The 288,358-nt window shown below is 43.7% G+C and overlaps 2 protein-coding genes and 1 non-coding gene across 5 annotated transcripts; 2 read left to right on the forward strand and 1 right to left on the reverse strand.

Annotated features, from left to right (window-relative positions):
• Nucleotides 1-3,802: 3,802 nt before the first annotated feature.
• On the forward strand, nt 3,803-55,502 carry AASS (aminoadipate-semialdehyde synthase). 3 transcript variants are annotated; one of them, XM_077855959.1, is made up of 24 exons: nt 3,803-3,925; nt 11,350-11,549; nt 15,538-15,714; nt 18,562-18,646; nt 21,357-21,424; nt 21,521-21,667; nt 22,596-22,674; nt 22,803-22,930; nt 24,281-24,429; nt 25,897-26,019; nt 26,673-26,784; nt 38,818-38,877; nt 39,034-39,101; nt 41,664-41,785; nt 41,965-42,091; nt 45,701-45,811; nt 45,914-46,022; nt 46,813-46,953; nt 47,567-47,734; nt 49,024-49,119; nt 50,365-50,480; nt 51,128-51,216; nt 51,775-51,951; nt 53,030-55,502. In XM_077855959.1, exons 2-24 carry the CDS (start codon nt 11,358-11,360, stop codon nt 53,146-53,148), a joined length of 2,763 nt encoding a protein of 920 aa, XP_077712085.1. In that variant the 5' UTR covers nt 3,803-3,925; nt 11,350-11,357; the 3' UTR covers nt 53,149-55,502. The 3 variants fall into 3 exon arrangements, with proteins under 3 accessions (XP_077712085.1, XP_077712086.1, XP_077712087.1); XM_077855960.1 differs by lacking the exon at nt 3,803-3,925 and adding an exon at nt 4,601-4,653; XM_077855961.1 differs by lacking the exons at nt 3,803-3,925; nt 11,350-11,549; nt 15,538-15,714 and adding an exon at nt 20,411-20,504 and having other exon boundaries at nt 18,573-18,646.
• Nucleotides 55,503-60,607: 5,105 nt separating this feature from the next.
• On the reverse strand, nt 60,608-216,848 carry PTPRZ1 (protein tyrosine phosphatase receptor type Z1). Its single transcript, XM_077855943.1, has 31 exons — nt 216,761-216,848; nt 177,759-177,824; nt 140,571-140,750; nt 138,298-138,449; nt 134,975-135,070; nt 134,397-134,463; nt 127,293-127,450; nt 126,987-127,137; nt 117,575-117,759; nt 115,812-115,938; nt 109,644-109,690; nt 105,449-105,886; nt 102,385-105,361; nt 97,690-97,834; nt 90,073-90,164; nt 87,282-87,367; nt 84,501-84,521; nt 84,232-84,328; nt 81,021-81,103; nt 79,596-79,730; nt 78,464-78,598; nt 77,133-77,296; nt 75,361-75,496; nt 73,532-73,678; nt 68,631-68,724; nt 68,248-68,321; nt 67,273-67,401; nt 66,383-66,529; nt 64,885-65,027; nt 63,794-63,929; nt 60,608-61,544 (listed from the first exon to the last, which is right to left on the reverse strand). Exons 1-31 carry the CDS (start codon nt 216,831-216,833, stop codon nt 61,404-61,406), a joined length of 6,822 nt encoding a protein of 2,273 aa, XP_077712069.1. The 5' UTR covers nt 216,834-216,848; the 3' UTR covers nt 60,608-61,403.
• Nucleotides 216,849-238,845: 21,997 nt separating this feature from the next.
• Nucleotides 238,846-238,949, forward strand: LOC144289232 (small nucleolar RNA U13). Its single transcript, XR_013357223.1, has one exon. It is a non-coding gene; the product is annotated as a small nucleolar RNA U13 (small nucleolar RNA).
• Nucleotides 238,950-288,358: the final 49,409 nt, after the last annotated feature.

A 288,358-nucleotide genomic window follows, 5' to 3' on the forward strand; every position in this document is an offset into this window, starting at 1 on the left:
AGAAACTTTGCCTTCCTAAACTGTATTTTATTTTGTACATTTGATTTTGCACTTTCTGTCTACAAGGAACTTGTCTTTATAACAGAATAATTTATTAGGGTGGGCAGATTATCGGTGATATAATAAAAATTGCTGTTCATGTAAGAAATGCAAAGTCTTGAGAAATAAATAAAACAAACTTAGAATCATGCTGGATTGTTCCCCCCTCCTCCCTCTAAGTGTCCACCTCTTTTCTCTTTATGGCAAAGTTCACTTAAAATTCTGGACACCAAAAAAGGCAGGGAGAGGGGGGGATAAGACAGATTGAAACAGTAAGCACCAATAATAGCTCACATATACTGAGAACGTGGATCACTTAATCTTCTTGAGAACTCTGTGGTATTTCCCACCGTCCCGACAAGGAAAATGAAGAGACAAAATGGCTCGTTAGTGAGTGAAGCACGAGAGATTAAGTCCGGGCCCAGCTCACTGCAGGGTCCAGATGTCCAGCTCGTACCCTCATGGTCTCTCAGGAAGGACAGAACCAAAGCAAGGAACAATTAGGGAAGAGAGAAAGCCAAAGAAGGTGGGAGAAGGAGAGGCAGCTTGAGACCCCAAGTCAACTTTCTCATTTCGAGGGTCAGCCCAGCACCCCACACCGCTGGAAGGGGTCTCCGGGATCGAAGGGTCTGAGGGGTTGACATGGGAGCTGACTTGGGGTGTAGCCCATTGTTTTTAATCTCATCTGTTGCCCCTTTTCATTATGAAGCAAATTAAACCAACTGTCACATTTATTAGGACAAATATCACTACGACGGAGAACATTTGAATTCCTCATTTTAAGGAAAAGTCTTTCTCACTCACATACTTTGCAAAATTCCGGAATCCCATAAAAGCAGTTGAACAGGGACGCCCGGGTGGCTCAGTGGTTAAGCGTCTGCCTTTGGCTCAGGTCGTGATCGGGGGTCCTGGGATCGAGTCCCACGTCAGGCTCCCTGCATGGAGCCTGCTTCTCCCTCTGGCTGTGTCTCTGCCTCGATCTCTCTGTGTGTGTCTCTCATGAAAAAAAATAAATAAAATCTAAAAAAAAAAAAGTCAGTTGAACAGTAGTTAGAAATGCACAGAGAGGGGATTCGGGGCCAGGTGGATATTTCTTGGAGGTGAGGGCAGGGATTTCAAAGTGAAGCAGGAGAGAAGCTGAGTGAGCCTCATGGGAGTTGGGGCCCCTTCCCCAATTGGCCCGTTCAGGGAAGCAATCTGGGTCGTCTCCCCGTGAATGTTTAACCGTTTGCAGAGTAAGGCGCAGTAGCCAGTCGGAGGAGGGTTCATTCCTGTCGACAAGCGTTTGCTCAACACCTTTCGTGCTGAGCATTCTCCTTTGAATCTTCTAGAATCTCTGCCCCCTTCTCCACTGCTCTGTCCTGAGGGACTACCAGTGATGGAGTGCACCAACCCTCTGGCTGTTCTTGTGTTCAATTTGTAGGCAGCACCCCAGGCGATGGGAGGGCAGGAGAATGATGGGAGGTCATTCATCCCCTGGGCCAGAGGTCCACGTCTGCCCTGCCACTTGCTCTGATAAATACAGTTTTCTTGGCCCACAGCCACGTCTCTCCATTCAAGCATTGTACACGCTGCTTCTAGACCCCAAATGACAGAGCTGGTGCTGTGACCGAGACCGTCCGGCCCCTTGCAGGAGACGCTCTGAGCCTGCCTTAGCTCCCTGTGCGCCCAGTGAGCGGTTCCTCCGGCCTCCCTGCGCCCAGGGCCCCCCCCCACCCCCGGCGCAGCGGCTGCGGCTCTTTCTGAGCCCTGGGAACCCCGTCTTGCGGCCCCACTCCCCGCTCCCCCACTTGGGCCTGCAGGTGCTGGGCCCTGGCGCGGCAGCAGCTCTTGCCTTCCCCGGCGGCCGCCGCACTCCTTCCAGGTCTCCTGCTGCCCTGTCCGGGCTGTGCCGGCTGTTTCCTTCTGAGCCCTGACTGGTGTGTCACGCACGGTATTGTGCCCGACACACACGTGCATATGCACACCCGCACACACATCCTTGCTCCTCTGGGCTGATGGTGACCACAGGGGAGGGATGGAGGGATGGAGGGATGTCTTCCCTACCTTGTAGGGGCCCATGCGGGAGGAGGTGAGCTAAGTGCAAGGGGGCCGTGGCCCGGGGTGGGGGGTGGCAGGGCCCGGGGGGCAGGGGTGAAGCGTGGTGGGCTGAGCCCTAGAGGGTGGATTCTGTTTCGAGAGGCCGATGTTTTTGTTCGTGAGAATTACAGGGCGGTGACGGCCTGACATACTGGGGGGACAAGTCACGGTCACTGGTGCCTTTAGACGCCGGGCAGAGCAGTCTGGGCATCCGCTTGGTTTATTCTGGGCAGCTCCCCGCGAAGTAGTGAAGTAATTCCCGTTATCACCCCATCAGCAGAGAAGGGAACCTAGGCCTTGTTGAAAAGGAGGTGACTTCCTCCTGACTTACTGCCTGAGGGGGGAGTGTCGGGATCGTGATCCAGGCCAATCCTTGGGGATAAAGTCGAGCACCCACTGGGTTTCAGTGTCCCTGTGGGGAGATGAAGCGGAGCTGGCGGGGTTGGGCCTTGAAGCACCTCGGTCCTTGTGTGGAGGATGCGGGGCGGCGACCTGCAGAGGGGTGGGTGGTGCCAGGGCCTTCTGCTCAGGCCCATGCGATGCTCAGAGTTGTGTGCTTGAGGGACTATGACCTTGGTGGCGGGTGCGAGGGGTTTGGATGAGAGGGACAGTCGAGGGATTTTATCATTATTTTTTAAGATTTTACTTATTTATTCATGAGAGACACAGAGAGGGGCAGAGACAGAGGTGGAGGGAGAAGCAGGCTCCCTGTGGGGAGCTGGACGTTGGACTCATCCCAGGACCCCTGGGTCACGGCCTGAGCCAAGGGCAGGCGCTCGACCACGAGCCCCCCAGGTGCCCCACAAGTGGAGTTTCTAAGGATGTTGTAGGATCCAGGTTATTGACACAGAATTTCAAGGTCACAGACATCCGTGGTAGGTGCGAGAAACCTGCGTGCTGGAGGAGGCCATGGCGATAGGAGGGAGGGACAGCCAGCCCGTGGCGGGGACCCCCGGGAAGGCCACCGCCTGGCGTTTCTGCAGCCTGTGCGCTGGGGCTCTCTGTACAAGGCGCCTGTTCCCCTGTCCTTCTAGGGCCCCTTCTAGGGCCACGGGCGGTCAAGAAGAGTAGTCAGTCGGGAAATTACGTGGTCTCATTCATTTGGGGAATATAAAAATTAGTGAAAGGGAATAAAGGGGAAAAGAGAGAAAATGAGTGAAAATATCAGAGAGGAAGACAGACCATAAGAGACTCCTGACTCTGGGAAAGGACCAAGGGGTGGTGGAAGGGGAGGAGGGGGTTGGGGTGCCTGGGGGACGGCACCGAGGGGGGCACCTGCTGGGATGAGCACCGGGTGTGATGCTACATGTTGGCACATCGGACTCCAATAAAAAAAAATTAAAAAAAAAATTTAAAAAGCGCAGCAGGCTGTGTCCTGGCCCCGGACTGCCCGCGCTCCCGCAGGCGGAGGGCCCCCAGCTCCGGGCTCGTGGGGGGCACGCCCTGAGGCGCCCCGAGGGTGCCCGCCCCCGCCCCCGCGTGCGGCCGCTCAGCGCCCCGAGCTCGGGCGCCCCCCGCCGAGGACGCGCGGGTCACGGGGGCGGGGCAGGAGGCTCGCGGGCGGCGGGGGCGGGGGCGGGGGCGCGGCGGGGGCGGGGCGGGGCCGGGCTCCCGGCGGCGCCGCCGATTGGCGGAGGAGGAGGTTGTTCCCCCAGGGCGGCCGCTGATTGGCTGCGGCGGGAGGGGGCCTGACGCCCTCCCAAGTTGTGCAAACACCTCTCCCGGCCCCGGCCCGGCCTCGGCGGGACCCGCGAGCTGCGGCGGCGGGAGCTCGGGCGGCGGGAGCTCGGCCACGCGGAGGGACGAGGTGAGCAGGGCGGCCCGGGGGCACGGGGCGGGCGGGGGCTCCGGCGGGGGACGGGAGGGGACGGGGCGGGGAGGGAAGGGGCGAGGAGGGGGGACGGGAGGGGAGGGAAGGGGCGAGGAGGGGGGCAGAGGGGAGGGAAGGGGCGAGGAGGGGGGCAGGAGGGGAGGGAAGGGGCGAGGAGGGGGGACCCGAGGGAAGGGAAGGGGCGAGGAGGGGGGCAGGAGGGGAGGGAAGGGGCGAGGAGGGGGGCAGGAGGGGAGGGAAGGGGCGAGGAGGGGGGACGGGAGGGGAGGGAAGGGGCGAGGAGGGGGGACAGGAGGGGAGGGAAGGGGCGAGGAGGGGGGACAGGAGGGGAGGGAAGGGGCGAGGAGGGGGGCAGGAGGGGAGGGAAGGGGCGAGAAGGGGGGCAGGAGGGGAGGGAAGGGGCGAGGAGGGGGGGCAGGAGGGGAGGGAAGGGGCGAGGAGGGGTCAGAGGGGAGGGAAGGGGCGAGGAGGGGGGACGGGAGGGGAGGGAAGGGGAGAGGAGGGAGAGGGGCGAGGAAGGAGGACGGGACGGGGAGGGAGGACGGGAAGAGAGGGAAGGGGCGAGGAGGGGGGACAGGAGGGGAGGGACGGGGCGAGGAGGGGGGCAGGAGGGGAGGGAAGGGGCGAGGAGGGGGGACGGGCGGGCCCCTGGGAGGCGGCGGAGGCGGGGCTGCAGGAGGCCGCGGAAGCTGCGCGGAGACCCGGTGAGTGTCGGGGTCGGTCCTCGGTGCCCCCCGCCCCCCGCGCCCACGCCGAGTCCTGGCGCTCGCCGGCAGGTGGGGAGCCCTCGGCCCCCCGCGGCAGGTGCGGCCCGGCAGGTGGGGGAGGGCCTCCGGCGCTCGCAGGCGGTGGCCTGTCCTGCCCCACGGGGCCGGGCGACCCCCAGGGGTGCTGCGCGGTCGGGGAGCGGGGACGGGAGGAGCTGGGGCCCAGGACGGGAGGACAGCGCCGGTCCCCGACGCGGGGGCAGCCAGGAGGGCCGCTGCCGGGGCGGAGGGGGCGGAGGGGGCGGAGGGGGCGGAGGGGGCGGAGGGGCGGCCCCGCCGGAGCTCGCGGGCTCCATCCTAAAGCCTAAAAGCCACCAGGAGACTAGCCTGGATGCCTGGGTGTCTCCGCGTGCGCGTTCTGTCCCTTTACCCCGTGGGTGAGTGAATGCAGGGGTCGATGACCTTCTGGCCGGGTCAACCTGTGGCCGTTCTGCAAAGGCAGGAAGGACAAAGATGTAGGCCAGCTTCCCCTAGTGACTTTTCCACTCTCCAGAAAGCCTTATTGGTTTCCAGTCTCACTTGGTATTGGTGACAGGATCCTCAGAACTTTAATTTGATTGATTTGCAATGGAACTCTCCTCCCCTCTCCCCTCCCCTCCCCTCTCCTTGTCCTCCTCCCCTCCCCGTACCTGTACCTGCAAGCTTTTAAGCCTTAACAGACCTTGGCTCAGGAATTTGTAAGTGATCTTTGGTATGTTTGCAGCGCCCCTCTAACAGAAAAGTTTCCATTTTCCAAATATTCTTTTTTTTTTTTTTTAAGATTTTTATTTATTCATGAAAGACACAGAGAGAAAGACAGGCAGAGACCCAGGCAGAGGGAGAAGTAGGCTCCGTGCAGGGAGCCCAACATGCATCTAGATCTGGGACTCCAGGATCACACCCTGGGTCAAAGGCAGGTGCTAAACCACTGAGCCACCCAGGGGTCCCCCCAAATATTCTTTTATTAATTATCTCACAGAAACAACGTTGCCAACAGTGGCAAGTGTCTTTAGTGAGATGACCAAAGAATTCTGTGGAATTAGGAAACTGGACATTTGGCATGGAAAGTAACATTATTACTGTTTTCATCCAATCTAAGATGCCATGGATTGTAAAATACATCCCTATTTCAGGGAGATGTGAAAGTTGTATCACAAATGTAATGAAATGCAGTATTAAATGCTAAGTTATTTATATTGAACACCCAGGCCTGGAGGGTGACGTTGAGGAGAGGGGTTACTGGGCTTCATTTTGTTTCCCTTGAAAAATGAAAAGCGGGAGGGAGGGTCAAGGCGGAGCCATTGTGAAGGCCTCACCACAGTGTGAGGAAGAGGAAGGGAGGGCAGTGTTTTCTGTTAGTGGTGTGGCTGTGCTCCCCTTTGAGGACAGGCCAGGCTTGGGGCCGTTGTGTGTTCTTCACATGCATTGAGCGTTAACGGCCGGCGTGCAGGAAGGTGCTCCGCACTCTGCATACTAGCGCGGATGAACCTCCCAGTAGCCCTGAAAGGGAGACATTAATATGAATCCATTTTGCAAATGAGGCGCGAACAGGTCAAGTTCTGCACCAAGGTCACAGAGTAAGCATTTATGGTTTAGCGAAGGGGCAGACACATAAGCAGATGAACGTTTTGGATCACAGTCCGGCTTAAAACTGACTTTGCATTCCATCTCCATGATACTAAATCTGTGGGCCACAGACCGGAAAGAAGAGTCCTGCGTCTTAGATCTTTGGATGACGTTGAGTAGCTGCTTGGAAACATGAATATTCTTAGACCAGATTAATTAATATTAGTGGATTCCCCTGCCGCCAGTCTATTGTTTGTTTGTCTGTTTGTGTTTTAACATATGGTTAACTGTTCTACAGGGAGTGGACGCATTAAAAACCGTACTGATACCACAGGAGGTGGACGTCCGGAGGGTAGTGTTGCTGCCTGCCCAAGCCGCGTTCTAGCAAGCCTTGGGGTGGGGAGGCGTGGGGAGGAGTCTAGGCCATCACCAGGTGTTCCACCAGTTGGAACCCTCTTGGGCCTCTCCAGGATTATTTTGGTCTGGATGCCAACTACGTGGTGCGGGCCGAGACTCCTGGCCCGGAGCTGCGTCCTCTGCAGCTGTCAGCTGTGATCTTCTCTGAACACCCCGCACCCCAGCTTGGTTCCCTCCTGTGATTAAGGGTGCTAATGTCCTCGGTAGCCAGGGTCTATTTCACAGTAACTGAAAGAAAACGGTGGGGTATGTATGGAATTCTGGGTTGTTCCGCCTGCCTGGCTCTGTCTATCCTCTTTATCTCTAATGGCCATCTTCCCTTCCACTTCTCTTGAAAAGGATAGAAAATACCAGGAATTTGTATTTGAGGATGTCCTCCCTCTGCCCCTGCCCCGTCCTCACTGTACATTGCAAAGATAGATCATTGTACGTCACGAGTTCTTTCCCCGGTGAAAGATGCACAGGGAGGTGAGGCGGTGTCCTGGCGAATGTTCTATTGCTACCCCCCCCCCCCACCATTGCCCTCCCATCTCCGTGCATGTCTGTGCGATTCCCTATAATACTCCCATGACTTTTTAGAGTCATTTCAAGGTCCTGAAGAATCTTTTAAATTTCATTCTTATGCTATTTGGTACCTTGACCTTTTTTATGTGTTGAAGGAAAAAGACTTTAGAAATTGTCAGAGGAAGGGTCTTACTGCCTTCGGCTGGCTTGTGTGACTGACCCTTCTCTTCTGCTCCTCCTCCTTGTTTTCCCTCTTTCTTTATCTCTTCATCTCCTTTTCTTGCTTTCCCACATCCTCCTTGCTCTTCCCCCAGGCTGTCATCAGCACATGGCACTGTCAAGTGATCTCCCTAGAGCCAGTAGATAAGCCGGGGGTGGGGGCGGGGTTGGGGTTGGGGGTGGGGGGGTGGGGTTCCCTGCTTGGTTTCAGTGAAAGCATTGCCAGGAGCATATCTCATGTTTACTTCTTGATATTCTTGGAAAAGTCCACAACATAGGGGACAGGGAAATCCCAAACAGCTCACCTGGGCATTTCCATGAAATACCAGGTACCTGCGGTGCCCTATCTAGGAGCGCGAAAGAAATCCTCCCTGCTGCAAATTTCTTGATGACCGCAGAATGAAATGAATGGTGGACCTGGAAAGTTCCGTGTTGAGACCACATTTTGAGGCTCAAGGAATTATTAACAGTAATACCTGCTATAATTAAATCTCTATTTCTAAGCACCCAGTAACCTAGAATTTACCCTGGCAGTGACTCAGGAAGGATCTTCGGTAGCACGTAGGAAAAAGACGGGTAGCAGCTCCCCATGCCGGGAGAGAACCGACCCTTTCCTGCCTTACGGCTCTGATTTGTTTCTGGAATGAGCAGCGGTGGCTTGGCTCAGGTCTACACGGTGTGCGGTGTGCGTCGGTGGGCTTTGGCCAAGAGAAAATCCCGGGTGTTAAATATTAACCTGGGGGTCCTGCTTCTGCTCAGAAGCAACAGCTCTAGTCAGATTCCAGTTCAGTGTTTTCATCCGTAAAATGAAGATAGGTAACAGTATCTGCTTCCTAAGATTTTTGCGCGGAGGAAAGGAAATCATGCCTGTAAGGCGCTCAGCATAGTGCTTGACATATACTGCTGAATCACTGGTTACTGTGGCACTATATTGTGTTACAGCTGACACTTTCCTACAAAAAGTGAAAGTGAAAGCAGCTTCCCTAAGAAACTTCAGAGGATCACGCCCAGCTACTCTTCTCGTCTGGTCTCCGTACAAAGCCTGCCTTTGCGAATACATACGTGTGTTACACGTGTGCACGTCTGTGCCTCCTCCCACCCCCCACCCTCTGCTCCAGACCGGGGAGGGGCTCAGAGAGGAGGGGGGATGGCCACTGAGTGGGGTGAGGCTGGCATTCTAGATCAAGGGGCACCTGGGGGCCCAGCGGTGCAGGGGCCGCCTTCAGCCCAGAGCATGACCCCGAGGTCCCGGGATCGAGTCCCGCATCGGGCTCCCTGCAGGGAGCCTGCGTCTCCCTCTGCAGGTGTCTCTGCCTCTCTCTGGGTCTTTCAGGAATAAGTACATAAAACCTTTAAAAAAAAAGAAAAAGATTCTAAATCAAGTTTGGGCTGCAGGGACACGACCTTACCGGAACATGTTCCCTCACACTGACTCCGAGAATTGCTTCTAAGAATAGAGGATGCAGGGTCCCTTGGTCCCTGGTGGTATGTGACAGAGAGCCCCGCGGGGAAGGCAGCACCTTCTCTGGGCTCATCTGTGTGTCCAGAATAACTCACTTATTTTTGGAATCGGTTTCATTTAAGAACCATAGGGACTTAAGTCCTATGGGAGGTTGTAGTTTTTCCTGTGGTTTGGAAGAATTAAGTGCAAGGAGCCTGGGCTTGGGTTTGGGCCTACCGTAATCTATCTATCTTTATTTATTTATTTATTTATTTATTTATTTATTTATTTATTTATTTATTTATAATTTTTAGATTTTATTTATTCATGAGAGACATGGGGGACAGAGAGAGAGAGAGAGAGAGAGAGAGAGAGGCAGAGACACAGGCAGAGAGAAGCAGGCTCCATGCAGGGAGCCCAACGTGGGACTTGATCCCAGGACCCTGGGGTCACCACCTGAGCAGAAATCAAGAGTCAGGTGCTCAACACTGAGCCACCCAGGGATCCCCTATAATCTCTTTTCAAAACAAAACCGTATGGCAGTGCATGGCTGGCTCATCTGGTTGAGCACCCTACTATTTCTTCGTCGCCCTGTGGGGAGCTCAGTCCCTCTGTCTGTCCCTCTGTGGGGCCTGAGCGTGGGGCCTCCTCTGCACTCTCTTCCTCTGCTCTTCCCCGCCGCTCCCACATGTACTCTCTCGCTCTTTCAAAAAAAAAAAAAAAAAAAAAAAAAACCTGGATAGATAGATATCCCAAAACTTAGAGAGTATGTAGCAACCTTTTACTGAAAATACTGCTCTGAGCCTTTTGCCCCAAGTGAGAGTGGCCCGAGCCTTTCGGCTGTCGTGGGCGTGTTCATCGGCATGTGCATTGCTTCTCTCACTGGCCCTCTTCTTTCTAAAGCCTTTTTATTTTTGTTTTATTTTATTTTATTTTATTTATTTATTTATTTATTTATTTATTTATTTATTTTTTAATAATAAATTTATTTTTTATTGGTGTTCAATTTGCCAACATACAGGATAACACCCAGTGCTCGTCCCTTCAAGTGCCCCCCTCAGTGCCCGTCACCCAGTCACCCCCACCCCCCGCCCACCTCCCCTTCCACCACCCCTAGTTCTTTTCCCAGAGTTAGGAGTCTTTATGTTCTGTCTCCCTTTCTGATATTTCCCACTCATTTCTTCTCCCTTCCCTTATATTCCCTTTCACTATTATCTAGATTCCCCAAATGAATGAGAACATACAATGTTTGTCCTTCTCCTATTGACTTATGTCACTCAGCATCATACCTCCAGGTCCATCCACGTCGAAGCACATGGTGGGTATTTGTCATTTCTACTGGCTGAGGAATATAGAAAATGCTCTAAAGCCTTTGCAGCTGATTTCCTCACTGTTTGCTTTGTTCGGTGAGCCTGTCGCTGTTGTGAGTTGACCTGAAAGTTTTGTATCCAAGTGGCAAGTACTTGCTCCCAGGAGATGCACTTGCGTGTGCCATTGTTCAGACACAACTTCCCCGTCTGTGAAGTGGGTCTGATTTGGAGACCGCGGTCTGGCATAACAGAAACGTGCTTCATAAGGACTTTGGTGTGTGTTAGCCGGGACTAGTAGGAAATTTCGAGAACACGTGAAAGCATTTAGTCCCTATATTTTGATGCCGACCTTAAACATAAACAACGAAGGTTTGGCATCCAACGATCCCCGAATCATCCGTGAGGTGACCTCTGAGGGCAAGGTCCGAGGGGGGCCGCAGGGCTTTAGCGGCCGACGCACAGAAAGCCTCTTGTAACTACTGCTTGTTGGGACAAATGAGCCGTGTTTCGCAATCCGGAATCCCGAAGCCGGAATCGCAGTCAGAAAACTGGTGGAGACAGGTCTGGGTTTAATGTAACAGCAGGAGGAAGTGGATGATGGAGAGGAAACCCTGACCCGGGGACGTCGGTAGCTGCGAAGGGGTGGGGGGCGGGGGGCGCAGGCCAGGGCTTCTCCCCTTCCAACCCCTGTCCTGGAGGAGCCTGTTTGTTTTGTTCTCTTAAATTTCCCATCTGCCTGGACAGATTGAGGCACAAGGAATTACTAGAAACTGGCCCTGTGCTGTCAAGGAGCCCGGCCGTCCTTGCTGGCCTGGGCCTCGCTGGGCCGCCAGGAGCAGGTCACTACCCAGGGCCCCCCCTCGCAGTGGCACTAGTTCGGGGACGGGTCCAAGGTGCAACCTGGCAGAGGTGGCGGCTGGATTGTCCAGGGTCTCGGCCAGGACTGAAGGTCACAGCCTTGAGGCCGGCACAATGGGCCTGAATCCGGGCCTGTAGGTGCCCTGGGGGTGGGGTGGGGGGGACACCTGCCCAAAGCTTTTGTCCTGAGCACACCTTTGAGGAGCAGAGGCACCTGGCTTCTTAGCTAAAGGAGCACTTTGACCCTGGAAGGTCTCCCTCCCCTTTCTCTGGCTTTCACAGCAGAGCCCGGCCGCCCCCAGCCCGGCTGTCCCCTTACCCTGTCTTTGCGGTCCCCAGGCCCCGAGATGCTGCGAGCGCCGGGGAGCAGCCTGGGCCGGCGGGGCCTTCACCACAAGGCCGTGATGGCCCTGAGGCGGGAGGACGTGAACGCCTGGGAGCGGAGGGCGCCCCTGGCTCCGCGGCACATCAAGGGGATCACCAACCTGGGATACAAAGTCCTAATACAGCCTTCCAACCGGCGGGCCATTCACGATAAGGTACATGTTTCTAATCGTTTCTAAATATGTGCAGCTAAAATGACCCGCGTATGGAAGTCAAGGGGCCTCTGAGTAAAAATGAAGTGTTTCCTAATGTCACTTAAACACCACATGACAACACTCCTTTCTTGTGATTACGATGAGATTTCTAGTTAGAATTTTTATTTGAGCCTAGAATTTAGTCCGTCGAGTCTTATTTTCCCCCGCTGCCCTGCTTTCTCCAGCTGAGGGATGGAGGGATTCCCTTCAGAAGGAGGGCATGTCCCTCAGTCACCATCTCCCTGTGCCGCCCTGTCCTGGGACTGCGGCGACAAGACCCTTCTGCATTTCCTGGGGGTAAATCACTTTCCTACGTAACTCTCATACCTAAAAAATTAATAATTCCATAATATCATCTCACATCATCCATTTCAAAATTCCATGGTCTCAAATGTCTTTATGGCCTTTTTTTTTTTTTTTTTTAAGATTTAATTTATTTATTCATGAGAGACACAGAAAGAGAGAGAGAGGCCGAGACACAGGCAGAGGGAGAAGCAGGCTCCATGCAGGGAGCCCGATGCAGGACTCGATCCCGGGACCCCAGGGTCACGTTATGGTCTTTAATTTTAATTGAGGCTTAATTAATTAAGGCCTGTTGCATTTACTGTTATGTCTCTCTAATCCAGAACAGCCCACCCTTCTGATTTGTTTGTTTCTAGGACACTGGCTCTTTTTGAAGAGTCCGGACTAGCTGACTTGTAATGAATGGCCTGCTTCTGGGTGCTGTTGTTCTGGGCCTTGTGATTAGATTCGGGTTAAAACACTGTTGACGGGGATCCTGGGTGGCTCAGCGGTTTGGCGCCTGCCTGGATCCTGGAGTCCCAGGATCGAGTCCCACATCAGGCTCCTTCCACGGAGCCTGCTTCTCCCTCTGCCTGTGCCTCTGGCTCTCTCTCTCTCTGTCTGTCTGTCATGAATAAATAAATAAAATCTTTAAAAAAACAACAACACTGTTGACTTAGATATTATAGGCGTGGTGCGTGCTCTTCCCGCGAAGCGTCAGGCTGCCCTGGAGGAGGGCAGGAGTTCGCAGCAGCTTGGCTGAGACCTTGCCTCTGGGTCTCTCGACTGTCCAAGCACCTTTAACCTTTGTAGCTACGGGGTCGTCTGCTGGATGATGTTTTGAGACCCGTGAATCTTGTTTCTCAACTACCTGCTGCTGAAGGTGTTAGCGTATACTGATAATCTTTGCCTGAATCATTTTTGTGTGTGTGTGGAAGCTTGTGATGATTTTCTGATTTTATCAGTCTTCTAAGTTTATTGGCTCATATTCTTCTATAGAAAAGAGACTTCCCTTAGTTTCTCTTTTCTCTCTTGCTCTTTCGAGTATCATTACGGATGCATGGGCATTTTTCATTTAATGTATGATGATTTATTACCTATGTTTTAAATATCCCAATTATCCCAAATTTGAGATAGATGGTTCCTTTAAGGGTGCCCCTATGTCCTTTGGACATGAATCCATTTATTTTTCAGCTTTCTTGTTTCCTGCAACAACAAATGGTCTTAGTCTTACCTCCTGCTTTTTTCGCCCTGCCCCTGGGATGAGCCATTTCATCAGGGAGGCCTGATTTCTTTTAGTTCATAGAACCCAAGATTGGATATCTGTGTTAGGTGTGCTTATTTTTACTGGTTGCTCTTAGCACTTTCAGTGAATAGAGCTAAGAAATGCACAGATTACACATGTGTATAATATAGATTATTTAATTTTATTAAATCATGAGTTAATACTATTTCAATGAAGATTTTTAACATTGCAGGTTTTCATTACCTTAAAAATTTTATATTTGTATCTATTTTATCCAGCAGTGAAAATTTTAATTCTTTATAATAATAATGCATGTTTTCTGCTTTATCCTGTATTACACATAAAGTTAGTTTTGGAATCACGATACTAATATTACAACTAAAGCAAACCTATTAACGCAGAGAGTAGGTCTTAAAAGTTCTCACATAATTATGCATGGAGATGGATGTTAACTAGATTTATTGTGATGATCATTTTGCAATAAATACAAATACCGATGATTGTGTTGTACGCGTGAAACTATTGTAGTCTATGTCAATTATACTTCAATAAAAAATAAGCCTATTAAATGGGGTTTAATATTTTTGAGTTAAAAGGTTTTTTGCTCTTAGAATATATCTCACAAAGAATGTCCAGAGTGCTGTATTCAAGTTATTTGAGTCATTCTTTCTATGTAGTTAAATTGTCAATGTGATATACAGTTGGATTTATCTACATTTTTCTATACATTTTAAAGTTTACTTTTAAATCCTTTTTGATTTAATTATATTTTTTAAATAAGTGAAATATTTACAAGTTTCAAAGATTAAAACTGTAGAATGATGTAATGCAGAGAAGTCTTCCTCTCATCTTAATCCGTTACATACTGTTCCCACCCACTCCCTGGGTTACTATCATCATTAGTTTCTGATCTGTTATTCCTATATTTCTTCTTGCAAAAAGGAGCGTGTATATGTGTATTTTTGGTTCCCCCTTAGTCTGACATGGAAGGCTGTCTACTATGCATACTTCATGGTACCTTGTTTCTTTAGTCAACAACGTATCCTGCCACTCACTCCTTGCTGTTCATGGAGCTCTGCTTCATTCTATTTAATGGCTGCGTTTGAATCATTCTGTCGTAATTACTCCACGATTCGTGATTTATTTAAACCCATCTACTACAGATGAGCCAATAGATTGCTTTTAAAGAAACCAGCTGTAAATCGTATGTTCATCCTTGTAGCGTCTATCCATCTGTAGTTTCCTTTAAAGTAGGTTCCTCCCTGGAGCCATCTTCCTTTTATTCAACTGCCACTTTTGATGCTCTTTTAATTCCCCCTGGATCATGCTAACCCTTTATTCAGATATCTGGAATAACTTCTATTGTCTTCATGTACTAGCTATTCAATCTCAGATAAATGTGTAAGCCTCACGTTTCCCATTGATAAAATGGCCATAATAACAGTACCTACCTCATGGGAGTTTTATGAAAATTAAATGAAATAATTCCTGCAAAGAGCTCAGTAAGGTAAGTACTAATTTATTAATCAATGTTGATGATGATTTTTATTTTTTGTCCAACAAAGATCATATTCACCATGATAATATTTAGTCTACTTTTCCAAATTGATTTATCCATTGTGCCCAAACATGTCCTTATTTTCCTGTCTCCATATTTGTATATATTTCATCAATACTTTTTACTGATATTACTACCTTGCATTTCTCACCTCTGTCTCTCCAGATCCTACCTAGCCTTTTAGATTACTTTAAAGTTTCATATTTCCTTCATAATCTCACCCAGGAATTGTCTCAATATCCATTGGACTAATGTATCACTTAGATTCTGCTATTCAGAATTCTTTTGAATTCAGCCTCATTTACTGTGCTCCTGACTTTTTACTGTATTTTGTGAGCTGCTTTATAGGACAAATGTCTGTTTTTTTGTCATCTCATCTCTAGCACAGTCTACTGGATGGAATGGGGCAATAACAAATACTAATTGACCCCCCCCCAAAAAAAGGGAAAAAAATAAATATTGCAGATATATATTTCTTTTAAAAATATACCTGAGTAATAAATTACTAGCTTGCATTTAGCATTTCAGTGCATTGTTCATACAAAATAAAATATACATTTCACAAATATTTTTAAGTGATATGAACTAGTGGTTATGATCAAACTATTAACTGGTCTTAAATAAGAGTAGGTGGTGAATTTTCTCACTGGGTTTTTTTTTTTTTTTCTACAAAAGTCAAACATTAAATTGATCTTTAGCTAGGAACTAAAAATACCAGAAGTATTTATTCTATCAGTCACTCTAACCCATACAGATTTTATGCCTTCAAAAGATTGTGCCTTTAATTGTTACACTTATTTATTAAAGAAAGTATGAACATAGCAAATTAGGGAAATAACTTTTAACCAAAATTGCATTCCCAGGAATATGTCAAAGCTGGTGGCATTCTTCAGGAGGATATTTCTGAAGCTTGCCTAATTTTGGGAGTTAAAAGACCCCCAGAGGAAAAATTAATGTCTAAGAAGACTTACGCTTTCTTCTCCCACACAATAAAGGCGCAGGAGGCCAATATGGGCTTACTGGATGAGATTCTGAGACAGGTAATTAGTGACCAGTAATCATTAATATTAACATAGAAACAATATTGCCTTTTGCCTAGTAGAGTTTTAGTTTTCTTTCAGCATCTAGGAAACACATCCTGTTATTCACCTCACTAGGAAAGGTGGTGCTCGAATAGTCTGCTGCTCTTAGGGCTCCTCTGCTCTACAGGTTTGGAGTTTGTAAGAAGAGAAACCAAACACTGCATCGCTTTTGTACTGAAAAGAAAGAATGTTAGAAGAGTTCCCCCTACATGATTAGCGCTTTATTAGGTCAATAGGTCAGATATTACAAAGTGGAATTTAGAGCTAAAAAGAGCCTCCGGGATTATATAATCCACCTCCCTCATTTTTCAGATGGAGCCCAGAGAGGCAAAGTGACTTGGCTGAGGCTGCACAGTTCTGTCATGCCAGAACCAGACTGGGAATTCCTTTTACATTTATTAACATTCATAAAGGAAGAAATAATTTTTGAGATATAAGTACTATGGAAAAACTATCAGCTGATTAAAATGCAGAGTATCATTCGATAAATATTAAGCGAGTGTCTGCCGTGTGTCGGACACTCTTCACTGCAGTGGCATTAAGGTACCCCTGTCTTCGCAGGGCTTACATTCCAGTGGGAGGAGACAGATGATAAATATATAAATCAGATAGCCCACCTGTCATTTAGAGATACGTGTGATGGTGATAAATAGGACCCAGGAGGCGAAGGGGGGCTCTGGGTACTCTGGGGAGGGTGTGACAATAGTTTAAATAGGATGACCGGGGAGAGACTCAGCACAAATTTGGCACTGAGCAAAAATTTGAAAGATGTGAAGGATCAAGTCATATCCGTTGGGGAAGAGTCTTCCAAGGAGAGAGCATCGCTGCACAAAGTCGTGCAGTCTAGTTGAGTGGAGGGTTCGAGTCCATCATGTTCTAAGGTGCTTATTCAGCCCACTGTGTGGGTGATATTGGAGATGGGAGGAGCAAATTGATGTGATGTTAGTCCAGACTCGCAGGGACACCGGGTTACAGAGGACAGTGGCTCACACGAGGGTGGTGGAAGTAGAGGCGGTGAGACAGGACCCGATATTGGGTGTCATTTAGAGGTCAGACCCTGCAGAAGTCGCTGGTGAGACGAATGTGGAATATGGGAGAAAGAGCGAAATGAGAGGGGTCCAAGGTTTCAGCTTGAGCAGTTCGAAGGAGTTGCCACGGACTGAGATGATGGTGCTGCGAGAGGGAGCAGGCTTGGGCGGGAGCCTCAGGCGTCAAGTTTAGGGCTTGTTGAGTTTAATTTGTCCCTTAGACATCTAAGGAGATTTTAGACTTTAAACATTAGATTTTAAGGAGCGAGCCGTTGGTATGAGTTTGTAGCTCAGGAGGGCGGCTTCTCCCGATAGGTATTTGTAGTTGTCAGAGACTTGGTGGCTCCTACGGCCATGAGACGGGCTGAGGGTAGACAGTGAGTGTGGATAGAGAAGGCCAGGCTCCAAACCGGGTAGGGTGTTAGATTAGGGCATTAGAAACTAGGCTAGAATCTGAGAACAGGGAGTGGACAGGACACCTCACAAACACTGAAAGCAATGGAGGGAAATGTGTTTGTGTAGCCTATGGAATACATTCCCACCCACTTCAAATAGGCTAGACCCGGGCTAGTGAATTTCTAGTGATTTTGAAGAACAAATTCAAAAAGTAAATAATGGAAATAATATTATAAGAAAAAGGTTTCACCTTAAGCAGATAGACTCCTTAAAAAAGTACTTTAGAAACATTTTGTTGTTGTTGTTATGATACGAACTTCTGTTCGTGACAAGAGAATTAATAAAAACAACCAACATGGCAGCTTTTTGTAACCGATGACTTGCAGGTGGATGAACACTAAACATTCTTTTTTTAAAATTTTTATTTATTTATGATAGTCACACACACAGAGAGAGAGAGAGAGAGAGAGAGAGGCAGAGACACAGGCAGAGGGAGAAGCAGGCTCCATGCACTGGGAGCCCAACGTGGGATTCGATCCCGGGTCTCCAGGATCGTGCCCCGGGCCAAAGGCAGGCGCTAAACCGCTGCACCACCCAGGGATCCCAACACTAAACATTCTTAAATTCAAGCACATGGTAAAAATCATATGATCTTTGAGGAGATAAAATGACTATTTAAAACATTCTATGATTACAGTGTATCAAGGGCTTTTAAGCATGAATTACTAAGGCATTTCTGAGAGGGAAGATTCCCAAAGACAAAGGAAGAATGTGGTTTTAGCGAAGGTGAGAAAGTGAAAAGCAGGCAGCATGTGCTACTTTGTAAATGGACGGAGAAAAAAGAGGGAAAGAGGAGGGGAAACAGAACAAGATTGGTTGCATGTATGGACTTAGAGGGGGTGCTGTCATTTTTAAGGTAGGAAGGAGCAGGGTACATAGGGGTGATGCCGGAAAGATAAAGTTCACGAGTGGTCGTGGAAGACGTGGGGAAAGGCTGGGATCCAGCTGACAGAGATTAGCCCCGGGAGGGACTTGTTTTCTCTGAGACTAGAAGGATGTGGGAACGAGTGGGACTATATAGATAATATATGTAGAATGTGCAGGCCTAAAAGCTAAAAGAATTCCTGCCTTTCTTATTTTATTGATTACCATCAGGGGGCCTTTATCACCCTGCTAGGACCATCTCTGACCACAAACCTATCGTTGGTTTGTGATCTAGCGTTTTCTAAATATTTCATGGTACACCTGAGGGTGACTTATAGAGTCAAGATATGTTTTATAGGAGAAAGAAATGTGGAATATTTATTTGCTCATATATGTGCTTTTACTCATTGAGATTAAGCTTAATGGGTCTGGGTGAATATTTTTATCCTTTCCTCAGGAAATCCGGCTTATTGATTATGAGAAAATGGTGGATCATAGAGGAACACGGGTAGTGGCATTTGGACAGTGGGCAGGTGTGGCAGGTAGGTATGCCAGGGCTTTTATGTCACCCACTTTCTGAATTTGCCTGGGAAGTGACTGTGCTTTCTTTCTTTCTGTGGCAAGGGCATAGAAGTGTTCATTTTCACTAATACAAATAAACACGGGGGTGTGACTAAGGGTGATGAATATTGGGAGAATAAAATAACAAGGCAAATCATCACATATCTTTATCACAAAAGTTAAAAAGAAAAAGAAAACAAGGACAAGGAGAGCAACTATGAATAGGATCTGACTTTTTAGATAGTTCTGTTTGGAAGACTAGGAGAGGTCAGTTTGGTGATGAGAAATTGTGGAGAAGAAGAAAGGGGGAAAGAAAGGGAGAAGATGCAAGGGCAGAAACCAAGAGAGGAGTGGTCTAGAAAGGATAAGAGCTGGAGTTGGGGGGAAACTCCACTTGATTTTTGTCCCAATTAATATTTTGAACCTTCTTTAGTTGAAGAAACATCACTTTATGTTATAACTCTGTATTAGGTTCAATTACTTGAAGGTCTCTTATTGTTAAAACAAGTAGAAAATTTGTGGGGATATAGAACAGTAAGACCCCATCAGCCACCCTGACATAACTGACAGTTGTTGAGCATTCACCCAGAGGGCCCATATGCTGGGTGACAGTACAGTTCTTAATAAACATGAAATGTTTGAAATCACAGAGTATGTGCTCTAACTATAATAAAGCTGATGTTGAAATAATAGTAGAAAGATATCTAGAAAATTTCTAGATATTTGGAAGATAAACGGTGTATTTTTGAATAACCCATAAGTCAAGAAGAAATCACAGGGAAAATCAGAAAATACTTTGAATTGAATGAAAATTTAAAACAGCATACCAAAATTTATGGGGTAGAGATAAAGTGGTGCTTAGAAGCAAATTATAGCATTTAATGCTTTTATTAGAAAAGAAGAAAGTCCAAATTAGTGACCTAAACTTCCATCTTATAAAGGAAAGAAGAAGTAATTAAAGCAAATACAAGGAAAAGAACAATAAGAGGAAAATGAAGTCAGAAGCTAGTTCTTTTTAAACAAATCAATAAAATTGATAAGCTTCCTGTTAAACTGATTTAAAAAAAGAGAGAAGCCACAATTTACCAATATTAGGAATACAAGAGTGTTCTTCAACATTGATCATGTAGACATTACAAGGGTAAGAAAATACTATGAATAGGCCAATAAATTTGACAATATTGATCAAATAGACAAATCCTTGAAGGACAAAATTATCAAAACCAACTCAGGAAGAAATAAAAAAACTTGAATATCAATCTATACAAGAAATTCTACTCATAGGGATTTATCAAGAGAAATGAATTATTTTCTTATAAAGACTTACTTCTAGTAGCTTCATTCATAATAGCCTAGAAATAATCCAAATGTCCATCAGCAGAGGAATGGATAAATTGTGATATACCTATAAAATGGAAACTCCTTGTCAATAAAAAGTAGACTATTAATACACTGAATTATGTATGAATCTGAAAAACAAGCTGAGTAAAAGCAGACACGTCTAGGAGAGTATATAGTTACAATTTCATTTACATAAAACTGTAGAATTAACGACTCTCTACAGAGAGAAATAAGATCAGCAGTTTTCTGGAACAAAGGATTGGGGAGGGTTGACTCGGGGGATGGAACTATTCCGTATCTCGATTTTGTCGGTGGTAATATGGATGGGTACGTGTGTTCACAGTTATCAAATGGTACATTTTAAATCTGTGCGTTGTATTGAATATAAACTACTCTTTTAAAAGTTGACTTCAGAAAAAAGATCAAAGAACATTTGGAAGGGAAGTTCTGTTCCTAAAAAGAGGAAGAGGAGAATGGATGCTGAGGTCTTTGCTATGGGTATGCTGAGTTTTCACTATTTGAGTCCAAATCGAGAAATCCATGAGGTAGTTGGTCAGGTCTTGAAATACAATATCAGTGTTAGAGATACAGACTTGGGGTCATCAGCATATACAGAATACTTGAAAATTAGGACTCGATAAAATTAGCTAAGGAAAAAATAGTAGAGATTGAAGAGAATAGGGCCCTGGTCAGAATCCTGAAGCTGATTAATGCTTGAGGAGAGGGCAGAGGACACTCATTTAAAAGAAATGGACTTGGAAAGAGGGACCTATAGAAATGTGGGATGAAAATTTTCAAGTCGGGGATGCGGAGGGAAGAAAGGGCTCTAAGTGAGGGATTTCACAGTGGCAAGTCTCTGACAGGTAAGTCGAGATCTGACACTTGTTCACTGAATTTGCTGAGGGCAGCCAGAAGGTCAATGCTGACCTTGTGTTTGTTTGTTTCTTCGTTTTAATTGGAGAGAAATGCAAGTGTTTTTGAATGTTGAGAAGAGTGAGCCTATAGGGAGGGATAGCGAAAGGACTAATTTCAGGAGTGAATTCCTTAGAGAACGCATGGGAGGGGATGGGATCTGGAGCGGAGGCGGAGAGGATAAGCACAGGAGAGAAAAAGGACCCTCTTTCCATTCTGGCAGGATCGGAAGTGGAAGGGACAGGTAGGGATGCAGCTGGGTTAGCGCTTTGGACGGCAGGAAATTGAGGGGATGGATATGGTGACCCCCGGCCCCCTTCCAAATTTGGGATGCTGTGGTCTGTGCTTCATCAGCGCACCGAGCAGGTTGGAGGATGGTCGGAGAGAACGGCTTCGGCTCCTGATAACGGCTCTTCTGTTGGTCTGATTCTGCAACAGGGATGATCAACATTTTACACGGAATGGGGCTGAGGCTCCTTGCTTTGGGACATCACACACCTTTCATGGTGAGATGTGTATTTTGTTTATTTCTTTTGAAAATGCGTATCAGGAAGATGTCTCAGGCTGTAGGCTAACTGGAATTCGTGTGTGCTTGCTTCCAGCACATCGGCATGGCTCATAACTACAGGAACAGCAGTCAGGCTGTGCAGGCCGTCCGTGACGCTGGCTACGAAATATCTCTGGGTTTGATGCCAAAATCCATAGGGCCTTTAACATTTGTGTTCACAGGGACCGGTAACGTCTCTAAGGTAACTTAGATACTTCTGAGAAATTCTTCTTTCTGTGAAGCAGTCGAAACTCTGAAACTAACCCCAGGATAAGTGAGCATTTTGTGGTCATTTCTGAGCCCTGTTTCTGGAGGAGCAGGTGTTCTATTTTTGGTCCTTTTCCTACCTACCTAACTTTTCCCACAGTATAGAGCGGTGGACGGTCCAAACTCATCTTCTTTGCTTTTAGCTGACTCCACGCTGTCAGAGGCTTTGAACACTTGTTCTTTTTAGAGGGATAAACCATTGTTAATGGTATGAAGGTCTCTTCTCGGGGTGATCTGTTTTACCTTTATCGCTGAGATAGCCAAAAGTTTCAACATGAGCACAGGATGTGAATTTTTTTTTTTTTAAATGATTTGGAGCTTCGCCCAAAATATTTTAGGAAGCTTAATTCAGGACCGGAATTAATATTTTCTCCTTTCTGGGATAGTTTTGAGAAGGCATTTGCGATTGGTGAAACTTGTAATTGGGAAAGAGATCTTTCAATGAAAATATTTTACAAACAGGACATCACTATTTGTATTACACTGTGAGATAAGCATCTGATTTTTTCTCATAGGAAATATAGTTTCCTCACTTGAAATAATTCTGCAACAGAACAAAAAGTAAATAGAAATATTTTATTGTGCTCCCATTTCTAAACACCCCTGTGTCTACTCCGAGTAACTAAGTAAAAAAAAAAATAAATAAATAAAGTTCCTTCCAATGAATGCTGTTCATACTTGAATAAAAGCTGGTTTGTAGACCGTGCAAGAGGCTTATCTGTACTTCTGTGTTGCAGTCCTCATTGCCCTACAGGACAAGTGGAGCTAAAAATTGTGGGGAAAGTGAATTGGAATCTTTGCAGGAAACTGTGTTGGCTTTCGTCCCATTGACTTTTAGATCTTTACTCATGTATCATTTGCAGGGAGCCCAAGAAATCTTCAATGAGTTACCTTGTGAATATGTAGAGCCACATGAATTGAAAGAAGTTTCCCAAAATGGGGGTAAGGAGGAGGGGGGGTGACTGTACATATCTTTTACTGTTTTTAACAGTTTCTGTGTTATAATATTTTATCACCATAAATCTTTACCATTTGTCACCTACTTTACTAATTTCTTTCTCCTCTGCAAGACCTGAGAAAAGTGTATGGGACGGTGTTAAGTCGCCATCATCATCTTGTCAGGAAAACAGATGGTGTGTATGATCCTGTAGAGTATGACAAATATCCTGAGCGCTACATAAGTCGTTTTAATACGGATGTGAGTATCACCCTCAGCTTCTGGGTTGGTTGCTCATAATATACTGCAGTTAGGCTGCTTCCAAGGAGGGATTATAAATGCATACTTTGGTTTGCTCCTCATATGGACTTGTGAATCCTTTGGGTTGGCCCTAGGAGTTGTTGGCTTCTATTGATGTTTGGAGTGGCCTTTGCTTAGGGGTTGAGTGGGTCTGCTCTTTGCTTTACTGTCTGTGTTTCTACTTCAGGCCTGTGGAGTACTGTTTTCTGTATTTATCCTGGATTAGTTAATGCTATCGGCAAAGCACACCGTCTATGAGGTTTCATCTCAATCTAGGTTCATCCCTTCTATGGCCACAGATTGCGATCCTGACCACAGCCAGCTGTTTGGGAATGCCCGACATTGATTGTAGGGAACTAGGGTGAAATAGCACAGCTGCATTAGCAGGGATCTATCTCCACTGTGCAAAAAGTTACCTATAATCCAGAACCTTCTGGTGGGAACACGCTGGCCTTATCTCCTAAGAAGAACAATGTATTTGTGTGTTCTGTTGGAGCTACTGCAAAGTCCTCCTCAAAATAAACCAACAAACCAAAAAAATAAAAATAAATAAACTAAAAGTGCCTGCAATTATTATGAAAAGGAATGTTTTAAATAATTTTAAATATGTTTGGACAACAAGATTGTAGATCCTGGTTTGAAATTTAGCTGTTATAGCATGTAGAGCCTGTAGCTTGAGAATGCTTGAGATGCCTGGGAAACAAAGATCATGAAGCTAGTTTCAGACTGAAAAATTAAAACTCTAGTAAATTTCCATTCCTTGTCTTCCCCCAATCACAGAAATATTGGTGATTGGATGCATCCTAAGATTTATAACAATCTAGTTGCCACATATGCATGCATGTAGCACGTTTGTCCATGGAGCTTACAGATATTATCTGAGTTAATCTTCACAGCATTCCTTTGAGGAATGGGGTACATATTCCCATCTGGCAGGTAAGGAAAATAGAGCCCAGAGGTAGTTGAGGCAGCATGATGTCGATCACACAACTGGTGGTTGAGCTGGAAATAGAGAGCTGGGCCACTTGATTCTGTCCTTTCCTTTTTCTTGGCCGTGCAGCATATGGGAAAACAGAAATACTAACACATTTATGTTCATGTACTTCTCTATCACGGAGTAATCCTACGCTGAAATCTGGGTGGCTATGTATTGTCCTTGCCTCACAGAATGGCCACTGGCATGGCAAATAGTAAGTCAGTTAGAAGTAACATGGAATTATTTCTCGTAAACTTTACTGCTAGGTCTCCCGCGGCCTACTGCGTTGAAATTTGCTGTTGCCTGTCTTGTTGAACTTGGCATCTGCTTTACAGATTGCACCCTATACAACTTGCTTGATTAATGGAATCTACTGGGAACAAAACACCCCTCGTCTACTAACTCGCCAAGATGTCCAGAGTCTCTTGGTGCCAGGCAAGTCCTCTGTTGCTGGTGTGGAAGGCTGCCCTGCATTACCACACAAGTAAGGACTTCACTTCAGTAATGATGGTGGTTTTTAGCAGTAGAGCCCATTTTTAGGGAGTCATCCACAGGGGACCCACATATCACCGGATCTGAGGCTTAATGACTAGCGATCTGCTTTATCTCACCAGATCTCTCGGCAACATTTGACAGTTAACCTTCCTTCCTTCTTGAAACTCTTTTCTCTTAACCCTACATGAAGCTTAAAGGTAACTTCCTACGAAGGATCTTCTGTATCCCCATTCCCATCTCTCTCTGGTCTGTCACTATTTTTCCCCCTGAAATTCACGATCATTTATTTTCCTGTGTTTATGGCTTTTCTCCCTCCCATTAACATTTAATCTCCTTAAAGATAGGGGTCCTGTTTATCTTGGCTACAAGAACGCAGGACATTGCCCGACATAACAATTTGCATTCAAATGATTATTACACGTTGGATTACATAACCAATCAGTAAATATTTGTGAACACCTCATCTGCCTGGCATTCTGTTAAGCTGAAAGATGGAGAAAAGATATGATTGCTACCCTCAGGCATGTAGCTGGCATGAGGTAAATGCCAAGGGAATGCTAGGAGCAATAAATAGTACAAGGATTGAGAAGAAAACGGGAATACTGGGCTCAGCAAAGCCTTGAAAGGGAGCACTGAAGACAACGAGAATTTCAAGCAATAGGATTGGTGCTTGATAAATATGGACCCACCAAAGCATGATTTAAGACACACTGAGTCTAACAGTCTAGCGCTAGTGCAGAGTTTATTTTATTTTATTTTTTAGTGCAGAGTTTATAAAGGCAAGTGGTAGTTGGAGATTGGGTAGGGAATTCTTGGTCATCCCCTAAAGGATTTCAAAAGCTGGGCTGAGATTCCTGTTCATAATTCTAGAGATTTCCCTCTATTAACATGTAGAATTATGTGGTGGCTAGACAAGCCCAGGCCTGTCCCCACTGCACAAAGAGTGAACTACAATTCCAAACCTTCTGGTGGGGCGCACTGGCCTCACCTTCCATGGAGGACAAGGTATCTGTGTGTCCTGTCGTCATTGATCATACAAAGTCCCCTCAGAATAAACCTTGTGCCTCTAAGCAGGGTGGGGGTGGTGTAGTCAAACCTTCATAAGTTATTCAGAATTGGCTAAACAGGTTAACGTTAACTAGACTGTTTCTTATGATTTCTCTAGGGAAGGGGTTTTCTACTTCCTTGTTTTCCTTAGGAAAATAGGGATTTCCTATTTTTCTCTGCTGTTCTTTTCCTTCTTATTTTTGTGTGTGGAGACTAAAACTTGTATTGGGAAGATTGTCCATACCCTAGAAGAACACAGCGTCCCGAACAGTGAACTGTAGGAAAAAGAGCTGACGAGCCCAGGAAATATTGGGCACCCCCTGCTAAAAGTTGTTCAAGTACCTTTCATTTTTACTCATTTTCAATCTTGTTGAGAAGTTCCAAGCTCTCACCCGAGTGTCATTTTCAGGCTCGTGGCGATATGCGACATTTCGGCTGACACGGGAGGCTCTATAGAGTTCATGACCGAATGTACGACAATAGAACATCCCTTTTGCATGTATGATGCGGACCAGCATATTATTCATGACAGGTGAGACTGCAAGGCTGTGGTTGGTGAGAGATGGAGGATAATATGTCACTTCCTTACCTTGATGTACTAGTTTAAAACATTCAATTCCTCCATTTTTATGAAGGCGATGCAAAGATCCAGGCATCTGCTCCGACGTCTGAAAACATCGGGTAGAAAGCCTGCATGCAGATTCCAACCCTTAGATGCCTCACCTTGTAGGCTGTACTCAACTGGGAGACGGGTTGTGGAAGAAGGGCAGTTTTTAAAACATTTTTAATTATTTTATTTTTTTATTTTATAAATTTATTTTTTATTGGTGTTCAGTTTGCCAACATACAGAATAACACCCAGTGTTCATCCCGTCAAGTGCCCCCTCAGTGCCCTCCTCCCCTTCCTCCACCCCTAGTTCGCTTCCCAGAGTTAGGAGTCTTCATGTTCTGTCTCCCTTTCTGATATTTCCCACTCATTTTTTTTTCCTTTCCCCTTTATTCCCTTTCACTATTTTTATATTCAAGAAGGGCAGTTTTGTTCGAAAAGCCTGTTTATTTCCTTCTATACTTTGGTGCACACTCACACATCATTACGGAGCACATATAGTGGAGTAGACGTCTGGAGAGGTTAGATGTCGCACAGGACACTTTGTACATCTGAATAAAGCATCTTGCTTCTCCTAGTGTGGAAGGCTCTGGGATTCTGATGTGTTCCATCGACAATTTGCCAGCACAGCTTCCGATCGAAGCTACAGAGTACTTTGGAGACATGCTTTACCCTTACGTGGAAGAAATGGTAAGCTGACCGGCCGCATCCACAGCCATCCGTGGCTTTCACAGACTGCGGAGGATCTTAGGAATGTTCTGGTCTTCGGTATCCGAGAAATCTGTTGTGAAATGAAATGCCAGCCCTCCCTCAGAAGCGTTTATGGACACTTTTAATGTATATTCGGCTTACTTGTCTCATTGGGAATATAATCATAGAACGGCCTCCGTGAGTAATTACAGCCGGGTTTATCTCTCATTATGCGTATTTTTATTGAGAATGTTCCTGACACATGGGATAAGATTTCCTTTTCTTCACCCTTCCTGCTGGTCGAGGTCAATGCGTGGTAGAACATTCTTGCGACGCTGTCATGAACAGATTTGAAAAATCAGAAAGACAGAAAACTTTATTGGATGTTTATCACGAATGCTTCGTGGCGTGACAGCTGTTGTTGTGGCCCTGTACTGTTTAGTGTAATCAGTGATTGGCCACTGGAACACTATGTTACCCGAATCACATTTTATTTGCCAAAGATAAGCGTTCTTATTTCAGTATCTACCTTAAGCATACTCTTCTCTTTCTCTATTGAGAATTTCTGTCTTTTTGTACATTTTGAGTGTACTGTTCTTTATCATATGGACGTAGTTAAGAAGCCACTGTGTAGTCTTTACATCATATTTCCAAAATTCTGGGTCAGCTTGGGGTCGAACTTTATTGATTGTCTTTTCCCTTGAAAATGAGCCAGGTCCTAGGTTTCTTTTCTTTTCTTTTTTCCACTTGAATAATTTGGGAATTGTGTCCTGAATGATGTGAATAGTTATGCTGTGGAGATTCTGGATCATTCCATGTTTCTGAAAAGTGTTGATTTTTGTTTGTTGGTTTGTTGTTTGTTTGAGAATTGACTGAGCTAGACTTACACTGGAAACTTTGTGGCACCTGAGGCGGGGAGTAGCTCAAATAAAAGTTCAGCTCTTGTGTCTTTCCCTGGGTCACTTACCCCCACACACTCAGTTTGGGGGTTATCCGGAGACTTGAACAGAGGTCACGTGGAAGTTGGGCTTCACTCTTTCTGAATCTGCCCTTTCTGGCATTTTCCCCTCACATTCTGCAGCTGTGGTTGCTCTAGTTCTTTGCCTGATTCCTTAGATCAGAAAGTAGTGAGCCGGCTGCATGTTTCTCCTCCCGGCACCAAGTGGCTCATCATCAGGACAACGTCCAAGGCAGAGTACACTCAGCTACGGTGCTGATTATTTCCTTCAAGTTCTGACACTTCACTAATATGCTTGTTTACTGTTAATTGCCAGACATTGTGTATGTAAAACTTTAGAGATGGTTTGGGGCTCTGATGTGTCATTTTCTCCAGAGGAGATTTCCTTTATTTCTGGCAGCGAGAAAATCACCTCAATTCAATAATGGAAGGGAATGACTCAAAACCAGGCTTTAGGCAGGTGGGAAACTGATGTTTTTCAGCTCATCATTTATTTTAGAACGTAGTCTTTCAAGATCCCAAGTGAAAATCTGGCATTGATTGGGGTCCCCTTCAGCAGAACTGAAACTCCAATTTTTTGTTACCCTGTTGTCTAAAGTTGGCCAAAAGCTCTTCTCAGTTTCTCTGCATCCCAGCTACCACTTCCGCGTTGGCAACTACACCCACAAAATGTGGTGCCAAATGCTAGACTCATCTCTCTGGGCTTTCTTCCCTGGAATCACGGTGCAGTAAGTCTTATCTACCTTAAAGTATTTTTTAAGATTTTAATTCCAGTGTAGGTAACATAGGGTGTCATAGTAGTTTCATGCGTACAATAGAGTGATTCAGCCATCCTATAATACTGAGTGCTCATCACGAAAAGCATACCCTTAACCCCCATCACCTGTTTCACACATCCCTCCATTCACCTCCCCTCTGGTAACCACCTGTTTGTTTTCTATAGTTAAGAAAAACCATTTGTTTTTTGGTTTGTCTCTTTTTCCCCTTTGTTCCTTGGTTTTGTTTCTTTAATCCTGCATATGAGGAAAATCATACTGTAATTGGCTTTCTCCGATTGACTTATTTTGCTTAGCACTATACTGTCTAGCTCCATCTATGTTGCAAATAACAAGATTCTATTCTTTTTTATGGCTGAGTAATATTCCATTGTGTGTGTGTGTCTATATGTGCATACATACGTATATATGTGTGCATATATACACACACACACCCCACATCTTCTTTATCTTCATCTATTGTTGCACACTTGAGCTGCTTCTATGATTTGGCTACTGTAAATAATGTTGCAATAAACATAGGGGTGCATATATTTCCTATTAGTGTTTTCGTAATCTTTGGGTAAATACCCAGTAATGGAATTACTGGGTTATATGATAGTTCTATTTTCAATTTTTTTGAGGAATTTCCAAACTGTTTTCCCAGTTTGCATTCTTACCAACAGTGCAAGAGGGCTCCTTTTTCTCCTCATTTTTTCCAACACTTACTATTTCTTGAGTTTCTTGAGTTTTTTATTTTAGCCATTTTGAAAGGTGTGAGATGATATCTCATTGTGGTTTTAATTTGCATTTGCCTGATGGTGAGTGATGTTGAACACCTTTTCATGTGACTGTTGGCCATCTGGACGTCTTCTTTGGAGAAATGTCTGTTCATGTCTTCTCATTTTTTAATTGGATTATTTGGGTGTGTTTTTTTTTTTTGGTGTTGAGTTATATCAGTTCTTTTGATAGTTTGGGTACTAACTCTTTATCAGATATGTCATTGGCAAATTTTTTCTTCCATTCAGTAGGCTGTGTTTTTTAGTTTTGTTGTTTCCTTTACTGTGCAGAAGCATTTTATTTTGATGTCCTCCTAACTGTTTTTGCTTTTACTTCCCTTGCCTCAGGAGATGTATATAGAAAAATGTTGCTATGGCCAATGTCAGAAAAATTACTGCCTGTGCTGTCTCTGTGATTTTTGAGAAATTTATGTTTTACATTTAGGTTCTTAGTCCATTTTGAGTTTGTTTTTGTATATGATGTAAGAAAATGGTCCAATTTTATTCTTTTTCATGTAGCTGTTCGGTTTTCTCAACAGCATTTGTTGAAGAGACTTTTTTCCCTATTGCTTATCCTTGCCTCCCTTGCCAAAGATTAATTGCCTATAAATTTGTGGATTTATTTCTGGGCTATTTTGTTCTTTTAATCTATGTGTCTATTTTTGTGCCAGTACCATACTGTTTTGATTGCTACAGCTTTGTAGTATAACTTAAAATCTGGAGTTGTCATACCTCCAGTTTTGCTTTTCTTTTTTAAGATTGCTTTGGGCTTTGGGGTCTTTTGTGATTCTATACAAACTCTTAGTATTGTTTGTCCTACTTTTGTGAAAAATGCTGTTGGTATTTTGATAGGGATTGTATTAAACCTGAAGATTGCTTTGGGTAGTATGGACATTTTAACAATATTTGTCCTTCCAACCCATGAACATGGGATATCTTTTTATGTGCTTGTGTTATCTTCAGTTTCTTTCACCAGTGTTTTATAGTTTTTACAGTGCAGGTCTTTCTACCTCCTCATTTAAGTTTATTCCTAAATATTTTATTCTAGGTATAATTGTAAATGAGATTGTTTTCTTAATTTTTGTTCCTTCTGCTTCATTATTAGTGTATAGAAATGCAATGGACTTCTGTACATTCTGATTTTTGTATCCCACAACCTTACTGAATTCATGTATCAGTTCGAGTAGTTTCTTGCTGGAGTCTTTAGAGTTTTCTACATACAGTATCATGTCATCTGCAAATAGTGAAAGTTTTACCTCTTCCTTCTAATTTGGATGCCTTTTATCCTTTTTTTCTTATCTGATTGCTGTGGTTAGGATTTACAGTACTATGTTGAATAAAAATGGAGAAAGTAGATATCTTTGTCTTGTTCCCAACTTTAGGGAAAAGCTCTCATTTTTCCCCAGTAGGTATGATATTAGCTGTGGGATTTTCATATATGACCTTTATTATGTTGAGGCATTATCCTCTAAACCTATTTTATTGAGAGTTTTTTATCATGAATAGATTTCATACTTTGTCATATTTTTTTCTATCTATTGAAATGATCATATGGTTTTTATCTTTTCCCTTGTTGATATCATGTTGATTTGTGAATATTGAACCAAGCTTGCATTCTAGGAATAAATCCCAGATTTATTAATAAATTGTGGTGAATGAAATTTTAAATATATTGTTGGATTTGATTTGCTAATATTTTATTGAGGATTTTTGCATCTGTTTCATTAGAGATATCGACCTGTAGTTCTCTGTTTTTGTAGTGTCTTTTCTGGTTTTAGTATCAGTGTATTGGCCTCATAGAATCAATTTAGAAGCTCTCCTTTATTTTTTGGGATAGTTTGAGAAGAATAAGTATTAACTCTTCTTTAAATGTTTCATAAAATTCACCTGTGAAGCCATCTGGTCCTGGACTTCTGTTTGTTGGGAGTTCTTTGATTACTGATTCAATTTCATTGCTGGTAATTGGTCTGTTCAAATTTTCTGTTGCTCCCTGATTCAATTTTGAGAGGTTATATATGTTGCTAGGAAATTATCCATTTCTTCTAGGTTGTTCAATTTGTTGGCATACATTGTTCATCATATTCTCTTACAATTGTTTGTATTTTTGTGGTGTTTGTTGTTTTCTCCTCTTTCATTTCTGATTTTATTTGAGTCCTCTCTCTCTTACTGGATGAATCTGGTTAAAGGTTTATTAATTTTGTTGATGTTTTCAAAGAATCAGCTTCTGGTTTCATTGTTCTGTTTTATTGGTTTTTGTTTGTTTCTATTTTGTTTATTTCTGTCCTACTCGTTTAGGGTCTTGTTTATTTTTTTTCTAGATCCTTTTTTTGTTTATTTGAGGGTTTTTGTTTTTGTTTTTGCCTCTTTAAGTAGGCCTGTATTGCTATATACTTACCTCTTAAAACAGTGTTTGTTGTAACCCAAAGATTTTGGACCATTGTGTTGTATTTTCATTTATTTCTATGTATTTTTTTTTTTATTTTTCTCTTTGATTTCTTGGTTGCCCCATTTATTGTTTAGTAGCTCATTATTTAATCTCCATGTATTTGTGGTCTTTCTAGAAGTTTTCTTGCCATTGATTTCTAGTTTCATAGGTTGTGTACAGAAAAGATGCATGGCATGTCTTTAGTCTTTTTAAATTTGTTGAAACTCATTTTATGGACTAATACGTGATCTATTCTGGAGAATGTTCCATGTGCACTTGAAAAGGATGTATATTCTATTGTTTTAGGATGGAATGTTCTGAATATATCTGTTAGATCCATCTGGTCCAATGTGTCACTCGAAGACAGTGTTTCCAGGATCCCTGGGTGGCTCAGCAGTTTAGCATCTGCCTTCCGCCCAGGGCATGATCCTGGAGACCCAGGATCAGGTCCCACGTTGGGCTCCCTGTGTGGGGTTTGCTTCTCCCTCTGCCTGTGTCTCTGCCTCTCTGTTTCTCTCATGAGTGAATAAATAAATAAATCTTAAAAAAAAAAAAAACAACAAAGACAGTGTTTCCTTGTTGATTTTCTGTTTTGATGATCTATTCATTGATGTAATTGGGGTGTTGAAGTCCCCTACTATTATTATATTGCTGTTAATTACTTCTTTTATGTTTGTTAGTAACCGCTCTATGTATTTGGGTATTCCCATGGTGGGTGCATGAATATTTACAATTATATTTTCGTGTGTGTGTGTGTGTGTGTGTGTAAGATATGTCTATCTTGTACAATATAAGTATTGGTACCTGGCTTTATTTTCACATCCATTTGCATGATAAATTCTCCTCCGTTTCTTTATTTTCAATTTGCATGTGTCTTTAGGTCTAAAATGAGTGTCTTGTAGAGTCATGCTTTTTTATCCATTCTATCACCCTATAGCTTTTGATTAGAGCATAGTCTATTTACATTCAAAGTATTATTGATAAGTATGCACTTATTGCCATTTTGCTACTTGTCTTATGGCTCTTTTTGTGAATCTTCTCTGTTCCTTTCTTTTGCTCTCGTCTTTCATGGTTAGTTGATTTTCTTTAGTGATGATATTGGGTCCTTTTACTTTTTTGCATATCTATTACTGATTTTTTATTTGTTATTCTTATTTAGTTTGCTAACATCTTCTGCATATAGTGGTCTATATTGAGATGATGGCTGCTTAATTTTATTTATTTTTAAAATTTTTAAATTTAATTTTATTTATTTTTAATTTTTTTAAGATGATGGTGCTCAAGTTTAAATGCATTCTTTACTCCTCTCCCTCCTACATTTTAGGTATATGATGTCATACTTTACATCTTTTTAGTCTTTGAGTCCCCTGACTGATTTTTATAGATATACTTAATTTCACTGCTTTTGTGCCTCGTACTTTTCTTGCTCCTATTTATGGTCATTCTTCCCACTCAAAGAGTCTCCCTTAACATTTCCTGTAGGGCTGGTTCAGTGGACATGAATTCCTTTATCCCTAGTTTGTATGGGAAACTATTTTCCTTCAATTCTGAACCATAGCCTTGCTGGATAGAGAATTCTTGGCTGCAGGTTTTTTTCTTTCAGGATTCTGAATATATCATGCCACTCTTTTCTGGCCTGCTAAATATCTGCTGAAAAATCTGCTGATGGCTTTATGAGGTTACCCTTGACTATAACTGTTTTCTTTTCTCATGCAGCTTTTAAAATTTTCTCTTTATCACTACTTTTTGCCATTTTATTTATTATGTGATTTTGTGTGGATCTCCTTGGATAAATTTTGTTGGGGGCTCTCTGTGCCTTTTGGATCTTGATTTCTGTTTCCTTTCCTAGACTAAAGAAGTTTTCAGCTATTCTTCAAATAAATTTTATGCCCCCCTTTATCTTTCTTCTCTTTATGGGATCCCTATAATGTAAATATATTACATTTGATTGTGTAGCTGAGTTCCCTAAGTCTATTTTCATTTTGTATTATTAATTTTTTCTCTCACCTGTTCAGCTTGATTATTTTCCATTATTTCGTCCTCCAGGTCCCTGATCTTTTCTTCTGCTTTCTCTAGCACACTATTTATTCCATCTAGTGTATTTTTCAATTATTGAGTTCTTCATTTCTGATTTGTTATTTTTTATGTTTTCTCTCTCTTTAAGGGTCTTACTGAGGCCCTCCACTCTTTCCTCAAGTCCAATGAGTATCTTTATAACCATTACTTTAAATTCTCCTGCAGGCATTTTACTTATCTCCATTTCACTTAGGTATCTTGTGATTTTGTCCTATTCTTTCATCTGGGACATATTCCTATGTGTCCTCCTTTTGTCTAACTCTCTGTGTCTGTTTCCACGTGTTAGCTATATTTCCTACTCTTGAAAGTAGTGGCCTTAGGAAGAAGAGGTCCTGTAGCACCCTGTAATGCAATGTTCCCTGTTCACCAGAACCTGGTGCTTCAGGGATGTTTCCTAGGTGTGCTGTGTGGACTCTGCTGTTGTGGCTGAACTACTTTTTTCTTCAGTCCAGTCATCTGCAATGTCCCTCTTTGCCTGTTGTGAGTAGGGTTTGGTTCCTGTGGTGTTAGTAGATACCTTGGGCTTGATTCGTGCCAGATATGGCATTTGCCATAGATGTATAAGTAGCACTGAGGTGAAGGTTGCTTTCCCTGTTTGGTCCTCTGAAAAGCTTTTATGGTGATGCTAGGGTCCAGTTTGACTGGTGTGTGTGGTTTTCTTCCCTTCTCCCTGGGGCAGGCATCACTTTGGAGTGGTGCTGGCCCATCAGGGCTGCTTGCATACTGCCAGACTTGTGGCACTGCTTTGGATGGGCTCAGACCGAGAGTATATTGGAGGGTGTTGATCTGCAGAAGCCTGTGGTGTCTGATGTGGGATGTTAGCAAGGCTTGCACAGGTCTTCCATGGGAGGAGACATTGAGCTGAGGCCTGGCTTGAGGGGGTGTGTCTGCAGGGGAACACATGGGCAGGGCATACTGTTGGCAAGTTAGGTAGGAGTGTAGGTGCTTTCAGCTGGTGGCATGTGCTTAGGCTAAGGGGTAGGGCAGGAAAATAGTGCAGGTCAGCTACTTTATTCCTAGACAAGTCTCTCATGGATCCTTGCCCATGCTCTTAGATTAGTAAACAAATCTTCCTCTCATATGACCCAGGCGTTTTTCAAACTGCTGCTTCTATGCTGTATCTCAGTAGGGCTTTTTCTTATGCTGTGTCTTTAAGAGTAGGGACTCAGCTTCATTTTGCTCTCCTGGCTCTCCCAGAGCCAAGCCCACAGATTTTTAAAGTTCTAGGTTTTAAGTCCCAGTATTTGTAAAAACCTGTGAGAGTCAGCCCTTCTGATTTTCAAAAACAAATATGGGGATTCATCTTTCCTGTGTGGGCTCCCTCATGTGAGAGTCTATTTCTCCTCCTCCCTGAGTCTGTATTGCTCCTCCCTCCTGTGGAAAGTCCCTTGGGTTCCTGCATCTCAGCCCTTCCTACCCTCTTCACTATGGCCTTTTCGCTTCATTTAGCTGTGGAGAGTTCTGCTAGGCTTCAGGTCATTTTCTGAGTTATTTAAACTGATATAAATTGTTATCTACTTGTAACCATGGAAAGAGATGAGCTTAGGGTCCTTCTTTTCTGCTGTTTTCCCCAGGAAAAAAAAAAGTTTTAAACTACCTTTTAAAACTAAAAACCATGGCTTTTCATGTTTTACTAGTTTTACTCAATGAGGGGACTGGTCTGAAAAGATCTAATTAACCATTTCTGGAAGGAAAATATACATTTAAAAAGGTGATATGTCTTTGCTTATATAAACTGGCAGTTAAGAGACTCTTAGTATTGTGACAAGATTAAAACTATCTGAGAGCGAGGTATTGGAGGTTTTTGTTCAGACTGAGGCAGACAGGTGATATTGCTTAGATGTCTATTGACTAATTGTCACAGCCTTTTCCTTTTATACATCACAGTAGTCCTCCAAACAGTGTGGTGAGGTTGTCTTAGGGGCATCTGTCTCAGCACTGTCTTTAAGCACTGGACATTGTGAAAATTTATGGCTATTGTAGTCTTGATATGTGTGTATCTGCTTTCCACTAAAAAATTAAGTGTATTGTCTGTGTTCTCTTCTGATAACTGTATGGGAGCTATATTTAAGGTATATGCACTGTTGAGGCGCCTGAGTGGCTTATTTTGGCTCAGGTTATGATCTCAGGGTGGTGAGATCGAGCCCTGCATCAGGCTTTGCTTGTCCCTTTCCCTCCCCCATGCCCCTCTCCCTGCTCTCTCTCAAACAAATAAACAAAATCTTATATAAAAAAAAAAAAGTATACGCATCGTCTTTCCCCTCCTAGATTTTCCTTTTTGATATAAAGTTCAGACTCTGTGGCATTAAAGGGCCCAGGCTATCATTCTGAATCAATATAGAGAAATTTGTTTCACTTGAATTAATTACATATTTATTGTCTGTCAGAACATAAGGCACACATATGGATGAAGAAAATTAAAATACACCCTCTGACCTATAGAAGCATGAGGTCCAGGAAATGGATGAGAGAAGTGTGCAACCCTGCTATAACGTGGAATATGGCAGCCATTAGGAAAATGCTAATGAAACTGTGAGGAGAGAGGCTCTGTTTTGTTGGGTAAAGTCTGGAGAGGTTTTAGGAAAGAGGTGACATTTGAGCTGATTCTTGATAGATGTATAGGATCTGTTCATTTGCTTGGGAATGGGAAGCCTACCATCTGATGGAGACAGGAGAGCGAAGGTGGGAGTTGATTTAACAGAGTTTCTGTGAGCTGTCAGGTCTGATAGAGTAAAGGGAAGTATGTTGGTTCCATATTGGAAAGAGTCTTGACACCTGGGTAAATAGCTTGAAATTAATTTAGGAAAGAGTGATGAGCTCTCTCAAAGGTGCTAGAGGTGAATGTGGCAAGTCATACCACATGCTTTAGGACCTTGTGCTTGCAGCTGTGTCACGGTTGAGTTCTAGCAAAGAAACACAGTTAAATGCAATAATTCAGCAGCCTTTTGTTGTCTTTCATGTTTGCCATTCTTTAGGTAGATTCAAGATAGTTATTTCATTTCTTGGGAAAAATCCATGTGATTATTGCATATGTCCACTAATCTATTTATTGAATACCATTTTATTGTGCAGGCAAAATGCCAAGGCCAGTTCTTTTTTTTTTTTTTTTTTTCTTAAGATTTTATTTATCTATGCAGACTTGATCTCACTCGATCCCAGGACTCTGGGATCACGCCCTGAGCTAAAGGCAGACGGACGCCCTGCTTGGGGCAGATTTTGATCAAAGTTTCACAGAGGAGGCAGTTCTTCAGCTGTATCTTGGAGGATGAAGAGGGGGAATTCCATGTAGAGGAATAGCATGTGGGGCATCCACATGGTGTAGGACAGAGGCATGGGAATGTTGATGCAGATGATCAGGTCCACAATGTTAATAGGACCAGAGTTTTGGGTATGAGTCAAAAGGGAGAACTGAAGTTGGAGAGGTGGAGACAGACTATAGAGAGAGTCTTGGGGGCCACCTAGGGAGTTAGAGACTTTATCCTGAGGGTGTTGAAAAGCTACTGGATTATTTTAAATAGACACAGAAGAAATAATCAGATTTGTGTTTTAGATTGAAGATAAATGGAAGGAGAAAGGTGAGAGGTGAGGTTCCCATGGTCTCAGTAAGGCCTGAGTAAGACTGCAGAATTACAGATAAACAGGAGAGACAATGATCGGATATACAAAAATTTGGTGTTTAGCCATATGTAAAGTGAAATCCAAATCCCATGTTGTTATTCACTAACGGTTCCTGGCAGAAGACAGGTTGGTAGGGGGAGGAGTCGGCTTGCGGCAGGATGACTCAGGGATGTCCGGATGAAAGAAGCAGTGGATGACACCAGATGTGCCAATTCCATGAGCTTCCCCAAAGAAGCCCTACCTGCTTAAAAAAAAAAAAAATATATATATATATATATATATATATATATATATATATATATATTTTAAATGCCCATAACCCAGGAATAGATAGCCTAAGTGTCATGTGTTTTAGACACATGAAAATAATTTTGATATTTATTTTATTTTTTGAAAATTTATTTATTTATTTTAGAGAGGGAGAGAGAGCACAAGCCAGAGGGGCAGAAGGTGAGGGAGAGAGAATCTCGAGCAGACTATGTGCTGAGTACAGAGTCCGACACGGGGCTTGATCCCACAACCCTGAGCCCCCAACCTGAGCTGAAACCAAGAGTTGGATGCTTGACTGACTCTACCACCCAGATGCCCGATGTTTATTTTAATACAGTAAACAAATATTTTTCTGCTAGCATCTGGTAGGTATATTTTGCTCTTGCTCAGCTAGGTGAGTGCTCTAGACTTTAACCTATAAGGATAAGGAGGGAATGGTTGTCTCATCGACCCTAAGGTCCTGACCATCAGAGGCAATAATACTAACTTACGTGACTTTCCTTTCGGCAGTCTATTCAGGAGTTGGACACCTTGGAAGAAAAGAGGAGGATTAGAAGGATGATGGGATGTTGATGGGAGAGATGTGGCTTTTGTTGTTGGCCGTCTGACTCCTTCTTGTGAGATAATGGGAAGACTGGTTGACTTTTCGAGGTCTACTTTTTCCTGATACTTTTGAAATGCTGATGTGCCTGTACATAGAACTAATAATGATCTGAGAGAAATTCCGATTGTAGGGTTGGTGACTTTTTGTCTGAAAGACCCATTCTCTCTTCTGATAGAATCGTGTGAACCTTTGGGATGGGATTCAGGCCCTCCGTGGGGACTATGGCTATACACTTGTGGCGATGTTGGCCAGCGTGTTCAACATGAAACATCTACCTGGTGGGGAGGGATAAACCACTTTGTGTCTTTAATAAGCAAAGATGATTGGAATCAAATTTTAGTTTTAAAATTGGAACGTGTGCTGAAAGTATGTTCTTGGGGAACAGAATTCTCTGCTTGTAGACTTCTATTACCAGTTATTCAGTGATCTTCAGAAAACTTTTCTAAATTCTTTTTTCCCCTCCGACTAATATTTTAATATGGAATCAAACACCAAGAATCCTTCTCTGCACTGTCACTTATCTCTTCCCAATCTCATTTTCCTTTCAGATACTCTCAGATGCGACACAGCCTCTTGAAAGTCAGAATTTTTCTCCTGTGGTGCGAGATGTAAGTCATGAAAACAATTTTTTTCCCCAAATGTATTTTTCCCACTACCATCCTCTCTCCTCTCCCTTCCCCTCTCTCTCCATCTTTGTTACATGAGCTCATGTTTGTGGGTCTAAAACATAGACACTAAAGAAATGTCTTGTCATACACATTTAGGCAGTGATTACATCCAACGGTGTATTGCCTGATAAGTATAAATATATCCAGAAACTCCGAGAGAGCAGGTAAGCATTATTCTTACATTGGATTTGTTGAGTATTTTTAACTGCTTCTCTGTGAGTTCATGATGCTAGGTTTACACAGTTTTAAAAATGTCTGCAAATATAGAAAATATGCAAATATAGAAAACTATGTGACTGGCTGGAACCAATGGGAGTTATTTTCCCCTGAACATCATTTTGCCTTGCTGATCGCCTGTGTAGACTTGGGTGTAAGCAAGCAGAAGTCCAAACAGTTGTCCTCTGGTTAGCCCCTTGCTCCTTCTCTAATGTTTTGCGTTATCGACGTGTCTCTGTTATTTTCTCAAAGAAAATAAGCACACTAACCCTTTCTGTGGTGCTTTCAGTCTGGTTTTTAGTTGAGGGTTTAGACTATTTTGTTTAGGCAAGTGGGCTCTTATTTAGAAATTACGAGAAGCGGTAAAGAAAGAAAATGGTGAGGGGTCAGTTTTCCCTGGGAATTCTTTTTAGGAGGAAGGTGCCAAGCAGTAATGTGATAAATGTAGCCAGGAGAAGGGTTCTCTTAGAAGGGTACTTGGCTAAGGCCCTTGTTTCCTTAATTGAATTTACTACTCAGAGTTTGAAAACATTGACATTTCTTTGGGATGTGTCTTTATCTGCTCCACTGGTCTATTCACATTTAACAAAATAACCGACGCACTGAGTTCTCAGGAGAGACCAGAGTGGGAAAAGTAAAAAGAAGCAAACAAACTGCCTTATCTTCTTTCTCAGTTCTTCTAGCTGTAAGAAGTAAATAAGAGATCACGTGCTTGGATCACGCCGCTCTACCGCCGTGTGGGTCCGTCTGTGTTCGTTTTCTTATAGTTACTTTTTATGTGTCAACAAAATATTCCGGGATAAGATACCCAGAGATTTTTTTCTTTTTTTAACTGGCTAGCACTATAGCCCTATGGGCAAGTTTCTTATAGGGGAAACGGCACGTGTGTTGGTTTCTCGTAACTCTCTGTATCTTCTGATGCTTATCATCTGATGATCTCTTATTACTAATCCTAATAACATGTCTAACATGACCAGTCACGATGGTGTTTTCACTCTTACACACCGTATTTCTTGTAGCAGCAAGTCTCCTAGGACTTCCTGCCCTTCTTCCCAGTGCAATCTCTGTCCAGAGACTGATAATGAAGATTGTATTTTGAAAGGAAATTTAAGTCATCTTAAATATCTGCCTTATTCAAATGTTTTCTTCATCTCTTAGCACAGTGATTATTAACCTCGAGTGTTTGAGATGGCTGATGGGGCGGACAGTACTAAAATCTAGGAGTGAGTTTTTAAAAATATATTTTGAATATTTTATTTTTGGGCATCAAAACAATATAATTTAATTACATAAACTAGAGAAAGTGTTGTTAGAAAGGATATACAATAGCCAAATAATTGTGTCTTTTTTTCCTGGGGGGATGAAATGGATGGGGGTGGAGATTAAAGGAGACTCACCTCATCAGTAACAGGAGTGTGGAGGGTGAAGAGGGGCAAGGACATTTTGTATTTAAATTTATTTTTATTGACTTATAATTAATGGAAAGGTTAAAGCTTGAGAGACATCTTGACCTAAAAGATTCTAACAACAGAGACTTTTGTTATGTCCCTGGCACCAAGCCATTCCCATGGTCTTCCACTGATATCTGTAAATTTGATTTAACAGAATCTTAATGAGTATCTTCCATTAAGAAAATTTGTTGAGCATTAATGGGTTTATAAAGATGAACATGACAGTCACGATCTTGGAGGTCATAGTTTGTAGGAAAGACAGAGGGTTAATCTGTCAGGAAGGGACAAATTCCAACAGAATAAACTGTTCAAACATTAAAATCCTGCTGAGTTAATTGTCATCTTAGGTTTTTACATTTAACCCATGGAATTTGCAATTTCAAAAGTATGGTTTTAATTGTCTTCAAGGGACTCTGATGATAAATGACAAAACAAAAATATGGCTAATAATAATATCCTCCTCTGATTGTTGTAATAATTAAGTAAGGTGTCTGATGTATAGTCCCTGGCATGGACATACATGGATTTTGAATCATGTCCCCTGGAAGGACAAAATGTGAAACCAAGTTACTCGGTTGTGAGTAAGCCAGGTGGTAGCCTGGCATCTGCACCTCGCCTGTAGTTGGGAATTCATGAAAGTCTGTGGACACACACTTCCGAGAAGTCAGGGTCTGTTCTTCATTGTACAAAATCTAAAATAAGGGACACCTGGGTGGCTCAGTGGCTGAGCATCTGCCTTCAGCCCAGGGCGTGATCCCAGGGTCCCAGGATCGAGCCCCATGTCGGGCTCCCTGCGTGGAGCCTGCTTCTCCCTCTGCCTGTGTCTCTGCCTCTCTCTGTGTGTCTTTCATGAATAAATAAATAAAATCCTTTTCAAAAATCTAAAATAATGAATAAAAAGTATTGGGCAAGGGAAAGTATTGAGGTCTTCATTATAAGAAACGTGGGAAAAATCATTGCTTCATAGTCTAAGGTTCAGTTTTTTGGGGGGATAGCAAGATTTTGTTATTTATTATTTTGTTGTTAAATTTTTCTTCCCTTCTCCTCTTTTATTTATAGGGAACTTGCTCAGTCACTTTCAATGGGCACCAAAAAAAGGGTCTTGGTTCTTGGATCTGGTTATGTATCTGAACCCGTTTTGGAATACTTGTCAAGAGATAACAGGATAGACATAACAGTAGGTAAATAAGCCCTAATTTTTAAAGAAGAAGAAGAAGGAAAACTGATTTACTCTGTGAATTTTAGATGACTATCTTGTTTCTAAACTTTGAGGAATTGTTTTTGGAGATGTTGAAATGTGTTGTACTCTCGGCCTAGTGAAGGATAATATAAAAATTGGACTTTTGTATTCTTGGTCTAGGCTCTGACATGAAGGACCAAATTGAACAGTTAGGCAAGAAATATAATATTAATCCTGTTAGCATGGACATTAGTAAACAAGAAGAGAAGTTGAGCTCCTTGGTGGCAAAGCAGGATCTTGTCATCAGGTTAGTATCTAGGAAGAGATGATTGTCATATATTTTGTTGTTGTTATGTCTCCTTCCTTATTTTCTCTTTCTCCTAAGAAAATTTTCAATTGAAGCGTGTACCCAGAAATATGCCCAAATCCTAAGTGTATATAGTTTGGTGAATTTTCACAGTGAACACACTTCATAACCATCATCCACATCCAGAAACAGAATAACAGTACCCCAGGAGCGCCCCATGTGTCCGTTTCCATTATTAGCCCTGCCCCTAAGGGTAAGCACTACCCTGGCCTCTCACATATACATTGATTCTTGCTGGTTTTTAGCTCCGTCCAATAGGAACCACTCAGTCTGTCCTCATTCGCAGCGACCTTCTTTCTTCAACACTGACTGTGAGAGTGGTTTGTGTTGTTGCTTGTCGTTGTAGTTTACTCATTCTAATTGCTGTGTAACGTTCCCAGTGCGTGAATACCCCCTTACTATTCACTTGGCCATGGATGGATGTTTAGATTGTTCCTGGAGTTCGGCTATTATGAATTATGTTGTTATGAACATTTTAGTATTTGTCTGTTATTTGCCATTTACACATATCTTGGATGTGCATCTAGAAGTAGAACTTCTGTGTCAAAACTATTCATGTTTCATCTATTTTAGTGGCTATTTTATCTTTCGGACATAATAAAGCTTGAATGAAAATGACTAGATTCTCGAGCATTATGACCATTTTTAGTCTTATCGGAGGAATACATCTCGAAATTCAGTATTTATTACTGATAAAAATGTAGATCTAACTTCTAGGTACACAGCTACATGAGAGTCACTCTATAATTAAACTGGGTTTTGAAATACCAAAGTGAGGAGAACAGTCATTTATTTTTAGAATATAATTTTTCCAAGATGGAAGGAAGAAAGCTATTTGCTCATCCATAATTGGGTCACTTTTATAGTTAAATCAGATTGAAATGATATCTTTGGAGGAAGCTCTGTGTGTCCCACTTCAAAAAAACCCAAAAAACCAAATGGGTTTCGAAAATATACAATGAAAGGTAATCTTTTGTGGGAACTTGTAGATTAACTCTTGATGTATTTAAATTATACACTCATTTTGGGCACTTAAGATGTTATCCTATTTATGTAAATTTAATGTGCAATAATTTTTATTCAGCAAAAACTAATCAGTGACCCACAGACCTTGTCTGTTAGTGATATGACTATGATTCATAATGGAATGTTCTAGCCTCCTGAATAAAACAAAGAGAATTTGTTTTGCCACCCACAAAAACCTAAGTAAAACATTGTGGGTTTTTTAATATATATATAAATGTAAGGAAGAAAGCATGATAAGACACATTTGGAACTAAATCTGAAGCAAAATAGGACAAGATAATAATCTATTAATATGCACATATTTTAAAACTTAGCAAACTGATGGCCTCAAATAAAATTTAACATTAACAAAATCTGTTTCATATTTAATTTTTCTCAATTGGTTGAGTTTCCATGCCGGAGAGTGGTAATATTGTTAAACACTCTCACCTTGTAGCGTTCTTTAAATAATTTTTTATTTTTTAAGTTGGAGAAAGGATACTTGATGAAAACACAGTAATACTACCAAAACAAAATGAACTAAGTATGTTTCACAAAAAAATTTATAATATGTCAAATCCTCATGACTTTAATTTGGCAATTCTAGTTCTTAGTGTTTTAATGCAAATCAGTAATTGAATTTGATAAGTTACTTTGAAAATTCCATTTCTATTTTGTGTATCTTTTAATCAGCTGCATTTTAAATTATTTGGATTAATTGGGTTGGAATCAACTCAAATAATTCAAGAGTTATGTCCCTTTGAGTAGGTTCTATATTACATATGCAAAGAGTTATGAAAGCTAATCCTTTTGTCTAAAACAGGCACCATTAATCAAAGTTCTGGCATTCTAGTTCTTAGCATATCATTAGGTTAGTACAGATTATGCCATCATAAGAAGTTTAAAAATGTTATTAGATCTTGATAAAATTTTTATCAAGAAAGATTTTAATGTGGGGAATGTGACCCCAAAAATCTCTACTGGGGCACCTAGGCGGCTCAGTGGGTCAGGCATCTGCCTTCGGCTCGGGTCGTGATCCCGGGGTCCTGGGATGGAGCCCCGCATCGGGGTCCCTGCTCAACGGGGAGTCTGCTTCTCACCCCCCGCCCCGCCCTGCCCTCCTCCCGCTGGAGCTCGCACGTGCATGTTCTCACTTTTTCTCTCAAATAAATAAATAAAAAATCTTAAAGAAAAAAAAACTCGATTTAATCTTTAAGATGATGTCATTATATACATTTTCTATTAATACTTTTTCAATAGAGTTTTGCATGTATGTTGTTCATTGGCTTTTGAGGGGTTACCATGTTTGGTAATAATTCTTTTTTGATTAAAAAAGTAAAAAAACAGAGAGTAAGAGTTTTCATATTATGACTGGCAAGATATGAACACAATTTTATTTTACATGATAATAAATCTAAGTAGCAATACTCTATTAACCTGAGGAGGCATAAGTATCTGAGAGGTGATTTTATTGTTGTGTCTTATATAAAATAGAGAAAATGTGAAGTTTACAGGATGAATTTGACAAGTACAGTGATATAGTGTGATCATATTTATAAATTTGTAATTATATTTTCATTGTACTTTGTAGAGTGCTTTACCACAGAGGCAATAAGCTTGTAGAACTGGAGTATTGTTATGCAGTTGACAGGATGTTTTATTATTCCTTGGACAGAATATGAATATATTCATTTATATTAACACTTGCAGAAATTCGGTCTTTTTTTTTTTTTTTGTGATTGTGTGGTCCTAGTGCCAAATTAAAACATCAAAGCCAGATTTTTAGAAAATCCAACTGAAGTTGAGTTTTGAACACATTTTAATTTTTGCTTAGCACATCCACTTCTAAGCATTTAGATAGCTTTTATACCAATCAGTACCATTAAGCTTATTTCCTCCTTTGGACCTTCCTAGATTCTACCCTGAAATGTAACACCTGGGTCATTTTGACTTAGTTTCACCCAACCTGATAGCCATTTGGGAAATACAGAGGAAAAAGAAAAGCAACCTTATCTTCTAGTAGGGGAGCCAAGACAGAAAATGATAGAAGTATTATAAGGATAAATGGGACTAATCCTATTAAATGTTGCAAAGAAATAGCTGAATGGATGTAGAAGATCTGGCTTTGGGGGAATCTGGGAGAGCTTCTTGGAGGAGATGCCTTTTCCGACATTTGTTTAAGTAGGGTCTGGCCTGGGCAGGGATCAGTGGGTGGACATAGTATTCCAGGTAGAAGGTTCAGTGAGAGTAAAGTTGCAGAGCTGGAAAAGTACCGGCTGTGAGTGGAGAATGACAATAATTTCTTTGGTTCCCATATATGGCTTCTGAAGGGGATAGGAGAACAATGGAAAGGCTAGGTGAAGGCCAAATTGTGGAGGGTTTTAAATGTGGTAACAGGATGAATTTATTCTGTAGTTTTCAGAGTCATTGGTGACCTTGGACGGAATAGCTTAATCAGAGCGATGACTTAGCTTTAGTGCAGTTCAAGGTACATTGGAAGGTAGGGTGGGGAAAGTGTCTGATTAGTTTCTCTCTGTTTTTAAGCTTATTGCCTTATGCACTGCATCCTCTTGTGGCCAAGGCATGCATCAGAAGCAAAGTTGACATGATCACTGCAAGCTACATCACACCGGAGCTAAAAGAATTAGAAAAGAGGTAAGTTTCAGTCATCTTCAACAAAATAGCTCCATGGCGTGGAAAATAAATATTTTTATTTCATATCCAACTTTTTCATCCTCCCCTTTCCACCTGTTGTAGTGTGGAAGACGCTGGCATCACAGTCATTGGTGAACTGGGATTGGACCCTGGTCTTGACCATATGTTGGCGATGGAAACCATAGACAAGGCCAAGGAAGTGGGAGCCACGGTGAGTCCAATTTACACCCAAAAGTCCATTTAGGAAAATATTAGAAGGTCCCGATTTTTGTGTACAAAAATAATCTTTTTATAATTTTGATTAAAGAAGCTGATAGAATATAACTCAAACTTTGAGTAGAAATTTCAAGTAAAATCCTCTAACTGCAAAAGTATCTGTATGATAAAACAACATCCTAGGCTTAGCAATCGATTTTTAGAAAAATAGATGGTACTATACTATTTTGGTTTAATGAAAGCTTTCAGACTGAGATAGTAAGGTTTGACTTTTAAAAGTGGGAAAAATTTTTTGGAATATTGTCATTTTTTGGTATATGGAGTCTGTTTTACACATGAGAAGGAACGATTGGATATGAAAATGTGATGAGTCAGATTCAGTGGTTTAGGTTGTATGTATGTCACATGCATGGAATCAAATATAGAATCAAATTAATCATATTTTATATAAAGATTAATTATATTGTATATCATTCTGTATTAATACTAATGAATTACACTTCTATCACAAAATATATAATCAAACATATCATTTGAACACAAAAGTCAGGAGGAACCAACTAAGCAGAATTGAATTAATAGTTGGATTTTTAACTAGTAAAATATTAGTCACAAACTCCAGTGGATTTTAAAAATTATATATATATAATATCACTGACTTAATCGGATGGCGTTTGGCTTTAAGGAAGGCTTTTGAAAGCCTTTGTAAGTTTAGGGAAGAAAAGACAGCAAGGTTACCTCCTCTATCCCATTTCTGCCATTGTCTTTCATCCCGTATTTTACAGATTGAATCTTACATTTCCTACTGTGGGGGGCTTCCAGCCCCTGAACATTCAGACAATCCTTTGAGATACAAATTTAGCTGGAGTCCCCTGGGAGTCTTGACCAACATGATGCAGCCGGCCACCTACCTGCTCGATGGAAAGGTGAGGGATTATCCGCGAGCTTTCGCGAGGCAGACCTGCAGCACCTGTCTCGGCTGGGCCCACACTCCTCCTCCCTGGCGCCAAGGCCTTTGCCAGTCCTCCCTCACCCCCTCCTCCACCCCCACCCCGGGCTGACGGTGCACCCCCACCCCGCACCCTCACCCCGGGCTGACAGCTTGCCCCCACCTCCACCCCCACCCTGCACCCCCCCACCCTGCACTCCAGGCTGACAGCACACCCCACCCTGCACCCCCACTCCGGGCTGACAGCGCACCTGCACCCCGACCCCGGGCTGACAGCACACCCCCACCCTGCTCCTCCACCCTGCACCCCGACCCTGCACCCAGGCTGACAGTGCACCCCCACCCTGCACCCCCACTCCACCCTGCACCCCAACCCTGCACCCCCACCCCACCCTGGGCTGACAGCTCACCCCCACCCAACCTGCACCCCCACCCCACCCTGGGCTGACAGCTCAGCCCCCCGACCCCCCTCACACCCCACCCTGCACCCCCACCCCCACTCCCTGGGGCCGCCTGGCCGGCTTCTGGTGCCCAGGTGCGATGGCCCCGGGCCAGGTGTAGTGACCATGGTGCCCCCTGATGTTCCTCAGGTGGTGACAGTGGCGGGTGGCATCCCCTTTCTGGATGCAGTGACCCCCATGGGGTATTTCCCGGGCCTGAACTTGGAGGGCTACCCCAACAGGGACAGCACCCAGTATGCAGCGACCTACGGCATCCCGACGGCGCGCACGCTGCTGCGGGGGACACTGAGGTACCAGGTGAGGGCGGCGAGGCCTGCGGCCTATTGGGGGGATGTGCCCGGGCCCAAGGCAACCAGACCAGCCGGTGCCCCCCGCTCCCTCAGGGCTCCTTGGAGGGAATGTCCCGGGCATGACTGAACCCGGCCCAGCCGGGAGGTGATGCTGTAAGGAGTCGGGTGTGGGGGGTGCAGGCCGCTGCAGGCCCCCAGGGATCTGGGACCAGGTGACCCCACTGCTCAGCTCCCCCTCGGTGCTGGCCGCCGTCCCAGGCTCCCGGTGGGGGCAGCATGCAGCCCCCGCCTCTTTGGTTCACCTCGGGGACTGGACAAGGACGCTAAGAATATCTCCGTTGTCCCCTTAGGCCCTGAGGCCAGGGGGTGAACTAGGCCGCTCGTTCCATGTCCCTACAGCTGAAGATGCGGTTAGTCCACTTTCCCCAAGCAAATCTGAAATGTCTTTACCACCAACTGGGGGTGTGGACCCCAGGAGCGTGAACACAATCGTCCACCACGTACTTACCCATCACAAAGGAGCGGGGACAAACACCAGCAGACACTCCCGTCTGAACTGAGGCCGTAACACCCTCAGCGCCGGCAGATTTCTTGATTCTGTTTTCTTCATTTTTTTTTTTTTCAGAGAATATCAGTAGTATTTTTTGGAGGGGTCCAAGAATTAGGATTTTTTTTCCTTCCTTTTTTCCCCCAGCCCCGTGCCCACTGTAGAGCCCACCGTGGAGCTTGAACTCACAACCCTGAGATCAAGACCTAAGCTGAGCTCAGGAGTTGGACGCCCAACCCCCCGAGCCGCCGGGCGCCCCAGCAGTTAGGGTTTTCCGAGGGCCTCCCCTATAGGCTCTTGCCGAACTTGCAGACCCGGGAATAGGAGGTTCTACGAGTCTACGAGGCAACTAGAGCGCCCCAGGCCGCGTGGATGAGCGGCCCAGGGAGTGTCAGCGAGGCCCCCGCCGGGCAGGCCGGTGACCCTTCACCAGCTTCAGGGCTCTTTCCTCTATGACAGGGACCCCAGGCCCCCCGCGTGTCCCTTCAGGCGGAGCTGGCGGTACCTGCCGTGGCTCTCCCTCAAGGCTCCCCCTTGCCCCCCCATCGTGTGACTTAGGAGCCGCTCTCGGGGGCCTACCTGTGGCCCTGGCCGCCGTGTGCGGGGGGACAGCGGCCAGTCGGCAGGTGGCTCCGGGTTGGGTGACCTTCGGGTTCTGTTAACGGCCTCCCCCGAGCAGCGGCCTGGCCCTCGCCTCCCCTGCCCCCGCGAAGGGAGAGCCTCACAGCCGGTCACTGATCCCGTTCCAGGGCTACGCCAGGGCTCTCACCGGCTTCATGAAGCTGGGCCTGATCAGCAGGGACGCGGCGCCCGCCCTCCGGGCCGAGGCCCACCCTGTCACCTGGGTGAGTGACCCCCGAGCCGGGTGCGCTTCGCTGCTCCAGGGATGGGCGGCTTGGGCTTTGGTTCCAGGGAGGCTCCCAACCGCGGCCCGGACGCCCCCGCCCCGGGGACCACCCGAGAGGCCCGGGCCTGGCCCGCCACGAGGTCCCAGCGCCTCGCTCACTCCGTGGCTTTTACCTGTGAGCACTTCGGGTTTCCGCCACTGAACTGCCCGCACCTGTGCCGCATCAAGCCCTCGGGGCGTCGGGGGTGCCAGGGGGTCACTAGCCGCCGCCCTCACTCGCCGTGTCCGCGGGAAACGCCACCGACTTACACAGGGTGAGAAAGACCAGCGTGACCAGCTCCGGCGACCTACCCAGCCTCTGCATTAGGCGCAGTTTTCCATGAGGCCGAGAGCCCCCCAGTGTGTCTTACGTTTCACTAATGTACGTGTTGGACAGAAGTGAATGAACACGTATGGGGTGAATTCTGAGGTGGAGGCAGCTGGACGGCAGGGCTGGGACGTGAACCCTTAGGGGGGTCCCAGGATGCTAGTAGCTACAGAAGAGGCCCTGGCAAACTTTTTTTTTTTTTTTTTTGTAAAGGACCAGATTATTAATATATTAGGTTTTGAGGGCTGTACGTACTCATTTCTACATAAACAAATGAGTATGACTACCTTCTAATGCGAATCTTCTTTACAAAACCAGGTGGTGAGCCAAATATGGCCTGTGAACCATTTTGTTTTTCCTTGATCAAGAGTCTAACTTTTTCTCTTGGGATCCTGGAGAAAGTCTTGTTTGGAAAGTAGAACAAGCTATGACCATGCTTAAGTGTTCTTGCTTTGAGATTTTATTATCTGCAAGGTCTTTCTCTTCTCCTGAACCTACAAAAGAACTCTGGTTGCTATTGGCAACCATAGCAATGAGCCCATTCCATTTGATCCTGGCCAAAATGGACTACTGGAGGGAGAGGGAGAATGAGTGAAAACGTAACGGAGACGATGTGATGGTAAATACGGTGCCATCGTTTTAGAATTGATTTCATGCCATGGTCCATTTTTATTGCTGAAACATCGTTTTAGAATATCATTTGTTCATGAGTGTGTAGATGTGTGTGTCTGCCTGTGTCAGTATTACAGTTTATTATTTCTAGTCATTTCTGATTTAAAATATGAGGTGCATTTGTGATCGAATGCCTTAGTAGGATAATTTCTCAACTGATTACTTATTAGGAACTTAGGATTTTATCTTTATTTTTCTGACCAGAAAGAGCTCCTTTGTGATCTGGTTGGGATTTCACCGTCCTCCAAGCATGATGTGCTTAGGGAAGCTGTCTTTGAGAAACTGGGAAGAGATAATACCCAGCTGGAGGCTGCTGAATGGTAGGCACCCACCGGTCAACTGAGCACAATATTGGATTCCTTCAATATCAATAAAAATATCAATGATTTCTTAGTCCTTTCTAGTAAAAGGGACTAGACGTTTTACATTGTCTTTGATTAATTTGCTGCTCTAATGTTGGCCTGTTGTAGAGAGATTTCCATGTACTGTGTTCATGTGGGGATAAAAAGGCAGATAGAAACTCAATGGCAGTTGTGACTTGGGAATTACTTGTTTTGAGACACTTCACTACTCAGTTCCCCAGAAAGCTGGGATATTTTTTTTCTGTCCCGTAGGAGATTCTCCTACTCTTCTGCAACTACTTCACACAGTTGTGGCCCATTATGCTGCTCTTCTTCCTGTGGGAGAACTAAGCTGTACGTGATCTCACAAGAAGCTTTGCCACAGTGCGGACTTAGCATGTGTCAGTTCTGCTCTGGGGAGCACTGCCTTGGGGAGTCTGATGATTCTAAAGATGAAAACTTTGCTATTGTTAATGTCTTTTTACGATTTAGGAGAGTCCTATGGCTTGGACTGTCACCTTGCGATTGTTCCCTTTTAAGATAAAATCCAAAGAGCTCCCTTCTCCTTCCCAAGTGAGATTCTGTGGAAGACTTGACCTAACACAGCCACCTCTTGTGCTTCTCAGGTTGGGCTTACTTGGGGATGAGCAAGTCCCTCAAGCCGAGTCTGTGGTGGATGCACTCTCCAAGCATTTGGCCAGGAAACTCTCCTACGGTAGGCCGTGGGCTATTAGCTCACATCCCAGAAGCGGCGTCATGGGATGCAGTCAACACAACTAGTGGACGTGATGGGAGGGCTGGAGCCAAGCTGTAGGGGTGGGGAAGTGTGCTCGAAGGGAGGGGGCACTTGGGCTGTTTTTCCAGAGGGAATAATAAGAGAATTATCACATAGGAATGAACTTGGGGAACATAGAAAAGGAACAAATGATTAGTTTTATTTTTTAAAAATTTTTTTATGATTAGTTTTAGTGTTAATGCCTTTGAGAAACGCTGAAGGAGCATTTCTGGGGGAAGAGTGGGAGCTTTACCACAGCGCCTTCATGTGTGTAGCCAGGCCACAGTGCTACCAACCCGGGCAGAGGAACATGGCCAGAGTTGTCATTTGTTGAGTTTTTCACTCGGCCTTTGGGCTAAAGAGCAATATAGATGATTGTCTAAGGGCTGCACACGGTGAGAGGAGAAACCTGTGAGAGCAAAAGGTAGATGCTAATGAGTTCCGGTGTTGGAGTTGTTCGGTAATGACATTTAAGAATATGTGTTTATTTACCTTAAGGCCCTGGAGAGAAAGATATGATTGTGATGAGAGACAGTTTTGGAATCAGACATCCTTCTGGACACTTGGAAAATAAGATTATTGATCTTGTGGTTTATGGAGACGCCAATGGCTTTTCAGCCATGGCTAAAACTGTGGGGTTACCCACGGCGATGGCAGCCAAGATGCTGCTTGATGGTAAGTTCTTTCATTGGAGAACTGAATCGGTCTCCAAATCATCTCCAAGTCATTCCGTGCCTGGACATCAAATAATTACTCTTAGTGTGACACGAGCGTCCACTGAAAGTGAGCTGTCTCAGACTTCTGAGACAAGTACTGCCCGGGAGACCCCGTGGTGCGGGAAAGCCCTGGGTTTTAGAGTTACACCTCTTTGTGGCTCGGCTCAATCACAAGATGACCGAGTGATGGAGAGCGAGTTGCTCTCCGTAGCTGAGCTGCAGCTCATCTTTCACGTGAGGATTCTCATTCCTAATTCAGAATTTTTTTGTGCTGCTGAGGTGAAATAATACATAAAGCTCCTACCACACACATGACCCCACCAGGCAATGTCAACTCTTCCTTTCTCCCCTTCATTTTTCATATCTTAAGGGCGCTAACCCTTAAGCGGAGGGTATTCACTTTCAGATCCCCCCAAAGACAGACCGTGTTCTACTAACCTTCATTCCTTAGTACATTAGCAGCACTCGATAAATATTTTGAACTAAGCACATTTCAACTCCCCTGCCCCCTGAGATCATCTGTACGCTCAGGAAGCATCATCTCTGAGTGAAATCCTTCATTTGGCCCTCGTGAGTGTGTGAGGGAGTAACAAGCATCAAGCATATAAATGTGAAAAACGGAGAAAATGTATCTACAGTAGCTTATCAGCTAATATCAAATTAAATGACCTACTTAGTTATTGAGGAACCGGAGTAGAGAAGTGATGAGGGGGCGAAAGGAAAGTACTCAGATTTGCTGTTTCAGTTGTCTTAACGGAAGCCTGTGCCAGGTAATCAGACTGGTTTTAATTCGTTCCGTTGGTGTTCTGCTTTTTTAAAAAAAGCATCAGCAAATAAAGCAGACAAATTAGGTTTACTTTACGTTCTTATTGCGCTTTATTCTCCGATCATTTTGGCAATAGTTACTGCAGTTCATCCAGCTGTGCTTTCATTCTACAGTTAGCGTCTTTCCCTGTTTCTGATACGGAGGCTTGTGCGGTGGAAATTAACCTTAATAATGCCTTTAAAACGATAACTACAGATTTATTTTCTTCTAGGTGAAATTAAAGCTAAAGGCCTGATGGGGCCCTTTTCAAAGGACATCTATGAACCAATACTGGAGCGAATTAAAGCAGAAGGCATTGTATATACAACACAGAGCACAATCAAACCATAATTGAGAATTATCTCTTGTTTTTATCTTCCCAGACAACATAGCTCTGAACATATGTGCAACAACCTGCTTGCTAATATGCTACTTTGAAATATAAAGCATGGTATTTTTTTGAGTCAGTCAATACAGTGATGTTTTAAAAATATAAATCTCTATTTTAATATGAAAACATTTGGAGCAGGAGATGCCAGTAATTACCAGAGAACTCTAATAATTTTACATTTATTTTTTCATGTGTATGTAAAAGTGATGATTGTGCTATATGTTAATTTATCGTGCATCTTTTTTTTTCTTATAAGAATATATTTTCCTATGATCAGATAAACTTTTATCTTTCTAGTAAAAAAAATATCTTCACACAGCTATATTTTTGTATTTTTCAAATTGATTCAGTTAGATACTCTTAGATTACCTATCCACAACCTTTGTAATAATTCTATTTTATGGCTTTTTTGGTAATATTACGATTTACCTAGTAAATGACATTTCTGACAGTTTTGAGTTTAGAAAAGGAAATAGGTAAGATTAAATCAAAATCCACATGATCACCTCATTAGAGACAGAAAAAGCATCTTGCAAAATTTAACACCCTGTCATAATAAAAAGATTCAAAAAAAAAAAAAAAAGATTCAACAAACTAGGAGTTGAAGGGAGCTTTTCAACCTGATAAAGAACATCTATGAAAAACCCATAGCTAGCATCATACTTAATGATGAAAGACTGAAATATTTCTTTCCCCTTGAACCAGAAACAAGGAAATGATGTCTTCTCTCGGCAGTTCTACTCAACTTGGCCTGGAGGGTGTGGTCAGGGCAATTAGCCAAGAAAAGGAAATAAAACACATCCAGATTTGGGAGGAAGAAGAAAAACTATCTCTATTTGTAGATGGTATGATCTTATACATAGAAAATCCAAAAGAATACTTTAAGAAAATATTAGAACTAATACATGAGTTCAGCAAAGTTGCAGAACACAAGATTAATATACAAAATTGATAGTATTTCTATACAATATAAATAAATGAAACAAAAATAATACTGAAAAAGGCAATTCAATTTACAGTAGCATGAAAAAGAGTAAAATAGGAATAGATTGTGAGTCCAGAAATAATACTCATCTTTATGATCAGTTGATTTTTAAAAACGGTGCTAAGACAATTCAGTAGAGGAAAACAGTCTTTTCATCAAATGGTGCTGGAACAACTGGATATCCACATGCGAAAGAAGGAAGTTGGACCCCTTCCTCACAGCATATATAAATGTTAACTCAAAATGGACCAAAGACCTAAATAGAAGAACAAACACTGTAAAACCTTTAGAAGAAATAGTCTTCATGCCCTTGGATTAGGCAATGATTTCTAAAATAATTGAAACCAAAAGCACAAGCAACAAAAGGAAATTAAAAAAAAAATAGATTGGCACCATCAGAATTAAAGACTTTTGTGCTTCCAAAGGTAACATCAAGAAGCAAAAAGACGAGTCATAGAATGAGAGAAAATTTTTGCAAATCGTTTGTCAAGTAAGGGAGGAACCAGTATTTAGAATAAATAAAGGACTACTATAGCTCAGTAAGTAGACAAAGAGCCCAATTTAAAAAATGGACTAAGGATATGAATGGACAGTTCTCTAAAGAAGATACAAAACCAATAAGCACATGAAAAGGTGCTCAACACCATTCACTACCAGGGAAATGCGAATCAAACCTACAATGATACCACTTCATATTCACCAGGATAGTTATAATGGAAAAGACAGTAACAAGTGTTGGTGGGGGTGTGGAGAAGTTGGAGTCCTCAAAAACTGCTGGTGGAAATGTAAAATTGTGCAGCCGTTTGGGAAGACAGTTTGGCAGTTCCTCAAAAGGTTAAAAGTAGAGCAACCACATGAGCCAGCAATTCCACTCTTAGGTACACACCCGAGAGAAATGAAAACATATGTCCACACAAAAACTTGCAAGCAAATGTTAATGGGAAGTCTCAAAACAAGCCAAATGTTCATCGACTAATAAATGAATAAACAATGTGGCATATCCATACAGCGCAATATTATTTGGCAATCAAAAGGAAATGAAGTTCTGATCCATGCTACAACATGGATGAACCTTGACGAGATTATGTTAAGCGAAAGAAGCCAGACACAAAAGTCCATGTGTGATCTCATTCATATGAAATTGTCCAGAATAGTCAAATCTACATAGAGAGAAAGTGGATTAGTGGCTGCTTAGGGCTAGGGGTTTGGGGGAAAGTGGGAGTGACTGCTAATGAGTTTGGGTTTCTCTTTAGAGTTATGAAAATGTTGTGGAGTCGATGGAGGTAATGGTGTCACAGCTCTGAATATATTAAAAATCACTAAACTGTATACTTTGTGTGAATTATATCTCAAGTTGTTGTAAATGATTACATTATAAATAAAAAAAATTTTTTTTTTGCTCTTTGGGGGAAAATATAAACTAAATATTCCTTTAGAAATACAGAGTAAACCCTTGTTTGACTCTCTAGGACTATACACAGCTCCTGGCCCTATGGACTGACCTCTGCCCTTGGAATAAGTAGGTATTATATTTGGGGGATATGGAGGTTGAGAAAACATCGATGCTATTTAAAAAGGATCAAAGTTGATTGAGGCCTAGTCCTACGTGCCAAAAATAATGTATGGAGATCAATATTAATCCGTAAAGACATTTCTGTTATGGCACTTTTCTTAAATCACAACATTGAGTTCAACAGAGTCAATTAAGAAATATGAGTGTCACCCTGATTCCACCTCCAACCAGGAATAGTGCCCGGATGGAAGGGGGACTAGGGAACTAGCCCTTAGTGGGGGTGAGGGAAACATGTTGAGTCCCCGTTGAATTATTGGCTTCATAATACCAATGAACGATAGAGGGGAGAAGATTGAAGAGCTAGTCTCGCGGCAGTGCTAGAAAAGGGATTTCAGTAAACTCGAGTAAGGATGATGTCATCACACACTGCGTGGACTCTCAGTTTTCCAGCAGGAATTGCAGAAGTGGAGGTGGTGGTAGTGAGCTGGGAATGAACGGATAAGTTGTAATTACAAGCATGTGGCTCACTCAGGGGTCAGCAAACTTTGACTATTAAGGGCTAGATATTACATATTTTAGGTTTTGTAGGCTAGAGGGGGCCATAATTGCTCATTTCTGCCTTTGCAGTGTGAAATCAGCCATAGACAGTACATGAATGAGTGGACATGACTATGTTCCAATAAAGCTTTATTTATAAAAACAAGTCACAGGCAGACTTGGCCCCTGAGCCAGAGTTTGCTAACCCCTGGTCCTCCCATTATTTTTAGGACTAGCTGATAATGCTGAGGAGGCGGGTGTTTCTCTGCAGGGGTCGCCTCTTTCAGCGCTGGTTCATAAGCCTGGACGTCACCTGGAGGGTGTCACCTGGTGATATGAGTCAGCCCCAACCATCGCAGTCACTGTGTCACCACGGGGCAAGACTAGGTCAGTCAGTCATCGGGGCTGGCGAGGTGAGATTTGTGCTCCGGAAGGATTCCTTTCGCTCCGGTGCTCAGAAGGTCTCAGGCTAGGGCGGAAGAGCAGGATACTCGGGGCTGCTACAGCCGCTCAAGGTAGAAGCCACCGAGAAGGTCATGTACACACTTGTCCAGGCCACCGAGTCAGCATTGGGAAGAGGGAACAGAGACCCCCTGCTGGCATTTGGAAGAGCAAGGCACCCGAGGCGGTGGAGCAGGGGCAGGGGCGCCCACCCAGTGGGATGCAGGCGCTGGCCCTCGGGGCGCCGGGGGCTTAGGCCCCGGGGGATGCTCAGGTCACCAGCTTGGCCGCGAGCTGCAGCCCCGACGGAGTGTCAGGGAGGGGGGCACGGGGTGCAGGGCGCGGGGCACGGGAACTCTGCAGCCAGCGGGCTGACCTGGGCAGGCGGCCGTCCTGGACTCTGTGGCCAGGGTTCAGGGACTCATTCACACCCATGCCCTTAGCTGCAAGGGAGTCGGGGACTAGAGTTTGTGGCCATTGGGCTTTGAAATGTAAGAAGTGTTGTCACTGCCACGACCGTGTCATGAACTACCCCAACCGCAGTGGCTTAGAACAGCACGTCCCTGGCTCAGGCTGCAGCTGGGGCAGGACCCAGGGCCCCACACAGTCCCACGGGGGGCTGACCGGGTGGAGAGGTCCTGTCCCCGGAGCTGGCAGGGTCGCGGCTGTCAGCTGGAAGGCCCCCCCACCCCGGCCAGGGGCCAGGACCTGGGGGTCAGACCACACGGATCCTTCCATGTGTGGGTTCCGTCCTGCCCTGGCACTGCCAGGAGCGCGCATCCCAAAGGAGCTAGCAGAGCTGCACCGCCCTTCACCGCTTAGCCTCAGAAGTCGCATGGCGCCTCTTTTAGCACAGTCACAGGCTCACCTGGGTTCAAGGGGAGGGTTCCCAGACCCCACAGTCAGCGGGATGAGTTAGGAAAAGTCCTATGTGGGAGGGAGGATACTGTTGAGCGGTTTTTGGAAAAGAGCATGTGCCACAGGAAGCCACCCAAGAGGGACAGTGGCGGGCGGGTGCGCGCGGCCAGTAGGCCTCAGTGGCCCCGGTTATCAACCCCTTGTCATTGGCCTTATTTTCTAAGCATCTCATGTTTTCTCGATCTAGTTCTTGAGTCTCTTTAGGTATCCCCACAAGCTTTAAACTGACATACCATAATGACGAAAGCTGGGAGATTTCTCATTTACTCTCTAAAAAGTCCAAGAAATGCAGATTTAGCTTCCTGACTCCATTACACCAACTGGTCAAGGTGCCTCAAAAGACTCCTCTGATCCCACATTCTGCACTAGGAACCTTCATGCTGTAGTTTTGGGGACGTGGCTTCATTAAATGCGTGAGCAGCAAAGGGAGGAATTTCTTGCATCTGTTCATGTCTCTGCATAATTCAGAACTGAGGCGACTCCTCTAGGGCTGAAGCAAGACCGTAAGCATCTGAGACACAGGCTGGTGGCCCATCTAGAGCCGCCGAGGAAAGTATCGCACATTCGCCCATCTGCAAAGTTCCTCAAACGCCAGCCCGTGTCTCCCGTGGGCTGCTCAGAACGCGTCACCGTGGACGGACTGCCAGGACTTGTGTGCGCGCTGAGAAGTTTCCAATTCACACCCACAGCCTTTCTTACTCCCACTTTCATATCTTGTTTTTCATTTTAAAAATGATTACTGCAAAAAAAAAAAAAAAACACGCCTCCCAGCTCTAATGCCAAGAATGTCTGGTTTCTTAAAACTGATGTGATGTGTCATTTATATGCCTTAGCATTTAACACCACCTACTCCGACACACTAATACTGTACTAATGAAGAGGAGACCTCTGATGCACCAGAACATTTTGCAATTAGCAAGTGAGTGGATGATATTCAATCACGCTTTATGATAATAATAAAAAGGTGTTTTATTTTGACAAATATGTAGCTTTTCCAATTTTCCCTAAAAAGTTCACTTTAATCCAATAAATGATTAGTTCTGATTCTATGTGCTATTTGCAAGTGGAGTTCAAGCCTAATAAAATATTTAAAAATAGATCTGCTTATAAGGAGATCTTAGTTTCCAAGTTCTGATTATCAGAGAAATGGTCTAAGGCGTCTTATGTGCTAACAAATTAGGGGGTTTCAGATCAGAAATAGGAAAATTAAGAATCCTAAGCTTCAATAATGAGTAGAATATGTATGTACGAAATGTCTGTGTTCCTTATATGTAAAGAAGGCGATGCCCCAAAGTCTCAGGGAGTATCACACTGCAACTATGATGGACCTTACAGTTCCGCTACAGTTATTAGAATCTGCCTACAAAATGTTGACTCACCATACATGTTACTTGCATAACTACTTCCCTTTGGAAGACATTCTGCAAGGCGCCTCATTGATAAACGATCATGAAGGCAAAAAAAGAAAAAAAAAAAAAAAAAGAAATTCCAGTTCTCCCCGAAGGGTGTTTGCTCTCGGGACAAAGGCCCAGGGAGAAAGAGAGCAAATAACTACGGTGACACGTACTCCCGGTTCGCATCAGCTGTTGATCGAACACTGTGGCTTGGGAGGGAAAGAATATAAAGCAAGACCAGAAGGTTAGAAAAGCTACCGAGAAATCAAAAATAACTTTGCAACTTTCTTCCCGAGACAGGGTGAGAAAGAAGCGCATTTCTTTCTCTTGTGCCTGGTAAAACCCTGCCCGACCCCCTGCGACCTGTGACACTCGGCTCTTTGGTGAACTTTTTCCTACTTCACATCTCTTTGTGACTACTGCTTTAAAAGGAAAGCCAATTAATTTTGGTTCTGCGTTAAGGATTTGGTGAACATTTCCTGAAGTGCTCGGGCAACTGGAGGCTCCCTGAATTGTTGCTGCAGAGCTTGGTCCCCAAACTGTAGCGCTCAGTAGACTGCTGACCTTCCACCTCGGAGCTGCTGCTGTGGCAGGTCAGGGATGGGAGTCCAGGGTTCGCATTTCTATCCAGTTCCCGGGTTTTGCTGATCCTGCTGGTTTAGGAACCAGACTCGGAGAGCCACTAGTTTTTTATTTTATTTTTCTTTTTTATTTAAATTCAATTTGCCAACATATAGCATCACACCCAGTGCTCATCCCCTCAGGTGCCCCCCTCGGTGCCCATCACCCAGTCACACCATCCCCCCGCCCACCTCCCCTTCCGCAACCCTTTGTGTTTCCCAGAGTTAGGAGTCGCTCAGGGTTTGTCTCCCCTGCTGGCTTTCCCCACTCAGTTCCCCTCCTTTCCCTATAATCCCTTTCTCTATCTCTTCTATTCCTCGTATGAGTGAGACCATGTGATGATCGTCCTTCTCCGACTGACTGACTTCACTCAGCATCACACCCTCCAGTCCCATCCCACCCACGTCGAAACACATGGTGGGCATTTGTCCTTTCTGACGCAAGAGCCACTAGTTTAAAGGAAACTTTCCTGGCTCTGGCCCTGGGCATCCCTGGGGGTTGGCACCTCCTCCTCAGGGCTGCTATTAAACGGTCCCAGCTGAGGCAGGGGGCAGCTTCCGGGCTCCAAGTCCGCCTGTCGCCAAGGCTGTTTCTGTCTCCCTGCACTTCAGCTGCCCAGGGCTCTGGGATGCTGCCCATGTGCCCCGCGTGGGGTGTCCTCCCTTCTTTCTACCCCGGGGTTGAAGAGCTCTAGGCCTGGGTTTGTCAATCTACCCACTGCCAGGCCAGCCTGGCTCGTCCCTGACAAGCAAATCTGCACAATTCTAGCCCCAGCTTGGTTCTAACTGAAGTTTCCCACCATTGCTTGGTCCACGGTGAGTAGTGAGGTCCCAGGAAGGCAATAATAGTGGTTGCGCGCATCAGTGAGCTCCCGTGCACCTCGGCGCCCAGGCTGGGAATCGCAGCTCCATCCCATCAACCTTTCTCCACTTCCACCATCCCAGGGGCCCCCGTGTCTACACTTTTCTACTGCACGTGCCCCAGCACGACACTCCCCAAACAACTGCAAATGGATAGCAATATTCATATTTATTTTTGCAAGGCCTTGGATAAAAACCATTGAAACAATGCTGGGTAAGGTGTTATTCTCATAAAAACATCTTTTGAAACAAATGTATTTCTATTTCCCATAAAAGTTAAAGTTACATGCTAAAACAGAGTTAATTTATAAGATACCACGAAAGAACGTCAGAGGGCTTGTAGAGTAAGACCAGATAATGAATTACATCATTAAAAGAAACAATTACACGTAACTAGAAAACTGACTCAGTAGTAAAATATAAAAATCTACAATTATAAATATAAATTTGGTCCATGGAGACACTAGAGCAGTATTTACAGTAAGTATCAGATTATTTCTACTTTAGGCGAATACTGCGGTTGTAAAACGCTGAATATCATAGGGAACGGCTTGTTTTATTTACAATCTACTATGTTAAAAGTTTTATTTCTAGCAAACCTGATGATTGCTACAAATACAGCTAAAATCTGACAGTACAAACAAACATGTGTTCTGTAGTTGGGAATTCCTAATATCTATAAATCAAAATTTTTCTGTTAAAATCAATATGAAAAAACAAACCCACAATTCCATTCTTAGAAATACTGTAAAATTCAACCATTTTAGTTCAAACGCAACTAAGAATCACAAGAAGTTCTGCAGAAAGGCACACGCTGTTAATGACGGGAGTTCGGCAGCGGGATCCCACGCCACGATGGTCCCGGTCAGGTGGTGGACGTGAGCAGGTAGCGGAGCGGAAGCCACTTGTCCTGTCTTGATCTGGGGATGGCCGCGCCCCGGCCGGGCTACACCAGGGACTCCAGGCTCTCGGCCGTGCTCCCGGGGGCCAGCGGCGCGCCGTTGCTGTCGGTGGCGGTGGGCGGACTCTCCTCCTGCCTGCTGCCCACGAGGCTGAGGACCGCTCGGTAGAGGAACTGGTACTGGTCCTGGGGACAGAGCAGCACCGGTCAGCGGGCCACCGCGAGGACGTGCCTGGCGGGGCTGTCCCCCGTCCTGCCTGGGCGCCGTGGGCCGGGGCTGCGGGCACCTCCGAGGGGATGGCCAGCACCTGCTGACCTGGAGGACTCCCCCACCCCCCCGCCGGGCAGGCGCTCCCCCACACTACGCCCTGGAATCAGACGGTGATGCCACCCGGCAGCGGTCCTGACTCGTGAACGCGCGTGACCCTTTGGTCCGAGGCTCCGTGAGGCCCTACTTAGGAGCCCTCACAACTCACCCACCCTTTCCCCTTCTCCAGCCGCGGGGAGGTCCGCTGGGCTCCCCAGGCACAGAGAGCCCCAGAAGGGGCTGCGCTGTCGCCTCACGCACAGTGTTTGCCAGGAGCCTGCACACCCCCCGCAGGTCTCGGGGTGAGACCCAGAAGGACAGAGATCTCTTCCAGGTGCCCGTCAGGGGCTATGGGGTGTAGAACATGAGCTGGGACCACAGCGAGAGGGCCTCGGGCGTACAGGTGCTGCTGCGTCATTCCAGGCACTCACCGACCAGGGGCAGGTCACCAACCAGGGGAAGGTCACCAACCGGGGAAGGTCAGCCTCTGGGGGAAGGTCACCAACCAAGGGCAGGTCACCAACCAGGGGAAGGTCACCAACCAGGGGAAGGTCACCAACTGGGGAAGGTCACCAACCGGGGAAGGTCAGCCTCTGGGGGAAGGTCACCAACTGGGGAAGGTCACCAAGCAGGGAAGGTCACCAACTGGGGAAGGTCACCAACCGGGGAAGGTCAGCCTCTGGGGGAAGGTCACCAACTGGGGAAGGTCACCAACCGGGGAAGGTCAGCCTCTGGGGGAAGGTCACCAACTGGAGAAGGTCACCAACCGAGGGAAGGTCAGCCTCCGGGGGAAGGTCACCAACTGAGGAAGGTCACCAACCAGGGGAAGGTCACCAACTGGGGAAGGTCACCAACCAGGGAAGGTCACCAACCAAGGGAAGGTCATCAACCGGGGGAAGGTCACCAACTGGGGAAGGTCATCAACCAGGGGAAGGTCACCAACCGGGGAAGGTCACCAACCGAGGGAAGGTCAGCCTCTGGGGGAAGGTCACCAACTGGGGAAGGTCACCAACCGGGGAAGGTCAGCCTCTGGGGGAAGGTCACCAACCGGAGAAGGTCACCAACCGAGGGAAGGTCAGCCTCCGGGGGAAGGTCACCAACTGAGGAAGGTCACCAACCGGGGAAGGTCACCAACCAAGGGAAGGTCACCAACCGGAGAAGGTCACCAACCGAGGGAAGGTCAGCCTCCGGGGGAAGGTCAGCAACTGAGGAAGGTCACCAACCAGGGGAAGGTCACCAACTGGGGAAGGTCACCAACCGGGGAAGGTCAACAATCAAGGGAAGGTCATCAACCGGGGGAAGGTCACCAACTGGGGAAGGTCATCAACCGGGGGAAGGTCACCAACCGGGGAAGGTCACCAACCGAGGGAAGGTCAGCCTCTGGGGGAAGGTCACCAACCCGGGAAGGTCAGCCTCCGGGAGAGCACCTTGCAGAGGTGCAGCTTGAGGTGACTCAGCTGGCCTGAGGGACTTTGAACAGGGCTCCCCTGGAGCGTGCGTGTGCCGGGGTCACTTTGCTTTCTGACAGGCCGGGGAGCGGGGCCACGGCCACCACGTCCCCTGAGCCTCTCCCCCGGGGACACTGGCACTAAGCTCCCTGTTGCCTTTCCAGCCCTCGTTTCTACAAGAATCAAAACTTCAAGTTCTTCTCAGAGTTGAGACTTCTCTTTCCGAGTGTGCCGCGTCCCTTTCCTGGGCAGGTTTCTCTTTTCCACGAACCCAGGAACCACCCATCCGCTAAGCACGATCCAGCCCCGGCCCCGGAGGACACCGCACAGCGCAGCGCCTGGGCCCCTGCAGAGTGTTCTCGGAGGCCCGCGGACCTCGAGCCCCGGCCCCCCCTGAACTATTTTTGCGGCTAAGGTGGATTAGTCGGTGCTTCGACTGAGGGTATTTTTCAGAATGTGACGTTTAAGGACTTTTATCCAGCAATTTTCTATGTTCATTGTTTATATTCCCGTCCTACAGCCTGTGGACGGATTACCGTGTCACTCAGCCCGAACGCTCTGCGGGGTAATAGGTTAGGGGTCCACCTGATCTTTTCTGAGACGTGCCTGGATGACTTTGGCGGCCTCTAGGAATCAGCAACGCTCTAACGGGGGAGTGGGGTTCACTGTCTTTTACTCACAATGTCAGCAAAGACTCCCGGCCTCATCAGGTTGATCATCTTGGCCACCTGGTAAATGTCCATTGAATTTTCTTTCTCTAGCTGGTGCATAAGGGTTGTCAGCGCACAGAAAGTTCCTGCCGTCACTCCTCCAGGCCTTGGAGCAAAGGGAAGGGACAAAGACTCCATTCAAATGCATCAACACTCACAGTGGGAGCTCAGAAAGCCCCAGAGCCCCTGGGACAGCCTGGCAGGGGGAACAGGGACACTTCTCATGGGGCGTCTCTGTCTTTGGTGCGGAGAACTAAGGTATAATTGGAAACGTCAGCAAGTGTTCACGGTGTTAGTAACGGGGCACTTCATGGGACTTTAACGTCTGCTCACACACTTGTTTGTCTGCTCTGGGAGGGGCCGGCAAGAAGCCAGCACGACTGACAAGTCATCACACCTGGTGTATAATACGTGCAGATAGCATGTCATTACTCCCGTGCTTCTCTTGTCTGCCCGTAACAGGAGCCTGGAGAGATCTACTGGATGGATTCCTGCTCCTGGTAAATAAAAACTCTATCCACCTTCATCCTGTCCAGCGTGTCAAGAACTTAGAAATGGGGATCCCCGGGTGGCGCAGCGGTTTGGCGCCTGCCTTTGGCTCAGGGCGCGATCCTGGAGACCCGGGATCGAATCCCACGTCGGGCTCCCGGTGCATGGAGCCTGCTTCTCCCTCTATGTCTCTGCCTCCCTCTCTCTCTCTCTCTCTCTCTCTCTCTGTGTGTGTGACTATCGTAAATAAATCAAAAAAAAATTAAAAAAAAAAAAAAAAGAACTTAGAAATGTCTCTCGGGTTAGCACCTGCAGAGACTCAAGGGCCAGAACACTGACTCGTCACCGAGTGTTCTCCGCACGCAAGGCCCGGGCACCTTCTCGTGGTTAGGCGTCCATCGTCTGCCTTCAACAGGATCGCCAAGAGAAGTGGGAAAAAAAATCTAATTCTGTGTTAACCTTGTTTATAAGAAGCAGACAATCCCCCCTGGCTGAGTCACCCCAACTGGTCCAAACAAAACAGAAATATGGAGAGCGCTGGGGCAGGAAACAGTTTAAGGGGAGGGACTTACTCATCGTGAACAACCACAGGCCCATCTCTGCTGGCAGCTTCCTCCTTGATGATACTTATGAGTTCAAACGTCTTACTAATGGGGCTATCTGGATTTGGCCATTTGGGGCACTGAAAATGCCTCACTTCAAGCACATAATCATCCTGGAAGACAAGAGAAAAATTAGTATTTCCAGAAGAGTCACCTTGGCGAGTGCCGGTATGAGTGGGATGGCTGGGGAAGCCAGGACTCCCTCCAGAAAGGTGATACAACCAGGGACACCAGGAGTGAAGGGCAGCGGGTGAGGCCCGTCCTCCAGCTGCGGGGGAAGAAACTGCTGCGATGCCTCGTCTCCCACGTGCAGACGTGATCTCCTTTTTTCATACTAAAAATAAGCCTTATTTGTGGGTTTACTACGGCGATCGCACTATGAGGTCAGGTACCAAAGACGTGTCTGTGCCACTCCGTTTAATCCCAAAAGAAATCTTCAACGTTCACATTTGTCTTAAAAAATCCCACGGACCTGTTCAAATTCCGGCATTGCTCGGGATTGCTCGGGATCGATGCGGGGAGGGCGCAGGACAGCGCGAGGCAGGGCTGGCCCGACGCCGACGCCCGCGTGCCACCCCAGCCCCTACACCCCCTCTTCCTGAAGTGTACTCGATAAAATGCCACATTTAAAAATACGCAGCATTCTCTGCATGTCTCAGCAAAAAAAAAAAATAAATAAAAAATAAAAATAAAAATATGCAGCAGAACCTAACTTTTTATCCGGTCCCCCACTTTCAGAATCGAAGTGCGACATTTAAACCACCGAAAACATGATTTGACCTTTCTCTGGTTGGAGACGTACGCTGCGTCTCACACGCCTTCCTCCTTGGTATCCGTTAGGATTTTACTCAGCTGTACGATAAATTATGTCCTCTAATTACATAAATAGTCCTTGACAAAGGATTCAGGTGGCTGCCTTATAGGTAACCGGGAAGGAGCACCACCTCCCTGGTCGCAGCACCACACTTTCAAAGCCCTTCTTCACTGGCATCCAGCACACTGTCTCCTGGTGGAGGGCGCTGGGCTCATTTTGGTAGATGATATTTCTCCCATTTTACTCAGAAGAGTTCAAGATAAAAATTTACCTTAGAACACGAGAATCAGGATTAATGGAATTATTATTTTTTCCCGAGTTTCTTTTCTTTTTCTTTCTTTCTTTTTTTTTTTTTCCCCTGAGTTTATTTTCAATTTCAGTTCTATCAGAACGACTCCGGAGTAGGAGAGAAATCTTTGATTTCCTGTGTCTGAATGCTGTAGTTTGGTGGTGACTGATGTTTTAATGATTCTACGGGATTTTTTAAGGGAAAGTGACAAGTAAGGTAAAATTGACTATTTGGGTAATCTGTCTTAATTTGTAAGAAATTAGGTTCCTTCTTTTTATTTCTAGGGAAGATCCTTAAATCAGCATATATTTAACATAACATGTGCGTAAAAGAAAAAAGAAAAGTCCTTTCAAGTAGGTCCATACCTGTGTCGCTTCTAAGATAAAATCTTGAATGATAAGCTTTTCTTCATTAGACAGACATTTGTGTTCTTCAGCCATAAGGGTGACCTTAAAACTCTCACAGTTTATAGGCTCGTCTTTATTCGGCCAGTAAACAAATTCATCTTCTGCCTGGAGGATTAAACACCACAGAAGAGTCTAGATTTTACTCAAATGTTTAATAAGTCAGACTGTGAAATGAAGTTGACTGGTTGACACAGACAATTCAACTCGAATTTTCCTTCGGATCTCAAAATCTACTCTGGAAATGTTGAGCGTTAAACAAGTCTGATGTGCAGAATAAAATATTACACTTAAGAAACTACACTATGGCTTTGTGTTCCGCTCTCGGCTCTTCAGTAACAATGGCAAGTTGTGGCTTCCGTAAACGATAAGTGAGGAGAGATGATTCAAGTGATTTTAAGAGCTCGGAAATTTCCAGTGTCATTTGGAATGGTCAGTCTAACTTTACAGCTCAGAAATAAATCTCCGCGTGAAGTGTATGTGCAAAGCCTAAACACAATAGGGCTTTTTGGGGGGCATTTGTATAGATCTCCTTAAACTAGGGACTCTCCAAGGATCCTCAGGAGTTTTATTTTTTAAGAATGTAAATAGAAGCATATGGACTGACTTCATGGTTGCAGGGTCACAGAACACCTGAATTTAAGTTAATTTTAACTTACTTTTACTTAAAACTGTCATTCAACAATTTCAAGACCTGGGAGGCGACGTAACCCAATCGTAGACAAGGTGCCACTCCAGTGACATGGGTTCACGAGTTGAAAAACAATCATGTGCTGGAACGCGAGGGCTTCTGCCTGCCGTGACTGGGTGCGTCTTAGGAGGCCAGCGCCGAAGGCGACCGGGGGGCTTACCATGTTTTGACCATCAGGAAGCATGACTACCAGCTGGGCGTTATGGTCCCATATCATCCTCCAGAAATCTTTGATGGTATGGAGAAGAGGATGCTGGGTGACGATGAATTCACTGCTCTGATAGTAACCCTACGAAACCAAAGAGAAGACAGGAGGAGCCCTGGCACGCGGCCTTAAATGTTCCAAATACGTGCACGAGCGAGGCAGCCTTTCGTAGACGGCGCCTGTCAACAGCAACGTGACTGTTGGAGCCCGTGTGTCCACGGCACGGTCTGCACTGCGGGCACAGGACTAGCGCGCTCTTTCCCTTAGGTCCCTTCTGCCCCAAGCAGTCATCACGCGACAGGAACGGTGACCCCCTCTCTCACAGAGAATTCCACTGAGGCCTGAGAAGTTGAGCGCTGTGCCCACGGCCACCTGGCTGTCACGCCTGGGGGCGACTCAGCAAAGTGCACGCGGACCATGTCCCACTACAGTAGACAGGACGCAAACCCAGAGGGGAGCGCGTGCTTGTCACTTCCCACAAGTCCCAGTGCAAAGTGCCTGAGTCCATGCACTGACCACGGGGCGCCCTCGTGCCCAGACACCCTCCGCGGGAGAGGACCAGGGTGCAGTGGGCACCTGCTGGGAGGCTGGGCCGCTGCACTGGGGACCATCCGCACGCTCAGCCCTGCTCCTGTCCCCGGGCCTCAGTGGCCACCCGCACGCACCTCCCTGCTCCCGTGACCCAGACTGCGACAGGCCTGGGCACAGCACAGCCCCGCCATGGCCACAGGCCCTCGGGTCCTCCCGCGTCACGCTCCAGTGGCTGGCCGTGGGCCGCAGCTTGGAATGTGTCAGAGGACGCTGCGGGCCACGATCCTGGGACGTGGCTTCTACGCCACCTGGGTCTGCAGTCGCCGCTCGGGGGGCCCTGCCGGAGTCGCTCTGGGGACACAAGCCGGCCGGCGGCGTTCGGGGACGTGCCCGACTTACCATGACATAGGAGGCGTTGATGTAGTCTGCGCCTTCCCCGCTCGGGGACGAGATGCCGACCCGCGATCTCTCCACTGGAACACAGAACAGTCGTGGTGACCCGCCGCGCCCACAGCTCTGCACCCCCCCCCCCCCCGCGAAGCTCCCCTGCGTGTCCCGAGCGGAGCGCCGACGGTCTGCAAGCTAGTTTTTCTATTATTTTTGCATTTATTAAGAAGCACGTCAGGATTCAGGAGTCCCTTTTTAACAGGCACGTTATCGGACGTAATTAGAAAACCACGGAGCGCACGGACTCATTCCGCGATGTACGAATATTGCCAAGTTGCCTCCAAGGCTTCCACCACCGGACAGCGCTGGGTTTTCCATGGTGCGGCATCACGTACCGGGGATGATGGAAGAAGTCCTGTTCTTCTCCCTGTTGCATTGCTTTAGGGCTGTGGAATAGTCGCTCTGCTGTATATTTGATTGGCTCAGGAGCTGGAAAAATATAGACTATTTAAGTCACCCAGACACTCACACACACACACACACACACACACACACACGTGACCCAACCAAGAAACCAAGGAACGATACTGGTTTTCCAAGAGTCCCTTGCTCTAACTCCCTGGCACACCTGTGTTCCCTGCACCAGGGCTGCTGCGAGCAGCACGCACCGCCCCCCCGTTGGACGTCCACCGCTGGGAGAGTGGGAGAGGCTTCCCCGCGGCTCCCTCCACAGGTGTGCACCCTCCATGTCTCCCACTGACGTCGCACACCAGAGTTGGGAGAAAATGGCGTGAACTGTGTGTGTGTCTGTGCACGTAAATGGATAGGGCTGGATTTCATTCAGTCTCTTAGTACCCGTTTCACGAACAATCGACTTGCTATTTTTCTATCCCCCCAACTAGTGAATGTTAGGATTATTTCCAATATTCTGCTTTTCTAGACTTTGTAGCCATGGATATCCCTTGCATATTTCTTAACACCCACACACGGAATTAGGAGGCATCACCATTTGATTTTCGACAGTCTGATAGATGCAACGTGGTTTTGATTTGCATTTCCTTAATTACTGTGAGATTGTGAATTTTAGCATTCATTAGCCATTTTGATTTCTTCTTCGATGATCGCCTTTTTATATTTCTACTTCACTGTCATTGATTAATTTGTAGGAGGTTTTGATGTCTTGAACGTTAGTCTATAATCTGTTTAAAAAGTTGCCAAAGTCTTTGTTCTCTTTAATCACTCAGACGCTCATGACCAAGTCATTTTTTAAGGTCTCGGCAAATTATGTTTTTATTTAAGAAGTCCTTTTCTACCTTGATGTCTTCAAAATATATATTGCTAGTATTTTCTTGTAATAGTTCTAAAACCTTGCTTTCACCTCTAGGTGCCTAATACATCCTGAATTAATTTTAGTGTTTGAGGTGCGGTAAGAACCCAATTTTACTTGTTTACACACGGAAACTGTCCCAGCCTCCTTTACTGTTTACTCTGTCATTTCCTCACTGATTTATAGTATCCTATCTACCCTATAACCCTTTTTGAATATTTATTTATGTGTACTCTTTTCTTTTCTCACCAATCTGGCTGTAGGTTTGTTTTATGTCTTTGACAGAACTTGCTTTTGGTTTTGTTTCGTCTCTGTTTCTATTTAATAACTTTAACTTTCTAGTTAATTTAAGAAAGCTTTAACTTCCTTAAAATTTTTCTGTCTCCCTCTTTGGGTGTACCATGCTTCTCTTCTAACTTTTACATGATATGCCTATTTCATTTGCTTTTTTTTTTAATTCTCAAATATATTTAAGGCTATAACTTTCTTTCCAGATATAACTTCAGTTGTATCGTATACATTGTGCCAAGTAATGCTTCTGTTGGCCTTTAATTCTAAAGATTTTATAATTTCCTCTTTAATAGATCAATTATTTAAAAGAACATTATTATTGTCCAAATACGTGGATTATTTTTAGGACCAGTTTTCATGGTCAGTTTCTGATTTTACTATATTAGATTCTGAGACTACAGTAAGGACTGTGCAGAGTCCTTGAAATTAACTCTTCACCCTCTGGCAGCAATTTGACATCATTATTTTAGAATATGTATACGAGCACACGTGTGCACCGCATGCCCATGCACACACACCTCCTGTGTCACACTGGGAATAGAAGCCACAGAATTTTCCCTCAGTCTCCAGCCTTGGAGCACATATGCTTCCTGCCATACACACCCACTTAGGTGTCCCTGCTTTTGGCCGCAATCCCTCTTTTTTCCTGAATCTTACTCCTTTGCACCTTCCCAGGATCTCCTCTCTCTCTCTCTCTAACAATCTCTCCTCCCCCCACATACCCACTACCATGGATCTCTTTCTATCAGTTTTTTTTTAAGTAATCTCTCTTTGATTTAATTTAATTTAATTTAATTTAATTTAATTTAATTTAATTTAATTAATTTTATTTTATTTTATTTTAAGTCAACGCTATTCCCAACATGGGGCTCAAACTCATGGCCCGAAGATAAAGAATCGCATGCTCTACTGACTGAGCCACGCAGGTGCCTCACTTTCTAATAGTCTTTAAACAAACTCAGATGCCTCTCATTAAAACATAAAAAAAAAAAAACCCAAAATACATAAACCAAAAAATATCTCTTTCCTTCCCACTTGAAGTTGCCTTCTGGCTACCCCTGTCATTCTCTTCAGAGTCCAAAACAGCTTAAATTCCACATATGAGTGAGATCATAGGATGTAGCTCAGAGAGTTTAAGTCATTTGGCCAAAGCTGTAAAGCCAGCAAGGAGCAGAGTCTGAATTCTAATCTAAAATTACTGGTAAACAAATAACATTTTCTTTTCGTTACACCACTACATTTATAGCTTGAACTAATTTGATTTAGTTGTTCAATGACTTTAGAGATTAGTCAAATCTTTCACAAATGATAGGCCTATTTATAGACCCACCTCAAAGAAGTAGCCTGAATTAGAACATATCCAATCCTCTTGGCAAGGTACATTTTAACTTTGTTTTATAAAAGAATGAGCCTGTGTTTTGTAGAAGATGAAAGATTGGCTAAAGCAAAATCTATTTGCCTCATGGGATAAGCAAGGGAACTCAAAAGCAAAAGGGAAGAATAAAGTAATGGTATCAATATAAAAAAATCATGTTTATATCCTAGTATCAAACACAAAAGCCTGCATGTGGTGTCCGAAACACACTTGTTTTCTTTTTAAGATGAGATATAACTGACATATGACATTACGGTAATTCCGGGTGTACATCATAATGATTTGATGTCTTTATATATCGCAAAATAGTCACAATAGGCCTAGTTAACATTACTCAGCGCACATAGTCATGAAATTTCTTTCTAATGATGGGAACTTTTAAGATCTTAGCAACTTTCAATATGCAATACAGTATCATGAACGATAGTCACCATACTGTACGTTATGCCCCTACGCCTACTGATCTTATAACTGGAAGTTTGCATATCTCGACCCTCTTCACCCATTTGGCCCACCCCCTGCCCTCTGCCTCTGGCGACCATCAATCGGTTCTCTCCATCTATAAACTTGATTTTTTTTTTTAAATTCCACATATAAGTGGTATCATACAGTGTTCGTCTTTTTCTGTCTTTATTTATTTCATGGAGTTCTTTCTGATCTACTTCACTTGCCATAAAGCCCTCTAGGTTGACCCATGTTGCTGCAAATGGCAAGATCTCATTCAGTTTTGTGGCTGAATAATATTCCATGGAATACATACACCACATTTTCTTTATCTAGTCATCCTTCAATGGACACTTAGGCTGTTCCCCTAAATCATGCTGCAATGAACTTAAGAGTGCAGATGTCTTTTTGAGTTAGCATTTTTGTTTCCTGCAGATAAATACCAGAAATAAACAAACATGTAATTTATTTCAAAGAATCGTTCCTATAGATAAACTTGAATGGCTAATGTGTTATAGGATCATGCAGATGTGCGCACACACACACACATCCCTCCACCTCCCTACTTATGTGTTAGTAGGATACAGAGTCAAATGTCCCTCCCTTCACTAAGATTCTGGCCCCATAACTGATCTATCCATTTTGATCCTGGGTTATCTAGTCTAAGCCATATCAATTCTCTTATGCAGTCATGTAGGCATAAGTCATGCTGAAATGAGAATTCTGTTGAAAATGAGTAATGCTTACATATTTTTTAATTTAGAAAAAAAGCTATCCTAACAACCTAATGTTGATGTTTTATACTCCTTTATTGTCTATTTCTGGGAGCCAAGCAGCATACTTTTTCTTTCTTTAGTGTTCTGTTATCACTCAGATAAGCTCTGCTGAATAAAAACATTTATGTCTTCCCGACAGCAGGTTCCAAGCGCAGCATTCACCCCTAATCTTTCTCTTACTCCTCCAAAGGCACAAAAGGTGCTGACTGAGAAGGCAAAAAATCAGAAGGAATTTGTAGTGACTAACATCTTTTATGTGGTAGCCTGGGGAGAAGAGGAAAAAAACACCCTGCAATTTCAAGGTTTGTTAACTCTCCTGGGTTTTTCCAGGGTCTTTCCCATTTTCCCTAGACAGTCCTTCTTCAGAAATGGGCCCCGTTTCTTTAGGAATCCCGGGAAGCAAGGGGGTAGGACAGGCCTAAGGGGGAGTGAACAACACAGCCTCCATTCCTTGGGAAAGGCACAGCTGTGTGCCTCCCCCTCGCTGCAGGGCCCGGGAAGATCTGCTTTCTGAATTCTGTGCTGACTGATTTCTGGAAGTCAGAGAACTAGGGTTGTGGGAGGTATGATATTGAACAAAACACACTCCCTGCTCCAGTTCACTGCCTCGTGATAAGGTGGGTGGGAGAGGCTGGGGTTGGAGAGCTATTGTTCTGGTGTAGCCTCTTCTCTAGTCCAGGGCCTTCAAGTGAGACAGATTTTTCCACAGAGTAGCATCAACAGCCTGAGCCGGAGCACTCATCGTCAAGTGGTCTGGTTTTCTCAAAGGAAAAAGAGCACTTAGGCCGTCTGTATTATGAGGTCTGCTTGCCCCTGTTCCGCTCCGTGCCCCCCTTTCCTGGACCAAGTCTGCATTTGCAAACATTAATCTAGAGTTCTTGAGAACTTTCCTTCTTGTTCCTCAAAATTAAGATTCTCCTTGAGATTTACCACGTGGCTTTGGTGCCCACTATAGAGAACAATCCAAAGCCACTGTACCAGTGGAGCTCTGAACCCATCCACCTGGCCTTGTCGACTCAACCGAGGAGACGTGGGAACACTGAATTGTGTGGTGACATCCAAGAGGCTTCCGAGAGAACTCACCTTGAATTGTTTCTCTAGCTTTGTTTTGCCAGTTGGTCCAGGAATGAGGAGCGCGTTGACATAGGCATGAATGTGGCTGTCTGGCACCTCGGTCTCCTTACTGAGTATGGCCTCGACCAGAGCATCGTGAATGAAAACATACTGTTCCTGGCAATGACAATAGGGGACATTATTTCAGGTTTCCTTTATATATGTCTAAGAACAAAAGTAAGAGTCTTCACGGACGGACAAAACCAGTTTTACATAATGGCGGAGGCGGACCCGCTCAAGATGGCCTCCTGGCCCAGGCAGGAAATCAGATGTAGGGAAGAAGGCGGTCGGGAGAGAATGCAGCTCTTCTTGTCCCTCACCTCTCTACTCCTAACGTGTTGACATTTGGGGGTAAGAGGCAAAGCGACACGCTCATCCTTCAAACCTGCGACCCGCTTCTGTGTATTTTGCATGAGGGCTTTCCTGGCTCTTCTACTTCTCATGGCTCTTCTTCCATCCATTTCAATTCTCCTTTTAGCCAGTCATATACAACTTAGCACAATTTTACATATAGCTTTTAATGGCCGTCTTCTGGTTCCTGTATGGGACTCTTCCCTTGTCTAATCTGACTAGTGTGTCATTTCCCTCATGGCATGGTGTGGCTGCATGGCATGGTGTGGTTCCATGGTATGGTGTGGCTCTGTGGCATGGTGTGGCTGCATGGCATGGTGTGGTTTGATTTTCCCCCACATGGCCACATATCTCTGACTGCCCTCAGGTTGCCATCCATAGTTTGCAACTTCAATTCATTTTTATTTAGAAAGAGGAGGGAAAAAATACAGATATGCAGACTTCATCCGTGTCACGTAAACTGCGTATGACGAACTCTATGGGCTTAAAAATGGGATATAATTCGAGCATAATTCATATTTCTAAAATATGAAAATGAGTGCATTTATTCACTATATGCAGGAGAGACCCGAGGTGTTTGCTAGCTGGGATGGGTGCTGTCCAATGCACTGACTCTTTTCTTTGAATCTTCTCTGTCATCAGTGTCATTTCAAAGATATGGTCACAAAATAGACAAAATGTAGCCGGTCCATCTAGGACATCTAATGCAGTTACCTGGTGTTGTGTGTGGAATTGTATCCCCCCAAAAGACACGCCGAAGCCCTAAGCACCCCTGGCCAGTACCTGAGAATGTGACCATATTTGTAAATAAGGTCACTGTGGAGGTCACTAGTCAAGATGAGGTGGTGGCTTTTGTTCTTCTAAGAAAAGGAAATTTGGACACAGACAGAGAAGACAGCGTGTGAAGACGGAAGAGACTGAAGGAAGGCTGCTTCATCCGCAGACCATGCAGGGCTCCCCGAAACTCAGACAAAGCAGGATCCTCCTTTAGAGGATCCAGGGGCAGCACGGCTCCACCAATACCTTGATTTTGGACTTTCATCCTCCAGAACTATAAGGCAGGATGTGTCTGTTCTCTCTCTCTCTCTTTTTTAAAATTAATTTATGTATTCCTGAGAGACACAGAGAGAGCAGAGAGCCAGGCAGAGGGAGAAGCAGGCTCCCTGCGGGGAGCCCGATGCGGGACTCGATCCCGGGATCACGCCCTGGGCCGAAGGCAGGTGCTCAACCGCTGAGCCCTGCAGGTGCCCCACGTCTGTGTTCTTTGGAGCCACCCAGTTGGTAGCGCTTTCAGACGGCGGCCCTGTGACACCAATCAACCTGGTGAAACAAAGCCTGGTGCTCCCAGTGCCAGCATCTTAGTGGCATCTCCAAGCCTTACGGAAGTCAAAGTATCCTCCTCAGTGGGGGAGGGAGAGAAGCAGCAACCAAGCGCACCCTTCTCATACCTCAGTTTGCACCAAATAATTTCTTTGTGAACGAATGTGTTTCAAGAAGCCAAATATGTTGACGGTCCCTTCCTGTTGAATTTGCTGCAACATACTGTCCAGCACGATGTACGTGCCTGTTCTTCCAACCCCAGCGCTGAAGGGGACACAAAAAGAGAACCGTTTCAATGTCAAGGATTAGATGAACCTGACGTTGGGTCACTCCTGGCTATCTCGTAAGTGAAAATAATTCTCTCCCCCAAGTGACTGAGCCACATGAGAAATAATTTAGCAATCCCAAACCAAACAGGTTAGGTGCTGAGTACAATGCTTCAAATAACAAATTGGTTGCCTTTTAATTTTTAGCCACAGGGCAAACTGTAAAACAACCTGTTTCTGGGGGAGATTTCTAATTCATTAATTAGAGATCTTTAAATCTTCAATAATCGTATTTGTTATTCATCATACGTGATACAGAATGAAGACGTTCTGCACCCGAGCATAGCAAGTAGACATTTAATCGGAGAAAAACGAAAACATCAGCTTCAGCCAACTCTGAGAATAAAAGGTCCTGGGTCTGTATTGTCAGGTAGACATGTTTGTGTAAAGGTTTTCACATTAATTGGAAAAAGAATTTGATAAGGCTTTCAGCTGAAAATATCATTTCAGCTGAAAGGTAGGAATAAAGCCTACCTTCAGGCATTTCTAAAGGGCCATTATCTATTGACTTCTTCAAAGCCTCTACCGGAGGGACGGGACTCATAGGCAGGGATTCTTTTCAAATGCTCTGACAAGTAGGAAGTGCTAGAGTGGAAAATTAGCACCTGCTCCTCACAATACCCGGGTCCTTCTCCATTTGCTAAGAAACAATCCCTGACCTTCAGAGCTCTTTTTCTTGCATTTTCCTGTTTCTCTCAGCTTATCGTCAGGCTAACAGATGAAAAACCTCAAGATAGGTCTCTCAAACTTTGTCTGAGGATAACTCCTGAGATAGATAATTAGAATGTGTCAGATAAGCTGTATATCAAAGGAAAACACTTGCCTCTGTAAAAACACAGACGGGCTCTGACACAAATACCGTCCACAGAAATCAACTTGATTTGTGTGGTCCTAAAGCGTGGCGCACACTCAGCGCTCAGTGCATGTTAACTGTTATTTCTCTTTTAACTGAAAAAAAACAGGAGGTTAAAACCTCTGACACAGTTTTTTTCTCTTTCTTTGAAATATCATTATTTCTCTTCATCAAATTAGTCTTGGAAATAAAGTAACCGGGTAACGACGAGTTGATAACACCTTAACCTATTAGACAGAACTTGGGAAAATGAGAAAACAAGTTTGATCCCAAGCTGTTAAAAACATCTTAAAAAAAAAAATCTTAAAAGTAGTTCACCAAACTCGTCACCGTCCGGGCGCGTTCGTTTCTCTAACATAAACCTGACGTCGTAACGGCGCGAGAGGCCCTAACTCCCAGGGACCGGGTATGTCCCACGCACTTTGGTCCCAGAATAAATGTTTAATGACGAAACACGTTTCAAAAGCTAAAATCCAACTCAACAGTGAAACAGAGTAAGAAACACCATGAACATGCCCGGTGCTTGGGAATCCTTGGCGACGGCGCCCCGAGTCTGCTGCGTGCATTTCTGAGCGGTCAAGATGCTGGAGTTCGGGCATGTAGTCTCGCTCCCCCGACTCCACAGAGTCACGCCAGCTCTGGCAAAACCCTTGTTCCAGGGACTCCCTCTTGGGTAGCAGAAGCCATGCTGTGGGTTCAGGAACCCGTGCCTGGGACTCACCTGCAGTGGACGACGACAGGCCCCACGGCGTGGCGCTTGGCGTGGGCCGCCTTCCGCACGAAGGTCAGCACGGGCAGCGAGTACTCCGGCACCCCCATGTCGGGCCACTGGGTGTAGTGGTACTGGGTGACCACACGCCCGCTGGGTCTTCCCTTCTGGGAGCCCTGGGAGACAACACAACAGGACACGCACGAGTGCGCTCGCGTGGAAACACACAGGCACACACAGGTCCCTAGCACCGACTCGAGTTCCGTGGCCCATAATGAGGCATAAAAACACACTGTGGCTTGTGACGGTTAATTTCATGTGTTCATCTGGTGAGGCTACGGTGCTTGGTCGTTCGGTCAAACACCAGCCCTGCCAGATGTTCCTGTCAAGGTGGTTTTTTTTGTTTTTAAGAGATTTTATTTTCTTAAGTCATCTCTACACCCAACATGGGGTTCAAACTCACAACCCTGAGATCAAGAGTTGCATGCTCTACTGACTGAGCAGGCCAGGTGCCACCCCCCTCCCCATTGGGGTATATATATATATATATTTTTTTTTTTTTTTTTGGTGTGATTGACATTTAAATTAGTAGATTTTGAGTAAAGCAGATCACACTCCATGATGTCAGCAGACCTCATCTAATTAACTGAAGGCCTTAAGAATAAAGACTGAGCTTTCCTCAAGAAGGAATTCTTGTGACTAGAACATAAAAACTTTGCTTGGATTTCAAACATGGAGTCAATTTCTTAAAAAATCTCCCTCTTGGGGCGCTTGGGTGGCTCAGTCAGTTGAGCGACTGACTCTTGGTTTCAGCTCAGGGTTGTGGGTTCGAGCCCTGCATTGGGCTCCACGCTCAAGGTCGAGTCCTTTTGTGTTTCTCTCCCTTTGCCCCTCCTCTCAGTCTGCGCGCTCTCTCTCTCTCTCTCAAATAAATAAAATCTTAAAAAAAAATTCTTCTTCTTTTGATGTCAATCACACACATGTGCACACATTGCTCTCGAGAACCCTGATTTATACGTCAGTGCTTTTTTTTTTTTCCTGCCTTATTTCAATCTCCACTATTTTTAGTTAGATGCGCAGTTATCACATGGAGCGCAGGAACTTTCATTTGTGCATCACATCATCCACTGCACCTGCTGGCACCATGACCAATCTGGCTCCAGGGCCATGGCTGGCATTTAGAGACTTAGCAGGAGCCTTTGGGGATGAGCGTGGTTGTGATAAGAACTCTTGATGCCTTCAATGATCTCTATTTTCAGCCTGTTTTGGTTGTACCACCCACTCACTTACAAAAAGACCAGATGTATCACTTGACTGAGGATGTCCTCCATGCGTGGACTCACCTTTTTTATCTTTGTGTTTCTTAGAGTAAAACTCCTCACAGTATAATAGGCCAGCATTTGAACACTCTTCTGAGTGACCAGGAAGTTCCCGTACTCTTCACTACCATCAGCAGGCCAGTACTGGTCACATTTTCTCTGCAGAAGACAAAGTAAAGATGCTATTTCCGTATTTCAAATGTTTGATGTGAGAGTTGTCCCTGGAATCAGGAGGGGTCTAGCCCTGGGACACAGACGGGCTCCGTCACTCTTCCAAACATTTTCTTTTCTTTCTACAGGATTGCAAGTAGTTTAGAGGAGCCTGCCGAGCCGAGAAACCTGAAAGGATCTGACCCAAACTCCCCGTTTCAGATGAGGAAAGAGAGGCCAGATGTACTGAGTCACCACAAAGCTGGACTAGAATCCAGCTCCCGTGAATTAAAATGTTTCACTCTCCTTTGCTTTGCAGTGAAGCCCACTGCAAAAGAGCTCATTACTCTTTTCCTCACGGCATGAAGAATGCATTTAAGCAGCCAACAGCTCGGGGGCGCCTGGGTGGTTCAGTCACTTCAGTGTCTGACTCGACTTCAGCTCAGGTCACGATGGCAGGGTCCTGGAATCGGGCCCCACATTGGGCTCCACGGTCAGTGGAGGATCTGCTTGAGGATTCTCACTCTCTCCTCACCTCCTTCTCTCTCTTTTTTTCTCTAAGAATAAATAAATATTTAGGGGCACCTGGGTGGCTCAGTGATTGAGCCTCTGCCTTCGGCTCAGGGCATGACCACAGGTCTGGGGACCGAGTCCCACATCAGGCTCCCTGCATGGAGCCTGCTTCTCCCTCTGCCTGGGTCTCTGCCTCTCTCTCTCTCTGTGTATCTCATGAATACATAAATAAAATCTTAAAAAAAAAGAAATGAATTTCTATAAATGAATATTTTTTTTAAAATAGCAGATAACATGATTTACAGTGAAACTGTGTGACCTGTGACCTACAGCATCAGGCTTCCCATAGCCGTCCTCCACAGAGGAGGGATCCCGATTAGGCTTCAGGACTGCTGCTCCTTCCTGATGTTGAGATGTTGAGCCTATTAAACGCACCTCACAACACTTCCGATGACTACCTGGGGGATGAGAACGCAGATCACGACCTACGTACCCTTCCTTTCTCCACGAGGTTTGTTATCATGACGATCACCTCCACGTTATGCTCCCATATCATTCTCCAGAAGTCTTCGGCAGTGGACTTCAGCGGGCCTTGGGCAGCAATGTAAGCTTTTGGTCGGTTGTAGCCCTGAAGAAACAAGTGACACACATTTCTTTTTTTTTTTTTTTTTGCTAAGTTGCTGATTTTATGCCATTTTTATTGTACAATAGTGAGTTTTTAAGGTCAGTGCATTTTTTTCCATAAAAGAAAAACAATAAAAAATAATCCTGCGATGGTGGAGAAACTTGGCAGTATCAGCAACAACAATTCTCTAACTATAATCTTTGGGGGGAAAAAGTTCTCTCTGCTTCAATCCAGATGCTATTCTCTGCATCTTCAGTCCAAGTACACTTGATCTATTTACTATGGGCTTTCACTGCGCTGCTTTGAAATGTTTTTGAGGCACTGGGGCTCAGCTGTGTCTGACAGTGGGGAAGCCTCTGGTGTTGTCTCCCTCCCCAGCCCCGGGGGTACCAGCAGTGCTAATCACGAACAGCTATCCTGCCCTGGGCACCTGCTGATACCCAAGATGCTCTATGAACATTTACCCAAATCCTTGCAAAATGGAAGCCTTATCCTTGGTCTAGAGATGGGGAGAAGCTCAGGGGAGTTAAGTGGCTCTCCAACCTTTCGTGGCCACCCAGTGACAGGGCTGGGATTCAAAATCAGTTCTAACTCCAAAGCCCATGTTGGATCCGACATACAGGCTGCCTCCTCTGGAGCACGAAGTGGCTGCCTGTGACAACCCCCTGGATACGTATACTCGGTGCTCACTTCTGCGAACTAACTGTTCCACACAGCATAACCTGCAGGCAGCCACACGGGAGGTGTAACTGAACTCCCCGACACCAGCTGACCACAGTGAAAACCCAGTCAATTAGTCCGTGGCCTGTGGGGAGCTCTAATGAGTCCCACACGGCTGGGGACCCTGAGGTGTGTGCCAGAGATGACGAGGTCGATAGCTGGGCTAGGAATCACGTGTTTGTCTTTTAGCCAGGACGGCCTTGGGAATCCTTCAGTCAGGATTTATGGATCAACTGCTACCCATACAATATTGGGCGAGGAACTGTAGAGCATTCAAAATAAGCAGGAGTCCAGTCCCTCACATTTCAGGAGCTCCAAACCTGTCCAAGTGAGTATACACCATCCCCCTTGAACGTGCATTTCCAACCTGAAATACCTTTCTCACCCACGAGAGAAACCAAGTTCAAGCACTTGCATGTTACTCAATCTGAAATCCTTTAGCCATGGGATGTCCGACTGCTGATTCATATTATCTACCGTATAACATGTATTAAGCACTATATAAGTACAGTACAGCGGCCTAATAAATTCCTAGTCTAATCTCCATGAACGTTTCAATTGGAGCATGCTTACATCGACATAATTGGCATTGATGTAATCAGTCAGCTTGCCATCTTTCTCAGCAAGTTGTGCAAGTTTAACCCTACTATGATCATCTGTAATAAAGAAAAGAAAAGATGTCACTATGGCATATGGCATGGACTAATTTTCAGCATAAAGGTCATTTATATTTACATAATGATACATCAAATACAATCCAAATAAGTGCAAAAATAATTTAATTTTAGGAGTCTTTATGGGGATACAGAGATGACAAAGGTAAATACAACAAGGGCCCCGGCCTTCAACAAGTTGTCTAATGCACATCATGAACGTGGACACATACACAGAAAGGAATGTTCAGGTGTCAAGGGAGGCGCAAAGTATGAGGGGGGACTGGAAGGCAGAGATTGTGTTGGTTTGGGATGTAATAAACATCTTCACTAAGGTTGGAAGGGGACACTGGCATCTCAGATGGGTTTCTAGAGATGGATCTTAGGGCTGTGAACAGTGGAGAGCCACTGAAAGGGAGAGAAGAGTGTCGGGGGCGTCTTAGAAAGCTAAGGAAGGATGGTAGTATATGTCCTCTGAACAGGAGGCTGTGGGGGAAGAGAAAGCAGAGAGGGGAGGAGAAGGGACCTAGGACATCTCCGTGTAGGGTTACGGCAAGTAGCTCTCTCAGGAACAAGCTCGAAGTGCTGCCACCGCATAGCGAGGCCAGAGAAGGGCTCCCCAAGAACAGGGGGTGTGAGTCCCGCACTGTCTATTTAAAGGGGTGAAAACCATGGTAACTTAGACATGGTCTCCTGTGGCAATTAAAATACGCAGAAATGAGGACTCTTAGATGAACTTCAGTTGTACAGAGAAATTATATGTATTTGGAGGAATGACATAATAAGAAAGGGAAGTCTTACTAGAAGGAAAACCGAGAATTTCAAGGGGCAGAATGTATTTATTGTTTTCAAGGATGAAGAAGTGAATACAAAAAAAAAAAAAAAAAGCGGATACAGTCCAAACCATGACAGTGGAGAGATATCCTGGGATATTACTGCTTCTGGGACAACAGGAGCTCACAAAGTGCAGGGAATGTACCCAGAAATAGATGCATGGCAATGGAAGGATAGGTTTGATGCCAGGCTGACATTTTTGTTTTTTTTTGTGTATTTTGGTTCTAATATTTTTAGAAGGATGTTACTGGGTAAATTTTCTGGATTGTTTTACTTCATTTCTACAGTAGGATTGTTATTATTGATATGCCAGGTTATTTCAGGGATTAAATGGAATCATGTGTTTATGGGGCCAGGCACATAGAAGGTGCACAACAAATATTAATCTCCATCCCTTCTTAATTACTGGGTAGGTGTTTTCTATTTGGCTTGTAGTGCGAATAGTTTAACAGCTTCACCCTGCCCAAGAAGCAGCTGAATTTTTATGTGCAGCCAGGATAGTTACTTCAGTTGAGGAAGACAAAGATGAAGCAGAATGTCCTCCTTAAACCTTCTAATAGAAATTTGTGTCAGCCCTGTGCAAAGGAAGTAGCATTTATCCAAACTATTTAAGGAAATGTGACCATAAAAGGATTAGTATTCAAAATACATAAAGAACCACAACTCAACACTGAAAAAAAATCCAATTAAAAAATGGGCTGACGGCATGAACAGACATTTTTTTCCAAAGAAGACATCCAGATGGCCAACAGTCACATGGAAAGGTGCTCGACATCCCTCATCATCATGGAAATGCCAACCAAAACCACAATGAGACACCACCTGACACCTGTCAGAATGGTTAAAATCAATAACACAAGAAACAACAGGTGTTGGCGAGGATGTGGAGGGAGGGGAGCCCTCTTACACTGTAGGTGGGGATGCAAACTGGTCCAGCTAAGCTGGAAAACAGTGTGGAGGGTCCTCAAGTAGAACTACCCTGTGACTCAGCAATTGTACTACTGGGTATTTACCCAAAGATACAAAAATACGAATTCAAAGGAGTACATGCACCCTGATGTTTACAGCAGCATTATTTACAGTAGCCAAACTATGGACACAGCGCAAGTGGCCATCAACCGATGAAAAGATAAACAAAAAATGGGGTATAGATATAGATACATTACTCAGCCATGAAAGAGAATGAAATCTCGCCATTTGTAAAGACATAGACGGAGCTAAAGTATTATGCAAAGTGAAATAAGTCAGTCAGAGAAAGACACATACGATTTCACTCGTATGTGGAATATAAGAAAGAAAACAATGAGCAAAGGAAAAAAAGAGAGAGAGAAGCGCAAACCCAGAAACAGAATCTTAACTACAGGAACACACTGATGACTAAGGGGGTGAGGGTTGGGGGGAGGGAGGGGCGAAACATTGGGTGGGGATTAAGGAGCGCCCTTGTGAGGAGCACTGTGGTGTATGGAGGTGTCGACTTACTATACTATACGCCTGAAACTAACATTACACCATGTGTTAACTCACTGGAACGTAACCCAAAAAGTCTGAGGGAAAAAAAAAGGAGTGCAGTTTCATTGGCTTCCAGAAACTAGAATGGTGCCCGAACTTAAATAACCAAGCTGGTAATAGCATGCTCATAGGATCCAGGGAGGCCCACTGAATACTTAAGGAAGGAGAGGAGAATAAGTTTTGGGGGAGGGGATGTAGATGGATTTCAAGAGATGGAGGAGAATATAAAGGAAAACCCGCGGGAACATATGTAAACAGGAGATGCAGTATGAAGATGTAAGAAAGATGATAATTTCATAGGAAAAAATTAGGTAAATGTGCACTAAACAAGAGATAGGTAGCTGCTCATTGAGGAAAAAAAAAAAGACAACAGCTAAGAAAATAAAGGGAAAGAGGAATAAAAAACAATCCAACTAGCCATAAGACCCCAGGAAGAATGGCAAGAAAGACACGAAAGGCTAGAAGGAAAAATAAAGTCTAAAGGAAATCTCATTTGGTCAGTAAATTCACCCAGAAGTAAACAGATCTCAAGTGAAAATAGGACCAGGGGATGTAAATAATGACAGATTTACAGCCCATGGGGCTTGAAGGAAGGCCAGGATTGAATTTGAGCTTCTTTTGTTTAAAGGGCACCTATGGTTAATTGTAGGATGTGTAAGTTAGAGGAATATATGCTCTGGGCCACCTAACAGCAGCCCCACTCTCCGGTACCCAGGGCCTGAGCCAGCCACACCGAGGTCAGCAAGGCCAGTGACAGCAAGGTCAGGGCCGAGGAAGGACATACTCACAGGCAACGATATTTATGTACCGGTTCTTGTGCTTATTGTCGGGGTGATTGGAGCTGTCTGCTGTAATGCCTAAATCAACAGTACAGCTCTGCACCTCCTGTAAAGAAATTTACGTACGACATTTTAACACATATCCTTTCAAACCAAGTGCCTTAAAAATATAACATAAAAGACAAAACAAATTAGTCTATCCAAAAAAAAAATTTTTTTTTTTTACATGTTACAACTATTTCTTGGCTAAAAGAAAATGCAGTGAAATAATGCCTTACCTGGTAAAACTCTTTCAGTGTCTAATGAGGGAATGAATGCCAAAAAAGTAAAGAAATCAAATTCCACAGCACACGACAAATGAGAAAAAAAAGCGTTCATATTAGGTTTACAATGGAAAACTATGATCATGCAATAAATACATTTGTCAAATAGTAACAAAACAGAATGTTTCAAACAGTTGCATGCACATCAAAACTTCCAACAATTTGGAATCTTAAAATTATGTACAAGGAAAAAAATAACTTTTAAAAGGGGACAGTGGTATAATAATACGAATATAAAATGCAGATGAGAAAAACCATCTATTTGATGACACGTTTTCTTGTATTAGATTTGCTAATATCCAAATATAATTTTATTTGACCACTATAGCACTATTTGAAACTCTAAATTAGTGACACATTCTTTTTTATTTGTTTAGAGTAATTTTAAAGAGTAAACAGCTTCCTATTAGGTGGTTTGTAACAGATTTAGGGCTATCAGAACATTAACAATTCTAAGATTTTTTTTATCACATATACTATATCATTTTGAAACAAAATTTAGACAGCATTACTTTCAACATATTTAACTAGCAGATTTCTTTTTAATTTAAACTTTGATGGGTACAAAAAATTATTCTGCCAATTATCTTTAAAATGAATTAAAATCCTTTTCAGAGATGTTTTCTAAGTACATTAGGTAGGAACTTACAATTATTTAATATAAGATAATAACATGAAAGCTTTATACTTTTTGAGAAAGTGTATAACCCAAATACGAATCTGACTCATCAGCAAATGGCCCAGCCTCCCGCAGTAAGTTTTTAAGGCCTCTTTTGCAGTAAGCCATTCTGACTCTAGATCTATACACAATTTAATATCTGAACCACTTAAAAGGCATAGCATTATTAGTTATTAAGCTAATTACTAAGTTAATGAAACATTTTCTTGAATCAGACTGTGAGTTAAAAGCAATGGAATTAAGAATACACATTTTTACATGAGGTTATTTTATTAATTTAATTATCATGAGCTGGCTTAACATTCTTGAAAATGATTTTATAATCATAAAAACTACAAATCTGCCTTTGTGCATATGCTATAGGCAACTTTTATTATAAATTGTCTATTTTTCCTTGTGGTTTTTAACATTTGGGAAACGAGGCCCATCCTCGTCATATTCTCCCTCTTTCAATAACAATTTTGTTTGATGGGAGTCTGATAGTTTCTGTGAGCTAACATAGTACCGCCTCCCCTCTAACCTCTATTCTGGTAAGAAACAAATAATTTGGTGTTTTAAATATATAATTCTTTATATTATTCCACTTAGTATTACCTTGTACTGCTTTCTATTTCAATGACTTAGAATTCTTTTAAGATTAAATGAACTGGCTTCTATTATTTTTCATTTAGCAAAAACACATCACATTTCACTTCTATTTCTTTTGATTTCTTAAAGCTTTCTAATTTATGGCATTTTCCTTCCCTAAATACATCTTAGCTGATGTGACTCCTGGGGAGCAGGAGTCACAAAGTGCAATGGGGAAAGTGGGCCACCCTCTACTCAGGATCAGAGCTCAAGGTGCTTCCAACAAGGAGGTCCATAGAGCACTTCCGGAGAGTAGGGATTATTCTAAGAGGGGAGACAGAAAAGTAATGTGATGTTCCCTAGAGCAGAGGGATTAGAGGGGAGGCTAAAGATCCCTTGCTTGCTGGAACGAAAAGTATGTTTTAATTTTTATTATTTCTATTTTTTAATTCTTTTTTTAAAATTTAAATTCAATTTACCAGCATAGAAAATAGAATTTAAATTAAAAAAAAATTACAGACCTAGGTTTGAATCCCAGTCCTGCCATTTTTAAAAATTAATTATTTAAATAGAATTATAATTAACATGCAGTGTTATATTAGTTTTGGATGTGCAGTATAATGATTCAATAATTCTACACATTACTTGATGCTCATGGTAAGTGTCTCAGCTCTGCTATTTAGGGGTTGTTAACTGACTTCTGTGGAAGTTGATTTTGTCAGTAATATGAACAGAAATAAAAACAAATAACTTCCAGAGTTGGGTAAAGATTGAATGTAGAAGCATTTAGTCCAACGACCGGCATGTTAGGGAGTGCTCAATACTGGTCAACTTTATTTTTTTGCAGTTGTCATTGTTAACTCCAACTTATTTTGAAAACTCTGTTTAACTGATAGTTTGGGGGCCATGGTAAATTTGCAGCAAATTTCTCTGCCTCTTCTAAGAGTATTTTATGGATATTACTAGAAACATTTTTACTGATTGTGCAGTTCAAATGTTTTTTAGAATTGCATATTTTCTTGAGGAGAAGATAGGACTTTACCTTGTTTAGTATTTATTAGAACTTGTATAATAAATGCTTCTGCATTTACACTGGTGTAATACTTACAACTGAGAGTTTATATGTACTTTGGTTGAAAATCATGAAATTTAGTAGTTTAGTATAATTTATATAATTTAGAAAATTAAAAGGAATCGGTGTTACTAATTCAGATTAAAATAATAATACTGGAATTCTGTACTTCATGGGAGAAAATTAACAATGTTTTTTTCTACAAGTACCACTTGGTTTTTAAAATGGGAAACCAATTTTCTAAATTATATGATAACCATAACACATCTCCTAACACATAAATGATTACAGAACTAATAACATTCTTCCTAGAAGTGAAAATGGTTTTAATGTCTTTAGGTCAAGAAATAGCCTACCGCTGAATCTTTTAAATTTACTATTTTCCATATAATTTAAAATAGGCATATTAAAATCATACCTCAAATTCTTCAGTAAACCCACTACTTGCATGTAAGTCTGCAACATGCTTTGGAAAGTGCTTTATTGGAATTGCCCCAACATCATCTAAGTAAAAAAAAAAAAAAAAAAAATTAGTTCGCAAAGGATAATTCATCAGAAAGGAATACGCCTGTCATTTATAAAGATTTATAAAGTGCCTTCTTCTAAAACAACTTCAAAGTTTAATTATTTCTACATTCCTGAGGGAACCGCAGCTTCCAATGAAACATCAAGCAACGATCAATTTTCTCCAAATTTACTATCAATCATAATTTGCATTTTACATGCTTTGATCATGAATCGCTTTTCCTTTCATACTTTAAGAAATAAGAATTAATTTTTTATGTTAAATAATGAATGCCACCAAAGCCTCATGTCTTATCAATGGACTCCATCTTTTTATGGGTGATTTTCTTTAACATGAATAGGAGTTGTATTTACATTAACACATTTAACACGAATGTGATTTCTGGGTAAAAAAATATGCATAAATAATATATTTTCAATTCTACCCTGAACTAAACATAATATAAAGCGTAATTTTAGTTTCATAAAATTACATAGTTTAATGTTTTACAGTTAGTCAGATGTTTACATTTGAAAACATTTTTCCTTCTCTATAAATAATAGAAAACATTGATATGCAGACTATTCATTAAGGATAATGTCAAAAACCTTTGGGACTTTTAATATGTAAAATTTCAAGAACTCTAACTTGAAAATATGCTATGTAAACAAAGTCATTGGATCTGTTAATTAATTGTGAAGGGGCCAAATTATTTTAACTGGCTCTGTTTTTTTCCCCCCTCTAGAAAGACTTTCTTAGATTAAACATATCACTAGTTCACAGTATGCAATTTCACAAGTGAGTTCTTTGACAAGGAAACATCAAACACATTTCACGAGAAACACTTATTTACATCAACAGATGTTCAGCATCTAGGCCATTTAATATTTTTAAGCTTCAGTTACCAAGAATTTGTCGATTTTTTTGAAAAGTAGAATCCATCTGTTCTCTCTTTTAGATGAGTGTACCTGAATACTAAAATTGAATTAGCCAGTTAAGCTTGAGAAACACTAAACAAAGGTGTAATCCTGCCTTCACATCTACAGAAGGATCTTGCCTGGAAGGAGCGTTTATAATTAGACAAGAAAACAGAAATAACTTGTCACGTCTAAGTCATTAGCTCTTCCCGTAACGGTCCCTCAAGCCCGTAGATGCCGCCTGCACGGCTAACCTCTTTTCACAACCAAACTGACTACTATCTATTTCCAGTCATGTGTTTTGATCATTTCTTTCAAAAACTGGTCTGCAAGTAAGTGAGACCAACATATCCTTTTAATTCCCTATGTTCTGTGGAAAGGCAGGTATCTGGGTGATCTGGAGCGCGGGTGACGTGAGGAAATGCCCTCGGTCACACGTGTTCTGAGAAGTACAGCAGGGGATGCTGGAGTTCCTGGACTGCGTCCTGACTTGGGATTATTTACTGTTAATAATAAGTGATATGGGACTTGGGAAGACCATGCATGTCAGCTTGCTTACCCATGCTGAGAGCATCTGTAGGAGAGCCATGAAAGGGAAAAGAGTCAAAACGCAATAGGTACCCGAGAGCTGTCAATCTCAAAACCCTTAATATGTTAATGAGAAAGGGTGCTGTACTAAAAGAAAGGTACAGAATTTTAATATAAACTAGAAAAACAGAAATAAGTGGTATCTAAAGGCTCAGAGTGGATAAAAGAGGAAAAAGAGCCAAACACTTCTAATTCCTATGCCCACTGAAAATCACACAGAAAATGCTTCTCTTTGTTTGTTGGTTGTTGGTTTTTTTGAAAATATTTTTTAGATCATGAGATTTCAGAAGATAACATCTTGTGGAACTTGGGCCTCTAACAATAACATATAGAGTATCATCAGACAAAAAGAGGCCTCTGTAACATAACCACATTGATGAATTTCTCCTTTTGTTTTCCCTGGTTTGGTGGTTCTCTGTGTCCCTGTGTTATCCTCTATCCTCCAGGACTTCTTCCACGGTTCACATATTTCTAGGCAATTCCTTTTTTGTTATCACTTTTCATTCTGAAATGTTATGCAATGTTAATCAAATAAGTGTCTGTGAACTCCAGGGTCAGCGGATGTCTGGTTAATTCCTGAATATTGTTAACCAGGTGAGTTCTGATAAAAATAGCCGGTATTCAAGCTGTTTGACATTGTGACTTTAAGTATTTCAGGCAATTACACATTCTTCGTGCACTCATGTTTTTCTTCTACTCCCACCACTTTCTAGTTTTTAGTTTTAGAGTTGGTTTTCTTTTTTTCCTACTGTAGTGAAGGAAGTTCTTTTCACATAAATTCAGAGGATCAGAAAGAAACTAAGCTTTATCCTTATTTTTGTTATTTTGTCCTAGCCACCCTTACTGCATCGGTTTGGTCTGACTTTTGTTGCTCAGGTTTCCATTAAGGTACTGGAAATGACTGAAGGTCAGCCTCCAATTATATTTTATCGCTATGCCTGTGTTAACAGACTACAGCTGACTATCATGAGTTACTTAGCCATATCGCCTGTATGGCCAAGAATGTTCAAAACTATTAAGAACAAGATAGAAACCTTGGCGCCTGATACACGGCTGTAATAAACATTTTGGGCAGCTCAAGTATTTACTCATCCACATCAGAGCCATTTGCAAAGTACTCCAATAAGGACAACCATTCCCACATTATGCTTTTCATTCAACAACTACCAGTTACTCGTGGTCACACCTTACGCTATTACCTGAAATTGGAAAGATAGGTGTTGGAGGTGTGGATATTACTCGAGGGGATGTGCTGTCCTCTAAATAAAAGTGTGCAGTCTGGAAGCATTTCCTGGAAAGAAAAGAAAGCAATTTAGGTACCAGTTGCCATAAGGCCACTTCGGAGCTGCTTGAAAACTATGACAGAAACTTCCAGAATTAAAGCATGAATGGAAAGCTACATCTATTTTACAAAACACAAAGTATTAAAGAATTTCACGGCCTCCAAATTCATCTCAATTGTACGTGTGCCAGACGCACACGGGTGAGTAGATATCAGACGCCCTGAAAGCAGAGATGGCATTTGAAGTCGTGGTTGGTGCCAAACAGGATTTTGCCAGGATCAGGACATCTCAGGGCCCGAGTCACTCTCCCTCTGCTGCTATGTACCAGGGGGTCCTGCCACCTTGGACTGGACCGGAGGGGAAAAGAAACCACGTCCGAAGCTCTTTTCACTCAGTATTCCAGTGAGCATACCTTTCTGAGCACATTCAGCTGCTAGCAAAAGGTAGCTCTGACTTGTACAAATGAAATTCTACAGTGCCGTGATATTCTGATGAAAAAGGAAGACCGCCTTATACTGTGAGTATGATAATGCAGTAAGGACAGAACGAAGTGAGGAAATAATGAGCATATAACCAAAAACAGGCGTGATTTTCTTTCCAACAGATGCTAGCCTTGTTGATGAGGGTTTTGAGAATGAATATATTTGGAATCAACGACAACTATGACCTACAATGTCACCTGAATCTATTTTCATTCAGATAATAAGAGTAACATCTGGTAAGAGCACACCACAAACTATTGAGAAGAGCAAAGAACCAACTGCTGCTTTAAACTAATGCAAACCGTACTTAATTAAAAAAATTTAGATAATTAAAACTGCTAATGACACTCTTTGATGTGGGTCATTTAATTTATCTGAAATATTATTCATGAGTGGTTAGGCTTAAATAGAAATATCTGTTTGAGTAAAAATGCCAATCTCACTTTCCATTTAAGAGTCGAGCTACAAGATATTTATTCTAATGAGCTTTAACATAACATTTGTTCTTATAGGACACACCTCAATTGTAATATTCCTTCAGTAATCAGCTCCCTGCATAAAATTCATCAGTGGCTTCCCAGTGGAATTCGAATGAGAGTCAATTATTTCAAGAAGGGCTGTAAGACCCTCCATGACCTGGTCCCCCACCTACATCAGGGGTGTCCTCTCCTGGCCTCCTTACTACTGGCCTCAGGTCCACACTGGTCCTCTGTGTCTTCTTCCAAGAGGCACCATCAGCTCACCTTGGGGCCTTGGCTCTTGACCTTCCTTTTGGTTGCCTGCCTCCTTCCGAGCATATTTGCACTGGCTAATATGCCACCTCCTGTGACAGTCCTTCCCTGACCACGTCAGCTAAAAGGATCAGCTCATCCCACCAAGTCACTATTCCTCTCCCTAATGTCAGCTTCGCGTCACTTGTCGCTTTCTGAAATTCCTTACTTATGTATTTGTCTCGTGTGGTTTTAGCCGGTCCTTCCTCATCAGAATGGAAGCCTCACGAGGGCAAGGTGCTTGGTCTCAATGCAGTGTTGGTCCTCAGCGCGAAGAACAGTGGCAGGTGCCCCACATCTTCAAGTTGTAGGTGCCCCAAATATTTGCCCAATGAATTGACTGCTATGAGTAGTATACAATTATATAGTTTATTTATAACCTTAATGTCACAGGCAAAAAAAAAAAAATCCAAAACTAAGGATGTGCATAGTAAAGACTAGCCCTCTGCTGTGATCGTGTAAGCCTTTGATAAGAGGACACGTATCACCAAGAGAACACGAGAATGTCTTTAAGGGAGAACAGGCAGTGTAGGAGGAAGAGGAGTGCACGTGGAATCAAGTGTTGAAGGGATGTGAGCTAGGTTCACAGCCTGGAAAGTGGAAAAGAGTACAGCCGACCATGAAGAATGGGAGGGATGAGGGCCACTGGTCTCACGGGAAAGAAACTACCCAGCTGCAAGTCTGCATTTGAGCACCCCTGCAAGCAGGCTGGAGCAGAGACTCCAGGGGAAGTTTGGTGTCTCTGTGCAGCCACAGATGGAGCATGTCCAGACACACTGATAGGAAAACACTGGGTTTGATACGTCTTTCAGGATCACAGTTAAATCTCTTTGATTCCTCTAAAATGCAGATTACTAAGGCTAGGAAAAGGGTTTCTATTTATTTTTCAATGAATCTTCAAGTCGTAAAATGTCTTAGGGGACCTCGTGCAATATCACAGCAGATGTTAAGAATCTTTCTGACGCATAAAGATTAGCTCTGGTGACAAGGACCTCACTGCTTTATGAGTCATCTCGAGTCACTAGATATTTCTTTCTCATGCTAACTGAAAGTACCTCTAAATGGTACCCACTGTTATGCCTCTTACTGTTGATATTTTTTTGGTATTAAGCCAAAAATCTATCTTCCTGTTACTTGGCCATATTGGTTCTATTTCTGTACTTGACTGTTAGATACTGGCACCTAAGATCTTTTAGCACTTAAATGCTACCCCTCTATGGCCCTCACTTGTTTTCACGTTCTCCTTGAAGTTTATACTCCAATAATACAAGTTGCAGATCACTGAACATGCCTTGTCCTGCCTTCACTCAGGGTTTCTTTCCCCTGCTTTATTTTTTTTTTTTTTAAAGATTTTATTTATTTATTCATGATAGTCACAGAGGAGAGAGAGAGAGAGGCAGAGACACAGGCAGAGGGAGAAGCAGGCTCCATGCACCGGGAGCCCGACGTGGGATTCGATCCCGGGTCTCCAGGATCACGCCCTGGGCCAAAGGCAGGCGCCAAACCGCTGCGCCACCCAGGGATCCCCTCTTTCCCCTGCTTTAAAACATGGTTCTCCTGGGACGCCTGGGTGGCTCAGTTGGTCAAGCATCTGTCTTTGGGTCAGATCATGGCCCCAGGGTCCTAGGATCAAGTCCCACTTTGGGCTCCTTGCGCAGGAGGAAGCCAGCTTCTCCCTCTGTTTGTGCGCACACTTTCTCTCAGACAAATAAATAAAATCTTTAAAAAAAACTCTGCTTCTCCTGATCAAAATGCCTCACTCATGAATATGCCAGGGAAATACTAACCTCCTTAAAGACAACTCGGTGGTATCTTCTCTGTGATAAAGGTTCTCAATCCTAAGTAGCCTCTAACACTCCCATTTCTCTGTTTTCACTGCACTCAAGACAAACTTCCACTCATCCTCACCTTGACAAAGACTATTTTGAAAAATATGGTTAAGTAATCCAAGGATGACCTTCACTTCCTGAACTCTACAGAATTAAAAAAAACTTTATTAATTGGTAGCTAGGGTTATGATTTTGCAATATATTTGTTTTGTGCCTATATCCTCATTACATTTTTTAAAAGATGGGGCCATGTCTTTTGATTTCTGTAAACCCAACTCTGAATACAGTGCCAAGAGTACAAGAGGTGTTAAATGTCGAATGTTTAGATGGATTTCCAGGAGCAACTAAATCTCACCAACCACAGGTAATTCAGCTGCATCCTAGATTTCTTGCCTACCTGAGCCTCAAATGGGATAACTTAAAATCTCAAAACATTTGGGAGAAGGAGGTGAAACATATATAACTAGAGGAAGATGGATGGATGGATAGGTGGATAGAGAGAGGATGGGTCTGAGAAAATGGGAAGAAGGCAGGACCTCACAGAACAGAAAAAGGTAAATTAAAACTTATTGGTATTAGGCTTTACTATGTTTAATGTTCATTGTATCATCTGTGCAAATACCAGCTCTACTCTTTTTAGCTATGTAAGCTATGTAAATATTTGTTGGTTTAAGCAAATATGGTCCAATGGTGTTACTTGTATTAACAAGCAACAAAAGGGTATTATAAAATCATACCAAAAACTCTGTAAGTTGGAAAAGTTAAAATTAAGATAGTGTAGGATAAGTTCTTGATGACGATCATAACATATTGCTTCAGTATACTTGATAGTGCAATTCTATCCCGGAAGTGACACTCTCCCGGAGGCAGCATGGAAACCGGAGGCCTCCATTCTGGGTTGGTAGCTATCCTTAGTGACTCATAAATTTGAATTTAAGATCAAGAGAGAACTCATATTGTTTTTCTTCCCACTCCCCAAAGCTAAAACAACCGTCTACATAAAGTTCTTTTCCATACTGCTTTTGATGGAGTGCTATTTTGTTGATTATACCTTTGGTATTTTTTAGGTTCCAACTATAAAAAAAAAGCTCCCAAAAGTTTGCCCTTTGTCTTCTTTAAAAAGAACTTTTTGAAAATCTTCCATCTTGACGTCATTTTGCAACTTAGAAACTTACGATTTGGCTCATGTAAATCCTACCTTAAAACATCTGGAAAATAATTTCAAGGCATATTATTTAATGTATGACAAGATTCAATATCTATAGTCCATCTGTTCTGTACAAGCAGCGAACGTCTTCACGTCTATGTGCTAAGTGTTGATAACTATGTCTCTTGCTAATTATCACTCAGCCATGATGAAAAAAGTGATGACTGTTTTAAACTTGTAGACATAGGTCCTATCAATCAATGTTAATCTGATTATTTGATTTACACCTTTTCATCACAGTATTTAGAATTAAGAGCTAGAAATGTGTAATTATTATTCCATTTTTTTTTGGATCCTTACACAAATAGAACCACATTTATTCATTATGCTGCATGCATCACAGAAACCCTAAAGAAGGTCTGACTGCAGTCTTAGAAATGATCTAGTGAACCTTCCCCCAAAATGGTAGAGAGAGGAAAACCAGCTCATAGGTGGATAAGTGACATGTCCAAGACCGCAGAACAAATGGCAGGCAGAACCGGGAAAGGGACCCAGCTTTCCTCACCTCTAATTTCTTGTCTTCCTACTACAACATGCTTTCTCCCAAGTTTTACACAAAACCTAGGGGACTGCCTCGAGTTAGGTGAAGAGACAAAAGAAAAGACTCATTGTACCACTTTACAATTATTTTTTCTCCCAGGAAATTAGGTTAGAAAAATATAAATATATCGGCTTTAAATATAGCCTTTAAATATATCGGCTCAGAAAATCTCATAAGGACTGAGTCACTATTAGGACTTCTTTCCACAAAGGTCTAAAATGTTTTCATACTAGCTAGTGAAATCACACGGGTCTACATCAGAATTTGAATATCTCACAAAAACCGTGAAGAATTTACTAACACTGTCATTTTGTGATTCACCAACTAATACCCCTGGTGTATTACTGATCTAAAAAGTTACATTTTGAAGTGAATTCATTTCCAATGGATGTGAAAAGGACAGATATGTTAAATTTTAAATGGGTAAGTAAAAAGAGTGACAAATTTTATCAGAACGTTTGATGATAGATATAAAATATATACATAAAATCGTCAGAGTGCTCAGATTTTAAGCTAATGCACTCTACTCAAGGTACCAAAAGTGTTATTTGTGAGGAAAAGGCGAATATCTTATTGGTGAAGGTCAACTTAATATTTTTTCAACTGGCAATTTCTTTCTTCTTCACATAATACAGATGAGATGACCCATTATTAATAGACTATAAAAACCGTTACAGATTTTAATTCTCCATAAAATACCAAATCATATTAAATAAGAAACTTTCAAATTTGCAAAAAGTAAACTTGAAATATTAAGTAACAAAGATTAAAATCCTCATTCTGATTATTTCAACATCATAACTGAAACCATCTGACATTTTTATTGGAAATTTATTCTAACACCATTTATTATGAAGTAGAATTTGGGTGTATTTTCCATCTCACTTTTAAAAAATTAACTCTAATTCCAATAACTTCAAAAATTGGTTTGGCAGGGAAAAATCAGATGAGATAAAAACCCGTAATCTGAACCAACATAAAATCAAAGTTGGTAAAAAGTTTGGCCAACAAATCCAGTGGGGAGTAAGGAGAAAAGCAAAATGAATTCTTCTTGAGCAAACATTTATGGATTGTGCACTGCGTTCATGCTACTCTGCTGAGCATGGAATCTTCTATAAAAAAAAAAAAAAAAAAAAAGAGTCCCCAGTAACTACAGGCATCAGTTAAGAGAGCAGCTTTGTTTGCGTCACGTTATGGACAAAATAGCCTCCCGACTCCTATATCACAGCAAAAGGAGGATCTGTTCTCCGTACTCTGCAGTTTACTCTCTTCTGTAAAGGTGGTCAGACAGGAAGCAGTTGGTCATGAAAACGCTCTGCTCTAGTCAACCGACGTCCAACTACATGCAACCGCGTGCTCCAGACGTCACTGTCAGACGCGCTCAGGACCCCTGCTTCCTATTGCTCCCACCCGTGGGGTCCCTGCCTGAACGCTGCTCTCTTACCTCCACCTGGGTCCTGTGGCACGCAAGCCCTACCTGTTACATTTACTGTCATCCCGGCCTCTCGAGACCCCTTGTTCTCTGACCACTCCCACCGTTAGTGTTCAGTTGTCATGTGTTCACTTCTATATAGTTTGTTATAAATTTTTCATGGGAAATCCTCAATAAGCATACATTTCTCAGCCATAGTGACTCATTCACTTGTTCATTCATTCATTCATTCATTCATTTTTTTATATTTTCCACAGTAGTCAACATAGTACTATACACATAGGAAATAGTCCATAAACACGGTAAATATTTTTGAATAAATTGAGAGAATATAGTTTAGAATAACACATCAAGAGTGGTCATATGAACTTGTAGAAAAATGTTGCTAAACAAAAAGGAATTAATTATAGAGCCTTTGAACAAAAGTCTCTTTTAAAACAAAGGAAGAAATTACCAGGCTATGATTCCTTATATCATCATAAAGGTTTTGTTTTCCAGGACACGGTTATAATAGTCAGACTGACTTACATGGCTTCCCCAGTAAACCCCCTAATTTGCAGTGTGTTCTGCTTGCTATGGGACAGGAAGCTTATGATGGGTGCAATTTTCTTTGTCCTTTAAAAGTTTTAAAAGGATATTGATGACAGCAAAGCTATATTTCATCCTCAAAGCAAATTATAATTAACTTTAAAATCCCATGCATCTTAATATAGTCATCATCTTTATTTTCTTATTATATTCATATTTTATTTGCTTGATTTTTACTTTTGTGTACGGGTTATCTTCTTTTTGTTATTAGTATGCTGCTGATGCGCAGCTTGTATAAAATCCACTATTGTAAATAAACTGTGTTTTTACTGTATCAAAAATTACGTTTTTCTAGACAATAGCTTTTGAGATTGTAACAGCTGGAGCATTTAAGCGGAGAAGCTTAGATTTACCTTAAATGCTACGATAACGTTTGAATGTTAATTAGATTAATATGAAAGCACACTGTTGAAATACGGTCTTCAATATTAACTGAAGCCAGAGTTCCTCCATTTCAACTTTAGTTGTTTCATGGAAGTATGAAGAACAACCAAATCTTTGCTTATTAGGTCTCTGGATTTACAGAATCACTGTATTCACAGTTAAGTTAATGGTACATGCATAAATTAACGGTACCTATCAAGTAACAAGAATCATAAATATGCTTTGAAGAAGTTTCAGGTCAAAAAACAGGCAAAATCTAAGCTTTATGAAGCACATTTCTACAACAAGCACTCAACTTACCTCCAATAGATGAGAATACCCACAAGAACCACTAGACAGATAAAAGTCAGGGCTGACACGATCACAAGGGGTATAACTGCCTTCTTCTCGGATTCCAGCCCCTCAGCTAGACCAATACGAGACTCATGGCTACTATTACTGGCCTCTGTAGTTGGAGAAAATTGAGAGAGTTGATATTGAAGCTTAAGAAAAAGTCACAACATTTTTCAACCGAGTAATCGCAACCTTCATTGCTGTTGCTTACCTTTACAATTTCAAATAAAAAAATGTCTACCTTTACAAGCCGGTTTAAGTAAAACAAGGTTTAAAAAGTAAGGCAGGCTATCAGAGCAGAGACTGGCACCTAGGTACGGGTGCTGTGGCAAGAAATGAGCATAACACTGCCCTGAAAGGTTTGCTAAAAAGAAAACAGAAGTATTAAAATAAGAAAAACGATCCAGTTTTTAAATAAAATGACCAGGAAAAACAATGCGACTTACTGTACCATATATCATCTTGATTTTCCAAGTGTGATTTTAATAAAATGTTTCTGATCCTGCAATTAAGTAAGTAGCTAGGAGCAATTAATAATTCCATAAAGAGGGAATCTTGGAATAACCCTTCGTACATTAAGATAACCATTCAATCCAGAAAACTATTAAAAATTTAAACATAGGTTTCTCGTAAAGTGACAGCAAATGACTATTTTTGTGACCAGTTGGGTACACTATCGTTCTAGTACTTTTGAAATCATTGCAACTGGAGCAATCCTTCCAAGTTGCTAAAAAGAGTTTCAGAACTTCAGCGTATCTGCGGCCGGTCACAATGCTTCCCTTCTACTTTGAGGCATGTGCAGTGGCGAACCAAGGCAACTGGACATTACGAGTGCTCTGCTGTGATATGCTGACACTGCTACGGAGTTAAAGCTCTCAGCGTGTGCCTGCAGAAGTTCTGGAAGAACCACACTGACGTGCCCCCTGAGAGTCTATATTGCTTTCTAGACACCTGGCACATGAGGTGCTTTTATGCCAAGCAACTCACTTTAGTTGATATGAGACAAAGGGAATCGATTTAATTTAAAGGTTTCAGAATAAATTTGGGAGTAATAAATTCACAAATACAGCCCTGAAGTATACCTAACGGCAGAGCGCTTCAGATTTAAAATGGTGGCTTCCTTCTGAAAGATGAAGCAGAAAGGGTCAAGAATTTAGTCCATTGATTGAAGAAATGTATCCGTAGACAAAGGACACCCAAATTTCCCTAGACATTTGTTCTTCTAATTATGGATGCATTTGCTAGAAAAGAGTAGAATCCAAAGGTGTGACTTAAAAAATCATAAAACTGAGTAAAAATTGGGAATACTGTAAATCAACTGATCCCTCAGCTGTAGTTAATATTCTTGTGAGAGACCCAAGCTTTAGTTTCTATTCTGTTAATCATATGCTCTGGTCATTACACATTATGATGAGGCTCATCTAGAAGCCTAAATAATCTGATGGTGAAAGCACTGAAAGAAAGTTTCCTTATAAAATTTAAGAAAGGATCTTGTTTTAATACATAATTGTCTTCACTTTTTTTTTCTTGACTATAATATTGTTACCTAAATGGACATTTTGAGGCTAAACAATGAAATAATTCACTTCGTAAAGTCCCTGGCACCTAGAAATTACAAATGGCAGTTAATATCATTATCTAAATCATTCATTCTTGAAATGTGGTTCTCAGAATATTGGCATTGGCATCACCTGGAACTTGTTAGAAATGCCAATTTGGGGCCCCATGCCAACCATCACAAATATGCTGAATCGGAAACTCTGTGGGTAAGGCCTAGAAATCTGTGTTTTAACAAGCCTTCCAGGTGATTTTGATCCACATTAATGTTTGAGAACCAATAATGTACATTAATTTATGTACAACGTGAGCTTATATAATTACGTGACCACAAATATTTATAGAAATATGCACATAGGTGTATATATATATGCATGTATGTAAATACATATCTCACTTTATATATGTACGTGCATATGTATATATGAGATAGATCTGATCACATATGTGATATATATGTAAGATTCAGAACACATAAAATATGTAACAAATTACCATATATATCACACTCACTATACACATGCACTATATACACACATGCACACATAGAAAATCTTGTGATACAGACTTTACTCGTAAGTTCTCTGGAAGGCCTGATTTTAAAATAAACCTTTTTACTGAGGAGTCAGAATGATAAATCCATGGTAATTATATATTAGGAAACCCAGGTATTTTATTCAAGATGAGATACTACATGAAAGTATAGATAATACTGGCTAGCTAAGTGTCTGCTAGTGTTGAATGTCAGGGTCATGAGTTCAACCCCCACGTCGGATGCAGAGATTATCTTAAAAAATAAAATATATAAAATTCAAAAAATATATTTATAAAAAAAAGAAGCACGATCAACTGATTGCTTTACATGTTGCAGTGAGGAATGACTACTGGTATTGATCTTTAGATTCATCAGTTGAGACTAAAATACCTATTTTGATATGGTTCAGGAGTGTATATGAGTTACCTAAATAGGACAATAATCTTCCAACAGATGACTAGTAAACATAAATGAGATTAATACTTCAAAATACATTTTTAAAAGAAAACAGTATAATTTTGGCATTACAAATTAAGCATCATATATATTTTATTGTCCTCAATGATGAAAGCATAGTCTCTAAGAGATGGACACCAACAACACATGATTCCAGTCTCAGTTTTGTGTTAACTTTCTTTGAGACCTGAATCAAGTAATTTAGTATCTTTGGGTCTCAGTTTATGCCTTCATAAATTGCAGATACTCATATTTGCTGCCTCATCTACTTGGTTTTAGGGAGCATGTCTCATAAGTTATTCTACGGTCTAGAAGTGCATAATAAAATAGTAAGTTTCAGAATTACCCTGTTGCATTTGATAAGGAGGCATATTCAATTACGTTATAAGACAGATACAGTATTAAAAGTAGACAAGAATTTTTCCCTGATTTGTTTGATCTTATTACTCCATTAATTATGTTACCTGGTAATATTGGAAGTTATATTCCTACTGTTTTCTCCTCATCAGTGGGAGAACATACTCTTCATAATTAATCACATTAGTGCACTGATAAGAAATTACTAAGTTTTAATCGATAATTCTAGGTTTGGCACGTTGCAATATATATAGTTTCTCCATAACAGCATAATCTAGCAAGGACATATGATGATGTTACTACCTAGTAAGATAGAAAAAAAAAAAAAAAAAAGGATGAATTCCTAATATGTCTTTAAAATAAATCTAATAATTTTTTTTTAAAAAAGCCATGTACTATAATTGAAGCCAGATAACAATCATATATATGGCAACACTAATGAATATGGTGACCTATGGATTCATTATTCATTCTCACATATCAGAGTGTAATGTTTAAACTGGAATGCAATGTTAAATAGGTATCAAGTCAGAATGTAGAAAAACTTCTCTATCAAAATGTACAAACTTTTAATTGCTGCTGCACTGAAAGAAAAATATACAACTAATTCAAAGGATGGAAATAACGAAGAGAAAAAAATGTCCTAATGAGACTGGTATCTATGATATGGCTTATAAGTATCTGCATCTATGAAGTAAGATTACGAGATGGTACCTTAAACTATCTTTTGACTTACTATGTTGAGATTTAAATATTTTCATTGTTAATTTTTAAAATGCCTTAAAATTTAACAAACTATAAAATTCCTACGATCAACTCAATGAAATTATCTGGTATTTCATATGCTTAATGGTATTGAATTTCCCTTTCTCCCCATTGGTATTTAAAACAAACATCTGTATTATATATGTTGCAGGTAATCTGCTCAGAGAAACAGCTGGCCAATAACTAATTTGCATAAAATACATTAACAAATGAAATGCATTTCTACAGAGAATGTTCTAGTGTTTTACATCTTGTCATACAATACCTATACAGACTATGCATATTAATGCCATTCTCTAACTTCTTAGAAAGGCGAATCACTGCAAGTCCAAAGTAGAACGTATCTTGTTAGTTCACACTGCCCTCTTTAGGCAACATTAGGGTAACCAAACAAAGACGACTTGAAAAAATTAAAACCTTAAAAAAAAAAAAAAAGATCTTAGCATTAACTCTCAAAACTCAGCAACAGAACCCTTTAAAGCTCCCCAGGCTGACGTGGATGTGCAGACTATCATATCTTTTCCATGGGGTGGGTCAGAGAGGTGTTTCTATCATATTATTACTATCAGAATTTAATCATCCACTTTATCATTCAGTGAGATTAGATCACATCTTACTTTAGAACATAAGTGAATATAAAAGTTAAACTGTCCAAAAACAGCACACTCCAGTCTATCATTTAAAAGGCAGTATACTAAAAATGCATTGCACACACATAATTGCTCCTACATGGAACTGGCATCTTGAAGAATATGAAAAATTTAGAATAAATAAAAAACGTTTTTTTTTTTCTCTCTGCTACCAAAGCATGTCGAGTATTCGTTTGAAATGAGTAAAATAATACTTTAAAAACTGTAAATTGATTATGTCGAATGTCTTGATTCAAAAACAAAACGATGTGCCACTTTACCACTGCCTCCTTCCATGGTTTTTCTATTTTTGGAGGAAGAAAACCACCACACCTCGGTCTATCTCTCGGATCCAGAACTAACCTGCCTCTGAAATGTTGAATACTTCCGAGTGCCTGCTAGTCACCGTCGGCGTGGAGGACTGAGGGGATCTGGGGGGGGTTTCTGAGTCACCTGCTTCCAGGCCCCCATCCACATCTCTCTCATTAATGTCTGGAAAACTGAAATCTGTGGAGGTGTCGTTGTCATTCAGGTTATCCACGAGGGCGTGCCCTGAGCCGCTCTCTTCGTCACCGGCAACCACGGCCCATGCTCCGGGCTCCGGGGGGCGAGGAGGCCGGGCCTTCCCGGTCTGAGGGTCATGTTCCTGCTCCCCGCTCCGGGGCTCTTGGGGCGGCTCGGGCGCTGGCGGGGATTTCTCAGCGCCTCTGTGCGGGGCCGCCTGACTGTCTGCTATCACACCTGTGCCTTTACTGTCTTCCGCAGAGCTTTCAGATAGTGACCCTGAGGTCGGGGCGGCCTGATCCACACGACTGCCCTCTCGGGTGTCTGCCTCGCTCGTTACCCTTTCCTGGGACTCCCTATAGGAGGAGCACCACATACACCTGCTCACGGACAGGCCTTCTCTCTCCCTGTCGTCGTCGTCGTCGTCATAATCGTCAGAATCCCCATCGTCACCACCACCCACTAAACCAGCATCAGCCCTGGCACTCGGGATCTGCCCGGAAGCTGGTTTGGAAGGAAGGAGCACCTTGGTTGTGGGGACAGGGCTCTGTGTGCCGGTGGGGACAGCTGTGATGGAAGCGTACACACTTGCTGGGGGAACAGAATGACGGGTGGTTACAGGCGAGTCAGAAAACGTGGCTGGAGCCCCAGCCAACACCTCGTTGGCCAGGGACACGTAGGTGGAGGTGAGAAGCTCATGGGGATATACGAGCTCGCTCGTGACTGTGCTCAGTGGTGCAGCCGTCGGTAAGGCAGGGGTAGCAGGTGCACGCCTTCCGCCCTGGGTGAGCGCATGGCTCACCTGAAGACTGGCCGTCGAGGTTGGAGCCTCAGCCAACACCTCGTTGGCCAGGGACCCCTCGGTGGAGGTGAGAAGCTCATGGGGATATACGAGCTCGCTCGTGAGTGTGCTCAGTGGTGCAGTTGTCGGTAAGGCAGGGGTAGCAGGTGCACGCCTTCCGCCCTGGGTGAGCGCATGGCTCACCTGCAGCCTGGCCGTGGAGGCTGGAACCCCAGCCAACGCCTCTTCGGCCAGGGACCCCTCGGTGGAGGTGAGAAGCTCATGGGGATATACGAGCTCGCTCGTGAGTGTGCCTAGTGGCGCAGCCGTCGGTAAGGCAGGGGTAGCAGGTGCACGCCTTCCACCCGGGGCGAGCGCATGGCTCACCTGCAGACTGGCTGTGGAGGCTGGAACCCCAGCCAACACCTCGTTGGCCAGGGACCCGTCGGTGGAGGTGAAGACCTCATGGGGATATAGGAGCTCGCTCGTGAGTGTGCTCAGTGGTGCAGTTGTCGGTAAGGCAGGGGTAGCAGGTGCACGCCTTTCACCCGGGGCGAGCGCATGGCTCACCTGCAGCCTGGCCGTGGAGGCTGGAGCCCCAGCCAACACCTCGTCGGCCAGGGACCCGTCGGTGGAGGTGAGAAGCTCATAGGGATATAGGAGCTCGGTCGTGAGTGTGCTCGGTGGCGCAGTTGTCGGTAAGGCCGGGGTAGCAGGTGCACGCCTTCCACCTGGGGCGAGCGCATGGCTCACCTGCAGCCAGGCCGTGGAGGCTGGGGCCCCAGCCAGCACCTCGTGGGCCAGGGACCCGTCGGTGGAGGTGAGAAGCTCATGGGGATACAGGAGCTCGCTCGTGAGTAAGGCCGGGGTAGCAGGTGCACGCCTTCCGCCCGGGGCGAGCGCACGGCTCACCTGCAGCCCGGCCGTGGGCAGCGGCTCCTCACTGAGCAAGGACGGAGCCCACTGCGAACTTTGGCGACTAGGCCACAGCGGTTCGAAGGATTTCTCAGTTGCACGAGAAACGGTTGAACCCTGGGGGTTAGCGGCGGGCCCCAGGGCCCCGGGGGCGGACGCGGTTACCCCCGGGGCGGCCCCGCCTTGCCCCCTCCCGGGTCCCGGGCTGCCAGGCGTCGGGGGCTCTCGCGGCGCGGGCGGGGCGGCGGTGGGCGCGGCGTGCCCCTCGGGGGCCCGCAGGGAGGGCTGCAGCGGCTCCGCGGGGAGGGCCGACGGCTCGCAGGGGGGCGGCGGGGCGGGGGCGGGGGCAGCAGCGGGCTCGCGGGGGGCGGCGCCCAGCGCAGGGGTCGGCCCGGCCGCCCCGAGGGCCTGCGCCCCGACGGCGTCCTCCGGGGCGTCCTCCGGGGCGTCCTCCGGGGCGTCGTCCGGGGCGTCGGGCACCCCCTGCGGGGCGGGCTCGGGGCGGAGCGCGACGTCGGCCTCCGCTCGCGGCCCCGCCTGCCCGGGGGGCACAGGTGCGGCGCTTGGCGTCGCGGGGCCCGGCCGGCCGTCGGGGGCGGGGAGCGCGCTGTCCGCGGGGGCGCCCGACCAGTCGGCGTCGCCGTCACCGTCGCCGTCGCCGTCCCCGTCCCCCGACGCGCCGGGCGGGGGCAGCAGCGGGGGCGCGGGGGGCGCGGGCAGCACAAGCGTCGGGGAAGCGGCGGCGGCGGAGTCACGGGGCGCGGCGTGCGGGGTCGGGGCCGGGGCCGGGGCAGGGGCGCGGCTGGCAGCGGCAGGGCTGGCGCTGCGGGTCGGGCCGGCAAGCAGCGGGGGGGCTAGAGGGCGGGCCGGGCTAGCGCGGGCGGGCCGGGCGGGCGTCTCACCGTGGGAGCCGGGCGGCGTGCTGGGCGGGTGCGCCGCGCTCGCGGGGGGCCGCGGGGGGCCCGGGTCCTGCCGTCCGGGGGGCGCCGTCGGGGCCGAGGCCGCGCTGGCGGAGGGCGGCCCGTGCGCGCCGGGGGTCGCGGGGGTCGCGGGGGTCGCGGGGGTCGCGGGGGCGCGCGGGGCCGAGGGCTGCGCGGAGCCGGGCCCGCCTGCGTCGGAGGCGGCGTCGGGCGGGGGCTCCTCGGGCCCGGAGCCGGAGCCGGAGCCGGAGCCCGACGCGGCTGGCTCCCCGGGGGCGGGCCCCGCGGGCGGGGGCGGGGGCGGGGGCGCGGGCGGGGCTGCGGCGCGGGAGCCCCCGGAGCCCCCGGAGCCCGGGGAGTCGGCGGCGCGCGGGGCCAGCCCGAGCGCGGTCAGCAGGCCCTCGTCCTCGCCCAGGTCGCTGGACGCCTCCGGGGACTCGGCCCCCGACCCCGCGGGCCCCGGCAGGTGCAGCTGGGAGCGGCCGGGCGCGGGGGTCCCGGGGAGCCCTGGGCGGGGGGCGGGCGCCGTGACCCCCCGGGAGGTGGGGCGCACGCCCTGCCCCGGGGCTCCGCCTGCCCTCGCCGGGGTTCGGCGGGGCTCGGCCTCGTCGCGTTGGGTCCCCGCGAGCTTGTAGCCGGCTGTGGTCGGAGTCTGGGGCTCCTCCCTCCGCAGGTGGCTTGTGGCGCCGTCTCTGCGGGGATGCACGAGAGCGTCCTCTCCGCTGTCTTCGCCCCCGTCTTCCTCCTTTGAAAAGCAAACGAGATTCAATGGGACCTAAGGAAGGAGGAAGCGCCCGAATGCGCAATGACGCCTCACACCGCCCTGCACCGCTCACCTCCACGGCGCGAACCCAGGCCGCGCCCGCCCTCCCCTGCCTCCAGCCCAGGACCCTTCTCGTCCCCCTCCCAGGACACTCCGCAAACCCCTGAGGACACCTGTTCACGGCTGCCTTTATTCTTTTTTTTTTTTTTTAATTTTTATTTATTTATGATAGTCACAGAGAGAGAGAGAGGCAGAGACACAGGCAGAGGGAGAAGCAGGCTCCATGCACCGGGAGCCCGATGTGGGATTCGATCCCGGGTCTCCAGGATCGCGCCCTGGGCCAAAGGCAGGCGCCAAACCGCTGCGCCACCCAGGGATTCCCTTTCATTTTGTTTTAAATATTTTCCACTCAAGGCATAGGTGGACATCGTCGTCTTCTTTTATATTTAAAAAAGTTTTTATTTAAATCCAATTAACATCTATTATTATTGTCTTAAAATATTTTATTTATTTGAGAGAGAGAGGGAGAGGGACGAGTAGACTCCAGCTGAGCACAGAGCCTGACCGGGAGCTCGATCTCAGGACCCTGAGACCATGGCCTGGGCCAACACCAAGAGGCCAGACACTTCACCAACTGAGCCACCAGGTGCCCCACAGACACTCTGTTAAAAACAAATTGTCAGAGTATGCTTCTAGCACCAGGTAATTTTATATTTTCCTTTGAAACACCATTGGGGTGACCCAGTCTTTCAGGAACACTTGTCACTGCTGTGGCCCAGGAGCACTCTGGCTAGAGGTCAACCAAGACCCATGGTTTTTGCTGTTTGTTTTTTCTTTTTTAACTGTGCATTTTATGACATGTCTAATCATGTGCTTCAAAAACAAAACGGCCACAGGTGTCGTCCAGGTAGGCTATGGGACATGCTGTTGTCACTCTGAAGCCTGGGATGTGAACCTCCTCGTGAACCGTGCTTCCCTTTAGGGGGACACAAGGGGAGGCAAGGCAGCAGCGAGCCCAGGTCCCCGGGCTTCCACTCCAGCTCGCTCTCGTCCCCAGCCTTCTCTCTGCTTCCCAAAAAGGTGTGAAGAGAGCGTACGCACACATTCACCCCCAGAGAAAGCAAAGGAAACGGCCACCCCTCACGCAGCGCGGCAGCCCTGTCCCCGCCGCAGACTCCGGGTCACCACCTGGACTGGTGGACATGAAACAGCTGCAGCGGAGCCGGTCTCCTCATCTGCTCTCCCCGCCCCGGCGGCCGGCTTTCAAAGACCAGCCTCCGCTGCTATTGCCCCCGTCAGCCTCAGCAGCATTTAGGGACTTTCTTCAAACACCCAGCCAGGGCGTGACGGTTAACGTCAAATCTGGCCGCACAACATAACCCATGGGGCTGGGACATTTATCACATGGGGGGGGGGTGCTGGAGACTCCAAAGGGGCCTGAGGGGTGGGGGTCAGGCAGGGGGCTCCCGGCCTGGCTTTTCCTCCAGCCTGATCCTCAGATCCCTCAGAGCCGGAGAGATCAAGGGGCTACCTCTGTTGGCCCGCAGGACTGTCACTTGTCAGATCTTTTAAAGTCACATCCCTTAAAAGAAGAAAACTGACAGTACAAATTAGTAAGAACTAACCAATTTTAGGAGAAAGAATCTGAATCTTAAACTGTGTTCATATACCTCTCAGAATCTGATGAAAATGGGGGTGCTGGGATGGAGCAGTCGGTTAAGCATCCAACACTTGGTTTCGGCTCAGGCCCTGATCTCAGGGTCATGGGATAGAGCCCTGGGTCAGGCTCTGTGCTCAGTGCAGAGTCTGCTCGAGACTCTCTCTCCCTCTCCCTCTGGTCCTGCCCCCTGCCCACGCTCTCGGTCTCTAAACTAAATAAAGAAATCTTTTAAAAAATGTGATGAAAATGAGGTGCCATTCATTGATCCTACCTAACCTTACATCTTGTAGATCTCTATGAAGGCATGTGACCTCATGTCAACACTTCAAGAACAGATCATTCATCCTCTATGATTACTTTATACAAACCTGAAACCACAAATATTTTAATGTATACTCCTTCCTATATTTTCTTATGAAGTTACTGTGGATCTTTCTTCCACTATGGTTTTGAACTGTGTCACACCTGTTATTCTTCACAGCTTCCATTTAGGAAATTTTATTGTAAGGCCTGGATCATGCTGGAGATACTTTATCCTTCAAAGTAATGCATTTTTATTTGAAGACAATCTAAGAAACATCGCCCAAACTATTGGCTTCCAAATTCAGTTTTTAAAGACCATTACATGGACCCTGGGTGGCTTGGCAGATGAGTGCCTGCCTTCGACCCAGGGCGTGATCCTGGAGTTCTGGGATCGAGTCCCACATCGGGCTGCCCGCAGGGAGCCTGCTTCTACCTCTGCCTGCATCTCTGCCTCTCTCTCTCTCTCTGTCTCTCATAAATGAATGAATGAATGAATGAATGAATGAATGAATGAATAAATAAATAAATAACCATTACAGATACGTTCCAGGAATCTGCCAACATTCATCCCTGCATGAATCCGTGGTAGTGAATAGTGTCATGCATGGACTAAATATTTGTACCTCCCTGAATTCCTATGTAGAAATCCTACCCCTCAGAGTGATGGTATTAGGAAGTGTAGCCTTTGGGAAGTAACTGAGATTAGATGAGGTCTTAAGGGTAGATCTTCATGAATGGGATTAATGCTCTTCTAGGAAGAGTCATGAGAGACCTTGCTGCTTCTGCTCTGCTCTCTACCGTGTGAAGATGCAACGAGAAGCCGGCAGTCTGCACCCTGGTGATCGCGGCTAGGTTTACACCTATCCATGTGTAGGCACACAGACACACACAAAGGTATCCTTGGCTGGATTTTGTGAACTCTCGTTGAAAGGTAGACTGCTCACTTTGGTAGAATAATCCTTTGTGTATAAATTAATCCTTTAATTTTTATAAGACATAAAAATTATTGAGATAATTCTACGTGTGAAAATACAACCTAGCGGCTATTCATTGCCAGATAGTAGTAGCATTAGTTATCATGCTCTATGGCCTCATACACACATACATACATACGTGTACATTTGTATTACATTAAGAACAGCACCTGCATTTAACATAATTTCAGTTACGATGAACAGTACATTTGGCTGTACGGTGAGACAGAAGATGCACCAGTCATTTTGTCTCTATTTTAAAAATTGAGCTAATGTTAAAATTTATAAATCTTTTAAAGTACTTATTTACTTATAGGACGTTATGTTAGCAACAAACATTTATAATAATAATCCATACACAATTGTTTAGATTCAATGGGCAGAAGCGTATATACAACCTATATTTTGGCTCATATTTATATCAATCTGTCAGCCATTAGTTATTTATAAATAAACTGCAGAAATGTTAAGAATTGGTTAAATATTAGTCTTTTAGAAAAACTTGAACATTGAAAAAATTCTGAGTTATAGTTTATAGCTATAATTATCTTGAAAGTTCACTTTTTAAATTATCACCAACCTTTTTGGTTTTTTTTTTATTATACTATCAAAGTGTCTTCCAACTCTTCCGTGGAGGAATCATGTATATCAATTACATGCCTACCTACGAAGCTCAGCAACTAACTCCTACAATGAATAATGCCGCACAAACTTTGGTTAATGCAACATCTGAAATCTAGCCAATAACTGAAAAAATACTTTTTAATTTTAAAACATTGTAATATGAAAAGAGCCATAATACCTTGACTATTTCTTCAGTTCCAATCAATTCAGGGAAGAGGTCAAGTTCTACAAAAATAGAAACAAAATTATTAAAATGTTTATTCAACTATTTCAACCATGTGGGTTTACCTTTGGATGGAAAGAGGAGAGAGAAGGGGGGGGGGGAAGGCTTTTTAGCTTTGAAAATACAGAATCTCCAAAAATAAAAATCTCAGATTTTAGTTTCCGACAGTACTGAACACTGCGTAACACGCCACCACGCCAACCTACGTGAAGCTGCAGTCGAAGCCTTCATTTCTATCCTCTACCCCAACTCCCTTCTCCTTCCTCCTCCCCTCGTGTGTGACTGAAGCTAAGAAGGGAGAGGGGGACAGGCTGACACTACGGAGTATTAAAAAACCCAAATGATTTTTTCTCAGTGTAGACCTCCATCTTTAACAGGTTGATAGTTAGGGAAATGCCAGGGATTAGGGGGAGAATTGACAGGACTTATTTTCTTATTCGGCTTCTTATCCCTTCAGTTCCTCTTCGGAGTGAGGTCAAATGATCCTCTTATACCGTGGATTTGGGCTCACGCTCAGACGTACGCAGGGCATTGCACCAAGTGGCCGATGTCTTCCCGCAGGTCCAGCCTGGTGGCCGCAGGACCACATCATCCCAGTCCCTGCATCATCCCAGTCCCTCCTCTCCAGGGAAACCCGGCTGTGCTGTTTAGACGGGGAATGCACTGGCCAGGATCATTCAAGCCTGCTATTCCCAAGGACCAGATTCCGTGTATTTCCAGTACATGGATTATCTCGATCTTAAAACCTGTCCGCGAATGAGGAGAGACTAGGCACTGGTTCTCTCCCGCCACAAGGAGACCACACGGGTCACTGAGGGCCGAGCGAGAAGCAGGTTCACTCCGCATCTGAGCTGCGTCGGGCTCAGCTGGAACGAGCGTTAGCACAGCGATGCTTCTCTTGTTCCTATTACTTCACAGAATCTCATTCCACCCCCGACACTCACGCTCTTCCCTAGCCCAGTGCTGCTTGTGGCCTCTAGGTATCCTCAGGGGAGATGCACATTCTCTAAAGTTTTCAAAGGTAAAAGTAAACTAACAGGAAACGTTACAGGAAATGATCAAATCCAGGCCTCTTCTATAATACAGACTTCCTTGAGTTTATTTTTATCATAAAATTTCTAGGCATTAAGAAATGTTGAGGCCATAAAATGTAGTCCTGTGCATGGATTCCATTTAGAGGAGAATTCAAGAAAAATTTAGAAGTGAGCCAATCTCTTAGAGAATTTAGGCAAAATTAATACTCTTAGCCATTCAGCTCTCTCAAAGTTTGTTAGCCTAAACAATTTTAATTGAGTTAAATTCTAACCCTCAACTAGTTTTTTTCTTATTAAAACTGACCATGAAAAAGTTTGGAAACCTTTATTTGGACCATCAATGTTCTCTGTTTTCCATTTTTTGTTTTTCATGCTCTTTATTCTTCATGTTTTCGAATTGAGAGGATTTCAATAGTTTGAAACATTTGTGTCTCTATGACCTCCAAGGAAATCAGTACAGTGAGTTTAAAGATGGGATGCAGCTAAACTATAAAAGGCAAATAAGAACCTTCAATATGATTTTCTATAAACTACATTTAGAGAAGTTCATGCATGTGAGAGCCTTTAAATTCAGCATGTGAGACCATGCATAATTTTACCAAAATGCTCTTAAGTGGAGTCACACCCTTCATGAACTTTTAAAATATTTTAATGTTAGTGAGGGCAAGTCATAAGAAATGTTTGCTAGTGACACATATATTATACTATCGATTTTTCTCTGCTAAGAGGCTATGGGAAAAAAGTCTCAATGATAATCCGTTCTCTTCAACATGTTTAAGGAAATGTTTTAAAATTAAAAACAAACAAGCAAGCAAATTAAAACATGGTCCATCTTTACCTAACTTCATACTTTTAACAGGCAAAAGTAGTTTTCTTATTGATTGTCAAGGCTGGGGCAGGGCAGGTATAATTATCACAGTGATGACTGATTTTCTTTCCTTTCAATATTCTCTGAGTGCATCATTGCATGTGATTTATCCTTATCCTTTCGCCACAGCATAAGTTAACTTCAATTTGGTTTCCAATTAGATTATTTGAATTGACTAAAATTCTGGGGTTGCCCTGGATCACCTTTTACCCCATATAATCCAGAAATCTCTCTGCTGAGTGTCTTTAGAACAATTGTTAAACACAATACTTTTAGAAAATTTTTTCTATCAGGGGCGCCTGGGTGGCTCAGTCAGTTAAGCGTCTGTCTTGGGCTCAGGTCATGATCCCAGGGTCCTGGGATCGAGCCCCATGTCGTCGGGCTCCCGGCTCAGAGGGGAGTCTGCCTCTCTCTCCCTCTCTTTGCCTGCCCTTCCCACTCCCCACCCCTCCACAGCTCATGCTCTCTGTCAAATACATTTTTTTAAAATGTGTGTGTGTTTTTTTTTTTAATCTTCCTGGAGATTCTGAAGCCATACTTCTGAGTCTGAGAGTTCACAGCGCCCAAGTCATAGTTCTGGTGATGGGCGCAAGCTCATATTGGGTACCCTCTGGCTTGCTGGTTCTTCACCAGAAAAACTGGCATTTTAGCAGCCATTGATCGGACTCAGGCAATACTGATATATTAAGTAGTTCAAAATCATACTGGTTTGCAGTCTTCTCACTCACTTCATCAAAACAGACTGCATGAAGGCTATAAAAAGTCCCACAGTAAAGACGGTTAATGTATTTTTTGAGCGAATACAGAAAATTCACATGTGTGATAACTGAACAAAAGCTATTATTGCTTCATTACAGTTTAGTTTGGGGGCACATGTCATGTTAAGTTTTCTAGAAGAGCATGTTAGTAACACATTAATATTCCACGACACAAAAAAGCAACACTGATGTAGGTTGGCAAGCAAGGCTTATTTAATTGTCTAAAGAAAGCCAAGTTTCACACTGCAAGAGGTTGAAGCAGCGTAGACTGCAATATCTTGAAACTGTGATTTTAAATATTATATAGTAACAGCCATAGCACATGATGATACAGAGCGAGGACAGAGAGACTGTGATTTAACAAACACAACTGTTACACAACTGACAAGCACACAACAACAGAAAAATGTGTGGATCTAAGTCACCATGCATTTAAATTTAACACATATAATTACCAAGACCCTAAAACGTGTACTTAAATGATATCCTCTATAATTGTATAATAATTAACTCTACATTATAGAATAGAAATGACACACTTATTTTAGTTACAATGAAATAAATATATTTATGAATAGTTTATTCATAAATATAGTTTTCTACAAAGTATTTGGAAAGAATATACTTTAAGCTTACTAACCTTTCCTGAGGAATTCGAATAGTTTCTTAATATGAATTTATGCAGGTTATTTTAAAATAGCAATTTATAGACATATTTAATGGACACTCGTTTTATGGTGACACTGTGGTACACAGCAAGTGTAATGAAAATGCACAAGCAATAATCAAATTAGCCAAAGTTAAATGCACAACTTAGAAGGTTGAGTTTTCCTTCATAGATATTGATTAAGATATTTGAAATCTACCATTGAAAGAATGAGGGCAATTAGAAGTGACCCCCTTCATTTCTTTTTAACAAAAGTAAAAAACAATACAGTATTTAGAAAACAGCTTATCCAAAATAATAATAAAATAATTCAACAGGGTACATTACAATGTTACTAAGGTAATGAACAATATGATTAACAGGATGAAATGGTACTGATGAAAACCATGAAATAAGCAGCAAACTCAAAAGCCACTTACATCTACATTAGCCACATAAATTATAAAATTCACAAAGCTGGTAGGTACCATCACACTAAAACACAAGATAGTACTTTTATCAAGACTTCTACTGTGATATATTTACAACAGACACAATATTTAAGATAATGTAGTTTTAGTAACAAATTAAAAATATATGAATTGAAACGCCATTGCCGCCTTTTAGATCAGAACAAAAGTTCCAAAAGAACAAATCTTTTCTTTATGAAGAAATAGGAAGACCCCAAACTTTGGGTAAGTTGGTTTTTGATGAAGGACTGCCACCAAATTATTTTGGTGGCAATAATTATAGAATAGTCTAAGTTTTTAACCTTGGATTTACAGACGGATATCATAGTGAAACATCAAATCAAATACCATCTTTTACTAAAACATCATTACCGTACAAAATGCTTTAAGGGACTGAGATATCCATGGGGACTAACATCTCATTAGTTCGACATTGTCCTCAGCCTTTGAATAAATGGAAATCAAGTTATAATATTTGTTATTTTGTACAAATGTGAACGTTCTACAAATGATACAAGAATGTTGTACTTTGTGCCAGTATAGAGTCAGTCTAAAAGGATCACTCAGAAATTACTTCTGTAGAAAATAGACATTTGATCTGTTTTTCTTTATGCAATAAGCATTTCAAAAGTAAAAACGAAAGAATTAATAAAGTTTGAAATTCTGGCATAGTGGATAGAGCAAGAAAGATATAACACAAATAGCTGGAAGTAATTATTTTTTGTAAACTCCTGGGACATTGTTTCATGTGCAGAAATGAGAGTGTTATAATTAAACCAAGGTAGTAAATTAAATGAATGCATTTAATATAATTCATATCCTAAAATATACAATAGGATTCGAGGAGATTTTTACGTGCCATACTTCTTCAATTCACATATGATATTGGCCAATATAGTCAATGTTGCACTGCTAGGTGGATCGATATGGGGAACTGTGGTGAGGGATGACAGTGGAGGACGGTATAACTGAAGCCAGGGTCAGTAAATTTGATACCCACCTTTCAATAAGATTTAGTGTTCACATTCCATTTAAAAGTAGCCTAATTTTGAAGAATAATGCTAAATAACAGCAATACATCATACCCAGGCCATGATGCAGATCGTAAGAAATATTAATTAGTGATACTGTCATCATGATAGTAGTAATTAATATTTATCAGCCATCAACATTTTAACCTGGGAAATAGCTTGGCAAGTTTCGTAGCCCGTGGTTTAGAAGCACATATAATCTATCATCTAATGCTCTGACATATATACATCAACTTAAAAATTTAACTAGTGAGACCAACTATGTTGAGGTAATCAATGAGCAAGCTCACAAGGGATTAAAGTCCTTGCTAATTCATATAGACCACAAAGGTTAATCAATATATCGGTTTTCCTTCAATGTCGAACTGGAATATGCTATAATTGATATAGTTTATTTACTATCCATCTCCATTAAAAATTTACAAAATATCAGTGAGTAGACTCAAGGTATGGTAGTGATGACTGAAGAATATCTACATTTGTGTATGCATGTTTGTATATATTTATGAATATGCGTATGCATGTCTATGTGTATATAAACATGTACATATACACATGTATACGTACATACATAATTCCATCCTATTACCTTAAAACTGCTTATGCTAACAAAGGGAAGATTTTAATTGTATTCATTTGTAAATGGTCAAATTATGATGTTGTGCACTTCATTCGATTATTGCATAAGGTTTTAGATCAAAAGACTTTTCCATAATTCTTAGAGAAGATCCATGCAAATAAAGCACAATTAGAAACATCTTCGTTTTGCTTTGTGAAAGAATACTGGCAAATCAGCTAAGAAGAAAACACTCTACCCCCTTCACACAGAATTATAGAAAGTGGATAAAAATACCTAAGATAAGCTGCTGGATACTTTGTACAGATATTCCAAAGTACCTCACATGAGCCTACGATCACATGTATACTTACTACAAAATGCTTTGGGTGCTGAAAAAGGAAATAAGCACAAATGAAATCAACTCTTCGTTATGAAAATATAAGTCTTGATATTTACATAGCTATTTTCATTTGATGACCATTACACATAACAACTGATTTTGCTGCTCTTAGTTTACAAATAGGAAACTTCAACGTTTAGAATGAATTTACTTATTGTCCTGCACCACATCTGCTGAATGAAAATGGTTTCCAAGCTTCATAAAATTAACTGATGATCCAGACCAAAAAAAAAAAAAAAATCATTTCGCCCTTTGGCCAAAACAATATAAAGTCAGAGATAAAGCACCAACTGTATCCAGTAACTAAACAAGCCTCATATATGTAGATAACATAAAGGATGTCAGGAGAGCACTTACCGGGGTCATCGGAAGGCATGTCAACAATGAGCTGGTCACTGTACTTTCCATATAAGCCATTAGTGCATATGGCTACTATCTGAAGCACATAACTCATATTGGGTATTAAATTATTGAGAATAGCACCCTAAAAGAGAGATGTCAGTAATTATATAAGTGTATTATAAGAGTCCTAACATAATAGACATCTACCTTTGGAAAGCATTTCTTATTTGTCGGTGGAACATTTATCTTATTAATCTAAGAAAAAATTTATGGGCTGTTGTTAAGTTGAACTTGTGATATTTGTGAATTAGGCTTTTTTGGTTTAGAAATTAGTTTTAGAAAGTTTCATTTTGGGATGCCTGGGTGGCTTGGTCAGTTAAAAGGTTGCCTTCAGCTCAGGTCATGATCCCACGGTCCTGGGATCGAGTCCCACATCAGGCTCCCTGCTTGATGGGCAGCCTGCTTCTCCCCCTCCACCACTTATGCTCTCTCACATTCTCTTTCTCTCTAAAATAAATACATAAAAACCTTAAAAAAAAGAGAAAGTTTCATTTTTACTAGAACTCATCAAATTCATAAATGAGTACCCCAAACTACAAATTAAATATTTTAGACAAACATGCAGCATTGGCAAAGAGCAAGATGTGAAAAATACAGTGAACACCCAACTTATCTTTTTATCATAACAATATAGATGCCAGACAAGCTAGAATTATTATCTTCTCAACATCATTATGAAAAGAAAGAATGGAATATTCTCATAAACCTCACAGTGGACGTACTTCATAATGTCTCTGTTCTAGACACCCGGGTTAAAATGTTGTTATGTATTTTATCAGTTTAGTCCACATGATACTCAGCACCGTGATAACAAGGACAGTTTTTGTCCAGGTGCAGATACCCAGACCTTGAGGGATGCCGGCCGTCTGAAGGCACAGTCAGTAGTGACTCCGGCCTGCCGTGGGGCTTTCCTGGAGCCATACCCAGACAGGGTCTTCTCAACTGGACCCCAATCTATGGCCAATCCCTCCCTACCAAGGCAAAATTTAGTACTGAGATGCTCAAGTCACAGAAGGAATCTGTTACTTTTTTTAAAAAAGTATTAATTTTAATTCCACCTAGTTAGTAGACAGTGCTGTATTGGCTTCAGGTGGACAACATAGTGCTTCAACTGTCCCATACCGTACTTTATTTTCTTTAATTTGCGTGCATGACTATGGAGGAAGAGGGAGCGGACCTTTGCCTCAAAATTATCTGCCTCCTATTCCAAAGGTTCGGACTCAGGTGATTTCACATCTGCTACTTGGAAATTCGATGCAAAGAGTCCCCTGCTGTATTTTTTTGTGCCAGCAGAGGATGGTGGGGACAACGATATATGACCGTATCAGAGCACTGAGATTCTACGTTCAATTATTTCCACAACTGTGAGAAAGTCAAGGTCATAGTCAAGGTATTTAGCTCTTTCTTGAGTCCCTTTATTTGTAAAGAGAGGCTACGCGAGATGAGTTTTAGTTCCCAAGTCTTCTGCAAGTGTCTGCTCTATAATGCTGTTGGTGGCCAAGCTGTGATCTTCCTGTCACTGAAAACAAGTAAGAACCTAGTGTGATTCACTGTGAGGTCTGACCTTGTTTGCTTGGTATAGCTTCTGCTCCCCTCCTCCCCACCGGAGCGTCTCACACAGAGTTTAGGGCAACAATATATCATCATCCGTTAAGTTCTCACCTTGAAAATTAAACGCTAGTGCTATCACTACGTGAAACAACTGATCTTATAGTTACCAAGTCTTGATAGCCGTCGGTCAAAAATTCACGCTTGGTTTGGTCTTCTCCCTCTAGCTGCTGATACAGAACGGCAAATTTCTCAATCATGGTATCATAAACCACTCGTGGTCTCTCCCACGTCACAAGCAGGCTAGTATAATTTTCCGGGTCAGCTTGGACATTTTCTGGTTCTGAACTACAAACTTCAGAGAGAGAGAGAGAGAGAGAAGGTACAATTAACGATACAAATGTCGGCCTCCAAGATTTTAACAAGTAAAACACATTCTACGAAAACGTGTTGCATTTAATTTCAACAGAAGGTAAAGCGTTACACTTCTCCACTGCGGAGCTTTTGCTTATGGCATCTCATGTACCTGGAACACTTTTCCTTCCCTCCTACCTCCACCTGCGTCTACCTTCCCGTTCAGGAAAGGCCTAGGTCAGAGGCTCCCTCCTGTTACGTGGGCTCTGATCTCTGAAGCGATCTGGGTCGTTTTCAACTGTCTGTCCTAACACACAACTATTGCATTAGTTGCATGTTCTCTTACATTATTCTCTCCTCAAGAGGGCTTAAGTCCTATACTAGCTTATACACACAAGCATCACAGCTTTCTATTTCTATATTGCTTAGAATACTGTCTTGAATATATTTGGCATACAAATTCATTTTTAAAAATAAAGGATGTCTTCAAGCTCGTGATGTTTTTATTTCTCGTTTCATGCCCAACAGATATGTTTAGCTCAGCATGAGGAGAATTTAAAATGACAACATATGGTCTGTTATCAGACATTGTTGTTGTTTCAAAATCCTCGAAATAGTGTAAAGTTCCCTATCAGAGAAAACTATAGGAGAACAACTAAAGCTACCGTTTCTGTATTTTTCAGACTTGCTGACAAAAATCCCACGTTGGCAATTGATTTTAGGAAATTAGAAGGGATCCCTGGGTGGCGCAGCGGTTTGGCGCCTGCCTTTGGCCCAGGGCGCGATCCTGGAGACCCGGGATTGAATCCCACATCGGGCTCCCGGTGCATGGAGCCTGCTTCTCCCTCTGCCTATGTCTCTGCCTCTCTCTCTCTCTCTCTCCCTGTGTGACTATCATAAATAAATAAAAATTTTAAAAAAAGGAAATTAGAAGATTTGTTTGTCTGATCTGAAAAAAGAGTTTGAAAATAGTTCAGGGACTTCCTAACAATGAATTCAAGCCCGTGCTGGGAATCCTGTCAAAAAATTTTGTCCCATTAAAAAGAGGATTTTGATACTTCCTGAAGTATATTCATAAGGTGATGATTTGGACTAATTACAAGGATGAAAATCATGAAATTTTATGATATTGTGCTATTGGAGCAGAGCAATAAATATAATCCGTTCACAAGCCAGGTCAGTTTGCAAAAGAGGAGAAAGGTCTGTAACGCTAAAGACTGACATGGTCACAGAATCCAAGCTTTGCTCCTGGGAGACACCTGATGTTATAAAGCCACGAGATGAGACTATGAGGTCGACCTGAGTCAGCCGACAGCCGACAACCGACCGCTACAAAGACTAAGTGAAAATATACTCAGGATAGCATCAGGGTGGGACCAAAAAGGCTGTGGTCTCTCCTAGCTTGCAGTTTTGCTCATGAACACAAGAGAGCAGTCAAAACTAACACCTGACCGCGTAAATCGAAATCTGAATGGTCTCTGCATGTGTGATAACAGGAATTTGAGCCCATGTATGCTCTGCTGGCAATGGTATGTACATGATCCAGAAAAATATAAATATATATGCTTAATAATACACGCATGACTTTACATGAGTGAGAGACAGGAGGATTCACTGTACAAACTGTCATGTGTTGTTGTTGTTGTTGTTTACTAAGGATTTAGGGTGAGGTGTTCCTTTGGGAATAAGAGGACAGTTCTCCAAAAATGTGAATTCATCAAAAAGCATGAATTCAGACTAAGACAAGGCATTCTTCTCCAGGTCTAGACGACATCATTACTCATCTAGGGACACTTCTTCAGTGGCCACGAGATGGCAGCAGACCGTCGATTATCCCCAAAGTGAGCCAGCCACGCTGGGAACTGTCCAGGGAGGAGCAGGATTGCCTGGGTCTCGCTGCTAGGGAAGCCCAGGTTCCTTCTGAGAAGGTCAAAGCAATTCTGGACAGTAGCATGGGTAGACTTTGTCCCACAAAAAATCAATCCCCCTTTTTAGAAAGCGGGAATGATTTAAAGTGAACTATTCTCTCCCCCCCCACAAAATGAAACTATCTTAAAATTCATTAGAGTTGTACGCATGCACACAAAGCAAAAATCTCTTGAGAAAATAGAAAATTATTGGCTGCAAATATGCCCAAAGGACTGCTACTTAATTAACACACAATTACTTTGGCTGGATGTATGTGTTTATTCCGCCTTAATAGTTGAAATCAGCAGATGTTTTGAATTTTAAGAATCAGCATTAATATAAAGTAGGAGTTTAAAAACAAACTTGCATTTCCTTGTCATCGGGTTATTATTCCCCTTGCTTTCTGTGTTTTACAAATCTGTAAAAGCTTATAGGTAATTTAATAGTGTAGGTTTACATTTTAATTAGGGATTATTTTTTTAAGATTTGTTTATCAGAGAGAGAGAGACTGTGTGAGTACATAGAGGGAGAGGGAGAAGCAGACTCCCCACTGAGCAGGGAGCCCGACCTGGGGCTCAATCCAAGGACCCCGAGACCATGACCTGAGCCAGGGCCCCCGAGACCATGAGCTGAGCCAGGGCCCCCGAGATCATGACCTGAACCAGACCCCCCGAGATCATGACCTGAGCCAGGGCCCCGAGATCATGACCCGAACTGAAGGCAGATGCTTAACCCACTGAGTCACCCAGGTGCCCCAGGAAATTTTTTAATGTTCCTTTTGTTTAGTGATAATCAACAGCTTAGTAATATGTTATAAATCTTTAGCTAGACTTTATCATTTAGATGCTGAAATAGGTGATTTTATGGGAATAATACACTTTAGAATGTGCTCCAGAGGAAAACCCGTACTGCTGTATATTGCTTATGGTCTTGCCAAAGGGCTGCCCTTCTATAGGGTAGGGATGGATCTTTAAAAGAACAATCTAGTTCATTCCATGTACACTACGTTTAGTGTACACACAAAAAGCTGGGTAATAGTCATGGGGTAAGTTATTAATTTGCACTAAATTTTCCAGGTTTTCATTATTGGAATTGGCTTATGTTATGTTCGCAGGATATATACTCTGTAAAGCACCGTACTTGGATTAAAAGCCAAGAAGAGTTTTCCAGATTCACATGTACTCAGACACCCAACACAAGCTACTAACTGATACAATAAATAGTAGCGAAACTAATTTCCTTCATCATGGGGAGTGCCGATGGGCAGGGAGGCAGGGGTGGGGGGTGGGGGGGTACGGAGAGGCCCAGGGGTAGGGAGGCCAGAGGATAGGGAGGCCGGGGGTTGGGAGAGGCTGAGGGGCGGGGAGGCCGAGGGTAGGGAGGCCGGGGGGCAGGGAGGCTGAGGGGCAGGGAGTTCTGAGGGGTGGGGAGGCCCAGGGGCAGGGAGGCTGAGGGGCAGGGAGGTCTGCTTTCTTCAGGACTGAAGCCCACGCCCAATGCCTTCCACAGCCACTCGTGACCCGGTCACAGGTAGTGTCTTTGAGCAGCACAGGCCAGGAAGCGGAAGCTGGCTCCCGTGGGTCCCCTGCCGGGCCCGGCCACGACAGAGCTGGGGTCCGAGGCGGGTCATGCGGGGGACACCTCGTGCCCTGGCACCGGGCGAAGGCCACTCACTCAGGAAGAACGGGGGCGGGGCCTCCTCTGCGAGCCACTGCAAGTGTCACTCCTTGGAGGCCTCGTCACCGTCTGAGGCCACACGAGCAGGGGGTGCGGTCCTCGCCCTCGGGGAGCTCAGTGCCAGGGCAAGGGCAGGGCGGGGCGGGCGCTCCTGGGAAGGCGGAGAAAGTGTCACGGCTGTCCAGGACGTGCCCAGAATGTCCCCAGGATGTCCCCAGGATGTCCTCAGGACGTGCCCAGGACATGCCCGGGACATGCCCGGGATGTGCCCAGGACTTGCTCAGGATGTGTTCAGGACGTGCCCAGGATGTGCCCAGGATGTGCCCAGGATGTCCCCAGGACATGCCCAGGATGTGCCCAGGACGTGCCCAGGATGTGCCCAGGACGTCCCCAGGACGTCCCCAGGATGTCCCCAGGATGTCCTCAGGACGTGTCCAGGACATTCCCAAGACGTGCCCAGGACCTGCCCAGGATGTGCCCAGGATGTGCCCAGGATGTCCCCAGGTTCAGCCCGGCTGTGTGCCCCTGGAGCAGAGGCCGGTGCGGGTAACACAGCTCGCAGCCCCGCTGAGGCCCAGCCGCCCTGCAGACACGGGGGTCCTGGGGAAGCCTCAGCCAGGAGCCCGAAGACTCAAAGGCAGGAGGGAGCAGCAGGTCGTGACAAAGTGAACGTGAACGCCGGCACGAGTGTTAAAAGCCATAGCCCAAAATGACCTGCCCCAACGTGACCCTGTCCGCGGCGGGACCCTGTGCGCAGTGGCGTCCTGGCCTCAGGTGAGAGGCCAGAAGGCGTCTTTCAGCTTCCAGCCCAGTCATCAGCCTTTCCGGGGACACATGGGCCTGACTTCAACAAGATACAGGACCTTCTAGGGAGAAAATGACCCTCAGGTCACTCTTCTGCATACAGCTGGAGGCCAGGGGTCACGGCCACACGACCTTAACGGATGCTATTTAAAGTCACTGACCTTCAGGAAGGCGAGTCTACTGCTGTTTAATTCATCATGACATTTTTCAGGGAAGTAGAGAAAATGTCTCGCGACTCAAAGGCGGTTTTAGGCTGCAGGGTCACCCTTTCATGCAAACCTGCCTTGAAAAGCATTTTCTATCATATTTTTTTAGACTCTTTGCAGTGAATGTATTGCAATGCTAGCAAGTGAAATCTGAGGTGCGTTTATGATTTAGTTCAACAAGCCAAAGCCTTAAAACATGAAAAGCTTGAGGAACGCCCCACACCTGTCGTGATAGCTTGCCCCCCTGACACGCACCACACGGCTGTGTGCATGCACACACTCCATGCATAGCAGCGGCAAGTCTGGGACATATTATGTTCGAGGGACTGTACTGCGTTACAGACTTTAGCCCATTTAAACCTCACAACAAGGTGGTCTGATTTTATAGGTCCAGTAACTTGACAATCTTTTAAAGATTCTATCTATCTATCTATCTATCTATCTATCTATCTATCTATCTATTAGAGACAGTGTGTGAGCCTTTGTGTGCATGCGCGGGGCAGGGTGGGGAGGAGGGTGGAGAATCCCAAGCAGATTCCTCGCTGAGCGCAGAGCTTGAGGCGGGCCTGACTTGGTGACCCAGAGATGACCAGAGTCGAAATCAAGAGTCAGGCGCTTAACTGACAGCCACCCAGGCACCCTGTGACTTGACAATTCTCATTTAACCAGTAAGTACTGGCAGCAGGGTCTGATACCAGAGGCCGACCGGATTTTAAAGCCCCAGCTCTTCCCCCGCTGTGCTCCGGGAGGTCCCTGCTTCTTAGCTGCGGGAGAGACCTGCTAAGAAGGCGGCAGGAGAGCTCGAAGTTGAACTTCACCTCCTTCACACGCATGCTGTGTTTGTACAGTTAGTCACACAGATGTCTCATTATCGAAGACAGTTTTTACGGACTCCTTCAAGGTTCTGTTAAATTCTGTGGTTCTTAGAAGAGGCGGGGTCCATCCCACGATGCCAAAAAGAAATGTCTCTAATAAAGGGCAGCTCTACACAGAGACGCAAAAACACAGGGCCGAAGTTCTAGTAAAATAGGAGTAAAATACGCATTCATTTACAAACATTCACTGAGTTCCTGCTATGAATGCAAAAATGAACACGTCTTAATCTGTACCTTGCGGGAGTTTACATAGATATACAGACCTCACGTGGTTTTTGCAATTATTTGCAGTGTGTTTTTTGCAAAATGTATTTTTTCCACAGTGCATTTACTAAAAACCATATTCTGACAATTTTCATGCCACCTCTTCTCTCTTGGTCAAAATGAGGATGCTAGATATTTGCAATATCAAAGTATACTAATGCAACCTGAGTGTCCAAAATTGAGCATCTGGATTAGTAAACTGTTATGACTATACAATGGAATGCTACACAAAATTAAGAATGCTGTATTGATATATTTGTATCATCGAGTAAAATAAAATCAACAAACATATATGTACTGTAGTCTCATTTTTGTGAGGCATAAGAATATATTTCTAATTTAAGAGAAAGTCCTGAAAGGATAGTCACCAAAATCCTCATGGTGGTGATCTCTGGGCCATGACATTACATAGGATTTTACTTTTTTTCCTGTGTTTATATGTGTTCTCTGCCTTTTTAAATAATGTTCATATAATTAAAAACTTATTTTCATTTTAAGTTTAATAAAGATTAAAACCAGGACATAAATGCAATCCTCAATTTTTATTCTCAAATTAAGTCCCAGAAAGTAGAAGGGGTATAGTGTGTCCATTAAGAAGAAAAGCATCACAGGAATATGCCCAGGAATATGCAAATAATAAATGCAAATACTCATGATGGAAAAACCAAGAATTCAATCTTTCTAGTTTTTGAAAAAAGCCAATGCCTTTTTTTTTTTTTGGTAGGCTCCATGCCCAAGGGGGGCCTTGAACACAAGAAATTAATTTCTTGAACAAGAAATGAAGTCTCATGTCCTAATGAGTGAGCCAGCTAGACACCCTGCCAATGCTATTTTTTTTTTTAAAGTGTCATGTCATTAAGGCCATCAGTTTTTGTTGTAAAACTTGGGAGGCTTTAGAATCAGATCTGTGTTCAGGTATAAAGATATAGCTCTGTGCAGGGCAAGCCACTTGGCATCAGCTTCCCAAACTGTAAAACAAGAAAAATAAGGCCAACTCCACGATGGTGTTGGGAAGCTGCAATCAGATTCACACGGTTCCGTGCCCAGTTAAACCACTGGTGGACACAATACATGGTGATTATTGCTGCTTTTGTTATTACTTGGTTTCATCACTTATCTGTGAAAAGAACAATGTCCTACACAAAGTTTATACATAAAACAGTGCAAGAGGCACCCATCAAGCATAACTTTTTTTTTTTTTAATTATTTTGTTTATTTTAGAGAGAGTGAGTGCATGAAGGAGCATGAGCAGGAGTGGAGCATAAGGGGAGGGAGAGTGAGAGGGAGAGAATCTTAATCAGACTCCAGGTGAGGGCTGAGCCAGATACTAGGCTCCGTCTTACAAACCTGAGATCATGACCTGAGCAGAAACCAAGAGTTGGCCACTCAACGGACTGAGACACCCAGCTGCCCTGCTAAATTTTTATTATATGAAAACGGATTCTTTCAGCGAATATTTGCTGAAGGAGAGCCTTGTATTAGCCCAGCAATGGAGGTAAAGACTTAATTACTTCCAACACGGAGCCCATGTCCAGTGGGGGAGGCGAGTAAGTAAACAGACAATTCTTATACTGTGGCAACTGCTACACACTTTGGATGCATGGAAATGACACTACTCCACGTGAGCAACACTGATTTTGTCCTCCATGGGCACGGCACCTTCACATGTGCACAGTCCTATGCCCGGGCCACAGCCAGGCTTGGTGAGGATGGAGACAGACTCAGAGATGGCTCCCCAGTGGATACAAAGTCTGCTTGAGTGTTGAAGAACAAGGAGGAGGCAGGCAAGTGAAAACAGCAGAGAAGACAGCCACGGCAAGGAAATAGCATGTAAAAATACAACCTGGGAGAATGTGATTTTCCATCTTCACGGGATATCAAAGAGTCCATTTAGTACAAGAGAAGGAAGCCAGTGGCGGAGAATAAATGCTAAGACGAGTAAGTGCTAAACAGGACCATGTAATGATGAATGGTTTGGGTTTTATTCTAAAAGCAATGGAAAGCCACTGAAGGGTTTTAATAAAATACAACTGACAAAAGTACATGGCAAATAAATATCATATTTATTTAATATGTTATTTGATCTATTGTATTTTTTCAAAGGAGATGGTTAAATGTAGTTTTTTTTTTTCCTAATCAATTCTCTATTATTTACCAGCAGAATGTTCTAAGTATTTAGTACTGCTGGTAGAAATATAATGAAATTTCCTCACTTTGGGGCAATTCAATTAGAAATTTATTGTCATGTTACATGTAGGTAGCTATTCATCTCTGTTGTGCTCTATTTTACTGTTGCTGTTAAAGGATAAATACTTCTCATAAACATTACATTAAAATAACAAAAACATGCTGTTTTAATGCTAATCCTCAAAAGCAGATGATTATTAGATTAATATTACAGACGGCCAAAAATTCATCGTACGGCTGAGATCAAAGAAGGCCATGTACTTGGAAATGTTTTAAGTCCCCAAAGCAAAGGCTATTTCACCTATTTGTTTCATCAGCTGGTACATTATCAATGTCAATGGAAAAGGAAAAGTCAGTAGGTGTATCTGATTGTGTTCTCTGGACATCTTCAAAGGCTTATGACTGTGTGTCAACTTCAAAAGACACAGAGGGCACTCTGGAGACATCTCCCTGGTGTTCTCTCCATTGCTGGCCCTGACAAACATCTTTTCCCCCAAAGAAGGAAACTGGGGGAAAGACTTCCTTTTTATTCATTAAGAATACAGTCCATTTGATTTTCATCCCCATGTTATACTCTTCCTTCAGAGCTGCCAACACAAAGACTAACACTTTACACCCCAAATCATGCACCAAGGCTCAGCTCAAATGTTGTTCTCTCACCGAGGCTCCTGACCACCTCAACCAGAAGTGACCTCCCCAAACTCTGTGGACCTAAGCCGCGTATGCATTCATTTCCTGAAGCTCTTAGCACAAACACTAATGTGCATTTGGAAGTTTGTGCATATGGTTTTGCCATCTATTACTATGTGTTTAATAATCATTTTCCTTACTGAATCTCAGTATTTCCCATCTGCAAAATGGGATAATTCCGGTGGGGAAGAACAGCTTTATTTATTTTAAAGATCTTATCGATTTATTTTGAGAAAGACAGAAAGAATGTGAAAGTATGCAAGCAGAAGGAGAGACAGAAGCAGAGGGAGGGAGAGAATCTCAAGCAGACTCCATGCTGAATGTGGAGACCAACATAGGGCTCAATCTCATGACCCTGAGGTCATGACCTGAGCTAAATTCAAGAGTGGGATGCCTAACCGACTGAGCCACCCAGGAGCACCAAGGACAGCTCTTTTTACATGTTATTTTATAAATGTGGTGAGATTCAGAGAAGTCAAATAGCTTACCTAAAGCTATAAAGCTAATAATCAAATATTTCTAAAATCTAAGTCTTGTATATTTCCCATTATTCCACAATTATCTGCTATAACATTGAATCTGTAAAAGTAGTAGAAGAATTATATTTCAATACATACCTGCTTCATGAATCTCTTCCTTTCCAGTATATGAGGAAAACACCTGTCTAGAGAATTTGTACTGTTGTTCTCGGAAATTATTTTGTAAATAGTCCATCAGCATGACATAACCAGACTGCTGCATTGTAAGAACTTCACAAAACACAGCCAACTGGAAAAAAAAACATCATTTAACATATAGCTTAACATATCTGCTTCAAAGGCATCTGCAAATGCTTTAAAATAGATATTCAGTAGTAAATCTTAGAAAGTAATTATTTTTAAGTTGCTTCAAATTTCTGCATTTGTTTGAATTTCCAAGATTACCTGGCTTTCAGAGATGCTAACTGTATCTTTAAAAATAATCCAGTCCACAGTGTCTGTGCAGGGAGGAGATGTCAATGAGCCGTTGTAAGTGTAATACTTGTCAGTCGAGTTTGGCAGAAGGTTCAGCAATATGAAGGGATCTAAGGCAGCCTGTTTCCCTACAAAGTAACAACATGCATCTCGGTTGGAATCTCAACACCTGAACTTGAGTGGCTCAAGGCTTCTATGAAACAGAGGCATATGGTTTGTTATAAATGTAATAAGAAATGAAACTAAGAATATTTGAGATACATTTCAAAAATGGTGACAAAACCAACATATTTTGAATTTCTTTACAAATATTGCTACATAGGGTTAAATATTTCAACTTTCAGAGACTGATTTCTCAACTGGAGAGATTATTTCACATATAAAATATATTCAGAAATCATGTAATCATCTTAGTAGATACAGTAAAATCATTTGAGAAGACTTAATACCAGTTTGTGAAAAACATCAAAAGCAAAACCATATTCTGGTGAAGATTATTTTCAAAAGCCTGTAGTAAACATTGTATTTAAGAATGACTTACTGGGTAAGTTTTCCTCCTAGAGATAAAGAATGAGAGAAAAAACTCCTGCTATCACCATTTCTAATTAACCCTGAACTGGAGGACTGGGCCAGTGCAATAAGGTAAGAAAAAGAAAAAAAAATCATAAATATTGGATATTTTCCAAATACATGATTGTGCATGGAAAACACTGAAAAGGATTTATAGACTTAGAATTAAAAAATATATTTTGTAAAGTCACTGTACATAGGACCAATATACCAAAATTAATTTTATTTCTATGTACTGGTATCAAACAACAGAAAATGAAACTTAAAGCAACGTAACAAATATCAAATACGAGTAAACCTAACAAATGATGAGTATGACATCTACAATGACAATCACAGAACTTTCTTGAGATTAGATAAAAACCTTAAAATGATGGGAAATACCAAGTTCATGAGTCAGAAGATTTAGTATTGTGAAGGTGTTGATTGTCCCCAAACTGATTTATGGAGTCAACAAATCCCAGAAACTTCTGTACATGTGTGTATGTATGTGTATTTACTGACACACTGATTTTAAAACTTAAATGGAAAACAAAAGTTAAGACAATCTTGAACAATAACAAAGTCACTGGAGAACTTTCACTACCAGGTAAGAAGATCTATTTTATTAAACTATAGAAATCATGACAGTGACATATTCATGCAAAGATAGACAGAGAATAATGAAAGAGAATAGAGAACCCAGACCCATACATATAGAGTCACTTGGTTTAAGACAGGAAAAATTACCATGTAGTGGGAACAGACAGCCTTTTCAGTAAACAGTGCTGTATCAATTGGCTGTCCTCATGGAAAAGCTGAATCATGATTCCCTACCTCACACCGTAAGCACCATGAGTTCTAAGTAGATTAGAGATCTAAATGTGAACAGAATCATAAGGTTTTTTAGAGGAAAATAGAAAATTATTTTTATGACTTTAAAGTAGGCTGAGATTTCTGAAATGGCACACAAGAAGCTTTCACCATAAAGGGAGAAATGATGACGTCTAGTACATGATAATTAAGATCTATTTATCAAAAGCCACTACTAAGGAAATAAATGGTAAGACAGGATGGAAAGCATAGTCTGGATACAATATACAGGATAATAAATATGGATTTTATTTCTACATACAACAATAATGATTTTATATCTTGTGCCCAGAATAAAGAATTCCTTTTTTTTTTTAAAAAAGATTTTATTTATTTATTCATGAGAGACACAGAGAGAAAGGCAGAGACAAGAGGAAGAAGAGAAGCAGCTCCCTGCAGGGAGCCCAATGTGGGACTTGATATCAAGACATCGGGGTCATACCTTGAGCTGAAAGCATTGAGGTCAACCATTGAGCCCCTCAGGCTCAGAATAGAGAATTCCTATTAAAAAATTGGTAGAGCTTTCCATCTGGCCTTACACCTCTGAAACATTCCAACTGTATCTTTTTCCTAGGATCCTCCCATTTTTGCTTTTGGATCTTCCCAGCAGCACTTCTCAGTAGCACCGTCTTGGCTACTCAGCTTTCCGCCTACCAGCCCTCACTCAGACAGCAATGTGCCAGCCAGAGGACATGTGCCCCCTCCCCTCCCCATCCCATGTCCCCCTTCCATCTCCGTCCCTTGTCCTCCTCCCCTCTCCATCCTGTGGCCCCCTCCCCTCTCCATCCCATGTCCTCCTCCCCTCCCAGTGTCTCCCTCCCCTCCCCATCTCGCCCCCCCATCCCATGCCCCCTCCCCTCTCCATCCCGAGTGCCCCTCCCCTCCCTGTCCCATGTCCCCCTCCCCTCCCCATCCCTTGTCCTCCTCCCCTCAGAGCATGCCCCACTGGGTGCGGGGGACCCCCCGCCCCAAGCTGGGGGGTGGTGCACTTAGGGCCTCGCCTGGGAGCCCGATGCTACTGTGGTCATCACAGCATCTCACAAGTTGATGAGAGCATCATCCGCGTGGCTCTGTGGAAACCGAGCAGGTGGTGGGAGCTGGGGGCGCGTGGGGCACACGGGGCGCGGTGACCGCATGAGCTGCGGTGGGAGGACCCCCGGGCCTCAGCCCCCCGCGGCCCGGCTGCTGCGGGAGAAGCAACCCCGCTGCTTGAGCTCCCCGAGGCTACCCGGAGGCCCCCGGGCTGCACAGGAACCCAGGACGCCTCTACCCGCCGGCCACAGCGTCAGCCGGCTTTCCGATCAGCTGCGGGGCTTTAAATAAAAACACCAGTGTTGGGGATCCCTGGGTGGCTCAGTGGTTTAGCGCCTGCCTTTGGCCCAGGGCGCGATCCTGGAGTCCCGGATCGAGTCCCGCGTCAGGCTCCTGGCATGGAGCCTGCTTCTCCCTCCTCCTGTGTCTCTGCCTCTCTCTCTCTCTCTATGTCTATCAGAAATAATAAATTAAAAAAAATATTAAAAAAAAAACAAAAAACCCCACCAGTGTTCCAGACCCCACCTGGACCGATTTAATTTAAATCTCTAGGAGTAGGGCCTGCGCATCTCCATTTGCAGGAAAGCATCCCCTGGTGATTTAAACATGCAGCCGGCACTGAAAACCCAGAGTAGGGGCACCTGGTGGCCCAGGGCGTGACCCCGGGGTCCCTGGGATCAAATCCTGGGTCAGGCTCCCCACACGGAGCCTGCTCCTCCCTCTGCCTGGGCCTCTGCCTCTCTTTCTGCGTCTTTCTGAATAAATAAATTAAATCTTAAAAAAAGAAAAAGAAAACCAAAAGTACGGTGAAGCTTTTGCAAGATGTTAGGTCTTTTTGAACCCTCTTTCCACCTGATAAAGTAAAATGACTGGCCCAGATTATTTTCATAGTCTATTCCAACTCTAAACTCCATGAAGACTGGGCATATCCAGAAAGCCTCAAAGAAAAAGAAATCCATTTAGAAGTTAAATTACTGAATGCTAATTTTTCTACAATCCAGAAAGTTTTGAAGGAAGGAGGGAATGCTGGTAATAATTAAAATTATAGATAACTGCTTCCAGTCTGAAATTAAGACTGAAACTTAGAAATGAAAATCTGCTTGGCTGAATCGATAATGTTGTGTATATACAACCTAAATCTAATTTTAAACCGTTGGAAAATTCAAGTTCTGCTTGGTTTAGCAGATTCATTAGTAACTTCTAAAAGTATGTCTCCCTCTCTTTCCGTATCAACATGAGATTATCAGAATTCAGACTCGGATTCATGTTATCTGAAACTGAGAAAAATATCTTTAATATGTGAATGTTTCCCACTTTCAGATTTATGCTTTTAATATCCAAAAAATGTTATGATTAAATAACCTCCTTCTTAATCACCAATGGGCTACAACTGTTTCTTTTTTCTGCTGAAGACGAAATTTATCCTACAAATGTTCTGTGGAAATGCGGATGTGGAGAATACTAATTAAGTCAGGAGCCAAACATTGACTCACTGCTAAATTAGGCGGGAAATGAAATGACACCGTGAGAGTTTTGAGGCCAGAAAGGGAAGAAAGGAGGTGAGATCTGAATAGGGACGGTGAAACAGAGAATTTTCTTGAAATACTGTTTTGTACCTTGTTTTGTTTTTAAAATGTTATTTACATATACATCCTAGATTTCTGTCTTGGATATCACAGGACTTTTCAATTGAAAGTAGAGCTTTTCAATGAGGCCATGGTCTTTCAAGAAAATTGGAATAAGGTAATTTTTTGAATATACGTCTAGCAAAGACATTTGCTTCCTCTGAATCACCTCGCTACTGTTAACACAGGCGAGAATCACACCTGAGTCAATGCGGCTGTACTGGCAACCAGTCGCTATTCATTTGAACACACACTGGTGACTAACCCATCAACCAGATGCTCCCCTTTTATAGGAGGTTGCTAGCAAGGGGGGAAGATGAATAGGAGGGAGATAAGGAGACAAAGACCGTGATAGGGTCACGCACAGGGAAGAGCCCCTAAATACCTGACCGACTCTTGCTACTTAGGGCGGTAAGATTAAGAAGGGGCCATGTCAACACAGTCTGCAAGGACTCTGCAGTATACAAATTCCTGGGCTGAATTTGTGATTAAGAAAGCATCAGAAACCGTCCTTATGCCAACTCCCAGTTGAGAATCACGGATGATGTTCCTTGGGGTGTGTCTCTTCCTCTGCAACTTGGAAGAGTCCAACCAACCAACAGTTCTCTTGTTTTTGTGGACTCCGCTTGGGGGTATCAACATGCCAGCCTGTGTCGATGCCGCCTCACCCGCTCTCTCGCCCAACACGGAGCAGGTATGGTGGAAGGAAGGGACAGAAGGAGAGGTCGGAGTGGGGAACGGACGGGACATGGGTCTGTCTCTTGGAGGAATATAGGAAATGAGGAATCGGCCCACGTTGGAATAAGAGATTTCATAGTCTCGATGATCGCGGGAAGTGTGGCTCGTTGAACAACTGACATTCTGCGGAGAATACGGAGCAGGACCGGGGAGCGAGGCTGCAGCTCCACGTCACCGCCTCCCGGCCGCCACGGCCAAGGGCCAATATTGGGAAGCCTTCAGTTTATGGGGCACGAGGGGATTTTCTAGACTCTGAGATAGATTTAGTCTAAGAACTCTCAAAATAGAGACATTTACCTTTCAGAGGATTTCACTTATTTGGTTTGTACAGATCATATCTAATAACCATTCAGGTCAAATTGACGCATATAACTAATACGAATCCCCACAGCGTAGAGGGAGCAAACTCCGTGGACAGAGCAGGATCTGCACCCTGGCTCTACTACCACTTCTTAACCATATAAGCTCACGTGTCCTTGCTGACTATATTGAAATATTAAGTGTCTAGTGGGGCGGGTGATACACCTGCAGGATTATTATTCTCTTTTCTGGTAAAGGAGGAGGAAAGAAGCCAGTGCACAAGTAGCAGGGCAGAGACTCAGAGAGCAGAGGACCCGGGGGGCAGATTGGGAAGTGGCCCCAGGCAGTCCGAGAGACAGGAAGTTCTGTTTCCAAACTAAGAGCCAGGAGACAGGCCGAATGGCGCTGCTGGGAATCCAGATTCTCAGGGAGGTTATTAGGCGGCAGCCGAGGCTCCGATGAAGCACTTCCCTCAATGGCTTGCGCACAGTTAACATTCAAAAGGAAACCTTAGCCAAAGAATATGAGCAAATTGGTTCTTAAACTCCTGTGAGCCTCATAGGACGCTCCTAGGGAGACCCAGAAACAACGATGAAGCCTCGGGAACAAGCGGCCCAAGTGCCGCAGCCCAAGTCAGGACTAACCCCCTCTTATTGGGCCCTGGGGCTGCCGCAAGGCCTGGAGACATTCAGAGTTCACGTTCCGCACGAGTTTCAGTGTAGGGATTCAAACAAGCTGCCTTCCTTCAGTCTTGATAGAATCCACTTTCCGACTAAGTGAGGGAAAAATTAAGCGTGGCTTATGGCATTCAGTGCCCAATTCCGCAATCGAGTGGATGGAGGGAGGTAACAACTTCATCTTGCATTTGATTGCACCTTTCAAAAAAAACCCAATGAAAGCAGCCCTGCGTGAGCTCACCGATTCCTGACTTCTGCAAAGTTCTGTCAATCAAGATCATCACATGTGGGCGACAGAGAGGAATCAATGCTAGGCCTGGCTTTTGCTTTCAAAAAGGATCTATATGAATTTGGTTCCTGCTTTCAAAATTTTGCAGCTTCCTGGAGAGGAATGATTCTTATTTTAGCAGTAACTCAGAGCAGCAGCTTTAATACCGTGTGTGTGGATGCTTACTAAAAATAAAATAACAATAATAACAGGTTGGCTGTCTGTTGCCCATGTTGTCACAAGCATTCACCGTGACAAATGCCAAGATCCACGGTGGAACAATATCAAAGCATATGGCATCTTCTTCTATGTAAGTGTTTGCCTTCTTCCAAAAACCCTGTCATACTGGAAAAGCAAAGGACCTATCAAGGAAACCACCGGGAAATAAATTTTAACTTGAGTAATAATTCTCTTTTCAGTTTAAAACATAATGTTTATGAAATTAACTGGTCTCAGATTATAGAGTCTTTAACAAATGTACAATGCAGTCAGAATGGATGAATACATTTTATTTTTTAAAGATTTATTCATTTGAGAGAGGGAAAGAGCATGCTCCAGCGCATGTAGGGCACAGGGGGAGGACGGAGGGAGACACAGAACCCCAAGTGGACTTCTCACTGAGCATGGAGCCCAACTCGGGGCTCAATCCCAAGACTTGAGATCATGACCTGAGCCTAAATCAAGAGTGGGATGCTTAACCAACGCAGGCGCCCCCAGAGTAGATAAATACATTTTAAATGCGTGATGTCATTATCTTCAAGAATAAAATAAAAAAACTTCAATTTCCTGCTTAACATGAACATTTTATGATTTTTATAAGACCAAAATTTCAGGTAAGATATTCTTTAGTGAGATGCGTATAAATCGTCAAGTGTGAGAACTGAAAGATTGCTCCTCTTTGAAAAGGTCTTTCCTTCCTCCTCTTGGAACAACTTACATTTGTAATATTATAAACATTCACATGCATCCAAAGGAGAAATCTGGAAGAAGGAGATTTCTCCAAAGAGCTTACCGAAACGGCTGACACTCTCGACTCCGTCAATAATTGCTTTGTAATCCAGATTTTCTTCCATGCCAACCTATTAAAGAAGAATGACATTCTAAGAATGGGATAAAATATTTGATTAACTCTTCAATGACTCTTATTTGATGACTCTTCAATGAAAAGATGAATGCATTGCATTTTCAGTGCCCAAAAGCAAAGCCCTCCAAACGCATACTTGTTTTTTAAACAGGGAGATAAAAACAAGTAACGCACACAGAAATCAGCTACCTTTTCAATTCTGCACTGAGAAAAGTACACCGTAAAACTGCGGCTTCACAGCCCCTGCTCCACGTGCTTAGGATGCTGTGCGTGTGCCCAGGGGCCAGTCCGGGCCGCACAACAGCCGCCCGCGGAAAGCCACGTACCCCATCAGTGAAAGCAAGAGCCCCCTCTGCCACACAGCAGCCAGGGGGCTGTTCTGTTTGAAGACCATCACCAGTTACTCCCACTGGCAAGCTCTTCCATCAAAGAGCATGCCTCAAAACGTCATATCAGGTGATCGCGGAAGGAATTAGGTTAGCGTTCAATCTACGCATCATGATTACCTCGAACAGAACGGATAAAGCTCTTAACTTCCCTTTTGCTTTTACTGCTTCCTCAAAACTTGAAAACCGGTCCGCGTCAAAGCAGTAGATCTGCATCTGCGGATGCAACAGTGACAGCTTTATTATACACGAGGACATCCAAAGGGCACCATAGGAGCGATAAAGTAATTCACCAATTCAATAAATACTGTTAGAAAGGCTCTTTAAAGCTGCATGACTCTATATTCTGTACAGTTTCAGAATCTTTTATCCATTACACGTGCAGACGCCTGCATTCACTATCACTTACCACCCTGCAGGGAGGAAGGAAATGCAACGTGAGACACATGGAGGACAGAAACGGCCGCAATGGGGCTAACAGGGAATACTGAGGCAATAACATCCTAGAAAAGCCGTCTCATAAGATAAACTATCAAATATCACTGTGACTATTTTGTTGGAATTCTTTCAAGTGCGGTTTCATCTTTGGCTGGTCGTGCCTTTCCTAATGGTCTGGGTTACCTTTTTGGACATTATCATACCACCTTTCAGTTCTTTTGAGACTTCTGTATTTATTTGAGAGCGAGCGGGAGAGGGCGCTTGCGGGGAGGAGGGACAGAGGGGGGTGGGGACGGAGAACCTCAAGCAGACTCTGCACTGAGCTCAGAGCCCAGCACAGGGCCTGACCTCCCAACCTTGAGATCATGACCTGAGCCGAAGGCAAGAGCCGGGCGCTCGGTGGACTGTGCCGCCCGGGGCCCCCGCGTTCTGCTAATGGTGAAACGCTCAAGGACTCTCCACGTCTACCTACAAAATACCAAAAAGAATTTCAAGGTCCTTATTCCGAGTGTCCTGTCCTGCTGCCAGGCTGTGTCCCTTGTGAGGTTCTCCTTCAGCCTCTCCTCTTGCTGCTCACCGTGCGCCCCACGTCCCGAGCGTGGAAATCGGGCCCCTCAGCCCGTTGGAAAGCCTCTGCCAAGGCCGATGCTGGGTTGGAGCCACAACTGGAGAGACAGCAGGTGTGAGGGCCAGGACGGCCGTGGCTCCTGCCCCAGGTGATGGCAAAGACTGCTGGGAGAGGGGCTGTAAACCAACCTGGGGGGGGCAGCTGCAACACTGGTGGAGGAGGTGAAGGCGGGTGTGGGCAGGGGGCGGGCAGGGGGCAAGAGGGGAGGACCGAGGGCACCGGGAGGTAGCTGGCTGTGACTGCAGCTGAGCGCACGGCGGAGAAGACACAATGGTGGGGGACAGGCAGGGGCCACGCCATGGGGCTCTGGGGAGCGTAGGGTCCCTCCAGCCACCTGGGCCGGGGGCGGGGACCAGTTCCGAGGCAAGAGACAAAGGTGGGCCGCAGTCCCTCGGCCCTCCCACCTCACCTAGGGCCAACCTGAGAGGACGGGGTGCAGGAGCCAACCCCCACCAAGTCAAGGATACCCTGAGCTCCCTGCGTGCACCTTGCTGGACAGAGTCCAAGGAAGAGAGACAACAAACACACAGTCCCTGGGAGAGAACCCGAGGGGCTTTCTAATAAGAAGATGTCTGAGGTGTAGTGCACAGATGCTGCACCATTTGTTCTGCTGGTGCAGGGGCTTGTGTGGTGAGGGGTTTTCTTCATTCTCCTCTTTGCTCTAAATGAGCAATATTGTGACAGAGTGAATCTCCCTGACGGGAGAACGTTCTATGTGTAAGGCATTGACTCTTATTTCCTTCGACAAACCAAATTTGATGAATGTGTTTTTCCTTAAGGATAATTAATATCCTTAACAGTTATCCACTGGGAAAAAAAATGGATCAGCTGTAAATGAGAATGTGCTTATCCACATTAAAAGTTTTTTAGTCCTTTAACAGATAATTCACTCATCTTATTTTTATTCTTGATAATAACTATTTTGACAACAAAAGGAACACAGTTTCATTACAACTAACTTTAAAAATATGGGAATTTTGAAGGAGAAAAGAAAAGGCACCTATCAGGCCGTCACCCAGGGAAAATCACTGTTCATGTCTTCTTGGCTTCCCTCAATTATTTTTACAACAGTAATAATTCTCTCTCTCATTTAATGTTCATAATAACTTCATAAGGCAGGTGCTACTCCTCTTATGTCACTTTCACAAGGGAGACATGGAAGCTCAGGTAAATTAAATATTTGCATAATGTCACGTCCATGATTCCTAAATGGTGAAGTCAGTAGTCAACCCTAGTCCATCCGACTCAGACTCGGGGCCCTCAGTCACTGTTTAACGAGCTTCCATGTTTTACAAAATCAGAGTAATGATACTGCAGTATTATTTTATATTCTGCTTTTTAAAAGCAGTAATATCTTAAAAAAGAAAAAACCCATTAATATCTCATGATGAACCTTTTCTGTGTAAATAAGTCATTGAAACACATGATTTTTACAAGATCGGTAATATTCCATCATAATATATTTTTTAAATACATTTTTATTCGCTAATTTCTAATTTCTACACTGAATGTGGGGCTCAAACTTCCAACCCGGAGATCAAGGGTCACATGTGTCACAGACTGAGCCAGCCACAAGCCCCTCCATCATGATGTATGCAACCATTTCCTTTTCTTTCAATTTTTTATTATTAAATATCTTTGCACATACATTTTTGAGCCTGTCTTCATTTTTTAGACTAAATTGTTATGAGTAGAAATGGTGGGCATTGGGAATAAAATGTGTAAAGTTCTGGATAAAAACAAGGAAAATACCAATTTATACTATTTCCAGATGTATCAAAGCGTTTGTTGTATACTCATTATTTATTATATGTATATATTTTTTTACCAAATTCAAACTTTAATTTTTTTTATTTATTTATGATAGAGAGAGAGGCAGAGACATAGGCAGAGGGAGAAGCAGGCTCCATGCACCGGGAGCCTGACGTGGGATTTGATCCCGGGTCTTCAGGATCGCGCCCTGGGCCAAAGGCAGGCACCAAACCGCTGCGCCACCCAGGGATCCCTTTTTTACCAAATTCAAAACTGAAAAATGTTCTCATTTTATTTTGCATTTCTCTGATACTCCAGTAAATTGATAAAATTTTCTTTTTTTTTTCCTCCTCCTGAGCTGTAAGAGAAATTTCATTTCTTTTACTCAACATCTGCTCAGACGTCAGACGTCTATAGTGTGGCCCCCTGGGTTGCCAAGAAGCGGAAAATCAAGTATGGGTCTTACTGAGCTTAGTCCAGTGAGGAAGGCAGATATCAACCAAGAAACCAGACAGATATAACTATAATTTATAAAATTTGATCATAAATTAATCAAGTCATACACTACATAAAAATCTCAATGGTTTAGAAAACGAAACAGAGTAACCCGTGGAACCAGACTTACTTCAAGTGGAAATTTTTGTCCTTCTAAACTATGTTCCGATCCTTCAGAAGACATATTGCATTTTCCCCAGTGGAAACTTATCTTGCTTGCTTTGAACACCATTTCTGAAACTCCTCCACTGAGACGGTAGTCATTAGTGAGATTAATCTCCACTTTAGAGAAAAAAAACAACAACAACACAGAATTGCATCTCTTTCTGAACATCAAAATTACAAATTTCAACTAACTTTTCCTCAGTCAGAGGTACATTAAAAAAAATTATTTGCTAAATGAAAAACAATGAAGTTGCCATTTGGAAGCTAAGCTTGTAACTCTGCAAAGATACACTGGATGTATCTCAGTGAACTAAGACAAAGACCTTCACTGCCTTAGGACTCGAACTGCAGCAGGCAGCTGGTCCCTCTGCCCTGTTCTGCTTGGTGTCCCGAAATCACCTGCCCCACAGCTCTGCTTTCCTAAGGCATTTGATGGTGCTGAGGGGACAGCGCAGAGAGAGAAGGAACAGAAAAGTGGAGAAGAAATGTCTTCCCTTGGAGGTGCCCCCGCTCACTTTCAACCCTCCCCACTCCTTATCAGCAGGTGTCGTGTCCCATGTCCTGGTCCCTGCAAGCAGGCATCATCCCCGCTTCAGGAGGCTCCCGCACTTCTGTCGGGTGGGAAATCCCTTCCCACTGGAGGGGTCTTAGCCATGTGATGTTTGCACCCCAAGGGGCAACCCAGAATCTTAACTGCTCTTGTTTGAGCTCCACAGTAGATATTTTCACTCTATTTTACAAACGGTCTGAAACCAATGCTTCTTTTAAGAGCCTTTTACTGTCTCTCCATCAGATTTAAATAGTCTTTGTTCCATGAGGCAAGAAACCATGGTTGGCGTTAGGGACTGAACCCAACATCTCGGCCAGCTAGCTAGAGACCTAAACTTCCATTAGTAATAATAACAACAACAACAAGCACAGTAGCAGCAATGCTCAACATTTCTGTATCACTTGCAATGTGCTAGGCACTGCACTGAGTACTTTATATGTGTTAAACACTTGCCTTTTACACAACCTCACACAATGAAGGAAGGGACACCATTAATACTCCCTTTTACAGACAGGGAAACTGAATCATAGAGTTTAGGTAACTTGCTAAACGTTCCACCCGTCACGGTTCCACTTGAAAGAGCCAGCAGTGAACCTAAAAAGGTCAAGCATTTAACTAGATTCCACTAAGGAAAATAAAGCAGATATTACCTGCTTTACTCCTCTGTAACATCTTTCAAGACTGGTAATGAGAATGTCAAGTTTCGGGACAATATGCTGTTATGTATTTAATGAACATCTTATAATGTATAATCATTTTATTAGTTATTCATTAATTTAAGAACACCTATTAAATGCTTAGTGTGTATAGGAACTGATAGAAAATTTCTTACCCTCATTGGACTTAAAATTACTACATTCAAATAATTGCATTACCAAAATATCAAGAATAAAGACTCACTAATGATAAAACCACTCAACATAGCTTCTATTATAATTTAGAATAGTTTTTCTGATGAGTATATTTGCTTTTATTATAGAACTTCCCCATATACATACAATTTTGTTTAAAATATAGTATCAGAAAAGGAAAGTTATTCACTCTTGAAGATTATTTTGTCCCTCTATTGTTTACTGGAATTTTTTTGTGGTATTATATTTTGTATATTTAGGGGAAAAAAAGACAGCTCTTTTAAAAAAGCATTTAGAGAATTCTTTCTGAGGACAGTATATAATTTTGAACTTTCTATATAGAAGCATTAATTTCTTTATTTTTTTTACTAATTTCTTTTCTTAAAATTCAATTATAGTTGATTGCTTTTTTTCGTGTCCCAATATTGAACATAGCATGGGGCTGAGCAAACAAGCGCCAACACAGTGTCCGAGGAAAGGAAATTCTGATTAACTAGGTGATTTAACCAGAGATGGAGTTATTAAACTGCATCAGCTGTATCCTGTGTTATCACATCTTCTGGTGGAGGCATCACTATTGTTCTATTATTGGAGAACAGGATGGGATGACCCAGGTCATTTTATTTTTGTACACATTTTCAAAATGTCATCTAAACTTCCGATTTACTGTATTCTACTTGGTTTCTTCTACTATAGTTTCAGGGCAGTTCATAGTACTTTACACACACAAAAAGGAAATGAAATAAAATGAAGGAAATGAAAATAAAATGAAATTGATATAAACATACTCTGAGCCCAATAGGCACACTCAAGTCAAACAAAATGCAAACATTTTACCTGTTTTCCCCGTGTTATGAATGAACGTGTTTTCCAAAGACGTTTTATCCCAACCCTGAAATTTAAGTTTCTTAAGATTCACGTTGACTTGGGTAAGATCTTCATCAATATTGATGGGAGACTGTTTGGGGCTACTACACGTTGGGTACTTCTTTCCCCAGTTTTTTTGATTCAGTGCTCCTAGGGAAAGGAAAGGGTAAGAAGTTAGTTTTTTAGATACTGTGCAAAAGCTCAGCTTTGTATTCTCAAGTAGTCCAGACATTTCGTAACCATAGATATAATAGTAGAAAATACTGGAACATCTTTGAATCGGTTCCTAAAGCAGTTGTGCCAGGGTGGGGTTCTGGGCTTTGCTGTGATCCACGGTCGGAGGCCTCTGTGAAGCCGCTCGAGCTCTGACTCAGCAAGGGCTCGGCTCAGCCCTCGCTCCTGGCTAATCGACAGCGGCCTCCCACCACCTCTCCGGCCTGTGCAAGGCCAGGTCCACCCAGCAGGTGCAGCAGGTGCCAGGTTCTGGCCTCCCTGTGTGCTCCGTGGGGCGGGTCCCTTCCGGCCTCCTGTCACCCCACCTACGTGATCCTCATGCTTTCCCTGAAATGTCTCCTCCTCTCTCTCACTCTTGTTTGTTATTTGTTATGTTGTGCCCAAGATTGCGAATCCGAGAAACCACTGAGGAGCTGACACCGATGCAAGTACACGAGGGTTTATTCACAAGCTCGAGCTTGGGTCCAAATGCACCCGACACAGCGGAGCAGGGACTTGGACCCAAGATCGAGCTTGTGAATAAACCCTCGTGTACTTGCATCGGTGTCAGCTCCTCAGTGGTTTCTCGGATTCGCAATCTTGGGCACAACATTTGGGGGCTTGTCCGGGATCCTAGAGACCCCCAGGACCACATCCAGAGGGTTTCACGCCTGGTGAGTGTACTCAACTTTTTCCACTTTTTGCACGCATATTCTCTGAGAGCTCTACACTGTACTTTTACCTGTAGGAATTCCCATCTGTATTAGATTGACATTGGCTTAGGCGGATGCACTGGTGGGCCGTCGACCGGGGGTCTTGAGGAGATGTCCCTTGCCCCTGCCGGGAGGACTGGGTCCTCATCTGCAAGGAGGGCCAACTGCCAGCCCTTTCAGGTTACTTTCTGTTTTGTCTCTGCGGCCACACTGGAATGTTTGTCTGTGTTATTGTGTCCTTGTTAATCGTCTTTGCTGTGTCTTGGTGTGGGTGGGGGACATAATGGGGCAGACAAAAACCAGTCCCCTGCCTCTTATGCTCTCCCACGTCTCGGACGTTAGGGAAAGAGCTCATAATCTGAGCACAGACATACGGAGAGGGAAATTTCAAACTTACTGCATGTCAGAATGGCCAACCTTTGACGAGGGATGGCCCCAAGAAGGAACTTTCCACCTACCTATTATCTTAAAGGTTAAGGCCGTGATCTTCAGGGACAAGCCAGACGGCCACCCTGACCAGGTGCCCTACATCCTGGTCTGGCAGGACATGATCGAGAATCCCCCTCCTTGGCTAAAACCATTTTTACTCTCCAAAGCACACAACTCGGCTGAAGGTAAGGAGAGACTCTAGGTCCACTGCCAGACTCTCCCGGCAGGTCTCCAGGCTCCTCGGCAAGCCTACCGATCCGGCCGAGGTATATGGTGTGAGACAGGGTAAGGATGAGAGTCCAGCAGCCTTCTTAGAGACAGTCATGGAGGCTTTTAGGCAGTGCACCCCTAGGAACCCAGAAGCCCCGGAAACAAAGGCCGCAATTATCATGGCCTTTGTTAACCAGGCCGCTTCAGACATTAAAAAGATATTGCAAAGAGTAGAGAGACTGGGGGAGAAGAGCTTGCAGGACTTAGTAATAGTAGCAAAAAAAGTCTATAATAATAGAGAAAGTCCAGAAGAGCAACAAACCAAACTAAGTGACCGGCAGACCTGAAACTTGGCCAAGATCCTGCTGGCCACAACCATGGACGACCCACGGGAAAGACGGAGGCACCTCAAGAAGCTGGCTTCAGGGACAGGTAAGGAGGATGGCCCTGGTCCCCGTCGGGAGCGCCCTAAACTGAACAAAAACCAATGTGCTTATTGCAAGGAAGAGGGCCACTGGGTGAAAGACTGTCCTAACAAAAGATCTAAGGCCCCTGCCAAGGTCTTGGAGATGGAGGACCTGGGCGACCAGGGGAGTCGGGGTTCGGCACCCCTCCCCGAGCCCAGGGCAACTCTCAGAGTGGAGGGGCAACCCGTTGAATTCCTAGTGGACACTGGGGTACATTTGGTTTTATTACAACCCCAAGGGAAATTGGCAAACAAGACCTCATGGTGCAAGGGGCCACGGGCGCCAACAGTACTCATGGACTACCCAAAGAACTGGGGATCTCGGCATGGGCCGGGTATCCCACTCCTTCATGGTCATCCCCGAGTGTCCCTACCTGTTGTTAGGTCGGGATTTGCTCACCAAGATGGGGGCACAAATTCGCTTCTACCCCGAAGGGGCACAAATCCTAAACAAGGAGGGGCACCCGATTCAGGTGCTTGTCCTGAGTCTAGAAACTACTATTGTCTCCATCAAACGCCCTCAGCCCCAGTGACTGGCACTGACCGTTGGCTGCAGGAATTTCCCCAAGCGTGGGCAGAAACTGGGGGAACTGGGCTGGCCCGGCACCGACTGGCCATATACATAGAACTAAAGCTGGAGGCAGACCCTGTCAGGGTCCGCCAATGCCCCATGCCTCTCGTCTCCCTAACCCAGACTGGGACCCCCCTCTGCATGACTGTCAAGAAATTTTGGCACAGGTGCACGGAATCAGAGCTGATCTGAGAACTTATTCGGAAGACGCGCCCTCTTCCTGGAGAGCCGGGAGCCGATGGCCTTCACCCTGCCCCGGGCCTACTCTGGCCTCTAGGCACAGCTTTACGATTTGGCCCGACTGCGCCTTGTGCCGCAAAGGTCGCGGGCCCGGGGCAAACTGCTCGGCCGACTGATGGCGTGCGACGGCAACGGGAACGTGCAGCAGGAGTCCGTGGGCCCGCGCTCGCTCCTCTGTCCTCCCGCACCCAGCAGGAGGCTCATGGTCGTGGTGCAACAAACACGAAACTCCCAGGGTCCTCGAACGAGCCTGCACTGCGCGCGTGGCTGGCGGTCACCTCTGCGGACCCTGGCGCGGCGCGGCCACCACCGAACGCTGGACTCCTGCCGGGCAACCAGCTGCTCCTGCCATCTCCGTCATCCCCTGCACGCAGAAGCCATCCCGGCGCCCGTCCCTGTCTCCTCCCCATCGAGCCTCTGGGTCCGCCTCCCAGGGACGTCCTCCAGCAGACGGCTCAGGACTGCCGCTAGCTGCCCAGCCCAGGCCGCTGTCCCCGCGGGCCCCAGTCTTGCCGCGCCCCGAGCACCTGCCATCACCTGGAGACCGTGAGGGAGACCGAGGGGCAGGTCCCACCAGGACGCTGCTAAGCCACAGGCTAATTTTAACCGGGTCCCCAGGAGATTCATGGACACATTAAATTTTGAGAAGCAACGGCTTGGACGTTTCCAGGGCCTTCTAGTGGGTCTCCGGCTTCTCCTCTGCCCCCCACCTACAAACCCACTCCCCCTGACATGGTGGGAAGACCTCTGAGAATATGACGGGATAGCCATTCCCGTAACCAGGTCACATTACACGACAAAGGTGACGGGGGTCCCTGCTGCGATGCTGTGACGGTACAGGAGGCTCGTCCCGGCTCACTGCGGACGGAGAGATCCAACGTGCCAGACGTTCGAAGCCGTGCCTGCCCCCCGCCGGGGCTGGAAGAGCGGGGCGTCCAGCCAGGCCCCGGATCCCGGAGCGGCCCCAGGCCGACAGCCAGCAAAACAAGCACACCACATGCCAGTTACAAACAGACCAACACCGGGTGGTTCCTCTACACACGAGGCTCCTAAAATAACCAAATTCACGGGGAGAAAGCAGAACGGCTGTCACCTGGAGACGGGGCGCTGCTTAATGGGTACAGAATCCCGCTGTGCAAGAGGAAAAGTCCTGGGGATCTGTTTTCCAACAACGTGAGTACACATAACACGACCAAACTGCGCACTTAAAAATGCTGAAGATGGAAAATTCTGTGAGTCTTTTTTTATGGCAGCGGAAGTAGTAGTTAAGCAAATAAACAAAATAAACAAACAAAAAATAGGGACCTGGACCTCAATCTTGCAAAAAGGAAGGGAACCCTGCCAACGCCCTGCAGAAGCCCCGCACTTCACGTGAGAACACAGCCCAGCCAGCGGCTCGGTTTCACTCAGGGGACCCTGAGCAGAGCACCCGGTTCAGCGGTCACTCCTCTCTGACCCCTGACCCATGGAAACTATGAGATAATAAATTATTTTTTTTAAAGATTTTATTTATTTGACAGAAGAGAGAGAGAAAGAGACAGCAAGCATGAGTTAGGGGGAGAGGTCTAGAGGGAGGAAACTCCCCACTGTGCAGGGGGCTCGACGCAGGGCTCGATCCCAGGACCCACAGAATCACGCTCCATGCCGAAGGCAGACGCCCAACTGACTGAGCCACCCAGACGCCCTGATAAGAAATGTGCTTAAAAGCCACAAAACTTGGGGCCCCTGGGTGGCTCAGTCCATTAAGCACCTGACTCTCAATTTGGGCTCAGGTCATGACCTTGGGGTCCTGGGGTCAAGCCCTGAGCCCAGCTCCAGTGTCAGGCTCTACACTCAGTGGGGAATCTGCTTAAGATTCTCACTTCCCCTCTCCCTCTGCTTCTCTCCTGGCTCCCTCCCTCCCTACATATATAAAATATTAAAAAATAAATAAAAGCCACTAAATCCGAAGCAATTTGTTATGTGACATAAGAAAACTAATACAATCAATAACTTACCTTTTAAAATATTTATCAAATCATGTCGTTTCCTGACCTGGGTTCCTCTAATACCCTCCATCTCACTCAGAAGAAAATGCAAGCTCCTTTTTTTTTTTTTTTTTTAAAGATTTTTATTTATTTATTTATTCATGAGAGACACACACAGAGAGAGAGGCAGACACAGGCAGAGGGAGAAACAGGCTCCACGCAGGGAGCCCCACGTGGGAATCTATCCTGGATCTCCAGGATCACGTCCTGGGCTGAAGGCGGCGCTAAACTGCTGAGCCACTGCCTGATAATGCAAGCTCCCTAACGCAGCCAAGAGGTTCTCTAAGACCCCATCTTTCGCATCCTCTCTGATCCCATTTCCTGCCTTGGATTCCAGTCACACAGGCTTCTCTCCTTGGAGCACGGGAGGCCTCGGGGCTTGGCACTCGCTGCCACTTCTCCGGGAATGCTTCCTGACGGCTCCGCCCCAGGTGTCTGCAAGGCCCACCCACTCACGTTCCCATGTCTATCAGGTCTCTCTGCTCAATGCACCTCCTTGGGGAGGCCCTCCCTGAACACCCTGCATAAAAAACACTTTTCCTCCATGGTCGTTCTCAATCCCTTCTCCTTATTTTATATTTATTCTCCTAAAACATGAGGTTTACTGAGTAGTTTCCGCACCCCAGCAGCTAGGAAAAAAAGCCTGGCACGTAGTACATGTTCAATAAAATACTGGTTTAATGGCTAAATCAGACAAATAAAACATGATCATGTTTTTTGTTTTATGAGTTTAAAATCTCAAAGAGATCTCCCACGCAATGACAACAGAAAAAAAAAAAAGAAGAAAACAATTAAGAAACGTTTCTGAAACAGGCTCTAGGTCGTATCTGACTGGCACATGATAATTTTGTTGAGTAGTCCCTATTAAATTTCTGCTGAAAAGTATCCAGAAAGACTTTAAGTCTGGACATTTTAAACCTCAATGACCCTAAATGACTAGATTATGTGCGAAGTGTATCAAATGATTATATTGAGTCTAGATTCAGTTTTAAAAACCAACTAGATCATGGGACCAAATACAGTACAGGTTCAAGAACACTCTTGAATCTTTGTGATTAAGTTGTGGTTTAATTAATTGTGATTAATTGTGATTAAATTGAATGTTTGTGATTAAAACACAAAAGGATTCCAAATTCTTTTCGTGAAAAGTCTGTAAAGCAGAAAAAGCCCAGAAAAAAAATAAATAAATAACTTGAGGTTCTTCTTGCAAAGGGCTCTAGAAACAAGATTGTTTCAAATCATTAGAAGTAGCAAGCCAAAGGAAGTAAACTAATGAAGTGTTAAAATTGTGCACGAGGATGAAACACAAACCAAAGAAGCATTAAATAGATTTTGCCTATCTTTAATAATGAAATGTCGGTTTACTCTTATGCTTAAACATTATTTTTTAAATTCCCAATTAATATGCTTAACATTGCAGCTGGAACCTTCAGTGGCTGAGGCAGGTTGGCGTCCCTGAGAAAGCAGGTGTACAGAACTGATCACAACGACCCCGTATCCACCTGAGTGTTATCAGCGACTGTCGTGAAGGAAGGATTAGGACTCACTGTGGTTGCAGCAGGAGACGATGAGGTGCCCAGCCACGCGGAGGCCTGCGGAGGACCACTCGTCCGCTCTAGACAACTGAAATAAATGGTCCGTTCACTTACTCCTCCATTCTTCCACCCGCACACTGACTCCTGAGTCAGGGTCACCTGTGAGATTCCCGCGCCCTCCCGAGGGCCCTCAGCAGACCCTATTCTGTTGGTGGAGCCTTAACTCATCGCCACGGGATTGCCAGACTGGGAGTCAGGCACAGAGTAGAAACCCACCAAAGGCCGTGATGGGGGCTGTGGGCAGCAGTGCACGGATTCAAGATTTACACTCGGTGCAGCCTCTACTCCCACCAGGAGGAAGGCAGTTGGAGGCTCTGCGGGAGATCTGCGAGTTCAGGCTGGTGGGCTGGTCTGCGTGCTCCCGCACTCCAGAAGGTCGTGGGGGGCAGTGCAGAGGCCGGGGCCAAGGGAATCAAGGGCTGACCAGGCGGGGCAAAGCTCAGGCGCTCCGAGAAACGAGCAGTGCAGCGTGGTCCGGGGAGCGCCAGCGGCCACCAAGCAATTCCAGGAGGCCATGGAAAGACAGACGGTCACATGCCACTGGGTAGGCCGGTGGGAGGCAGGGAGGCGTGGAGGAGCGCAGCTGCCCTGTCAGAGACGCAGCTCGCCGGGCCGCGGGACGGGGAAGAGGGACGGGCGGCCTCGCGGGGCAGTTTCAAGGGCATCTTCCGTTCGTCTTCATTCGATCTTCACAGAATCCCTGTGCAGTAGACTGAATGCCCCAAAATCCATCTTAAAAATTATAATACGATCCCCCGTGGGATGGTCTCCGGGGGCGTTCGGCTCATCAAGGGCAGAGGCCCTGCGATTGGGGTCCGTGCCCTCGCGAAGATCCCGGAGAGCTCGCCCGGCCAAGCTAAGGAAGCAGCAGCCCCGGGGTTCACCCTGGGCCTCCAACCTCCCCCCCTGAGAAACAAGCTGCGGCCCACGGAACCGGCCGCTAAAGCACTTGCTGCCCCTCCAACTACACGAGGCCTGTCCCCTAATCAAACCGTCACTTCAGTACCGTTCTTAGAACCTGGCACTCAGGATTGAACAGTCGTTTCCCGAAGGAATCTGTACTTCAGTCCGACGGCCAGTTACCCCCCTCCGACCTTCTTGTGCTGACACCTGGACCAGGGAGCATTCTAAACCCGGACACGTTTTTAAAGACATTCTGTGTAGGAAAATATTACTTCACCAGTACCTAATATGAAAATAATATAAAAAATCAACTGAAAATAAATAAGTAATAAAAATAAATAAAAATATCAACTGAAAAAAAAAAACAGTTAAGTGAGTTTAAAAAAAATTGCAGGTTTTTAGCATTTGGGGAAAATGAGAAAGGGATGAAAACAAAGGAAAACCAAAGAAAAAATTATTTTGCTTTCTTTTTTGCATTATGCTTGTGGAGTCTTACCTTCCAGTCTCAGAAAAATGGATATATTTGTTATAATAATTATAATATTGGGTAAAGTATTCAGTAGACAGCCCCTGAAAATTCACAGAAATGATAAAAATCCCAACATTTACTTTTTTTCTTTCAAGATTTATTGATTTATTTGAAGAGAAGGACAGGGAGAGGGCAGAGACACAGAATCTGAAGAGACTCTGCACCGAGCGTGGAGCCCGAGGTGGGGCTCAATCTCACGACCCTGATCTCAAACCTGAGCCGAAACCGAGAGTCAGAGGCTTTAACCAGACACTGTGATCAACTGCGCCACCCAGGTGCCCCCCCCCAAATTAATTTTTTTAAGGTTACAATAAATTGCTGATTTTTAGCAAGATTTGAACAACACCACACTTAGTACTGATTCTTTAAGGACCACAATATTATTAATAAAAATATGTACTTCTTTTAAACATTATGAATCTCTTTTCTAGGATCAGCTTTCATGCAAGAACATGTTTGCAATGTCTATATATTTGCATATAAAAATATGAGTAAGAGCAAATACAAATGTAATATTGAAGTGCGGACTGTAGTGATGATCATAGGATCTGTTATTACTTGCCTTGAATTAACTTCATTCAAAATTCCACACACTAGAAGTCTCAGCTTTAGACACTACTAGGGGCTTCCTTTATATATGCTAACGAATCTACCAAAACCCAAAACTTAGGTCACTGAAATAGTATAGAGCTATTGATAGTGAACGACTTGGATCAAATATCAGTTAATTCCAATATAGAAATGAAACAAACCAGTGTTCTTGCCACTCAAGATTTAGGATAGAATTCAGAACTCCAGCAATGGAGCTCCTAATGGAAATGGTGAGAGATTTCAGTAGACACTTCTCAGGTGCGGCAGCCTGAGAAAGGGAGCTTCCTCAACGTACTGAATAACGATCATTAAGTGATGTTACATTACACCAGTAAATGTCATCACATAAACGGACAGAAAGCAAAGAAGGCTGTCTGAGCTCACTTCCCATGATGGAAACCAGAATGAGGACATATTTACATGCACACATCAGTGTGTCTGTTTCTGTTCTTGGCCAAACAGAAGTTTTTGGAGCTCCTAAGAGCGAAGCAGTTGGCGAACATAGATAATGGTTGTTACTAAAACTGGACTGGAACCGGATCAAATGCAAACAATTTCAGAAGAAGCTGTTTGGTCAAGACTGCATTTTCCTTTGTCATTTGTTCGAATGGGACCCTTGCATCAGAATGGCAGAAAGTCTTGGCCTGGCCAATATATCCAATTGAGACACGTCGGGGAAGGCCATTATCAATTTATCTAGAAAAATGCTAGCACAAAGGTTCCTTAAACATTAAGATATTTAAGAAAATAGACCCATAAATATAGAGGATTCTGCTGGTTGCCAGAAGGGAAGGGATTGGGGAGATGGGCACAAAGGAGAGAAAAGGAGTGGGGGTCACAGACTTGTAGTAATGGATGAAAAGTCACAGGGACGACAGGCACAATGTAGGGAATAAAGTCAATGGTATTATAATAGCACCGTATGGTGACAGATGGCAGCTTGTGGTGCGCATAGTGTGACATATACAGTTGGGAAAAAAAGAAAATTATTTTTATTTTTAGATTTTATTTATTTATTCATGAGAGACACAGAGAGAGAGAAAGAAAAAGAGAGAGAGAGAAAGAAAGAGAGAGAGAGAGAGAGAGAGGAAGAGACACAGGCAGAGGGAGAAGCAGGCTCCGTGCGGGGAGCCCGATGTGGGACTCAATCCCAGGACCCTGGGGTCAGGGCCTGAGCTGAAGGCAGACTCTCAACCCCTGAGCCCCCAGGCTGTCCCAAAAAAGAAAATTATTAACTGAAGTTCAGTATAAATAGAAAGAGAGAGATTGGGCAGCCCAGGTGGCTCAGCAGTTTAGCTCCGCCTTTGGCTCAGGGCGTGATCCTGGAGTCCTGGGATCGAGTCCCACATCGGGCTCCCTGAGTGGAGCCTGCTTCTCCCTCTGCCTGTGTCTCTGCCTCTCCCTCTCTGTGTATCTCATAAATAAATACATAAAAAATAAATAAAATCTTTAAAAAATAAAAAATGAATAGCCTGAAAAAAATTACGAGTTTAGGAGAAAGGAGTATTGTGAAAGTCATAAAGACAGTTTTGTCAACGAGAGATTTCCCACTGTAGATATCACACACGGCAGGGAGCCCGAAGTGTCATGACTGAAGAGTAACTACTGGATTTGGTTATTTCTTAAACTGAAAATCTCATCTTTGTAGAACAAAACAGCTTCAGTAAAATGATGAACCTGGAATCCAGACTACAGAGTGTAGAAGAGTGAACTGGAGGTGACACAGTAGAGTTAAGAAAATGCTGTTCAAAAGTTTGCTATGAGGGAAAGAACAAGGATAGAGTCGCATCCAGAGACAGATACGAGGATGAGGAATGGATTTTTAACACAGAAAGAGCTTTAAGCATGTAGATGTATTGAAGCGATAAAATGATTACAAGAAGGAGCCGGAAGTTAAGGGAAGTCCATGCTCAAGGCCCACCCAAGGGGAGAAGACACTGGCCACGGATGGAGGAAAAGAAGCATAAAAATAATCAAAGAAATATGGATTTGTATCTAAATGTTCAGAAATGGGAAAAAGAGAAAATTGATGGATAATACCACGAGCTTCAGCTGTAAAGCAAGGCACATCACACGGAAGGAAAAGCGGTTTGGGAGTAGAGCACACCATTTAGAGGCGCCACACGTCTGTTATGTTATCTGCAGTAGGAATAGTAATCTCAGTACTCTCAGTGTGAGAGTAATCTCCCACTCTCAGACTGTGCCGATTCAGTAAGATAACATATGTACACATGCTGGAGTGCATGAATCTCCTTACCCTCCTTCCTCATGTTCTCAGGAAAACTGGAGGGGAGACAGGCTCATCAGCTGCGGGGTAGAGGCAGGAGAGCCTGGGCTCAGGAAAATCATGGAGAATGAACTAGTGGACAGATGAGACTAACAGAAAGCACCAAGGGCCCTCCTGAGGTGGGAGGCCGTGAATTTGCAGAAACATCTCTCAAAAGCGGGTCCCTGTGTGGTTTCGTGTGTGCAAGTTCAGTGGTCCTGATGGACAAGCACAGAGAACAGGGAGCTGTGGTCCTAGGGTGGCCAACAGGAGCATGGGCAGGATGGACCTCCGAAAGGTCAGGACCCTGGAAGCTCCCTGCCAGCCCCTCGCTCCCCTGCCCCCCAATCTCAAATCCGATATGGGGAGAGAAAGGTCATTTTTAAAATAGCTGTTCAACAGCTACAACCACAGCATCCTCTGTCACCTTTCAGAGAAGTTAGAAAATGGTAGGAGTGACAAGAAGCCCAATACTGCAGTGTTTCTACTGCTATGGGCTGGTAGGGAATATTTAACTAATTAATATCGGAAAAATCCTCATTGAAACCTAACATTCGCCAGAAACTATGGGGCCTTCTTGTTGCTCTTTCATCTCCTGATAAGCCACCACTTCTAAAAGGAAGAAAAGGCTGAGGGTTTAGGTAACTCTGTGATTAATGTTACGACCTGTATATTTGCCCGATTCTCTCCAAATGAGTCCACTGTTTAATATTCAGGATTGAGACTGAGGGCAACGCAGGCTGACTAATGGCACAACTTCTCTGTCGCATTTGTTGTTAACTAACTGACCTCGATGCACGGCAGGCAGACTCTGTAGATTGAGGAGAGGCACACAGAGCGAGCAAGGTTTCTTTTCTTTGTTGCTATAGTCTGGCTACTACTGATGTGATCATAAATACAGAAAAAGAAAGAAAGAAAGAAAGAAAGAAAGAAAGAAAGAAAGGAAGGAAGGAAGGAAGGAAGGAAGGAAGGAAGGAAGGAAGGAAGGAAGGAAGGAAGGAAGGAAGGAAGAAAGAGAAAGAAAGAAAGAAAAAGAAAGAAAGAAATAGAGAAAGAAAGAGCAAAGCAAAGCAAAGCAAAGCAAAGCCAAGCCAAGCCAAGCCAAGCCCTGGAAATTACTCCTTTGTATGGAATTAAAGATAAAAAAAACTCTCTGTAGCATAGCTCTGAACGTCGCCTTGGCGTCCCTGTGGCTCTTTCCCATACCTTTGGTCAGAGGACCAGGGATTCAGGGTTGAAGTCTGAGTCATGGCTATAACCTGATATCCTACCACTTGTGATAGGATAAGACTTAATTCCATTAAATATAGCTTTTATTTGTTCATTTGTTCACTCATTCATCAAATATTGGTGGGGTGCTTAACGTTGGACAGAATAGAAGTCTGGTAAAAACAACTCAAATAAAAGAGTAACCATCGTCAAGAACTCACATTCTGGGGGTGCCTGGGAGGCTCAGTCGGTTAAGCATCTGACTCTCACTTTTGGCTCAGGTCATGATCTCAGGGTCGTGTAACTGAGCCCCACGTTGGGCTCTGCACTTACTCAGCCTGAGTCTGCTTGAGTCCCTCTGCCCCTGCCCCTGCTCCTCGGGTCGCATGCATATGCTCATGCTTTCCCGGTCTCTCAAATAAATAAATAAATAAAATCTTTAAAAAAAGTAATAAAAGAACTCATGTTCTAGATTAGTATCCAAGGCATATCAACTATTTCTTTTAAAGATTTTATTCATTTATTCATGAGAGACAGAGAGAGAGAGAGAGAGAGAGAGAGAGAGGCAGAGACACAGGCAGAGGGAGAAGCAGGCTCCCTGCAAGGAGCCCGACGTGGGACTCGATCCCGGGACTCCAGGATCACACCCTGGGCCGAAGGCAGGTGCTCAACTGTTGAGCCACCCGGGCTGCCCAGGCATATCAACTATTAATTAGAATATAATCTAGTAAGTATGATAGTAGAGATGTGCATGGAATATTGCAGGGACACAAAAGAGTTCTTCTGAACCCAGATGGGACAAAAGACGAAGAAGGCCTCCTGAATGACAAGATGCCCGAGATACATCTTAACCAGAGGACAAGTGCGATCAAATTAAAGGTGGGGAAGGAAGTCGGGAAGAGGGAACAGCATGAGCACAGAAGAGAGGAAGAGTGGCTGACTGGGAGGAACGGTCGGAGGGTCTGTGTGCTGACAATGAAATGCAAGGCAGAGAGAGAGATGGAATGGGAAAGGTGAGCAGACACCGCAGCTCTGGATGCCGGGACGAGGGGCCTGACCTTTGTCTGCTGGGCTTCGGAAGGGCTTTACGTCACGTCACGGGGAGCACGGTCTTATTTAAGTTCTATGAAGAGTCTGTTGGCCTTTTGCAAGTATTACCTTTCCTCAGTCTCACTAAATTGTACCACGGTCCTTCCAAACCAAGCGCAAGTCCTACAGACAGACCCTCCCGTGGACATGATTTGAGGGAAATGACAACCACATGTATTTCTTCGCGACCAATCTGTAATAAAGCGTGAGAGTGAACAGAACTCTGAAATACAAGAGGAACAGATGACGAAAAACATCACCCAAATCAAAAGGCTGAAACAAGAAAACAAAAAACGTTTAAGCGGTAATTAAACCAAACTTCTCTTTAAAGATAGCAAATTTATTGTGAGGTTCTTAAAATCTTAAAGTCGAATCATGAATTATAATGAGTTTTTTTAAATATGGCATTAGGCAGCTTGTGAGAATGACATTGACTGCTGCTGTGTCTCCGACCTGTTGGCTCATTCTGCACTTTTTTTTTTTTTATTAAATCTCAGGAAATGCCTATAAAAGAACAGAAGTCTGAACACAGGCTCTTTCCTTTTATTTCTAATGTACATCTTAGCAATGAGGTTTAAATAGAAGAGTTTTTGAATATAAATAATTCCAGTCCATGGCAGTGTATAAATCTGATAAAACAAGCCGGCAACCTATTCACATTGCAGACACTTACTGCCAACGTCCCTGAAGCCAGCAAGTGCCCCTACTCTTTACTTACATATGTAAAGAGGTTAGAGAAGAGGAAGGATTTAAACCTGGATGATAGGAGTCCCTGCCAAGGGACTATCAATCCCAAAGAAGGATAAAATGGTCATACAAAACAAGTAGATTTGGTTTTGAATGAACTGGTTATTCTAGGTTCTATCCTTTATGCAAAATCAAGGTATACTTGTATGGATTTGAAGGTATCTGAACGTGTGTCCAGCCCACGGGATGACGCCTTAGGAGCCTTTCCAGTAATGACAGATGTAAGCAGATCTCTTTTGGGACCAGCAGGTTTCCTGTCCTTCCTTGCGTGACTGCATAGCATTGGGCCAAAGGTGCAGAGAAGGGAAATCCCTTGGGGAGTTCCAGGAATCCTAAGGAGGATTTAGGATTTTCATGGGCCATGGAACTTGAGGGAAGGAAGAGGCAGGTTGGCTTCTGAGCCAGCACAACCTACATCTTTGAAAGGTTGGAAGGCTCCAGATGACATCTGTTTGAGGCATTTCAAACTCTGTGATAATGAGAACTGGCTGACCCCAGAGCAAGTGACCAGCAGCTGTACACGGCCAGAGGGGTCAGCTGCGGTCTCTGCAGCCCCACATCTTTACATCTGCTGCTACCAAATAGTAGACCTCACGCTTCTAAAGTATCGAAGACAAATTGTAAAACATTCTTCAAATAAGTCATTCTTCACAGCTCCGCAACAAAACTTTTAAAAGTTTAGTAGTACCAAAGCACTGCAAAGTACCTTTTTCTTCGGTGGTGGGCAGCAAAAGGGTTACAATAATCTCCACTCCAAGGGGCCACAGCTATCCCTTACTTAAGGAATCCATCTAAAATGTTGGGCGTTTCAAAGAAGTTGGCCCTAAGCCATATCTCTGTAAAAATCTACACACTGGCTTGGCATAAAACACTTATTTTCAACCACTTCCCTGCAATTTCCTCTGGCAGACCTCTCGAACACCAAATGGAGAAATACCTTCCAGAGCTAAGATCTAGTTCTATCACAACTCATCATGCCTTTTACTGAAAACACTTGGATCTTACGATCTCTTCAGTGAAAGACGTACTTTGTGAATTCGTGTTCTGACGCCGTGGTCAAGGGGCACCCCTCTAGGATAACTGGAAAGTGAATGCTGGCCACAAATGCACTTCTAAATCCAGGTTTGACTTTCTGATCCTACGCTCGGCACCTCTAAGGGCTTGCTACTTATGGTCTCAGTTACTTTTTCGTAATACTCTAGACCTGACAACAAAAATACGAATTTTCAAAAAAAAAAAAAAAATACGAATTTTCCTTCAGTGGCTCTAAGGTCTAGCTGAAGACATTAGATGAACCAATCGATACACTGAAAATTACAAGTAATCTAATAAAGACACGAAATATGATCAATTCCCTGGGGTGTCAGGATTGGTTTAGAAATGGACATGATGTTGAGAGTAGAAAGGTGAGGACGGGTTCCCTACGACAGGTGACTCCTTCCAAGTCTCAGATGGGTCACCATAACTAGAGAAGACAATGGGGTTTCAATATCTAAGTGCAGCCCTCCTATTTGGGATCTCACTTTGCTTCTTCAGTTCTGTCCCGCCCGGGGGTCTCCGCCATGCTCTGCCAAGCCCGAACCTCATGGTTTCTGATCATAGCTTGTCCATCATAGAATCTCAGGATTGGGAAAAACCACCCAAGTTCAATGATCCAATCACGGCCGGAGCCCTCCCCTACACAATGCTTAGTAACAGGTTTTTTTTTTTGCCTCAGCTTAACTACTTCTGATGTTGGAGTTTATCTCCCTCTGCACCGCTTTTCCCAGTTTTAGATTTTTTGATGTCAGAGTCATTTCCTTTATCAAAGCAAGCTCCTCTCCAAAAGTAATTTCTCCCCAAACTGTATCTACTAGGGGGCCAACAAGACGTCTAATTATTTTTCCACCCAATGACCTTGAAAATATATGAATAGCGACAAAGAAGTGAACAGTCTCCTGAGTTGCATCTTTTTCGTGAGTCACACCTGCTTCACCTGTGTCAACATTCTTCACTAGCTCTTCCCGATACTCTCCAGTTCGTCTACATTCCTCGTAAAGCTTGGCAAATGGAGCAGGGCGCAACGTTCCTTGCGGAATGAAGTACGGAAATACAGAGGAGTTTTTTAAGCTATAAAAGGTAACTGAAACTTTATCATAACAACCAATAAGTAATTTACACGAGTATGGTGCGGTCTTTGGGAAACAGCATCATGTAAGGCTGAAAGCATGGGTTCTGAAGTCAGACTTCCCGGGTGAAAATCTGGTCCGGACCACTTACAAGTTGACTAATCCTTGGTGGGTTTCTTTATCATTCTGTTCCCCGGCGTTCACCCACTTAAGAATATGGACCATGTTAGGATGAGCCTCTTAGGATTGCTACAAGGCTTAAGTGAGCTAATCAGAGGAAACCATTAGCACAAGGCTTGACACAAAATAAGGGGTCATGTGCCCTCTCCATTTTACCACGCTCCTCTCTCCCTCAATCATACCTCTTTTTTTTTTGTCCCAGTGCCTTTGCACTTGCCATGCCCTTGCCTGAAACACTCTCCCCTCTATAGGTCACTGGCCAGCTCCCCCTCTTTCTCAAATCTGAGCTGAAATATCCCCCTCTCGGAAGCCGCCCCCCTTCTGCTAAGCTCTTACCTGTCACATCACACTGTGTTTATTCTTTTCGTAGTTCTTCTCATACTCGGCAATTACCCTGCTTGCTTGTTTTTCTTTCCCTGCTAGAATACGAGTTTAATCACAGCAGGTACCTTATCGGCTCTGTCACTGCTTCTACTACAGAGACTAGCACTGAAGGATACATTGATGAGTATCGCCTACAACTATTACCCTTTTTGGATTTGTTAGCGTTTATCATTTCTCTTGGTTCTCCTGCGCGCTCTCTGCAGCCGGCAGATAAATGAATTCACAGTTTTAGAATAACTAATGTGTGCAGCAAAATGCATTTCACAAAGGTTAAGGGGAAGCACGGTCACGAAAATGAATAAATCCTCTAAAACGCTCCAAATGTTTCTAAGCAGCCACAGAGAATTCAGTTCAATGGAGCATAAAACTCCATTTCATGTGCCCCAGTTTGTCGTATTAGGAAGTTTCAATATGCGTATTAAATGAAAACACTTATTTAGAACCCAGAATGATAATGTAACCATGGCAGATCTATTTAATTTAGTCTGGATTCCGCCTCACAAACAAAATTCTTCTAACAGAGGCTAAACAACAAAGTCTTCAAGAGTCACAAAACAAATTCTCACTGCAACATCCTGTTTTCATTTTAGTTAGAATCCTTGGCAGATTTGAATAAAGGGAAGCTCACATTAAATGATGTATTTTTGAGGCTCCAGTATTATTTTCTAATCCAAACTTTTTCTATAGAAAAATCATTAAGCTCAATGCAAAATTACCAATTGAATTATCTCTGTTTTTCAATTAAAACTCAAGGGTAATTCAACAGTTGAAACTAATTGAATTTCTGCTTTGGTAGGCACATAGTTGCAGGCTCTATGATATTATTTTTCCCTTTTCTATTAAACAATTCGAATTTGCACGCAGTTTCAAATGAAAAGAGCAACACGTAAGACTATAGAGTAAAACAGTAAAAGCCTCCATTTTAACCCTCCTCCTCATCTACTCCTCTCTTATGTATTTTTTATTCTTTATTTTCTTCCTGGTGTAAAAAGAGATTTTTCTTACCGCACGAGGACAGGACCAGTGGGCTGACTGGGCGGCCTCGGGACTGCCAGGAGCGGTGGGTTAAGTACTTTTAAATTGGGAGGGACGGAGATAAAGGATGTTTCCAGAGGGATTTTCATCACATGTTAAAGAAGACTCCCCGGATCCCGGAGGAACCCGGAGGTCGGGCTATTGTCAAGCGAAGGTTGCTCTTGGGCCTCTAGCGAAGCATTAACACTAAGACAATTGGGAACTCCGGGAGGAGGGTCCCACTCGAGGCTAAAGGAATGTGGTTTTATCTGTACTTCCTTTTGTCTTTGTTCTCATCACGCCCCCCTGAGCACCACCCCCCCCCCCAAACCTTTCCGGTCCCTGAGGGTGGGAGGCCTTATCTTCTAGAACTTCTTCCTGCCGAACTGGGGCACAGAGATGTCCCCATCTGTGGTCAACATTGGTCAGTTGGGAAACCTATGTCTCTCTCTCTCTATCTCTGTCTCTCTCTATCTCTGTCTCTCTCCCTCTTTTCTCTATCTATGTATCCCTATCTCTCTCTCTATCCCTATCTCTATCCCTATCTCTCTATCTCTCCATCCCTATCTCCCTCTATCCTTATCTCTCTATCCCTATATCTATCTCCATCCCCATTTCTCTATCCTTATCATTCTCTATCTCTGTCTCTATCCCTCTGTATCTCTCTCTCTCTATGTCTCTGTCTCTCTCGGTCTGTCTCTGTACCTCTACCTCTGTCTGTCTAGGAGCTACCAAAGCAGGGGCCACTGCATCCGCGGGAGACAACACACCTGAACCCCGCTGGGCCTCCTCGTCTCTTCCAAGTTAAGTCCCGTTAACTGGTCGTCATGATGAGGGAACCGAGGGGCCCAGCCGCCGCCCGCCCCAGGGTGAGGTCCCTCCGGCCGCCCTAAGCCAAGGAAAGGGAAAGCAAGCACTTCGCTCCCCAGATCGCGGCCGGCGAGACCCGAGCGTCCCCCGGTCTGGTCCCGGAGCTCAGCTCCTGAGAAGAGCGAAGCGTCTGTCAGCGTCCGGCTGCCCAGGTTGTGCCTGCGACCCTGCAGCCCGCGGCCCCCGGACGGACCCGGCCACAGGCGGCCTCGCTGTGGCGCCTAAGGGCCCCGACACGGCCCCCGCTGGGCCAGGGCGAGGCCTCGGGAGGTCGGGCCCTCGGGTCCACACGGAGCGCCCTCCGGGGCCCTGCCCCAGGTCCCCGTGGGCGGTCGCCGTCCCCGCAGCCCCGGGGCGGCAGCTCTTCCCCGGCACCTCCAGGGCCGTCCTGGGGCTGCGCCGCCCGCACCTGGAGGCCGCCGCGCTCACCTGGAGGCCGCCCGCGCGGTCCCGCCGCACCTGCCTCAGGGGGCGCCAGCGCCTCAGGGGAGCCCGGCCTCAGGGGAGTCCGCGCCTCAGGGGAGCCCGGCCTCAGGGGTGCCCGCGCCTCAGGGGAGCCCGCGCCTCAGGAGTACCCGCCCCTCAGGGGAGCCCGCGCCTCAGGAATACCCGCCCCTCAGGGGTGCCCGCGCCTCAGGGGAGCCCGCGCCTCAGGAGTGCCCGCGCCTCAGGGGTGCCCGCCCCTCAGGGGTGCCCGCGCCTCAGGGGAGCCCGCGCCTCAGGAGTGCCCGCGCCTCAGGGGGTGCCCGCGCCTCAGGGGTGCCCGCGCCTCAGGGGGTGCCCGCGCCTCAGGGGGTGCCCGCGCCTCAGGAGTGCCCGCGCCTCAGGGGTGCCCGCGCCTCAGGGGGTGCCCGCGCCTCAGGGGAGCCCGCGCCTCAGGAGTGCCCGCGCCTCAGGGGGTGCCCGCGCCTCAGGAGTGCCCGCGCCTCAGGGGTGCCCGCGCCTCAGGGGGTGCCCGCGCCTCAGGGGAGCCCGCGCCTCAGGAGTGCCCGCCCCTCAGGGGTGCCCGGGTCTCAGGGGTGCCCGCGCCTCAGGGGTGCCCGCGCCTCAGGGGAGCCCGCGCCTCAGGGGTGCCCGCGCCTCAGGAGTGCCCGCGTCTCAGGGGAGCCCGCGCCGTCCCGCCGCACCTCGGGGCCGCCCGCCCGCCCTGGACTCCCGCTGGGGCCCGGCTCTTGGAGGCCCCGCCGTCGCCCCTGAAGCCGCAGCCTCCCTGAGCAGCCCCCGCCGGCCCTTCAGGTCCCTGGGGAGGCCCACCCCGCCGGGAGTAGCGGCCGCGGGAGCCGGCGCCTAGCGTGGTCGGAGGCAGGTGAACGCGCTGCGACCTGCGGAGTGACCCGAGGGCACGACGGGGCGGCCCCAAGCGGACACGCGGCCCTAACCCTGGGGGGCCTCAGCGCTCCACAAGGTCATTCAGGTCAGTGATCTCTCTTCCATTTTGACGCCTTTGCCACATGAAAACCAGCCACTGTGAATCAGACACACACACGCGCACACACAATCGATTAACCGTAAAACAGAATCAGAATCCAGGTTCCTCAGCAGTTACTTGACTGAAAACCCGCCGTGACCAGTGTTAGGGCAGCAGCGAGGGCTCCTGGGGCCGCCAGGCCTATGCCAGCGTGACTATGACACAAGAAATTGTGATGAATCCTATTTAACAGGTTTACCGCGATGATAATTCTGTTGAGGTTTGAAGCTAATCTAGGATTTTTAATTAAATGAAATTATGCTCTTAGCAAGTCAGCTTCATGAAGGAACTCTAAATATGTCTAAAAATAAATCCACCACTGAAAAATAATTTATCTAAATTTTATCTCTTTTGTTTACAAAGATAATTGTATAGAAAAATATCGCTCGAGCGACGCCTGGGTGGCTCAGCGGGTGGAGCATCTGCCTTTGGCTCAGGGCATGACCCCGAGGTCCTGGGATCCAGTCCCACGTCGGGCTCCCTGCATGGAGCCTGCTTCTCCCTCTGCCTGTGTCTCTGCCTTTTCTCTGCGTCTCTCATGAATAAATAAATAAAATTTAAAAAAAAAGAAAGAAAAATATCACTCAAGGGGAGTCTGGGTGGCTCAGTTGAGCTTCCGACTCCTGATTTTGGCTCAGGTCAGGATCCCTGGGTCTTGAGATCGAGCCCTGCCTCCGTCTCCTCTCTGGATGTGGAGCCTGCTTAAGATTCTCCCTGTGAACTGCCCCCTGCATCCTGCTCTCATGTGCTCTCTCTCTCTCTCTCAAAATAAATGAATAAAATCTTCAAAAAAAAAAAAAAAAGGAAAAATGTCATTCATTAACGTTATCTCATAAAATCCAACACTCTTCAAGGATGAGTTAACCTAGGCAACCAGACTCTCACATGTGTAGGACAAATTTAAAGGGACATTTTACTCTGAATTTCATCAGCCGATAAAAGGAGAGGTTGGGGTGGGAGTCAGTGACACAGTAACCAGGACACAGGCAAGTGAGAGGCAGCGAGGAGAGTGACCTGTGCGTGTGATTATGGGGCCTGAGGCAGACGTACAGCGACTGGGAGAGCAATGAGAGACATCTAAAAAAAGAGGTTTAAGCAGGGTAGACTGGGTTCTTCACAGAGTCAGGGAATCGGGTGCTCTTACGAGGCTGGTAACAGAACTTTAAAGGGACTAGAACTCATAGGATCCCCTTTGGGTGACCCCCTCTCCCACTGTCCTAGGAAGGACAAAGCCAGGACATATCCAGTGCGGGTGGCCAGGATGGGCCTGGCTGTGCTGCTGTTGAGGATCTAGGCTGCAGGCCGAGGGTTTCTGAACCCGTCCAGGGGAACGCCATCTGCCCTCCTGGCCTTGCAGGGATCCTTTAACTCCCAAAGTTAATCTGAGACGTAAAGACAGACTTGGCTCTTCTATTCCTCAGAGGCCCTAGGGATTCTTTATAAAATTCTGAGTTATCTGTTAGAATGTTGAGACTCTTTTGTCTTAAAGGAGCTTGAGTTTCCCATTTTATTGTTTGGGTTTAGACCCATCAAGTCTAGACTGCGTTCTTTCAGAGTATAACCATTTTACCAACATCCCTACCCTACCAAGCAAATACCGCTAAAATCTGCACCATTTCTTTTCTTTTTTTTTAAATTGAAGTTCGATTTGCCAACATATAGTATAACACCCAGTGCTCATCCCATCAGGTGCCCTATTTGGTGCCCATCAACCAATCACCCATGCCCCCCCCCACCATTTCTAAAGGGGCCCTACAGACCCTTTTCTCTACCTTCTTATGTGCAATGTCTTTTCTAAGAAATGGATTCAGACCCATGGCAACTGATTTTAGGGTTAATATAAGAGGGAAATAGCTCCTACATCCCATAGTCTCTCATGAGGGAGGCTCTGAATTTCCTTCCAGACTTCTATGCTCCCTTACATCCTTTGGGGTACAGCCCTGTCCTTGGAGTCCAGCAGAGGTTTCCACTAGAACTAGTATTCTGGGGCCATCCTTACGTACAGGAATATGAGAGTGGAGAGGAATGTTAAGATGCTCCACATTGCTGAACAGTGCCTTAGGATCTGTAGGGAATCACTAGGTCCTTTCTCCATTTCTTTAGGTAGAAAGAAAATTCTTATTTCAAGTTCAGGACACTCAACAACTATTCCCCAATTATAATCAGATCAGAGTAGTAGTGTTCTTCAGGATTCTCTGGTATTAACAACCTAGAGTCCTGACCAACATCTACTAGTACACACATGGTAGGTAAGGTGCAGAACTATATATTTTTTAAAAAGATCAATTTATTGAAAGAATACAAGCAGGGGGGAGGAGCAGAGGAAGAGGGAAAGATATCCTCAAGCAGATTCCCTGCTGAGCACACAGCCAGGGAGTGGGGCTTGGTCCTGAGGACCTTGAGACCACAACCTGAGCCAAAATCAAGAGTCAGACACTTAACCGACTTAGTTACCCAGGTGCCCAGTGCGGAACTTTTAGTGAGTGAAGGAGATGTCACAGTGAGGGCATGGCGCCTATGAATTCTACTCTGAATGCTTAATGATAAGAATTTGACCAAAATGACAAGCTGCTTCTTATAAACGTTTGAGAAAATAATACTGTTACTCAGTCTAACATTCTTCCCAGGGTTCTGGAGAAGAGGCTATCTTTTTTTTTTTTTTTAAAGATTTTATTTTTTAAATTTTTATTTATTTATAATAGTCACACACACACACACACAGAGAGAGAGAGAGAGAGAGAGAGGCAGAGACACAGGCAGAGGGAGAAGCAGGCTCCATGCACCGGGAGCCCGACGTGGGATTCGATCCTGGGTCTTCAGGATCACGTCCTGGGCCAAAGGCAGGTGCCAAACCGCTGCGCCACCCAGGGATCCCAAGAGGCTATCTTTAATCCACAAAAGATATCTCCTGGCCAACAAGGGAGAGAAAATTCCTCCTCCCTGCACTGGACCTGGATTGTGATATTATGTCTCCAAAGTATGGGTAAAGGGAGGTCCAGAAGGTAAAGAAAGAACAGGTATGTCTAGTCACAGATACTAGTGAGAACTAGGATACATTCAGTAATTTTCTAAGAGTTGCCAACATTGAACCAAGCATAACGAGGCATGGCTTACTTGGGATTTTTCATATGAGCTTGGAGGTATAGTATGACTCTTTCTTAGCCCAGAGGGAAAAGTGAGTCAAAGGAAGTAAAAAAAAAAAAAAAAAAAAAAAAAAGAGGAAGATGAAGAATTTGCAAAATTTTCAACTTTGAAAGTTATTAAAAAATAATATTTACTTAAGATAACATCTTGGCCTTAGAAATTGTGTAGTTGTTCATTTACTTGCAGTTGTGGTCGCAAATTCTAGAATTTTGGAATATTTCCAGAGCTAAGAGAGTAAAATGACTGCACTCAACATTCATGAATAGGACAGCATCCTCACACAGCGCGGTGTAACAAGTCACCATGAGTCATTTCCTTTACCTGCACAAATTTGCCTTTAGTCTGTACGGTTTCTTGTTGCCAAATAGGATATGCTCAATTAAATGTGTTGAATGAGTGAATGAATGAGATTATTACCCAACAAGTACAGGCTCTGTCATCCATTCTACAATTGTCAAACAAGTTCTGTGCTACAATCATGAGATGTGGCAGGTGTTTTCTCTTTTTTGTTTTTTCCCCTCAATTTTTATGGACAACAATTACAATTTTCAAAAATATTTCCCAAGGTAAGAGACTAAATCCCAATAAAAATACAGGCCAAGGATGGAAAATGTAATTTGTATGTGTAGCAGTTGACATTAGTGGTCTGAAAAGTGACAACTACCTGTTGGGTGACTTAATTCTGAACAGTTGCTTAAGAAAAGAAAAAAAAAAAGAATGAGTAACGTTTCCTGAAAAGAAGCTCAGAAATATTTCTATCCTATTTTTGAAGTTTTGAGGGTAGCACTGATTTATATTACCAACAGCCAGAAAAACATGGACAAAGTCATTATTAACAAGAGAGTTGAGGAGGGCTTTGACACTGGAATTTGGAAACAAGGAAAGGAAGAAGAAGGAAGGATGGTGGAACTGATAACACAATCTTGTTATCACCAGGACCCAGGAGCTTTGGGACCCGGGTCAATAAAAATGATTTTTAAGGGATCCCTGGGTGGCGCAGTGGTTTGGCGCCTGCCTTTGGCCCAGGGCGAGATCCTGGAAACCCCGGATCGAATCCCACGTCAGGCTCCCGGTGCATGGAGCCTGCTTCTCCCTCTGCCTATGTCTCTGCCTCTCTCTCTCTCTCTCTCTCTCTCTATGTGACTATCATAAATAAATAAAATTAAAAAAAAATGATTTTTAAAAGGTTACATAAAAAGAACGTTCCTTGGAAATTGCTATGGATAAATGTGTCAAGAATAATTCAAGGTCAAGATCACTTGCAGCCCAACTCACTAGTAAGAGATTCCCAGTGGACGCACCTGGGTCAGGAGCTCTCCTTTGTAGGGAATGAGGCCCCCGTCTAGATGAGCAAGTAACGGAAGCTGTGTTAGCAACTGTTCAGTTACCTCACTCCTTTGCTGATACGGATGGTGGACTTTGAAAATAGCATCATCATATAACATTATATGCTGAGTGGAAGCCACAGCATTATTTCATATCAATGTATCACAGCTGGAGAACCAAAGCAGTTTCCCATATATGAATTTATTCATGCATATGCTTTCTCTTTTTGACTCTTAACATTCATTCATTTATTCCACAAATCAAAGCAATATAAGGAGAGACCGATCTAGATTTGGATACTGCAATATGAAATTTCCCAGACCAGTGGCAGCAGGATCACCTGAGAATGTGCTAGATATGAAATCTGTAGTCTCCATCACAGAGCTACCAAATCAGAAATTCTGGAAGTCAGACCCAGCAATCTTATTTTAGCAAGCTCTCCAGGTAATTCCGATGCACATTAAAGTTTAGAAACCACTGTTCTAGATTACAGACCATCTACACTTAATGTTCTCTTTACTCTTTATCATTGCAATGGCTCCTTTGGCAATTTCATTTTCAAAAAAGAAACAAAATGTAAAGGTTTAGAGGTACTCCAATTAAGAAAATAGAATTCCCTGTTAATCCAGTATTTTATTTTATTCTATTTTATTTTTAAATATTTTATTTATTTATTATGAGAGACACACAGAGAAAGAGAGAGGCAGAGACATAGGCAGAGGGAGAAGCAGGCTCCATGCAGAGAGCCAGATGTGAGGCTCGATCCCGGTCTCCAAGATCACGCCCTAGGCCAGAAGGCAGACGCTTAACTGCTGAGTCACCCAGGTGTCCCACCAGTATTTTATTTTTTAAGTGTTATTTAAATGTAAAGCACTTTCACAAAGATTGTTACCAAAGTTATTTTTTACTTGTTTTATGTTCATAAACTGTGAGTAAATGTAGACTAAAGAATTGTGATTAAAAAAATTGTGATAAAAATATTGTGATAACTTAGCATGAATCCTAATATGAAACAATTGTTCAGTGATAATCTATATCATACAATCTAAGGTATATGAATTTTCAACATGTCTTGTAATCTGTCCTAATATAGTCCAAATATGGTAAAAAAAACTTACATATATTTGGCAAAGTTTAACATTTATCTGGCCAACAGCTGCTTGCTGTTTAATTGCTTAGCATTAGGAAATTAGAAAGTGGTGTGATTATCTACTTAAGGCCAAATATTAATTAGGATCAAATAAATATAGTCCCTTAGATCTCTGTGGTATCTAATCTATATAAGCATCTTGCAGTGATAACTCATAAATGATTAAACAAAGGCCAGATACATTAGAGGAATTTGCATCATATGCCAGAACTTAATTTTCTACTCAATTTACTTTTAAAAATGTTGATGGCATAAAAACACGTCAAAAGGACTTAGATATTATTTTAAATCAAGCCTTCTTCCTTATGCTTAAATATGAAGAAGCAATCACCACAAATGAAAGGACTTATAATTTCCTAAAATATGCACATTCTGGGGGGTAAAAGATCATCATGAAAAGTCATAGAACCTTCTCTTCTTATCTCCTCTGAAGCCACATGAACATATCCCAAACTGGGATGTGTTCCTCCTTCATCATCTCCACAGAAATTAGAGATGTAATTATTCTGCTAAAAGGAAACAATAGAGGCTGTTCTCTAAAGATGAGCTGAACTGTTCTCCTTTCAAAAGAGAATGAGCTCTTTCATGTCAATAGAGACTCACTTAGAGAATGGAGCATTGGGGTGGAGAATCCTTTGATCTACAGGTCAGCAACATCGTAGGATCAATTTGGAGACGAAGTTGAGCTCTAGGAGTGGGTGACCACTCTGCAGCACATTTGGAGGGCACGTCAAGGCGACAGGTTACCTGCATAATTGTTCTGACTTTTTTTTTTTTTAAACTATACTTCCTGGTAAATGATGTAGAAAATGTGACCGAGCTGACAGTGATTCAGACAATCAACTATGAGAAATTGATTCTCACTGAACTGGGATAATGATCCCAGATTGTGAAATGAATGTGAAGTCAGTACGCGGTGCCATAGCCGAGAGGAAAATCAAGTTGTGTGATCCTTTAAGTGCCCTCGATAGAATCCTGGCTAGGTGAAGTCCAGGTGAAATGCAAATGTACAATGATATGACCATTCTTCTAGGAGAATATCATCTATTTCCACATGGATTACAATTCATCTGCCCTTTAAGGATACAGATGACTATGACAGTATTTCTGACCTTACTGATAAGTAAAGAAGTTCACCTGTTACGGTCACATAGACACAGGCCCAGATATAGGCCCTTCAGACTCATAAACCATGAGACCTTTACAAAGTGAGGAAATACGCAAGGGCAGAGGACTCTGTAATGCAAACCAACTTGGTAACCCCCCATAGAACAAAGATGAACTTAAATAGATTCATGTTATAGTAAATAGACATTTAAGCTCTTTTTTCCTCCCCGCTCAGTTATAAAACAAACACATGTTTGGGGTAGGGAAGCTAGAGGACATGGACGAGCAACGAGATGAAACAGAAGGCACCCACCTCTCCCGAGCGGCTGCTCTCAACACTGTCCTTGAAAAGACACATGAATAAAACAAAAAGAGACCATACCAAGCACAATGCTCTGGAACCAACATTTTCTATATCCACACAAAAATTCAAAAATCGAACAGCATTTTGCCTGTGCTATTGGCCAGATCCCTGAAACAAAGGAATGAGACGTGCCCCCAGGACTCTCAGGAAACAGCGCTGGGAATCGAGGCCCAGGCTCACCTTTCAAGTCTTCTGCTCACTTTGAGATTCTGGGTAAGTGACCCGAATCTCTGTTTCTACACTTGTAAGATGAAACCACGGTCTTCTCAGATCCATTCATTCATGCCAAGCACACCGACTGACCACATACCGTGCACCACGTTCCTGTTTTCTGTCCAAAGGCAGGAAGGATTTTACAGCTTCCTCACTCACCTACAGGTTAGCAAAACTGCCCCCTTGCCCTGGAATAATCTTTCACCCGTGTTGGCTCAGCTCCCACTTATGCTCTATCTCGATTTAAAATACCTTTCAGGGATCCCTGGGTGGCGCAGCGGTTTGGCGCCTGCCTTTGGCCCAGGGCGCGATTCTGGAGACCTGGGATCGAATCCCACATCAGGCTCCCGGTGCATGGAGCCTGCTTCTCCCTCTGCCTGTGTCTCTGCCTCTCTCTCTCTCTCTGTGTGTGACTATCATAAATAAATAAAAAAAAAATTAAAAAAAATAAAATAAAATAAAATACCTTTCATTGGGAAGCTCTCCGTCAACCCCAGAGCAATGTAGGAGTCTCTAGACCTGTGTCACCACAATCTACCACTAGGCATTTGTCCTACTTTGTAATCGTTGTTGTTTGTTGGCAAGCTTGTGATTGTTTTCACTCCTCCCCGCGTCCCCAGAGCCTGCACATGTTATAATCCTGGTATTAGTTAATTAAATGAAGTGATCTCAAAACCTTACATTTTTCTTTCCTGAAGAGTATCTAATGACATTCAGGTAGGAGGCAAGCCAGGATAGTGATAAGAAAATGGACTCCTTCATGTTCTAACAAACAGATGAACACAGATGAACCTAAAGTTCTTTTCGAGGGTATGGGAGGTACATTCTCAAATGCAACTGCTCTTCAAGGATAAACTTCTGGGGTTTTGAAAAATAAAAACTATAGTTGTTACCTATAAAAAAAAATTGCTGCAGGCAGCTCTTACTTCCTAGAGATGCTCATGAAATATGAGAGGACGGGAACCACACTCATAGAAAAGCTAGATTAGTCCTTCCCAGTTTAGAGATAATGTAGTTTGGCATATGCCAACTTTTTGGATTGGCTCTGCCACTGATTCTGGGCCGTTCTGCTTATTGCTTCTATTTCTAGCTGGCAGAGGGCTTCAGTGTTCAGCCTTTCCTGTGTTCCAATTAATTAAGATTTATAGCTACTTCTCATATACTAGAACTTGCACCTCGATACTTACTTTTCATGTATCCCTCCCTATCCGTTGCAAGAAAGATTTCGGTTGGTTCCCTAAAATTATGTTATTACTAGTCACAATTCCTCCCAGGGAAAATTAATTCTGTGCCCCAGTGAGGCTGAAGGAAGTTGGGTAAAAACTACCTTTTATGGGCCACCTACATGTGAGGTCTGCTGCAGGCATGGGGCTACACCGAAGAGAAGCAAGCTCTGCTCTTAGCAGAGGCCTCGTTCGGTTTCCCTCACCCTTAGTTACTTAGGCCTGGCTACAATATTAGGAAGGTATTCACAACCTCTTATTGAGGTAAAAGCAGAGCACAGAGCAGTACATACAGTAAGGGGCTGTAACGTGTCAGAAATGATCATTAGAAAGGACAGACGGACACCAAAAGTCAGAGACAATTCTCCTTGTTGGATATCGGGAAGACACTTCTCCCCTTCCTTTTCTTAGAGCATTTACTTTAGAAGATTCTCACTGTAAGAAGTACTTTAACCTCTCTCTCCTTGACATATGTAGAAATCCTTTTGAGACCTTGGTAGGTCTTTCTTCTGCTTTATGATCCCGGAATGTCTTTCTCAAGGGCCTGGGAGCCATCCCCGATGAAGGGAAACGGCGAGGGAGGTAACACCCGTCTCCCAGTCTCTGCGGGAAGGTAGGAGCCTAATTGTGGTGGGCACCTTGTTCCAAGTTGCAAAGCTACCTCCTCTCATGAAGATATGAGGCTTGCTTTTCCTCCCGAGAAAGCCAATAAGCTAACACACGAAGCCACTCCAATTACCGGGTGAAATTAGGATGAACTGTGTGTCACCAAAGCTGCTGTCAAATCTGCATGGAAGAACAGTCATCGTTTATCTCAAAAACATGTATGCAATGGGTTGTATCTGCTCGGCTAGGAAGGGGGCGAGATGCCTTCTTGTTTCTTCAGTCTCTTAGTGGACTGTCTGGCTTAATGCTTATTCAATAATAAAAGTGTTTCCTTTCTCTACTGTCTTCAGAAAGGACGTTTGTGGGTTGGGAGATTTTTGTCTTTAATTATATTTCCTCAACGAAAGACACTAGTTTGGCGTATGCCAACATCACAAATATGTACATACTTGTGAATATATATTTAGATACTCATGTATTTTGAATATTTAGGTATACATCAATGTATATTTATATATAAATCACATATATATGATGCTTTTTAAAATGATGATGTATTATTCTTATAACGAGAAGTAAATGCAGTGGTTTTCATTTAGGGGGAGACCATAGACCAAACTGGCACCTAAGATACTCATTGAGATAATGGCCCAGATCTGGACACCTCATAGACCTCATCATTGGGGGAGACTCATCAGAAAGGCATCTAGAGTCAAACTACGTGTGGTGTCCTCAGCCAGGATACAGTCTCCTCTTTCTCCATTCATCATCACAAGTCATTGTCTTAAATTAGGGGGCTGAACAGCACCCCTAAGGGAAAAAAATTTAGTCCGTGTGGACCAGAATCTGATTTTAAGTCCAAGGTTGCTGCTCCTTGCTCCGGACCCTCAGTCATCATCCCTGGCCATGGCAATGGCTTGAATGGACTGGACGCCTGCAAGTCTGCTGGTCTGCCCTCCTGTGTCCGCCTTGGAACTCCAGGGTTTTCCTCTTCTCATTCAGGTTCTCTGAGAAGGAGCTCCACAATGGAGTTGCTTGGGCTCTGCTTCCAGCCCAGCGCCCGCAGGCATTTAAGAGCCAGGGAGGCTGTGGGTGGGGAGTGGCCTAGCAAAGCAGCCGAGAGCCTCACAGGGAACCTGGCACCTGCTCTCCCAGATAGGGCTCTGCACTCAGCTGCCAGGTTTCTTCCCTAGACACCATTGTTGCCTCTCAGGGGCTCCCTATTGCTTCTCTTTAGGTTCTAGCATCCATTGGGCCCACCTTCCTTAGGTTATCATCTGCTGCTTTGAACCCTAACTGTAAATAGGTTTCGAGTTCCCTCCCCTTTCCTTGGAATCCTAGGCTTATACAGTTTGAGGAACAAATCTGAGCCGCTGCCACAAGTGTCCCAGAATATTCTATGATAGTTAAGCAGCTCCTTGCAGTCTACAACAGTTTGCAGGCTGGCATGTCAGAAGCCACAAAGGACTTCTAAGACTGTCTGCATTCCAGCCAGGAAAAGTCCCAGGGTGTCTAACTTGAACAAAACACACTGCATGGTTAAAACAGAAACTTGGTATCCAGAGGTGGCAGGACGGAGACACAGTCATATAGATATACTCAAAGGAAAAAGGAAATAAAATCAATGAATCTTAAACATATCCGAATATATTTCAAGGTTATATTTTTGTAATTCTGTGCCTCATCCATAAAAATATAGTTCATTTAATAAAAAAATCCTTCTGAGGTAAGATGAGTGTAAGAAATGAGTCATTTGGATATTTTCTCACTTTTGGTCTTTGAAAATCCTTGGTTAAAAGAGTCAGAATTACCATACAGAAGAAAAAAATAAGAAACTAAGTAAGCCTTGCACTTTGCCTTTACTGATTCCTAAAATAGGAGGGTGACACAGGTCAACTTAAACTATTTGCCATGGTATTTTGCCCAGAAGTTGAAAACATTTAAATGAGCTTTGTGTGGCGACACCAACCATAGCCTGATCTTGAATTTTGTGTTTTTTTTTTTTGTAGCCATGTAATAAATACGCTTTGCTTTTCTTTTGACCAAAGATATAGTTCATGGACTAAAGCACTTGAAAGTAGAGAACACAGAGTGAGATAAAAGAATTCCAGAAAGGAGAAGGTGAACAATACATGCAGACACAGCCAGAAGTTTAAGCACAAAGGAGAAACAACCAGATTTTCTCCCCCTGAGCTGCTAGAAGACATCCAATCCATTTAAGACTCTACCAGATGCTGTCAGCAGGGGCACTTAGGAGTCCGCACCAGAGAATCTACAGGATTTCAACGTTACTCGCTGGGGAATACTCCTTAGCATACGGTTTTATTATTAGATAAATTTAGCAATGATTGTTTAATTGTGATACTCCTCTGCAGTCATGTCTCTTTTTTTCAATTCTATACTGAATGAGAGTTGCATATAAATAAATTCTGAATTTTAGATCATTTAACTAAACTCTATGCAGTTTTTGCAGTGAGGCACACTCTACTTCCCATATTTAGCACAGGGAAAGTTTGCCTGGAATATAAATCTTAGTGGAACTTTTAAAAATATGCAGATGATAGGAAATACCTGCCTATAATATGCATTCAAGTCAGTCGGCTCCGAAATCCTCTTGCGAGATGATCAGAGACACCCAGACTTGTTTAATGTGTTCAGGCTCAAGCTAAGAGACGGTCAAACCACAATCACTTGGACTCGTATACCCGTTCAAAGAGATTTCCTCTGACAGCGTGGAACACGTATCTCCTCTATGTGTGAGGACATTAGGTCCTACCTGTAGTCCTCATGCCCTACAGTGACTATGATATTATTAAAAAACATTTTACTGGCAAGAAAACTGAAATGCACAGCAGTGGGGTGGCCTGGTCTGTCTGCATGTTAGCGATGTCCAGAGCATGAAGTGCACTCCATGCTCCCGGGGGGTATCTGTGACACCCTTTCACCTCAATGCGGCTAAGCAGAGACCCTACATTCTGACTGCTGAAAACACAATGCTGTGGTTCTTGCCCAGACACCTTGCCCTTCTTGTCTAAAACTAATCTAAGTACGTTGAAAACACTGGTTTCAACATATTTATACAAAACATTAGCACAATCCAAACAGTATACAGTAAGATGTGAACGTCTCCCGGCTCCTATGGCCTTCCAGTCCCATTCCTCAGGGGCACCAGTGCCAACAGGTTGGTGTGTCTCTTTCCAGGCCTTTCTTCTATGCCTATATACACATGTAGTGTTTTTACAAGGATGATATAATGCTCTGCATAGAGTTCTGGAACTTGCTTTTGCATTCCTAAGTTGGAAATGAGACATGAACAGTCTGTTTACTATAAGGAGTGATAGATCAAAGATGAAAATATCGTATGTTAAAAAGGTATTTCAGATTCTAGAAGAAAGGCCTGGACAAGTCAGAAATCAGCCATTACGAGACACGGATTCAAAAAATTCTTCTTCAAGTTATGTGTGGCCTACTTTCTTCTAGGTTAAGAGAAGTAAAACACAACACCTAACTGTATCCAAAAATAAATGCCAAACATCTAACCACATTGTACACCACCTTATATTATGGCCCCTTTGTTTTCCATAATAGTATCTTCTAGTCTATATATCTCTTGGAATGGAAATACCATTTAGACTAAATATTCTATTTAAGGAAACAATAAATTCAGTGTTTAAAGCCCTCCTTCATTCTGGTATATTCAGCCAAGCATCTAATATTGACTCCTGTGTTTCCTTTCTTACTTTTACCCAATGCACCTCTTCAGCTAAAGCTTAAAAGTGCCTATAGGTTTAGGAACATTTAGGATATATCGGTATAAAATTTTCAATTTCAAGTTGCTTTAGAGTATGATGGAAAGGAAACGAGTAATTTTTAAAGTCCAGGAAATAAAGGCTGTATTTCAATAGGGACTACTTCTAGGGCGAAGCAGTAATAGTTCATCCATTTCTGATGATCTTATTGCTTGAAATTACAAATGTCTAACAACCCAATGGAAGGAAAACGTGTCGTCTTGGAGTATAGCTGACAGACACACAGACATAGCTTCAGATGCACTACACAGTGATCCAGTAACTGGGTATGTTACACTGTGTAACAAGGGTGGCGCAAGGGTGGCGCAAGGGTGGCGACCATCCATTACCATATGACGCTCTTACAAACCACTGACTATATCCTCTTGCTCTATCTTTTATCCCTGTGCCTTACTCATCCATAAAGAGGTCTGTGTCTCCCACTCCCCTCCCCCACATTTTGCTCATCCTCCTACCACTCCCCTCTCCAGCAATCATCAGTTTGTTCACAAACAGAAGGAAAATTTTAACATCTCACATAATTGTGGGCTATGTGTTCATGATCTCAAAAAAAAAAAAAAAAAACCCCACACCAAATGACTCATTTTTTTTTTCACTGAACTGTCTTTTTTTTAGGCATTGTCATAGAAAATTCAAGGTTAATAGGAAGAAGGAAATTCATTTTCTGAAATCCTTAAATTAAATGCAATTACTATGGAAAGAACTAGATTTTAGTGCTGACATTCCCAGATTTATAATTCACTCTTTTATAGCAGCATGACAAACAAACCTTGCTCACCTTCCTATAATAACTTTAAAAATGGGATTGTCGGCTGTATTTATCAACCCTTTCATTTCCCAGCATAATTATAGCATACATCCCAAATAGAGAAGTTGTTTTTAACCTATGTAAAAAAACACAACTGAAAGAGTAATACTTTCTCCTCCCCTCCCACCCTGTTTCCCCACCTGCTGATAGGACAGATCTGCATTGTTTCTTCACATGATTGTGCAATCCTTCACAAACAATCTTAGTCCTAATGGTTCCATTTCAATAACATCCACTATCTGCTGTATATTTTTAAATGGCTTATGGTAAAGCCAGGAGCTCTTTTACAGAGAGATGTTATGATTATCTTAGTAACTGTTGTTAACAGAATTCTATATGTACAAATATTCAAGGGCAAGTCCTTCCTTCTGAGATTGTAGCTAATCTGACAAATTTAAGTGATAATAATACCAGAAGGAACAGAAACACAGAGCTCAACAAGATAAGCTGTTATGTGTGAAACTAGGACTAAGATGTGGTAGAAACCAACCTACTGGGCAGCCCGGGGGCTCAGCGGGTTAGCACCGCCTTCAGCCCAGGGTGTGATCCTGGGTCCTGGGATCAAGTCCCATGTCAGGCTCCCTGTGTCTCTCATGAATAAATAAATAAAATCTTTTTTAAAAAGATTTTATTTATTTATTTATTTATTTATTTATTTATTTATTTATTTATTTATTATGAGAGAGAGAGAGAGACAGAGAGAGAGGCAGAGACCCAGGCAGAGGGAGAAGCAGGCTTCATGCCAGGAGCCCGACGTGGGACTCAATACCGGGACTCCAGGATCGCGCCCTGGGCCAAAGGCAGGCACCAAACCTCTGAGCCACTCAGGGATCCCCAAATAAATAAAATCTTAAAAAACAAAACAAAACAAAAAAAAACAACCTACTTGGGCCATTCATAAAAGTACTTAAATTTAAGAATCTTAAAACTAATTTATCCTGAAATTCTATACAGCTACATGGTTTTTCATTTTCTACATGGAATAAGTATAGAAAGGGAAAATACTACCAAACTTTAACTATTTGTATTAAAAATAAAAAAGAGGCAATAAATTTATGGCAAAGAATCTACATCTTCAATGCCTGGCTTTCGTGTAATCCGCTTGGAAGAGATGTGCTCATTTGGATAATGGCTTTCATTTGTTTTTCTTTTTGACATTCTGAGAATTCAGACAGAACAATTCATCCACACTCTGTTTGAGCTAAGCAGCTGTAAAATGTCCTCATCTGAAACTCTTTCTAGTCTCTTCCCTAGGATCCTCAAATATTCTAGGAACAGATAATTTTCCAACCCAACGAGAAGTACCAATGTAAGTAGAGCAATCCATTCTTTAAAATTCTGATAAGCTCCACCTTCACCTCAACTCTGGAAAATCTCCTCTTGAGACCTACCATCCCTCCCCCCACCAAATAACACTTTTGGTGTTATTTGGTGTTATTACACTCCCTTGATCACTAGACTGTCTCCTAAAGGACCTAAAGCCAATAGGCCTCAAGTTATAAGCAGGATGATGAACTTCTTAAGCAAAGAATTGTGCACCGTTTATGCACAGACCCATCCACGAAATCCTGACCACTCTATAAGCACCATGTCCATACACAATTAGCTCATTAAATGGAAGAGCTCTGTGGCCTCCTCATAAGACAATAGGATGTGCATAACAGCATGTGCGTAAAACCAATGGTAAATCTGTCTTTTCTTGACTTGATGAGGCAAATCCAGCTGCGCAAGGAGCCAGAGCTGCTGAAAAGCATAGGTCCTTGCTTGGGGTGGTAAGAACTGCTACCCTCTCTTTCCAGGCTACAGGTCCTCCATTTTCTAAGTCTCGGTTTGGGGAGAATGGAAGATGCATAAATAATGCCCAGATGATGACAACAGCAAATAATTTCCAGGAGAACCAGGGTGCTAAGCATTGTGATAGCATCTTCCATGGCTAAGGAAGAACTCCAAGCATTCATAGCCTTCACTAATATGATTCTTATAATTACTAGGGGGGGCAAAAATTAGCTGTAACTTTTATCAAATACTAGAATTTCTATTTTGGAGAAAGAGAAATACAACATGGATTATAGTTGTCAGATATAAAGTTACAAAGCATATATAATTTTTATATATAATATATATTATTATCATATTATCTTGTCTACTATCCAGTGGGGTAGTCACTGACTTATACTATAAATAGGGTAATCTCTCTGGAATGCAATTAAACCATAGTATCAAGAATTGTGGAAGCATTTACTTTTTTTATGCTTAGTAACTGCCTGTCAAGGATTCTCTAATAAAGAAATGATAAAAATAAAAATAATATGTATGAAAAATATGAATGATACATATCTGTTCATATCATATCTATTCATCCATTTGTCATTGTTTATAGTAGCTTAGATATATAATCAAAATATATATAGAGAGAATATAGAGAGTCAAAAATAAAACATTTATTCAATGGAATATTAGGCATACCGTTTAAGTACCATGATCATTAGGAATCATCACTGAAATGAGGAAATGTTCAAAATAACTCCTAGAGTAAATTGGATGCATAATTCTATGTAAAATATACAAATATAAAATAATAAAAATTGGCCTCAAAGGAATATAACTTTTTTTTAAAGTGAATATCCCTGGAGTGAATAGTGATATGTACTTTCTAAATTTTCCAAAGTAAACATTTACTACCTTTTTTTTTTTTTTTTTTAAGTAGACTCCGTGCCCAGTGTAGAGCTTGAACTCATAACCTTGAGGTCAAGACCTGAGCAGAAATCAAAGCTGGACATCGAACCTACTAAGCCATCCAGGCACCCCAATATTTACTACTTTTAAAACAAGAATAAAAAAAGAAAGAAAAGAAATGCATGGCTATCTACTAAATTCAATGTGCTGCTGCCCTTCATCTGTAACATAAAGTTCAAGTTGGCTAGGCTCACGTTAAAGCCCTTGTAATCCAATCATGTCTTATCAGCCCAATGTTATTTCTAAGGAATACCCAACTCTGTCTTTGATGGTCACCAGGCCTGTCATGGGCCATCTAGATTTGACTTGTGCTCTTCTGACAATTCTACAAAAGTCTTTTTGGACCCTCATTCCAATTGATTCAGCAAAAATAATTTAGAAGGAAGCCCTGCTGAGAACAAGAATCCCATCAATATTTGTTAAATGAATGAACAATCACTACTGTGGTCATAATAGTAACGGCAAGTAACATTTATTGAAAGCTTTGTATTTATAAGAATGCACTGTGCCAACTTCATTGATCTCATTTAATACTTTGAACAATCCTCCATTTCACGGGTGAAAAAACAGAGCCTCAGGTAGGTTCTGTATATTTTCCAAGGAGGTACAGCCAGTGTTGACTTGGGATTCAAATCCCGCGGTGTCTGATACCAGTATGCTCTTACACTACCAAATTCGCTAATGGAAATCGTTCTGCCTATGATATATTTTTATTAATTAATCTAGCTGAATATCCATGAAGCTAAGTAAAAATGATGCGTTGAATTACAAAGTTTTCTTTCCATATAAAAATAGATACAAAAGCAATAAAAATTTTCTGTTGAATCTCATTACATAATGAAATGTTTACCTGTATAGGACCAGCCAATCTCTTCAACAAGTTTTCTTTGTTGTCTGTAGTATCCATAAGTCCAATCTACAACCAAGAAAAATCAATTGGTCAATGTGTAGAAAAATATATGTGACCAAATTAAAAATAAATCGGATGCCCAAATCATTCATACCCCAGATGGTCCTCAGATACTCCTTCCCATGTCACCTTCCCCAAGATCCCCTGAATGCCAGCCACCATCATATAGTCTCTGTTTTTCCTGTTCTAGTAGTTGATGTTTTAAAGTTTAGGGGGCACATTAAAAAAAATTGAAGTTCTGGTAGGGATAAAGCAAATACTCGGGGTAAAGCAGGAGGAACCTAGAGGGATACATCCCCCCAAAAGATGGGTCAGAAAGAATAATTTGTCCCATCTCCAAATTTTTAATATTCCTCAAGTCAAACATCTAAGATCCTGTTGATTAGAGATACTTTTAGGTTTACAAAACAAGTTTGATCTATCAATGCACCCTAGGATACCCAGAGATTATCATGTTTTCAAAATTTGTTTCCTTTTTGCCAAAAATGAAATTAGTCACCTTGAGGAAATGAGAATTCAAATGTGTATATGTTGGCCGGGAGGAAAGCTATGTTAGACAGTGTAGGTGACTTTGTCTCTTAGAAGAAACTAGATCCCCGAGAGAGGTAATACAGTGGGAGATTTAGGCCTCATAAAAGAAGATGCCTCATGACCCCAAGAGAGTGGTTCTAGATCAAGAACACAGGGCAAGTGAGATAGAAAAGAAAATGGATGGAAGCCAAAATCTCGCTCTGCATAATTCAAAATGTTGCCAGGAGCCACCCCTGCACTCAAAAGAAACTGGGATGTGATGATGCAACCTCCTTTCTGTGCCACTGTCTGTTACTAACATTCGATTTCAGCTACATGGTAGGCAAAATAAATCTTTGTGAGCTAGCTTTAAAACCTGGTCACTCTTGACAAAGCATTCTGCAGAATAGCTAATTTACAAATAAACACACAGGACATTACTTATTCATAAATGGAGTTTCTATCAATATGGCTTTCATTTGAATACAAGGATTTTATACTAGATCATACCATACCTGTATTTAAACATATATTAAACATTAAATATGTTAAATACATTTTATATATTAAAAATATATTATATATTATAATATATTTAATATGTTATATTAAATATACTATAATTTAATATATTATATTAAATACAATACATAATATATTAAATATATTTAAATATGGTATGGTATGATGTTTCATCATTTGGGAAAAAATTCTATTCTTATTCTTGCTACACAGTTGTTTTCTCTTTATTGACAATTCTCAATTTCAGGAATGTAAATATCTAAGGACACTGTGGAAATTATTTTCCTCTCGTCTGTGTCATATATTCCCTGGTTAGTACAGCATGGTAATAAATAACTGCTAAACTGTTTCATAAAAGCCAGAAAGCAGATCTGCTGTCAGAAATACATATTCTGAATCTATAGATTATTCAAAACCAAAACTTACTTTTAAGAAACAAAGATTTTCTTTTCGTTGTAGAACTTTGGTCAGAAATATAGGTAACTATTCTATTGTCCATATAGCACATTACAGCACATATCTATTTTTATAACAGCTTTACTGAAACAAAATATATACATCATACAATGCACCCATTAGAGTATACAATTTAATCCTTTTCAGTATATTCACAGACTTCCGCAATCATTTCCACAATTTTAGAACATCTCCATCACCCCCATAAGAAACTCCAATCTTTGGCAGCCCCAAGCCACCCCCAATCCCATTGGTCTAGGCAACCACTATCTACTTGGTTTCTATACATTTGGACATTATAGACATTTCATACATCAGGATCACGCAATATAGGCTTTTGTGACTGGCCTCTTAAGTTCAGCACAACTACTGTTTTCAAGGTCCGTCCATGTTGTAGCCTACATCAGCATTTCCTTCCTTCTTTCTGGTCGCCTAATGGGACCTTACCGTACGGTAACCAAGATAGTCTTGAAGTTTCCTTCAGCTCCGTTAAAGTTTGGACAGGCTTCTTCCAGACTCTATGTCCCTGGTCCCCCTTTTCTGAGTACTTAGTTTAGAAAACCTGTCATTGTAAATTCCTTCTCTGGCCCTTTGAGATGTAAATCCTTTTTTTTTTTTTTGAAAGCCACATGCCAGTTTTACAACCAGGAATATACCACTCAAAGACACGGGAGCCATCTCTTTGAAAGGAAACAGGACCCTTATCTCCCAGTTTCTGTGAAAGGGTAAAAGCTTAATTTTGGCGGGGTGCCTTGCTCCAAGTTGCAAAAACCAGTTCCTGTCAGGAAGATCCCAGTTTATTTTTCCTTTGGACAAAACCAATTAGCAAACAAATGGCTTATGACTCCTGCGAATATCATGCATTACTGTTCCACTGGGGCTCAACATCACCCTCAAAACAATGTACCCCTCTACTTCATCCAAGTTGAGTTCGGACTTGGTTCTGGCTTCTCTCCTCGTTGCAACAACCCTGAATAAAGTCTCCCTTGCTTGTTTAACTTTATCCAGTGAAATTTTTGTTTTGTTTTGACAACAGATATGCCACATTTTATTTATCCATTCTTTTTTTTTTAATAAATTTATTTTTTATTGGTGTTCAATTTGCCAACATACAGAATAACATCCAGTGCTCATCCTGTCAAGTGCCCTCCTTATCCATTCTTCAACTGATGGATACTTGGGTTGTTTCTTCCTTTTGGCCATCATGAACAATACTATTAATATTCATGCCTATGTTTTTTTTTTTTTTTACTTAAAAAGGAATATTAGGTTCCTAATTTATTTTTCAAATACAGTTGTTAACATAAAATGGTAGTTATTTAAGGTTAAATTCTGGGAGCAAGTGTTTCTTCATGATCAAGAAGTATATACAACTAGATGTTAGAAAGGGCTCCAAAGGTCATTTGACTGAGACTTTAACAGTCTACAAAAAAATGATTCCTAGAGATCAGGTAATTTACTCAGCCAAAATGTAAATGGTTTCTAGAAGAAGAAAGTGGCAAAATGGAAGCAACAAGGCATGGCTCCTGCCTTCTACTCCAGGGAGCCTTCTCCAATATCAAGGATCCCTAACGACCTTGACCTCTTGGTTACTCTCTTAAGGTGCTTTGCCCAAGGAGGAACCTCTATAGCATGTATGCTTTCAAGAGAAACAAAATGAAACACAAAAATAAAAATTCAAGTGGCCTAGAATTTAACCCGGAGAAATTATTTGGACAAGTAGATTAAAGAGAATTGATTATACCTGTTTTGACCTGGCTGTCACTTGAAATTTTCCTCTGAAATTTTGCACTGGCCGGAAGGAAAAGATGTATTGTCATTTATTACATGTCTTACATAGAAATATTTTTTAAAGGTAAGACATTTTTGTCATATAAACGGATTTGGAAGATTTCAGAAGATCAAAACCTACGCTTAACAAATAACCCATTGAAATAAATAAAACAGTAGGCTCTTGTTTTAATGATTCGGTCTAAAAGATGACAGCAAAATATCAGCAGATTTTAGCTTTCCTTGCAGGGCTTTATCACTACACAATGAGCATTTGTCCTTGGTTTTTAATTACTCACATTAAGAAAGCTTTATTCAATACAGGATTCCCAGGTGTTGGTAGCTCTCTTCAATTCCTTTATGTATTGTTCCCTTAATTGTTACTTCAAACAATCCGTTACACATTCATATGCTAATTACACAGTCCTTGGGCGTGAGAGAGTACCCCACTTTTAAAATTCTACTTAGAGGTCTGATAGATGAGATGTGATAGCTTCAATGAACAAGAAAAAAGAAGCGAGGTTCACTTTTTTGTTGTTGTATTATATACTTTGAAAACCAGTAAATCCTATATAAAATGAATCTATCAAAGTGCTTACATGTTTTTAAATCAATTAAAATAATGAAATATAGAATGTTTTTTTCCGGCTTCTGTGAATTTTAGTTTCTTTCACTTTTAATATTTTGTTTCTTTCAATTTAAAAGTATTTGCCCGGTCTGTTTCGGTGTGAGTGTTTTATAGTGGAAAAACGAAGAGAAATTTCAGAAATGAATTGTACATGCGATGTACAAGCAAATACACATGACTAAATTTTGTTAAGGCTACCCTAAAGTTTGTCCTGAAAAAATATTCTTCATGAAGTGGCCTTTTGACCTGCTACCAAAATTAGGAGAAACCTCAGGCACTCTTAAATGTTCCTGTTTCAACATATTCCATCTTGACCTACCTTGAGCACCTACAGACGTGCAAATATGTGTGTGTGTGTGTGTTTTATTCTTAAATTCAGATAATGGAAATCAAAGTCTATCACACAGAAGATGTAGATTAATCTAGCTTTTTCTTTTTACATTTTCTTTTTTTGTTCAAGTTCTTTTTAAAAAAACAGTAACAAAAAATCTGGATGCTTATTTCCTACTAAAAATATCATTAACTATTTTGAATTATTGGGGTGGCTGGCTGGATAGGCCGTAGAGCACGCGACTCTCGGGGTTGTGAGTTCGAGCCCCTTGTGAGTCCCGGAGCCTGTCAAAAATTTAACACAAACAAATAAATGATAAAAATGCCTCTGATATTGGCCTGAAGAAAGTCACTGCTTCATGTTAACTAGTAATTTCATCTGTATCCTACTATGTAATCTAGCAGCAGTCCTCTGACAACACGCTCACACACGTATTTGATGCTATCAAGTGGGCAAACATGACAAGGAGAGGAAATAGACTGGTCCTCTGAAAAAGAAACTTCAGGTAGGAAATAATGACAGATAACACTTGAAGATGAGGATTTAAAACTAGATTAGTCAAGGTGGACTTTCCGGGGTAAATGATCCTTGCATATTTCACTAAAGAACCACAGAGGCAGAGGGGCCCCTGGGGGGCTCAGGCCGTGACCCCGGAGTCCCAGGATCGAGTCCCACATTGGGCTCCCTGCATGGAGCCTGCTTCTCCCTCTGCTTGTGTCTCTGCCTCTCTCTCTGGGTGTCTCAGGAATAAATAAATAACATCTTAAAAAAAAAAAAAACAACTACAGAGGAGGAGAAAAGGATGTTAGATGATGATCAAAACCTGGAAAGGCAAAGGAGAAGGATGAGAATTAGGGACAAATTTTTAAAGCCCCTGAACAACACTTTGGCAAAGAAAGACTTGGGGAAGAGAAACCCTGCAGGTAGAGGAGAGGCCTGTGCACTAAGAGGTGGCAAATGGTGGAACCCGCGGTGGGAGAGGCCAGTTGGGCTCTGGCGTAGGCTTTGCAGGCAGGTCACCAGGGACTTGTGCTTGGCGACAGCTCACCAAGATATAAGGGTGACGTCAATTTTCAGTTTTTGTCCTCCTGCTACGGTCGCCTCTGACCTAGATTTCTTCTGAAGAAGGAAAAGAGATCGTCTGCTGAACTATCACAAAGCCTTGCATGTATTTCCTTTTTAAATATATTTTCAAAATGTTAAGAAGGGTATTAAACAAACAAACAAACAAAAGAATCAGCGTATGTAATTGAAGTGAAAGGTAAGGGGCTGGCGACGCCCGGGGTACAGCCCAGCGTCATCGGCGGCGCCGTCCCCTCTGGCCGTGGGGGCCGATGGAGCGCCGAGGCCCAGGCCGCACCGGGAGCTCCCCTGGGAGGACAACCGCCTGCGACTGAGGGACGCCCGCGACCGTGACCGTGACCCGGCCCCGGAGGCCCTCTCCCTGTCACACTCGCTGCGACAGGTCCCTTCGGTGGGTGGAGGCCGGGTCTATGGCCAAGTGACCTCGCCCAAAGCCTTGGTAGCAAACCGGGGCCAACCTTCCAAGTGAAATGACATCCGCCCACGTGCGTGGGATCCAGTCTACACCATCACACACGGCAGATTGTTCCTCGGTGGACTTTCCTGTCACTGAACATTAAGAATTAGCCTGCTGCCTACCTGTGCCATCACGAGGCCTGTGTCTACCTACCTGGAGTGTAGACTTTTATCCGGCACGTACACAAAAGCACTTGTGAGGCATAATTCGGCTGCTTGTGATATCCAGACACGCGCAGGGTACGGCTACAGTTCAAGCACATTTGCACTCATCACTACAGATACAACTAAATGCCTTAAAAACAAACTGCTTTTAAAAAAAAACAACAGATACGTATCATTTTCTCCTAAGTTTGCTTTCTAATTTCTGCTGCTTTCTAGGGTTACAAGAAGAGTCTTCTTGGTTTTCTCCCCTCCCCAAAGGATTACAAATTAAAGTACTTTTTAGAGTCTCTAAACTCAAACTGTGACTTATTGCCAAATCGGAGAGCACATGACATCCTACTGCTAACGACAGGGAACTCTGGGGAGAGGTGAGTTTCTAGAGTCCAAGCGACCTCAGTTGAGGGATAAGGTTAGAAAGATGAAAAAAGGTAGATATTTGAGGCACTATATGCAAAAAAAAAGGTCAAATGGTATATTATCAAAGCAGATGGAGATACTGGGCATATGGATAATAAAAGGAAACAAAAGGAGCCATTTCTTCCCTAGGTTTGTTTTAATAGCCAGACATCCGATTAAATACATAGTTCTCACAGGACAAAGGGCGAGCCTGGAGGTGAGCAATTAGGTCTTTACTGTCCCTTAACACTGAGGACAGTGTTTGCTTTCACAGGGGGGACGTGTATGGTCCCGGAAAAGCACCCAGTGTTTGTCCTCGTACTTTAGACACAAGTGTTTAACCTAACGTGATTTGTCTATATTCCTAGATTGAGGTATTTTCTGTTAAAAACATTTAATAATTTTATCTTTATCACATGAGCAATAATACATGTCTGTTTCAGATAAGTTAGAAGAACAAAGATAAGCAAAATAATTTTAAAAATCATCTGTAATCCCGTCTCCTAAAGATAACCATTCTTTACCATTTTTTACGTGTGTATGTTTTCCTAGATGTTCTACTGTGCATACATAGAAAAGTTACACTTTACATAAATTGAATTACATTACCTCATTACTTGCTGACCCACATTTTCTACGCAATAATAAACTGCTGCTATTGCTCAAGTTAACAAATATGGCTTCGCAGCATCATAACAGTTCATTTAAAGAAGTCTCTGCTTTTGGATATTAAGATAAAAAGTTGATTTAACTTTAGAACATTTATTCTTTAGGCTTAAATGATACGAGGAATGAAAGAAGTTCTCATTAAGCTAGTGTGAGCTAAAGTCTGTAGGACATTAAATACCACATGTTTCCCCTGTCAATCTTTTTCTAAAACCCCCCAAAAACACTAAATTACATGAACTCATCACTATAACATGATAGTGAATATACTCCACCATAAGAGAAGATCCAATTGTTGACGAAATAGTGATAATGGCCACAGAGATGGAAATAACAATGTGTAAGAACAACTATTAGGAGAAGAGTTAAAAACAAAACAAAACAAAACAAAACAAAACAAAAAAAAAAGGAGAAGAGTTAAAGACAATATTAAGAGCAGGAAGAGAACCAAACCTGTATAGGAGAAAGCAGATGAAAGTGGGTAGAAAACATGGAGTTCATCAGATCCCAAAAATAATGTGCCATTCTCCCTGTTACGTATTATCATATTATTACACTATTATGTTACTATCCAGACAATAGTAGTGTGCTATTATTTACCAATCTAACTGATGCTCCTCTTGTAAAGTCTTACGTCCTTGCGCTTTCCCTGAGGTCAGGAGCACGACAATGGTGTCTGTTCTGTAGCTCTATGATTAGGATCGCTTGGCAGGTTTTGGACAACTGGCACACTAAGATAACCAATTAGAAGATATAATGGGATTCCATGGACATTTACTATGAAAAGCATAAAAGGCCAAAAAAGTGCATAAACAAAACTATGAACTACTATTAATATGCAAAAAAGGTGAATAAAGAGACTCACTCCTATCCTTTTTTTTTTTTTTAAAGATTTGATTTATTTATTCATGAGAGATAGAGGGAGAGGCAGAGACACAGGCAGAGTGAGAAGCAGGCTCCCTGCGGGGAGCCTGATGCGGGACTCGATCCCAGGACCTGGGGTCACGACCTCACGATCCAAAGGTAGATGCTCAACCCCTGAGCCACCCAGGCATCCCTGTTAACAGCATTTTTAACTTCAGTTTAAGACATCACAGCCACGTCTACGTACGGCTGTACTTCAGCTCCCAAGACCTTAAACAGAAGAGCCAGAGCGAAGCAGAGCACGCGGCGAACTCACAGATCATCCTCTGGGCCCTGATGACCAGCAGACTGACTGGATCGTCTATTCATCATCAATACGGCCTTATTTTCATTTGCACCTTACTTCTAAAACACTACTTTTTTGCTTAGGTAAAATGAAGCCTAAACCTAAGTATAAATCCACTAAGCAGGAAAATCTGCCGACTTTAGGGTTTGACTTTTCACCCTGTCCCAGCAAGGGTGAAAGTTTTCTTGACTTCTTTCCATGGAATTGACTGAAAATTCATTTTTGTCATTTTTTTTTAGGCTTTCTTTTACTGTTCTAGAAAAATAAAATTTTTATTCGTAAGAAACATACTCATTTGAATACACAGACTGATGTTTTTTAATGGATTTTTCATGATTTAAAATATTTTCAATTTGCCAACATGTTTTACAAGCTTACTAAACCACATACTATTGCTTATTCAGCCTACTTAGGCTTTCGAAAAGAAATCAGGATGACCATGGTAGGTCCATCTAATTTAACTATAAACAACTATCAGTGTTTGGTGCCTCTTTTTATTAATCCTTAGGGTCAGAAATCTAGACCCTCCCTTTGAGTCGAGGCCTTGGATATACAATTGTGTATCTACAATTATAAAATGGAAATAGGTGTCCTCCACTTGCTAATGACGATACGGTCACGAAAGCTGGGGCATATGTTAAACCATCTGACTCTTTGTGAAATATGTGCTTATACCACCTTATATCATTTCCTGAATTTATTTTTCAAGGATTTCATTTTTACTTTCAATAGTGAAGCAAAGTCCAAAAAAAGCAATGTGATGCTTGTGTCATATGCATACACCTGACCAGTCACAAAAAATATTCATTTGTTTACTGACATTATCCAGCTCTCAGGCTAACGTATTCTTTAGTCTTAAAGATAAATGTGGATCCTCAGAGTAGATGGAAAATACAACTCCCTATATTCAAGTGTTGAACTGAGTCCTACAAGAACGTGAATGATGAGAAACATATAATATTTAATTTTAATCAGAGACTACCATTATCTACTTTTGTAGCTACATTCCAAAATGAATACATTTCTAAAAGCAAAACTTCACAATATTTGTATTTTCCTTGTTTCAGAAGACTTGGGGCAGCTTAAGACCATTATTTAGAAGTTCATATTGTTCACGTTTTAAAGTTCTTCATTTTAGAACCACTTTCCCCTCTAGCAACCTTAAGGAATTACACGCTTTGATGACATTCTTAATTTGCTGACTTTTCGTTATCAAGCACTTACCTATATTAGTCACTGATTTTGTTCGTAACTATTTAAAAATGATTCTATCTGTTGCTTTTCTGGTATAGATGTTTCATCGTACTAGACTACCAAGTGATAATTGTTACGTATCTTCTTATTTGCTCTGTTATAAGATTTATTTGAAGTGAATGGAAACTGCTAAAATCCTCTTGGCTGAATGGACGGGCACAGCATAGGGATGTTCTATCTGGCTGCAGAATCATTATTTTTGCTTCACTTTCTTCTGCTTGATATTTTTATCCCCGTCACCTTCCCCCCCCCCCCACCTCATGCCTCTACTCCTTGTGAAGCATCCCCTGGGTATTATCTTTCTCAAGCAGATATGTGAATCTTCCTTGGAAACTGGTGTCTCCACGATGCTCACTCTGTGACCCACCAAAGTCTAAGAAAAGAGGTGTCTGTTCAACCATCAATCACAACACACCTATCTTCAAGTCTTGCATTGGTGACCTCTCCTGACCAAAGGCAGTACTGGGACTTAGTGGGCCACTGTTGTTAAAGCTTTTCCCAACTCTTGCCTGAAATTTGGAAGTTCTCTGCAGTTGCAGATGCTCAGAGATGTTCATTAGGTTGCCTAGATGACCCAGGTTCATTGCCCTGTTCCTGTTAGGGCATAATTAATATCCTCGGAGAATGCATCTCATGAGCTACTTTTATACACAATCACAAATGGCCAGCCAGAGACTGGATATTATTTATTTTGGAACAGTTAACTCACTTGGAACAAATATGTTTTCTCTCTACATTTACCTTTCTGTTGGCGAGGATGTCAAGAAACTGAACAAGTCAATGCAACGTTTCCAACCTGGACTGCAACCAGGCTTCCGCTGGCATCTTGCCCTGAAGTTACTGGGCCACTGGGACACCTCAAGATAATTAACATACTCCTGCAGTGTCTAACGTGATCATCATAGTGGTTAAACGAAAAAGAACATCCTACAACAGACCAAGGGTAGCAGCACCTTTGCATCTCAAGGGAAAAGAAAAAGTGTTTTTTAGAGACGAAATTTATGCCTTAGAGTTCATGATATATCACGAAGGCTTAAGATATTGACATAAGACTTACATTTTCTTAAAGGACATTCAAGCATCTAAGTGACTTCACACCTTTATGAAATTTATGATGTTTCCCGTTAATTTCACTAACAATGGGATCCCTGGGTGGCGCAGTGGTTTGGCGCCTGCCTTTGGCCCAGGGCGCGATCCTGGGGACCCGGGATTGAGTCCCACGTCGGGCTCCCGGTGCACGGAGCCTGCTTCTCCCTCTGCCTGTGTCTCTGCCTCTCCCTCTCTCTGTGTGACTATCATAAAAAAAAAAATTTAATTTCACTAACAACAAGTATCTTTTGGTGGAAAATGTTTAATTGGTCATCTTTCATTTATTTAGCCAAAGACATCTTGATTTAATCTTGGAAATAAAATCTAAAACCCATTTTGTGTTCAAAGGAATGCTATTTTATCGATGTCTTGATTTTTGCAATAAAAAATAAACAATCTGTGACTAAACAGACCTGTGAGTATAAAGAAATGCTGTGCGTGGCACTCCAAGGTCAAAGTATAAACATGGGGGTGTGCGGTGCCTGGGTGGTGCAGTCGGCTAAGTGTCCAACTCTGGGTTGCGACTCAGGTCATGATCTCAGGGTCATGAGATCGAGTCCTGCGTTGGCCTCCATGCTGGGTGTGGAGTCTGCTTGAGACTCTCTCTCTCCCTCTGCCCCTCGCTCCTCAAAAAGATGAAGTAGAAACACGGTAAACTTTCACTTAAGAACAATACTTTACTCTTCTCCCACATTTATTCTTTAAATGGTCATACAGACCTAGTACAGATTACAGAAAGAAAAGGCAAGAGCTGAATGTGCAGTGACCGTGTGCCTTTGACATGGAGTCCTAACATTTCGTTCAAGGTTTTATATTCACGTTATCTACTTTATAGCTACTTTCCTCCCGTCGCATCTCAACTTCTCCAGTCAAGGGTGCCTCTCCCAAAACAAAGAGCTGGTTTTCATGTGTGACACTCTCAAAGGCTGTGCATCATCGCGAAAAGAGATCGGGATGAGAGACGGGGCCAGAAGAACTCGGAATATAAGCCCTGGCTTTGAAACTGCCCAGCTGCGGACCTTCGGAAGAGTCATTTGCCCTCGCAGTTCTTCTGTCTGAAAAATCAGGTCCTCCTCTGCTGGTGAGGAGTTTAGAATCATATCGATTAATTCATTTGAATGTGTTTATAAGGGATAAGACAGTATATTGACATAAGTAATAATGCTTTCGTCGGGAAGTAAGCTGAACTCATTACAAATTATTTTCTCAGATGACTAAAGGCTATTTAAAGGTTATTTAAGGCTAGCGTGTTCTATCTTTTCTTTTACGTCCCATGTGAGATAGTACCCAATGACATTGTTTAAAATGGCTCTTATGGGGGGGATCCCTGGGTGGCTCAGCGGTTTAGTGCCTGCCTTTGGCCCAGGGCGCGATCCTGGGGTCCCGGGATCGAGTCCCGTGTCAGGCTCCTGGCATGGAGCCTGCTTCTCCCTCCTCCTGTGTGTCTGCCTCTCTCTCTCTATGTCTATCATGAATAAATAAATAAATAAATAAATATTTAAAAAATAAAATAAAATAAAATAGCTCTTATATTGCTTATCATCTCTGTGGGCAAGCCGATGTTTCTGTCTCGATTCCTATAGCCACATAACAGGCATAATAATGATATCAACATAAGCTTAGGATAAGGCACATATAGCCATTAGTCCATATATATTATGTTAATGTATATCATAGTAATTTATAATTCATTAATATACGTTAGCTATGTAATTCTATGTTATTACATATTTAATAGTTTTTTAAAATTTTTATTTATTCATGATAGTCACACAGAGAGAGAGAAAGAGACAGAGAGAGGCAGAGACACAGGCAGAGAGAGAAGCAGGCTCCATGCACCGGGAGCCCGACGTGGGATTCGATCCCAGGTCTCCAGGATCACACCCTTGGGCCAAAGGCAGGCGCTAAACCGCTGCGCCACCCAGGGATCCCTGTTATTATATATTTATTACATATTTGTATTTCACTTAGAGTTCATTCTACTATTGCTTTTTTCCCCCAATTTCAGCAATTTCACGGATTCATTATTTTCTGTGCAAAACAACAAGCTTCATTTGCCAACAAATACGGAGCGGCGAGTCATTTTACACAAACACACCTTGAGGAAAATTGTTCACTGAATTTCAGTACAAGCAAGAGTACACATTTCCCCCCTATGTGAATAGAGTCAGTTCTACTCAATAACACACTCAATCTGGCTAAAAAGATCCAAAGGAGAAACAATCAATAATATACAATTTTAATTTAATTAAACTGAAATAAATTCACTTCAAAAGATGAATATTTATAGAGAGAGCTCTGGAGCAAAGGGATGCACAGAGTTGTTCTTACATCACATTGGCAAGAGAGTTTGGGTTCTGACATTCTCAGTATATATACAAGTATCATGAATCCAGGAGAAAGTAAGAGTCACAAAGAGAATCTCACAGTAATAGATCTAGTGTAGGAAACTGTCTAATGTGAAGGAGAAAATCTGAGGCAAGAAATTCAAGCAGCATCAAAAGGTGACAGCAGAGAGTTGAAGAAGGTCACCAGACAACCATTAAAAATCAAAAAGACAACTTAAAGAATAGTAATGGGCTCTTTCATGACACGGAAAATGACATTCATTCTCCAACAGTGTCTTAAGGAACTGTAACAACTGAGAACGCCAACAGAGATGTCATTTAAAAAGTCACATTACACTAAACATATTCTTTTTTTTTTAAAAGATTTTATTTATTTATTCATGAGAGACACAGAGAGAGAGAGAGAGAGAGGGGCAGAGACACAGGCAGAGGGAGAAGCAGGCTCCTTGCAGGGAGCCCGACGTGGGACTAGATCCCGGGACTCCAGGATCATACCCTGGGCCAAAAGCAGGCTCTAAACTGCTGAGCCATCCCACACTAAAGATATTCTTAAAAATATTTCATTTATTTGACATACAGCTGGAGACAGGGCACAAGCGGGAGCAGCAGAGGGAGACGGAGACGCAGGGTCCCCGCCGAGCAGGGAGCCCCATGTGGGACTCGGTCCCAGGACCCCGGGGTCACGCCCTGAGCCAAAGGCACATGCTCTACCGCTGGGCCACCCGGGCGTCCCAAGGTCCCCTATCATTAAAGATATTTTTTAACAAAATGGAAAAACCTGTTTCTATTTTAGAAAGACTTTTATCATACACTGGGGAGATTTTTAAAACAAATCATTTGTGCTTTAAAGGATTTATATCAGTTACTCCAAAAATTCAATTCTGTAGAATGCCCCATTCCATCAGCATGATGCTAAGTGGAACGTCATGCACAGTTCACAGCTGGTGGCTTTCTATTAGATGTCACCCACCAGAGATGCACAGCTCAAATAAGCAGGGCATCTTCGAGGAGGCCCCCGACCGGCAGCTATCGCCTAGAGTACCTTACCACGTCGTTCAAGTTCATAGACAAGAAAATGTACTTATTGAAATAATTATTTTGTTTTTTTTTTAAAGGTTTTGTTTACTTGAGCGAGAGCGAGAGCGAGCCACGCACGAGCAGAGGGAGGAGGAGCAGGCCCTGCTGGGATCGCAGCCGAGCCCGAGCCCTGAGGTGCCTGCCCCCCGCCCACCGAGGCCCGGCCACCCCGAAATAGCAGCTACTTACGCTGTGTTTTTTAAAACCTCAAAGAAAAAAAAAAACAGTTTACAGAACAGTCAACTCCTTCAATTTTAAGTAGTATTTATGCACCTCCAGTGACTGAAAGGTCTGCTTCCTATAACATTGAGATGACATGAATATTTCTCCCGCAGATGCAATTCCCAGAGGCCTCTGTGGTGTCAGATGTTGGGCCTTCCTGGCATCCCGGCCACACCTGCTGTCCCCTACCCCGGGCAGTGAAGGTGCAGGGCACAGCCGTCCCCGCGGGGTCAGGGACCTCCCAGGGCATCCCAGCCACACCTGCTGTCCCCTACCCCGGGCAGTGAAGGTGCAGGGCACGGCTGTCCCCGCGGGGTCGGGAGGTCCCAAGGGGCCCCCAGGAGCGCTGAGGGTCCGGGTATCACCACCGCGGCGCCCCCACCCCAGGGCCCCGTGGGCCCCACTTTCCCGCCCTCCGCCGGGTCATTTAGGGCCAGCCCCGCTCTGAGGCCGACGAGGAAACCTGGTCTGTCACCCGGGGAGCCGGGCACGCAGGGCACACGGCGTCGCAGTCCTAAAGCTCTGCGGGGTCAGCCCTGGGGTGGCCCGACAGCCAGCACCCTGCCACACCCTCCGGGAAGGGGGGCGCTGAAGACCCCAGCCCATGGGCCTCAACAATCCTGCGGCGCCTGACTTTAATCATTATTGTTTACCTGGGTCTGTACAACCCCACTGACCACAGGGACATTTGGGCAAAAAGAAAAAAATTAATAGATAATTTATGATTTTAATGAACTTGATTCTTTGAATTCAAGGCATGTCTTGAGGATGTTTCACAAAGACAATTGATCCTATCCTGGCTTACTGCCCCGAAACTTCCTGCCCCCAGCCAGCAAATTGCCATGGACACACACTCCCACGCTTTTCACACTCCGGGTCTCCACGAGTTTACATTTGGGTAAAAGAAGAAAGAGCAGTGCATGTCTTCTACGCACGAAGCTTACTCACTTAAAACCCTAAATAGGCACCTCTGTAAGTGACCATACAAATCCCTACCAGAAATCTAGGGTATGCTAAAAATTTTTTCTACACAAATAAAAAAAGAGTAATGCTCTAAAAATTCAGATAATATCAGCCCACCGCAAACCAAAGACTTAAGACAGGTGAACACGAATGTTTTCCCAGAGGTTGAACATCCCACAGAGAAGAAAAGCCATGCCAGGATTTTAGTTTTTAAAAAACAGGCACCGAATCGAGAGGTAAAGAAGAAAAGTACACAATATCAAAAATAAACAGTCTGTGCGGCTGGGTAATTCAGGCAAAAGTTCTAGTTTTTCCAAGCAATGACACTGGATTATTTTTGCCTGAACGTTAGAAATAATAATAAAAAAAAAAGAAAGAAAGAAAAGAAATAATCTCCTGCGTGTACTTAGTCTGTGTCAATAGTGGAGAATTCTTTTGGTTAAATATTAATGATTTGAAACTCCACTCAATCTGATTCTATTGTACCGACCACTCAATAAAAAAGGAATGAGAGAAAGATTTTCCCCAGACCCAGTATGTCCAAGGTAGGAGAATTCTTACTCTCTTGGTAAGTAATTCCCCAAATAAACTTCCATTTTACATGCCATCTGGGCATAGACGGGGTAAACACAGCATCATTTTCTCAAATACGTATCCGCCAAACAAATGAATTACGCGATTGTAAACATGAAAAGTGTCAACCTAAGTACCAGAGACCTCATTTGCTCCGGGCGCCTTGCCCGTGATCCAGGTGAGAGGTCCTCAGGCTCAGCTCCCTGCACGCACAGCTCCCCTGTGCCTCCCGCCCAGGCAGCGAACGGTGACCCTGCAGCGCCAGCACTGGGCGGAGGACGCGGCACCGTCACCTGCTGCAGGCCCAGGGCAGCGTGGCAGGAAGCACCGCCCTGGGGCCCGCACGCGACTCACCTCAGGGCCTTTGCTCAGCCGGTTCTCTCCCCGCATACCCGACCCTCCCCCTTCTCTCCTTTCCCACGCCCAATCCTCCCCGCCCTTCAGGGCCATCTTAACACCTCTTCTTTGAAGAAGTTCTTCTGCGAATCCTACAGTCTTTCTTACAATCATCACTGAATAATTTGTGTGATAATCACTTAGGTATTTGTTTACCGTGCGAGGCTGTGAACTCCCCGAGAATTTCCAATGTGTCTCCCTTGGTCGGTTGTGAGCTCAGCACCCGCTTAGGCACACAGTGTTGTTCAACGAATACCCACTGCGTGAGTACACTACGAATTTAAGATTTATAATCTCAGAGGAGTACCCCCTGCCATCCATAATCATTTACCCCTCTACGACCATCAATATTTTCAGACCAGGTACTGTGCTAAGTCCCTCCCTTTACTCTTTGGTGCGGACTCAGCATTCTGTCAGCACCAAGAACGTGGAGGCCACTGCACAGGACTTTTTGCAAGTTCCCTTCTGTCCATCTTCACTCCTAGGCCTCTTTCCCATAGAGGAAGGTGTCCCCACACTTTCCCTTCCTTCTACCTCCTATAAGCTATTTCTTGAGCTTCAATTCTCCCTCTTTCCTTGGGCTCCTCTTTCCCAAATGTACTAAGCATCTGTTCTCCCATGTATTTGCGTAATGGCAGCCGTGACCCTCCTTCAACGGACGTGTCCTTGGCTGTATCCCTTCTGTCTGGCGTTCACTTCAGGAGCAGAAACCAGTGAATCCTTGCATCCTCTCTGGTGCCAGGCACAGATAAGTGCTCAACACATATTTAATGCAAAAAAATTTTTTTAAAAATCCTTGTACATAGAATGATGCAAAGTAGTGCTGAACACAATATCAACTTTATAAATATCTCTTATTCTGTTTCCCATACTTGACTGCTCTCAAGGAACAGCAGATACAATACTGATAAGCATATGCAAACTTTGCCCTGTCATTATTTTCATATAAAATGGTTATTAAAGATAAATATATAAATATATAAATATATTTTTACTATATATAATATATATAATAAATATATATAATAAATATATAAAATTTAAAAAGTAAATCTATAAATTTACTTCAAACTTGCACCAAAACTGACAAGATTTTGTGGGGTTTTTCTTTTATCTAATACTTCTGTTCAATTATTGAACTATTTATAAACTAGTCCCTTATGGGTAAAAGAATCTTTGTATTCACACTACTGGAAAATGTTTCATTATAGATTTCTATTTCGAATATAACATGGAGGGAACCCCAGGTGGCTCAGTGGTTTAGCGCCACCTTCAGCCCAGGGCGTGACCCTGGCCGGGGTCCTGGGATCGAGTCCCACGTCGGGCTCCCTGCATGGAGCCTACTTCTCCCTCTACCTGTGTCTCTGCCTCTCTCTGTCTCACATGAATAAATAAATCTTTAAAAATAAAATTAAAAAAATAAAATTAACAAATATAACATGAAAACAAGCATTTCCCTTTTCTTCTTTTTTAACTTATATTCAATTTGCCAACATATAACACCCAGCGCTCATCCCATCAAGTGCCCTCCTCAGTGCCTGTCACCCAATCTCCAGCCGCCTCCCCTCTGCCGCCCTTCGTTTTTTTCCCCAGAGTTAGCAGTCTCTCATAGTTTGTCTTCCTCTCTGATTTTTCCCCACTCAGTTTCCCCCTCATCCCCTGTGGTCCCTTTCATTGTTTCTTATATTCCACATTATCAGTAAAACCATATGATAATTGTCTTTCTCCGACTGACTTACTTCACTCAGCATAATACCCTCCATGACATTTCGCTTTTCAAAATAGCTCTACTTTTTAATTACCAAGTCTTTAATAGAACTTTAATGAATTTTACCATTAAATTCTTCCTGGGTAGATTTGCCATTGAGATAAACACAGTGATTGACCTTCCATTTGTTGAGGTGCCAAAAATATTCAATAGCCTATTTAAATATTCAATAGCTCATTAAAATGAAAGGTATTATATACACACATAAATGAAAGAGAGAGGAAGGGAGGGAAAGGTTTTTTCTTATAGGGTATATATGAGATGACAGATCTTACACTTTGAAAGGTACAGTCATGAAGGAGAGCGACAACTGGTTGTGAAAACAACTGTGTTTATATTGTAAAATACTGGAGAATGGGGTTATTTCCTCTGAAACTTTTTCTTTTCACCTTGAAACTTCTTAGCAGGATAAAAGGCTTTGAAACATTTGCCACTTTCCTACCACCACCTACGTGCTGCCCACCTAGGTTTCAGAAAAGGGAGGGACTATGAAGGGCAAGAAATGGAAGAAGAATCAGATAGTGGGAGGGTTGCTGTACACATCTGCTCAGGGTGTGCACGAGAATTCAGGCACGAACACTAACTATATATGTTTCCAATATAGAAATATTTATTCTTAATATGAAAGAAAACCACAATGTATATATACTAGTCATCACTAGGGGGAAAAACAACAACAAAGGAGTTTATTAAACTGGCTGATTAAAATGTAATCATACTAATCCATAATCAGTGTTTTCAGATATACAGTCAAAATGAAAACAGAATCTTTTTCTAATTATCTTACAGTTTAATAAATCACTGCAGGACATAACTGTGTATGTAATTATAAAGAAATGTATATAGGTTTTCTTTTCTAAACAAATGTTACAGATATTTGTAGATAACAATTTGCTTTCCTAAATTGTCATCAGTAACAATCGACTCTTTTAAACAAAAGACTATTAATAAGTCCAACCTTTTCTTTACCCAAGGTATGAACTGTTACATCCTAAAGCAGAAACAGCTTTATCTTAGTAAACTGCATCCAAGCTAAATAGATGATGAAACTTATTGGAAGACTTTTGACAAAAGCTTTTTGTGGTTGTTAGCTAAATTATTACACCATTCTTTTCACTCCAAATCCAGAACTTCCATGGGTTTAAGTGAAACTTAATTATTCTTAAATTCCATTTTTGCATGGCTGTGAATACTGTTCACTTCTAATAACATATATTAGAATCCTGGTATTTTTAATTTTCAGGTATTTTCTGCTCACAAACTTGCTGAAATGTTGGTTTTAGACATACTGTATATTTTCCAACCATTTCATCAATTCCATGTTCAATAGCTATCTGCAATTACTTCTCTGCGCTTGTCTTGCCTCCACCCAGACTCAAACTACCACCACTGCCTATGAAATAATGCAATCACTTCCTAAGTAGTGTCCTGGGGATGTTTGCCCATCCCTCCATTCTTTTTGTCCTGCTTTCCTTTAATCCCTTCATTTAGTTAATTGACTCACTTACCCAACATATACTGATTGCCTGTTGGGTGCCAAGCACCAGGCTAGGTACCTGGGATACACTGGTGGGAAACCAACCAACCAACCAATCGACCTGTCCTTGCAGAGTTCTCGTTTTAGTAAGGAGAGGCAGAAAGTAAGCAAGGAAGACAACAAAGAAGTCAGTTGTACAGTATGTAAGAAGGGGGCAGGTGCCCTTGAAAAAAGTATTACAGTAGAATAAGGCGAACAACAGAGCAGATGCAGTTTCTTTTTTTAATTGATATGTCATTTTTTTATTTTTATTTTTATTTTATTTTTATTTTCTATTGGTGTTCAATTTGCCAACATATAGAATAACACCCAGTGCTCATCCCGTCAAGTGCCCATCTCAGTGCCCGTCACCCCCCGCCCACCTCCCCTTTCACCCCCCTTAGTTCCTTTCCCAGAGTTAGGAGTCTTTCATGTTCTGTCCCCTTTTCCGATATTTCCCACTCATTTTTTTCTCCTCAGATGCAGTTTTATACTGGATGCTCCAGGGCGGCCTTGCTGAGAACATGCTGTTGAAAACCTTGAAGGAGATAAGTGAGCGAGACTGTAGACACCTGAGGGGAGGGCAAAGCCCCTAAGACAGGATCGTGCCAGGGGGCTCTGAGGAACAGAAAGGAGGCCAGCAAGGCTGAGGCAGAGAGAGAACAAAGAAGAATAGTTGGAAATGAGGATAGAGGCTCCCTGTGGGGCAGAGTCCGTTAGGAGTCCAGCTCTTGGTTTCAGCTCATGTCACCATCCCAGGGTCATGAGACTGAGCCCTGCCTCTGGGGCCTTGCTGAGTGCGGAGTCGGCTTGGAAGTCTCTCTCTCTCTCTCTCTCTCTCTCTCCCCACACACACTCTCTGCTCTCTAAAATAAATAAACCTTTATTTTATTTTATTTTTTAAAAGATTTTATTTATTTATTCATGAAAGACACACAGAGAGAGGCAGAGACACAGGCAGAGGGAGAAGCAGGCTCCATGCAGGGAGCCCGACGTGGGACTCGATCCCAGGTCTACAGGATCACGCCCTGGGCCAAAGGCAGGCGCTCAACTGCTGAGCCACCCAGGGATCCCCAAATAAACCTTTTTAAAAATGAGGATGGAAAGACAAAAATGGCCTATTCTCACCTACTCTACAAACTTCCAGCCGCTACCAATTTAATTTCTTTCTTTTAAAAAAATATCTAATATTATAGAATAATGCATAAATGCAGTTTAAAACTTCAAGTACTAAGACTGAGAAACAGTCCTCCCTTACCTCACTCCACCTCTCTCATGCAGTCTCCTTGAGGCCACAATTCTCCACTCTTACAGCTCTCTCTTCTGTAATTTAATTTCATAATTTTAAGTCATAGTTTCACTGTGATTCCTTGTCTTATGAATTTTAGATATTATATATTGCCTTTTTGTTTTGATGATGTGTTTATCTTCCAACTGAAATAGCCCCCTCTCTCCTCTCCAAACTGGCACTATGGAGATCATCTTTTAGAAACATTCAACATTATGACAGTAAATCCTGATGACTACCAAGGGGAGTCATCCTTAAGTGTATGATTACACCTTCTAATCAATGGTTTCTTTTCCTTGCTGTTAGTTAATGCCTTTAAAACTTTTTTTCATTTTCCCAGCACCAAATGCTAATTTCCCTCAATGTAAATAAAATCTCTCCAGATCTCTAAATCATCTATAGATTTCAATATTGTCTGATGTGGTCAATGAAGTAGGTAATATAGTATTTTTATTTTTTATTTTTCCCTTGAAATCCTTCTGTTCCAATTGGTGGCACCACAGACTGCTGCCTAGCTGGTATCCTCAGGTTTTCCTTCCTTCTGATCGCTGTTTCACTGGTTATAACCCTGGTTTCCTGAATTTCAGGCATCTTCTTTATTGATTTATTCCCTTGTTTTTGGTGGAGTGCTGAAGCACATCCTCCAACAGCTTCCAAGAAAAAAAAATGCGTAGGATAAAAGTTTTAAGATTGTCAGTTTCTTGCAGAAATCTCAGGTCTTTCTGGGTGATCTAGTCCCGTATTTACAAGGTTTTGTTGTAGCCTGAAGTGGGAAAGTGAGGAGAGGCATCCTTTACAATAAGCGTGGTACCAGGAATTGCCCTGTCTCTCATCCAGGACTGTCCTCACAAAGGCTAGAGAGCAATGGGAAGGATGCAGGGTGATAACTGACTGCAGTAGGAGCTGTTCTCCTTGCATGCCCTGGGGTAGGGTGGGGGTGGGGGCTGCCTCCAGCTGTTGGTTTTCTATAGAGTGTGGGACTTAGGCACCTTTGTTTCCACCCAACGAAAAATACCAGCAATTCCACAGCAGGAGGAAATGTCTTTCTCAGCATCTTCTTGCAGAATTAAATTATGTATAGTGTCTCTGGTGAAATCAGGATGAAAAGTATATACTAAGGCTCAAACCAGTAAAAGAGCAAGTGTTTTAAAGGTAGATAAATCTATATAAATAGAGTTCACGTCAAAAATCTTTAAATGGACTGAATAACTTAATAGGTAGTAAAAAATGAAATTATTTTCAATCTATCAAAGTCAAGCTAAGTACCAACCCATAGTTCTTAGGTACATTAAAAATTGAAATATTAGATTTATAATGTAGTTATTTTTCTAGTAGTTGAACAAAATTGCGTTTGTTAAAGCAGCGCTACATGAAAGTTGTTTCCTATCCAGAGTCAAGTTCTCATTATCTTCAGACACCAAACCATAAGTTCTAGAGATTACAAAATGATTCCTTCCAATTCTAGAGACTCTGGAAGCTACAAACTCTGGAAAGCTATCCTTTCAAACTTACAGGACAAAGTTATCTATCTTATGATTATTATGTCATTAAAATTTCATTAGTAAAGAATTAAAACACATTTCCTGCTTCACAGGAACAAAGAGTGAAAATTATTTATTGTGTTAAAATGGATAAACAAATTGTTAAAGCCTAAAACAATTATTGTATTACTTATGGTTATCTAAGAACATCACGAGAGCACAAAAGCAGCACATGAAGAAAGATATAGATAGGAGTGCCTGGCTGGCTCAGTCTGAAGAGCATTTGACTTTCAATCTTGGGGTCATGAGTTCAAGCCTTACCTTTGGTGTAGAGATTACTCAAATAAAACTTGAAAGAAAGAAAAGAAAGAAAGAAAAAGAAAGAAAGAAAGAAAGAAAGAAAGAAAGAAAGAAAGAAAGAAAGAAAGAAAGAAAGAAAGAAAGAAAGAAAGAAAGAAAGAAAGAAAGAAAAGAAAGAAAGAAGAAAGAAAGAAGAAAGAAAGAAAGAAAGAAAGAAAGAAAAAGAAAATATTTTGTTCTCTAAATATCAGTTGAAAAAATGGATGAGTAAATGAATAATAAGGTAAGCAGAAGAAATTAAATTCAAGATTTTGCTGAAAGTTATTAATCTGAGATATATTAACTGTGTTCTAGTCTTTAAGTCATAAAAAAACAGTAGGTGTATGGCCCTTAAGAGTTTGAAGGAAAAAGGTAAAAATAGAAATTCAAGTGAAAGACCTCCTTTGACTACAAATTACTTTTTCTCTATTATTCTGTTAAGCGAGGACACCTCGAGGCCTTCACTGATAGATCTCCAAATGCTTCTCATGTGTTGGGCATGTGTTTAGGAAGAGGGTGTGTGGATCTTCCACTTCCTCCCTGAGTAGGGAAAAGGGGTTTGGAGAGACAAGGGAGGGGGAGCCATTCCTCAGGCATTCCACCCAAGAGGCTGACTGCCAGTTGAAGGCCGCCCAGAAGGAAGAGAATGGGATCATGGGTGGTGAATACTGAGATGGGGGAAGAGGACAACCTGAAACCAGGCCTCCCATACTAAGGATGTGTGCGGGCTCTACTCAGCCTCCTGCAAAGAAAGCAAACGCAGCCAACACATGCCCCACAAGAGAGTCAAGCCTTTGGGCCCCACCCATGGGAGGCATTAGCCAGAGAATAAGCAACTACTAACAAGGAGAGGATTACTAGAATAATCCTTTCTTTTTCCTCCTCTGTGATTCTCAGATTAAAGGAGTATTTAAGAGGGAGGATGGGAAAGGCGCCAAAGGGTGGATTAAATCTCTCTTTATACTTCAAACTCCTCAGGTCTGAGCTAAGGAATGGGTAAAAGATGAGGTTTGAATTGAGTTTGAAGCTGTTTTTTTAAACAGAACTGGACTTTTAAAAAACCAAAAGTGACCAGAAAATTGTGGAACCTGCCCAGGATGTCATTATTTGATGGGAAAGTGAAATTCAACCTAGCTTAGCTGGACATAATGACGTGATCAAAAATAAACATGCTTATGCTTCTATTCCACGGAATTGATACTCAAGTGTCACAGTTTTACTCAGAAATGAACAACAGAACCTTCGTTTTCCTCCAACTTGTCTTAAAATCTGGTAATCTCTGACGACTCAAAACAAATCACTGCTTCCACAATAGGAAAAGTCTATCATGACCATTTTCTTATGGTTAAAAAATATGAATATGATGACAACTTTTAAAGTAAACAATATTGCAAATGATAAAGTGACAACTAGAGAATTCCTAGCAAACTCATGCCTGCCAGAAAAAAGAATATGTATGCATTTTTATTAGGTTAATAAATCCAGTTTAAAAATGACCATTCAATATATTCTAGGATAGTTCACCACAAAGAAGAGTTGCCCAGCCTTAATTAAGTGACTCTATCATGACTGGATTGCGCTCGTAGCAGGACGTACAGCAGCGCTATTCTGCTGGGGCAGGGCTGGACGGTCTTGCTCTCCTCCACATCCCAGCACTGAGCCCGCTGCCTGACACGGGACAGTGGCCCTATATGGAATGAACGCTTCGAGCATTGAGAACAAGGAATCAATAGTGACAGGGAATAAAGGGGAAAGGAGAAAAAATGAGTGGGAAATATCAGAAAGGGAGACAGAACATGAGAGACTCCTAACTCTGGGAAACGAACTAGGGGTGGTGGAAGGGGAGGTGGGCGGGGGGTGGGGGTGACTGGGTGGCGGACACTGAGGGGGGCCCTTGACGGGATGAGCACTGGGTGCTATTCTGTATGTTGGCAAATTGAACATCAATAAAAAATAAATTTATAAAAAAATAAATAAAATAAATAAATATTTAATGCAATGCCTATCAAAAAAAAAAAAAAAAGAAAAAAGAAAGTAAAGAAAAGAAAAACAAGGAATCCGTGGAAAGCACCTCTGGTTTTTCTTTCTCCTACATTAATCTGTAAATCTGATTTTTCTACCTGGTTATGGAATTTAGGAGAAATACAGAAAGCAATATTCTAAGGTTTTTGCCTCACTGTAGGCATACAAGAAGGATATTACAAACAAGTCTATAAGCGAATAAAATAAAGAAATGAATAAGAACCTTTTTCATAACACTGGATTATGAAAGGTGAAAGAAAATTTAGGATGACAAATGAGAGGGACAAAAGAATCTCTCATGCTCCGATGTGCATTTCTGGAATAATTCCTACAACCATTTCAGTAAACAAAATCAAAGGCCAAGCAATCAATATTTTCTAAAAACACTCTTCCTGCAATGAAACTTTGAAAGACTAATTATTAACAAATTCTGGCTTAATTTGTGAACTATTTCCTTCAACAAATTTTAGAATATACTAACCCAAACATTTTTTTGGTAATGATATAATTCCATAACATTCACTGAATCTTTAAAAAACGGTCTATGTTTTCTAGTATACCCCAGGACAAACACACGGAAGAGATTTTAAGGGCTCGTTGCTCTGTTTCCCCAATTACCAACCACTTTAACAAAGTACATCTCTCTTTGCAATAATATTTACCTAAATTTAGCTATTATGACATTGCTCAGGAACTTTACATTACGTTGCCTCATCCCTATTTTTAGTTTTGCTTTCTCACTTCGAGTAGGTTGTGAACATGAAAATGAGATTGCTGGCACGCATAATGTCTTTGGCTGAGTTATGGAAGGAACTTCTTCAAACATTGTTCTGTTACTACTTTCATTCTTAAGAAAGAGACAGTACTCAGAACCTAAGGGCATTCATGGTGGTAAATATTAGAGAACGGGGTACATACACGGGGCTACCCCAAGAGCCTCCCTTTCCTTTGGGCTCAGACACTTTAATCCAAGCTCTCCTATTTACGAGCTACATGATACTGGGCAAGTTACTTGAGCTCTCTATACTTCATTTGTAAAATGGATACAACAAAGCTTTTGGTTTGCTGTCACAGCAAAGTCACACAAAAAGGAAAACCACTGGGCAGCCCGGGTGGCTCAGCGGTTTAGCGCCGCCGTCGGCCCAGGGCCTGATTCTGGAGTCCCGGGATCGAGTCCCATGTCGGGCTCCCTGCATGGAGCCTCCTTCTCCCTCTGCCTGTGTCTCTGCCTCTCTCTCTCTCTCTATGTCTCTCATGAATAAATAAATGAAATCTTAAAAAAAAATGAAAACCACATAGTAGTGTGTGACATGAGGGTCATATACAAGAGAACAGTGGTCATCGTGCTTTAGCATTAGACTTTACAGGTAGTGATCTCATCATCTTCATTTGTACCCCAAATACTGATTGTGGCCCACCCAAAAGTACATACACCCCACTTCGGGCTCTGGGCTTATGCACACATCCCCATGCCCTTCCACCAATGTAAAGATCCAGAGCAGGCGGAGACATCTGAATGGATGGTGGCAACTGGCTTACCCTTATCCGTATCCCAGAACGAACCAATGTATCAAGGCTACTTGTTGTTTCCTCCACACACAGATACAGATACTCCCAACATCTCTGACCACTCAAGACCGTCCCTATGCCCTGTGGTGAGTCAGACTCTGGCACGAAGGCGTTCACAGACCAGAACGGGCAGAGAAAGCTATGGTTACTATATAGTGGGATCCAGGCAACCGGAGGTACCAGGGCAATGCGACTTCACGGAAGAGGGAGCGACCCTCTTCGGGTGGCGAGAGAGGAGTCAGAGATCCGTGATGTCCGCATTCCGTGGTGAGGATGAGGGGCCTCTCCCGGGTTGTCCTGGTCTTCTGAGCTCCCAGGGCTTTGACCCCGTTCATATTTATGACTGTGTCTGTGGATCCTATTTCAGGCCACCCTTCTCCACGGTCATGTTTCCTACTTCCTTCCAGCTCCTAAACCTGACCTCTGCGCTCTATAAAGCAAATACGGATTCTTGACACTTGCATCTCAGGTTTCAACGTTTGTTCTTGCGTCCTGCTCCCCCTCAGTGCACTCAGCATCCTGCCTCGGTGTTATCTCGACTGACACTGTGGTCATGAGAGTATCCATTGACTGGGCTAGAATTTTCTTCAGAAGATGGATCTGGGTCTGTGGCAGGATCAGTGCAGGCCCCGGTGTTTACCCACAGAAAACATCATTGTCCTGCTGTCACACAACTAGGTCCTGAGGCACAAATGATCGTTCTAGAATCTGCTTGCTCTTTAAGAACTCTCTATGGTCCCAAGTTCCCAGTGTGGTCCTCAACCATAGAAGGCACCCTTGGACTCCATGCAACACTACTTCGGGGGATCTGTCAAGCCCCCATTGAAAGCTGCTCCACATCCCACACTTGGCCAGCAGAGTTTCACAGCCTTCCAGCCAGATCTGGTTCTTGCCTGGGCCAAGGCCCAGGCCTCCCTTGTCCCAAGTCAAGAGACACCTCCATCTCCTAGCCTCAGCTCTAACTCCCAAGAGCTCCAGAATCCAAGCTCTCTCAGCAGGGAGAGAGTCTGAAAGAAGACTGGGTGACGGGCACTGAGGGGGGCACTTGATGGGATGAGCACTGGGTGTTATTCTATATGTTGACAGATTGAACACCAATAAAAAATAAATTCATAAAAAAAGAAAGTAGATCAAGTTTCTAAATGATCGTTCCATTCAAACAAACTCTGAGCTTTTGGTAACTTGGAAAATAAAAGTTCTGATAACATAAATGTGAACTTGTACACATATAGCAGGATTGATCATCTCTACATTCAGTGTTACATGTAAACTACTGAGGCTACACGAGAGCGAGGGAGAGGCAACCTTCTTGGGTCCCCTTCCTCCTCGGGAGCTTGGTACTACTGCTCAATAAAATTTGTTTGGCTGCCCACCAAAAGGAGAAAAGAAAAAAAAAAAAGAAAAGAAAAAGCGAGAAGGGAGGAAGATGCATAAGAGAGATCTGGAAGTCATTTACGAATCTGTTTCTAAGCATTAGACCTTAGAGACATTCTGAGTCACGACTGAAAATAAATGTAATCAATTTGAATTGGGCTGTGAATTGCTATGTCTAATAGGATTTCCAGAGAACAGCAAGAAAAATGGACACATTCTCATCACCGCTGTTTCAGTCCAGTGGAAGCCAACAGACTGAAGGGCCTCTGAGGCTAGGAACTGTCTAATACCCTGGAACTGGACTCTTGGCAGATGATATTATATGAAATACTTTCCTCGGTAGCTTATTCCTGGAGGCGCATCCTCCTTGTTCCGATGTATAAATCAGTGGCACTTCTTGGAAAGACGTCTCAATTTATTTAAAAAAAAAAATTCAAAAATGTCCCTTCATCTACCCAAAGCAAGTGTAGGATTACAATTGAACTTGCCACTATTCTTGCAGGGTGGGGAAAAAACACTATTCAAAAAAAAAAAAAAACAAAAAAAAAACACCCCCAAACAGTAAAGGTTGACAGTGAGCTACAATTTCTCATGCCTTAGAAGTTACTATTTGAATATAACAGAGATGCTACGTATCATAGGTGTAGTGTAATCCCGCAAAACAGCAGATTAAAAGGCTTCCGAGAAATCCTTTTAATAGCAGAGACACATTCTGAAATGTGTGGAACGAGGCCACGCTGGGATTGCAGGAGACTTCCATGTCCTGCTTCTCTTCTTGGGTCCCGTGACCACCCCACGCGAGAGCACGAGGAAATCCACCCAGCACTTCCATGGTTAGCAGAGGTGGGCCCTGAAGGGAGTTCAGTGAGTGGGCTGGAATCTGCGAGAGGCACACATGTCCCTGGGCGTCCCTGAATGCTTAGGTCATTGTTTCAGTGCCAACTGTACACATTTTCAGGCATTACTTTCTGCTACTACAGCTAATTGAATATATTACCAATAGATATTACTTTACTACTTACTGGGGGAAAAAAATCTCCTCCTGTCCCCGCTCTTCCTTTCCCCCCCCGCCCCCCGCCCCCTTGAACTGGGTCAACCAAGGGATCTATACGGCATCACAGGGTGTTAGGGAAAATGACAACTGTTGAAAACCCGAGTGGAATGACTGAACGAGCCACGCACGCAGGAAAGGGCTAACTGCCTCCGTGTGTTTCTGGCCAATACGGTCACTGAGTGCCGCGCATCACTTGCTCTTTTCACCCAGAGAGCGGACACCCTCACTGCATGTCGCACGGGGAAAGACGTGCGCCCGGCTCTAGGGGCAGGGCTGCGAGAGACCTGCGGGAAGGTGACCCGGGCCCGCTCCCAGGGAGGAAAGGGACGGGGCCTCGTGGCTAGCTACAGGGAGGGGTGTTGGTGACATCTGGGCGTTAGGACAGGCCGCAGCAGACACAGCCGACTGGCCCGCCAGACGCCGCCGTGCTCCAGACTCCGGGAGGGACAACAGTGACCGACGTCCTTACTTCTGAAGGCACCGCGGTAGCAGCGAGCCTGAAACCAAAAGCATCGATGTAAAAAAGCTCAAGATTCTGTTGTTGTTTTTAATGTGCTCCATTTTCCCCCAAAGAACTTAGTGCTTTGCACTGCGTAGGCCGCGAGACGGAAGGCCGCAGCCCCTGCCGCTGTTGTGAATAAAGCCACGTTCACCGAGCGACACGGGGGTTCCAGGCGGAGGCTTTGTGATCAGCAGCCCTGGGTTCGGGTTCTAGGTCTGCCACCTTCCAGTTATGCTAAAGCTTTAGCTTCCAAGGAAGCTAAGGGTGAAGATGGAGAGCGGCCGTCACGTCTACCGCAGCAGCGTGAATTAGATGAGGAACTAACTATAAAGCGTTGGCGACCATGTGGATCTCAAAAAATGGTAATTATTAGTAATGCAAATGTTAAGCTAGTGTCTCTTGTCACATAGGCCGTGCTGGTTATTAAATAAATCCCTTGTCAATTTAGAGATGAAGACAAATGACCAATGGGGAAAAAGCAGACCGGCTTCCCAGGCTCGGAGCAACGGAAGACGCTGCACCCAAGAGCCCGCTGCCTCAGTCCCTCAAGCGCACCTGCTTTGTGCTTAGGCCAGTGACACAGTCGTCGATGCTCAAGTGCTTCTCCCTTAAGATGTACGGAGGGCCTGCGCTCGCTTCGGCAGCACACATACTGAAGATGTACGGAGGTCCTTACTAATTTTGCCCATTTACAATGGATTTCAGCAATCAGATAATGAGTGAAGAAATATGCAACCGAGCAGTCAGGGCAAAGAAATACGCGATTTCACGGGGATGAGAGGGAGCAAGTGACTAATCAGGACTTGGCGAGACACTTGGCAAGAAGGACCCCGAGAAGGTGTAGCAAGAATGGACACCGGCCATCAAGCGCAGCCTGAAGAGCTACATATCCGGGGAGGGCAGGAGAAGAAGAATGCATCAAGGACCAAGAAACCTGCTAAGCTAAACTTTTTTTTTTTTTTTTTTTTTTTTTTTTTTGCGTGGGTGTCTGATAGGCCCGGTTTTAGAAATTATTTTTTTGAATGTTTTGGTGTCCAAACTCTAGGCTGACGATTCCTTATATATCCTGTCCTCACAAGGCCAAACTGAGCCCTCATGAAGACTCTTGAATGATGTTTTAAGACAAAGGGATCTTTATCCCTGACATTAAAAATGTGCAACACTAGAGGATTCATAATAGCATAGCACAGAATATAATACAACTTTGTACACTAAGCCTTCACCACAACGTGCAATATATAAAAATCTCTCCTCTCTTCCTAGAGTTCACATTACTTAAAATACTATTTTTTCATATCTCTCTTAATAAATATCAAAAAAAGGGGATCCCTGGGTGGCTCAGCAGTTTAGCACCTGCCTTTGGCCCAGGGCACGATCCTGGAGTCCCGGGATCAAGTCCCACGTCGGGCTCCCTGCATGGAGCCTGCTTCTCCCTCCTCCTGTGTCTCTGCCTCTCTTTCTCTCTATGTCTATCATAAATAAATAAATAAATAAATAAATAAATAAATAAATAAATCTTTAAAAAATAAATATCAAAAAAAAAAAAGAAAGAAAGAAAGAAAGAAAGAAGGAGCATCGCTATTTTGGGGGCAAATGGTCTGCAAGAATTCTAATCAGTTTATGGAATCACTCCCGCCCAACACGGTCAACTCCTAGCTGTCCCCATTTTCTTGCACTAGAATTCCAACACCTGTCCCCCCAAAATACATAGCTATCATCACCCCACACCTGCAGAACCTGAATCGGGGCAAAAACAAGACTAGATAGACGGGAACAGCAAGGTCTTGTTTATTTTTCTCGTCAGGGTCACAGCCAGACTTGTTTTGGGCCAATGCCTGTTTCTATGGGACTTAAAACCAAGGGTACATCCTCTGTTTTCAGAGAGAAATAACATATCTTTTCTAAGCATCTGGACCTCAAAAGAGCTAACGATATTTAAGTAAAAGAGATAATCGACTTATGCAAATAAAAGCCTTCAGAGAATATATTTCACTTCTGTCCTCCACACTCTAGGAGAGAGGTATTATTTTTTAAATTAGGGTGATACTTTCATAAAGAGTCAGCTGTCATGACATTTAGGCTATTTTTCACTTTTAAAGTCTATTCGCTTATGGAATGATAAATTCCAAAATTATTCTAAAAGCTAAATAACAAAAATAGTGAACATAAACAAATAGAATATGTCAAAACCCAAAGATACGAGGGGAAATCTGATGTTTATACATGTTTAACACAAAGACTTTTAGTAACTTATTAGTAAAAGAACGAACTTTATGGGATAAAGAGCAAAATATTTGTACAAAAGACAATTCACGAAAGATATAATAAATACAAATGTGTTTAACCTTATTATTCATCAATCAATAGATGTCAACTAAATGCAAACTAAAACAAGAATAGGGTTTTTTTTTTTTTCTTTCTTTTCTTTCTGGCTTTCTTTCCTTTGCTGTTTTTTTGTTTTTTGCCTCTAATATCTAACCACTAAGGGACTCTCTCATCCACTGCTGATGGGAGCATCAACTGCTACCTGCTTTCCAAAGGGTACTTTCTGGGGCGACTGGGTGGTTCAGCGGTTGAGCACCTGCCTTTGGCCCAGGTCATAATCCTGGGGTCCCAGGATCGAGTCCCGCATTGGGCTCCCTGCATGGAGCCTGCTTCTCCCTCTGCCTGTGTTTCTGCCTCTATCTCTGGGTCTCATGAATAAATAACATCTAAACAACAACAACAACAAAGGGTACTTTGACAGCGCGCACCAACAGCGTCAGACTTACGCATACCTTTGTGGTAGAGCTTTTCTTCCAACAATTTCCCCTAAAATGGTATTTAGACAGTAGGTACTAGGACTTGGATTCAGAAGTCAGATAGTCACGGATATGAATTTCATGTTAATCAACCATTTATTAGGGCTCTGAATGTGACCAGGCCTTTCAACACCTCGTTTCCCTTCCACGCATCCGACACAAGACTTCCTTTCTCAACTTCCTCAGTCTTCTCTCTGAAGGAGGATGAAGAAGGGTATGACGGTCGGCTGAGAAGACGTATGTAAACTATTACCCGACACTCGGGCACCTGATACTGTTCCGATAATCCTGCTCCTCATCCAGAAGTTAGCATCAGAGGGCGCGGGTGTGGGATGATGAGGATGCTCCAGCCGGTCGGAGCGCAGTCTCATGAACTACTATTCCGACGGTGACCTCCAGTTACCCCCAACAACCATCCCCCTCTCCTCCGACAGGAGCAAAATGTTTAGCTGGGCAGCCGGCTGTCTAAAGAAACCTGAAGTTTTCAGGTCTTGGGACGCTCGGGGAGCTCAGCGGTTGAGCGTCTGCCTCCGGCTCAGGCTGTGACCCCGGAGTCCTGGGATCGAGTCCCACATCGGGCTCCCTGCAGGGAGCCTGCTTCTCCCTCTTCCCGTGTCTCTGCCTCTCTCTCTGTGTGTGTCTCTCATGAATAAGTAAATAAAATAAAATAATTTTTTAAAAAGTGCACGCTTTTCTCCTCCCCTCCCTGTGCGCCTGGCATGTGTGTGTACGTACGCAGAAGAATGTCAGGAAAGAGCTAAAGCAAAATGTTAAGAACGTCTATCACTGATGAAGCTCTGCGGGATACTTGTTTATCTGTATTCAGGCAATTTCTGAATATCTGCAATGATAATTTCATAATCATGAAATAGATTTTTCTAAAAACCAGGAAATTGGGATCCCTGGGTGGCGCAGCAGTTTAGCGCCTGCCTTTGGCCCAGGGCGCGATCCTGGAGACCCGGGATCGAATCCCACGTCGGGCTCCCGGTGCATGGAGCCTGCTTCTCCCTCTGCCTGTGTCTCTGCCTCTCTCTCTCTCTCTCTCTCTCTCTCTGTGTGACTATCATAAATAAATAAAAATAAAAATAAAATAAAATCATAATAAATAAATAAATAAATAAATAACCAGGAAATTCACTACCGTGCAGAAAGTATTATACACCGTGGAAGGGCTAGTGCATTTTTAAAGTTTTACATTGTTATTATCATCTTTATTTTGGGCCAATCCCAAGGGCCTTATCAGAAAGACTGGATTATTTTCTTGAGTCACTGCATGAAATTCATACATACACACGTACACGTACACACATGCTCGTGTGTCCATACGCAGATCCAGACCCAGACATGATGGGAAATGCCCGCCGAACTCGAAGATCCATCAGACATTATGACTTTGCCTCTCAAACGGTGAAGTGGTCGCGCGCCTGCTGGGATGAGCCCTGGATGGTATACTCTATGTTGGAAAACTGAATTTAAATAAAATATATTTTTTTAATTTAAATAGAATATTAAAAAATTGAAGAAACAAATGGTGAAATAGAAAAGCCAAATTGAACACTGGTGAGATGGTCTTGTTAACATTACAGTTGCAAGTACATGATTTTTGATGTATTTAATTATTTTGACAACGGAAGAGAGGATACCTTCTGTCGGTGCAAGGTCTCGGTCGATCCAATGCCTGTGCCCCCTCCTTTTACCGCAGACATTACATTCTGAAGAGACCAGGGTGCTGCTGTACCCCCTCAGCCCTGCCTTCTTTTCCAGCCATCGGATACGCCCGTTCTGGCCGAAAAGAAGGGGCCCTTGGGGGAACTTTTTATGGTTTTCTCAGTGACAGTAAGAGCCTCAAGATTTAAAAAACATACATTCTGTAAGAAAAAGGTCGCAACCAAGTAATTTTACACCCATCCTGGTTACCTTTCATACGCGAAGAAAAAAAAAAAGGCTTCAGCATACAGAAAGCAAGTCACCTACATCTCCTTTGAGCGAGGACGTCAAGGAGGAGTCCAACCAAGAACGATAAAGTTACCGTAGGAAACAACAAAACTGTAGACTCCGCGGCTCTGAATGTAAGCCAGATACGTCTTCTTCAGCTGCTTGCTGAACCAATCATGAATGCCCCAAAGGAAAGGTAAAAAATCCTAACTTAATAACAATGTTCTGTGTTTAGTTATTTTTTAGTTTTAGTCTTTAAAGATTTTTATTCATTTATTTGACAGAGAGAGAGCGAGAGCGAGCGCACAGGCAGGGGGAGCGGTGGAGGCAGAGGGACAAGCAGGCTCCCTGCCGGGACTCGATCCCAGGACCCGGGGTCGCGCCCTGAGCCAGAGGCAGATGCTCAGCCACGGGGGGCCCCCGGGCGCCCCAACGTTCTGTGTTTCGATAACGAGCCTGTCTTATGCCACCGGGTGCCAGGACCATGGCGGCGGCGGAGGCTGGTGGGTGTCGGCACCCACATCTGCTGGCGGTGAGGGAGTCCCAGGAAGCGTCCCCCTTCCCAATCGTGCCACTATCAAAGCTGTGCAAACAGCAGGAGGCGGACACCGGGTCCCTTGAGCCTTAGGGTCGCGCCCCTGTCCTCGGCCGCGCCGCGGTGTGCAGAACTGAGGGGACTTAATTCATTCCCTACACAATTGCGTTGCAGAATCCGACCTTCCCAAAGCAAGGCCCGCGGGAACCGTCCCCCGCTCGGGCTTCCTCCACCGGCGGCGTCGCGTGTCCCCACAAACGCGGTCTCTCCAGCGTCCTCTGATCGAGCGCCTGAGCGTCTGGGTCCTTCTCGGCAGATGTGCCGTTTCCCCTCGGTTCTGGGTTCCCTCAACTCTCCCGATCCCATTTCTGTGCTGGATGGATTAACAGTCGGAAGCGGTTTCGGGACCCAGCCGCTGCTCCCTGTCCCCGCCACACACAGAATGAGGGCGTCCCGCAGGCCCGTGTCCTGCCAGCGGCCTCCCCGTCGTCGCCCGACCTGGGCAGCTGCACAAGTCCGCGTGAATGACGTCTACTTGCCCACGAGCCTCACGGATGAGTGACGCCGGTCGACCAGGGCCTGGCGTCGAGGGCACCTCGGAGGCCCCCGTCCCATGTCCACAGACCCGTTCCCTCGTCCCGTCGCCCCAGGGATGCTCCACTGGGACCAGGATCCGGACCAGACACGACACTCAGATTCCTGCCCCAATGCGGGGTTTTCGAGTGTCCCCGTCAGTCCCCAAGGCGGGGGGCGGGCCGGGCCGGAGCCTGCTGCTCTCTGAGGTTTTGCGGCCGGAGGGCCCGAGGAGGCCGCCTCCTTTCCACGGAAAGTAGCTTTGATCCACGGCGCCCACGTGGCCGCTCGGGCTCCCCGGTCAGATCCCGACCACACGGCCCTGCTGCGCGTCGGCGGCTCGAGCTCAAATGGAGACAAACGGAGGAACAGGGCAGCTCTCGAGGGACAGGTCGGGGCGCCGCAGGGTGGAGCCTGGGCGCCGTCCCGGGGAGGGGACCTCCGGGGCCAGGAGCGACGCAGGGGACCGCTGCTGGCCGGCGCGCTGGAGGACGGCAGGTGTCAGCCCCGGGGCCCCGGCCTCTCGGCGGCCCGAGCCGACCCCGGCTGGACGGCAAACGGCGGCCACCAACGCGGCCCGGCCTCCGGGTGGCAGAGGAAGCAGCCGGTCCCCTCCGTCCCGTTCGGGCCCCGCGCTGCCCCTCGGCGCTCACCCCCGACCGCAGGCCAGTCACTTGGTTCTCCTTCCTGCAGCGTGGACGCGGAGTACAAGGCCCGAGGGGGCGGCCGCGGCCCTGGGCCAACGCTGTCCTGAACCCACAGAGACGCTCCGGCCCGTCACGACGAGAATGTGACTTGATTGACCTACTTGTACTTTACTTGTTGAAAATAAGGGGGATTGAGTGGATTTGAGGGTGAACTGAAGTCTAATTCCAAACGCCGTAGCGGGACCCCAGGTTTCCTCTGCCGAGGAGCGTCCTGAACGAGCGGGTGTGGGGGTGACACTTTGGGTGGGACGGGCTAGGTCCCGCTGGTCTCTACTGGGGACGGCCTTGGGGGGTACCGCGTGCCCTGATTTACGCTGTATTCGCGGGGCACCCGCCACACGGGCAGGGGCTTCACGGCCCCGTGCGCTGACCTCTAGACACCGACTCCTTCAGGGACGAGGGCTACGGACAGCACGGAAATCCGACGGGAGTGACGCTCCCGCCTCCAGGCAAGGGGCAGTGATGCGTCGCGTGCACAGCACAGGTGCACGGTCTCCGGGGACGCGAGGGACCTCGGGCCACCCAAGGGAAAGGAAAGCAGGAGCCTAGAGGCAGGAGCGTAGGTGCGGAGGTCCAGGGGAGGCCGGACGGCTGTGGCCTGCCGTCGGGTCCTGCGGGGCCTTGCGTGCCCGGCCACGAGGCCACGGACACCCAGGGTCACCCCAACCTACGGCTCCTTCCTCACGTTGGGCAGGAACAACACCGCACCCAGTACTTTCTTGACGGTGTCCACGGACGGAGATCCTCGTTCCTCGTTCCTCAGTCCTCGCGGCGGGGGCGGGAGCATCTCCTCCTGACCGTTACCGGACCCCCCCTCCCCCCGCACCCAGGACTCAAGTTCCTAAGAGCCTTGCAATGCCCCCCGCGGCGAGTTTGCAGAACACCTGGTTAACACGGGCCTCAGCGAGCCGTAACTTCTGTCAAGCGAGTGATGGGTCAGTTGAGCTGCATCCGCTCTGGCATTTCTGACCTGGATGTCCCAGGTCAGCAGGGACGTGTCCGAGCTGTTTTCCTGGCCCTGTGTGGGGGCCTGGGCGACTTTCCAGCTGCGTTGGCATCACCGGGTTTGTGCGCACGGGGTTCACAGGTGACCGAGCAACGGCGCATATCAGCAAGCGAAACTCTTCATTCTTTATTACTGGGCGCCGCGCAAGAGTCTTGGGAGGGGGACGCCTGGGGTGGGGGGGCTCAGCGGTTTAGGGCCGCTTTCGGCCCAGGGGGTGACCCCGGAGATCTGGGATCTAATCCCACATTGGGCTCCCTGCACGGAGCCTGCTTCTCCCCCTGCCTGGGTCTCTCTCTCTCTCTCTCTGGGTCTCCCATGAATAAATAAATAAAATATTAAAAAAAAAATGACTCTTGGGAGGGTCAAACGCCTGGGACTTAAACTCCAGCCTAAAACGCTAAGCGGGATTCCCCGTGAACAGGCTTCCCCCGGACCCGCGTGGCCTGGCACATTGGATCGTGAGCAGGACGCAGTGATCCTGCGGAACTGCTTCCTCCCAAGGAAGTCCGGTCAACCTCTGTCGATGACCTACTTGCAGCGGGGCTCCTCCAGGAAGGCCATCACCCTAACGACCGCGTACTACAGTCTCAAAGCCTCACATTAAAAAGCACAGAGCACGCCGGCGCTCCGCACGCACGTCTGAGGGAGCCCTGGGTGCGAGGAGGTGCAGGGGCCCTGCCGGCACCCAGAGGAGACCCCACCTGTCTCCCCGGAAAGGGTGAGCGGATGGGTGAGGCGGCTCCGGAGCCGTGACCCTTCCCCGGCCTGGAAGCCACTGCGCCTGACGCAACTGAACCTCTCATCGTGTCTGTAAGGACTAGGAGTCACTTTATTTTTTTCAGGTTGACAGATGCTGCAAGATTCCAATTAAAAAATGTAACGGCTGGGGGAGGGAGAGGGAAAGGAGAAGGGCAGAGAAGCCGCCAGGCCTGGAAAGCTCTTGCCAGACAGGGACCTGGAACCGGAATACTTTCTTATGGCTGTTTTATCATTTTGGGGAGTGGGGTGCGGGGGGGGGGTGAGGGAGTCGGGGGGTTAGTATTCAATTTTGAATACATTATTGAGGCACAAAGAAGCATCCTGTGTTTGGTCAATCCCTTCTGCCAAGAATACTAAAGAGCTGAAATGCGATGAGAGGTTGGGAAGAAAATAAATCGGCGTCACAGGCAAGCAAGGAGCCTGGGCCGACCGGCAGTCCCCGCGCTGGGACAGAGGAGCCCAGCGCACCTGCCCCGGGGGACTGCGGCCACGCTGGGCCATGCTTGGCCCATTAAGACTGACTTCCTTCCTTCCTTGGTGCTTCTTTCCAGGACCCATCTCGCGGCCGGCGCTGCAAGCTTCCCGCCCCCCGACGGCCTGTGGCCCAGAGTCCCACGCGGGGAGGCGCCAGCAGCTTGCCTGCGTCCCTGAGCAGCGGCTGCCGGCACCGGGACTCAAGCGGCAGCTCGGGACAGAACCCACTGGAAACTCCGAGCCACTCCTGGGGCAGCGGCGGCCAACAGGACACGCCCCTCTGGGTCTCGCCCCAATGCGCTGGGGTCCCCGGGGTCGCCCAGGGTCGGCTGGGGTCACCTGGGGTCGCCCAGGGTCGGCCAGGGTCTCCTGGGGTTGGCTGGGGTCACCTGGGGTCAGCCAGGGTTGCCTGGGGTCGCCTAGGGTCGCCCGAGGTCACCTGAGGTCACCTGGGGTCGCCTGGGGTCGCCTGGGGGCCGCTGAGAAGGATGGGCGTCCCAGACCAGAGCCGCGCCCGGCTCCCGGGGCCCAAGCCTCTCGGGCCAGTCATCCATGGTGGGAGGGGGCCACGTGTCCCCCGCTCGGAACAGGACAAGGAGGAAAGGAAAGTGGGGCACGCTCCTGCTCGGGCGACGGGCCACACCCAGCGGCACCTGCAAGGTGAGCTCGCGGCCGGCTCCCCTCGCGTGACCTGCCCAGACCTGGAGCCTGGCCCACCCGGTCTCTGCGCCCCATTACTCTCCATCCCGGGGGCTCCCACGGGCCATTTTGCACATGGAGGGACGTGAACGCCCCAAGGAGACGCAGCCACAGGCGCCCAAGCACAGCCGGGAGCCAGGCAGCTGCTCGGGGCACCTGCTGCCACCTGCGCTCCCCCAGGCCCGGCACCCCCGGACTCTCGGCTGCTCCGTGAATCGTCAGGCTAAGCACCCCCAGACAATTCCCACCGAGGAGACTGATGATTTTCCCAAAGGATTTAGTCTCTTAATGCTCGGAATTAAACATAAAAGCACGGAGAAGCCGGAAACCACACACACATACTCCTCACATACGGACTGTGTGTATATACACGCAGACAGCACGACACACGCTCACGTACACATGGGCACGTGAGGAGCACTTACGCAGGTGCGCTTCATAGCGCGTGCATCCCACGTTGTTTCTCACTCTGAAAGCCGTCAGTCGAGGTCTTCCCATAACTATGTTACTATTAAGAATCTATTTATCTGGATTTCTTAAACACGGAAGGCTGCATCCCACTTCTGTCGAGCACAGTACAGATCTCCTTCTTCGTTATGTGACTTGACATATACCACGCGTCTATCCTTGACAGCCGCCACTTTATCCCTTTCCTAAATGTGATCCTTTGTCGATTTTTCACTTCACGTACCCTTGACGTATGTTAAGAGACATTCAGTAGATAACAAAATTCTATTGCGTTTTTCATGAGTTAAAAAAAATTTGTTAAAATAGATTTTAAATAATAGTGAAAGGGAATAGAGGGGAAGGGAGAAGAAATGGGTAGGAAATATCAGAAAGGGAGATAGAACATGAAGACTCCTGACTCTGGGAAACGAACTAGGGGTGGTGGAAGGGGAGGAGGGCGGGGGGTGGGGGTGACTGGGTGACGGGCACTGAAGGGGGCACTTGATGGGATGAGCACTGGGTGTTATTCTGTATGTTGGCAAATTGAACACCAATAAAAAATAAATTTATCATTAAAAAATAAAAAAAATAAAATCGATTTTAAAAATTCTGGGAAGCCTATCCTAACGGATTATTTCTCACTGCACTGCTTTTATGTAAAACACAAGTTGAAGGCAATTTACGAACACGCTAGTTTATGTCACACGAACGGGCCACCTTCACGCAACCTGACGTTGTGGATGTCGAGCAAGCCCGTGTATTGGCAGACGGCTGACTGAAACGTCTCAGTAGTTCCTGAGCACAAATACAGGGATTTTAGAGGTGAAGTCAATAGTTTTGATGAGACTTGATAAAATAAGCCTGACACGATGCGTAAACTCCAACTCCTCCCATCCTCAGGAAAAATGGTGGGCTTTTTTTTTTTTGTCGGCACTATGACCTCTGCCAAAATAGATAAAAACAGATCATTGTAAGTGGCACTATCTCTTCTTACTAATCCTCCAGGCCCCGAGTTAATCAGTTCGGGGGAAATGTTTAGCTTCAACTCCGTCATGCTATGGTAACAAACGTGGAGTTCCACCATCGGTAAATGAGCCATCTTCAAGCTACCCGCCTCTACTTCTCTCTCCTCTTCCCTTCCAGTTATCAGCTTCTGTAGAACTGTTATGCATTTGCTGCCTCGACTTCTCCTTTCTGGATGATTGCTTTGACTCTATGTGGTCCTCGCTACACCTTCACCTTTCCAGGGAAGATACTCCCTTGAAGACCACCAACGACCCATTCTCCAGAGGGTGGCACCAACTCCCAGCAATTACACCCACTGCACTTACATCAAACGAGGTGACGTATTTGCAAGTACCTGTTCGTCACTCAAGTATTCTTAAAAAAGGACGGTGCAATTACACCTCCAAATGGTCGACCAAATATCCCCTCTGACTGCCACCCTGTAACAGCCTTTTGCTTGTGCTTCCCGAGCACCAGTCTCGCTCTCCAATCCATCCTGTACTGATACTTACCCGTCTACAGTAAAGAGACCTACTCAAGTCATTCCACTACTCAAAACCCTTCAATAGTTGCCCACTGTATACTGGATAAATTCCAAACTCCAAACCCTTCAGTTAGCCATGGGGAATCCTACCTACTATTCGGTGCTTTTCCACTAGTACACACCTCTCCCAATTTTTTCCAAATACCACACTTATACGCAGTCCATGCTTCTGTGTATATACCATCCTTTTTGCCACCGATGCCCTTTCATCCCTTCCACTCTATTAATGCCCTAGCCAGGCACCCTGCAGAGTCTACACCCAACCCCACCTCCTCCGAGGCACCTTCCCAGAGGTGAATTTAGCCTACACTCCCAAATTGCTCACACTTTCATATTCTACAACGTCTGCATGTATGACAGCTACTTTTTTTTTTTAAGATTTTCTTTATTTATTCATGAGCGACACAGAGAGAGAGAGAGAGAGAGGCAGAGACACAGGCAGAGGGAGAAGCAGCCCCCACGCAGGGAGCCCGACATGGGACTCAATCCCCGGTCTCCAGGATCACACGCCGGGTTGCAGGCAGTGCTAAACCGGACAGCTACTTGTGTATGGATTTTTCTCTCTTGCAAAAGCCCAGGCAACCACTAGGAGAATAGTCTCTCTAGGGGAAATATTTATTATACGGAAGATACTCGATAAAGATTCAGCGAATTGATTTCTGCTTGCGTCTTCACCATTAATGATAAAGAATATATCAGTAGGCGTTTGGACCATGTAAAAAGGTCTTTGTTAACTTTTAAACAGAGCTCTTAGTGCTTCTCAAATACAGTAAAAACCAAATGCCCTAGACCTGATAGATAATGCACATGTAATTTTAAGATGCACGGGCGAAATGAAGTGCTGAAATGAAGAAATGCAGCTGAATCTTGTGTCCACCACATAACAGAAATAACTCAGGTTCTAACAAATTGTACATGCAGAAAGGAAATAAGCAAGACAAGGGAGCAACGAGGATGTGCATCATTGACAAAATAAAAGCCATTATGTGCCTATGTCCTGATAAACGCAATCACCTCCCACCTCAGAGGCTGAGAGACTCGGATCTTTGGACCAACTCCAAGAACGTCTGGCCTCTTGAAGTTTCTCTGCCTTGCAAGACCATGAGGTCAACCACCGTAGTCCATACTCCTCCTTCTAAGGTTACCCTGAAACTGAAACTGCCTTGAGAAGGAGGAGGAGGACTGGGCAGCTGTCCAGGGCCTCTGTCCTGGGACACCAGCTTTGTTTAGGGCAGCGTGGAGCCTGCCAATGCCTCTACCTTAAGACAAGTGAACGAAGATTAGTAGTATCATGAGGTTGACCTAGAATGGTGGTTTTAAACCTTGGCTGTCGTCTGTAGTCACTGCCAAGTCTTTAAAAATATACTGGTGTCCAGGCTCTGCACCGACGCATATACTTGATCCAGGGTGGGGCCCAGACATGCGATGTTTTAAGTCTCCCAGGTATACGGTCAGCCCGGGCTGCTCTAACAAAACACCGCAGGCCCAGTGGCTTGCACAGTGTCTGCTTTTCACAGCTGTGGGGCCGAGAAGTCCAGGGGCGAGGGGCGAGCTGGAGGGAGGCCTCTTCCCGCTTATGCCGGCTGCCTTGTCACTCTGTCCTCATGATGCAGGAAGACCAAGCCCTGGTCTGTCTGTCTCCTCCTCTAAGGATATTAATCCCAGCATGGGGACTCCCCTCTCATGACCTCATCTGAACCTAATTACTTTCCACAGGCCACACCTCCAAACACCATACACCTTCGGTGGGGGGCTTCCAAACAGGAATGTTGGGGGGACGCAAGCGTTCAGTTCTCGACCCCAGGTAAGTCCGAGGTGAGCCAGGACCGCGAGCCACCGACTAGATCCATGGTTATCCACCTGTTTTTTCGGCATCGAAACAAACGTGACAACCAAACCGCACGTGCAGCGCCGAGAGTCCGTACGAGTCCGTGTGTACAAGTCCCACTCGGGAAATGCAAGAGGGTGAAAATGTCCCCACGGAAATCACTTTTAATTTTCAGATGACAATGTGACTGAAAACCACGAGAAGATCGGGAAAGTTCTTTATATCCGGCCCGTGTTTGTTATTCTAAGCGCACAATCAGGACTCTGGTGGTGATCACGATCTCTGCGTTAAAAAAGGGTCATTTTAAAAAGCAGCATTTTCTTTTATTCCCTCTCATGGTATTGAGTTGATCAGTTCAGAGGAAAGGTCTTGAGGTAAACGTATGAGGGCTTCAGAATTCGAGAAATAAGCGGTCCAGTCAGTGACAGTGAAAGAACAGAAAAATTATGGAGTAAATGTTAACAGGGAAGGCAGAGAAAAACAAGGACAAAGTAATTCTCCAAGAGTGGAAAGCTATCTGTAGTCTCTGTCATCGGTATTTTAATAGAAAACCCTTCTTTATTGCTATTTAATAAATCATTCTTTCCAAATATATAAAGACTGTATTTTCAAGGAAATCTGTAAAAAAATGTATCTTTGGTCAACATGTACATAAATCGATGTGCGCTTACTGAATGAGACTAGAAGGTTCACATTAATGAGGACCCTGAATAATTGAATTTACTTTAATCTGTGTGCAAATATCACAAGTAAAATTAAAAAAAAGAAAAACAACCTGCCCATTTTAACATACAAGAATTTTTAAGAGGAAAGAGGCGTTAACCCATACTTTTAAAACACGGGCTCCTAGCTGGCTCAGTCAGAAGACCATGTGACTCTTGATCTCAGGGTTGGGAGTTCAAGCCACATGCTGGGTATAGACATTACTTAAATCAATACATAAAAATTAGGGATCCCTGGGTGGCTCAGAGATTTACCGCCACCTTCAACCCAGGGCTTGACCCCGGAGACCCAGGATCGAGTCCCGCGTTGGGCTCCCTGCATGGAGCCTGCTCCTCCCTCTGTGTCTCTGCCCCTCTGTCTCTCATGAATAAATAAGTAAAATCTTAAAAAAAATCAATACATAAAAACTTTAAAAAGTAAATTAAATTTGTTAACTACAAAGCTTCCCAAACGATATCAACACAGTAAAAATATTTTTAGATAATCGTATCAAATAGTATCAGTCTCCTATCAAACTTCTCATCAAGATGCTGAGCAATGTTGACTTTTTTTTTTTAAATCTTAGATTCTCGTTTAAAGGAAGTGAAGATGGAAAGGAAAAAGCCACAAATACACACGTACAAAGAAGGAAGGATGGTGAATGAGAAAATGACACAAATGTCCTATTAGAAGAGCAAGTCTTTTTTCTGCTTTTAACTCCTGTGGGGATTTCTAACTCATCCCATTGTCTGTTCCATTTGCATCCAATTCAACCCAAATGCTTGTGGGGCCCTGCTGCGCGCAGGGTGAGCACCATCTCCGTGATCCACCCACAGACCAATGCTGAGCGCACACGTGTCCGCATAACCCAACCGCACTTCCTGCCCTTACCCAGTTTCCAGAGCTGCCTCGGGCGGTCACTGATGGAAAATACAGTCTCCGTGGATTCCAGGCGCTTCATTTCTCATTGCGGCCGCCCCTCGCCCCGTTCCCTTCTCCTCCCCGACAGGTGAGCACAGGTGCGCACCCACGGCTGGGAGGGGCTCTCCGGGCCGTGACGCCCTGCCCCCGGGCACAGAGCCGGCTTTCCTGGGGCCAGGCCTCTAGAGACCAAGGTCCCAGTGCTCCTGCCACCACACCGGCAGGATCCGGCAGGGGGGCTGGATTTGCAGGCACAGAGTTGACGTGATGCACAGGCTCTGCATGAGGCTTACGTGCATTCGAGGGAGAGTCAGACGGTGGGGTCCCGGGGCCAGAGGAGCCCTGGAAGTGAGCGGGCCAAGGTGGATGCTGACCGCCCCGGAGAGGCGAGGAGGCCGGCGGGAGAGGCCGCAGGGGGCCGGGCCACCCCACCCCGAGGAGGAGCTGCCCGCGGCCTCGCGGCGCCACCTCTGCGGCCCTGCCGCTCAGGCACCTGTAGGCGCTAAGGCCCACACTGCGGGCGGGTGCGGGCCGGGTGTGGGCGGGGTGCGAGCGGGTGCTGGCAGGTGCGGGCGGGTGCGGGCAGGTGCAGGCCGGGTGCGGGCGGGTGCGGGGCCACAGCGTCTGCGCTGCACGAGCTGCCCTGAGAGCCACACCGAGCGCCGGGCGGGGACGGGCCCTGCCTCCTGGACTGGCAGCCGGCTCTGCCCGCAGGCTCCGGGAAGGCCAGGCGCTCTGCGCTGCTCATCCACGGCTCATCTCTGGTTTTCAGAGGGCCGACATAACAAGGACGCAAATAGCCCTCAGCTATCAACGCTTGAAATAATTTTAATGACTTTGGGGCCCCTGGGTGGCTCCGCGGTGGAGCGTCTGCCTGGAGTGCAGGGCGTGACCCCGGGGTCCTGGGATCGAGTCCTGCATCGGGTCCCCGCACGGAGCCCGCTTCTCCTCTGCCTGTGTCCCTGCCTCCCTCTGAGTCTCTCAGGAATAAATAAAATCTTAAATAAAATTTTTAATGACTTTAAAAATGTTTTTTGCTGTCGACAACTTCTCATCATTTTATCCACTTTTTATTACTCTAAAACAGCTATTCAGTAGACTCTCTGCAGTGACAGACATGTCCCGCGCCTGCCCTGCCCCGTGCAGTGGCTACCGAGCACCTGAAATGTGGCTACTGTGGATGAGGAACTGACTCAATTCACTTTAGTGAACTTAAAGTTGAACTGTCACATATTCCTAGCAGTGATCAGAAATCACAGTCCTAAAATATAAGTGTTTTAGGATTGTGCAATATGACCAAATAATTTTCCCCTTAGTGCCTATGTGGTATGTTACACGTGTCTGTGAAGAATTACACACATGGGACGCCTGGATGGCTCAGTCAGGTAAGCCACTGCCTTCGCTCAGGCCACGATCCCGGGGTCCTGGATAGAGTCCCGAGTCCCAAGCCCCCCACCGGGCTCCCAGCTCCATGGGGAGCACTCTCTCTCTCTCTCTCTGCCAATTAAATTTTTAAAATCTTTAAAAAAATTATAAACATGGATAAAAACCGATTTCCTTCCATAACCTGAAGTTGCGGCTGGGGGCGAGACTCCCATTAAAACATTAAAGCACATTCTAAACATGCCTCTGTCTTGTTTAAGTTGACTTTGACTTTTATCACTGGCTTTCCTGCTAAAATGGGAAACATTCTAAAATATCTGAAAGTTAAGACAGGTAACACATTAAGAGATACTTCAGAAAGACTGTTTTTTTTTTTTTTTCTCAACTAGTGCTAACCTAAGAAAGTATCTTAAAAGTGAGATTTAAAGAAGGTTTTCCCAGTGGGGACTGACCCGGATCAGCTGGATGGGAGGCATCGCGAATGTGAGGGCTCTTTATGCCCTGCGGAATGATTACTGCCTAGCGGAGGTCAGGCACTCAGTAAACACGGAACAAAAGAATAGTTGATTGAGATAGTACGGGCAGGAATATGCCACATCTGGATCAAGGTGGTTAAGTGACCACATGCATCTGTAAGAACTTGCAAGATGGTAAGCTTTTTTTTTTTTTTTAAGATTTTTATTTATTTATTTATTCATGGGGGGGGGGGCGGGGGCAGAGACAGAGGCAGAGGGAGAAGCAGGCTCCACGCAGGAAGCCCGATGTGGGACTCGATCCCGGGTCTCCAGGATCAGGCCCTGGGCAAAAGGCAGGCGCTAAACCACTGAGTCACCCAGGGATCCCCGATGGTAAGCTTTCTAGGGTAAATTATGCCTTAGTTTCGTTTTTTGTTTTTTGAAGGGGAAAAAAGTGGTATGGGAGCACACGGGAACGTGAAACGTAGCATCACCTCTCTTATGAAACAAGCCAATCGATTCCAAACAGGAAACTGGTCTCCTCGGAAAGTAAAGAGAAATAGGCTCAGGCTGGAGGGTCAGAAGCGATGCATAGGCTGAGCCGGGCTGTGGGAAACCGGGGAAGTCATCTGACTCTTCTGCGTTTCACTTCCCCCAGCTGTGAAAGGTGTAAAATGAAAACACCTACCTCCCACGGTTTGGGGAGACTGCAATGAGAAAATATACATAAAATATTCAGCACCTGGCAAGCACTGAGTAGATGGTGAATGGAATTAAAACACAAGCTCATCTTTTAATCAAGCCCTTCTTCTGAGCTCCTCCAGCTGGGAATGGGGGGTTCCATTTCTCTACCACCCTCTAAACAGTTGGCAAAGGGGTGGTCAAGCAAAGCTACCAGATTAGACATAACTCTAAGCTCGCTGGAGTAAGGGGAATGGGGAAATGCAGTGCATGTTTCCAGAAAAACCTGAAGTTTTGCCAGAAGCAAAATTCCCACGACATAAACTTTTAAGCGAGTTCCCAAATATCTAGCGCAGACACGAGAGCAAAAATGAACTGGTCAGTGAAATGATTTATCCTGGCAAACTTCCCTGAGTGAACACAAGTACAGTCTATATAAAAAAAAGGAGAGAGAAATGAAATAAAGAAAATTGCTACTCTGCAAATCAAAAGTAATTAATTTTCTGAATGGAGGCTACTTCTTATTTGGGGAGAAAAAGCGTGAATCTTTTCTATTCCTGGTTACATTTGTTTTCAGAGAATAAACAGACCAAGCTGAGAGTCACAACATTTTGGATTCTACTGATTCCATACTCAGGATAAACTGAGCAATTAATCCTTGCAAAGGAATTGGGTATAATTTGTAATTAATGTGTTCCTTAAAGCAGTGAGATGTGACCTCAAAGTTCGGAATCGGATTCATTACATATTTTACAATGTGTGAACACTTGAATCTAGTGTACCCTGCAAGGCTGTAACTTACTTCATTCAAAGATCCTGAATTCTCATGAGCTGAGAAAAACTATTCCTTCAAAGCTCTTAAAACACCTACCTTCTCCTCTATGACTCAGAGTTAAGCCTCCTTACAGGAAAGTCACCGCATGCAGTTTTCTCCTATTACCTGTTCGGTGGGTCAAGATTAAATAATGACAGTGTTGTGCTGCCATTATATTAGTTCTCCACCTACCAGAAAACCTCTCCATTATTCTAGAGAAGGTCCAAATTCACTTGGGGAGTGATCTTGGAGTCATCTTCAATTTCTGCCTCTCTGACCGAGCATCTCCTTCAGCTGAGTAACATTCAGTGTTGTCTAACTCATGCAATTTCAAAAAATACTATTAGGTTGGGTATCAGAAATCAAGTCCACAGTAAGGACCTGTTAATAATCCAGAAACTTTACTGACATCTAGATGTCAAACTTGGCTCAGGAGCTGTCAAAGTATGGACTGGCACCAACAGCATCACCATGTCCTAGGAATTTATTAGACGAGATTCTCAGGCCCTGCCCCAGATCTACTGAATCAGCAGCTCTTTGGAATGGGCCCCTAAATCCGTGTTTTAATAAGTTCTCCTGGTGATTCTGATGCTTACTCAAGTGTGAGAACTGTGATCTAGCTAGTTCTGGCAAAGACCGTTGAGGCCACAGGCCAATCTTGATAGAATCACCCAAACAGATGAACCCACAAATATTTTTAATCCCCACCCACCTAAAAACACCCATTTTGTTCCTCTTTAGTCTCCAGTGATCCCTGCTATTTGGAAAGAAAGGATTTGTTTCAGTCCAAATGATTTAATAATAATTTTTTTTCTGGAGAGTTATTAGAAAGAAAACTGGTCCAGTTCAAAACATGAGGATATTCTAACACGGAGAGTGGTGGAGTCACTAACTGCTAACTCATTCTTAATTGCTAACAATGAACACTTCAGCTTGTTCCAGGACAATGGTTAAGAACGGCAGCCTATCCTTCATTCAAACTGGATTGGAGCCGTGACTCTGCACAGCGCTTCTCAGTTGACAGACCTTTCCTGAGCATCTGTAACATGTGCTGGGCCACGTGATTGGCCCCGAGGACTCTGAAGATAAGCAATGAATATACCCACAGATACAACAGTAGGTGTTGAGGGAAAAATAATTGAAATGGAGGTTGCATGTTTTATTTGTAGATAATTCGCTTCCGTTTTTCCAAGACATGTTATCCTGAAATCGAGATACTCATCCAGTGTGAGGTTGACAAAGCCCCTAAGTCAACGTGTGGGCAACAATGTTCAGAGGCCAACTTTGTTCAAATGGGAAGGGATACAAAAGCTGTCACCTGTCAGTCACAGAAAGAGAGTACAATGTGAGTTCTGACACAGTCTTACCTTCACTATCATTACATAAACTGTGATACACTTAAGCAATTAGTTTGATTCTTTACAGTTAAATTTTACATCATCAAAGCCTTAAAGACAACATCCAATAAACCAAAATCTGTATAACCGAAAATATTAGGTTACAAATAATGCTTTATTGGGAACAACCTTTGCAAACCATGGAATATCGGAATGGAGTATCTATCACTGAGCCACAAAAAGGAATGAAGTACTGATACAGCTTACGGCATGGATGAGTTCTGAAAACATTATGCTAAGTGAACGAAGCCAGGAACCCAAAGGCCACGTATTGTATGAATCTATTTATATGAAATGCTCAATAGGCCAATTTACAAAAAAAGAGAAAGTAGCTTAGTGGTTGCTAGGGCTGGGGTCAGAGAGAATAAGGAATGAGTATTAACGGAGTTTCTTTTGTGGGTGATTATAATGTCCTGTGATTAGATAGTGGTGGTGGTTGAACAACCTTGTCAGTATATTAAAACTCACTGAATCGTACACTTTAAAAAGACGAACTGTGTACCATGCAATCTATGCCCCAATGTATTCAAAGCAGCGGTCTGGACGGCCTACAAAGCAACGTTCTCCGGTTTATTTGTGCACTACAGTGAGATTCACTTTAAATAATAATCCGAGTACCAAAAGGATCTGGGTTTCTTGTTAAAACCGATCTATAACAGAAGTGTAAATTCAACAGGTGTATATTTGATGAGCACAGCACTTTAAAAAAATTTCTCCCCCCCTCCTTCCAGATTCAACTCTGGGGTTTTAGGGAAAACCAGGACCAGACTCTCCTGCGAGTCTTCAGCCTCAACCTTGTGTATCACATCACCCCCGAGTATTCTTGTAAAAAGCTTTCGGAATTTAAACTGCGTCCCTGTATCTGGAGATGGGAGCCATCGGCAATCACCACCGCGTTCAAAACGTAATTCTCATTAATTAGACCATGAAAATGATGTCTCTTTGTAAAGGTTACCGTGCCAAGAGCAGCACCGTCCATTCTCAAAATGTAGGTTAATATGTACTTTATAGGAATAATCTAAAACGTTAAGACATGGGATGCTCTCGTTGAAAAGAGTGAAATATGTGTATATTTGCAAGTGGAGGCACAGTTTCCAAACTTTCAGCTTAATACCTCCCAACCTATGATATAGTCCATCGTAACAGAAAATCATTACGAAGGAAAAAAATTTTTTTTTAAAAAAGGGTAAAAATCCAATCTTACAATTCTTCAGGGAAACGCCTGGCCCTCTTGAATCTGCATGCCAGGTAAATAATTCCCAACTGGCTGCTGCAAAATGCGATCCCAGGACTGAATGCATGACCTGGAGGGGGGCGGATGAGGGACGCATCCCTGAATCCGTACATCAACCTGCGGCTGCCCTGCAGAGAGATTCTGATAGAAAAGTTTTTTTTTTTTTTTTTCTTTTAAGGGATGGCCCAGGCTTGATGGCGACTAGGTTAGAGGCAGGGGAGCCGGGCAGGTGGGGCCGGGGCTTGTTCCCGCGGCTGCCTGGGCGCGTGCGGCTCGCGGCGGGCACGTGTGTCTCCGGGCAGCGCTCGTGCGCCTGCGGCCCCGCGCCCCTACCCCGCGTCCCTAACCCGCGCCCCTAACCTGCGTCCCTACCCCGCGCCCCCTACCCCGCGCCCCCTACCCCGCGCCCCTAACCCGCACCCCCTAACCTGCGTCCCTACCCCGCGCCCCTAACCTGCGCCCCTAACCTGCGTCCCTACCCCGCGTCCCTACCCCGCGCCCCTACCCCGCGCCCCTACCCCGTCTGGGCGCCCGGGGGCCGCACGCTCTGCTGCGGAGCCTCGGCGCGGACGGCGGGGGCACCCGGCGCGCCCCGACCCGGCCTCCGCCTCCCTGGACCCCCGCGCCCCGCGCCCCGAGCCGGGGCCGCGCACTCACCCAGGCGGCAGACGCCGAGCAGCTGGAGCCACGCGAGGAGGCGCCGGAGGACGAGCATGTCCACGCGGGCCGGGCCCCCACGCGGCCTCCGGGCGGACGCGGCGGGGGCGAGGGAAGGGCTTCCTCCTCCGGGGCACACGCAGCGCGTCCGGGCGCCGGGGGCTCCGGGGGGCTCCGGGGGGCTCCGAGGCAGGGCCGCTCCGCGAGGCTCCCCGCGCCGCGTGCAGGTGGGAGCTCCGCCGCCGCGCTCTGCTGCTCCGGGCGCCGCGCTGCTGCCGGCGGGGGCGCGCTCGGGCGGGCGGGCGGGCGGGCGGGCGGGGGCGGGGGCGCGCAGGGGCGGGGGCGCGGCTGGGCTCGGGTCCGGGGGATGCGGGGCGGGGCGCGCGGGGGGGCGGGGCGCGGGGGCGCGGCTGTGGCTCAGGGTCGGAGGGCGCGGGGTCGGGGGGCACCGGGGGCGCGGCTGAGCTCGGGGTCCGGGGGGCGGGAGCACGGGGGGCGCGGGGCGCGGCTGAGCTCGGGTCCGGGGGCGCGGGGGCCTGGCTGAGCCTTGGGGTCCCGGGGCGCGGGGTCGGGGTCCGGGGGTGCAGCTGTGGCTCGGGGGCGGGGGCGCTGCTGGGCGCGGGGCGCGGCTGAGCTCGGGTCCGGGGGCGCGGGGGCTTGGCTGAGCCTTGGGGTCCCGGGGCGCGGGGTCGGGGTCCGGGGGTGCAGCTGTGGCTCGGGGTCGGGGGCGCTGCTGGGCGCGGGGGCGCGGCTGGGCTCAGGTCCCGGGGCGCGGGGGGCGCGGCTGAGCCTTGGGGTCCCGGGGCGCGGGGTCGGGGTCCGGGGGTGCAGCTGTGGCTCGGGGTCGGGGGCGCTGCTGGGCGCGGGGGCGCGGCTGGGCTCGGGTCCGGGGGCGCGGGGGCCTGGCTGAGCCTTGGGGTCCCGGGGCGCGGGGTCGGGGTCCGGGGGTGCAGCTGTGGCTCGGGGTCGGGGGCGCTGCTGGGCGCGGGGGCGCGGCTGGGCTCAGGTCCCGGGGCGCGGGGGGCGCGGCTGAGCCTTGGGGGTCCGAGGGGCGGGGTCCGGGGTCCGGGGGCGCGGCTGGGCTCGGGGTCGGGCCCCGCGGGCCTTGTCCCCTCCCTGCGGGCGGACCCGCTGCGGCTCAGACTCTCCGCGCGACGAGGTGGGTCCGCGGCCCGCGCCCCGGGGGAGGGGGGAGGGGGGAGGGGGGAGGGGGGAGGGGGAGGGGGAGGGGGCGGCCCGACCCCCTTGTCCCGCGCAGCGGGGGGCTGACCTCTAGCTTGACCCCTGGAAGCGTCCCGGGTTCCTGTCCGACCAGCAGGTGCCGGCCGGGCTCCCCTCTCGGTTTCCTTCCCTTTTACCAAACCAGCAGAGGGGCCGCGCCGGCCTGCAGGGTCCCGTGAGGCCTCCCCGTCCTCGGGCCGCGCCCTGGCTGTCGGGCGGCCTGGAGGACCTTCCCGCGGGCGGGTCCCCGACGGGTCCGCGGCCCCGAGGGTGCAGAGGCCTCGTGCACGGTGCTGGGCGGCCCTGGCGGCCGAGGTCACGCCCCCGCGCCCCTCGGTCTCTGCAGCCGGACTGAACCCCTGGGGGCCGCAGCTTCCTCGCGCCCTGGGCTGACCCTGACCGCGCTCGCGTGCAAAGGCAGGACTAGGAGCTGGACCCTAAGGTCTGTTGAACTACCCTGAAGCCTAAATGAAAAGAGAAGGCACCTGGTATCCTCCAAGACCCTGACTGCACAGAGCCCTGAAAACCCGCGTGCTCTCTTCCAAGATTTCCATCTACATATTCTTTAGGCAAAAGTACATTTTTTCTACTTAGGTGACACCCAGTCGGAGCAGGGAAGTCAAGTTCTGGAATTATCCCCTTTATCCTTAGGAACCATTTGATGTAGGCGACCTGTACTGTGTGTATTTCCCGTGTCCTGCTCTTGGTTCTAAAATGGCATTTCAGCTTAAATATTTAAAGAAAGCTTTTCGCATTCAAAATTGGGTTCTGAATGTATTTTGACGATTACTATCAGTTCTCGCTAACACACCGGCCCCCGAACACTCGTTTGACACGTGCAGAGCTACTGACGCAACCTACTGTTGCTTCAGGAATTGATTACAGTCCTGTAATCACAAATCTCAAATCTACCTGGAATGTGTATTCAGGACTGCGCGTGTATGTTCAGGAATTGATCTTGATCTTATTTTCCCCACGAATTAGTACAGAGATGCTGTAGCTTTTTTTTTTATTATTTTTACTTATTTGTGATAGTCACACACAGAGAGAGAGAGAGAGAGGCAGAGACCCAGGCAGAGGGAGAAGCAGGCTCCATGCACCGGGAGCCCGACGTGGGATTCGATCCCGGGTCTCCAGGATCACGCCCTGGGCCACCCAGGGATCCCGGGATGCTGTAGCTTTTGGAAGGGTTACAAGGGACAGTGCTGATGGCTCCTGTGAGTTTCCACCTAGGAAGAAAATTTTTGCCAGCATCCGCAGGAAGCGTAGCTATAAACTAGAAACGCACTTAGAGCTGCGAGGGTGTTTAGCACGGGCTGGAGTCGGCAGAGGAGGTTTCCCAGAGGTGAGTCGTTGATCGAGGAGGACTAGCCAGGAAAAAATTGTTGTGCGAGGAAGTGGAGATGGAAATGAAAAGCAGATGTCATGTGCTATAAAAAACAATGTGAATTAAATTTGAGCAGGTTGAGTGGAGTCAGTCTAGGGGAAACACTGATTTCCTAGTGGAGGAGCATGTACCTGAAATAGTAAGCGAGAAAGAACCACAGAAGAAACTTCCAAGAACTTCAGCTGTTTGGAGGCTAGGTTTGCTCCAGGGCACGTATGGTGGTCCAGGAGGTCTCAGTGGTCAAGTCCACACCAGCAGCCTGCTAGAAGAATCCAACAGTAACAAATATCCTGTCTCCCTTTACTTGGTCAAAAAGTCACATCACTAGTCACTCTTTTGAGCTAGATGGCAAAGCAAAGGCACCGCTGAGGTCATGGTTACCCAGGTAGAAAGGGCAGGGAGGTCCTGTGGTTTCTGCTAATTCTGTTCTCATATTTAAAGAGATAGCTACGTACTTGGGGAGGCACAAAAGCCGCGTTGCGGAGTAGTCAGGTTGCTGTTAAGGTTTGTACAGGGAGAGGAATGGCAACTAATTCTATGCAACTGAGTGACAGCAATGGAAAATGGACCCGGAGGACCAGTCAGCGTGGATCTGATAGTCCTGGGGAGGGTGGGGGTGGGGGGCACAGCTCTGGAGGTTCAGGTCCTTAGAAAACCAGGTCATTGCAGCAGTCCAGGTGTGGGAGAAGAGAAGGTGTCAGAAGGGCAGGGACCAATAAACATGCCGTATTTCACGTTTCACGATTTTATGGGGGGTCATGACCATATCTGAGATGTGTTATCACACATCATCGTCAATACACATTAGACAGGGATCCCTGGGTGGCGCAGCGGTTTGGCGCCTGCCTTTGGCCCAGGGCGTGATCCTGGAGACCCGGGATCGAATCTCACGTCGGGCTCCCGGTGCATGGAGCCTGCTTCTCCCTCTGCCTATGTCTCTGCCTCTCTCTCTCTCTCTCTCTCTCTCTCTCTCTCTCTGTGACTATCATAAATGAATTAAAAAAATTTTTAAAAATGCATCAATACACATTAGACATTGTGAGGTATAAACCTGTAAAACCACATGGTTTCATTCGAGTCTAAACTTATGTATCTTTTTATCTACCTATTTGTCCCCCTATCAATAGATAAAAATAGAAAGAGTTCTACATTCTATGAGTTTTTGATATATTTATATTTTTTAAAAATATAAATATTTTATATTTTTTGTGTGTGTTTTGCTAAAGTTTAATTACGTTATGTGCCAATCACTTTTCAGTCCTGAGAGTTTGTACGGAATTCTGCACATTCCTGGAACAATACTTTCTACCCGCCCCCTGCCAAACAATAATAAGACAGGATACGATCAATAGACATCTCGCTTTTTTTGGGGGGGGGTCTCATCTGGGATTTTACAGTGACTTGTGTCCAAGTTACCAGAGACTTGTTGAGCGCTTCAGTTTTCACCATACGCTCCCTAATCCCCCAATATTTGTATAAAGATGCGCATCTTCCAACGGGTCTCCATCTCGGTTTTCAGCCAGAGCCGTGGTTTCCTCAAGCGTAACCTAGGTTGCAGCTGGGCATCCAGAGGTCGCACACACAAGAAGGTTGCGCCCATTTGCATTTACGGCAGAGCCACCGCTGGAACCAGAAAGAGAGTAACAGGTTTGCTGCTTCTGGTACCAGTTGGCCAAAGGGGTAACCCTGGTGGTGCTGAACCTCTGGCTTCACTCTTTGACAGTACCAGTCACAGTGATTTTGTTGAGCTACACCAACAAAAATAAGCAATAAAGTAAATATTTCTACGTATATCAGCTCTTTAAAAGTCATCCTTTCCATTCATTCATTCATTCGATATATTGATATATTTTTATTATGTATCAATTATATATCAGACAGTGCTGTAGGGGCTGCCTGTTCAAATATGAATTACTCCGCCCCAACGGTAAGGGAACAAGGGAACGCACCAGCTAGTAGGAGAGAAAGACCTTGCTATTACAAAATGTCCTGGGAGAGGATGCCAGATAAAATGCAGGATGCCCCGTGAAATCAGAACTTCAGATAAACGGTGAATAATTTTTTCGTATAAAATAATTTTAGTGCAGTATGATGCGCTAAACTTACTGATTTTTTTTTGTATAATGAGTGATTTTTTTTTCTTTTTAGCACAAAGTAGTATTTTAGTGCACTCCATGCAATGTTTGGAACATAGTTATATTAAAAAAATTATCTGCAATTCAAACTCAACTCCGTGTCCTGCATTTTTATTTGCTGAAGCTGACCAACTCACTTTGTGTCTGGGTATTGTCTGATGCGAGAGCTAAGCATTTGTGGTTGTGAGACGTCCGTGGTTTCCCATTAGTTTCCTTACTCCACAAATCACTTCCAAAGTATCTCTGATACAAATAAAGTTAGGGGCAGATGGAGGAAGGAGAGTATTTTCTCTGCAGAATCTGCTTAGCTCATAAATTCAAATTAGGGCTAGGAGACTACAAAATATTGTGCCCTCACTAAAAAAAAAAAAAAAAAAAAAAAAAAAAAGGAATTAAAGGGGAAGTAAAATGTCTACTTCTTCTGCTATGGCAGGAACAAGTTGCTCCTGTTTGGCTCACATACATTATTGCTCATTTTTATCCATTGTCTTTGACAGATACATTTGAGTAGATGTCATTAGGTTGGATTGCTTAAATATTTACAGTTTGTGAAAGTAATCATTACCTATTTAAAAGCAGAAGACAGCTGTTGGAATTATAAGATGTTTGTAAGACGCAGATCGTGTGACTTGAAACCCTGTATTTTAGATTGTGAGGATAGATTTGTCTCATGTTTGGTACTTTGACAAATTGTGTTCACTCTGATTGACACAATGGCATCGACGTATGGCAACTTGTGAAATCTCTGAAAAGAGTTGAGAATAATTTTACTTTCTACAACAAAGTTAACCCTTTCATTTGGATTTGTCCAGCTAGTAACTTTCTGCCTGAAAAGCAATTGTGTCCTACCTGCCCAAGGACCCTCAGGAGTTTAGTCAGATGGCCTGTTACTGTCTTTTCCTGGACATAAAACTGGTGGGAGGTTACTCAATGGTAAGTCCAGGGCGGAGTGTGATGCGGGGTTCGGAGTGCATTTGAAAGGAGCATAACTGTGGTTAAGAGAAGACCATGGCATATCACATATTTTGCCTTTTAGTGTCTTGGTATGTTCAACTCTAAAAGAATTTAATCGTATTGTATGCAAGATATATAATTCAGTGATTAAAATTGTCTTAAAAAATACAAAAAGAAAAAAAATACAAAAAGGCAGGAATCGTTTTTTTGTCCATGTCGGGAATATTTAGCATAGTACCAGATTCAGGATAATTCTTCCTCTGCATGTTAGTAGAATAATCCTTTTTTCATATTTTACATATTTTCATTTTAAACGATTTTAAAATAGTTTTTAACTATTTAAACTATTTAAACTATTAAACTATTTGAACTATAAAATAGTTTAACTATTGAATTATTAAATTAAATAATATTAAATTATTAAATTATTTTAATAAATTAAACAAGGTTAAACTATTCAAACTATTAAATAGTTTATTTTAAACTATTTTAAAATGAAAATAATGGTCAAAGCATAACCATACATTTGAAAACTATTTGTGGATGAATATTGCTGAAATCCAAGTCAGAAATGTGCTACATGCCTAATTGTTGGTTATGTTAAGATAATTGCTGAGTGCACTAAGAGAATTGTATTTTATTTTGTTTTCAAGATTTTATTTATTTATTTGAGAGAAAGAGACAAAGATAGAGCACGAGCAATGTGGAGGAGGCCAAGGGAGAGAAAGTAGACTCGGGTTCTCAGAGAAAGACGCTGAGCGGGGAGCCTAACGCAGGATTCGATCCAGGACCCTGCGATCATGACCTGAGCTGAAGGCAGATGTTTAATCGACTGAGCCCCGGGGGCCCCAAGAATTACATTCCTTAGTAGAGGTGATGCCTCTTCTACATCCTGCTGGTCGTAAGGTAATGACTGATATTTCAACATCTACAAATCTGGCCCCCTTCTCCCTACCTCACAACCATCTCTGTTATGACACAGAATAATCATATTTTTCTTCTACCCCAACAACAGGATGGGAACTCCGTCACTCAGATAAGTTCCAAGGGAACGTGTCTTCAAATTCGTATTGCGTTACAAAGACCCACAGGGCCATATTTAGGTTTAGTAAACCCAAATGCTACTTTCACTTCATTGCCATTTAAAGGTGAAAACACATTTCTCCCTCTTCTACCAGAGACAAGCTTGGGATTTCGAGTCTTCCAACCAGCTTAATTTAAAATCAATATTGGTCTGCTCTCTAGGTCTTTGAAAAATGTCCAAGATGATGTTGGAGTAGAAAGCAAACGTGTAAAACAAGTTCTGCAAATCAGAAAATCAGCCCTGGACTCGGTCATTCAAATGAGCTGCTATATTTCAAATGCATAAACATTTCTGATAACTGGCCATTTAGCTGTTTCCTGCCTATCTCCAGCCAAAAATAACGTAAAACAACTCTAAATGATCCGTGTGCTTTTGACGTTAAAAAACACTTTGTTCATCTTTATTTTTAGCCAAACTATGATCTCTATATAACTGCCCTCCATTGATTGATTTTAGGGACCCAGAACAAATCTCTTCCCTTCCCTCGTAGAAAGAAATTCTGCTTTCCGCTAATACCAAATAATGAGATTTACCTTCTCTTGCCAAACTTGACCTGAACCCTAAGCTCTTCTGGAGCTGATGATCCATCATTTCTTTGGATTGCTCTCTCCCAATTTATTCTTCTCACCAAGCTATTAAAATATTTTTTTTCCAGTAAAAAAAAAAAAACTCAAAACACAAACTTCTCTTGACCACATATCTCACTATATAATTGTAGTACCAGGTGTGTTTTCTTTCTTGATTTTCTTGTAAAAATAGACCATAACCATCATCTTCGTTTCCTTACTTTTCGGTTTCTCTCGAAGCACTAACATTAGGCTTCTGCCTTCCTGACTCCATTATAGTGGTCTTTAAAAGGTAAAAAATCACACTCTAATAGCCTTGCAAGTACAGTGCACCCGAAAGTAAAAACTCACCATTCCTCCCCAGATGGTATTTTCTAGAACCTACAAAACCCGAGAAGTCTTCCTCACCCCTCCAATGTAATCAGTCACTAAGTTCCACACTCACTCTTAAGTCCCATTCTGTTTCTATCATGATTTCTTCACATAATCAGTGGGCCTGGCATATATTCAGTGATTAATACATGTTTAAATATATGAACTAATTCATGGAAAAAGGGCAGCTCTCGGGCCAGTTCTAGCAGCTACTTCTCTCGCCTGCTTCTTTTTTTTTAATATAAATTTATTTTTTATTGGTGTTCAATTTGCCAACATACAGAATAACACCCAGTGCTCATCCCACCAAGTGCCCCCCTCAGTGCCCGTCACCCAGTCACCCCAACGCCCCGCCCACCTCCCCTTCCACCACCCCTAGTTCGTTTCCCAGAGTTAGGAGTCTCTCGTGGTCTCTCGCCTGCTTCTAACAAGTTTCCAGAGAGCTCCTGGTGTCCTCTTGTCAGTTCCTGGCCGCCAACCTAGATCCTCAGACTAAGGAGCCATCCTCTTCCCCTTATTAACGGACTTAGACTATTGGCCTTGACCTAGAACTTACGAGGTAGTTTTGTTCCTCAACTGACAGCGTGGCTGGAAGGCCTAGAACACGTCCAGTGCATTCCTGGCCTGGTGTGACCTTGTTCTCTCCTCCTCCTGCACAATGAACTCCTCCTCGACCGCTTCCATTCAGGCCGAAGACTGGCCAGGCCGCGGAACTTCAAATTTCCCCCGATGTTTCCAGTAGCAGTATTTGGCCTTCAGTTATTTTAAGTTTGGGGAGTGAAGGACAATCTGTATTTCTGGGCTGTTGCAAAACCCTGACGTTTTGCCGTTGGCCGTTCCTGATAACCATCCACGTTTCCTTAGGTTATTTCTAGACAGCTTCTTCTGTTCCTTAAGCTCGGCAGAGCAGCTGAGGAGGCCCGTGGCCCCAGAGCCTCCCCTCATTACTCTCACAGGAAAGGATACAACTAGGATCACGCCTGTGCTGGTTCTCCTTTTACCAGGTAGCGATGAGAGCCGCACACACACCTATTAGGTGGCACCTCTAGAAGGTGCTGTGGAGGCCTGTTTAATCCTCCAGCAAATGATGTGTGTGACATTACCATCTTCCCAATCTCATAAAAAGGAAACAACAAAAACCGAGGCAAGATTATGCGTCCGATCCCATAGATTGCAGGTGGCAGAGCTTGGGCGTGAAGCCATGTGCTTCATTATGACTCGGCGGGGCCTCTCCCTGAAGACAGACCTCAGACCGGGGCCTTACGTGGTCGGAAACACGTCCCTACTCTGCCCTCCTGGTACGTGCTACACTTTACAGGTCCCAAGTCACATGTCAGTGATAGGGACAATGTGTGATGCGACACATAAATGCCCTCCCGGGACTTCTGATGTGCTGGCTGCCCAAGAAGACTCCCACTGGCCTGAGACGAGTACGCCGCCCCCCTCATGGGTGGTCTCTGTCTCTGCACCGTCAGCTCCCATCACCAACCACGGGGGTGACCCCTGACGTTACGTCCTGGGCCGCGTCATTGCCTCGCTTAGTCTTGCAGAGGCGTCTCATCATCTCACGTCATCACGAGAAGGGGGGGGAGCACAGCACGACAAGCTATGGTAAGAGAGTGAGACCGTATTCACATGACTCTCATTGCAGCCTGTTGTTATAATTGTCCTATTTTATTATTACTTACTGTTGTTTCGCTCTCATGATAAACTCTATCATAGGTCTGTGTGTGTAGAGAAGAGGGTCGTGTGTGCAGGGTTCAGCCATCTCCAGGCCCAGCAGGGGCCTTGGGCCTATCCCCACGGATAAGGGGGGCCTGCCTGACTGGCTTGTGGTCCCGTCGGTTACCTAGGTCGATATATTTGAAACTAATCCTTGCAAAGATTTGGGAAATGACTACAGGGGAGTTGAGCAAAAGGAGACATTAAAGCAGAGAACAGGGCAGCCCAGGTGGCTCAGTGGTTTGGTGCTGCCTTCAGCCCAGGGCCTGATCCTGGAGTCCTGGGATCAAGTCCCACGTCAGGCTCCCTGCATGGAGCCTGCTTCTTCCTCTGCCTGTGTCTCTGCCTCTCTCTCTCTCTCTCTCTCTCTCTCTGTGTCTCTCATGAATAAATAAATCTTAAAAAAATAAAAAATAAAAAATAAAAATAATAAAGCAGAGAACACCGGGGATATCATCTGGAACTTTCTTTTCTTCCCTGAGGCCGCTGGCGCCTGGTAAACTTCCAGAATCTTATCAGAAAGCAGGTAATGACACTAATAGTTATCCTCTCGACCGCTTGCCCTATGCTGACTCTCTTGCCTCAGTGGCTTGGAGCGTTCTCAGACCCCACAAAGGAGACGCATCCTTTCCTTATTTTGCAGGGGTTTTCCGAGGCTGCGAGAGTTTCCTGTTACTCAGAATCCAAGAGGTTGTGGTGGCGGAACCGGGATGAAGAGCTGCGTTTCTCTGGTTTCAGCCGTGGGCTCTCTCCATAGACGGGCCTTGAGTTGTGAGTCACAGGAGGGCATCCTGCGGAGAGACCGAAGCGCGGTAGCCACCGCGGTATGGGCCAGGACCAGTGGGTCGGACCGAACGGACACGCTCCCTGGTCGCTGTGTTAGCCACACTCCGGGGCCTCGTCGCGTCTAGGCCTGCACCTCTGTACACGTGTATCTGACAAACTTAGGTTTGAAGGTTGATCAAGCACATTGAGTAACGGGAAGAAATGCCCAAAGATAGATGCTTTTGTCATTCATACGCGTGATGCTTGTGCGTTCAGGCTGCCGTGTGACACGTGCCTCCCTCAGACCTTGTTATGACCTTGGCAGATCACCAGTCTAAGGTGGAGAAAGAAGGAAAGAAAGAAGGAAAGGGAAAGAAGAAAGAAAGGAGAAAGAAGAAAAGAAAGAAAGAAAGAAAGAAAGAGGAAAGAAAGGGAAGAAGGAAAGAAAAAGAGAAATAAAGAGAAGAAGGAAAGAAAAAGGAAGGGAAGAAGGAGAAAGAAAGAAAGAAAGAAAGAAAGAAAGAAAGAAAGAAAGAAAGAAAGAAAGAAAGAAAGAAAGAAAGAAAGAAAAAGAAAGAAAGGCCTCAGGATAAGAGCAAATTAAAATGAAAATCATTAAATTAAAGTGGGGAAAGGGGTTGTGCATAGTAAGTGTGACAATCGGGATGGGCTAGGTTGTACCACAGTAACAACAACAAAAAATTAAACTGTGATCAGAGAAAAATGTCTTTGTTGCTGGCCTGAAGCCAGTTTAGGGTTCCAGTGACCCCCGAGGGTCTGCCTGCCTGTGGCTGCTCTGCACGCGGCATCTCCTCGCAGTTTCGGGGAGAGGGAGGGCTGGGGGGCACCTGCCCTGTCATCTTGGGTCTCCCCACAGCGACCTGACAGGTGTCACCCCAGCGTCAGCCCCGCGGCCCTCGGATGGGCTGGAGGGAAGCGGGAGCCCGGCAGGGGAGGGTGCCGGGGTGTCGCCCACCCAGAGCAGAGTGAGGAAGAGGAGGAGCGGGCGAGTGGGCCCCAAGGAGGGAAGGCCGGCAGCGTCTGTGTCTCAGGATTGCACAGTGGCTTGAGCGTCGCCTTCTCTCCCCGACGGTCCGAATGTTCAAGGTGACTCTACAGCCTTCAGGGGAAGGAGCTGTGACAGCTCAGGCCATCGGGCTGTCCCCTGCCCCCCGCCGCGTGGCCCATCCTGCAGGCCCTTGCAGGGGCCTAGGGTGGGGAGCCGGGGTAGGACCCCAGAAGCGCAGAGTCTGTGTCACCAAAGCAAATCACTGCTAGGATTCCTTCCGACCTTTTTTTTTTTTTTTTTTCGACCTTTTTTTTTACCTTTGAAAGGAAAAATGTCTCTAAGCTTTAAGAGACGAAGGCTTGAGCTCATTGCTCGTATCGCTAACAGCACCAGGCACTCGATCACCGCCTAGAAATGAAAAATGACTTTATCACTATTAGCCTGAGCCCCAGTTGGTTTTTTTTTTGTTTTTTATTTTATTGTGAGAATATAGTTTTAAAGAGAACTATTGCCGGAAATAAGAGCCCGAGGAAAGCACAAGGCCCTTCAGCTCGCTGGAGGGACGCCGCGTTCCTGTCTGTCGTTCTCCCCGGGGCTAATGTCATCTAAGTGACATACAAATTGAGTTGGCCTTCCAGATTTTCATAAACTTGTAACAGGCTGTTGAAGAATATAGACTCGTGGAGGTAAAAATAGGAGACTTAAAATGTTTTCCCCAATTGTCCTCAGTGGTCCCGATGCTAGCAGTTGCTTTTTCCATCTCTTACTGCATCTCTGTCAGCGTCTATAAATCTTCTGGGCACTTTTGTCCATGAAAGCTCCAAGTCAAGTCTACGGCATCGATACTGCGTGGGTTCAGAGCGCTTCTCCTCCAGGGATCAGGGCGCGTAACTTGGTGGCGGTGTATTTCTTCTTATAGGATTCCTACTCCTAAATCTTGTACAAGTTCTGAATCCTCTGGGCTTGGGATGCAGATCAGAGAAAAGTGACAAATCCCTCCCCAGGTGGCCGTATGACGACGCAATCCTCTTCTTTTTTTGTTTTCGTCCCCTCTCTGTCGCTTTCAAGACTATCGTTGTCTATGCTTTTTGGAGAATATTCGGTCTAACTCTTAATGGTTAGGAAAATATATGGGTTCTTTTGAGCCTCTCCACTACGACGTTTCCTGTTGTGCATGACCTAGGGTTGCCTCCTCTCTCCCCCTTTAAAGCCCACGACCAGGGATCCCTGGGTGGCGCAGCGGTTTGGTGCCTGCCTTTGGCCCAGGGCACGATCCTGGAGACCCGGGATCGAATCCCACATCGGGCTCCCGGTGCATGGAGCCTGCTTCTCCCTCTCCCTCTGCCTGTGTCTCTGCCTCTCTCTCTCTGTGTGACGGTCATAAATAAATAAAAAAAAAAAAAAAAAAAAAAAAAGCCCACGACCACTGGTCTGCCTCGGTGCCTGGTTACCTTACGGTCCAGCAGCGGGAATCTCTGGGAGGTGATACCAGCAAGACAGCTGAAATCCGCCCACCTCTGCGTTGTCCCAGCTGTCCCTCGGTGTCACATGGTGCTAAGAATGGCTGGTTCTCCGAGGATTTCCACACCCGAATCCCTGAAATCTATGAATATGTCATGTTATATGACAAAGGGAAATTGAGGTTGCAGACACCAGTAAGGTTGCTCATCCCGAGGGACCTGGAAGGGGAGATTATGCTGACCTAGAGTCAAGGTCCCATGTAACCACAGGGGTCCCGAAGAGCGGGGGAGTGCGGCCGAAGGCTGGGTGAGGGTGGTGCGATGTGAGGCCTTACCTGCTGTCACTAGCTACGAACCCGGGAGGAGAAGGTTATGAGCCAGGGAGTGTGAATGGCTTCTAGAAGCTGGAAAAGGTGAGGAAAGGCTCCCGGAGCCTTCAGGAGAGAATAGATTCGTGCCTACCGACACCTTGACGTTAGGCCAGAGACAGAATTGTGTCAGAATTCTGACCCACGGAACTATAAAATCCTAAATCACAACTGTAAGTCTGTCTCAAAGCACTAAACTTGTGGTGATTTGTTGGGAGAGCTCGACGACGAGTGCTCAGGGCCACCCTGGTGTCCCTCCGTGCCAGGGCCGCGCTGCCCCCGGCGGCCTCGTCCTCACTGTGGCCAACCCAGGCGAGCAGCTGCACAGCCGTGTGGACGTCTACACGGGGGCGTGACAACTTCCCTTCCTATAAGCAGGGGCTTTCTTTGAACTTTTACGTGTATTTTTTCCCCTCAAGTGTACCCAAAGAGAGCAAATGCTTTATAAAGCTCTTTGCAAGACACGCAGCAGCCTCTTGCGTCCGCCCCCTGCACCGCTTCCTCCTCCAGAGGCAGCCGACATTCATCCAGTGGCTGCCTCTTGGTAGTCAGACCTCTAAGTGCCGTGCTTGGATGTGATACTTCTCGATCTTTCCCTATCTGTCGACTTCCCCGAATGGCAAACTTGACTATACCTTACCTACATCTTAGCCCACCACATGTAAACTTTCCTCCCTCCCGTCTTCCCAGGAGGGCTGTGTTATGATTTTGTCTTTTTTTTTATGATTTTGTCTTAATCACTCTTAAGAATTGACAGTGCTATGACCATGTAAATAGGCAGGTGGTGTACTGTGATTCTTGTCTTGTAACACACATCATCTCTGGAATGAAAATCGTCTTTTCTGTTTATTTTTTTGATTTTCCATATCCACATTACACTTCCGCCTCAAGTTTTTGCCAAATAATATAAATCCTCCACCAATACTTTTAGGCACAACAGGTGTTCTATTTTTAGTATTTTTGGAGAAAACACCACCAAGGACTGATCGCCTTCGATCTGGGCGGGGTGCTTCTCCGTCCCTGCAAGCCATTCCCCCTGGGATCTCCTTTCGGGGTCTTCCTGAGGATTCTTGTCACCTTTGGCTTGTTGCCGGATCTGTTTGCAGTGTCCAGCACTGAGAAAGTGTGTTCAGGAGGCAAATTGTGAGGATTTTGTTTATCTAACAACATCTCTACCTTTGTCTTGAATTGGTTTTGTCTGAGGGTTGTACTGAAAATAATTTTTGCTCAGGATTTTGAAGCAGTTGTTATATTCTCTTCAGCTGTCAACCATGTTGATGACAGGCTACCAAAGCCATTCATTTTTTTTTCTTTTAAGTAATCCCTCACGCTCACCCATCTATCTCCAAATTTAGAAACTTTTGATTTTACTTTTCTTTTATTTCTTTTTTTTTTTTTTTTTGAATTGGAAAATAATGTGTCTTCTCCTGGTGTGGATCTATTTTGAGTCCATTGTCTTGGCACTCAGATCTTACAATTTGGAAATTTTTATTCTTCTGTTGATAAAATATTTGAAGTATTTCCGATGATTTCCTCCCTTCCATATTCTTCTATTCTTCTGAATTCTCATTATTTGAATATTGAACCCCCTAGACTGACACTCTGCCATAGATTGAATATTGGTGTCTGTCCCAAAATTCATATGTTGCAACATGATCTCCGATGTGATGGTATTTGGAGGTAGAGCCTTTGGGAGATGATTAGGTCATGAGCTTTCTTGGATGGGAATGGTGCCTTTCTAAGGGGCTGAAGAGACCAGAGCGCCCTGGTTCCCCATGTGAGGTTACAGTGTGCAGAAGAGTGTGCTGTGCACCAGGATGCTAGGCCCCAGTACACACTGAATTGGCCGGTGCCCTGACCTTGGACTCTGTAGCCTCCAAAATTGTGAGAAATAAATTTCTGTTGCTTGTAAGCCTTCCAGTCTATGGCATTTGTTATTAGCAGCTCAAACAGACTAAGGCACTCGCTAAATTTTATTTTCCCTCTCCCCCTCCTTTCCTTCCTTCCTCATTTCTTCCCTTTCTTCCTTGAGAGATCCTGCTTCCTACGAGATCTCAACTCCCTTCCAACGTGCCTATTGAGTTTACTGTTGCTCTTACCATAGTTTTGATTTTCAAGGGCTCCTTTTGGTCTCTAAATGTACTTTAAAAGTAGTATCCTGTAATTGTTTCCTGAATGCTGCATTTTGCCATCTATTTTATCCTCTCCAGAGACTAAAACCTCCATTATCCACCGGGTTAGAGAAGATATAGTAACCTGAATATATGAAGTAAGTGAAAGGATCTAAGATTCTAACTTCTTCAACAGACTTTCAGCCAATCTGCTGTTTTAAAAACCATCTTTCCCTTACTTCCAGAGCATCTGGTGCTTCTAACTACTGGAGTGTTTTCAGGGATCAGCAATGCAAATTGGGTTGCTTATTGGCTTTCACCGCTGCCAGTTTGGGAAACAGCTCTCTCAGGGCTGGTAGATCTTTTAACATTCATTCGGATTTTCATATTCTGATTTTTCTCAATTTGTCTGCTTTTGCAATTGCTTTTTCGCTGTCTTCTTTGTTCTCGTGATATCATTCCTTTTAAAAAAATTCTGTAAAAAGTTGTTTAAGTAGGGTTTTTATAAGTAGGGCTAAAGATATGTGTTTAGTTGACCATATTTAACATCTTGAATTGGGATGGGACCACACATTGTTATGAACAATTCACTTAGAATCATCCTCCCAATTCTAATCACCTGACTTAGTGGGGGTGGGGGAGGGGGTAGTACAAAGTATAGTACAAAGAAAGAAAACCCCCTCAACACAAACACTACTCTTCTTTGAGAATTGAGCACTCCCCCTGCCACTCCCCAGGTGGTGGTTGCAGACCTGTTTCTACAGCCTCATGGAAAATGTGTTAAGGGTCTCATTCTAATTTTTGTTTTATTTTAGAGGTTTGCATTTAATTTTTGACTTTGTACGTTAGCTAAAATTCTGAGAGGACAGGGAAAATTCCACTCAATATCCTCTTATATACTGACCTGGTTTTTATTTCTTTCCTAAGAAGTCTTTTCTTTCCCAAGTTAAATTATAAGGTTGTTCTGGGTAATCAAACAGTTGATAGTTATTTTATTTGAATATCTTTCACCTGTGCCTTCTGATTATCTCATATCCTTGGTCTTAAACATAAGGATAGGAACAGATTTTTTGTTGTTATGCCCCCACAAATTTATGCAGGTCTTCAAATGCTATTAATTTGGTGCCAAGAATGCATATGTCATCCTAAATGAAGATCTGATTAGGTATACTTCACACATGATTCTGTGTGTTAAAGAGTAGAATTACTGAATTAGAATTTGTAGGGAAAATCTTTCTATAAGACCTTCAATCAAATCAAATAGATCACACTACATTTTGAAGTATTTCATTTTTCTTTTCTACCTTTTGAAAATGTTTAATAGCTTAAAACAACTTTAGTACTCTTCTAATCCCGTGAGCATATACACACATACATCATAAATTCTTTGGACATAAGGTTAAATGGTATCATAATTGATGGTTTATAACTCTGTAAATCACTTCCCTCCTTAATGCTCTCTGATTCCATTTAAGGAACTCACTCTGGGACTGCGTTTATTTCTAGCAATAATAATTTTTATTCGTTGTCATTGTTCTTTTATATTATTCTATTATTATGAAGTAAATTCAAATGTGATTTCATTTTACTAGATGATGGAAAATAGGTTGTCGATCTATTAATTTTTACATGCAAGAATTTCTTATTTTTTCATTTTTTTTCCTGACAGTGTGGTACTGGCAGATTTTCCTCAATGATAAGATTATCCAAAAGGTAACTCCATTGCTTCTGTGCCTGGTACCTGGAGTTCATTTTCACCCTTCTTGTTGATCTTATAAGCTTACTGCAGGTGTGATGTTGGTAGAAGAAAGTTTACCTCATCTTGTGTATCTTACACATGCCTCTTGACAAAAGTTTTTACAAAAATTTAAATAGGTTAGAACTATTCTAATTCAATCATAGTAAAATAAAATAAAGTAAAATTGCACTGTACTGCCAAAAATTGATCTAGAGTGCTTACTTAGCAAGGTGAAGCTTCAATTTTTGTCAAAGGTGACGACTACATTTTGTAGGCCGCCAATCAGGAAAGAAACATAATGGGAGCAAGGGCTGGCTTTACCAGGAATTGAGCCATCTTGCCCAAAGCAAAAGGGAAAAATAAACTCCAGCAGAGTAATGTCATTTAAAGGAGGTTTTTCTTTGTGTGCAGTAGCCAAGATGTTATAATAAAGCCTGATGTAAGTTTTGGGGCACAGAGACCCATCAGGACTTTGCCATTTGCTTGCTCTGTGATCTTGGGCAGATTACTTATCTAAAGCTCAGTTGCTTCTTTGGTAAAAAAAAAAAAATTATATATTGTAGACTTCTTGTAAGGACTTGGTGAGATAAAGTTTGTGAATGTCCTTTGTGAATCTATAAATTCCATGGAAATCCAACTGGTATAATTGTTTACTGCTTTCTACAGTGCAAGGGTTGCATTTCAGGACTATCTAACAGTATCTGACACAGCATATACTCAATAAATAGTAATTCCTTTCTTTATCCAAGGAAGAAAGAGAAATGTTCCATCAATAAAAAGCGATAAGATACCAAACAAATTCCAGCACAGCATAAACATTTTTGAGGGGCATAAAAGATAGTTACATGGAATATTCTTACGTCTATACAATCTAATTTTCCAAGAACTATCATTATTTTAGAAAAAGAATAACAATGCACATATGGTATATATGGCATAAGTGGCTTCCCCTTTTCACAAAAATAAGACTAAATAAGCTAAAATTTACATGAGATGTCAATAACTTAGATGATCATCATAATGGTGAAATTTAACATTTTTTAGGAATAGGAGAGAAACTAAGAAATCCCCTCTTCTACATATCAGTGACCTAGTATCACTCAGAGATCTCATATAAGTAACTAGTTATTTACTTAAAGGACTGAGTTACTAAGTAATCTATTTAGTCAGTAATAAAACCAGAATTGAAACACGGTTGTGTTGATCCCTAACTTAGTCCTCTTTCGACAATAGTAGGCTGCCAATTCTCTCTCTTATGATTTCATTCATTTGACAGGACTTTAGAATATATTAGTCACTGGCAAACATTCTATTACTAAACATTTTCTTGTTAAAATAATACTAAATATTCTTCCTGAATATGCCAGTTCCAGGATAGAACTAAAAATCCCCCATTGGTGCTATATATCTGGGCCTCCTTGGCTCCTCCTCCCCTGTATAACCATGATGGATGAAAGCAACTGTTGACTTCCTACCAGCAGTGGTGGATCCTGTGTATTAACATGTGTTCTAACCCCGTGTGGCATGCAGAAGCAGGAAAGCCAAAAACTACATTTCTCAGACTCACTCGAAGCAGGAATTACACCATCAGACAACCTGAGGGAGACCTCTACAGAAGTGAGTGTGGGTAGGCGTGTGGTCTTCCCCTTTTCACTGGTGCAAATAGCAGCAAAGTGGCATAATTCTGGGACTGGCATCTATTTTGGAAGTTCCTCCTTGCACAGATGCCTTATTGAATCAGAGGCAGCAGATTTTTATGCTTCACAATCTGATGTTCATAACTATAATGTTGGCTTGGTATTTCATTAAATGACTAAATCATAATTTTATTAAAAATTTCCCCATTGCAGGTTATTAATTGATTTCTTCCAATTCTGTAACATCACAAGTACTGTTGGAGTATAAGTCTGAATGCATAAAGTTATCTCCTTTAAAATTTTCACTCCTGAGGATAAATGAATAGATAGGAAAGTTTGAGCTGAAGGGCATGCTCACTTTTATAGAAATTTATTCTGAAGAGATGCCTGTAAAGGGGCCTCTTCTGGGTAGAGGACAGAGAAATGGGTGTATGTGCAAACTGGAAGAAATGCGGTCTTATTTGAGACCAGGCTGCAATGGCTTTGTCCTGATTTCGTCCGCATCCCTATAAGCTGAGAAGACTCTTCTTTATGGAATGATGCTGATCAAAAGTATTGCCGGGAAGGATGGTGGAAGTTTAGGGAACCCTCCCTTTGGATGGAGTAAGAGTGGAGAAGAGAACTTCAACCTTTCTTCTGTGCTGACCCTGAGAAGAAATATTAGGATCTACAGTCATTTATAGAGTTAGATATAGTTACTGGATAGCTATTTAAAGAGGTATAATTTTTATACAATTATGAAATTTTTGAAATTTCCCATTTTAAATCATTGAACTTTGCTAATTTTCCTTAGTAATGTTCACTAGGATGATTCGAATGAGTAGGGAGTACCGAGAAAAGGAGGAAGCTGGGGATTCTGCTACTTTTCAGAGCCACAGTGGAAGAGTATGGCTTAGGGGTGGGCCACTCCGTGAGGTGAGCTGGCTGGCTCCTTATCCTGTGTAAGCCTGGGATCAGGTGTCTTAGTCAAGGGTGTCTGGGGATTGAGAGCTCTTTTGTGTGAATAGCCAAATCCCACAATAGCGTCTACCTGACTGGTATACTCAATGGGACGAAGCTCTGTTAACAACTTTTTTTTTTTTTTTTACTTTGTTAACACTAGTGTTCTTAACTTAATGGTTATTTTATGTCTATGAGATTTCTTGGCAGAACAAAAAGGTCTAAAGTAATAATAAAGCACTGAGAACATCAATAAGTCCAATTGTGAAATATTTCTAACATAGTTAACACAAAATGAGACCTAGCAGCAGATACAAAGCTATCAGATTGAAAAAAAAAGAAGTTTGCATAAGCATTTGTCAACTCAACTAAAAGTGTGTATTATTCACCTGTTTTGTCCATGTGCTAGATACCCTGGGATGGGGGGAGAAGCTAGGAACCAAGAAGCAGGAGAGATGTCTGTCCTAGTCCTCCAGGATCTACCAAACTACCAAACTCTACTTCAGATGAACACCAGCCAGGTAGACAGTAGGTGAGACATAGATTGTGTATGCATGTGTCTGTTGAGTTTTGCTCTCCGTAGACACAGTGTGGAAGTGCTGAACTCTCTAGCACAGACACACATATTAGCAAACGAGACTCCTCTTCAGTCATGGTTCTTATAATGCTTATGTGCAACATATTTTTTTAGACGTGGTTATTGGTTATACCCAAGAATGTACTCTTTTTTTTTTTTATTGTGGAAATAGATTCTTGATTGAGAATTATGGGCCCTCTCTTGTGTCTGATGTGTTGATTTTTCAAGCTGCCGTGCAGGATAGGTGAGTTGCACAATATAATGATGCAGGCCTATGTTGTAAGTGGACGAGAACAAGTTTAAATGTGTGTTGAAGTGGTTTTGAGCAAATTTCACAACACTAATTGTCCTTCAAAGTAATCTCTCTCAGGAGTAAATCTAACAAAAGAATTGAATGTCATCCAGCTATTATATAAAACAAATGTAAACTTGATCATAACATATGACTGTGACATAGAAGAACACTACATGATATAAGCTTAGCATTTTTTGATAATTGGATATATAAGTTAGACTGTGTTATGTAAATTGATAATGATTACTGTATCATTTTTTATGAATATGAAAAATTTGGCAGAAAAAATACATAATAATCCTGCAGTATCCACTCAATCTAATAAATAAATGTAAGTACAGATTTTTAGACATATATTATCCTTAAGTAAGATACAAAGGAAACACTATGTACTTTCATTATATATGTAGAGGCAATAATATTATCTAAAAATGTAGTTATTGTATGTCACTATATTTTATATAGATGAGAAACCTCATGATAAAATTATATTTTTAGAAAATGGCTGTTATTTTGTTTTACAAAATTTATTTGGGAAATTATCCATTATTGTGTTGATTTGATATTCATTAAAATTTTTATTCTGGAACTATTGTCTAAAATATCCACTGAAAATGAACATGTCCATCTGCAAAATAGGCAGTTAATTCATTTAACTGCTTTTTCTGACAAATATAATGAACTTTTAAACTGTTGTTTTATTTTTTAAAAACATTTTATTTATTTATTTACTCATGAGAGACCCAGAGAGAGAGGCAGAGACACAGGCAGAGGGAGAAGCAGGCTCTCTGCGGGGAGCCCAATGTGGGACTCAATCCCAGGACCCTGGGGTCAGGACCTCAGCCAAAGGCAGATGCTCAACCACTGAGCCTCCCAGGTGCTCCTAAATTGTTCTTAATATGTTTTATCAATAAGGCTTTATTTTTTAGGTGATATGATGAAATAAAAACAATACTTGAGCAGGAATTGTATTATACCTGTTACTCATTATCCCTAAAGTTTTGATTTATTTTTGGATTTATTATCATTGACACTTTAATTACTTACAATTATAAGTGGGATGAAAAAACTAAATTTTAGTGGAGTCATTCTATGTTGAAAGTACGTTTTGTGGCTTGTGTCAATTATGACTTATATTAACTTGCTTTTGCTTTTGCTTTTGAGAAAAACTGAAGAACATGCCAAATATGGCAATAAATCAGTCTGGATTGGGCAATCATTGAAATTTCAAGTCTTTTACATCTTCCGCATCAGCCTACACAATCGCACAAAGTGAGAAAGTAAGTCATTTTGCCATAATGTAGTGGTATTTTTTTTTTAAGATTTTATTTGTTTATTCATGAAAGACAGAGAGAGGCAGAGACCCAGGAAGAGGGAGAAGCAGGCTCCATGCAGGGAGCCCAATGTGGGACTCGATCCCAGGACCCCAGGATCACCATGACCTGAGCCAAAAGCAGATGCCCAACCACTGAGCCACCTAGGCCTCCCGTATTTTGTTTTTAAACACAAAATTTGTACTCACATGATACTTTATTACTAAAGTAGAAATACTAGAATCTTAAAATTATTATAACATAGAGTAAAAAGAGGAGATACTGTTTGTGATTCTGTGCACAAATAGGAGGAAATGTAAATTATGCCCTGAGACTAGGGGATAATTGTTTTGTCCTGATTCTTCCACGTACCTACAGGCTGAAAAGATTCCTCTTCCTGGAATGATACTAATCAAAAGTAGGGGCGGGAAGGATGGTGGAGGTTTGGGGAGCCCTTCATCTGGTTTGAGTAAAAGTGGAGAACGAATTGTGTTCTGTGAAGATATCTTACCGTCCGTATTAGCTGTATATTGCTGTATAACAAATAGCCCCAAAACTTAGCAGCTTAAATCAACTAACATAATTATCTCACATAGTTTCTGGGGATTAGGAATTTAGGAATGGCTTCGCGGGGTGGTTCTGGCTCAGGACCTCTCATGAGATCATAGACTGTTGGCTGAACTCAACTTCGAAGACTTGAGTGCCACTGGTGGATCAGCTTCCAGGTTCATCCATCGTGACGTGACAGGAAGCTTCATTTCCTTGCCTTGCGCTGCTCGCGATGTGTCTTCTGTCAATGCAAGGGACCCAAGACGGAGGCTGTGGGCTTCACACTACCCTCAGAGCTGGCGCACCTTCCCTTCCACCGTAGGCTGCTGGGCACACAAATCCACCCTGATAAAATGTGGGACACGACTACTTAAGGACGTGAATACAAGAAGCCAAGGTGTGAACGTGGCTACAATCCCCTTCCACAGCATCCTTCATTCCATCCTTTATCTATACATTCTCTAGTCTGTGAACTCTACCAAGCCTTCCTGCCTTCTAGGAACAGTGTTAGGTCTTGGAGATAACCAAGATACACGGTTTCTACCCTGACCGAGACAGAGGAGTGCCAGGTAGTCACGGTGGGTAAAGCTAGGTTAAGGACGCCCACAGACTAGGTCACATGCTCCCCTGGTATTTTGTATTTCCTTAACATAACTCTGCTTCCTGTCTGACTCCACGAGGGTAGGGAGCATTCCTGCCCCAACGAATATGCTTCCTCTTGTCTGATGATTTTCACTTCCATTTCACCTTACTACATGTTCACTCCATGCACATCGTGCAAATTTTCTTCACCTAAAACCTCTTCGCTTTCAAAAGCACTAATTTAAATAATCCACTCTTTAATCACAATTGATTTTTCCAACTTCTTTATGTAACTAATGTATTAGGATTGTACTTAAACACTATTGTGATTTCTAGTCCCTTTATCCCCATACTTTTTTCCCATCTATCTTACTTCTCTTGTCTCCACTTCCCCTTCTATCCTCTTAATTTCTATGATCCATCATTTTAATTTTCCTGTTGCCAATATCCCAAATTCACTTCCCTTTGTTTGACAAAATGCCAAACTAGGATGAACTCAATTATCTATTTCTTTATGCCTTTAGGTGACAGCTAGAGCATTGTAAGAAAAATCCAAAACAGGGTATATGGATTTCATTATAAATGTATAATCATCAAATTCAAATGTATCCCAAATATGCCAGAAACCTGATCTCATTTTCCAAGTCAGTTTGTTCTTCCATTACACACTATTCCATTCCTTTTCTACTCTCCTTAAATATCTGACCTGTCTCCACCATTGCACCCTCAACTTTTAGCAGAAAACTTCTAAAGAGGTAATAGAAGCCACTATCTAGAGTTGACTCAACTTCTCTCTATTTCCAAATGTAATTCTATCTGCACCCATTCTATCTTCCATCTTTCTTTGATGAATTGGAAAACCTTTGAGTTTTAGGGAAAGATTAAGATGGTATAATTTTAAAGCTCCCGTTTTAAATTAGAGATGAGCAAATCCATGATTGAACCTAAGGAACTACAACTACGTAGGTTTTTCTGTTATGTTTTAATGGCACCCCACCCCATAGATACCCTTCTCCTTTGTCACGATAACTGTTTACAAGCTTATCTCCCTGGACTCCTGCATCCCCGTATCGAGGAGAAGGCCTGACTGAGGACGAATGACAGTCCTTACAGTGACTCAAACCCTTACCAAGTACAACCTATGAGGCCATGTTTTATGAGTGAGGTAAAGCTATGAAGGCTGCAGGAGGAGTCAAGCAAAATGATGCAGTTTGAGAAAATAGAAACTAGTATGATTTAAAAAAAAATGCTAACTGCACCCCCTCAAAACCTATCAATGAAATAAGAGAGAAATAAGTGGGGAAACAAGGAAGTAAGTTGAATCATATATGAACAATTATTAAAGGTAAAGGGTTCAACTGCAGAAAGTTAGTGGATTCAAATGTGTGGTTTCTCAGGAACTATTTTCCAAATTATTAAAAACATTGTCCTCTATGTCAGTATGAGGGTTCTTGCCTTCTTCGTGGAAGACCCATACAGGTCATTGCTACCACTCTCCACACATGATTTCATAACATTGGAGTCAGTTTCAAGAAATCTCATATGTCTCATTTATTCTCTGGGTGTATGACTAAGTTTAGATAGATGGTCTCCCCATTGGCCCATGAGAGGTAGATATTGGATGATTTATAGTTATCCGTAGTGATAAATTTGTTTTGATTTTTTATTGCTTTTATAGTTCTTTCTTATCTTTGAGTGAATTGGATGGGAAAACTGGAATTGAGAGTCACCCTCTTTTATGTTCTGCTATTTGGGAGTAGGTGCACATGGGTGCTTGTGCAGGTGTGTGTATATGCTGAGGGGACAGGTTTGGTTACCTCTTGCTACCACATTTCTCCCACCATCCTCTCACTTTCAGGATTTCTTCTATAAGACAGTTGGTCAATGTTAAAATATAGAGTTAGCAAAGATACAATATTAAGAATTATTAGGTCCATTTAAAAGTGAATTATAGTTTCTAAAGGCTGATAAGATTCATAGATGAAAAAGGCAAAATGATAAAGAAACATGAGAAATAATGAAAAAAAGTGGAAAACCTAGAGAAATACTTGAGATAAGACAAAATGGCAGTCTAATTGGTGAACATTCTTTGAAAATAATTAAAATCCAGATCAGATCTAATGAAAGTTCAGAGGCATCAAATTCTGAAATGATTGATGTAGCGCTGGAGGGCTTGGGTGTCTCAGTTTGTTGAGTGTCTGACTCTTGATTTTGGCTCAGATCATCAGCTCAGGATTGTGAGATAGAGCTCTGCCTTGGGCTCCATACTGGGCATGGAACCTGCTTAAGATTCTCTCTCTCTCTCTCTGCCTCTATCCTTAATCCCCCTCTTAAAAAAAGAAAAGATCTGTGTAGTGCCAGTTATTAATATTCATTTAAAAAATGCTGTATTATAAGCAAAGAAAGTATGTTACTGGATTTTTGGTCTCTTAGTGCCCGTGGTTCTTGGTCACACTGCTTCACAGAATGAAGAGGTAGACAAGATGAAGACTGGGGGGCAGCAAAGTTTATTGAATGATAATACAAGCTCCCAGAGCGGGAGGAGACCCAACAGGTTTGCCATTTTGGCATTCAAATCTCGGGGTTTTTATAAGCTCTTTCAGGAACTATCTGAAGCATTCTCAGTGTGGGCGCCTGTGGATCGGCTGCTGACGTGCGCCAGTTAAGGCTTTGATCATGCACCTGTCTACCTATCAGGTTATTGTTCACATGTTAATGGTCTTTTGGGCTGACACCTGGAGACTAACTGCCTCAACTTGTGATAGCGACCAGTGTTTCATGGTCGTTTTGTTTCAGAATGTTTTGTAAAAGTCACTTCTGCAGAACCTGCTACACAGGATGTTCCTGGGCTCTTGTCTAAGCTGTAGAACAGGATGCTGGTGTGGTTTTGTCTTAGCTGTCCCGTCCTTTTGGCTTTCTTGTTGGGGACCCTGACATGACTACCTAAGTGTCCAATTAATCTCTAACATTTATTTGAATTATAAATAATGACACTTCATAATGCTTGATTTTATTTTATTTTTTAAAAGACATTGATTTTAAAGAGAGAGAGAGAGACAGCGTGCGGGCTAGTGGGGGAGCGGCAGAGGAAGAGGAAGAGAATCTCAAGCAGACTCCCTGCTGAGTGCAGAGCCCTGGCACAGGGCTTCATCCCACAACCCTGAGATCATGACCTGATCTGATTAACTGACTATGCCACCAACACGCCCCTGCTTGATTTTATTTTTAATTGATTTTACCTTCTCCTATTACTATCAGCATTTTGAATCCTGAAAACTTAATTCTCTGTCAATGAATCCAAAATCAATGCTAAAAGATTTTTTACACACATTAGTCATATAGTACCAAACCATTTTAGAAACAATATTAGTATAGTTTAAAAACTAAACAAAATACAGTGTTGAACTCAACAGAGACAAGTAGATTTCAGATGCCAAAATAAAAAGAAGTGGAGTGGGGCGGGGGATCAAAGCAGAACAATAAACAGGTGCTGATACCAACATGATTTGTGGGATTTGGAAAGTGGAGCTAGAATTTAAATTCTGTTGTGGGTAAAGAAATAGGGCCAAGGAGGAAGGAGAGGTGGGGAGTGAGAACCGACTTATCCTCTAAAGCCTGCAATTTCTGAAAACAGCCTGCTGCTATCTCTTCCCTGTATCCAGGAAGAACCTAGTACCCGTTATGTAGGATAAATAAGTCACCCTTATGGAGTAAATCTTTTCTTTCCAGAGAAAAAGGAATTAGCTCAATTATATGGTCCTCAGAGCAAGGGTAGATCTCAGTGTGAGGCCACATTTGCCCCATGAAATTGCCGTCAAGTCTTTCTTCTTCCTTTTTCCACCATCCCTCCCTTTTTTCGTTCCTATTATTTTTTCATCATTTTGCTCTTTTTTCAGAATAGTGCATATACCTGATTGATAATTATAATCCCAGCACAAGCTTGAACATAATTTAAGATTAAAATCAAATGTGGAGATAGTGATATTTTATACCTAGCAACTTAAGGATAGTGAGAGTGGCCCCAGTAGAAGGTTCAAAATAAGGAGGAAATTAATATAAAAATTGGTATAGGATTTATAAAAACCCTGGTGAATGGACATTTCTGTAATTCAAGTTCTATAAGATTCTCTCTCTCTCTCTCTCTCTCTCTCACACACACACACACACTCATACACACAGTTGTTATGCTTCCAGTTAAAAACTACATACACCATAAGAAAAACTACTATAGAGTTATCAGATTTTGAAAGTAGAAAAACTTTTGCCACAAGAACCAGAAATGTGAGAACAATGAGAAATACCTTAAACATTGTGCTTCTGTAGATTACAGGGATGGTCCTGTGACTCCACCCACTGGGACCCAACCCTCCACTCCAGAGTGGGCTCCCGCACACTCATCTGGGGAGGTGTGAATTGCTGTGGGAGGTGGAGGTGAGTCCCAGCAGTGTGGATGTGAACTTCGGCCAGAGTGAAGCAAGAGTTTTGTTGAGAAAACTGGCTACGTTTGTGGGGGGTGTTATAGTGGGCAGTAAGATGGCCCTGCAGTGATGGTCGCGGCGAGCAGTGGACAGAATCTTCACGCTCTCTGGTCATGATTTTGGTGGTTGACAGTAGACAGAAGGCCGCCATAGCAGGTGGAATGGAATTCCCACCTACTGTCTTAGAGGAGAGGCTGGTTTCTCCGATAAAGAAATGGTTACAAGTGACTAATAAATGGTTCAATTAAGCATCTCTTTCCAGATGACTAGTTTTATGATACATAGTTCTTTTGTAATCTTTTGCAGCAGATGGTATTAATGGACCTGGTGTGCTAGCAAACAATGGAGCTTTTGTAGCCCTCTTGTTAAGAGAGGTTTCTTGGAATGGGTATTGTTGGAGTGATATAATTAGGAATGATTGATGGAGAACGTGTGAACATAATGTAAACACACACATAAATGTCTTCTCATACTTTAAACCTGATGGATGCAGGAGCACCAAAAAGTCAGATTGTTATGTTGAAAGTGTCTGCAAAAAATGTAGTGCATCAGATGGTGGTGAAGTCTACCCAATGAAAGATTCAGGCCACACAGCAACGAGTAAAATAAACTGGTGCTATGAAACAGTTAAGTCAGACATTTTTAAAAAAAGATTTTTATTTATCTGAGAGAGAGACAGAGATGGGGACACATAGCACACAAGCTGGGAGGAGAGGGAGAAGCAGGCTCCTCGCTGAGCAGGGAACCTGACACTGGGCTCGATCCCAGGACGCTGAGATCATGACCCAAGCTGAAGGCAGATGCTTGACCGACTGAGTCACCCATGTGCCCCGATAACTCAGAAACTATTTACAGCTTTCTGAGAGATTGTGAAGTATAGTCGTACACTTACCTTGGAAGGCAGCATTATTTCCCTTTAATTTTGAACATTCAAAATTTCCAGAGATAAAACTATCAAGAAGACACTATTGGATACTGAGGATAAACAAATGGAACTTCCTAGAGGTCATTCCACATGAATAGAACCCTTTAACATCATTTTTCAGGAGGTTTTCAGAAGTATTATTTTGAATGACTACCAAAGGTATGATGGTTGAAGTATGACTGCACTTAAAAATATAAATTATAAGGTTGATGTGCTTAAAACTCTTCATGGGTGAGCACTACTTTAAAGAGAACAATTGCTGGCACTTTGAACTGTTACATTTGATTCATTAGAATTCGCTGTGAAGTCCGATTTTCTTATAGTAGAATAAATGGGATAAGAGGTACAAGTTTTACGTTGCTCTATGAGGTTCCTACTTACACAACTAATGAAATTGATGAAGTCATTCATGTAAGTAGAAAAGAACGTGGGCGTGGTGCTCTGACAGATAAAGCTTTAGATACTGTTATTCACAAAGATTTTGTTTTCACCAAGAGTCACAGTTGAGATCCTTGAATAAAATGGGCCATATTCTACAGCCGTGTTCTCCAGTAGAACTCTTTGATATTTCGAATGTTCCATATTTGCATTGTCCATCGTGGTAGCCACCAGCCACATGTGGTTCCCGAACTCTTGAAATATGGTTAGAATATCTGAGCAGCTGAATTTTTAATTTAATTTATTTATGTTTGAGTTTAAATAGCCACATGTGATCAATGATCACATTATCGAGCAGTGCATATCTACAGCATTGATCTAGATTGAAAGTTTAGATTAATGAATGCAGGGGTTCCAGCTTTGTCTGCTCTTGCATATGTGGCGATGTGATTAATTACCACAAACTGTGAAATAAGAGGTCATTTGTTTACAGAATTAATGGAAATTGAATTTTAAAATGAGGTGATATGGATTTTAGAATAGCTGACATCCATAAGGGAGTAGCTGAGATGCAACCCAATATTAAATTTCCAGGGGCACCAATAAAAATTTAATGGAGGCCATTTAACAAGCCTCAGTAGTAAAGGAGAAGATGTAACAGGTAATGAACAAACAACGCAGAGCCTCGGGCATCTAAGAAGTAAAACAGACCTGTCGTGAAAGCTGTCCAGATTCCATTATGATAAACGATCCAAGATTTTGGACCAGGGAGATATAATTTCAAAAACTTGAGGTATTAAGGGAGTAACTATTGATCAGTTGGCTGGAGAAACGTTTCCTGTACTTGCGTCCCCACGCCTGAATTCATTTCCAATGTCTACACAGACAATGAGGGGCTGCCATTAGAGTCTGAGGCAGGCTCCGTGACACAGTGACAGGCCCCAGAGGCCCTGGAGCAGGGACAGAGCTGTGCGCACACATGACCGCAGTACGGTTTTACCAGGTCCTGCGTGATCAATGCAGGATTAAATATCCCGCCGTCCTGCACTCAGAAATCGACCAAAACATCAAGGTGAAGGATTGTGGACGTTCTCTGGCCGATGGTAGGATGGTGCATCATTGTAAATTAAATGCTGTAACTCTTGTCAAAACTCTAAATCATAGAAGCAGGATGGTAATAGAGAGGCAGTTTCTCAACTATTATTAGCTCTTCGTCCTCATGATTTCTTAAACAATTATGGAATAGAATTCTCCACACCAACAAAGAGTTCAACATTTCAGGAGTACTTTCTCCTGTGTGGGTTTATGTACAAAATAAATAGGTACTAGTATTTTATTCAAAGTGAAATAGAGGGGATTAAAAAAAGAAACAAAAAGAAAGATGGGGGGAATGTGAAAATAGAATAGGAATATCTGAAGCATAGTGAAGAATGTCTATAAATGAAAAATAATTATTTAATTAAAAATAAACAACAGGTGGTTTAGAGAGTAAATAACTGAAAAAAAATGTTAGTAAATTGTATGCTAGGTTGAAGGAAATTTCTGGGGGGAAAATACAGAGAAATAAAAGGATAGAAAAATAAGAAAGATAGGTCAAGGGAAAAGATAGGCTAACAACCCAAATTTTCTTTGAAATGATGTGTCCTCATCTACTGTCCAACACTGTTTTCTTAGCTGCAAGCCAGAAGAAAAAATGATCTGATAAATCAATATTTCAAAACAGAAGAGGAAATAAGCTACTAGGAAAAAACTTCAATAGACAAAAAAAAAAAAAAAAAAAGAACAAAAGTAAACTCAAGGACCCAAACTTCAGTAGAAAAAACAAACAAACTAAACTAAACTAAACTCAAGGACCCAAACATAGTAATGATCAAAAATATATTATAAAACAATTTATGAATGAATGTTTAAGGAAGTAAAATAGGAAACCATGAAAATAAGCAAGCAGGGATCCCTGGGTGGCGCAGCGGTTTGGTGCCTGCCTTTGGCCCAGGGCGCAATCCTGGAGACCCGGGATCGAATCCCACGTCGGGCTCCCGGTGCATGGAGCCTGCTTCTCCCTCTGCCTGTGTCTCTGCCTCTCTCTCTCTCTGTGTGACTATCATAAATAAATAAAAATTAAAAAAAAAGAAAATAAGCATCAATAAGATTTAAAATGGCAAAGCACATCTGAAGAACAAACCAGAAATTAAAAATATATACATAATCACTGAAATTGCAAGATAGACTTGAAGAAATTATTAAAGATTCATTAAAGAGAAAGAAAATGGAAAAGACAAGTTAGGACATGTGGGTAGTAGAATGAGAAAGGGTCACATACATCATCTAATCAGAATCCCTAAAGGGTAGAAATGCAAAAGTGGGAAGAAGTAATATTTGAAGAGATAGTGGCTGATTATTCGCAGATTGAGGAGACATGGATTCTCGCGTTCAGAAAGCATCTCAAATCCCACAAGGATAAATAAAAATAAATCCAAGTCAAGACATATTTAGCAAACTGCAAAGCTCCAAAGGTAAAGAGAAGATATCAAAACGCCTGGAGACACCGCCTATCTATGCAATGTTGTTTTGATTCACTGCAGGTCTCTCAAAAGCTATAATAAAAAAACAGAAGATGATAGTAATATCTTAGTAAGGTTAGAGGAAAGAACTATCAACGTAAAATTATATACTTGGCAAACTATTTCCCAAGATCAAGGAACATTTCTTCAAGCAAAGAAAAAACAGAGTTAATTACAAGAACTTTCTTAAGAAGAAATATTACAGAAAGAAGAAAAAAATCATCTCAGACTAAACAGTCTAAGATGCAATTAGGAACGAAAAACTAAGGTATTGTAAAACATGTAGGTTAGCCACAAATTATCAACCATAATAATGTCTAATTTGTGGGGTTAGTAAACAACTAAATAAAACTTGTTTCTGGATACAAATATTACATTAGATAGGAATGTGCTATGGGAGTTAAAGCCCTACGTGTTAAGTGTATGTTAAAAAGAAGGTAGGCACTGATTAATTTCGATCTTTTAAGTTAAATATGCATGTTACTTTGTAGAATATTAATTAATAATAAAAATAGAGTAATATTTGGGTCAGTATTGGAGGGAAAAATGTGATTTAAAAAATGCCACTAGAAAGCAAGAAGACAGGGAAGAAATGAAGATTAAATATATCAGTATTTAAATTGCTAAATATAAAAATTAAGGTTAACTATTATTGTACAAGCAAATATAAGGGGATTAACCTCCCCTCCACTCCCACACTCAGAGCTAAAAGATAGACAGTGGTTATTTGTTACCTACAGAAGATCTATACAAACCCTGAGGTCACAGAAAATTGATATACTTTTTTTTAAAAAAGATTTTATTTATTTGGGAGAGAGAGAGAGAGAGAGAGAATGAGTGGGAGGAGAAGAAGAGGCAGAGGGAGAAGCAGACTCCTGCTGAGCAGGGAGTGCATCTTGGGGCCCCATCCTGGGACTTGACCTTGGGACCCCGGGATCATGACCGGAGCCGAAGGCAGATGCTTACCTGACTGAGCCACCGGGGCGCCTCTAGGTTGACATACTTTTAAAGATGGTCATATAAAGTCAGATATTTCCCCTTTTTTTCTCCTATAAACCATTGAAAATAATGAGAATAAAAACTAAAACTACAAACACCAGTTTGTTCATTTCTTTTAAATCTGGCAGCAACAGAGACCTTCCATTCCCAAAGTGGAGAGAGAGCTGGCAAAGCAGGATCAGATCAGGGGCAGGAAGCAGGACCTCCTATCAGCCAGCCTCAGAAGGTTATGAAAGACGTATCCTATCCTAAGTCCCTTGTTGGCAGCAATGGCAATGGGCTACCCAAACTGTTTTATGACTTTGATTTGATTCTCTTCCAAGAGTAGAGGAGTCGAGGCTAAACCAGGGACCGCAAGATGAAGAAGCCACATTTCTAGGCAGTAGGACTGTCTCTAGCCGCACTGCGAAAGCAAGTATTAGAAACATCCTATATTGTCTTTCTCTATTTGGCTCATAAGGAAAACTCTTGCTAGCCTGAAACTCCTCCCTTCCCCCCCTCCCCTTCCATGCAGGACTGGCTAGATAATCTTCAAGGCCTGATGCAAAATGAAAACGTGGAACCTTTTGTTCGGAATTATTAAAAATTTTAAGATGGTGACAAGCAGAGTATTAAACCAAGCACAGAGCCTCTCTGTGCAAAGAATGTTTTGCTACTGAACATCTTGTATGTCTGTGAAATCTTGCCTCAATGGAACGCTCTTTCCCAGAAAAAACTCACCTCCTTAAAATATGAAATAGAGAAGAGTCAGCAGAGGGTTTCGTTGGAGACACTACCGCAAAATGGAAAGGAACAGGAAGACAAGTTCACAAAAGCAAGACCTTCATCAGAAAATGTTGCTGTGAAACACTAGAATATTGTCCAACTTTTACCATGAAAATATAAAAAGGAAAACTGTCTCTTCGTGGAAGAGGATAGGAAGAAATGGATAATGGAAACTGAATTAGCAGAATGAACGAAAACAGCAAAATGATAGCATCCTGTGCTAGCCGAGCCTGGCTGTCTACTAGAACCACCTGTGGAACTCGTAAGTCAGACCAGTGCCCCCAACCTGCGTCCGTGGGCTCTTCTCTAATAGTCCTGGCCCGGAGCCCACTCACTGCTGTGCTTCAAAATCTGCACCGGTGACTTTCAAGAGCAGCCAATGTTGATAGCCACGAAGGACAGTTTAGAAGGCAGGGACGGTGACGATCTAATAAAAACCAGTGGGAGGCAAAGGAGAAAGAAAATGGGAGCTACTCTAAGGTACCACTTTCCTTATTTTTATTAGCTGAAGACAACAAATATAATCTTATAAACCAATTAAGGTGTATATAACCATATCAGCATACATGCAAAAACTAAGAAAGACATTAAGGTAGGAAAATTAAGGAGTTGGAGAAGGAAATGGAGGGGGGTACAGATAAAATACACTGTCTCAAATGAACACCATAAGCATAATACATAAAACTATATAGGTAACGAGTAGTATAGAATATAACACTTCTCAGTTTTCAGGAGAAACAGATACCAAAAACTAAGAAAACGTACAACAGAACGAATAAGATATACTGAGAGGATGTTGAATAATTTAACAGGACTTAGACCACATATACATAAACAAGTGATTAAAAAGTTAAAAATAAAAGGTTGAGTAAAGAAAATATAGTCAACTAAAACAAAACAAAAAATGGAGATTTTCAATAGCAGCTAAAAGATAATGTAGGTAGGCATATATTTAACATAAAATGCACACAATTCATCTGAAGAATAACAAGAAAACTCTTCAAGAGACACACATAACCATAAAGTCTAGAATATTTAAACAAATGGAAATTCACTAGCGGCTCTAGATTACAAAGATACAATTCACAAAGATGCTAATTCTCCCTGAGTTAATAAATAGCCTAAATAATAAAATTCTAGTGAGAAATATCAATAGGTCTTTGCTTACTCATGATACGTGGAGCCTCCTTCTGCCCATCACAGCCACTGGTCACATACCCACTCTCTCCACCTCTACTCCTGAACCCCGAGGATAAAAAATACCCAAAGATCCAACATTGAAATGCAGACATTTTGGGACCTGGGGGCTCAGTCGGTTGAGCGCTTGACTCTTGATTTTGACTCAGGTCATGATCTCAGGGTTGTGAGGTGGAGCCCCGCATTGGGCTCCCAGCTGAATATGGAGCCTGCTTAAGATTCTCTCTCCTTTTGCTCTCCACCCCGATCTCCCAAAAAGCTCACTGGTCTTCATTATTTTAAAAAATACAGACATTTTATGAAGTCATTATTATCTGAAAAAAAATAAGGCATAAAAGACTAAATAATAAACAGTACTGAATAACCACAAGTTTACTTCTTTACCTTCAGCCCACAGACTAGGAAGGTTAGGGCATTTTATGCCATCCTTTTACCTAAATTGGGTCAGGTCTCTGTAGAAAGCATTTTAAAATCAAGTAAAAATACTAAAATAATTCAGAGAATATGGAAATGTATGTTTGGTTTTTTTTTTTTTTTTTGGAAAAGTAGGTAAATATTCCAATACATTTATAGCTTAACCTATCATTTCATATCCTAGATTATAAAAATTTTGTGTGAGGCCCTAGGAATCAGCAGGCCTCTTTGTAAGAGGACTGAAGGAGAAAAATGAAAGAAAATGATAATGTTTAATTTCATGTATTGATTCTTTGAGTTGATTGCCTATAGTCCAAAAGTATTTAGCTTAACTTAAAGTTTTCTTCCCTATGTTAGGTTTACAGTGGTTTTCCTTACTGTTTATATGGTTTGTTTCAGTCATTTATTCATGCGTACATTCATCCATCCCAACATTTGCAGGGAATATTTTTATGGTTGCTCCTGTTGTCATTCTTATAGTAAAAGGAAAAAAACCATTTCTCTACTCAGAATACTTCTGACACTAACTACCTGGAGTGTAGACTCCACAGGTTAATGCTAGAGTTCCACCCGATTGTCCTCTCTTCAGAAGCCTCTTGAAAGTTCAGACCTCTGGTACTTCTGACCAACTGACTGTAACTCAGGGGTTCCCACACTCCACTTCTTGGGTTTGATCATTTGTCAGAAAAGTTCACAGAACTCAGGAAAGTACTTTACTCTACCCATTTAATAAAAAGGACATAACCTTGGAGCAAGCAAATGGAAGAGAGGCATAGAGCAAGGCATGGGGAAGGGACGTGGAGTTCTGTGTGCTCTCCTGGCATGGCAGCTTCCCAGCACTTCCATATGTCCACCTGCCCAAAAGCTCTCCAAATTGCTTAATTTAGGATTTTTATGGAGGTTGCATTACACAGGCTTAATTTAGGATTTTTATGGAGGTTGCATTACACAGGCATGATTAATCAAATGATTGGCCATTGGTGATGAAGTAAATCTCTAGCCCCTCTCTTCCCTGGAGATAGAGTTGGGACTAAAAGTTCCAACCCTTTAATCACACAGTTGGTTCCTTTGGCAACGAGTCTCCATTTTGCAAGAATCGCCTCAGTAGCATGAACTCTTTATCACTTGGGAAATTCTAAGGGTTTCAGCAGCTCTGTGCCATGAACAGGGGGCAGAGACCAAATATATATTTCTTATTAGGTCACAGATTGTTAAAAAAATAAACCAAAGATGGCATGGCTTGTATAGTAAAGGAACATATAACTTAATGGCAAATGATGGGATAGATGGAGAGGAGACAACTAACATGAAGCTATGAGAGACAATTTAGAATCTAGAAGGAGCTTACTCTTTACATCAGCATATACATACATTAAAATTTATGTATCAAATATAATTTATTTAATGTATATTTAGAGGCACCTGGCTGGCTCAGTCAGTGGAACATGTGACTCTTGATCTTGGGGTTATGAGTTCAAGCCCCATGTTGGGTGCATAGATTACTTAAAAATAAAATCTTTAAAAATAAAGTTATATTTAATACAACCCTTAAAAACATACTAAAAGTCTTTTTTCTGATACTGAAAAATTAATCAGTAAATTTGCCTTTTTTTTAGTACCTAAAATGCAATCTGTTAAGTTGTGGGTGGAACTTGTTATTATTTTATTGTGTCATGCACTGACAAGCTGTTGATTTATATTAAGCCAGGTATATTTGTTCAAAAAGAGCAAATTACTCAAAAAAAAAAAAAAAAAGATCAGAAATATTCCCTACTTATTCCAATGAAATTCTATCCTAGTCTTTCTGTTAATTGCCCCTGGCTTTGTACACAACAGCAGATGGATTCCATGGTCAGAAGGAAAAGTTCACTCATTCTGAACACAATTTTAGTAGAAATTCTCAAATAGAAAAAAGACATAAAAGAGTATTTGAAGGCAAAATCATATGAAATGCATACATTGCTCTTTGTGAGTCAAACATAAATATTTAAAAAGTGTATAGATGGAAATGAATACTTTCCAAAGCACTTGGTATTAAGTAGGAAAAGACAGACTTTTAAATTGATAACTTTTAACTTTTTTTTTAAACTATTTTATATCCTCTTGGTTCTTAGGTTTGTTATTCTAGTAAAAATCTGTGTTTGAGTTACATATCTTTATCAAGTTTCTTGCTCTGTGTTTGAGGAAAAGTATACCCTTTGTGCAATCCAACATTTTATATTAAAGGATGACTAATCATGTCCTCTTCTTGTTCACACTTTTTACTAGGCAGATGAAATGTTTTGCAAATTTAGAACATATGCACCATCTGGCTTTGGTGTGCATAATTCATACGCTGAAAGGCAATGGAGTTACATGACTAAAGGGAACCAATTTGGAGTCAGAAAGACCTTCATTTGTCACAGGCCGTGTGGATATGGGTGAATGGCTTACCATCTTGTCGATCTTTATTTTCCCCATCTGTAAGGTGAGGACACCAATACTTATTTACAGCGCTGTGATATGGATTAAGTGAAACAGGTATAGTAAGGGGTTAGCGTAAAACCGAGACATACATCTTTCAGAACTGAACATAAGCTAGTAATTGGCAAAGTTTTTACTTATGTGAAAAGAATATATAATCGTTAATTCTGCTAAGAAATGATTAAAGACGACAGTTTAGGAGATGTAAACAAATTTTATTTAGCATCTCATGGAAGCTGATAGTCTCCTTTTGAAGAAGTACAAAATGAGGCCATTGGCAAGAAGCTTTTTATAGGATAAACAATAAAGAACAAGGAAGGGAAAAATAGGAAAATATCCAATTGGTTGGGGCCACGTAGTCAGCCTTGTTTGTGATGTGGTGTCCTACGAGGAGCGGCTTCATCTTAGGCCTAGAAAGTTACTTCAACAAATTGAAATCTGTCCTTATGGAAGGAGAATTATTTTCCTAGTCCAATATCTTTTATGACTTGTTACTAATTCATATAATGACCAGTAGAGGAACAAGTGCCGTGGGATACATGGAGAATGTCAATTTGATTTTGGAGACCAGAAAAGATCTAAGGAAATAGGCATTTCAATTAAAAATGAAAAATTGTTTGAAAAATTTACTTAGTTTACCAAATATTTGAAGATGTAGACACCAGACTAATAGAAAATCCTTGTATCCTGCCCTTTTAAACTGTAGAAGCCAGAAACAGAGCTAATGAGAGTAAAATATGAGAAGTTCAATGTTTAAATAATTTCATAGTTTCATGTATTTATGTTAAAGGGATTGTTTTCATATAATGAATTTCCATTCCTGTTTTGAGATGTGTTTGTGATCCCAGGGCCCTCTTTCTGGATAAATCAATAATTATGCTCACCACTTCAATTATTAAGGACCCTTCTTTCCTGAAGAACATAACAGGACTGCTGATTTGAGGGCCATCTTTTGTATGTTAAATGATTCTGTCTACCATGGTCTTCATAGACTCTCCCAGACACAAGATCTCTGTAGGCTGCACAAAAGGTACAAACTGGGCTGGACAAAAGAAATTGAGTGATTTCCTCAGGATTTACTGCTATACGGACCAGCACCATCTAATAATATACAATGTAAGCTACACATGTAATCTCAAATTTTCTAGCAGCCATATTGTGAAAGCTAAGAATAAACATTTGGAATTAATTTTAATAATATATTTAATTTAACACATCTAAAATATCATTTCAACATGTAACCAATATAAAAAGTGTATTGAGGTATCTTCATTCTTTTTTCACATGACATTTTCAAAATCCAGTGTGTATTTTTATATCCATATTGTAAATCACTCAGACTAACTACAGTTCAAGCACTAAATAGCCTCTTGTGGCTATTGCCTTCCAAGCTGGACAGTTGGGGACACATGATCAATCTGACTTAGGGAAAAATGTAGTTGCACAGGGAAACATTTTCTCATTCTGAAACTCATGATTGGTGATAACTCTTTTCTTTTTTATTTTTACAAAGACTTTTACTTATTTATCCATGAGAGACACACAGAGAGAGGCAGAGACACAGGCAGAGGGAGAAGCAGACTCCCTGCGGGGACCCTGATGTGGGACTTGATCCCAGGACCTCGGGGTCACAACCTGAGCCCAACGCAGGCGCTCAGACACTTAGCCACCCGGCCGTCCCTATAACCCTTATTTTCAAACAACTTTCCAAAATATACACACTGAGCAAAGGAGACTTAATCTAACTCATGATACTTTACCTCCTTAAAATTCAGATTTGACCACCTAGAGGTTCATAGCATTAGGACCATTAATCAAATATCATTGTAATTTCCAATTGAAATTGATCAGAAAGGAAAATTGATATCCTAGCCTGAAGAAGGCTCCAGAAAGCAGCATAGCTGCCTTTAAATATCTTAAGAAGTCTCAGAAGGAAACCAAAATGAATGCTCTTTGTCCAAAAGAAACTAATATTTTAAATGTATCTTGAGAACGCCTTTGTTTTCGTTTTAAATCCAACAGCAGAATCTTATAGTCTGCTGACAATTAACTTCTATTTCCATCCTGAGGGGAAGTTCTCAAAGTACCCAATTCCCTCATTCTGTAATTGTAATTCTTGTGTCTCAATCTTCTTCTGGAAAGAGCCCCCCCCCCCCCCAAATGTTAGGAAGTCATTAAGGATTCATCTCTATTCAATCTTTCTCATCTCTGCCAAGATTGCCAATAGAGTGCCAAATGGCCCTTAGCTGTTTGTAGATCTGAGCTGAGCTAAACGGGCAGGCTTACACTAAGTCTTTATTTCCCTAAGACTCTGAGTGATCTGACTTCCCATCAGACTTAATTTTGATAGCTTTTATTGGTTTCATTAGTGAAAACAGTGGGGAAAAATGAATAAAAACCATGAAAAATGTCTATAGTGGCAGATTACGAACATGGATATTTCATTTCTCAATGGTTGTCCTTGTCACAATTTGCAACGCAGTGTCAGCTGGGTATTGAATTTTTCAGCAAATGCATTTCCCTCTTTTGTGAAATTGTGGAATTAAAATTATATGGGACGCATATAACATATTAAATAGGATAAATTTCGGTAGTTTTACTTCATCATTAAGAAGATATATGACATCGAGGAGAGAAAAATTGGACATAGTTTGTGTTTTAGCACAGTATAAACAATTGATATTAAGATATCCTAAGGGATGCTATTCATTATAGGCAATCTCTGTGTTTCCCAGGGTTTTGAAGGATTATACCTATGAACATGTGTTTTTCAAAATATAGCTCTGAGATCGTTCCTTCTGCCTGTAAAAACAAGTCATTACAGCCAAGCCATGTTTGCCCTATGAATTTGACAAGCCACGTGCATTTCAATGACAGATGACCTAAAGATAAGTGACAGTTCACCTTGCGGAACTATTTAGAGTAAAAAAAGACACAGCTCATTACAAGCGTTACCCAATCTCCTTTTAATGTCTGTTAGGTCTCAGCATTAAAAATAACTTGAATCAAAGCCCAAAGGGTCATAGTTAGACACGACATATGCTAAAAATTTTTACATTTGAGGACTATAGGGAGCAATACAATACCCAGATAACCATAAACGGATCTTGTACATTAGGAGAATATCTTTCATGAGCATTTATATGCTTCTTTTCAAAGGCCCCTTTCATTTCATATGTCAACATAAAAGAAATGCAATATATCTGTTCATCATATTATGTCCTAGAAATTGGATATTGAGGGTTCTGAATATACTAAAGAAGAGATTAAAAAAAATGGAACAGCTAGTTTGAAGTTGTCCTTTTTGTGTGGTTCTTTAATAAAAGAGAAAAAAGTAAGTCATCGGATATAAAAGACAAAGCCATATAAAACACTCAACCAAAAAATGGAAATAAAAACATGAATATATATATGGGAAGATCTATGTCTGTGTTATATATATGTACACATACATTTATGTGTGTGCATGTGTGTGTATGTATCTCTATATGTATCTGTAGCTTTATCTGTATAGGGACACTCCCCCCTTCCTCTAAAATAGCACAAATGATGCATCATGGCCCAAGTTGCGCACTTTATGTTTTGTAAGGTCACTTTTTATGCAAATTGCTTGGAAAAGTACTGTTTGCCTCTCTTGTGTGACTTCCATGAAATCGGCATTCAGCAAGCCTGGCTTCCTGGCAAACAACGGAACATTCAGCTCATATGTGAGGGAAGAGACCTCTCCAATGAGGAGGGAGGGCAGAGAGTGGGAAAAGTGGCAAGTCTGGTACAAAGGAGCAAAGACCGGTGATTCATAAGGAGGCTGGGAGAGTGCAGCCCGCCTCCCTGCCTGCCACAGTATAGATTCCACGACTGGCACTTACTTGGCAGATAATCCCCCAGGGCGCTGACCTTGGCAGCTTTACAGAGGTAACCTTTATGTGAAGAGGAACTGTTCTCCAACAATGTCTCCAATATGCTTGCCACAAAAATTCTCCTTTTTTCCCCCTAAGAAAAAGGGGGACATGCATGGAAAAGCATATTTTATTTTTCCATTCCCCCTCTACCCCTTGTTGCAGAGGCAACATTCATGGTGCATTGTGGAAAATTTCCTATATGCCCTATGTGTTCATCCCAGTCCTTAAGTTCCTGTAAATGACATTTAATTACAGGGCACAATGACAATGCCTTTTATTAGCTCCCCGCATTTTCCTTTCAGTTCAAGGCCGTACGGTAACTAGTTGTCCCCAGTGACCTTTTGTGTGAGCAATTCTGTTAGGCAGTCCCATTCCCAGTGGGGCGGCCTCTACCTAGAATGTTGCCTCCTGTCCTGGTGTCCTGCTCTCACCCACAGGCCGCATTATACACGTGGCCGTGATGGTGACCTTCTTGCTTCCGTTTACACGTCCGTCCATCGCCTGTCATTTGTTATCCTGGGTTCTCGTGCACTGACGCTCAGAGGTGCCAAAACGTATCTGGTACCTCGCTTTTGAGAAAGACAGCTCTTGTTTAAGATAACTTCATACTCTTGCAATTAGAAGCATTGATGCAGTAGGAGAAAACAAAAATGAAAATCTAACCTTGTCTTTGATGATTATAGAAATAGCAGGAACGGTTCCAGCTCTGGGGGGAAAAATATTCGAAGAGTTTCCATGCCTGTGCCTGCCTAGCGTAGCAGGCTGCCAGCTGAGGCTGGTGGTGAGCCCATTCAGAAATTTCAAGTCATAGTTCCTTTGGGAATAGTGTGCTACTGTGCCTGCAAGCTCTAAGTCAGAAAGGGCTTTTCCCTTACAGCTGGCATCAGGCTTCGTGATGAATCACTTGGCTCTTTATATTTTTGCTCTTCTTATTTTGTTGGAGATTACGGGCCATGATTGACGGCTCCATGCAACTGGTCAAAGCAGAAAATAGCTGGTCTAGAGTAAAACAACAGGAAGAAAAAGGCAACACTATACTTCCGCCTCGGGTTTGCAGCTAAACTAAATTAGTCAGTTATACTTGCCCGGAAATGGGAAATTTAGTTTCCTATTTCATCCTTCAGATATTACTGTCTTTACGTATAATGGCCAGATCATGCCATAAATCAAGGAAAATAGGTGCCACTAGACTAGCAAATACCTTTAAGCTAGACTAAATATGACTCCAGGTAGGGTGCTTTGGAGTATAAAGTAAAATTGTCATATGTGTTCACTTTCTTTTTTTTTTTAATTTTATTTATTCATGAGAGACACACAGAAAGAGAGAGAGAGAGAGGCAGAGACACAGGCAGAGGGAGAAGCAGGCTCCATGCAGGGCCCCACGTGGGACTCGATCCCGGGACTCCAGGATCACACCCTGGGCTGCAGGCGGCGCTAAACCGCTGCACCACCGGGGTTGCCCATGTGTTCACTTTCTATATCTTCATATAGCATTGTATAATTTTTATTTTTAGTGTTTATCATAACTTTAGTTAGTTGGCTACTTATTAGTCATTTATCAGGAGTCTTTCATACTTACATGCAGCCCCAAGAGAGTAGGAACAAAGGCATCTTGTTCCTTGCCTATCCCCAGTACCCAGCACATAGGAGGTGCTCAATAAATCCTCTAAATCGCTGGAGGAATGAATACCTAAACAAGGATGCATAATGTGAGGTCTCCCTATATTGCATATTTCATCATGAGAAATTAGCCACATTTATATACATTCCTATGAAAATAGGAGGAAGAGGGAAGAGTCACAAGAGAGCAAGAAACGGATACCGAAGTTCGGAGGAGGAGAAATGTACCTCTTTGACTCAAAGGAGGGTAGATCAGAATAGGCTACGAGGCAGGGGGTGGTGTCTGCGGTGGGACCTGCAGGCGGGGTGGCCAGGGAAACGTGGGAGGGCCGAGGAGCGTGGAAAATATTCAGGTGGAACAAATGGTTTGGAACATTTATGGGGCCGATTTATGGAGGCTGTGGGAAATCATGCTGGAAAGGGATTAGGGTCAGCTTGTCAAAACTTCCTGTTAACAACCCAGGTGACTTCGAATCCTGTGGTGAGGACGGGGGTGCGTGCGCTTTCCAGGAGCAACAGTGAGGCTCAGAGGGAGGCGGGGAGGGCGGCTCGAGCGCTCGGAGGCTCTGGGCGCGGGGGGGCCGGGGCTCGAGCTGAAAGGCTTGTGTTGGGCCCGGGGACGCGGGTTCGGAGCGTGGGGTGCCGGAGGAGCCTCTGCAGGTGCGAGGGGCTGACCTGGAGGCCTCAAACGTCAGTGACAGGGCAGGCAGCGGCAGCACAGTGACCAGACACGCGGAGAGCCATGCGACGAACACGGTTAGATGACAACGTGGTGGATTCAGTCTTGCCAGGTGAGCTGGGGGCACGCTTAGGCCATTTGTGCGGGCGTCTGGCGATGCCATCGGCGTTTCTGAGTTCACACTCTTGAACGGAGCAAGGTGACGGGCAGCAGCAGCACGAGGAGCCGCCGAGGATGCAGTGGCTGGAGGCCAAGGTCGGCGGAGACGGGACAGCACGCGCTCCCCCGGGGCCTGGATCTGCCTGGAGCCCCGCCCGGACTCCGCTGGGCCTGCAGGTGGACGTGCTCACCCGCATCCCCACGGAGGTGCCGCCACCGGCTCTGGAGGGACGGAGCAAAGCAGAAGCCCTGGGCCCTCACAAGAAGCTTGCGACCGGCCAGGCCTTCGATCTAGCTCGGGGCGTTCGCCTACTGACCTGGCCGTGGGGTCCGCACCTGCGCCCCGGGGGGCGACAGCACCCTCCCCTCGGCAGGTGAGGACGCGGCTCAGGGACACGCGGCACCTCATCTTCCTGCTGCTGCTGCGTCCTCCCTCCGATGCACCGACGGGCCCTGAGAGCCGGGGCCCCTGGGCTGTAGCACCCCTGAGGGGGGCCCTCGCCGCCTGGCAGCGCAGGCCCGCACCACTCTCGGGGCTCATTTTATGAACAAACGCATAGAACGTTCTTATTAGACATGTTATGGTCATTATGGAAAAATTAGGAAATAGAGATAAGGAAAAAAAAGTGACACCCAGTTCCACGCCATCAACTTCCAATTTTGGGGAGCAGGGCGGTGGCCTTGCCCGTGGCCAGACGCTTGTCGCCGTCCGTGTCCGGCAGGTGCAGGCCTTGGGAGCCTGGGCGCTGGGGGCTCCTCCCGGCCCGGGCCCCTCCCTCTGCCCCAGGCTGAGGCCTTGGCCGCGCTGCCCTGGAGCTCAGGCGCCCCGGGCCTTCCTCCGGCCTCCGGGCGGCCTCTGGGCTGGGCCCACGCCATCCTCTCCTGGGGTCCAGTGACCCCGCCTGCACCCCACGCTGCCCACGGCGCTGGGAGTCGCGGGAGGCTGCGGCCCGAGCTGTGCCTCCGGGGGGGCCCTCGCCCAGGAGCTCAACACCGGACCCCTCCTGTCATTTCTCCTTAAGGCCGATTGGAGACCCAGGTCGCTCTTCAGGACACGGTGCCCTGGGGTCCCCTCCGAGGGCTCTGTCGCCTCCGGCTCTGCCTGTCGCACGTGGCCCGGCTCCTAGGGAAGCCGCTGGAGGCTCGGGCTCTGGAGCCGCCTTCACACTCCCATTGGCGGGAAGCGCCTGCCTCCTTGGGGTCCCCGGGGCGCCGACCCCCGGCTTCCCTGGCAGGTGGGCCCGGCCGGAGGGCCTGCGGTGCCCTTGCCGTGGAGCCTGGGCTCCTTGTCCATCGACCCCACCGTCTCACTGCAGCGCTTAGGGTGGGGGCCCGGGGGCCCGGCGGGGGAGCACCTGCCCTGGGCCCAGGCGGTGACCCGGGGGCCCAGGATCGAGTCCCGCATGGGGTCCCCCAGGGAGCCTGCTTCTCCTTCTGCCCGCTCTCTGCGTCTCTCTGGGTCTCTCAGGAATACATAAAAAATTTTTTTCTTTTCTTTTTTTAAGAACGCTCCAGGTGGTAAGGACCCGAAAGGCCCATTCGGATAGGGAAGCGCAGTAGGTCTTCATCAAGAGTTGAGCAGCTGAAAGTTCTCGAGTGGGAGATGAACTGCTTCCAGCTGCACACACAGACACGGCCCAGAGGAGGGCTTCCGGCGTCCGGATCCCGCTTGCCCGGTCGTTTGCAGGCTCAGACAGACAGGTTCCCGTCGGTGGACAGACGGCTACGGTACAGACTGACCCCACACTCTTCCAGGTTCAAAGTCAGGGGGAAAAAGGGCCTGTCAGCTTCATTCAGAGAGTTTTAGGCTTAATTCTGTCCTTGGACAGACAGTCCCTGAATGGACCATTATTCTAAGGGGAGGAAAGGGGGGACCGTGTGCCCCCCTAGATCTGCGGGGAGGGCTAGCTCGCGGGGACGTGGACACTGTCACCAAACCAATGAGAAATGGGTGCCAGGTTGCTCGGACCCAGCCAGTAGCTGCCACAACTACCACCCGCATTGCCCTTGGGTGCAGCAGCGACAGTGCGAGTGACTGAGGCACTGTCCGTCTGTACCTGGAACGGGGCCCGCACACGTGGACCTGACACTCTAAGGCCACCTGCACCATGTGCATTTTTATCAAAAACAAGTCTGCAGCAGGTGCATTGTCTCGTAAACCCGCTTTCATTTTTTTTCATTACTATAGTGTTTCGTGACTGCCTGGTCATATGGATATCTTCGATTCTTATAAATACTTTTGTGGGGGATCCCTGGGTGGCTCAGCAGTTTGGTGCCTGCCTTTGGCCCAGGGTGTGATCCTGGGGTCCCAGGATCGAGTCCCACGTCGAGCTCCCTGCATGGAGCCTGCTTCTCCCTCCTCCTGTGTCTCTGCCTCTCTCTCTCTCTCTCTCTCTCTCTCTATCATAAATAAATAAATAAATCTTAAAAAATAAATAAATAAATACTTTTGTGGTTTCATAGAAATCTGTTGAAATGGTCATCACAATTTATTCAGCTATACCCTCTCCTCATTGTTAAATATTCGTTTTTTAAAAAAAATTTTGAGTGATTATACGTAGTTCAACAGCAAATATTTGTGTTGCGGATATTTAGAGATATGGTCTTTGTTGCCTCATTAGAGTGAGTTATTTACTAGGAGTGGAAATTTATGGCTAAGGTATGCACTTTTTTTAAAGATTTTATTTATTTATTCATGAGAGACAGAGAGAGAGAGAGAGAGAGGCAGAGACACAGGCAGAGGGAGAAGCAGGCTCCATGCAGGGAGCCCGACGTGGGACCCGATCCCAGGACCCCGGGGTCATGCCCTGAGCTGAAGGAGGCACTAAACCCCTGAGTCCCCCCAGGGATCCCCAGGTATGCACTTTTTTAAGGCCCTTGATGCATACTGACAATATGGTGCAGTGCTCTCTCTCTCTCTCTCTCTCTCTCTCTCTCACACACACACACACACACACACGTTTACATTACCCTGTTGGTTCATACTAAATTTGAGGTCAGATCACCTTTTTGCACATATAAACTAGATAGTCTCATTGGTGTACAAAGCAATCTCGAGGCTTTAATCTCGTAAGTCTTCTGCAATCTAGCTTCCATACCACGTTCCTTTAATTGCCCAATCCAGATTTTGTGATATCTGTAGATTCCACCAGCAGGTCGTCCATAGCTTCAAGCAAGTTTCTGATAAAAATCCTGGACAATACGAAACCAGGACAAAGTCTTATTAAAGTCTACCTAGGTCTTCTTGTATGTTGATATCGAATTATTAGAACTTTAAAACCTTTGAATTTTAGAGTAGGAAATCAGCTCAGAGTTAAACAGCCCAAGTGCTTATTATTATTATTATTATTATTATTATTATTATTTAACCAGTATGAAGTAGACCCGGATTTAGTAATGTTTACAAGGTCACACAGAACAATAATGAAACATACTACTACTATTATTTATATTTAATTCCACTCTCATTTTTCCCTCTACTCTTCAGCTATTTTATCCAAAATTATATCATTGAAGGATCCATCACACACTTCATTGAAATCAAGCAACTTTAAGTCAATAGCATTTTCCTTTCAACACATCATCAGAAATGAAGCCGCTATGACACATGCCTTATTTTCTAGCGTACTTACAGTAGGTGTTCGATTTATTGATTTAACCGACGTTTTCTCGCTATGCTACGAATATAATTAAAGCTCTTTGGTACATCCACCCCGTTGCCCGGCTTGCGGATCATTCTCCTTTATGAACGCTAGAAACAAAATCAAGCTGGATGGGGCCTTGGTGTCCAATCAATACCTTTGCACCTGTTGAGGAGGCAGGAAACTGTGCGGTGGAGAGATGAAATGACTTGCCCAAAGAGGAATATTGAGTCGGTTGCCTTGTCTTTGTCTTCTGTGAACATTACGTCATACTCCCTGAGACAATTTCTCTTTCTTTTTATTTGGAACACATCTTTAAAGTTTTCTTTGTGTTTAGAATTTTTGAGACTCCTGTTGTTCAGTGAGGACGTTAGTCTTCCTGATACTCTTCATACAAGTTCACACTAATCGTTTGCCTTGGTCTTGGTTGTGGGCCCACATTCCATGGTTCTTCTTAGTTCCTTTTAGAAGGTTTGTTTCTTTAGAAGTTACTTCCTTCCTTAAAATTTTAGAGCGTTTTAAACGAGTACTTAGTTAAGATTCTTTCTCTCTAGACCTTTCCAGACTATCCCTAGTATCACGGTCCCGACCCTTTACAGCAGCGTGTTTTTATTCTGTTAACTTTGGAAACACGTTTTCTTTTCTTTCTCTCTTTTTTTCAGAGATTTTATTTATTTACTGAGAGCGATGGCGAGAAAGAGCGTGAACAGGGGTGAGAGGGAGAAGCAGGCACCTCACTGAGCACAGGGCCCTGGCTCCATCCCAGGACTCCAGGATCATGACCTGAGCTGAAGGCAGATGCTTAACTGACTGAGCCCCCCGGGGGCGTCTGGAAATGCATTCTCTTAAACTCAGGCAGAACTTCCCATTCCCTTGCCTTACTGACATCTGATAGGAATCACTGTTACCTAGTCCTGGGTGGCATTTCAGCCTCTCTCCAGCATTGTTGCATCTCCACGTTGTCCATTTGTTCTTCGTTGATGATTAAGGTTAGGGAGAGAGTCTTTCTTCCCCTGCGTGGACTCACAGTTGTCTGAGGGATCCTTTTCCATTTCCATTGTTTCCCAGCAATGCCCGTGGCTGGGTGTGTAAATCTGCCCGAGTCAGCAGTTCAGTATTGCAGAGCCTTCTGGCTGCTGGCATAACCCTCCCTTTCCACAATTGGCCTTACACGTAATAAAGAGGAGATATGTAAATATGTCTCCCCCCCCCTTTTCTGTTTGTGTTCTCTCTGTCTAGCTCTTAACTCAGGCAGGGAAAACCATGTGGTACCTCTTGAGCTCCATCTAACCCTACAACCTGGGACCATGTCTGGGTACATTGAACCTTCCACCATGCTGTTCCCTACCGATGGCTTCGACGAGGCCAATGGAGCTTCACGGAAAATGAAGAAAGAAGGTCCTATCTTGGATGGAAAGAGGATAAAAAGGAGCTGACAAAGGAAATAACGAGGGGGAAAAGTAGATGACAAGTGAGAGGTGATACAGAACTTACAGATATAATAAGCATCCAATAAATTCCCCCAAATAGTGGTGGGTGTGTTAGAGATTGATTACACATGGGAGGAGTTTGGTGGTAAAAGTAAAAGAGATCTGAAGTTAGCCAGAAAGTATATTAGGACAATACAAGTATTAATTTTTTTTAAGATAAAGGAACTGATGGGTGAAGGAGTCTGTGAAAAAAAGAGATTGAAGAAATGTTATATAGAAAGTGTGTGTGTGTGTGTGTATCTTTTAAGAAGGAAAGAGAAAGAGAGAGATTGGAGAATATTGATATAAGTATCAATGTTTCTTAAAGTAATTTTAAAATTCAGATTCCTCATGGGGCTCAGGGGTCTATATTTTAACACACAGATGGTTTTTAAGCACTCTAAAGACTAAGAAATACTATCTAAGCAGGTTGAAAATGGATCGGATTCAAGGTCTACAGGTAAGAGAGCAGCGTTAGATAAGGGGTAAGTCTCTCCCAGACATGTCGGAATGGTAAGAAGACAGGTTTAGTCGATGGTGGAGCAAAAAAGGCGTATGAAGAGGAAGGGAAGGAGACTTGCATTGCTTTATTCTGCATGGGTTTTCACGTCTATTACTCATTTAAGGACAGAAATCATTTTCTGTGTGTACCCGCCTCTAGGCGAATGCCTCACTTCCGCTCCATGACTCAATTCTCAAGGGTCACTCTGTGTAGTAGCTGTTAGCATCCCCCCCCCTTTTCTTAACCATCCCTTTTTGAAGAAAAAAAAAAAAAAACAAACCCAAAAACAAAACCATAAAGCAAAGCTCAGAGAAATTGAGTAACATGTCAGGATGACCCATTCAAGTGGGCAGTAGAGCCAGACTCTGTCTCAGGTAAATCTGTCTCTGTTCTCCAGCTGTTTTAGCAAAGGGCAGAGGTCATCAGTTTTGTTTTGTTTTTTTAAAGGAATAAAGATTCTCAGTTTTGTGGGCAACGACTCAACTCCCTGCCCCTCTAGCGCAAAAGCAGCCTCAGAAAATATGTAAATGGTGGGCACCTCTGGTTCTAGTAAAACTTTGTGGGCGCTGACATTTGAACTTCATGGAACTTCCACGTGAAATAAAATCTTCCCATTGATGTATTTTTTTTAACCATTTGAAAAAGGCAGACACCATGCACACCTCGTAGGCCCTGTGCAACAGGTGGTAAGCCAGCTTGGCCCACGAGGTGGCTCGGCTTGTGAGTGTCTGGCGTGGGGGTGCGGCATGGCAGACTCACGCTCCCTGCCTGGCTGTCCAAATGGAGGAACCGAGGCCTCCAGGCAGAGTAACCGCCAAGGCTCCGCGTGTGAAGTCAAAGTCTGAAGTAATCATCATCTGGAGGAAAGCTATGAGTCTGGGTAGCTTCTGTGTGGTTTTTCATTTTTTGATCCTGGGTCAGTAAAGGAGAAAGCAGGCGACATTGAGGACGCGCTGCCTGTCATCCTTTTGTCTTTCCAGAATCGTTTTCTGTGCTGCCCTGAGACTGGGGAGGGTGATCCAACTGGATGCCTCCTTGTTCTCCTGTTTCGGGTTGGGGTTTGGGGGTGAGGAGCACCAGGAGGGAATGAAAAGGAAGAAGGGTGGTACGGTTGGCGTCTTTCCCCTTCTGCTCCTCTCCTGGAAGTTCTGTGCAGTTTGGTTATTTTCTCTAAGGCCTTTGTTCCCTTTTAAGTGGCCCTCTTTGGAGGACACCTGCTGCCAGTTCCAGGAACCACTTGTCCCCTCCATTTCCAGTCTAGAGAAAACCCAGTGAGTCTTGTGCCACCAGCCGCAGGACACTGCGCTCTCCCCCCTGTCTTCCCACATCTTCTTCACATCCTTGTAGTCGGTCCTTTTGTTATTCTCTTCTCAGATCACATGTTTTGCATGTGGCCTCTGTTTGCTGTGAAGACCCTGACGACGAGGAGGCCGCAGGCGGCTGGGGCGGGGTGTGTAGGAGGCTTCTCCAGAGTGCCTCATCCTTATGCGTCCACTCGTGGCCTGTAATCTATTCTTCATGGCCTTGTTGAGGTCGGACAGACGGACAGGAAACCACGTAAGTGAGGTGCACATTCTAAAAGGTTTCGATGTATGTGTGTAGCCATGACACGTGAGCAGAGTCAGGATCACGAACACATGCACCACCCCAGAGGTTCCCCTGTGCCCTTTGTGGTCCTCCCAAAAGCTCTGTGTGCTCCCCTCAGCTCCAGCCCTAAGTAGTTCACTACCTCTGTCCTTAGAGATTCATTTACATATACATGTTTATCCAGCCAGCTGTATAGCAGGAGACTTATTATTGGATATGAACTCTTTTTTCTTTTTAATTTTATTTATTTATTCATGAGAGACACAGAGAAAGAGGCAGAGACACAGGCAGAAGGAAAAGCATGCTCCCTGCAAGGAGGCTGATGTGGGACTCGATCCCAGGACCCAGGGTCACACCCTGAGCCCAAGGCAGATGCTCAACGACTGAGCCCCGGGCGTCCCACATTGATGGGTTTTTGAGTGTTAAATGGACCTTGCATTTCTGGAATCAACTCCATTTGGTCATCATGTGTTCTCTCTATATTTTGTTCTGTTTGATTTGACTGTAATGTTGCTGGGGACCCTTGCATCTATGTTCCTGAGGAAAGCCTATGTGTGTTTCCTTCTCTGGTATGTTTTTGTCTAATTTTGGTTTCAGAGAAATACTGGCCCTATGTAGAAGAGTTGGCAAGTATTCGCTTCTTTCCAAATTTCTGGAAGAGTTGGTGTAGAAGGGTAATTTTCCTTCAATATTTGGGATGATTTGCGGGCAAAGCTGTCTGTACCTGGAGTTTTATTTGTGGGAAGATTCGTAACTATGAACTCAAATTTCTTTAATAGCCATGGGAAGGCTGTTTGGGACATTCAAAATTATTTTTAAATAAGCTTTGTTAATTTGTGTCTTTCCAGTTATTTGTCCACTTACGCAAGTTGTTTCTTCCTTCCTTCCTTCCTTCCTTCCTTCCTTTCTTTCTTTCTTTCTTTCTTTCTTTCTTTCTTTCTTTCTTTCTTTCTTCTTCTTTCTTTCTTTCTTTCTTTCTTTCTTTCTTTCTTTCTTTCTTTCTTTCTTTCTTTCTTTCTTTCTTTCTTTCTTTCTTTCTTTCTTTCTTTCTTTCTTTCTTTCTTTCTTTCTTTCTTTCTTCTTTCCTTCCTTCCTTCCTTCCTTCCTTCCTTCCTTCCTTCCTTCCTTTCTTTCCTTCTTTCTTTCTTCTCTTTCTTTTTCTTTCTTTCTTTCTTTCTTTCTTTCTTTCTTTCTTTCTTTCTTTCTTTCTTTCTTTCGTTTTTTTTCAGATTTATTTATTTATTTGAGAGAAAGAGCGTGCACCCAAGCATGCACCTGCAAGGGTGTAGGGGGAGGGGGAGGGGAGACAGAGAGGGAGGGAGTCTCCAGCAGACTCTGCCCTGACTGTGGAGCCCAACTCAGAGCTCAGTCTCAGGACTCTGAGATCACGACCTGAGCCAGAAACAAAAGACGGTCACTCAATAGACTATGCAACTCAGACGCCCCCCAGGTTGTTGAATTTAATGGCATAAGCTTGTCCATAATATTCCCATATTGTCTTTTTAATATCTTCAATATGCGTAGTGATCTCACTTCTCTCATTCCTGATGTTGGTAATCTCTGCGTTCTCACTTTTGTCCCTTGCAAGTCTGGCTAGAGTTTTATCAATTTCAATGATCTCGAAAACCAACTTTTGATTTCATTGATTTTTCTCACTTGTTTTTGTTCCCAAGTTTATTGATTTCCTCTCTGGTATTTATTATTTCCTTCCTTATGTTTAGCTTGTTTAACTTGCTTTTCATTTCTAGCTTTTTTATTTGGAAGCTGAGGTCATTGATTTGAGACTTTTTCCTCATAAAGCAGTTAGTAATATGAATTTTCATCTAAATACTGCTCTACAGGTAGCCCACAAATTGTTATATTCTGTATTTTCATTTTAATCAGTTTAAAATTTCTAATTTCCCTTTAGGTTTCTGTTTTGACCCAGGGGTTATTTAGAAATATGTTTAATTTTCAAATTTGGGGGGATTTTTTCCAGAAATCTTTCTGTTATTGATTTCTGATTTACTGTTATTATGGTCGGAAAACATAGGACTTGAATTCTTTTGAATTTGGGGGCACATTTGTTATAACAGAATAATATAAATATAATGTGTATATGTGAGAATATGTATTCTGTGGTGGGGTCTCATGTCCTATGAATGTTAGTTGTGGGAATTTGGTCAATCAATAGTGTTCAGATTTTCTGTATCCTTACTGATCTTTTTTTCTACTTGTTCTGTCAATTATTGAGAAAATAGTATTAAAATCTCCAATTACTATTGTGTTTGTATCTATTTCTCTCTGGTTCTGTCAGTTTCTGTTTTCGTGTAGTTTGAAGTTCGCTTGTTGTGCATATAAATGCCTAGGATTATTATGTTCTCTTGATGAATTGACCTTTTTATCATTATGAAATGATTTTCTTTATACCTGGTAGTATTCTGTGTTCTGAAATTTGCTTTGATATTGATATAGCCATTCCCTTTTTCTTTTGATTAGTGTTAGCATGGTATATCTTTTATCATTTTCATACTCATAACCTATTTTTGTCCTTATATTCAAAGCATTTGTTATAGGCAACATACAGGTGTGTTTTGTTTATTTATCCAGTTGCAAAACCTCTGCCTATTATAACTGGGGTGTTTAGACCGCTTACCTATTTTGCGTTTATTAATGTGTTTTAGTTTAACTATATCCTCTTGCTTTCTCTTTGTCCCACCAGTTCTTTATTTCCTTTTCTAACATTTTCTGCCTTATTTGGGATTAATTGAATATTTTTTGTGATTTAATTTTGTTTTATTTGTTAGCTTATTAGCTATGATTTTTTGTTCTATGATTTTAGTAGATGCTTTAGCGTCTATAGTGTGCATCTCCAGCTCATCACACTCTACCTCCGAATGGTATACCATTTCATCAATAGCATAAGAACCCTGTATTAACATGCTTCCGTTTCTTCTGTCCAACCCTTGAGCTAACACTGATGTACGTTTACTTTTATATATGTTATAAACCCCATAATACACAGTTTTTATTTTTGTTTTAATAATCACTATCTTTTAAAGAGATTTCCATAATAGGGGTAAAAAAAAGTCATAGTTTCTGGTGCTCTTCATTCCAGATATGGATAAGATTCCCCCAGTATGATTTTTTTCTACACCCCCCACCCCCGGTATCATTTTGTTCAGAGGGCCTTTCTTTAACATGTCTTGTAGTGCAGGTGTACTTGTGATGAGTTCTTTCATCCTTTTTATGTCTAGAAAAGTCTTTATTTTGCCTTTGTTCTTGAAAGGTATTATCTGAGTTTTTTTCTTTCACTATAATAAAGATGTTGCTTCACTGTCTTCTCACTTGCATTGTGTCTGATAAGAGATCTGTCATTATCCTCATCTTAGTTCCTGTTACATAGTGCGTCATTATTTTTCTCTGACTCCGTTTAAGTTTTTCTGTTTCTCATTGGTTTTGAACCATTTAATTACGATGACTTAATATAGTTTTCTTCATGCATATCATACCTTGGGCTTATTGAGTTCTTCAATCTGTGGGATTATAACTTTTATCAAATTTATTGGAATACTTTTAGGCATTATTTCTTTAAAAAATTTTTCAGTCCCATTCTCCCTCTCTTCTCTTTCTATGACTCCAATTAGGTGTATATTAGACTGCTTAAATTTGTCATTACCTCATAGCTCACTGATGCTTTTTTTTTTATCCTTTTTCTTGATTCCTTTTTGCTCTATAAATTTCATGTTTGATAGTTTCTGTTGCCATGTCTTTAGTATATTAATCTTTCCTTCTGCCATTTATTCCATCTGGTGTTTTTTGGATTTCTACAAATTTAACTAGGGTTTTTTTTTTAATATCTTCCAAGTCTGTACATAACATTTTGAATACATAGAATACAAGTATAACTATTTTACTGTTTCTATTTGATAATTCTAACATTTTTGACAGTTCTGGGTTGGTTTTTCTCAACTAATTTATTTCCTTTTTTATAAGTCATATCTTCTTGCTTTTTGTATGCCTCATAATTTTTGACTGGATGCCAGGCATTTCAATTTTACCATCTTGTCCATTAGATATGTTTTTATTTTTATAAATCTTCTTGAGCTTTGTTCTGTGACACAGTTATATTTTTTTGAGAAATTGTTTCAGGTGTTACTTTTAAAATATGTTAGGGATCAGAGCAGTGCTCATTCTTAGACTAATCATTTTCTATCACTCAGATAAAAAACAAACAAACAAAAAACCCAAAACAACTGTGTGAATTCTACCGATGTTTCTTAATTTTTGAAAATTAGAAGTTTGGTACTACTTCTTGATCAAGACCCTAAAAAAAAGTGTCAAATAAAATAAGGCTTATGTCTTCTCTTCACCCACAAATAACACACACACACACACACACACACACACACACACACACACAGACTCGTTTGATGCTGTATGCAAAAAACAATGTGTAGTCAAATATCAAATATCAAATACTTGCATAATAGTTTCATGTAAGGATTAAATAGCATGAGTAGAAGAGAAAGTCAAAGCTATTGTGAGTTTTAAGTGGGAAAACTTTGGAATATCTGAGATATCAGTAAATTGTGGTGATGGCTGGGAAATATCAAAGGTTTCTGCAAACTAATATGGAGGCTATTATGTAGTTGGTGGGATGGTTAGGAGAGAGGTCAGTTCAATTATTGACCTGTGCATCTTCAATGATCTTTGAAACCCAGGGAGAGATAAATATCTTAGGAGGAGTATATAGAAAAATAACATCTAACCTCAAAATTATAACTTACAAGAAAAATTACTTCTTTTCATAGAAGGAAGAGAAATCTATGGCAAAATTGCTAGGGTTGATTGGCTACAAGCTTGGAACCTATTTTTGGGTCAAAACTCTGCAACATATTCCAGGGTCAAATAAGTGGTTCTGTTTGACCTGATGTACTACTAAAAGCTAAGTTTTATTTTTAGAGGTTGTTTGCCATCATTTTAGGAGAAAAATCTGTTGAACTCTAGCTGGAGAAAATTGCAGAATTGAGAAGGAGCAATGCTTGTTGGAATATTTGGAGACCTTACCTAACGTAGTTTCATGTTTTGAATGCTGATAAACCTTTTATCATGGTCACTTCTGGTAACTGGACCCTAAGGTTAGAAGTATGGAGAAAGATGGGCAGTTCTATGGCATATTCTTTTTTTTTTTTTTTAGAAGATTTTATTTATATATTCATGAGAGGCACAGAGAGAGAGGCAGAGATACAGGCAGGGGGAGAAGCAGGCTCCCTGTGGGGAGACTGATGTGGGACTCGATCCCGGACCCCAGGATCATGACCTGAGCCAAAGGCAGACACTCAACCACTGAGCCACCCAGGTGTCCTTCTATGGCATATTCTTAACTACAATTCAAAATGAGGATGAAAATAAATCCAGATAACTATAGTTGGTAAATGATATCCCAGAAATTGGTGACTGTAACAATAATTCTTAACACTATGTTGCATGGAATCCTAGGAAGCTCCTCCTGTGCTAGAAAGATTTTCAGTCCCTCTGAATTTACTCCAATTAGTAAACTATACCTTTATATATTTAAAAAATGGAGATTCTGTGAAAGCTTTCATTTCAAAAAAAGTTTTGCCTTTCCTGGGATTAATCTGAGAATTACTGTGTTTTGGAGTTAGAGAACCAAAATAAGTACTTGAACTAATTCCTGATTAATGGAATTATTATGGAACTCAGTAGCTCATAAATATCACCCAATACTGGTTGATACAAAAGAAGACAAGAAATAGTTAGGGCATAGATAATTATCTGTACTTTGAATTTGTAGATTAAAAGTAATTGCTCCATCATTCTGTAAATTCAAGATAATTCTTGAATTCTATGTGGATTAATTTTGATTTTCATCTTAATAAGAAAACAAAGATAAAAGCACACCCATTTCCCTGTTGGATTTTACCAATTTAAATGTGTATGGCAAAATATGTCTGGGCCACCAGCTGGTTGTTTTCTGGTTAACATATAAAACAGCTATATTGAATATGAACAATCTGAAGAGTTTTGGCCTGCTTGAAGCACCTAATTATGTTTGGGCATATGCTGATGACCAAAAGGAGAGACAGTAAATCCAGAGAAGGCATCGCATGCCTGACATAATCTCACATTTTGTACCTATTTCAATGGGACAGGTGCAAAATATAATGCTTATTCAACTGTAGGCTTTATTTAGTGTAGGGCCTTGCTTCTCTAAGTGCCAATCCATGATGAAATAAAAAGCTTGCATGAGAATGTAAATCAGTTCACTACATCCGTCATTGAGAAAATCTTAACTAGATACTGTGCTAATTGATTGTAATGGACTGAATGTTTATATCCCCCCCCTAAATTCATACGTTGAAATCCTAACCCTTAAGGTGATAGCCTGAGGAGATGAGGTCTTGGGGAAGTAATTACATCATAAGGACAGAGCTCTCAAATGGGATTTGTGGTCTTGAAAAAGAGGCCCAAGGATGCTCCTTTGCCACTTTAGCCAGTGAGGTCACAGCGGAAACACAATTGCCTAGAAGTGGGCTCTTACCAAATCCCCCTCATCTTGATCTCAGACTTCCAGCCTCCAGAACTGTAAGAAATAAGTATTCAGTGTTTTAAAATTACCCGGTCTATGGTATTTTGCTATGGCAACCTGTACCGACTAAGACAGCGATATAGTTGATTTACATTCTGACACAAGCTCTTTGTCTCCTCACATACGGATAACAAAACCCTTCATAGAAAGGAAACTGGTCGTCAGACTGCGCTTTGAATTAGCGCTAATATCGGAAATACTACAGAAACTCCCTGTGTCCCTTAAGTTATTAATACTTTGAGCAAGGACCTTATCAGCAATATTGAAGAATGAAGAGTTTCTTCTCCATAAATGATGTGATGGTAGAAGCTTTAGAAAAAAATATAGATCAGGTCACAATGGTAGAGGTGAGGTATAATTGGATAAATAGGCCTGGTATGAGTCAGAGCCCACTAAGCTCACAAGGCTCTGCTGGCATAGGAGAGAACATGACAACATCAAGAGGTTAAAGTGCCAGACATCACACACCATATTTGTGTTAAAGTTCTAGAGATTTGGGATTTAATTAGAAGACTATCTAAAGGGGGCAGTACGGCATGGCAGTTATGTGTGTGAGTGTGGTTGAAAAACTAGTGACCATACTTCCCAGTTGTACAAATTCAGGTAATTACTATAACCTCACCATATTGCATTTTATCTATAAAATAAAAGAGATGAAATAATATCTACTTATTACAATTGTTGTGAGGATTAAATAAAATATTCATGTTAGAACATTAAGCATATAGCATACTTGCTACGTGTCAGCTCTCGTTATGCTTTTGCATCAAACTAAAGTATATTTTATGTATTTGACCAAACACTAAAACGAATCATAATATTCTAAGTGTTGTTGAATAAGCCAGAGGACAAATTATTCTATAGGGAGGGATCACACCAGGCTTTAAAGTTTATATCTTATAAGAATATAAATTTATTAAAGGAGATAAAATTCTGTAGTTAGCTTTGGTAAGCTGAAAGCTGGAGAGAAGCAAATGAACGTGTTTCAGACTCAGTGAATCCTGAACGTTTCCAGAAACAAACACAAACTCTTTCTTTGAAATTTTCTATGTGATCAAGACTGGAGTCACCTTAGTAAAGCTCATTCATAGGTCACTCATCTAAATCCACTCCTGGATGCTTTCCTAAAGGTTGCAGTCTCAGGAAAATGGTCTGTTTATTCGTAATAACAATTTCCTCTGCATCAGGAGACTCTTACCTTCGATGCTGGTGAAACAGCACTCGCTGGTAGACAGAAAGGGTATATACTGTCATTAAGGTTAATAATTTACATCATGGAAAAGATATCCTTAAACGTCAATCCCGTGGTATCAGAATGGAGCTTGGTAAAAATACTGTAAAAATACTCATTTAAGGGTTAAACATGAAATGAATAATTGCTGAACCAGGAAGGAGGAAAATACCAACAACATTAACTAACTTCTGCTCGGTTCCATTGGGAGGAGTCTTAACTGGAACCAGCCTTAGGCAAATATGACAGGTGCGCTAAGGTCCCAACAACCACATCTACTCCCACAAAGAAAAACTGGTGCCCTCCTCCCACCAAATGGCTATGCTCAAAACCAGGTCTGGTGAAGAGGGACTAATGCCTACAGGGATCAGTTCTTGAGGAAGCACCTGGAAACCAGGGGATCAGGGACATTTGGAGTGGCACAGAAGCTTCACCTGGATCCATGTCCTACTGCTAGGAGAGGGGCAGGCTGCTGTACATTGGAGGGGTCTGGTCACATAGCAACTCCTTTTTTACTGTGACCCCCAGTTATTATCCGCATACGTTCCTCCCACTAAGGATTTTACACTGCTACCTCTCATCCCTTTTCACTGTAGGCTTCCTGGTGTTCTTTAAAAAGCACCGCTTTGGGAGAATGTGCTCAGGAAGATCGGCTCTCTCACTTTATTACCCTGTGCTTACATGTCACGTCTTCCAGGACTTCCCTGGCTACCCCCCCTTAAATATTATTCCCTCACCTCCCCGCTCTCTCACCCTTTTCCTAGGTTCTGCTGCTGCTTAAAATTTTATCAGTACCCTGTTATTTCCGGTCTCTCCCTACGACTTCAGTCAGGACCTCAAAAGTACGGATCTACAAAACAAAGATCTGTGATTTAAAGACCCAGGGCTTTTAAATCTTCTCTGAACTCTGATTCTTCCTCACGTGTGTTTCTTCTGTGAACTGTGTTTCTTCCTCAAATTTATTTCTAGGACTATTCCTCCACTACATCCTTGTAGCAGATGTCTTGCTATAAATGGGGTCAGAGGGGGCTTAGCAGGAGACTGCTTTCGTTTCTATGTCAAGCTCCATAGCTGCTCCTCGGGTTTAATGTGTCTGCACCTCTGCTAAAGAGCTGTTTCATCCAGTTACATAATGTTTAGAGGCACATGTCTTCTAAATCCAGTTCTACAGCTACTGGCAGAAAAGGGTGGGCAAGAGTTGGCCCGGGAGCTGGCTGCTTGCCTCAACTGAGATTGTCCAAATGGCACTTTCTGATGAGTCATGGAGAGTCTATGGCAGGGTGTTCACATGACCTTGCTGAGGTTACTGAAGCACCCTGCCCTCTGACCGTATTTTCAGCAGGGCTGGTTCTGTAAAGGCACCGACGAGGCAGCTACTTTGTTTAATCTGAGAGCCCTCAAAAGGCCCATGTGAGCGCAAATTTGATTCATATTTACTTGATCTGAAATTCCTGCATTAGTCACCTTCTGGAGATACACATCTTCTAAATAAATATTTTTTTCCCCTCCAGACACCAGAGTTACAAATGAGCTAGCCGACACATTGGCAGGGGTTAGTCACCTGGTCAATATTTCATCACCTCTCTCTAATCAGGGGGAGCTCAGGTATCTG

This window comes from Canis aureus, chromosome 18 (assembly GCF_053574225.1).
Source record: "Canis aureus isolate CA01 chromosome 18, VMU_Caureus_v.1.0, whole genome shotgun sequence".
NCBI lineage: Eukaryota > Metazoa > Chordata > Mammalia > Carnivora > Canidae > Canis > Canis aureus.

What these genes read in the sequence shown, in the direction of transcription:
- PTPRZ1 (XM_077855943.1), bottom strand. Translation starts at nt 216,833, where the DNA reads ATGGGAAGACCTCGACTGACGGCTTTCAGAGTGAGAAACAACGTGGGA. An exon ending in CATGCCTTCCGATGACCCCG is followed by an intron (nt 109,691 to 115,811) that starts GTAAGTGCTCTC and finishes CTATTTTTGTAG; the next exon opens with AACTTGACCTCTTCCCTGAA. An exon ending in CCTGTGGTTGTTCACGATGA is followed by an intron (nt 63,930 to 64,884) that starts GTAAGTCCCTCC and finishes CTTTGCTCCAAG; the next exon opens with GCCTGGAGGAGTGACGGCAG.
- AASS (XM_077855959.1), top strand. Translation starts at nt 11,358, where the DNA reads ATGCTGCGAGCGCCGGGGAGCAGCCTGGGCCGGCGGGGCCTTCACCAC. An exon ending in ACAGTGGGCAGGTGTGGCAG is followed by an intron (nt 18,647 to 21,356) that starts GTAGGTATGCCA and finishes ATTCTGCAACAG; the next exon opens with GGATGATCAACATTTTACAC. An exon ending in ACCCTTACGTGGAAGAAATG is followed by an intron (nt 26,785 to 38,817) that starts GTAAGCTGACCG and finishes TTTTCCTTTCAG; the next exon opens with ATACTCTCAGATGCGACACA.